The sequence below is a fragment of the Macaca thibetana genome, chromosome 8 (assembly GCF_024542745.1).
Source record: "Macaca thibetana thibetana isolate TM-01 chromosome 8, ASM2454274v1, whole genome shotgun sequence".
NCBI lineage: Eukaryota > Metazoa > Chordata > Mammalia > Primates > Cercopithecidae > Macaca > Macaca thibetana.
This window is the reverse complement of record NC_065585.1, coordinates 12,289,901-12,578,258: the sequence shown is the minus strand read 5'-3', so window position 1 is coordinate 12,578,258 and position 288,358 is coordinate 12,289,901. Positions and strand designations below refer to the sequence as shown.

At 38.3% G+C, this 288,358-nt stretch overlaps 3 protein-coding genes across 25 annotated transcripts; 1 reads left to right on the top strand and 2 right to left on the bottom strand.

The window, feature by feature from the left end:
• Window positions 1-11,485: 11,485 nt before the first annotated feature.
• Window positions 11,486-106,656, bottom strand: DNAAF11 (dynein axonemal assembly factor 11). 4 transcript variants are annotated; one of them, XM_050801602.1, is made up of 12 exons: window positions 106,514-106,656; window positions 92,715-92,882; window positions 88,207-88,284; window positions 75,357-75,529; window positions 70,063-70,286; window positions 63,572-63,754; window positions 60,885-60,962; window positions 54,439-54,498; window positions 50,702-50,771; window positions 49,565-49,660; window positions 24,539-24,624; window positions 11,486-13,553 (listed from the first exon to the last, which is right to left on the bottom strand). In XM_050801602.1, the coding sequence occupies exons 1-12, from the start codon at window positions 106,521-106,523 to the stop codon at window positions 13,379-13,381; spliced, it is 1,401 nt and encodes a 466-aa protein (XP_050657559.1). In that variant the 5' UTR covers window positions 106,524-106,656; the 3' UTR covers window positions 11,486-13,378. The 4 variants fall into 4 exon arrangements, with proteins under 4 accessions (XP_050657559.1, XP_050657561.1, XP_050657558.1 ...); XM_050801604.1 differs by lacking the exon at window positions 106,514-106,656 and adding an exon at window positions 105,953-106,268; XM_050801601.1 differs by lacking the exon at window positions 106,514-106,656 and adding an exon at window positions 98,044-101,328.
• Window positions 106,657-134,825: 28,169 nt separating this feature from the next.
• On the bottom strand, window positions 134,826-188,986 carry TMEM71 (transmembrane protein 71). 6 transcript variants are annotated; one of them, XM_050801624.1, is made up of 11 exons: window positions 188,770-188,980; window positions 187,595-187,745; window positions 187,136-187,211; window positions 185,509-185,569; window positions 179,782-179,994; window positions 175,042-175,214; window positions 156,884-157,069; window positions 152,127-152,202; window positions 144,470-144,531; window positions 144,311-144,368; window positions 134,831-136,130 (listed from the first exon to the last, which is right to left on the bottom strand). In XM_050801624.1, exons 3-11 carry the CDS (start codon window positions 187,173-187,175, stop codon window positions 136,067-136,069), a joined length of 933 nt encoding a protein of 310 aa, XP_050657581.1. In that variant the 5' UTR covers window positions 187,176-187,211; window positions 187,595-187,745; window positions 188,770-188,980; the 3' UTR covers window positions 134,831-136,066. The 6 variants fall into 6 exon arrangements, with proteins under 6 accessions (XP_050657583.1, XP_050657581.1, XP_050657582.1 ...); XM_050801626.1 differs by lacking the exon at window positions 187,595-187,745 and having other exon boundaries at window positions 134,826-136,130; window positions 179,782-179,949; window positions 188,770-188,986; XM_050801625.1 differs by lacking the exon at window positions 187,595-187,745 and having other exon boundaries at window positions 156,884-157,066.
• Window positions 188,987-204,761: 15,775 nt separating this feature from the next.
• PHF20L1 (PHD finger protein 20 like 1) lies at window positions 204,762-277,383 on the top strand. Of its 15 annotated transcripts, XR_007728275.1 has the most exons (22): window positions 204,762-205,031; window positions 207,178-207,297; window positions 223,446-223,617; window positions 223,770-223,854; window positions 227,816-227,904; window positions 228,125-228,214; window positions 232,918-233,131; window positions 233,700-233,828; window positions 240,087-240,169; window positions 243,692-243,944; window positions 245,941-246,129; window positions 246,392-246,598; window positions 253,104-253,160; window positions 254,370-254,477; window positions 260,860-261,024; window positions 265,172-265,353; window positions 266,320-266,419; window positions 267,996-268,191; window positions 271,122-271,482; window positions 272,755-272,920; window positions 274,369-275,719; window positions 276,585-277,383. XR_007728275.1 is itself a non-coding variant. In XM_050801580.1 (21 exons), exons 2-21 carry the CDS (start codon window positions 207,215-207,217, stop codon window positions 274,509-274,511), a joined length of 3,072 nt encoding a protein of 1,023 aa, XP_050657537.1. In that variant the 5' UTR covers window positions 204,762-205,031; window positions 207,182-207,214; the 3' UTR covers window positions 274,512-277,383. The 15 variants fall into 15 exon arrangements, 14 of the variants coding, with proteins under 14 accessions (XP_050657537.1, XP_050657542.1, XP_050657541.1 ...); XM_050801580.1 differs by having other exon boundaries at window positions 207,182-207,297; window positions 274,369-277,383; XM_050801585.1 differs by having other exon boundaries at window positions 228,137-228,214; window positions 233,703-233,828; window positions 272,758-272,920; window positions 274,369-277,383.
• Window positions 277,384-288,358: the final 10,975 nt, after the last annotated feature.

Below are 288,358 nucleotides of genomic sequence, written 5' to 3'. Positions count from 1 at the left end.
TCCGCCCGTCTCGGCCTCCCAAAGTGCTGGGATTACAGGCTTGAGCCACCGCGCCAGGCCCCTCTTTCTTTCAAACATCTTGCCAGAGTTTATCTGATTAGTCTTTTCAAATAAACAGTCTTCTCTATTTGTTTTTCATTGTTGTTGTCCTCTAATTCATTGATTTCTGCCCTATCTTCATAATTGATTTTTCTCTTCTATCTTTGAGTTATGTATGTTTCCTTGTTTTCTAGCTTCCTGAGTTGAATTCTGAGTTTGTTTTTGTCTTTGATATTTTTTAATAAACGTACTTAAAGTTCAAGAAAAGTGAAAGACTTTTAAATGGGCAAAACTAAATTACTGGGTCACCTCTCTGGCCCACTTTTCCTTGTTGTCTCCAGATTTCATTGTCTATTTCAACAACCATATAATTTGTAGACAATTGATGACAAGACAAAAATGTGTCAAGGAGATTGCATTTGGTCATTGCCCTGTGGATAGACTGATTTTGTATTTATTTGTAAATTCATTTTAGCATCTGCATGCTATGTGCCAATGACTCTTGAATTCTCTTTGTAGCAGTTGTAATACCCTACAGTTTCACTCATTAGTGAGCTAAATACAATCTCCCACATTTATTTATTCTATATTTATAGGAGAGTTATAACTTTATCCAAAAAAGTATCTTTTAACTAAAGTTCTAAATTTTCTTATAAGCAGTGAGCTTCATCTTTCACATTTTGACAAATCATCTTTTCATTATCATTTAAACTCATTTATTTCTTTTTAACCCAATTATCACTTTGTAGTCTGTTTTTATAGATTCAAAAATACTGTTTTAGCTATCCTTTTATTGATTCCTAATTTTATTGTATATAATCAAATAGCCTTCATTTATGTATTTGTATCATTCCATTCCACAAAATTTCAAGGTATATTATAATGGTGTATGAAGCGTAATGTATAGAAAAATGTGAATTAAAAATTAGGTCATTGGAAAATGTATTATAAAGCAGATCTCAGTGTGCATACAGGCTGGGTCCACCTTGGCTGGACTCATTACTGCTGTCCAGGTACATCAGTTCATTCCCATGATGCTAATAAAGACATACCCAAGACTGGGTAATTTATAAAGGAAAGAGGTTTAATGGACTCACAGTTTCACATGGCTGGTGAGGTCTCACAATCATAGCAGAAGATGAAGGAAGAACAAAGGGACTTCTTACATGGTGGATGACAAGAGAGCATGTGCATGAAACTATAAAACGATTAGATTTTCATGAGACTTATTATCCATCTCTCTCGAGAATATCACGGGAAAAACCCTCCCCCACGATTCAGTTACCTCTCACCAGGTCCCTCCCATGACACATGGGGATTATGGGAGCTACAATTCCAGATGAGATTTGAGTGTGGACACAGCCAAACCATATCACCACGTATATCCGGGTGTCCCCAGGGAATGGTAGGGTGATTGAGGAAAGACTCATAGTGGTGGGAGAACAAGCTGGGATGAAGGAGTGTTTAGAGACCCCCAAGGCCATCTCCAGGTTTGGTAATCTGCTCAGAGGACTCACAGGACACAGTCTATAGTCATACTCATGGCGATAATTTATTACAACAAAAGAATGTAAAGCAAAATCAGCAAAAGAAGTGTGCATGGGGAAAAGCCCAGAGGAAAGCTCCCAAGAGTCCTTTCCCCATGGGGTCACACGGCACACGTTAAATTCTTCCAGCAACGAGTTGTGCCATGTGTTAAATGCTGTCTACCAGGAATACTTCTTAGAGACTCAGGGCCCAAGGCTTTTATTCTCTGCCTCTCCTGGCACATAGCAAAATTCCAGACTCCCCGAAGGGAAAGCAGGAATTGAACATATACCACATTGTCTGTTTGGGTACTGTGCCACCCTTATCAATTCTGGGAATGGTGGAAACCCTCCCCAAATCCAAGTTCTCCAATGATGGCCATGCCTGCAGGTCTTTCTAAGGACAGCAGCCTCAGACCTGCTTTGTTAACTCATTTTTGGGGGAGAACTCAACCTGATGACAGTAGGGGCTGGCTTCAAGAGCTGTATCAAGAACAGACTTTAACCTCCCGAGAAGAGTGGTGCTTCAGAGGATAGTGTGGTGACAATTCCAAAATATGCCTTTAGCAGAACCTGAGGAAATTGGCTGAGTCCTAAGGAGAGATATGGCTTTGCATAGTGTAGCTACTTAAATAAAAATACCACTGCCTTCCTGACTTGGAGGTGAATGCTGGGAATTCAGGAGAAGAGACTGGGCACAGAATGCGTCATTGTCTGACAACGTCCTACAGCTCTGTTGGTTACCCAAGGCAGCAATTGCATGAACAATCTTTAAACAAAATAAGACCACGACTGTTCACAAGAAATGAGGCCAAGCAAAGTTATGTTACCAGAAAGAATATATATGACTACCATATGGAGTCCAAATGAGGTTGTTTGGAAAATAATGTTCATGGTGTGAGGTGGGTTTTATTTTGTATCTCAGAATGGAAGAGTCCTCCCTTCCTCCTGCCCTGTTCTAAGGGGTACAGCTTACTCTTCCAGATGGCCCCACCTAAACCTAAGCCTCACAGGGTCGGCCTGCAGCAAAACAAGATCCTACCTTTCTCTCTGAGGCTCCCAGGATGATGCAATTGACAACGTTTTTAAGACACAGCAGAAGGCTTAGCTTTGATCACTTAGAGGTCTGGTACTTCCAAGAAAATGGGACAGCTGGGGTCCTGTTGGGGGAAGAGGATTAAGAAGACAGGGCTTGAGAAGAGAGAGGAATGGAAGCATGGATTATGGAAAGAGTATCATTTGAGGACATCAACTCAAGTCCTAGAATGAGAGGCTTTGCTTCTGGAATGACACTGAAGGGGCTGGCAGTCCTTTCACCAGTGGTGTACAAAGTTGGGTCAATTATCGGAGCTTTTTGGAAAGAATACCTGAAGCTTTCTTGGAGATCCAGTATCTGTTTTTACTTTGAGGACAGGTGAGAACAATGACAAGGGATCCCCACTGTCAGGACTCTCATTATGCACCACTGGCTAGGTGATGGTCACTGACCATCCACGGCTGAAGACACAGGAGAGGGAGAAGGTATTCTCACTTCTACCCCAACACCCACCACTTGCACACAGAACAAAGGGCAGGGAAAACATTTTCAAGTCATGCAAAAGTAGTCTATTCTCTAAAGTCTGAGAGCCTTCAAAGAACTGCATTGGGAACTCTTCTATTAATAGTAAAGGATTGCCTGCAATTGTTGGACATGTTGGCATGGCCAGAGCCCGGGGCATGCGTAGTGGTCCAAAGAACAGCAGCAGAGACTGGAGGCTGGAGGGGAGGATGTCCCCAAAAGGTGCTGTCCAGTTGGGTAGAGAAACATTGGCATGGTGAGAGGTTCCCCAGGAATACATGGGCCCACAAGCTGGAGGTCCTTCATTAGCAGATGGGGCTAGAGCCAGGGAAATTTGAATTAAGGCCATGACGATGATCACAGATAAACTTACATACTGACACCTTGGGAAATTCGAGTAATATTACATAGAATGCAAAGATACTACCAGAAAAATAATTAATGAATAGGTAAGTACAATATTACAGTTCAGTGTGGCTCTCAGAGAACTGCAGCCAAAGGAAATAAAAATTTTTGTTTTCTATTTTTATCTGCATAACCTAAGGAATACTAAAGAGGATCTAATTCATAATTCCAAACCACTCTTCTAATCTGCCTCTGAGGATCTTTATTTGGCCTTGCATTGATTTGTAAATATTTTTATCTCTAGAACCCTCCAAAGGAAGGAGCTGCAGGCAGTGGTGTAGGTTCTAAAAATGGCCTTGGGGTAAAATTAAATCTGTATCTCCCCACCCCCATCGCCCACATCTTTTATTTATACAACAACAGGTGAGGAACCACCTCCTCTTTTTGACAAAGGGAACATTGCAATGTCACCTAAGAGAACTTGAGCTTCATGGAGGAGGAAGGGCTGTATTTTCCAAAGATCTCCCAACAATATCTGTTGTTCCACAAGCTCTTTGAGAACCTTGTACTCTCCCCAGCAAGAGGTAGAGACTCTTCTCCCTTTGAACCTGGGCAGGCCTCTGTAATTTCCCTGATCCTTAGGGTATGACAGAAATGAGCTATGCAAACTTCCAAGGCCAGGGTTTAAAAATGCCATGCATCTGGCCAGACGTGGTGGCTCATGCCTGTAATCCCAGCACTTCGGGAGGCTGAGGCAGGCAGATCACGAGGTCAAGAGATGGAGACCATCCTGGCCAACATGGTGAAACCCTGTCTCCACTAAAAATACAAAAATTAGCCAGGCATGGTGGTATGCACCTATAGTCCCAGCTACTCGGGAGGCTGAGGCAGGAGAATTGTTTGAATTGGGGAGACGGAGGTTGCAGTGAGATTCTGTCCAAAAAAAAAAAAAAAGCCATGCATCCCTTCATCGTTCTCTTGGGGTGCTCACTCTTGGAACCCAGACACTCTGCCCTGCCCTGAGGAAGCCTGGACTAGCTGTATTGGACATGTGTGACCATTCTGGCTGTCAGGCCACTTGAAGGCTGGTCAAAAGCATCAACCGCTAAATGTACAAATAAAGACATCTCCAGATGATTCCAGCCTCCAGATTCCAAATCACTCCTGATTTGTGGGTCTTCCAAGCTGAGGCATAAGAGAAAAGACAAAGTGTCCTCATTATACCTGTTGGCATTTCTGACCTACAGAGACCCTGAGCATAATAAAATTGTTGCTTTATGTCACTAAATACAGAATGGTTTGTTAGGTAGCAATAGTAACAAGACAGCATTGTTTTTCCTTTGTTGGTGCAAGTGAGCAGAGTAAATAATATGGTTCTCCATAATCCTGGGTCCTGCTGCAAGGAGCTCCGGGGTCAAGGTGGCCCATGATTTCTCACCTTGATAGCACGTGGACTGGCACACTTAGCCAGTGCAGCTGAAGCAAGATGATAGCTCATTATATCAGACTTCATTTCTCTCTGACGAAGGCTCCACTGGTTTACAATGATTCCAACAATGGATGTTCTTGTCAAGGAAGAGATGCCTTGTGCACTTTGTCTTGCCTTCCCCTCCACCAGCAGGACCTTCACTCTGTCCCTGGGCCCTGGCAGCACTCCCCATTCCTGGCCAAGCCTGAGAGGAGCTCCCCTGGGCCCCTCAGATCCAGCACACCACCAGCCTCAGTCCACAGCACCAGCAGGGGGTCAGTGGATATGTCACACTGGCTGTCAGGGATGGTGACAACCATGGGGCTGTGAGCAGGGTGAGTGCTGTAGGAGGTGGTGGGAGGTGTGGCACATAGCAGGTTGGGGCCCAGATCTGATGTGTTCAACCTTGCCCTTGGGTAACAGTCAAAGGGGGCATTTATATCAAGGAGGGCAGAGGTTGGGGCCACGTTGGCACAGCAGATGATGGGGATTAAATGTAGACAGGGTTGAGAGAACTGGAGATGCTTTCTTTGAGGTAGCGTGTACAGGAGTTAGTTGCCAGTTGAATGTTGAATATAGGAAGCAGTGACCATGTTTTCTAATCTGGGTGATTGGAAAGTTAATCCATAAAACAAAAGCCAGAAGAGGCAGAATAAGATGAAGCGGCAGAAAAAATGAGGAGGAAGATACTGAACTTTGTATGGAACCACGTATAAGACATCCAGGAGAAGAGAGAGGAAGTTCAGGCACAAATTCAAGGCCTAAAATGGAGATTTCAGGGGCATCCAACCAGAGCTGGTGGCAGAAGCCATGAGACTGGGCCCTGGGAGGGGGTGCATATGGAGCAGAGTGGGGAGGGAAGAGGCGACCCTCAGTGACCAGCCTTCATGTGATGGCTGGAGGGAGCAGAGTCCTCAGCGAAGGAACATGAGAACTGGAATCATGGGACCTTGCAAGCGAATCTTCCCTGGCACCTGATATGGCTCCTCACACCTCCTAGGTCATTGGTAAATGTGTGCTAAGTGGAGAGCCCTAGCAGCTGGACAAGCTGCAGCTGATCTCGAATACAAGGAAAACACCAGACCAAATACAAAGAGCAATAATTAGGGAGCAGACGTAGAAGAGAACCACTAATTTAGCTTGGGTCTGCCACAGAGTGGTAGACGCATTGGCCTGACATGCGTCAATTGCAGATGGGGTAGCACTTTCCATCCAAATGCATCAGGAAAGCTGTGACAGGCTGCAAAGGGTGACAGATACACACCGCATGCTGCAAATCAGCTATCACATGGAGGGCAGCCTTCCCGTGAGCGTGGAAGGAGGACACCGCCACTCAGGCCTGGGGGGCTTGAGTCAGACTCACATCTCCTCAGTGGTCACTGTCAGTGGTCTCACCTGGACATTTGCATGCCACTCACATGCAGGGGCATGCAGTTGCCAGGCTCATCATGGCAGCCAGGAGGAGAATGCAGACACAAACAGCTGTGTGAGGGACGGTGGCCGGGATGGGCATTGATACCACAGGGCTGGTTCATGCTGCTCAAGAAAGGCCTGAGAAGAAAATCAGAAGGAAAATGCATGGCATGCAGGGCATTGGGCATCATGCCTGATAAGTTTCCTCCTTGTGAGGACTGGGAGGAGAACTGAAGGCCTCTCCTGCTGCTGGCGGTGCTCATGTGGGAGCCATAAACAAACCAGGTCCCCAGAGGTAAAAAAGGAGCAGAGGCAGAGCATAAGAGGGTGGCACGGGGGACTTTGGAAGGAGCAGCCGGAGTGCCAGGTTCTGGAATCACTGCTTACTATCCACGAACTTTTAAGCATGAATGTTAACCTTGTCAGTGTGATCCAAACACAACAGATTTATCTCTCACTATGCCTTCACCTTTCTTCAGTGGGGGTGGCCCTTTCCTGCCCCTGGATGAAGACTTAGGCAGATCCTGTGGCATTTCTTCTTGGCCCTTCAACCATTGGACTCATATTCTTCATCTATATTCAGAGATGAGATTGTCCCTAAAATGGTCAAAACCCTGGCATTGCATCCTCTGTCTCCTCTCCCTCCTCAGTCCCCTTCTCAGGATGCTGAGGTTAGAAATGCAACAGAAAAGGTGGCGGCAATGTAGTTCTTCCTCTCCCTTCTCTCATCCTGCTCATGTCATGGTCTACTGGACTCTGGATATCTAGCCCCCTCCTGCAGTGTGGGAGAGGTGGAGCGGGGGAGGAAGGAAGATAAAAGGGAGAATGCTGACTCTTCCCCCACCCTTCACCGTGCTGTGTGCCCAGGAAGATGACCTTGAAGGACCCCACCAACAGGCTCCCTTGCCTCTGGCTTCCAGTGGGTTTTGGTCACTGGGAAGCTTTAGCAAGAGATAGGAGGGAAGGAGGGAGTCAGGTTAAGATGTCTATTCTCCCAGCTGTCTCCCTGCGGGTGGCACTGGGCTGGCTGCCCCTGGAAGAGGGTCTCAGCTCCTGTCAGTTGCCTACTGGACTCAGCTGTCTCTCTGGGTCCTGGTGACCACCCCCTCCCTTATTCATTCAAGTCAAAGGCTAGGAAACATAGGACCTTGACTGCTCTTAGGGGCTTGGTCAGGCTTCCTGCTCTGCAGGGTTGGGGGAGAATTGGAGGCAGTTTTTCTCCCTCTTGAGACCTTTCCTAGCTCCTTCAGAGGTTCTCTGTTTGTCCCTCTCTCCTACATCCTTGGTTCTTTCCAATCCTTTGAGATTCCATCTTCAGTCCCTAGTGTCCTGCAGCACATCCCACCTCTTCTTTCAGTCTCCTCACCCCTCCAGGTAGTGCACATGAACGGTGCCCTACATGAACCCAGGCCGTCCTTTGCTCAGGGAACCTCAGCCAGCTTTAGGAGAGGGCCACATTCTCCCGTTGCCTCAGTACAGCCCTTCTCTCGCTGTCTGGACTGATTCTGCCCGCAGGATCAGACCCTGGCCCACTGTCATTTAGAAGCTTCTCAGGCATGAGTCACATACCAGCCTGTGTACCCCCAACTTCGGGAAACACGACCCAAGGGGACACCAAACAACACAGTGGTCCACAGTTACGGTGAGGCCAGTTTCACTCTGCTGAAAGAGACTGCGATGAGAAAGTTTTAGTTTTGAACCTAGCCAGGTTAGCTCCTTTACACGTCCTCTTTAGCTTATCACTGTTTGTATCATGTGATTTGTAGCTGCAAGACCCTAGCGGACACTTTCGGCATTCAATTTGGAAATCTCTTTCATTAAATGCATCAAGTCAGTAGGTGCATTAAAAATTTTTTTCATGTTACCATAGGCAACAGTTCCTAAATTTTCTACTACTACATAATGAGGACCTCCTTTCCTCCATCAGGGAAGAGCATGTTCCTTAGTTTCCTGTACATCCTCACTGACAGCCTCCTGGGGCCTGTCAAGTTTCCTTAATAGTCTTGTGTAGCCACAGAGATGCACTGCTCAGACCTCTTCCAGACAGAACCTGCCACAAGTAGCACAAAGAGCCGACAACCTCAGGGGCAAGTGCCTGCCAGGTCCACTGCAGCATTCGGGCGGAGGCCCCCACACTCTTCAAGGCAGCTTCCAGTCAATAACTCAACATGGCAGGGCATCCAGGCTTGGCCATTTCTGCCCAACATGCCCGTCTTCTGTGACAGTCTTTGTGCTGGAGCTCCCCATTGGCTGAGATTTTCTCAGAGCTGCAGTTAGAGGGTCCTTCTAGCCAATCCTCCTTCCTCTTCCTTCTGCCTCATTTTACAGGTGTCAAAGTCACATCTAAGCTTGAAAGTCTTAAGGCTTTCCATTTGTACTTCTGCTCCCCCTTTTCTCCTTCTTCCTTAGGCATTACCCGCCAGTAAATCTCTTGCAGTTCTAACTTCTTCTTGGTGTCTGTTTCCTGGAGCATCCAAATGCATCAGCCACCTCAGGGTCATTCCAGCTTGACTGCTCCCTGGCCCCCAGCAATAACCATATGTCTTAGGTTTTTGTTTTGGTAAAGCCCCATCTCCAGGTGCCAAATACGTTCTGATTGCTACTGCTACCAAATGAAAAGTTACCTACCAAATTTAGTAGATTAAAACCATTGTATTTTGCCCACAATTTTGTGGGTTCAATTTTGGGAAAGCTCAGCGGGACAGTTTTCACTTGGGGTCTCTCCTGCTGTTGCAGCCAGATGTTGACTAGAACTGCAGTAATCTAAAGGCTTGACTGGACTGGACATAAAAGATGGCAGACTTGTCTGTTTGGAAGTTGATGCGGTAGCCAGGAACACCGCTGAGGCTGTGATTGGAACGCCCATGTTTGGCATTTCCAGCATGGCAGTCCCAGAGTCGTTGAACTTCTCCCATGGTGGCTGGATTCACCCAGAGCAAGTGTCCCAAGAGAACGAACCAGAATTGGTGTGGCTATGACAGCCATCTAGTGGTATGGCCATGAAAGCCTTATGACATTATTTCTATAGGTTAGAAGCAAGTCACAAGTTTAGCCCAGATTCAAGGTAAGAGGGCAGAGACTCCACCTCTTGATGGAAAGAATGTCCAGTAATTTGCAGATGTTTTTGGACTTTCACAGTGACAAATATGACAAAAGTAGAAGCCAACACTTAGTCCCACATATAGCCACTTAAAGGCCCTATAGGACCGGCCAGCCACCTGGTGGCAAGTTGATTATACAAGAACAATTCTATTATGGAAGAGAAAGACCCTTATTTTCACTGGAAAATGCACTTATTCTGAACATAAATCTTTCTTCCTTCCCTACGACGCTTCTGCCAAAACCACCATCTGTGGACTTACCTAACAAATGCCATATTCACTGTCATAGTATTTCATGGAGCGTCACTTCTAACCAGCGACTCAATTTCCAGCAAATGAAGCATGCCAATAGAATGATGCTATAGAATTCAATGAACTTACCCAGAGCAGCTGGCCTGATAGAACAATGAAGTGGCCTTTTGAAGGTTTAATTAAAGTGCCAGCATGTGATATAATGCTTTTTGTGGATGAGGTAATGTTCCTTGGGATATAACATAGAATCTGAATCCCCATTCAATATATGGTGCTGTTTCTCTCACAGCCAAGATGCACAGATCTGGGACCAAGGGATGGGAATGAGTATGGCCTGCTTACTACTGCCCCTACTAATTAACTTGACAACATTTTACTTCCTGCCTCTGGAACCTGGGGCTCTGCTGGTTTAGAGAGATTGGTTCCAAAGGAAAGAGTGCTTTCATCAGAAAACACAACAATGCTGCCTTCTGATTGCAAGTGGAGACAAATCTGGCCATGTTGAGGTCTTTGTGCTGTGAACTAACAGGCAAAGAAGGAAGTCAGTGTACTGGCTGGGTGATTTCACCGTCACAAGAAAATGAATAGCTACTGCTCACGGGCAGTTGGAAAGAAGACGGAGGGATTTAACTGAAATGCAGATAATTTTGGGGGCATCTTTTTAGTACCTCCAGTTTTGTGGTAACAGTAAATGGAAAACTAAACAGCCCAATACAGATAGGACTGTCAGTAGCTAGGAATGTGCAGGAATGAAGACTGAGTTGCCCCATGACGTCAGGAACTACCCCGTGGAGTGGCTTGCTGAAGGAAAGGTAACATGAAATAAGTAGTGGAAGAAGAAGGGTATAAATATGTTACCAGCTGCAGCCACTGATCAGCTTCAAACACAAGATCTATAGTAGTGATGGTATTTCTTCCTTGCTTTGATACGAATATGTATGTGTGTAAACACACATATCCATATATAAAAATCTGGCTAGGTTTTGGAACACTTTTCCCGCAGATATCCTCCTGGTTTACTACCTGACAGCTGGATCTCCTTGGGGAAGAACCCTGCTATACTGCCAAAATTTTATTCTATAAATCTTCCTTCTAGCTTTCTGCAAAGGGACCCGCATTTACGAGGGTGACTGTGCACTGAGAGGAAAGAAACACCCAGACATTTCAGGGATTACTGGACATTGACTCTGAAACAATGGTAATTCCTGGGGACCCAAAACAACACCGTGGACCACATATTTCCATCCACATAGGAATTTATCTATAGACGTAAATCCCTTCACTTTGTTTCTTTTTTTTCCATTCTAAAATAAGAGGTGTTAATAGTGGCTAACTTTATATCTCAATAGTTAATTCATAGGATATAAAAATGAGAGCGTGACTCCTCTAGAAGAGAAATAACCATCAGTCATGGATGAATAAGGTCACATGTAGGACTCTGTATATCTTTTTTGGGAGAGGGATAATGTCCTCATCTGCTTGGGCTGCCACGAAAAAGTACCAGAGACTGGGTACTTAAAACAACAGAAATTTATTTCTCCCAATTCTGGAGGCCAGAAGTCCGAGATCTCCTCCTGACTTAGTACTATGTCCTCAGATGACTGAGAGAGCGCAGTCTCCAGTGTCTCTTCCTCTTTAGAACACAGATCCCATCATGAGGAACCAACCCTCCTGATACTATTTAATCCAATTATCTCCCAAAGGCCCACCTCCAAATACCATCACACTGGGGGTTAGGGCTTCCACATATGGATTTTGTGAGTACACAATTATTCAGTCCATAACAGATAGCACAGTTTTGTTTGTTTAATGGATAATTGTATTAGTTTGGTCAAAAGTATAATTTTGCTTTCTCTTTATGTAGAAGTTAAATACAGTCCTGACAAATGTACATGATTTCCAAGTTGGTAGAGTTTGAGTTCTGGTGGATTATAATATGTCAAGTTGGCTAAGGCTGGGAACCATTTTCCAGAATTTCCTTCCCTATGTGGTCCCTGGGTAGAGTTGACCATGAAGAAAGGTGTTACACTCAATCATCTCCATCAGTTGCAGTGACGGAGAGATGCAGAGGGTCAGTCTGCTGCAGCTGACCCTCGATCTCCACCGCTGTGCGTCCATCCCATCTTTCTTACTGCAGGCCTGCTGACGAAGGCTGGCTTCAAGCCCACCCACCAGGATCTTGGCCATGGACCAGAGGGGTAGCAGATAAATAGAGGCAACAATTCCAGCAGCATGATCATTTCCATAGACCTCTCCACAAGCTCCCAGTCACAGTCCTACTTCAGCTTCTCAGATTCTGTGCAAGTTCTGAATTGTCTACCTGCGCCAATGCTGCTTCTTCCAATTCTCTACCTCTCCCTTCCAGAGCTTCACTACACAGCTCTTCCCACAGTTGTGTCCAATTGCATTCCTACAACCAGTCCCTCATTCTCATCACATTTTTTCTAACTGATGCATTTTGTTATCTGCTAAACATTAGCAGAGTCTTCCATTGGAAGTCTGTTTAATAGAGAATGGCCCTGTCTGAAAAAGCACCCATCACCCTTGATCCCCTCACTCTGACTCTCCTTCACAGCTCTGAACACCACCTGACATAGTCTGTGTGTATGTATTTGTCTGCTTTGTTACTACTAAATCCCTGATGAACAGAGAGGGGGCTAGCACTGAATAGTTGCTTAATAAGTATTTGTTGAATGAATATTTGGGGAAACTGATTCAAATGCTGCTATATCATGATCAGAGTAACAGTAATTTGTCCTACAATGTATGTGAAATATTGAATTCATAATGTTCTAGATAAAGAAGAGGTAAGATATTTAAAAAGTAAAGAAGGAAATAGTGGAGGAAGAGTGGGATGGGGAGTAAAAAAGTGAAGAAAGAGAATAAGGGGAGAAAAGTAATTGGGGAGGGAGGGGAAGAAGGAGCAGGGAGGAGGAGAGAGAGGAGAAGGGGAGGAGGAGAGAGAGGAGAAATGGAAGAAGGAGAGAGAGGAGGCTCTCAATGAATGGCTGACACTGTACTAAGTGCTTTCTGCCATTTATCTTGAGACAAACCTGTGAGGCAAGTGTTATTATTCCCAGATTATACATGAAGCCACTAAAGCTCAGAGAATTAAAGGACTTGCTGAAGGTCTTTACAAAGTGATTGAGCTGAAATCCAAACACAGGGTGTCTGGCTTAAAAACTCGTATTCTTGCCATTATACCATGCCACCAGAGAAAGCAGACACATCATGAGAAGGAAAATGGAAATGCTGTTTAAAATCATATTAAAGTATTCCAGTTGGGTCTGAAATTATAGGTTTAACTTCTAAGCTTGACCAATTTGCTGAAGTACCAATTTAATACTCAGTCCTTTTATCTATGAATTAATACTTTGTATAAGTAGACAATTTTGGGATTTATAATCAATGTTTTATGCAATAGTTCTATGATCTTACTAAACATTTTCAATACCAACCCTTTATTATAGGCAAATGATGAGTTATAGCATTTAAGACATACATTTTAATTTTAAGCTAGCTTAAGGATATTACTATGCAAAGTAAGTTAAAACACTGGAGTAGCGATATTGACAAATAACTCTGTGTTAATCCCAGGAATAATATGCATGTGGTCTCTACACCAACCAAAACTGGACCTGGTGGGTCTCAGCCAGTGGCAATGCAGCCAGATATTTCAAATCAGCGGAGGCACTTCAGGGTTGTCTTCAAAGGTTGGGTCTTCCTCGCTTGGTATAATTTTGGGTTCAGGTCGTCTTCTGGGTGTGTGTTTTTTCTCTTGAACTATGTTAGTCACATCAGGGAATGAGTGCTTGCTAGGATCTACTTCTAGTTTCTCCATGTGCTTGCTTCTACAATAACAAAAAAAAGACAAACAGAAACGGATACTACATCCTTTAAAATTTCAAATAGATTCAACTCACCCATCCATTTATTCAGCAAACATTGGCAAGTAATGTCCCTGGAGCTTAGAAATAGAGAGAGAGAGAGAGAGAGAGAGAGAGAGAGAGAGAGAATGTCCCTAGCGTCAAGAAGCTTAGAGCCTTGTAGATTCTGACCTGTGGAGAAGAAAAGTACTTAAAAAAAAAAAAAAAAAAAGTCACTGGGCTTCTGCTAGTGCACAGGCAATTGGAGGAGATGTCACCTGTGAAACTTTACCTCCCTAAGAATTTGTATTTGATAACTGAAATGATACAGGAAGCAAAGCCCTACAGCCAAGATTAATAACTGAATCCTTCCAGGGAGGTCTTATTCCTTAATGCAGCTCATCAGGCTCTGAACCCTCCTGCTTCAGACAATCTAACTTGTAGGGGTTTGGCAGGGGCATCTACACGACAAGTTCAGGGGCATAGCAAAGTGCAGCCCCAGCAACCTCTCCTCCCACAAGAGCCTGTGCCTTCTGCACTCACTCAGTTCTCTCGGCAATAGCGAGCATGAAACAGAAGAAGGGGGCACCTCGGTTGGCCAATGTTCCCAATATCATGGTCAGATAGAAAACTGTAGGTAATCAGGTCTCTGGACTGCATTCCCTGCAATTTTGATTCAATAAGACTGGAGTTGGGCCCGGTGGCCTGTATTTTTATAACATTCCCCCAAATTATATTGATAATCAGTCAAATTGTTTTGGAGTCACTGCACCATTCATTCAAATGTTCATTGAACAGATACATGTTAAATATCTATGATATTCCAGGTGCTGTATAGGCACCAGGGAAACCATGGTCTGTGCAAACAGACCTGGTTCCTGGTAATATCTTATAGCACAATGTGGCTTGAACATAGAACTTATGACACTGTCATATACCTGTTTCATTATGTGTCTGTTTTCACACAATACTTGTATCTTTGATGCAAAGATTTTGTCTTTTTCATCTTTTATCCTAGGCAGATGGCTGTATTGAATAAATGTTGTTGAATAGGTGAAAAAAAAATTTTTTTTCTATTGGAGAAATAATGAAATTATATAAGAAATTATCTCTGACCTAAAGAAAATCACAGTCAGTTGAATCCAGGAGCTCTAAACTGATGCCTTCAGACTAAGCTCATCCAGTGAACACCCTTTGTCAGGGCAGGAAGATTCCATTTTCTTTTGAAAGTGTCAGCTCTCTATTGTCTTTGCAACCATCTCCCTTCATTTCTGTAATCTGCCTAGCCCTTGAAGGCATTTGAATTTTTGATCCTTCACACTATTTTGAGTAATACACAAGGACCTGCTGAAGAAAAAATACAAAATATACAAAGAATATGAAATAGTATATTCAGAAGTCCAAACAGCATACCATAAACTCCATATGCCACAGGAAGGAGAAAAAATGGAAAGGGGCTTGTGTAGCCTCTGAAGGGGTAACAGAGGTGGGAATTCAAAGATGCTCTGAAAGATGTGAAGGAATGTGGGTGAGCAGTAAAGACAGAATTAATGCTCCAGAGAAATGAATGGTGCTGTGGTCATGTCCTGAACATACCTTCCTCTCAGATGCCTTGGTGCCACAGTATTCACTGAACCACCTGCCTTTAAAAGAATAGAGTTTTGTGGTGTCAGCTATGATGCTGCTTATTCTTTTCTGCATAGTCAGTCATCATAAGGTTGGTGGCTGACTGTGCAGAAAACAGTAAACATGGCAGACCAGAGATGACTATCTTTAGAAGGTAGGCCTGCAAGGTTGGGCATTGGCTGGTAAGCTGTTCCCTACAGCCACGTGAAACTTTCCCTAAACAATAAGGGTAGCTCACTATGCCTTGCAATGTGCAATGTGTGCAGTCAATTTGGTTTATGCTTTCCTTCTGGGACTGCATAACATTGGCACCTGCTAGGCAGAGGGTGCCTACCACCGGCACCCAACAAAACCCTGAGCATTCAGTCTCTAATGAACTTCCCTGATGGACAACATTTCACATGTGTTGTTGCAACCCATTGCAGGAGGAATTAAGCATGTCTTGTGTGACTCCACAGGGAAAGGACCCTTAGAAGCTTGCACCTGGCTTTTTCTGGACTTAGGCTTTTGCTGATTTTGCCTCCTATTCTTTTGCTGCAATAAATCTTAGCCATGAGCGTAATTATATGCTGAGTCCTGTGAGTTCCTCTAATTAATCTCTGAACCTGGGGTCATCCTGGGGACCCTCGACACACTGTCTTTTGTTGAGCCCCATGCTAAGGCCTTTACTTGTGTCATCAAATCCTCAGACCCAGTGGGAGGACAAGAGGAATAGTCAGCCAAGGTCCCACAGATAAACACAGGCAGAACTAGCTGGGAACTGAATCCAAATCTCTGGTATTCACATCACCATACTGTTCCTCACAGAAAATGAGGCACCAAACACACAGCATAAAGAGGGGCTTTCTATTCTTGACATTTGGCACATAAGCTTATATCCATCAAAACAAACAGTTCTCCAGGTCAGCATGAATATTGAAACCAATTGTGTTACGACACAGTAAACCCACAACCTGCTAGGCCCTCTTTCGTCTCATTTATTTCTTGGTAATCAAGAAACAAAGTTCGTTACTGCAAGTCAAGAGGCAGTAGAGCGTCTAGGGTAGCTTGCAAGATCCTGGCTTCTACCTGCTAAGCTGTTGGCCCTTGTGAGTTACTCAGCCACTTTGTGCCTCAAAGACCTCATCTTTAAAATAGGGATGATGACAATGAACATAAGGCCGCTGTCAAGATCAAATGAGTTCATCCATGTAAAGGACACAGAGAAGTGCCAGAAACACAGCAGCAGGCATTCCATAAGTGTCAGTGCCATGTAGGAAAAGGGTGGCATCAGTCAGTATGTACTAGGATATGGGTAAGAGTTGGTAATGCAATTCACTATGCTTTTCAGCACACATCTTTTAGGTGTGCAGTGCTGTAATCAGTGCCAGGAATTTAAAGATGAGTAAGACATGGTGTGTGCCCATAATCAAAGGAGGAGGACACACATATACTTGGCTATTTTGCACCAGGGTGGCAAGGGCTCTGCAAGCAGGATAAACAAGTCAGGTTAAAGCACAAGGAGACAACATCACCAAGGCCTGGAAGGAATTACGGTAGGAATCATAGAGTAAGGGAACTGGCACCTGGCACTGGGGGCAGGGTGGGGGTGGTATTTTCCAAGATTTTGAGGAGGAAGAACATTCCGGAGAGGTAACACTGACAACAGGTAAGAAAATATTTGTTCTGCTTACTCTTAGCCTGATATCTGCAGAGAGTGAGGTACCCAAGGTGGGGATGGGGGAAAGAGTGGGAGTCTCTGGCCCAGTCCAGTCAGGGTAGGGCCTGGGTGAGTGAGGGAAGCTTGGATGGCTGGGTAAGGTAATCTGTTGAGGAGGCTGCCTGGAGAAGTGTTTAAGGTAAGACGCTGAAAGTCTTCAGCTCTGCGGCAAGTGCTGGTGCCACAACTCTTGGGAACTGGGGCACCTCGCCCATCACATTTTTCTTTTCACTTTTAGATACTCAAGCAGTAAGGAGTGTGCTTATTTTTAGGAAAGTTAGAGACGGATTTTTCAAGTAAGGGAATGATGTTTAACAACCTATTTATTATATTTAGTGTCATGTAAATATAGTTAGAAAACAGAACACTGACACTACTTCTTGTTACTGTCCTGCTAAATTTCCAATTTTTCTTTAATTGCTATTTGTCACAACAAGATAATTTACCTTCTCTTTCATTGGCTTCTCACAATTCATGTACCCGTTCATTCAATAAGTGTTTACTGAGTACCTACTATGCACCCAGGTTTGTGTGTGTCCTGGAGACTGAAAATGAAAAGCTGTCTTCCTATCCTCAATAACCTTACTAAGAAGATAAAATAATACTATTGTCATTAGGAAAAAGAGATGTTATATAGTCATTATTGTACTTAAAGAAGCTATATGATGTGTGCCCAAGTGAGACAATTTGACTGACCAAATTGACCCAGTTGTTTTGGTGAATTGAAAGGGATGTGTTGCTGTTTTTAATCATCTCTCAATATAAGTTGGGTATCCCTAACCTGAAGTTCCGAAATCCAGAATGCCCCCAAATCTAAACTTTTTTGAGCACTGACATAATGCTCAAAGGAAATGCTCAATGGAGCACTTCAGATTTTCCAGTTAGGAATGTTGAACTGGTATCATGCAAATATTCCACAATCTGAAAAAATCCAAAATAAAAGCAAGCCTGGTCCTAAGCATTTTGGATAAGGGATACTCAACCTGTATGTTCACAGTCTTATCTGATGCTCACACCATCACTGAGTGCCCCCATCCCTTCCCCTCCTCACTGATGCAGATGTGGGAGAAGGGAGAGGGGCAGGGGTCCATTAGAGGCTGAAGCTGAGGGTCAGGCTCAGGATTGGGGCAAGCACAGATACTTCATTTCTTATGTGGTGATTTTAATACTTTTTAAGCCTTTTTATTGAGTGCAATACATGTATAGAAAAGTGACCAAATCATAAGAGTGAAACTTTCATTAATTGAAGGCACCGTGGATTAAGAAGCAGAACAATATCAGCATTCTAGGACCTCCTACTTGCCCTTCCAGCCATGATGCCCCCACTGAAACCACCATCTTGGAGGCTACCATTTTGCCTACCAAGCCTTCCTTCTCACGGAGGGTGCTAGTATGAGGATTTGCTATTTGAAACTCCAGAGTTCATCTGTGACACTCAAGGAAAGGCCAATAGAATACAAAGATGCTGACCTGGGGTCTTAACTGCTAAGCTGGCGAACCACCTACAAAAGCACCTTCTTCCAGAATAATTGTTCTTTGAGGCAATAAAACATCCTACATTTTAAAGTCCATTTTAGGTATTCTATTACTAGTAGACAAATATATCCTGATACAAGTCAGGTCCAAATGTCATCTATCAGTACATATAGAAACAGAGGGAAAAGAATGCCAACTTCTCCCTGGGAACCAGGAATCTCATAACCTAATGTGAATCTTTACATAGGTAAATTAGACCAGTTATGACTAAGTTTTTATAATTGTAGTTATCATTTAGTAGAGTTATTCAGTTGTACAAATAATTAATAGTGATGTTAATAACAATAGCCACTGATATTGACACGGTAGTTTAAAATTTTTTTTTCAGATGGAGTCCTGCTCTGTTGCCCAGGCTGGAGTGCAGTAGTGCAATCTTGGCTCATGGCAACCTCCACCTCCTGTGTTCAAGTGATCCTCCCACTTCAGACTCCCAAGTAGCTGGGGCTACAGGTGCACACCACCATGTCTGGCTAATTTTTGCATTTTTAGGAGAAATGGGGTTGTGCCGAAAGTTGGGCAGGCTGGTCTTGAACTTCTGACCTCAGGTGATCCGACTGCCTTGGCCTCCCAAAGTGCTGTGAACTCAATCACAATAGAGGATTTCAATTACTCATGGATCTCTGGAGTCAGAAACAGTGAGCAGCTAAGCCTGGGGCACTTGAGGATCATAGTAATCTCCAAAATAAAGAGAAGAGGGGCCTTTTCTCTTTTGTTTTCCCCGCCTTAATGTCAGAGGACAGATGCCCATCACTGGTCTTACCCACCACCTGACCTTCAGAAACATCACCTCTAGAATCCAGTAAGACTAGCTGGAAGACAAAATCAACAGATTTATCATCATGGAAGTAAGCAAGAAAAAAGAAAATGCCTAAAATCAATCACTAAGTGCAAAACACATCAGAGATTCATTCCTTTTATCAAAAAAACATAAAGAAAGAACTTTTTTCTGGTGTCCTAGTAAGCTAGCATGTTTGGACCAAAGACTCCCACCTCCCACTGAAAACTTTCTTGAGATCATGAAAGACTTGATAAGATCACAAGGAACTACAAGGTCAGAAATCAAGGGAAGTGGGAACTCAGAAGGAGGAGCAGAGGCCTGAAGTCACCTTGCCCTGAGAGCAGTTGGGGAGCCCTTGAAGTTGTGCTTTGGTCAATCTGACCTTACGGAGTCTGAAGACAGAGGCCAAGGCCCTGAACATGCCAGGTGGGCAGTCTAACGGGACGCCCTCTCCATAGTAAGGGTGCAGTGCCAAAGAGCTTCTCTTGTTTTAAGAGTGAACGAGAAGTAAATGCCCACTGCTCACCTCCGCAAGGCACTTTGAGGAAAGCTGCTTCAGTGGGGCCGAGGAAAACTGAGTTGTCACCACAAGCTAGAAAGTTTATAGCAGTTTTTGGTTAAAAATCCTCAATCTTGAATTTAGATGAAAGTGGTTCCAAATTGGCAGTGTTTTTCTCTGCAGCACATGCCAATGTTCCCTGGCCAAGTACCTCCCAGGCCTCTAAGGAAGCACCAGACTATTTTCCTAGGCAGTGGAGTGTGAAGCAAGTTGCCTGTGCACTGGTTACCAACTTGCCGGAGTCCAGTAAAACAGAACACCCCCATATACAACAGGCTGCATGAAGCAGATTTATTCCTTATAGACAGGCAGCAGAGAACAACAGAAACCATAGGTGCATTGGGGGCTGCACCCCAAAGCTCAGGAAAGCTGCCTGGGAAGCAGACGGCATCTCTTCTGCACATGCCCCACTTGTACCACAGCACAGGGACCCCAGGAAGCAGCCCGTCCTGGATTGTATACCCCTGGACCACATGATCACTGGGATGAAGCTTTGAAGGACATATGTTTCCGGGGTGGGGAAGGCGACTGAAACAGAACTGAGGCTATTTCAGCCAGCTCCCTCTTATCTCAAGATGTTGTATTCCCAGCACATTCCACAGTTATTCTTGTGAACTACAACTAAGAAAGTAGGGGGAAAGGGTTGGTCCAAGGTCACTCAGAGAACTGTTCTATATGCAGTAGCTCACAGTAAAAAATAAACAACTAGGCCAGGCATAGTGGCTCATGCCTGTAATCCCAGCACTTTGGGAGTCTGAGGTGGGAGGATCACTTGAGGTCAGGAGTTTGAGACCAGCCTGGCCAACATGGCAAAAACCTGTCTCTACTAAAAATACCAAAAAATTAGCTGGGCATGGTGGCACGTGCCTGTGGGTCCCAGGTATTCAGGAGGCTGAGGCACAATAATCGCTTGAACCTGGAGGCGGAGATTGCAGTGAGCCAAGATCATGCCATCGCATTCCAGCCTGGGCAACAAAGGAGAAACTCTGTCTCAAAAAAACAAATAAATGAACAACAAAAAAAAGACGACTACTCAAGGGGAAAAAAAAAAAAAAAACTCCACAAGAACCAGTAGAATTAACAAGAACAGAAATAGAAATATAAAAACTTCAGATATTGGAATATGAAAACATGAACTACAAAACCACTACAATTACTATGTTTAAATAACATGTCTCAGACTTCCTAGTAAAAGATGGAAAGCTTCCCTCTGGACTCAGCAGAACAACAAAGATGCTGCCCTCACTCCACTACTCACCACTATCCCGGAGCCTTTCCCTGTGCAGTAAGGTATGAAGAGGAAATAAAAGAGAGAAGGATCAATCGGAAAGCAAGCAAGCCAGCAAGCTGCCATTCTTTGCAGGCATATAGAAAATCTAAAAGAACCCACAGATACGTTAATAAAATAATGAGAGAGATTAGTAAAGTTGCTGGCTACAAAATCAAACACAAAAGTAGACTACTTAGTGGCGATGGTTGCACAACATTGTGAATATATTAAATGCCACTGAATTGTACACTTTTAAATGATTACAATGGTAAATTTGAGGTAATGTGTATTTTACCACAATGAAAAAGTAAATTGCAATCTATATACCAGCAGCAGAGAAAAAAATAAAATAAATAATACATTTGTGATAGCATCAAAATATCATACACCTAAAAATTAATAAAACATTGGTATGCTTATGGAAAAGTTATAAAGAGATACCAAATAAGATTGAAGAAAGGACAGAGAGATATTATACTATAAGAACTGTTCTCCCTAAATTGATCTATGTGGTCAATACAATTCCAAAGAAAATCCCAATACATACCTGTGTGTGTGTGTTTGTGTGTGAGTAAAACTTCCTTAGTTGATTCTGAAATATATATGTAAGTGCAAAGGGATAAAATTAGCCAACTCACTCTTCAAGAAGAACAAGGTGAGAGGATACTTCCTGCCAGTTATAAAACTCATTATAAGACTATGGAAATTAAGGAAGTAGAGCAGAATAGAGACCAGAGGCAAACCCATACAGATGTGGACACCTGGTCTATGACAGAGGTGGCCTTGGTAACTAATGTGGACAGAATAACCATTTTAATAAGAGACACAGTGACAGTAGGGTGTCCACACTGGGAAAAATTAAATTCTCACACTTTAAACATGTTAAATTGTCATACTTTAAACAAACTTAATTCCTGATGGATTAGATGTTTCCTCAAATTATACCTAAATGTGAAAGGCAAAAGTATAAAGCCTCACAACATAAAGGACTACCTTTATGACCTCAGGGCAGGATAGAATTTCTACAACAGAACAAACATAAAATAATTAACCATAAAAAAGTTTAATAACTTCAATTATTTTAAAATCAAAATCTTCTGTTCATCAAATGACACCAGGAAGAGATTAAGAAGGCAAGCCTGGCCAGGTGCGGTGGCACACATCTGTAATCCCAGCACTTTGGGAGGCCAAGGCAGGCGGATCACAGGAGGTTAGGAGTTTGAAACCAGCCTGGCCAACATTACGAAACCTCATCTCTACTAAAAATATAAAAATTAACCAGGCATGGTGGCAGGCACCAGTAGTCCTAGCTACTTGGGAGGCTGAGGCAGGAGAATCGCTTGAATCTGGGAGACAGAGGTTGTAGTGAGCCGAGATCCTGCCACTGTACTCCAGCCTCCTGCTACTGCACTTGATAAGAGCGAGACTCTGCCTCAAAAATAAATAAATAAATAAATAAATAAAATAAGTAAATAAATAAAGAAGAAGAAGAAGAAGGCAAGTCTGAGGTTGTATAATCTTGGTTCAGATGTTACCGGCTTTAACATCTTGGGCAAATGCCATCTCTCAATCTCAGTAAATTATAAATAATAGTATTTATCTGCAGTTTTATTCTTGAAGATGAAAGACAGACAACACATAACATTATGTAGCAGAGTCAGCACTCAATAAATCCCTTCATTTGGAGGAATTTGTGCATCTTCTTTCATTTTACAGTGTTAAGGGCACAAGAGGTCACTGAGTGTTACCCTCCAGCCCTGATGAATAAAACCCTACCCCAGTTTCTCTTCCCCCTCCATTCACTTTCTCCCCAGCATGAGAAACAAACCACTCTGCCAAGAGAGGGTCAAGGGGCCTCTTGTTGCCCTCCCGGTGGACCGCTGCATCCATAGTCCTTTGCCTAAAACCAACAATCCTGCCTGATCTCAGTTCCCGTGAGCAGCTTGAACGGGCAGCTGCTTGGTTAATGCGGTTGCCCGGCCTGAGGCTGGGATAACGCGCACAATAGAGTTTGCCAGTGATGAAGGAGCACCACACAACTACCTTCCCACAGGCATTTTATATGTGATTGTGGTGTGATCATTTATCAGTCATCAAAATGAAAAAGAAAGGCTTCGCAAAAATACCACAGGAGGGACTGCTATGAAGAATCGTGCTAAGACATCTTGAATCCTCAAGTGTAATCACAGTAATGATAGTTTTCCTGGGGTCTGAAAACCAGCTCTGAACTGTTTGCAATGATTTGACTTTCCATTGCTGATTCCTCACAAATTAGATTCAGACTCTTTCCATGTGTTGATGCTGCTGGGGGTTAATTATGACTGTGAATATTCATAATAGACATAATACCCGTGAATCTTGTATGTGCAATGGAAATCACTAAGCTGGGAAATAGAGTGGATTTCCAAGGTTAAAAACAGCAACCCGTTTTTCAGTAGGAATTCAATTGCATACCTGTTGTTCAAACAAACCCCATGTTTAAAAATCTCTACAAAAGTTCAGCAGTTGTCTTTGAACATACCAGTGCCTGACTGCTTTATTATACAACACATAAATATAGCTCTTGTTCAGGTATTTTTATGATGGTAATTCTAGCATATACATTTGTATCACAAAGATAGTTTGCCTTACTTCAAAATAGATTTTACCATCTGGATGATAAGAGTCTGAAAATCATAAGAAGCAGAAGGACAGTTGGAAGAACTGGGATCTCATTCTAGAGAAGAACTGAGAAAGGGGAGAGCTTTGTACAAATTACTTTATGGGATGTCATTGCTTAAGGGAGATTGGCTTGGTTTTGACGGTCTCCAGGAAGCAGAGCCTGGGCCTTCACTTAGGAATCAAAGAGAGACAGAGAGAGGCTGTCTAACAGTAGAGGATACCAAGAAGGGAATGAATACTGTCTTGAGAGGATGAGGGTCCTGTTGGGAAAAGAATTTGAGCAAAGGCCAGAAAATGACCAACAGTCAGGAGATTGACAGGAGGGGCCCTAGTACCGTTGAGAGTTGAGGCGTCTGTGGAGTGACACACAGATCTTAAAAGGGAGGCAGTGACAGCAACGGTACCAGCGAGGTTGTCCCAGCATGTCACGGCTACATGACCTTCAGTACATTCTAAGTTTCTCCCTCCCTCAGCTCCCCTAACTGGAAATTGAGCATAAAAATTACAAGGATTAAATGTGTGAATATGGGTAAACCACACAGAATAGCACCTGACACGAAGCAAGCACTTGGTAAACATTAGCCGTCATTGGTGTTGACATTACCAGTCATGTTATACCATGACGACACATTGGGACCTGTATATACACAGATTTGATTTTAGGGATCAGGAGCCCTACAAAGCAAGAGTCTATGGTTTGGGAAACAAACATTAACATTCATGGTATGAATCATCTCAGAACTTTAAATAATTGTATAATTTTGGAAGCTGCATTCCAACCAACAAATGACAATGAAGAGAACAATATCATACAGCTAAGGACAGACTGGGAGGGTGGTACCTTGTATTTATGTGTTCTCTGCTCCTGTCCGAGGTAGTTTTCACAGATGTGAATGCTCGTTGACCACCTGTGATTACTTCTCCTACCTAAAATAAAAATGAAACACACACCACGTGGTTCATTACTCCTTGATGTACCTTTAAAAACATACATATATGTATTTTAAAAGATACTAAAACATTTTAATTTTTTTTCTACATATTCCATGAAAGACTCAATCTTGAAGCCCTTACATGCAGTGTACAGAAGGTTACATCACGAATTGTATCTATCATAATAGTCTTGCAAAGCCACAAGCTATCTACAACTGTCAAAGGCCAAGCAGGAGATATGGTGAATTAATGTATTTAACAAATATTATCTAAGAGACAACAACATGCCAGATACTTTTGTGGGGTGTTGGGGATACAGATGTGATGGAAACACTGCCTTTGAGGTGCTCCTAGTGAAATGTGGAAAGCACTCTGAGATGGGAGCTTGAATCCTCATTCTCCCAGCTCACTGGGCCCTGGTTTCTTCCTCTGTAAAATGAAGGAATTGGTTTATGATCTGAAAGGCCCCTTTTTTGGTCTAAAAAATCCTATAATTCTAACATTTTTAAACTAAATAAGCTCAGTGCTAAGCATGTTGAAGTCTCAATAAGTAAAATGATTCCATTCAACAAATGTACTGCAAAAATTATTCAGACCCAATACCTCCTCTCAAGAAACTCCTAAGATATCAGAGAGGGGAAGGAAAAGAGAACCTGCTGCTACTTGTCAGACTCCAATGGTGTGCTAGACACACACCTACCAATATCAACACTGTATTTTATTTAATTTCCCCATCCCTAAACATTCCTATGAGACAGGGATTGCTAGCAGGAGGAGAGAAGTTTAAAAACTCTCTTCTCATGTGCCTGGGTCCATTGACCAATATGGCATCTGCCCTTTGTTTTTAAGGAGTAGAGTGACTTTGAGTGGGTGTCCATTCCTCTCTCCACCCTCACCAGGCCCTTCTCTATGGCAGGGGAATGACTCATTCACCTGCCATGTCTCTCTGATGGGCAGGGTCATTGATCTCAAGGGTGAGGGCTATCTGCCTTTCTCTGTTCTGCCTGAGACTTGGTGTGCTGCACAGCTGTGATCCAGGCTCACGCAAATGATTAGGGAAAAGACTAGGCTTGGACTTCAAGGGTCTGTCATCATCTGCCTCCCATCTACTGGCTCAGGCATGTATCTTGATTTACAGTATATATTTGGGAAGGGCATTGGAAGCCCCAATTTCGCCTTAACACTAAGCCACATTCTCCTATCTAAGCTTTACTATACTGAAGTGTTGGTCACTTAATCATATTAATACATGGGTAATTTGTTTCTTATTTAATTAGAGATTCTTGGTTCTAGGCTCCAGTAAACCCCCAAAGCCTAGCCCATTGTTTATCATCTGTATGCTTCAATAAATAAATTATAAATGAACCAATGAAGAAATGATTCCCAGTCTGAGACTGCAGCATCAAACTCGGGGAGGTTTGGGCTCTGATGGATGCCCACACCTAGATGGCAGTCCTCCTGTGTCAACATCATACAGTGGTGCCAGACTAGTTTTTTTACATGGTGCAGTTGTATAATTTTCAATTATATTTTGTAAAAATGCAACACATGTATGTATGTGTGATGTCATGCAGCTCCCTTTCACTGGAGACCATGAACATAAGAAGTATATCTTCCTCTTTCCATGGGTCTCATGGGAGGGTGTATATGTGATGTGGAAAGATCTTCAGCTCCACCCTTTCAATATCAGCTTTGAACACTAGACTGGGAGAGAATAATCACAAGTGGTTTATGTGATGGTAAGACTTTTACTGAAGCTCCAGAAGAAAAAAATAATGAATGCTACTAAAAACTTTAAATACCAAGCCTAGAAGGGTTTGTTCAGAAATGTTTCAAAAGCGATGCAGTCCACATTACAAAAACTCATAGAAGAATGCTATGGAAGAATTGGCAACTAAAGCTACCAAAACAATGTTTACTGAATAATTAAAGAAGGCGACTCACAGAAAGGTTTGCCCAACGGAGCAGGTTTGTATTATCAAACATGGTTTATTTTGGAGTAGGCTAAGTCTAAAATGTTGTATTTTCTAGGTTTTAAAATAGACTTAATGTAATTGTATTGCTTTCCATTAATTTTTTGCTGACCAATGTTATATTTGTGGATATTACTGTGGCAGGGTACGAATGTCTATATGGTTTAAATATGAGAACAACTGGTTTTCTTCTTTTTCTTTAACTGAATGAGTGGGATGAATCTAAATATTTCCTGATATCCTGCCCTTCTCTTAAGGGAATGAAAACACTTTTCAGTTGCTGTTGATTCCAGTTATAGTTAACCAAATCAGATGTCAATTATAAATGTAAAAAATAGCATTGGGAAGGTATTTCTTAATGTTTTATGGAGATTAAAAAGAGACTCTCCTTAGATTTAGAGAAGGAGAGAGAGAATGCGGGGAAGGGCCTCCTCCTGGAAGTATCCCAGGGAGGCAGCAAGACCTCTGAGAGATGTGCCTGTGTAATACATGTGGAGCAGTGTTGTCCAGCAAAATGTTCTGCAATTCTGTTTTTCAGTATTTCCTACTATCTCAATATTTCTGGTGGAAATGCTCTGTGCTATCCAACGCAATAGCTACCAGCTGCCTGTTGCTACTAAGCACTTGAGATGTGGTTAGTGCAATGTAGAAACTAAAGTTTTGCTTTTATTAAATTTTAATTAATTTGAATTTATGTTTATTTAGCAAGAGATATAGGAACATAACCACAGTCAGCTTCAAACCCGTGTGTGTTGGTCATGTGATGGGCTACTGGGATTCTTCTTCAGGTGTGAACGACCTTGTCCGTACCAACCACCCGTAATTCATCTGTGGTCTAGACCACATGGTCTTTTCTGTTCTGGAACTCTCTGCTCCTTCCTTACCATGCCTGGGACCTGGAACTCTCATGTGAGTGTGAGAACTTGGGGGTCTACAATCCAATCTCTCTGATCAATGTGAGATCTGGAGGATACTCCCCTGTGCCTGATTTGGCCAATTGAAAAGACTCAGGTCAGCCAGGGAGCTCACTGAGATGTTGACTGAGACCTTTGTCGGGCTTGCGTCACAGCTCAACTTCTCCCTTTCCCCACTCTTGGCTTCTTCCCTCCCTTTCCGGGTGTTGACCCCCAGGACACTTCTTAACACACATTTTGCACGCTCATCTGCATTTCAGAATCTGCTTCCCAAGAAGCAGTGGCACCTTAGCACCTTTTAAACTTCTTAATATTTTAATTCCTTTAAATGAAGTCAATGTTAGTTAAAATTCATTAAAATATCAGCTTAAAAAAAAGAAAGCTCTTGAACCCAAAGTACAAGTTTTGTATAGCTTTACATTTCAATACATGCACCAATGAGAATGGGAACATATGCATAATTAGAGTCTTAAAACACCCCATTTCTAACACTGTTATTTGTCACATAATAAGCACAAAGACTCTGTGTTTATGGAAATGCAAATAGAATCACAAATTTGGAACTTTTATTCACAGGGAATTTGCTGTGCACCAGAATCTAAATGTGTTTCTTCTTTTAAAAGGTATTTTCAGCTCATTTAGTTTCAAAGATTGTTTTAAGTTTAAAAGTTAGAAGGAATTAAGGAGTCAGCTGTAAATAAAATATTAACACAAACATTCATAATAACACTGAAATTCATCTTAATGCCAACATACATAATAACACTGAAATTCATCTTAACGTCAACGTTCATATTAATAGTAGGTTACCTTTTCTGATAAGATCGAATTTGCCCAAGCAGAGGTCTATAGGTTCAGTGTTCCAAGGTTTTGCAATCCTAACATTTGGTTTCCCACTGTACCTGCAGTCCCGGGTTGCTCTGCCTCGAGGAAGCAATGCTCATTAACATCAAATATCGTCTTATTCATTTGTGCTAAATGTGTTTAGGAATGACTAATGGAAAAGTTGTAAGGGCCAAAATATGTTTAGTAAATTAGATAATGTGAGACTAACGGTTTCCTGAATCCACAGAGAGAAATGTAATCAACTACTTGAAAATTCAATTGTGGGATAGGCATAAAGGAACAAATTAACATTTTAATAATGTTACATTATTTTAACTCTCATAGAGCCATGCAATTGAAAGTTGGGAGTGAACATGGAGGCAGTAATAGAGTTCACTTTTCTACAGAATACAAAAGTCCATGCTGAGGCTTTTCTGATGCATGACTTTCCAACTTTTACTTACATAGTACCTGGGTTGAAGTTTCATTACATCCCGAGGCAGTACGTGCATTGAGATGATCTACATCAACTATAAAAGTTACTCATACCAAGAAACATAGACTATGTGAGCTGTGTAAAAATACAGTAAACGGATGCAACGAAGCTACTTAGCTCTGAATCCTTATACTTTGGGTTGAACCATAAAAATTGCCAATATCTATGTTTGATCCATGAAAAATGATTTCTTATGGTTTAACTTAATATTTAAGTGAATTTAAATAAAAATGAGCAAACAATAACTCTGTTTCAGATGAAGACATGCTACTGGTAAATTAAGAGGGAATGAACAAAGGACATGAATGCAATCAGGAATACTTGTTAAGAAAGAAAACATAAATCAATCAACTTTAACGTTTTCCTGTGAGTTTAACCTGGCTTCTTAAATAAAAGTATACATGAAAATCACAGTAAATTTCTCTTTCTCTTGGAGATTTCACTTTCTCCCACAGTTTCAACTATTACCTCCATTAAATCTGCTCCAAGAAATTTTACTGAGCATCTGTTATATGCCAAGCATAGGACTGAGAGGCAGATATGGAATGATAGATTAAAAATTATTCCTGATCATCTCATGAGGGAGAAAGATACATAAACAGTTAAAATACACTGAAAAAAGTACAATTGCTAGATATATGCATAGACTACTATGGAAGCCCAAGGGAGGGAGCCATGCTAGAAAGGATAGAGAGCAGAAATCAAATAAGGTATTGTAATCTGTTCTCACACTGCTATAAAGAAATACCTGAGACTGGGTAATATACAAATAAAAGAGGTTTAATTGACTCACAGCTGTGCAGACTACATAGGAAACATGATGGCATCAGCTTCTGGGACGGCCTCAGGAAACTTACAATCATGGCAGAAGGTGAAGGGGAAGCAGGCATATCTCATATGGCAGGAGGAGGAGCAAGAGAGAGGGGAAGGAGGTGCCACACACTTTTAGACCACCAGATCTCAAGAGAACTCTATCACACAGCACTAGGGGGATGGTGCTAAACCATTATAAACCGACCCCATGATCCAACTGTCTCCCACCAGGCCCCACCTCCAGCACTGGGCATTACATTTCAACATGAGATTTGGGTGGGGACACAAATCTAAATCAATCCTGTTGTGATGCTATCTAAATGTGCCTAATGGCCATTAGAAGGCTTACTGGGGGATGTGAGGTTTGATATGAATTTTAAAGGATAAGCAGGAATTTTCCAGAAGATGTAGGTCATGTAGTAGATGAGGAATATTCCAGAAAGAGAAAACAAGCACGAGCAGAGACAGGAAAGTAAATGACCACACAAACTAGCACGAAATATGTGGCAGACTGCAGCTGGAGAGAAGGCTAAAGAACAAAGGAGAGATTTGGGGGAATTTATTTCATGGCACTTGGACTTTGCATAAGTGGTGATGAGAACTTTGCAATGCTTTCTTCCCAAGTCACACAGTTACTTACCTCAGCTCAAGAGTAGTATTTTACACACATCCTTATTTTCCTTAGATAAGGTGTGTGATGTTAACAAAAATACTAACTCCAGTGGAGTGATAGCTTTTGAAAAGTGTCTTTTTCTCTTGCCTAGCTAGATAAAAATACTTTCCTTTCTCTTTAGACTATTTTAGTCAAATTTCTGTTCCTGCACCCAACCTCACTCTGAAAATACTCATGACACACAATCCTGTTGGGAAACTGTCTAAATGTGCATAATGGCCATCACAGAGATTCTACAAATTCACACATTTGAATCACTGGCTAATTGTGCTGTTCTGTTGGGCTTTAGTTTGCCTATAGACCACCATTTCTCTAGCAGACCACTGTCTCATAGGAGGTAGGTCTTGGCCTCTGCATTCAAGATCACTCAGCATTTATATATCCTCTTAAAAGGGGTCATTTGCATGAAATACAATCCATTGTCCACAATTGCCCCAGAGTGGAAGATCATGGAAGTTAAGGGGATAGTTTCTTAAAATGAACTGAACATTAATAAATGATTTTTACACTCTTCAGTGCAGACCTTTGCAGTATTTTCATATGGGTGTGACATGGTGTCTTAACGCATAGTATAGGCACTGAGACTGTTTGTCCTCATATCCATTGCCTGCCCTGTCTTTGCTCTGCTCTATAAATCACAGGAAGACAGAACCCTGCTGGCTTCACTATCACTATCCACAGAACCTGCTGGCCTCCTATGTTAACTGACTTCCACCTGGGCCTGGCCAATGGGAGGCAATGGAGGGAAGCTGGAGGGCCAAGAACCCTACACGCTTTCACAATCCCTGTCTGCATTAACAACTCCTCCAGCAGTGGTAGAATCTACTCTGTGGCTCCAGGCCCTGCCCAAGATGGCTACTGCAGTTTTGGTTTCTTCCAGGTGACCTTTCCAGGTGACCTCGGTGTTTGCTTTCTGCCAACACTAACTTCTCCCTCTGTCGCAGGAATGGTGGTAACTTCCTGATGGTACACATTTTTTCCTTTCTTTGGCTTCTCAAATCTCCTGTTATCTGGGTAATATTCTTCCTGAATTACTCCTAAATAATAAATTCCCTTATAAATCCTGTATTGTATACATTTCAATACTCAAGTGTTTCCTGATTTCTCATTAGACCCTTTCTTATTTATGTTGTGTTTCTCACACCTTGGGGTGGTCATTAAAACAAGATTCCCACACCTTCTAGTTAGAATCTGCAGATAGCGGCCTGGGAATCTAGTTTTTAACAAGCTCTCCCCAGGTGATTCTTAGATTAGATGAGTTTTGAAAACAGTCCTAGCTGATACTGCAGCTTCCAGGCTTTTCTGGATGCAATTTAATTTATACAACCCACATTTACAAGATGCCTATTAGTGTTCCAGAAATTGTTCTAGGAGCTGGGATGCTGTGGATGAACCAGAAAAACATGGTCACTGCACTGATGAAATATTTTACATTGCTATTCAAAATTATATACTTTGATCTACAGATGAGAGATAATAATTGTGTAATATTCTGTTTTATGTGTGCACTATCATTTAATGGACTGGTTTTGAATAGTTAGATTGTTTCCAATTTCTTATATGATGGTGTCTACCCATGTACATAAATTGTATATTGTATGATATACCTAACTATTTTGTTAGGAGAGAATCCAAATTTAGATTTATTAAGTCATAATGTACATTTTAAGGCTTGATATATGTCAGTAATTTTATTCCCAAAAAGATTAAATCATTTCCTATTTTCTCTAGCAGTTTATGAGAGTACTTTCAATGAACCCTCATTAGCATTGAACTGAAAAAATTTTTTTTAAATTTGGCAGCAGTGGTTGCTTCTAGAAAGAAGAACTAGATGGTTGAGAAAGAGAGATGAAAGGAAGGATTGCTTTGTACTGTAAGTTACTTAATGCTTTTGGATTCTGTCCTGTAAATATATATTATCTATTTAAAAATAAATAAGAAGCAGTAAAAAGTTTTTAAATGTTTGATAATAACATGAAAAAATATAATATTTTATTATAATATATAATGGAAATTTCTCATATCTTTTGTGTTTCTTTTGTAACTGTCGTTTCCCACCTTGCTAGTAGTTTTAATTGTTTTCTGAAATACTTTTATGAATTTATACATATTATCCTTCTTTAGTCTTTTGTGGTTTTTTTTCTGGCAATGGGACATATCGGCATTAAAAATAATATATCTTAACTTGTTTATTTTACCTCACTAAAATGTAAACTCCATGAGGACAGGAAGTTCTGTGTTGGGCACGTGGTAAGCCCTCAACAATTATTTGTTGAATAAATACATAGATGAAATGCAAGTGAACAAAAAGTATTTACTGAATGGTAGGTTTTGACATACAACTCTTACACTGTAAATAATGAAATAATTATTTAATTATTGTAGATTGTAAATAATTAAAACTATTGCTTTTCCTTGGTGATTTTTGAAATTATTTTATGTTTAGAAAATCCTTTAAAGAATGAAAGTAGATATTTATCTTTATTTATTTTCTTAATGCTTTTAAAAGAACACTCAATTCTTTAAAATCCATATGAAATTTATTTTGGTGTCTGGTGTATTTGACGAACTAATGTTTTCCAAATAGCCAATATCCTCCAATTTTATTTTAAAATATTCATTAATTCACTCAATTTCAATCAACAGGTATTTTTTTGAGTACTTACAACACGCCACTGAACTAGACACAGTTCTTGTTTCAGGGAGCTTATGGTTTAATGGAAGAGAAAACAAGTCAGCACACAGCTTTAGGGCAGTGAGATCAATAAGACAGAGAATAAATGCAGGGTGCTGTAGGAGCATCAAGGACAGACATATCCCAGCTTTGGGGGCTCAGGGAAATTTCCCAAGGGAGCATTATCTGAGCTAGAAAAGGAATATCCAGTTGAAAGGAGGAAAAGTGCCTCTCACAGAGAAGGAAAACTTGCACAAAAGTAAAAGAGAATAGCAAGTTCCTGGAACTGTAAGTTGTTCCATATTCCTAGTGCATGGGCTTTAGAAGGGGAGACAGTAGGAGCTGAGGTTGTCGATGTAAGCAGGGTCTACAGCATGCAGGAATTGTAGGCTGTTTTAGCAGTTATAACTTTATTCTAAAGATGAGAGGGACCCCACTAATAGGCTTCATAAAAGGAGAAACTGGCACCATAAAGTCTGCACTTTTGGAAGGTTGCTGGAAAGCAAAGTATATATTGAAATAAAATCTGAAAAGAGGAAGTCTATTTATAATACCATTGTAGTAATAGGGTAAGAGATAATTGTTATCTCTGCCAAGACAAAGACAGTGGCATTAAAGAGAAAGAATGAATTTGAGGTATGAAGGAGGTAAAAATCTAGCAGACTTGAATGTAAAGAGTGATGATAGAGGGAGATGACAAAGATGATATCAAGTGGGTGGATGATGGTAATATTCATTAAGAAAAGGGATTTGGGAGGTGTAGTAAGGTGGGAAGGGAAATAGAGTTCAGATTTTAACTGAAAATCCTGCAGATACATATTTAAAAGTCCATCATATTTAGGAAGTAACCGAAGTCAATTCAATGGATAAGATCAATCAGGAGAGGGTAAGAATGAGGAGAGTTGGATAAGAAACACAAAAGAAAGTGAACATTTAAGAAATGAGCAAAGGAAGATGTACTTACAAAAAAGGACTGCAAAAGAAAGGACAGAAAGGTAGAAGAAAGAATAGGAGTACATGATTATATAAAACTAAGAGCAAGATTAAAAGGAAGAGGAGAATCCAACAATATCTCATACAATGGAGAAATCAAGTAAAGTAAGTGTTACAAACTTTCTGTTGAGCTCAGTAAAAGAAGATATTTGTTCAGTACGATAGAAGTTTCTGACAGATAAAAATAATAAACTTCAAAGAATATATACATACATATATATGTGCATATATATATATACATGTACATATATATATATGTAATGCCCAATGACTTTTACCTTGAAAATGACAAGTTGCTGTTGAGAAACAAATTTTAGAATACCCATAGAGAGACACTTCATGATCATACATTGGCAAACTTAATAATGTTAAGACGTCAGATCTTCCCAGATTGACCTACAGATTCAATAAAATCCTAATTAGCATCCCAACAATGTTTTTGTATGAAAATTGATAAACTGATTTCTAAATTTATATACTGATACAAAAATAAACAAAATGATCATCAAAAAGAAACAAACAAACCGTAAGAATTGCAGCCTTAAAGGTGTATTATAAAGCTAAAATTATTAGTATAGGGTAGTATTGGCATAAGGATAAAGAGATCAATGGGAAAAAAATACAGGCCTAAAAATAGACCCTTCTTTATGAGGCCATTGATTTTTGACAATGGTGCTGAAGCAACTCAATGGGGAAAGTAAAATCTTTTGGGCTAGATCTTCAAATCCATAAGGGAAAAAAAAAATGGCCCTTATCCACTACTACATACCATACATAAAAACCCATCTGAAATGAATCCCAGACTTAAAGGTAAAAGCTAAAATGGTAAAGCTTCTAAAAGAAAATGTGGGAGAATATCTTTAAAGCTAAAGATGTCATAAATAGGAAAAAGGAAGTAATCACCAAAATAGAAATAAAATAACATATGAGATTTCACCAAAGCCAAAACTTCTGCTTATTTTACAAATAATAAGCAGAATAAAATAATAAGCAAATCACTGGCTAACAGAAAATATTCAAAAATCAGATAAGGCATGATAAGGAATGAATAAGAAGCTTTGGAGGTTTCATTCTTCAACTAATATTTATTTGTTGTAATATTTATTTACTGGAAGGCAAGTACTACTCCACTCATTGGCTGAATCGAGGCTCTTCTCTCATAATCCCCACATTTCGACAGGTAAAGACAAATCACACAAAATTTAACAAATAAGGCCATTTCATACAGTAATAAATACTGTGATCAAATAAACCAAGTAATATGGCTGAGAAAGATGACTGAGAGATTGTGACTGGCTATGTTAGCTCTGGTATTCAAAAAAAAAGTCCCTCTAAAAATGTAATATTTGAGCCCAAACCTGCATAATACAAAGGAAACAGATTTGTATTTTTTTTATACAAATCTGTTTGGCTCAATTTGGTTTGTATAAAAACCATTTTATACAAAAAGGTTTGGCTCTGTGTCCCCACCCAAATATCACCTGGAATTGTAATCCCCATGTGTCAAGGAGGGACCTGTAATCCCCCTGTGTGGAGGGAGGGAGGTGATTAGATCACGGGGGCGGTTTCCCCCAGGCTGTTCTCTTCATAGTGAGGGAGTTCTTAGGAGACCTGATGGTTTTATAAGGGGCTCGTCCCCCTTCACTTCCTTCACACGCTCTCAACTGCTGCCATGTAAGATGCGCCTGCTTCCCCTTCCACCATGACTGTGAGTTTCCTGAGGCCTCCCCCGCCATGCAGATCTGTGAGTCAATTAAATCTCTCTTCCTTATAAATTACCCAGTCTCAGGCAGTTCTTTAGAGCAGTGTGAGAACGGACTAACATAGGAAATTGGTACCAAGAATGGGGGTAGTTTCCCCATGACGTTCTTGCGATAATGAGTGAATTCTCATGAGGTCTGATGATTTGATAAATGGTAGTATTTCTGGATGTCTCACACACTCTCTCTCCTGCTGCTGTGGTCCAAGTTGGCTTCCCCTTCACCTTCCACCGTGATCTGGAGGTCTCCCCAGCTACATGGAACTGTGAGTCAATTAAACCTCTCTCCTTTATAAATTACCCAGTCTTGGGTATTTATTTATAGCAATGTGAAAACAGACTAATACAGATACAAACAGAGAGAGGGGCAGAAATGCTTTTAACAAAAAAAGCACAGAAAACACAAAAGTCCTGCCAGTGGGAATAAGGTTCTAGAACCTTATTAGAACCTTCTGTATTCCAGAATCTTATTAGAACTTCCTGTGTTTCAGAACCTTATTAGAATCCTCTGTGTTCCAGAAAGAGAGAGAGAGAGAAAAAAAAAAGCTGTGTCCAGAATATGAGAGGAGAAAAATGGAAGAAGGCACCACAAACATAGGCAGAAACTACCTTGTACACAGCCTTCTGGGCCACAACAAGAAGTCTGAATATATTTCAAGTGCTATGGAAAGTCATTGGTAGGTTTCAACAAGGGAATAAAGCTATTATTTGCAAGATGTACATTTTTTATTTTGCAAAATTTACTTCTTTAAAAAGTAAACAAATAGCAATCACTTTGAAATAATTATACCTGAGCACAGACAAAAGACTGAAAAGAAACAAAACAAAATGTTTATCCGGATAGTGGGACCATTGAGTTATTTTTTTTCTTTACATTTTGTTGTATTTCAACAGTAATAATTTCATAATAGGAAAGAAAAAATATTTTAAAACTCAACTATAAACAAAAAAAATAAATAAAAGGGCATTCTGGCTTCCCTATGGAGAAAGTATCAAAGAGTGGAAAGAACAGAGCAGGGCAAACCGTGAGAAGGCTGTCCAAGGTAGTCCAGTTGGGGGAGGACACTGGCTTGATGGGAGGTGATGGTGGGAGTGGTGCTAAGTAACTGAATTCAGGATATATTTTGGTAGTGATGCCTGCAAGATGTAGTTAAGGATGCCTCCTAATCATTGACTTGAACAACTGGGTATCAGTTGATGGCGCCATTTTCTGAGACAAGGAGGACTATTGGAGGAGCCGGTCTACACAAGGAAGTCATGGGTCCATTTGACCATTTTACATTTTTGAGGCTGGATATCAGCAAAATGGCAGGATAGGAAGTCCATCCTCACCATGCATTTATGTGGCCCGTCAATTGGCAGGTGCATACAAAATGTCATTGATTCTCAGGCCCATAATTTGCTAATATTTATATTATGAGGAAAATTTGTAAAGATGCAGTTACTGATATGTATATGTAAAATCAACACTGACAGTTACACAAGGCAGTTATATGGTCTTGAGTAACCAGAGAACAAATCCAACTATCAACTGATTCCTTCAAAATTATTTTCTACTTGGAAGGTCACTCTTCTGACAGTTCCCCATAGAAGATCATTCACACATTGCAGTCTAAAACTGAAAATATTTTATTAAGTTAGGACAAACATTAAGACTGAGAATAACGTATAAAATGAAAAGAAAATTTTCTTTTTCAATCTTGCTAGAGACAGTCTGTAAAGATGCTGAAGAGGGTTTTGCGCTTCAGGAACAAAATGACATCCTGAAGTCAACCCCTCTGTCTGGCTGCAGGCTAAGTACCCAGGACCTGAGGCTTCTCCCACTCACAGTAGCGTTGTTCACAGTAGGCGATCAAGTGAGCAAATAATCAGGCTGACTTGCCTAGGCTACTTTAGCCTCACTGCCTAGGAGAAAGCTTCAATATCAGAAACACTGGAATGAAACAAAGAGCAATACTCCCTCTCCTGTTGCCCCCTGTAAGGATCCAGAGTGATGGGGGCATCAGCCTGGTTCCCAGTCTCGAAGGGACTGTGGTGAGATCTGTCCGACGAGGGACAGCTGTGCAGGGGATTGCCACAGTCTATGGCCTCTCCCGGTTACCTTGAATTGTTGTCTGATATTATCTTATGTTTTCCTCCCCATTGCTGGCAATAAGAAGAATGACCTGTCACCCACCCCCACTGGCCAATGGGAAAAAGGAACAAAGCCCATTTTAAGTGTCAACTTTGCAGTTCTGTAGAAGCTATGAAACCAAGTCACAGAAAGACAGTGTTTGGAGCCTTTGCAGTCAGGGACGGAGACATCACTTGACCAGTGGAGAGCTAGCCTTGGGTCACCTCTTATTTTATTTTCAAAATAACCGTATACAGATTCATGGAGATAAAGAATACAAGAAAGATGCAGTTGATGGGTCTGTATCAAAATGTGGCTGTTCCCCAGAGCCCACTGAGCACTGCCATTCTTGAGAGCACCACCTGCCCTATGTGTAGCCCTGAGGAGCCCTCCTCCCTCATACCTAGGAGCCTCACCTCACAACAGGAGGCCTGTGAGCTTCCAGTGCCCACAAAGCTGATTCCATTCTTGGATCAAGGTCAGCTGTGCAGGGAGCTCCTGGTGAGATCTGACTTACCTTCTGAGCAGCTAGGGCCTGACCTTCATCTGGTATCTACTGTATGTTTATTCTGACAAGAATGTATGAAGTTGACAGCAATAAATTTCATTATTTAAGTGACATTTGTTTATTTCACTTCCAGGAAACACAGAAAAAAGACAACCCCTTGGTCCAGGAGGAGGCTAGGCAAGGTTTTAGAGAAGCTGTCCACGATTTTGAAAAGAAGCTTCTCTATAACCTTGAAGAAAACAATTATCTGGAAATAATGTGTATTTCCTTGTCTCCCAGTTGACAACAAGCCGGGTAACTATGCAGGTGTCTTCCAATTAAAGTGGTATGAGGAATCATGGAAGAAAGGATACATTTCATTGTATCTACATTTGATCCTCAACAATTTTCTTAGTGGGGTTGGGAGGGAATTTCACAGGAGAATACAGACTGCAAAGATACTGATACTCATGAAATACCCTAAACTACTTCCTTATTTTAGAGTAGAAATACTGGGAACAAAATTTTAAAGGTGAAGCACTTTACTAGTTTAAGCTGCTAATGATCCAAAAGTAATCTGGCTGTAGATGAAAATTATGAGGCATTGTTTGTGTTCATTTGGAAACATACCCTATGATTTAAGGCAACATCAGAATTTCATTTCCTCTTCTGCAAAATGAGGATAATCACCCCTACTCCATAAGATGTTCAAAGTATTCAACACTGTGTGTGGCACATGGTAAATGTTCAATAAATAGTGGCTATGTCTTTGTGTTTATTATTAACTGGTATAAGGATAAAAGCGAGAGCCTAAATGGTGTGTCTAAGTATCACATTTATTAGAGGATTCTGAAAGAAGAGAACTAATGACCCCAATCTAGTGTTTTCTATGACATGACACATCTATTTATGACCTTGGGAAATTTATATAACGTCAGCAAGCCTCATTAAATAATCTGGATAATAAAAATCCCTAGGTTACAGGGTTATTGCAGAAAGTGAGTTGTTTAAATTGTTTATCACAGAGTATATACAATTTTTGCTAAATAGTCATAATTGTAGATATATCTCCGAAGGTGGTAAAGTCTTTCAGGGCAGGGGCCAAGCCAATTTTATTTTTCTATTCATAAAAAGTATAGCATAGTATCTCCCAGACTGAAGGCATACAAAATGTTTTCAGTTTGTGCAGTGGGTATACATGTAAAAATCCTAAGTATAAATCCTGTAGTTAGCCATTATCTCTTTAAATATTATCTCTACTAATTCTTCCTTTATTCTCCATATGACACTAACTAAACTAAACATGTTAGACCTTCTCACTCTATTCTACATGTTCTTAGGGTCTGTGTTAATATTTTCTTTCTCTATGCTTCATTCTGAATCTTCTTCCTTTCCAGTGTAGCAGTGCTCTCTTCAGTTATTTCTAATCTGCTGTTAAATCCACTCATTAAATTTTAAATGTATCATATTTCAATTCTAAAAAATTTTTTATTTCATTCATTTTCAAGTATGTTAAACCACTTTTGTATTTTCTGGTTCCTTATAAAACATTTCATGCTTGACGATTGCCTCCTAACATAATAAGTACCAACATCAATGTCACTACCACCCCACAACAGGGAGCGGCCATCAACCAAGGATCCTCAGGAGCTGGTGCACACATGTCCCAGTTCCATTGCCCCTTATGTAGGGTTGTGCTGAGGTATGTGTTTAGCACTGTCTCCTAGAGTTTTCCCACTAGGGAAGCTGGTTTAACAGAGAACTCTCCATTGGCCGCCTTCCCTTCCAGCATTCCCATACTTCCAAATAAACTATTCTACTACAATCCCTATGTAAATTTTTGCTTCTGAAAGACACCAAATTAAAACAGTGTTTTACAGTTTGTGTCTAACAATTTAATGCCTACAGCAACTGTGGGACCCTCAAGGTTGCCCTCAAGGAAGAAGAGCAACAACCTGCCATAATCAAATTCCAAAGCTAGACTGGGTTTCTACTGAATCCTACTCATGTCCCTGTGTGTATCTAGTTTATCTTTGCATGCTGGATACTTGATTTGAAATATATATATACACACACACACACACACACACACACACACACAGCACACATACATACATATGCATGTATGTTTATAATATATACAATTTGAGCCTGCCTCTTCTAGAAAGGATTTTCACTGGGTTTTGCCAGGCATGTGTGGGTGTTACTTATCTGAGACAACCTTCACTCAAGCTCAAGTCCAAGTTAGATAGTGTGAAGACAGGCTGTGAGGACTTCTGATGATTGGTTTATATCTTACTCACCTTACTCAGAGGTGACGGTCCTTCAGAATCACATCCCAAAGTGAGAGTGATTTATTAGAGTCCCCTTTTTGGCAGGCTGTGGACTTTAGCTGTTTTCTTCCCACCCATGTGGTCACTGAAGGATTCTTTTTGTTCAGAGGACAGTGGCTATTCACTATCTTGGTAGGTATTTGTACTATTAAGATGTTTTTAAAATATTTAGTCCCTCTTCCTAAGTTCTCAGTGTGATTGCTGTTCCTTATGACTTAGTTGGCCATTAGCAGATGACAGAGCTCTAGAGGTGTTATGAGAGAAGATGGTAGTATGTAGGAAGGAGTACAAATAGAGAAGAACAGAGGTCTCAGAATTGAACTATTGCACGCACCGACTTGCAGAAGCCTAGGTATAAGAAACAACCAGCAATGAAGCACCTGGTGGCAAGGGACTCCAGTGGACAGAAGTATCTGGTGGTAGAGTGAAAGCCATGTATTGAAACCCAAGTGAGAAAGGGTTTAAAAATGGAGAACTGCATAAGGGGTAAAAAGCCTACTAAAAGGTTAAATACCAGGAGGACCCAGGGATGATCACTAGGTTTAGTAATCTGGAGGTTATTGGAGACATCAAAGAGAGATGTTTTAGTGGAAGGGGTGGGGAGGAGATAATGCCTAATTGGAGTTGATTTGACAGATAATGAGAAAAGATTTGAAACAGCAAATAGAGGCGTCTTTTTTAAAAGTTTTGCAATAAAGTGGACCAGGGCAATAAACAGAGGGGGATGTTTTTATTTTGTTCTGTCTTTGTTAAGAGGGGAGACCTTTCAGAATGTTTTCTAATGTAAGATTCAGAGGTGACATTCAAAGAAAAAGTATAGAAAGCAGAGAACTGCCAAAGGCGGGGGCGGGGTGGGGAGTCTTTTAAAAGCAAGTGGAAATAGGATCCAACACACCTAGAGGGATTGCATACACCACAGAGAGTTCATTCATAGAATTAGGAAGGAAGGAAGGCCAGGTTGCACAAGGGGATATAAATGCAGGTAGGTTGGTAGCCATCATGGTTGAAGTTTGTGGAAATTATCTTTTGAGGCTTCCACTTTTTTCAGTTAGAAATTTCAGGAATGAACTTCAGTTGGAAGTTTTATAAATGAGCTGAGAATGAGAAATAAAAGAGCAGAAGTATGGATGAAACAAGAAAAACCTAGCAAGATGCCCAGGCAACCCTATAGACCCACTTGACAATCAGAGAATAAAAGTGCATTTGTGTTGAGTATATCACAAGTATATTTGAGCAGAGAAAAAGTGCTGTGGAACATGTGCAACTAAGAAGGAGGAGGCTGGTTTGAGATTGTGTTTTTTAGAAGTATGGTCTGCATTATTGACCTTAATACGTGACCTTCACTTCTTGTGCTCAGGACAAACAGAATTAAGCAAGATATTCACCAACTGAAGTGGTAAATATATTTTGCTGTTCAGTTCACATGGCAACTTCCTTAATCTCAGTTAATTATTCTGAAGAAACACCCGAAGGAAATCATGCAGCATATTCTTGGAGTGTTCCTGTAACTTGTCATTTAAGAATTGAGATGGCAGTTTAATTTAATGACTTGATGCGAGTGAACAAGCCTCTCAGTGCATGCAAAATTCCAGTTAAATCTTAAGTTGGACTGTGGTAAAATCATATGCTAGATATCCTCAGGACGATGATGAAAAGATTATGTACATAGAACTTAGTTTGATTACACATTTTAAAGAACTTGGATGAAGGCCAGACATAAACTCTTAGAAAATGTGATGGGGAATAACCCCAACCAAAATAGAAACTAAAATCATACATGTAATATCTATAAATAAACTTAGGACATGTGTAGCAACTATAAAGAGAAAACTACCAACAAAGAAAACCTTCTAATGGACATATAATAAGAGTAATAATGGAGAAACACATTATTGAATATCCAGTTTTGATAATGTAAATACATTGATTCATTCCTATTACAATCTATAAATTCAATGCAATCTTAATAATTATAAAATATTAGCTAGTAGCAATTGATATTATTTAATAATATGCATTACTAGCAATGAATAATATTAACAGTAAACATTAATGTAGTGTGTATTATATCCCAAGTGCTGTCCTAGGTACTTTATTTATATTCATTTGTATAATCCTCAAAACAACCTTTTGAGGCCTCAATTACTACTGACATCATTTTATGAATGAGGAATCTGAGGCACAGAGAGATGAATAATTTGCTAGGGTCACACAGTTGCTGAGTGAAATATCAGAATTTAATTCAGGTTCTCTGGCTCCAGAGCCCATTCCCTTAATCATTTCTTCCCACTGCCTCTAAATCCATGGCAATAAAAATTCCAACAGCCTTTTCAGAGGCGGAATTTGAGAAACTCATTTTAAAGTTAATCCGGAATAATACGTATGGAAAAACAATGAGGAAATAGTTGAGAGGGAGAGTAGTTTAGGGGAGATGCAAGTTCTAAATATTAAAATGTATTTTAAAGACACATTTAAGGTATTCACTCATTCAACAAAAATTTACTGAAGACCTACTCTTTGCCAGGCTCTGTTCTAGGTGCCATTGACAAGGACAGACAACACTCCCTGTTCTCATAAAGCTTAAATTCTTGTTGGGGAAAACAGAAAAAGAAATAAACAATTAAATATTTAGACTGTACAGCAGGAACAGGAGATTTAGAATACAGCAGGAATAGGGATACAGAATGCTGAGACTGGGAGGAGATGTTTTATAAATATGGGTATCATGAAGGGCCTCAGTGATATAGTGACACTTGAGCAGCAACCTGAAGGAGATCAGAAAGCAAATTATGAGGACATCTGGGGGAAGGACATTCCGGCAGAAAGAACAGCAAGTGCAAGAGTCCTGAAGTAGAAAGATGCTTGTCATGTTTGTGAAATAGCAAGGAAGCCAATGTGGCTGCAATGACTAGGAAGAAAGCGGTAGAAGATGATGTCAGGGAGATAATGGGGTGGGGGGACAGGTTAATCAGGGGACTCTGCCTTTAACTCTGAATAAAATGGGAAGAGTGACTTGGTCTGACTTACATATATAGTCAGGTGTCACATAATGGCATTTCCAATGACAATGGACCACATATACAGTGGTGGTCCCATAAGATTACAATGGATCTGAAAAATTCCTATTGCCTACTAACACTGTAACTATCTCAATGTAGTAGAACAATGAATTACTCACATGTTTGTGGTGATCTTGGCATAAACAAACCTACTGCACTGCCAGTCATATAAAAGTATACATATACAATTATGTACAGTACATAATACTTGATAGTGATGATAAATGACTATGTTACTGGTTTATATGTTTAATTGTGCTATACTTCTTATCATTATATTAGAGTGTGCTCCCTCTACTTACATTTAAAAACATAATGTTGTCCCTGAAGACCTTACCGTGGGAAAAGATGTGGAGGCAGAAGACAGAGAGACTCGTGATCCTGACCCTGTGTAGGCCTAGGCTAATGTGTGTGTTTGAGTCTTTAACAAAAAATTTTAAAAAGTAAACAAATAAAACATTAAACAATTTTTGTTTTTTGAGACAGGGTCTTGCTCTGTTATCAAGGCTGGAGTGTGGTGGTGTACTCGGTGCAGCCTCGATGTAGCCTCTGGACTTCTTAGGCTCAATGTAGCCTCTACCTCTCAGGTTCAAGCCATCCTTCTGCCTTAGCCTCCTGAGTAGCTGGGACTAGAGGCATGAGTCACATGCCTGGCTGATTTTTATTTTCATTTTTGTACAAATTGGGCTTCACTATGTTGCCCAGGCTGGTCTCAAGCTCCTGGGCTCCTGCCCCAACCTTCCAAAGTGCTGGGATTACAGGCATGAGCCATTGCATCTGGCCAAAAATGTTTAGAAATAGAAAAAAGCATATAGAATATGAGTATAAAGAAAGGAAATATTTTCGTACAGCTATATAATGTATTTGTGTTTTAAGCTAAATGTTATCGTAAGAGTCAAAACTTAGGAAAAAATTACAAAGCTTATGAAGTAAAAATGTTACAGTAAGCTAATTTATTGTTGAAGAAAGAAACCTTTTAAAAAGTAAATTTAGTGTACCCTAAGGGTACACTGTTTATGAAGCCACAGTAGTGTATAGTCATCCTGCACCTTCCCATTCACTCACCACTCACTTGCTGACTCACCCAGAGCAACTTCCAGTCCTGCAGGCTCCATTCCTGGTAAGTGCTCTATGCAGGTGTACCATTTTTTATGATTCCCCCATTGCTGGATGCTATCTTTATGAGATGGCCAGAGTACACCTCTTCTACTAATTCACTTGCCACTTCTAGCCTAGACAGTCACCCTTGTTAAAACGGTAGAGGAAGTACAGTTACAACTGACTTTCTGGGAAATGTGATACCCACAAGGTAAGATATAAAGATGGCAAATGGAGACAAAAGTCCTGGCCATATACTAGGGACTATGATATTTGCATATTACAGCAATCTGTAGTATGCCATCGACCCAGGGGTGAGTGTTGGGAAGCATCTGGGATTGCAGAGCTAGCACAAAGTGAAACCTCCTGGAACAAGGGGCTGAGCTGGGAACCTCTACTGACATGGTAGCAACACAAAACATAGCCATGACCCACGTGACAGGGGAAAGACAGACTCATGAAATTTGCTTAGTGGTCACTACCCAGAGTGTATAGACCCAGCCTCATTTAGGAGCAAGAAAAGAGAAAAATATTAATTTGACATCATGAAAAAATGCTGAATGAAGTATCTAATATGAAATATCATAGAGACTTGTGGATTCAATGACAAATGTTGTGTCCCTAGAAAATGTATACAAAGATTATCATTGAATTCACATGATAGAATCATCCCATGCATAGGCAAAACAAGGTCCGCCCTTCACAGTATTCTTTACAAATGCTGACACAAAGAGAGAACTACTCAACATCAAATCTAGTATTTTAAAAATTGATTTAGAGTATCCAAATATTAAAAAGTATTAAAGACTATTCTAGAACTATTAAATATCACTTAACATGTTGACAATACAATACTGTGAATGAATTGAAATTGTACCTAAGCGTCTATGTGATCCTTTTTTTTTTTTTTTAAGGTGAACAAGTGTATTTTTTTTCACTATTTAAACCACTTTGAGTAAGGAGTTTCTGTTACTTGAAGCCAAAGGCATTCCAATTATACAGTGTTCTTTTTTTTCAAGTTGGTAAATTTTATGTTACATGTTTTATTTTATTTTATTTTATTTCCATAGGTTTTTGGGGAACAGATGGTATTTGGTTACATGAGTAACTTCTTGAGCAGTGATTTGTGAGATGATGGTGCACCCATCACCCGAGCAATATATACTGAACCTAATTGGTAATATTTGATCCCTCATCCTCTTCCCACCCTTTCCCCCTAGTCCCCAAAGGCCACTGTATCCTTCTTATGCCTTTGCATCCTCATAGCTCCCACTTAATGAATGAGAACATACGATATTTACTTTTCCATTCCTGAGTTACTTCACTTAGAATAATAGTCTCCAATCCCATCCAGGCTGCTACAAATGCCATTAATTCAATTCATTACTTTTTATGGCTGAGTAGTATTCCACCCAGTAGTGGGATTGTGGGATCAAATGGTAGTTCTACTTTTAGCTCTTTAAGGCATCTCCACACTGTTTTCCACAGTGGTTATACTAGTTAACATTCCCACCAGCAGTGTAGAAGTATTCTTGCTCTTTTTCATGGCATCCATACCAATGTCTATTTTTTAAATATTTTTGATAATGGCCATTCTTGTGGGAATAAGGTGGTATCACATTGTGGTTTTGATTTGCATTTCCCTGATCATTAGTGATGTTGTGAATTTTTCATGTTTGTTGGCAATCTGTTATCTTCTTTTGAGAAGTATCTATTCATGTCCTTAGCCCACTTTTTCATGGGATTGTTTGCTTTTTTCTTGCTAATTTCTTTAAGTTCTTTGTAGACTCTGGGTATTAGTCCTCTGTTGGATGCAGAGATTGTGAAGTTATTTTTAAAGAATAGATATTACTGTGTATATTTATAGTATACAACATGATGTTATGGGATACACATAGATAGTAATAAAAAGGCTACTATACTGAAGTAAATTAAAATATCCATCATCTCTCAGAGCTACTCATCATTTTTTCTTTTTGTGGCAAGAGTGAGCAGCTAAACTTACTCATTTAGCATGAATCCCAAATACGGTACAATTTTACTACCCATAATTATCATCTTGTACATTCCATCTCTAGACTTGTTCATCCTCCATACCTGCTAATTTGTACCCTCTGACCTTCCCATTTACTTCCTCCATCCACCATCCCCCTCATCACTGGTAACCACTGTTTGTTCTCTATCTCTGTACATTTGAATTTATTTTTAATATTCTATACATAAATGACATCATGCAATATTTCTCTTTCTGTGTCTAGCTTAATTCACTTGGCATAATATCCAGGTTCATTCATGTTGTGGCAAATAGCAAAATCTCACTCTCTTTAGGGCTGAATGATATTTTAGCATATTAAACAGTGACACACACACACATCACAGTTTCTTCATCAATTTGTCGATGATGGACAAAGGCTGATTCTTACAGTATGTTTCATAACTCCAAGAATTTCCCTCAGTAATTATAATGCAGGTCAGACTCACACAATTCCACAGTAAGTTCATAAGCCTAGACTAATACAGAATAGCTCCATGGATTAAACTTTGGTACTTAAAATGTTTCAATCAATAATAATTAGAAAGATGTTAATTTTCAGAAATATACATTTTAATATTAAGTCTACATGCAATTAGAATTTTTTTAACTTTTGGTGGTTTATAAGATCTGTTGTTTGAGCTTCAAAGTCCTTGCAAATAACTACTTACGGATGAAAAAGATGATTAATTTTCAGCAAGAAATTATTCCCCAAAGTTTGTTTTTACTATCTACCTTTTAAAAGGAATAATGATAGAAGACGATGAACTTCTACATCAATATTACTTTAACATATTAGTCGAAAATCTTAAAAAATATATCCCTCAAGGGAGAATATTATTCCTAATTTATTAATGAGGAAAATAGAACTATTCCTAGTCCATATATATAAAAATTATTTCATCTCCAATCAAGCACTTCTAAAATGCTTTTTCCTCAATAAGCCATTTATTATTTTCATGTGTTTTTGATGTGAAAAATTTAGACAGATAAAAAACAAAAAGGAAAAGGGGAAAAGAATGCTGCAGTTGTTTAAGACTCATAAACAGTGACAGTAGAGCTTTTCTCAGCAATTGCCTGGCACCCTGCAAAAGACATAGAGATCATCTGTCTTGATTTCCCTTTAGGAATTAGCAGTCTCTATTTAATGTCTGGTTTTCCAGTTAGAAGTTTCACACAGACACAAAAACAACAGGCTGCTAATCACAGTGTTATATAAATGTCTATATCAAAGTACTGAGGTAATTAACTTATCTGTTAGATTTCCCTATAGAATATTCTGGTTACTATAGAAGCATTTCTTTAATTTGTTTTAGTCATCAAGGACAATACAATTCTCACAGTTGTGTTTGTTATTTTATTACTTGACAACAAATTGTATTTGCTATTTTATTGCCTCTGAGTAAAAATACATAATTGATTACCTATAATGAATCCGTTGGAAATCGGCTACAGGAAAATGCAGGATTATTAAATTATTACAGAAAATCTTTTTGGTTAATCAAGTTTGTACTCTTCATAGCTGACATTCCCTCATTCTCCTCTTTTTCCTCATCAGCAGAACCCAATTTTGACTGTTTTACTACCCTTCTCCTTTGAAATCTAAATGTCTTGGGCAAAGTTGACCCTGCCCCTAACTTATGGGATGAGGTATGATTAATAGAAACCAATCAAAATACTCCTTGGTGTCTGTGGGGAACTGGTTCCAGGACATCCCTTGGACACCAAATCTTCAGATGCTCAAGTGTCCAATAAAAAATGGCATAGTATTTGTATATAACCCACACACATCTGTACATCCTAAACTACCTCTAGATTACTTATAACACCTAGTACAATGTAAATGTTAGGTAAGTAGTTATTATACTGTATTGTCTTGGGAATCAAGGAAAAAAAAAAAAAGCCTGTACATGTTCAGTACAGACACACTTCTTTTCCTGAATATTTTTGATTCCTGGTTGGTTGAATCCATGGATGCTGAACCCATGGAAGTCTATTGTACTACCATCTTTTTGGCCAGAGATTGGTTCAGGATTATGCTTATCAAGATTTAGTGGGCTCTTCAGCTAAACTGACCTAATGAGTCCAGGGGAACTTCTGTTTCATTGTGATGGGAGAGGTTCTCTGTGTTTCTTTCTCTGATCCTCTGTCTTTTTATCTCATGCAAGATAGGAACAAGAAAGCATGCTGCCCAAGTCACTGCTAGTGCACATCTTATGGAAGAAAACCAGTCTGAGGACAGAGTTGACATATCAGAAAGATCCTGACCCAGTGTGCCTGGCCCCCCTACCCCCCACCTTCTCCTATCTTGTTACAAGAAATGAACCATTTATTTATGATAAAAGCCAGTTTTATTCGGGGTTTCTACAGCTTACACAGGAAATATCCCAACTCATTCATATGGCTTCTAATAACAAATCCAAGTTCTTTCTATGGACAAATTAATATTTTTAAGTTTAATTTCCTTAAGTTCTTTCAGGAAAGGATAAACCACCTTAGGCCCTAAACACACCCAAGTCTGAGTTATTTGTTCTCATAGACCTTTGTTCTCCTACCTCAGCTGCTATGAGATTTCCTGGTGCTGCTAACTAAAATGTACTTTAATCAGAAGTCATCATTAGTCCTGACAGGTCAAGTTCCTTCAAGAACCCTCATATCCAGACTCGAAATTGGCCCAAATGACATGACCTACCTTGGGCATGCAGATGACCAAATGACCTGTTGTCTGAGATCTTTTAGCAGAACTACTATCGGGTTTCACTTCTGCAGGAAGGACAAGCTGAAATGGCTGAAAATAAGTAGAAAGTATCATTGAGAGCAAGGACGTTACATGAGAGGGTGACTACAAGGGGCATTTTCATTACAAATTCAAGACACACCCTTCAATTAAGAAATGTGCTTAAACTTATTAAAAATGTTTATATGAGCATTATACACGAACTATTTTACCTATTTTAACAAACAGTCTAAAGAACAGCTGTCAATCACAAACAGTGAAGTGCTCATGGGTTCATTTATGACTAAAAAGCAATTTATAGAGAAAGCCTTGTCAAAAAAACCCAACATATTTCCATTTAAAAATCTTTCAGCTAATCTTCAAGCCCATAGTAGCCTAAATTAGCAAAAATTGGTATTTTAGAAATTATAAAATTATAGTTGTTATGAATGAAATCACTGACAATTTAGAATGGCTGTACTATTTAATTTCATGCATAGGCTCCCACACATGTGATTATGTTATTAGTTTTGAAAAAAGTGTAACACAATAGAAACAGGTTTAAAATATTAATGATATCCAACTACATATGGTCAGCAGTCATTCCCACCATATACCACTCCCATATATAAAACCATGTGCTAAAAAATAGCACTCTGTTTGGTTCCCCTTTTTCTATTTAGTTTTGTTTTATTATTTTTATTTATTTATTTATTTATTTATTTATTTTTGAGTCAGAATCTCACTCTAGTAGCCCAGACTGGAGTGCAATGGGGTGATCTTGACTCACTGCAACCTCTGCCTCCCAGGTTCAAGCAATTATCCTGCTTCAGTCTCCCGAGGAGCTGGGATTATGGGCATAAGCCACCATGCCTGGCTAATTTTGTAGTTTTAGTAGAGATGGGGTTTCACCAGGTTGGCCAGACTGGTCTCCAGCTCCTGATCTCAGGTGATCCACCCGCCTTGGCCTCCCAAAGTGCTCGGATCACAGGCATGAGTCACTGCGCCTGGGCCCTTTTTCTATTTTAATAATACTTTAAAAAAAGTGAGGCACCACAGCTTAGTTCAAAGCTTAGCTTTTGAAATTGTAATGGTCTACAGGGTTCTACTTACCTTTCCCTTGATCATTACTCGCACGTAAGTTGGTTGCACATCAACATTGATTAAAGAGGTATCCATGTACCTTCAAAATTAAACACACAGTATCTTATAATTTAAAAAATATATCAAGTTTGAAGAAGTGCAAATACAAATTCACACTTACAGGACGATTTTAAATGAAGGACTTTAAAATATCCATGCTAAACGGGTCTTTAAAAAATTAGTTTTAAATTAATCCCCAGACCAAAGGAAATTCAATGTATCAGCAATTTCATTTTTAGACCCACAAGTACACTTGGCATTGATTGCCCCAACCCAAAAATATCTGAGGTCTGAAACACCAGAGGTTTGCAAAAAACAGCTTGCCATGCTCTTTCACAAATATTTTATTTTAAGCCCCTAAGACTTGAATAGCCAGGAATGCTGATTCTAGTCTGCTTGAGGCCTGCAACCACCAGCTCCTGCTTCCTCGGTGGCTCTGGATCCCCTGCAGCTGTTCTGCAGCTGCCCTGATACTATCTCTCCTGGAAGACTAGCTTGCTTCTCCCCTCAAAGGCACATCCTGCTGAATAAGCAAACCCTTCTGTTTATGGCAGTGACCTCAAGATCAGGTGGCAATTATTCTCCTCCACTCATGAGCAAATTAAAGATTTAGATTTCATATTGCTCATTAAAATCAGAAGCTTAGCCAAATAATTACGTTTACATACTTCAAAATACTAATTGTGAACATTAGAAAATGCAGAGCTGCTTTAAAAATCACAAATGTTAAGGCAGGTAAGCTAATACAAGGGTTACAGGCCTAGGTTTGGAGTCACACAGGCTTGTGGGGAACTGGCTCCACCTCTTCCTGCTTTATTACCTGGGACCACATTCCTTAACCTCTCTAGGTCTCAGTTTCCTCTTCTGTAAAATGGGGATACTACTAGCATCTAGCCCTAAGATTGTTAGGAAGGAACATGTATAGTGCCCAATACATAGCTAGAGTTAATCAAGTATTATTATACAGCATTTAAAAACTATTTTTATAATAATAATAGAGATGAGGTTTTCTACAGCTTCACATGTGATATCTACACTTTAATGGATTGTGTAGTATTTTCCATGCTTGGACCCCCTAAAATGTTCATCTATCTTTACCTACATGGCCTTTCTCCACTAGAAACAATTGTCTGACAGTTCTTTGCAGAACAAGCTACTTCTTATCTTTCAATTATCATTGCTCATGTCTCCCCCTTTCCCTGATCACTCCCCACACACCATTATTCCCATCCCTGAACACTGTCCCTTTCCTTGACAGCAGGCTTCTTCCTTTGTAACTCATCAGATGCTTATTTATTGTCGGTCCTCCTCCCCCACAGGGCTCTAAGTGATAGGAGATCATGACTGGATTTAGAATATGCCAGTTACAGTCTCCCCATGCCTGGCACATAGTAGGTATTCTATAGATGCTTGTTGAATAAAGGCAGGAAGCAGGCGTGAATGAATGAATTTAACTTTCAAGGGTATACCCATGTGCCCATAAACACAACCAGGAATTACAGCATAATTCATTTAGACAGAATCATGAGAATGAAAGAGTTTTACTACACAGACTGGAGAAATATTACCACCCCTTAAAATGCACATGCATGGGAATGAGGAATGTTTCCATTTGAGAACTGAACAGGAAGCAGCCAACAGAGCTGAAAAAGAAAGGGTTATATATTCATTAAACTCCAGGCATAGGGCCTAAAAATGGAAAGGACTTACTAGAATGAAACAGTGATTTGTCTGTCAAACAGTAGAAACCGCAGCTTGGGAAGCTGGAAGAGCAGAGGATATGAAGCTAGCCGGAGAAGAGCTGGGATCTTTGTAAAGGCAGATGACCTGGCAGCAAGCAGGCAGAAGAACTGACAGGAATTCTGTGAAGAGGCATACAGCTGATCGGAGAGAGCTTGGTGTGGAGAGGAAGGGACCACACTAAGGCTAGCCCTGGTTCACAAGAGCCAAGGTGGAAACAATCCAAATGTCCAACATCTAGTGAACAGATAAACAAAGTGTGGTATATCCATGCAATGGAATATTATTTGGCCGTAAAAAGGAAAGAAATTCTGACACATGCTACAACACGGATGAGTCTTGAAGACATTATGGGAAGTTAAAGAAGCCAGACACAAAGGCCACATGTTGTATGATTCCATTAATATGAAAGATTCCAAATAGGCAAATCTATAGAGACAGAAAACAGATTAGTGGTTGCCATGAAGAGGGAGAATGGGCAGTGATTGCTTAAGGGTCGTAGGGTTTCCTTCTGGGGTGATAAACATTTTCTGGAACAATGGTAATGGCTGTACAATATTGTGAATTTATCAAATGCCATGGTATTGTCCATTGTGAAATGGTTGAAGTGGTTGATTTTAAGTTATGTGTATTTTACCACAATCAAAACAGCAAAGTTGGTTGAAGTCCTGAGGGCTGATGTTCTGGCTCCTTTGGTCCCTGTTTACTTTGACAAGACCCACTCTTGGAAAATTTACCCCCTGTTGGGTAATAATCCCTCCTACCTCCCAGGGTTACTGAGAGATTAAATAAAATGGGGTACATCAAAAGCCATTAAAAAGAGAAAGGCATTTATTACAATTCATGCATGTAAACATTCATCCATTCATTCGCGCATGTCAATGTCATACTCCCATGATCAGTATTTGTTGATTCATTCATTCATTCTTGTATTTATTGAGCACCTAACAGGTGCCAGGTTTTAGGTGTGGAGATGTAGAGAGGAAAGAACAAACAAAACAACTTCCTGCTCTGACCACGAACTTTTAAGAATACAAGTACATTTACACTTTGTCAGCAGGAAGCCAAGTAGAGAGAGTGGAAGGAAGTGCTGGGCAGGGGCAGGTACTGCTTTATGTCAGATGGTGGGGCAGAGAGGCCCTTCTAATGAGGTGACATCTGAGCAGAGGCATGAAGGACACGAGGCAGCAAGCTACAAGGACACCGAGGGCGATACAGGCAGAGGGAAGCACAGGCAAGCAGCCTCTGAGATGGTGCCAGGCGACACTGAGGTCATCAGAAGGATGTATCAGCACAGCGAACCAGGGTCTAAAATCTTCAGGGAATGAGGCAGAGTGACCTGCTGCCTTTAGATGCTTCCACAAAGAAGGGCAGAAGGTGATATAGGCTGAAGATTTGAGTGTCAAAGCCATGGAGGTTTAGGGAGGAGAAAACGACAATAGTTTGGGTGTGGTGATGAGAGCAGGCAGGAGGTCTGTGCCACTCCTACCCATGGGTGAGAAAACAGGCAGGATGTGAGGGCAGCAGGGAAGAAGGGTCCACTGGTGACAGAGGCTGCTAGGTGTTCCCCCAGGCCTCTGAGATGGGACTGAGGGAGGGGAGCCAACCACCTGATACCTATTACTATAGGAAGGCATTTTAGACAAAAACAGAGGACTATGCCAGCAAAGAGCAGAGTGGGGTCCTTGTAGTATCAGCATCAGAAAACAGCATAGGTCTCAGAATTATTTAAACTCTGCCTTAGATATTCCTGAGTTCATAGCCATGAAATTGTGGCTTTATTTACCTTTCCCTTCATTTTCATGCTTTGAAAAATTATAGTAACTTCTCTGTCTTAACAAATAAGCTTCATTTAACTATAGGTCTAAGTCAATTCCATTTCCAATTTTCTCAGAACTAAAAAATTACTACTGAGAATGAAAACTGACAGAAATGTCATTAAATAAATACATAGAACATGCCTTTACCTATAGACAGCAAGGTCCAGGATGATCTGCTTTTCATTGTCTTTCAAAGAGAAGTCAATTCTAAGAATAACACATTTGGGGGAAAAAAAGATGACGTTAGGATACTGTATAGATAATCCCTTCACAAATTCAGAAGCAAATTAGATAATAATTTTATAATAATGTCCAATGACAACTTATTTTGGTGGTTGGACAATCAAATGTCAATGGTAATTTTAAAATTTCAGCGAAACCTACAACATATTAATACATTATTTGTGCTTACAGTGTTTAAATGTGAGAACCTTAAGGTAAATTACATACAAAAAAATTAGCTTTGGTGCAGAGATAGAGACATCTGGTGGCTAAAGTTTTCTTTTCCGTTTCATGTGAGTTTGCCAGAAGCAAACTAAAACACTGGATTTATGGAGAACTAAAGGTTGCTTTTGCCTCCCCTTTATCCTGCATTCGATTCCTTAGGTTTTTTTTTTTTTTTTTTAATTTATTTATTATTATACTTTAAGTTGTAGGGTACATGTGCATAACGTGCAGGTTTGTTACATATGTATACTTGTGCCATGTTGGTGTGCTGTACCCATCAACTCGTCATTTACATCAGGTATAACGCCCAATGCAATCCCTCCCCCCTTCCCCCTCCCCATGATAGGCCCCGGTGTGTGATGTTCCCCTTCCTGAGTCCAAGTGATCTTATTGTTCAGTTCCCACCTATGAGTGAGAACATGCGGTGTTTGGTTTTCTGTTCTTGTGATAGTTTGCTAAGAATGATGGTTTCCAGCTGCATCCATGTCCCTACAAAGGACACAAACTCATCCTTTTTGATGGCTGCATAGTATTCCATGGTGTATATGTGCCACATTTTCTTAATCCAATCTGTCACTGATGGACATTTGGGTTGATTCCAAGTCTTTGCTATTGTGAATAGTGCTGCAATAAACATACGTGTGCATGTGTCTTTATAGCAGCATAATTTATAATCCTTTGGGTATATACCCAGTAATGGGATGGCTGGGTCATATGGTACATCTAGTTCTAGATCCTTGAGGAATCGCCATACTGTTTTCCATAATGGTTGAACTAGTTTACAATCCCACCAACAGTGTAAAAGTGTTCCTATTTCTCCACATCCTCTCCAGCACAGAGTGAACAGGCAACCTACAGAATGGGAGAAAATTTTTGCAATCTACTCATCTGACAAAGGGCTAATATCCAGAACCTACAAAGAACTCAAACAAATTTACAAGAAAAAAACAAACAACCCCATCAAAAAGTGGGCAAAGGATATGAACAGACATTTCTCAAAAGAAGACATTCATACAGCCAACAGACACATGAAAAAATGCTCATCATCACTGGCCATCAGAGAAATGCAAATCAAAACCACAATGAGATACCATCTCACACCAGTTCGAATGGCGATTCCTTAGGTTTTAAAGAGTCCTGTCTTCCTTCTTTTTTCTTGCTATTTTTTCCTTCTCCTTTCATCGCTGACCTTCCATTGCCCTGAAAAAGGCTGAGACACTGCCCATTATCTATTACCTCTGTTTTATAGATGAAGAAACAGAGGTTCAAAGAGGTTGGCATAGCTGAATTATAATAAATGCCTTTACACTTTGTCTGCACGAGCCTGGCTAGGCAGGATTTCAAAGCTCTACCATCTTTCAACTGTACCCTGAGGCTGAGTCCTAGGTCTAGCTTCCACACTGAACATCATGCTATCAGAGTTGCCTGGTCAATTTTCTTTTGAGCACTTCACTTATCGTATTACTCTATAAAATATACAACTCAACAATATTAAAGAACATAAGCTAAACTGTTTAGGAAAATGTGAAGTTAGAGATAGATGTGGCTGTTAGCAGCATTTCTGCTTGTGGCAGAAATTGTCTCATTGCTTTCAATAGTCCAGGCCTGTGGGACTTCTTCAGTGTCTCAAATGGCCCATGCATTTGTAGAACCTCATCTCAGGAGCCTTCTATGTGCTCCTGCTCTGCCTCGATTTCTTATTACTTGTAAAGTAATTTCAGAGAAGTTTCCTATGGCACATATTGCTATTTAGTTGCTATCTGCTTCCCCCTTTATTCCTAGTGACAGGAACCATGGTTTGAACTAGGTGCATGGCTATGTACAATAAAGGTTGCATTCTGTGGCCTCCTTTGAAGGTAGGTGAGGTCACACGAGGGACAGTCGTTGCATGGCACTTTCTAAGAATGTCCCTTAAGAAAAGGAGCATGTGTCCTTTCTTCCATTTTTTCTTCTTTATTTAGCTGAGTAGAACAGAATGTAGGAGGCCAACAGATGAACGATGGAGACTACTTAATAAGCAATTGCAACTGTCCAAGCAAGAGTTACTGTCAGCTACAGGTGGTGGTGGGGTCAGTGAGACATGGCTGGATTCCAATAATATTGAAGGAAGAGTTCACAGGGCTCACTGATAAGATGACAGAGAGAAGAATCAAGGGAGAATCCAAGGTTTCTGGTCTTAGCCAAGGGGTGGATGTGTGTTACTGAGATGGAGAACACAGGGACACAAGCACACGATGCTGGAGAGTGGTAGTGAGGCTTGAAATCAGGGGTTCTCTTTTAGCTATAATAAGTGTGCAGTGACTCTCTTACATCCACCCAGTGATGTCAAACTTCTAATTGTTAGAAACAAATTTTTGATGCCACAAAGTGAAACCAACACTCAGGCAAAAGTTTTCTCAGCAAGGCAATATACTTCTATAGAAGGGCACTTCCTGCATGCAAGGCAGAGGCAAGGGAGAGCGAGCAAAACAAAGGAGAGCAGGAGTGTTTTATCCCTAACACAGACCCTGTTCCTGTGCCCTCCCCCTGCAGGCTGGGGATGGACTGCACAATCTAGGCTAATTCTGATTGGCTACTGTTGACCTCATCAAAGGAGGCAAGGGTGGGCGTTTCACAGGAAGGACAGGTACGGTACATTTTAGGGTGTTTGGGTACAGCAGAGATAGGGAGGGCTGATAGATGAATGGGTATGATTACCTTTTAGAATAGAACAAAGAACCAGGAACCAAAACTCTTTGAAGAGGAACTATATGTTCTTAACAACATAACTGAATAGACAAGTCTTGAGCTCAGAGAAGAGGTTGGATCAAGTTGGGAGCAATGTAAAGAGTGTATTTACAGCCATGGGATTTGGTGAGAGCCATGAAGAGCTAATGCGAAAAGGAAGACAGCTGAGGAGTTTGCTATAGGGCACCTAAAAAACAAAACCAAAGGGATACATCAAAACTTAGAAAGATGAGCAGTCAGTAAGGTAGAAGAAAAATCAGAAGCAAAGGGAAGAAATTGCTTTAAGAAGGATGGTACTGAACAATTTGATTCAAATCTGCTATGTCCAGTAAGACAAAGACTAAGAATTGAACACTGAATGTGGAAATAATATGGCTAAAGAAATTTCAGGATGATGGAATACACAGAAGTGGTTTCAAGAAGGAATGTGAAGTTAGAAACTGGAGACCAAGTCCAGACAATTCCATTAAAGGGGGGCAGAGAAAAAGAGCTGTGGCTGGAAGGAAAACCAGGGGAAGGGAAATTGTTGCTTTTGTTTTGTTTAAGACAGAGATTTTTAGAATTTGTTTGCATATGGGTGAGATTGATCTAGCAGAGTGGAGAGAACTAGTGCAGAAGACCAAGGATAACTGAGCAACTAAGTCCTTGATAGGCAGAGGGGATGGAGTCAGGGTGCTTACACAGACTGATTTTGGATAGGAAGTTCACCGTCAGCAAGCAGAAGAGAGGGGAGTACATGGGACAGGTCCAGCTACACTGGTAAATTGGATGTTGGGAGGAAAAAACATCTCCTGATTGCTTTTTTTCTCAATGAAATAGGAAACAAGGTCCTCAGTTAAGACTGTGGAAGTGTCAGATGATGTTGGAAGTAAGGAGAAAGAAGGTACGAGAGCAGCCTGCAGGACAGTGGGAGAATGGACGGCCCAAGAAAATAAAGGAAGATTGCCAGAGTCCATTTGAGATCTGTGGTTATGAATTTAAGGTAAGACCAGAAAGTAGAAGTGAATGGTCTCCTCCAGCCACACAGGAGGACCAGCCCAAGAGTGGGTAGTGTGCTAGATTTAAATAGGGTTGCGGTTTTGTGAGGTGAGGATGATGGAAAGAGAAAAAAATAAGAGAGCGGAAGACAAATGACATTGATTTCTTTTTTCTTTTCCTTTTTCCTTGAGACAGGGTCTCACTCTGTCGCCGAGGCAGGAGTGCAGTGGCATGATCTCAGCTCACTGCAACCTCTGCCTCCCGGGTTCAAGCGATTCTCATGTCACAGACTCCCAAGTAGCTGGGATTACAGGTGTGTGCCACCACTCCCGGCTAATTTTTGCATTTTTAGTAGAGATGGGGTTTCATCATGTTGGCCAGGCTGGTCTCAAACTCCTGACGTCAAGTGATCTGCCTGCCTCGGCCTCCCAAAGTGCTGGGATTATAGGCATGAGCCACTGCACCTGGCCCAAGGACTGATTTCTGTGATGAACCATGAAACTAAACCACGGCAAGAGAAGATGAGGGGTTAGCGGAGAGTAAGAAAAATAGGAGAGTGAATTATCTTATGGTCTTCATGGGGGCATTTGGTTGTTGGAGTCGAGGAAGTTCCCCCAGGAACATAAGAAATGGTATCTAGTGAGACACTCGCGGTGAAGTTTCTGATGTGGAAGAGATATTGATGGTGGCAAATCTAGGAATGAAAATGAAATCATGTGGTTGAGCTGAGCTGGAGAAGTGAGCTGGTTGGGGAAGTGAGAGGCCAGGGCTTCTGGTGGGTCACCTACATGTTTGATAAAGTCATCACCAAGACTGATGATGTCAGGAGTGGCAGAGAGAGACACTGGTGTGGGTGAAAGATCTTCAATGAATTGAGAAGGCTGGGGTTGAGAGTTGATCAGGGTGATGTAGATGACTGCGGGAAGAAGGGGCAGGGGTGCTATATCTAGATGGCTTGTGCTTCAACAGAGAAAGGGAGAAAGATGGCCTGAAAGTGGCAATGGGCTGTAACTGTCCCTGTAGTGTATGTGGTGAGGAAGAACAGTGGGCAGTCACAGAAGTGAATCCTCCACTTCAGTTAGTGAAAGAGGAGAAATGGTGGAGGCTTCAGGCTTTGCTGTCCAGGCTCAAGCTCCAGAGGGCACAGGGGTCCAAAAGAGGTGAGAATGAGTTGAGTTGGATCAGTGCCATTTGGGTATAAGATTCTGGACAGTGGTGCATGACTTCGGAGGGCAGGAACAGGGGACGATCGCATGTCGGGACGCAGTGCCACTGAGGAGGTGGTGGGTAATCAGTTCTTCATAGAATCACCCTCAGTAGAACTGGTTTTAGGGGCAGGTGAGGCTGCAGTGTGTGGGAAGAGTGGTGGTCTTACCAGAGACACATGGAGTTCCGGGAGTCTCCCTTGAGCTCTGTTGTAGACTAAAGAGAGATGGCCTAAACTCGATTTCTGAACTCCATGAGGTCAGAAAGAAACTGGTCATAGTCACTGCTCTATCCCCAGGGCCTAGCCTAGTGTTCTGTCTTGCATTCCTGTCTGCTGTAGGTGCGTAAGGGGAAGGGATTATATATCTTATCATGGAAGTCACTAGAACTAGGTTAGCATGAGCAACTCAGAACCACCACCTATTAGCTGTGTGACCTTGGGCAAGTCACTCCACCTCTCTCAGGCCCAGGCTGGACATGTAAGAAAGAAATACTGTCTACCACCTGTGATTGCCGTGAAGATAAATGATGCCCAGAAATAATTCAAGATTGTGCCTTCACCATGGTCATGACAGAGCAAATGAAATCATGACGGAAAATAGGTTTGAGTAATAAAATGAAGTGAATGAGATTTAGTCTGTAGGCTCTTTGGTCTGTATTTTGGCCACAAAAGGCTTTTCTGTCCTGCTTTTTAATTTCAAACTTTAAGACAGATAAAGAGGGTAGATTAGATATTATTATACTTGAAGATTTCCAGTTTTAGTATCTGTCCTCTATTAAATTCATTGAGGTTATTATATTGATTTCCTTCCCTAGCTCTCAAAGGCTTTGTATATGTGCTCCAGAGTATAAAGTAGATGTATAGACGGTACATCAGTATTCTCACCAGCTTGCTCATGGCAGAGTTTTAAAAATTCATAAATACAACAACAATGTGGTGGCAATTTTCAGGCATAAAACTGTATATGGTCCAAAGTTTCATGGGGTACATAAATAACTAAGATCTCCATATGCCAAGATCATTTGCTAGATGCCAAGACAATTATGCATTTGAAAACATAATAGATGTTTTCCCTTTAAATATGCACCAAATGACATTATTTTTAGACTCATCAAACTTGTTAAGAGCAGTCAGATATATTCTTTGCAGAGCAAACCTGGAATTGAAACAATGATTGACCAACACCATTGATTGACACTTTTGGGTCTTTAACTCTCTATTTGGCCTCACATACTTGGGCTCATTTACATTTAGGGCTTTCCCATCTTCAGTGATCAAAGTCCTGGGTGGTTTCACTTTCTTCTTTCTTTCACTTAAGATTGATGGTGGGTGAGAACAAGGGGCAGCATGGAAAGAAAAAATAAGCAAAGAGAATATAAAAGCAATTAATACATTTTTGTGAAACAGTTTTAAAAAAATTAATTGAACTTTGATGAACACATCAGCAATTCATTGTTCTGAAGTCCATTCCTTTAATTCTATGCTGGGAACTGACAATCAAGCCAGATTTTTTTACATGGTTGTATCTGTATCTGTACAGCAAAAAAATGATCAAGACAATTTGCCAGATAATTTGAATGAGGGAAGAAAACTCCTTTTCATGACTGTCTATTAATATTTAAATAAGTCTATTTTATACATGATTTACCCAGATAACTGTCGACTCTCCATTTGTGTACAGAGCTTCTGCTTTAGCTAAAATACAACATTTAACATACCAATTGAATAGAATCTATTCAATATAAATAAAAATATCAGCACAGAAGAATCTATGTAAAAGGATATTTCTCACAGCGTTATTTATAGTGGCAAACCCCTGGAACTGTTGTGAGTGCCCATCAGTGGAGGAATGGTTGAATCAACTGTGCTTCATTCATGCTATAACATATTTTGCAGCTATTTAAAAATGTATTTGCTCATTACTTATTGATTTAGAAAAGTGTTTATGATGTCTTTAGTGAGCAAAAATATATAAAACATAAATACATATTTGTTTTACAAAAAGACCCCAAATCCTACACTTGCAGAGATAATTTATACAATTATAAAGGGTTAAAAAAAATGTAGAGAGATCAACCCAAGCCTGCTAACAACACTCATTACGTTGAAGGGTTGGATAAGGGGTAAATAAAGGAAGCAAATAATAGAAGATTAATTGAGTAATATAAAATTAAAATGCAGTATGTAAATTCTATTTAAAAGATTACTGAAAGTATATAGAAACTTAAATAGGCAAATATGGACAATATCTAGATCAGATGGAAAAATTTGTTTAGATGATGGAACTGTTGGCAATTCTTTGCCTTAAATTTCTATTGTAACTTTAATACAGATTTTGTATCAGTTAACTTTATTTTAGAAAAAATCATTCACATTCTTCTGCATCCTAAGCTGGGCCTCCAGATCCAATGGAGTTAATATTTCAATGACTCAGGACAATTAAGGGGCATTCACAAGCCCTTGGCTTAACCCTACTCAGTGTAAAGCAGATCAGAGTTAGGAATAAAATATTTCTTTTGTCCCTGCTTACACCCAGTTAATAAAAATGGCAACACAATCAGAGGCAAACATCTCAGGGACTCACTGGATTGGGAAGTCTAAGGTGTCCAAAACATAGAGACTCAGATCTCCATCCCATTCAGCCTTACTTTATTAGGTGTCAGGGAGTAAAAATAAATTCTCCTTATTTCAGGCACAATACATAATAGATTAGTTATTATTTATATATACCCACAGATATATAAATATACCATATGTGTGTATGGGTATATATGTAAGAAATATTTCACAGTCTATAAACATGTAGAACTTCCATTTTAAAGGGCTCTTGAGTCTGCAAAGCACTTTCACATGTATGGATGGGCTCATCTGATTTTCTTAACAGTACAGTGGGGTAGGTAAGACAGGTATGATAATCCCTGTTTAGCAGATGAAGAACCAGATGAGGAGAAGTTAGGTACTTGCCAACATCACACAGAGGGTAATAGTGGAGTCAGGACATGCATACATAATCTTATTCAATGCTCTTCCCAAAGGGCTGTGTGGTCCCTTAGTGTGAAAATCACCCACGTTTTACAAACCAGTATTTTAGATAAAATTTGATTTTTGATTGTTATACCTCCCTGTATTTCTAATTAATGAAAATTTTATGAAAGCAGCTGAGATTTCAAATCTTTTTTACTTCTACTTTCTTGCTTTTAGTTGTTAATCACAGAGAGAGATACTGTGTTTTGTTTCACTTGAGGCATTGCCATGTAGATTACTATATTTCAAGGCTAATTTATCACTTTCTCAAGCTCATGAATAATAAGTATTCCCATAAGTTATATATTTTACATACTAGACTTAAGCAATGACATGAAATGGAATGACACAAAATCTGTTTTTGAAAAATCTACTCTGAAGATAATAGCATAAACATCCTAGTTTCTAACAAATCATCAAATTATAGATAAACAATTCAAAAGTGAAATCATAGTGTTAAATGTCGAAGAAAGTTGTATTAGGAAAATAAAATGTCTAATAAAACTAATTTCCAATTCTTCACTTTGCAAATTAATAGAACAGACTCAAAAAGGAGCCCATTCATTCCACAAAATGAACTTTTTCTAGACTAGAAATACTAATGTATTAGTGTACCCTAATACACTATTATTGGGTATATTAAAAGTTGTAAAAAGCTGAAGACATACAAAAAACCTCTACCTAAAATGTCATAATTCATGACGTTCTAAAGAAGGTACTTTGATATTAATGAATGTTAGCCAATACAATTCAACAAAAAGCTATAGTTAGAAAAAACAAAATCTATATATGAGTGCTAAAGGTTTAACACAAATAATGGGGGAAAAAAATGGGCAATCATGAAAATATAGTTCATAAGTGGCTACTGCTTCCCTCTCATAGGAAAGAATGAAATACCTTAATTTTTCCTGATTTTTCCGTTGCTTTTCCATGTGTCTAAGAGTTTCCAATCTCGATTCAGGAGTAAACAAGCAGGGCTTATTCCAGAATTCCAAGTCATCTTCACTGTTGTCTAATTTCTTTGTGTTGTGTTCCTCTGTGTCTGGTGCCTGTAGGTGGTCTTTGCTCTCTAAAGAGGAACTAGGAAAAACAGAGCACTTAAGAACAATAATGGATTCATGAGCTTCATCCTTAATGCTGGCCTTTTAATATCTACATACTTTTCTTACGTTATCTTCTTACCTTTGAATGACAAAGTGACTCTGAAAGACAGTCTATCCAGGCCTGGTTACCCTGGCCTGGATATGTAGTGAGATCAACCCAAGGCTGTTAACATTCATTACATTGAAAGGTTGAATAGGGCAGACCTTCATACTCTATCATCAGGAATATTGAGGTAATCAGATTCCAGGGTTCACAGACCTGACTGCTAAGAATCACCTGGGGAGCTTTATAAAAAGTACAGATTCCTGGGTTCTCATCAGAAAGCCTATTCAGTAGATCTGAAGTAGTTCTGAAGTAGTAGATCTGAAGCCTGGGAATCTGTGTTTTATATTTTGCAGGAGATTCTGATGATCAGACAAGCAATCACCCCACTTCTAATCTCGTACCTGTCAATTACACTCTCCACACTACTCCCAGAGGGACTTTTCTAGCAGGCAAATTGGATCACATTATTTCTAGGTTTTTTAATGACTCTCTTATCTCCAAAATTTGCTTGTAGGACATATGACACTTTTTATAGTATGGCCTGTACCTAGTTTATTTTTCATGGATAACTTCTGATTATGTAGCTTTATATGGTAACAGGTCTCTCTTCCCTTTTATTCATGTTTTGTAGACTGTCAGAGAATTAAACAATGTCTCTATATGTCACCAAATGGGTATTATGTGAGATAGTCAACATTTGTTCAACATGGATCCCAAAAATATTTATTGAGCATCTTCTGTTGTGCCAGACACCAGAGATACAACCCTGGCCTACACAAACCATGACACTACTTTCAGGGAGATTCTATTCTTGTGGCAAGAAAATGACATCATTCAAGCAATAAACATTAGGTATAGTCTCTCTCCCCTTATCTCTCCCTAGAATAGACACTTTATTAGATGACATTAAATGAAAAAAATTACATGATGCCTTTAATACCAACTATAGAAAATAGTAGGTACTCAATACATGTTGGGTTTTGTTATTGAATGAGGTGACAAGAAAGGCTCCTTTAGTTGATCTTCAAACTAAAGATATTTTCTTCATTTTGACAATATCTTTTCAAATATATTTTCTTTATCTCGAAAATATTGTGAAAGATATTTTTCAAAGGGATGAACCAAAAATACTAGAACATGAAATTTAAGTAGCATCAATAGAATATATAGCAAAATTCTGCTGTCTTTACAGATACAATGCAACTAAATATTTTAATAAGCAAAATAATGCAAATTGCTGAAAATAAATAAATGTTTTGCTATACAGCTACAGTTCTTTATGGCACTGAAAGAATAATCTATGAAGGGTATCTATAATATTCTACAATATTCTAGATAATTGCCACTGAAATAATTGGTTCCATTCTCATTTAACCATTTAAATTATATTTTTCCTGGAAAGTGACTAATTGGTTCAATCTGGCCTTTTGCAAGCTAAAATAATAATTATAAAAACATAAAAATAACAGTACTTAAGAAAAATTATCAGAGATATCAGCTAAATAACATGTCTCCAAGGCAAAATGCATATAAATGTGTGTAGCTGGTTGATGAAACAAAGTGAGCTCATTAGTGTCTGATCAAAAAAACTTTCTCTTCAACCACTGCCTTCCAACCTGCTCTCTCAGAACTCTCTACTCATCCATAAGCAGATTCCACAGCTCTATAGTCACTTTTAAGAACAGTATAATCTCAGCTAAACATTCACTTTCAGATACTAAAGGGTCTAAAGTTTAAATAAAAGTTTAGACCTAAGTTTCAAATCGAAGCCATTCCCTCCCTCTCCAACCCATTCTCTCTCCTGGCCCTGTTTCAGATTGGGGTGTGCATGGGAAGAGGTACACCCTCTCCTACTTTTCATTGTCATCCATTCCTTCCTCTGAATCCCATACCACTGGGCCTCTTAGGTTCAGAGGCTTCCTGCCTTCAGAATTTGGGGCCTGGGAAGATGAATGAGGAGAAGGTGAACATCTCTTATATGACCACTCCTATTATAACCTGGCTATTGCTACCCTTGCTGGGACCAATATCCAGATACTGGCTTTCTCTTCCTGCAGGCACCTTTGTCATTCTTGGAGACACTACAAGAACCCTCCAAGTGTACTGTTCACTGTTGAGGTGGTCAATATACTTCCTGGCTCCTTTTGTGATAATTCCCCAGCTTCTGCCACTGATAATCCACCCCTTAGTTTCTTATCGCTGCTGTCCTATTGGACAGCATCTCTTCAAGACAGTTCAAATCCAGCTCTTCTACCATGTCCACTTGGTCTATACAATATTCACAAATCCTGGCTGGGTGGGGTGGCTCACGCCTGTAATCCCAGCACTTTGGGAGGCCGAGGTGGGCATATCACGAGGTGATCAGGCTAGTCTCTCACTCTAGCCTGACCAACATGGTGAAATCCATCTCTACTAAAGGTACAAAAATTACTCAGGCATGGTGGCACACACCTGTAATCCCAGCTACTCAGGAGGCTGAGGCAGGAGAATCGCTTGAACCCAGGAGGCAGAGGTTGCAGTGAGCCGAGATCGCATCATTGCACTCCAGCCTGGGAGACAGAGTGAGACTCTGTCTGATTAAAAAAAAAAAAAAAAAAAAAAGATATTCACAAAATCCTTGGCATATGAAGTGTGAGCTGTTGCCATTAATACCTTCTTCCCTGATCCCTCTGCTCCAGGTCACTTTCTATCTTTTCAATTCTCCAGGCTGGAGGCAGGCTCTACCTAGTCAAGAGGTAAATGTCCATCTCCCTTTCTTGCAGCCTCTGATTCTCTATAGTGTTTCTTCTTGAAGCCTTGAGAGGGAAATACCTCCTACTCCTCACCAACTAATTCAATGATTCAGGATTTCAATGATTCTCCTCCAGAATGTCTATGTTTCTGTTCAAACAGGCTAAATAGGGTGAGAATGGTGAAGACTTAAGGATCAGCCAGGTCTATGGGGGAGGCAAGAAGGCACCTGCAAGAAACCGCACTGTAACCTTCTACTAAAATACAAGGAACAGATCATTTTAACTTTTGTAAACTTTTAAAAGCCAAGGATAGTAAATTATCTCCAAGATATTGTATGTGCCTATTACATAACTTTGATGCCAAACAGCAGGAAAAAAATACAATGAGACAAGGATATTATAGCATAAACTCACTAATGAACACAGGTTCAAATATTAAAATAAGATATTAGCAAAATCAATGGAGCAATGCATTAGCAAATAATCATGGACAAAGGATGTTTATCCCAGAAATTCAAGGATGGTTTAACATTAGAAATTCTATTAATGTAATTCAACACAGTAACAGAAAAACACTATTATCTCAATAAATTTGGGGAAAGCATTTAAAAATCAATATAATGCATGTGATGATAAAAGCTCCTCATCAACTAAGAATAGAAGGAAGCTTACTTAACAAGACCCAAAAACCCATAGCAAACATTATACTTAATGATGAGAAATTGCAAACATTCTTTTTAAAGTCAGAAACAAGATACAGATACCCATTCTTAACGCTACTATTCCACTCCATACTGGAGACCTTTGCAGGCAACATGAAGAAAATAAAGTAGAAGGAGAGGGATTGGAAAACAATTTTCAAGTTACTGCTTACAAACAATGTATTTTTCCAGTTAGAAAATGCAGGATTGCCTCTTTCATAAAGGTTAGCAAGATTAATACAGTATCAGTATACAGAAATAATTAATTTGTCCCTTTAAATATCAGCAAAACCAATTACATCTATTTTTAAAATCTTATTCTACAAGATACTTAGAAATAGAGACAATGAAAGATGGTTTAAGACTTTTATAGTGAAAATTTAAAACCTCATTGAATGACTCAGAAGAAGGTCTAAGTAAATAGAGCTCTTCCAAAGTTCAGCAAGGAAAGAATCAATGTCATGAAGATGCCAACTTTCCCCCAATTAACATACAAATTAAATGCAATTTCAATCAAAATTCCACTAGGGATTTTTAAGGAATTTCATTAGCAGCGGATTCTAAAACTCATACAGACAAGTAAGGAACTAAAAATAGCCAAGATAACTTTGAAAAATGAGAATATCTCCTACCAAATATCAAGATATGCTATAAATCTATACAAACTAAAACCAGGTAGAAGTGCTCCTATGGAACAGTCTAGGGAACTCAGAGATGAACCCATGAATACATGGTTTGAAGGGATTAGTAAGGGTGGCATTTCAGATCAGTGGGAAAAGAATAGCACCTTAATAAATGGTACAGAGACAATTAGCTACCCATATGAAAAACCATTAGTACCCTACCCTATACATTGGCAAAGGTTAATTCCAGATAAAAAGATACAAACAGATATGGTACTGGGATAAAGAAGCATTCCATAAACAAGACAAAAATGTACAAATAAGTTTAACTACATTAATATTTTTAAACTTCATAAAACACAAGCACTTATAATTAAACACAAGTCACAGACTGGGAGAAGACACTTGTAAAGCACATAACCACCAAAGAATATATTTTTTATTTGTATCCAGAATATAAAAGAACTATCAATAAGAAAAAAACTTAACAACTTATTTAAAACAAGTAGGGGACTTGAATAGAGGATATCTGAATAACCAACAAACATATAAAACATATTTAAAATATTCAAATTCACTAGTAACTATAGAAATGCAAATTAAATTTTTTTAAAATAGAGGATACTATACACTATGCAACACACTTGATTGGCCAATATTTTAAAATATATTATCCAGTATTGGCAAAGATTGAAAACTCCTGTATATTGATATATTAGCATAAATTATTACAAGTACTCTAGAAAACAATTTGGCAGTATGTATAAAGTTGAAAAGATATCATGATTGTTGTAGCAATGCCATTGCTAAATACCCTGAAGAAACTTTCATACCTGAACAAGGAGACAAGGGCAACATTGCTTGAATATCTCAACAAATGTTCAACATGGATTCGAGAAATATTTATTGGGCATCTTCTGTTGTGCCAGGCACCAGAGATACAGCCCTGGCCAAGATAGACCATGATGCTACTTTCAGGAGATTCTACTCTTGTGAGAATTGGAAATGGGAATAGGGAAAACAACGTGCATGGCCAGCCAAAGAGGGATGGCTGTGTCCAGGTTGACCGGCTGGCACCACTAGAAGGATTGTATGTGTTGTTGGAGCTGCTGCACCTTCTGATTGGTCAGGGCAAGTGAAATACTGGCTATTAACTATTTTGAATATTACCTCTGGGATAAATTATAATTTATTCATCCAACTGGATATTATTCTATACTTAAAATGAATTAGTTTTACATTAGATTTATATGCATAAATCTCAAAAACATGTTGCATGAAAAGCAAAGCTATAGAAAGATATCATTCATGCTAAACACACATACTCAAACTACTATTGTTTAAGGAGGCATACTTGTGAAATAAAGGTATTAAAAATATGAATGAATCAACATATATCAAATACGCACCAGCTTCAGGATAGCAGATGCCACCAGGATGAAGAGAGGAATGGGATGAAGGGGAAGTACTTAAGGAGCTTCTACACTCTTAATGATATTTTATTTCTTATTTAAAAAAAGATCCAAAGCAAATATATTGTCATTTATTAAATGTAGGTGGTAGAACTACAAGCTGCCTATATAACTATTTTCAAACATTTATGTATGTCTGAAATACTCTATAAGTATTATTTCCCCAATTTTAAGGGATTCTGTTATCTAAATACCTTACACTTTAACTGTATGGAATCAAATCAACTGACTATAATTGCAATTCACTTAAAATAAATAAACATGAAAATTTTAATTTAAAAAAGTTATTAATCACATTAAGAATGTATTCAGTATATAAAGAAAACAGAATGTTGTGTGATACAATTAGAATTATTCAAATTATAATAATGTGATTTGTATCTAACTTTTCTAAAATACTCCTAGTTTGTAAATCAAAGTACACCTGTTAATTCATCTTTTCTGTACATATTTTATGGATTTTTCTGAGAATAATTTTAGATGGAAATTAAAGTTACTAGTTTAAAAAGGAATTTTTCCCCCAAGGAAAGAAAGCCTTACAGAATTGTCACAAGCAATGGGATGCTCATATTCTTCCATCCAAAATTCACATCATGTTTTATTCTTCAAATTAATCCGGAATATAAGTGTACTGCAAAGAACTTGGAAAGAGAATACAGTTTGCTGCTTTTAACAAAAGTTGACTAGAAAGTAAACTAATAATTTACATACAGAGTAGCATTGATGTCTGTGTACCAACGTCCGTCAAAGCCTGCGTTACTTCTCTTGTCTTCATTTTTATCCTCTTCTTGGTGTTTCCGCTGAGCCTCTTCCTTGAGTTTGGCTCGTTTAAGACAGTGATCTTTTTCCTGCTCTCTGATTTGTGGTTCAATTATTGAATACTCCTGCAATGCCTTAATCCTTTCTGAAGGCTCTATTTCTTTACCATCCAACCACTTAAACAAAAAACAATAAATATAGTACAATTGTTCAAAAGTAGCAGTGTGAATCAGCCCCAGGTTGATTTTGATTAGAACTCTTGAAACTTAGAAATAATAATACACCACAGTGATAGAGAATTAAAACAATATAATTAATGGGAAATATCAGAACATTGTTCTAAATCAATGTTTATTTCATACAATTTACACAGTTTTAAAAATACCTTTACTGGCAATAATAATGATTAGGTCTTCTGTTAAAAATGATAATTAATACAAACTCTCAAAATATTTTATGTTAATTTTATAATTGCTCACTATGTCAAAAATGTCAATGCTTAAGTCAAATCATAGCTTCCAAGTACAACAATGGCACTTCTCAAAAGCTCTCTACAGAAAAAAAAAAGGCCTTGAATATTACGCATGATTGGCCTCTAATACAAATGAGCCCGTGTTTCACCCTTAACAAGATAGGCTATTGTTACAGCATTGTTTACATCTGATACTTCAATTATGATTTTCCAAAGTAAAATATTAAAATAAAAGTGTCAATTAAAACCTAAAATGTTAGAGCTAACAGTTTAAAGATACCTATTTATCTACCCAGCCTTATTCTGCAAAATGAGGTGAGGTATTTAGGAAGGTGTGGTTGGAAGATAATGGTTCCCCAAGAATGTCCATGTTCTAATCTCCATGAATGTTACCTTACATGACAAAAGGGACTTTACAGGTTTGATTAGGTTAAGGATCTTGGATGATCAGGGTGATTCTTGTAAGGACCACAGAGGTCCTTATAAGTACGAGAGAGAGACATGAGTGTCAGAGTTAGGGAGAGATGTAAAGTTGGCATAATGATGTCTTTGGAGATGGAGGAAGAGGCCATGAGCCTAAAAATGCAAGTATCCTCTAGAAGCTGAAAGGGGCAAAGTAAGGGATTCTCTCCTAGAGCCTGAAGAAAGAATAGCCCTGACAACACCTTGATTTTAGCCCAGTGAAACCATTTCAGGCTTTTGATCTCCAAAATCATAAGGTAATACATTTGTATTGTTTTAAGTCACTAAATTTGTCTCAATTTGTTACAGCAGCAATAAGAAACATATAAAAGGGGGAAAAATACACAGAAAGATTTAGTAAAATACAAATTAAAAAATTATTAGAATCAGCTGAATTATAAGTCAAAATTATGTAGAGATTTGGTAAAAAGATAATTCCAAATATGCTTTGGTCATAAGAACTCATATGGTTGCTATAGATGGGCTGCAGATTTGGTTCCGAGCTTCTTGGCAGCCAAAGTGAAATAGAAAAACATAATTAGTTACACAATTTTCATGGTCTTTAAGGAAAAAATAGTTTGTAGCTTCCCTCTAACATGCAGCTCTAAAACACACTTCTAGCACAGAGTTTCATAATGGAGACCTTGAGAGATGTCAGGCATTGTTTCTCCAGAAATATGTCCATAGAGTCACAGGTTTCATAGGGCTGTTTCTTGTAGTATCCTTCAATAAAGGTATCCTCATACCATTATGTATGAGGCCATAATGATGAACCCAATGCAATAAAACCTATTATTTAAGGCATTAAGTAATTGTGGTCCACATACTTAATCTGATCTAGTTTAATACAGGGTTGGGATCAAATCAATTTGGAAATTTTGGGATAAATGAAATTTACTTATTTTGTAAGTGTACATAAGTAAATACACTAATATAAATATATGAATCAACATAATTATAAATATATTTATATATAATTAATACTATATAAATATAGTACTTTCATAAATTTCTGTTAAGTCATCCAATTTGTAGTACTTTGTTATATTAATTTATATAGTATAATTTATATATAAATATATATTATTAACATAAATACATTATATATAACTGTGTATTATAATAAGCTAGAAAACTCTAGCTTATTACAGATAATTTCTTTCGACTGAGATTTTTTCCCAACAGAACCCTGGGGAGCAAGGTGATCTTTTCTTCTTTGTAATTGAAGTACATTGATTGATTGATTGATTGATTTCTGTCTTATAAACGGTTTAAGTGTATTTTGACTTAATTAGCACTACTATTCCTAAAAGGCTATGACAACTGAACCCTCTGTCACTTTACTGACAGGAGGCAAAAGACCTCATAAAAATAACTAATGACAAGTTCGGGACTGTACCCCAGCGCCTATTCTAGGAACCTCACTTTTTTGGTGATTTCTGTTCATCTTTGAAATTGGCCCACATTTCCTTCAAGCCAAAATCACGTCTGAGTTTAGAAGGCCTAAGAATCATAGATTCAGTTTTAAGCTGAGCGTTTCTTTATCTTTCTTCACCCTGGATTCCTGCAGCACAAAGGTGGAGTGTCCGCACTTATTGGTAATAACCATGCAAGTGCTGAAGCAGAGAAAGGGACACTAAGGTGTATTGAAGGCCTCACAGAACTCCCTTGAAGTAGGAATTATGATCCCACTATACATAAGTAAAATGAGGCACGCAATTCACAGGCAGTGGAAGCAGGTGTCAGACCTTGGTTTGTCTGCTAACAAATCTGTTTCCCACTGCACTGCAGGGTCTACCTACTTCTGGAGTGGCTCAGACACTGGGAAGAAAATCCTTGAAAAGGGCTGACTCTCCTCACACCTCTTCTATGTGACTATCTAAAATAACTACTCTGTTGTTATGGGTAAAATTGACAAAAAAAGATGTTGAAGTCCTAACCCCCAGCAGCTCAAATCATGGACTTTTTGGCAACAGAGTCATTATGGATGTAATTCGTTGAGACTAAATCATCCTGAAGCAGGTGGGCCCCAAGCCAATATAACTGGTGTCTTTATAAAGAGAGAGCCCTGTGAAGAGGAAGGCAGAGACCCTCGGGTAATGTGTCTACAAGCTCAAGAATGCCAAAGATTGGCCGGCAAATCAGCAGAAGCTAGGAGGGAGGCATGGAGCAGATTCTCCCTTGCAGCCCCTGGAAGGAACCAACCCCATCAACATCTTGAACTTGAACGTCTGGCCTTCAGAGCTATAAGATGACACATTTCTGTTGTTTAAGCCATCTAGTTTGCAGTACTTTGTTACAGCAGCCCTAGGAAAGTAATACATTTATTAACACAATTCCTTTCAAGCAGCTCACAAGCTTTCAATGAAATGGTAATTAAGATTCTACAGTATATCAAACTATTTTAAAATATTAATAAATATATGAATGCTATTTTTCAAAAAGGGGTTGTTTTCTATTAAAGCAGTTGATTTGGAGAAGTCTTTCTGAAAGGAAAGACTTGATCCAAAGCCTGTAATTTAACCCAGAGAGAAGCAGTGAGTGTGGGTATAGTGTGAATGGTGGAGGCATCAAGGTTGGACTCATGTAGGTTCAAATCCCACTGGTGTCACTTGCCAGATGTGTCAGCCTAAACAAGCAGCATTAACTCCCCGAGCTCTGAATGCACCTAATTGTCTCCCTGATTGGGTCTGGGAGGATCAGAAACACTGTGCACAAAGTACCTGGCACAACCTCTGACCCTGTCTGCGGCAGCCATATGATGGCTCTCACACCTTTAGCCTGACCAGGCTCAGCTGCGGCACTGCCACAGGCTCAGCTGTGGTGGCCATGAGGACTCATGGACCCTTAGCCCTTCCAAGGGCATGGCTCACAGCATTACACTACAAGACCTAGTTCTATGATAGTCTAGGTCTCATCAGTTCATTTTCTAGGAAATCACTGTATAATAACGATCAGTTTAGGTTACATATGAGACAATTTATTATTTATTCTATATTCAATTACCTGAATCACTCATTCTCTTAATCTGAGAAATTTTACAGTAGAAGAAATGTATTCCATTAATCCAGCAGTCAGCAGTCTCTTGACTGCAGAGAACACAGAAGTCTAAGAAACAAATATCCTTTGAGAACTGAAAAAATGCCTGTTGCACAGACGATGTATCCATGCATTCTCTTTCCAGGAACATGGAGCCACATGCAGGCTGGGAACTCTTGGACTTACATGAAACTTAACATTGCTATTTTAATATTCTCTGTTGTATGATTTCTCAAGAAATAATATTTTTCCCTCAGTTCTAAAATTATTCGATTGGGGGGATATGGTATAAGAGTAACATAAACAGTCGTAGTTGTCAAATGAGGTCCCTGCACCAGCAGCAGCACTTACAGATTTTGTTAGAAATGTGAAATGTCAGGCCCCATGTCAGACCTGACCCAGAAACCCTGGGGGAGGAGCACAGCAGTCTGTGTTTTGAAAAGGCCTCTACGTGTTCTGATGCACACCAAAGACTGTGAACTTGCCGGGCACAGCAGTTCACGCCTGTAATCCCAGCACTTTGGGAGGCTGAGGCAGGTGGATCACCTGAGGTCAGGAGTTCAAGACTAGCCTGGCCAACATGGTGAAATCTCATCTCTACTAAAAATACAAAAGTAGGCGGGTGTGGTGGCACATGCCTGTAATCCCAGCTACTTGGGAAGCTGAGGCAGGAGAATCACTTGAACCTGGGAGGCGTAGGTTGCAGTGAACTGAGATCATGCCATTGTACTCCAGCCTGCGCAAGAAGAGAACAAGAGCGAAACTCCTTCTCAAAAAAAAAAAAAAAAAAAGAAAAAGAAAAATTTAAAAAAGACAGTGAACCACTGCTACAAAGAAAATGTTAAGAAAAAGCAATGATAAAAAATAATAATTATAAAAGCACAGTAGCTTAAGACTATGTAATACAAAGGTACATAGCTGTAGCTACTTCTAAAACCCTAAACTTTTGGTTTGCTACAAGTAATAATGAATTCTAATCAGTAATGATGAATGTTCTTTGTAACTATGATTTGAACTCATTGAGAAAAAGTCAAATTAAGTTCTGTAAGTTTTGGATGAGAAAGGTGAAAAATATGCAATTTATTTTTCCGGGATTTATTAAAACTATTTAAACAATATTAAAGGTCTAGCCATTCAGATAATTACTTTGGGCTCTTTGGAATATTCCATTATCTGAAACAACACATTCATTGTTGCTGCAAGTAAAGCAGGAATTATTATAGTTGCTCATGCTCATTTCTCTGTGATTTCTGCACCATTAAAATAACCATACCTTTAGTTGTGGAAGAGTTGCTACCACGAACTCTCTATAGTGGTCAAAGAAAGCACATGGGTTCCCCATGAGAAAGAGCTCCTTCAGATGGATATTGTGCTTCAAGGTTTTAATGCTGCTCAGCTCTCCAATGAAATTTACAGTCAAGTCAAGTTTTGCCAGCTCTTCGCATCCTGTTGAGAAAAATAAAATGAAAACAAAGCAAATAAAGAAAAATCACAGTGGTAATAAAACATGTGTAATAGCACATAATAGAAGTAACAGTTGTTGTATTTTCAGTCTGCTGATTTATTGCATTGCTTACCATGAAGTGATTTTTCAGAAATATCAACTCAAAGGCTTCATCTTAACTCATTTTTCTATTTCTGTCTCCCCTTATTTTCACCCTCTGAGTCCTTCCAGCCAGGGGAAATCACTTTCCCTGCTTACAAGAAGACTGGTTATTTTTTTTTGATTTGGTCACTATCTGGCATGAAAAAAGCAAAAGTATAAGCTGCTACTACAGTGGGTGCTACCTCAGAACAAAACTCCTACTAGAGAGGGCACCTGGAACCTGTCCTCTTGAGTTTTAGCAGGTCGGTAGGACATATTTCATCTTGGAGGGTGATAGTGGAAAGTTTCTCCAAAAAGAAAGGCATTTCATAAAACCAGTGCATCAGAACCAGTATTTGCAAAGTCACCTAGCAGAGAGAGAATGGCTCTAAGGCCACCAAGAACTGAACTGAAGGTATTAACAAAAGTGAAGAATAAGATGTTTTGATGTTCAAAGGAATAATAGAAAAAGGGTGAGTCACTGAAGTAGGGTTTTATAGTAAATCTGACCCATCCACCTTCATTACAGAGATAGCCAGATGCTATAGAAACTTGAATCGAATCTAAATTTGAATTTGAATTAATCCCCTCATTCACATTCCATGCAAATTTGGTGGCTAGGAGTCCAGACTTGGGAATTAGACAGATACAAGTTCAAGTGCTTCCTCTACCTCATCCTTGCTAATGTGACCTTGGGTAAGTTACAAGCTTCAGCCTGCTCATCTATAGAATTATTATAGTATTGGTACCAGAGTCAGAAGTTGTGAAAATAACATAAGATGACTCATGTAAAGTGCTTAGCATAATGCTTGCCACTGAGAGTGTCAGCAAACATGAGCTATGATTAGAATAGCTCAATGAGCACTCTAATTACCATATGACTTCTTGGACAATGTACCTATAAGGAAGGAAGCAAGCACAGCTGTCTCATGAGCAGAAACCTTACAGTTTCTTTCCGTGAACTAAGAAGAGTTGACCTAGTTTAGGCAGCAGCCTTTGTGGGCTTGGTTCAATATAAGATTATCTCTCACTATGACTGCCTCATGCTTGTGGGATTAACATGGCAGATTTTGCAACCTCCAATGTCTAGAAAGCCTTCCCCAGCTAATACCCCAGGTCCACCTTGTTCTGCATTTATTTCTTCCAAGTTCTACACACCTTTCCGTTATGATTCCTTATTATCTATTTTTTTGTAATTTTTCTGTGGCTATATAATTTAGAGTGAATTTCAGTTCCTGATAGATTAATGTCATCAATATGAATTTGATTTGGACTGGTTTACAGCTATGCAACTGTGTCACCTTTGGTGAGGTTTCCTCATTTCTGAAGGCTATATAATGGAGTCAACTTCATTAAATGATGGTGTTCCCTTCCTGTTCCCTTATTCTATCACCTGACTCAATCTGGTCCAGAATTTCATGTTTTCTTCTTATTAAGTCAGACCCCAAGCCAATCTCCTCCAAATAAGCAACCTCTATCTTAGAACTTTCAGATGTATGACCTCACTCTATATCCATCTATCCATTCATTCATCCACCCACGCGGGAGTTGCAGGGTGCCTGCTACATAGATGTTGCTAAGCAAGGTCTTTAGAATAAACTGATAAAAAAAAAAATCATAGTCCCTGAGTTCACACTTATGTCTAACATAGAGAAAATATAAAAAGAGAAAAAAAATACAAAGAAAAGAAAATTAAATGTGCAAACACAGAATCCAGAAGTAGGCAATGCCCATTAGACATCGAAAGCTACCCTAAACCTATATTCATTGGTTGTTTCTCAATTCCCATTCATTGCTCAACCCATTGTTCCTGGCATTCTATAAGATCTGCTTCTCTAAAGGTGACCAAGGACCATGATATTAGCAGTCTAATCGACCGTCTTCAACCCACTTTTCACTAGAACAATCTGCTGCATATGGCACAATTATTCATGAATTATCTCTTAAAATTCATGAATTCTCTTAAAATTATCACTTGGTAACAGTGATACTACTCTCTTCTTGTTCTCCTTATAATGTAGTCTGTTCTTCTTCATCTCTTTTATAAACTTCTCTATCCCTTCAATGGTGATATATCCCAGAGTTCCACCCTTGACCCAGTATTTTCTATCATCATCTTCTTGATGACAACAGTCATGGTTATTGGTTTAACTAACCCCAGATTCTGATGATTTCCAAATGATAACCCACTATCTGAATATCATACTCCTATTTCCAAATGTCTGTAAGACATATTACATTCAACATGTTCAAAATGGAATTCTCCCTATTTCCTCTTATTCTCTATTCCTCAACACAGCTTCTCTGCCTTGTTTATGTCTGAACTCTTTCAATACTATCACTATTTTGGTTTTAGACATGAATTTCATACATCTAAGGGTCAAGTCATAAATTTAAAAGTTAAATTACTCTCTTAACTCCTTCATGTCATTAGCCAAGTCCCAGAGACCTTAACTCCTAAATTTTATCATATACTTCCTGTCTAGTATAATCTTATTATCCATACCCCAGGTTCTTATCACCTTTTGCAATGAAATATGGTAATAATCTCCTTCATATACTTATTTCAAGAATATAAACAGTTTGAAAGAAGGAAAGAACAGATAAAAGTAGGAAAAGAAAAGAGGAGTCTAGAACTTCTTGATGTACCACTAAGCAAGAAAGTACTCAAAGAAAGATAAGAACATTTTAAAATGTCAGAAGAGTCTACTTGGAAGGGCTTCTGTAGCCAAACCTGGGACACTGTGATCATTAAACTAAATAATGGTAGTAACATAATTCGTTGAACAAAACAAGAATCCATGAGTCTATGCCAATATAAGAAATGCGAATAAATTGGGGGAGAAGGCAAAGTTTTTTCTTAAGGAAGAATGTCATCTAATAAATATGAAAAGAATGATGGAATGAAAACAAGTCATTAGAATGTTAAAACCAGTGCATGAAAGTATGATGAGGAATAGGATATCTACATAATGTTCAAGTATCTTCCCACAAATTACTCATTGGTTAAAAGTGAAATATAGTAATGTTACAGTAGAGAAACCTGGTAGACACTGTCTTTTCTTTGGTTCTTTTTAGGGCAATCAGATACTCTCTAACACACATATTGTTTTATTTTAATTTTGTGTACATGCTTTGTCATATCTGATGTTTTTCTTTTTTGTTTGAGTGTTTATGACCTGTCTTCCCCATTAGAATTTAAGCTCCATGGAGAGGGGAAGATTGACTTGTTAATTACTTTATTTCTCACACGTAAAAGATTCCTTGGCATAAGATAGAAGGTCAAGAAATACTTGTAGAAGAAATGAAGAGATGGGAGGAGGAAGAGAGGGGAGGAGAAAAGAAAGAATGAGAAAGACAAAGAAGGAAAATGGGTAAGTGCAGCAGATAAGTCAACAGATAGATTAGTTAGTTGGCTCAGGTGAAAACTAAAGGAAAGACAACTTTAAAGATAATTGAGCAACTGAGGGGAAAAATGGAATTGACAAGACTGAGTGTAGGTGACTATTATAGTCGGACATTAAATTCTAGTAAATATAATTACATGATATAAAATAAAGAAGCACATTAGGAAGAAACTCAATGTAGAAAAATGGTTAAGCAAACTCTAATACATCTATTCAATGTTTAATGTTATAAGTACATCTAAAATGGTGGTTATGAAAACTATCACAGCATGGAAGAGGAGAGCTCATGATATAATGAAAATGGAAAAAGTAAGATATAACATCGCCCATGCGCCAAAATTACAACAATGTAAAAGGCAGAAAAATAAATACAGCAAAATGATAATAGCAATAGTGGAATTAAGATTAAACATCATTCTGTTTTTCAAAATTTTGCAACATGGTTATAGTTGGGAATTTTTTAAAGTATACAATAGATAAAATACATAAAACTGACAGAAAACTAAGATATAAGTTAGCATAGTTTTCTCAAATGTGATAAGTATGCTCCAGGTACATAACAAGCTTATTAACTACATGGCTAATATTTATTTGCTGTTGACTATATTAAGCTCTTCCATATACAGTATCTTATTCAATCCTAACATCATGCCTATGAGAGAAATATCACAATTACTATCTTTATTTGAAGGTCAGATAGCTCAGTGTGGGCACTTGGCTCTGAGATGCCCATCATTATGTGCACGCATGCCATTTCTCATGGAGAGATGGCATCGAATCCTTCGCCTTCTCTCTGCACTGGGGCTGGCCCCAGGGACTTGCCTGACCAACAGACTGGGGCACCACTGAAGCTCTGGGGCTGCCTAGATGTCTGAAATGCTCACACTGGAAGGACTTCCCTACAAACAATTGCTCTGGGACATGTCAGAAGCCACATCAAGTGTCTGGCTACCTTTACTCCACCACACTCAGAGACCCTGAGCCACCTGGAGAATCGTAAAGCAGTGAGAGAGAACGAAACCCGCTTCTGTGGAAAGAAACACGCCCAGAAGCGGCGCCAGATGGTAACTGAAGCAACCATCTTGGAGGTGGAGCCTCCAGCAACGGCTGCTTCTGGGATCTATCTGGCAATAGATACTTGCAACTGCAATGCAAATGAGCTAAGGAATTACCAAAATTTACACAGCTCCTAAATGGATGAGTTGGGATTTGGACCCAGGTTGGCCCACCTGCAAAGATTCTCTGAACTGATATGTTAGAGCAGCGGTCTCCACCCTTTTTGGCACCAGGGACTGGTTACATGGAAGACCATTTTTCCACGGATGGTGGGGTGGGATGGTTTCGGGATGAAACTGTCTCACCCCAGATCATCAGGCATTAGTTAAGTTCTCATAGGAGCACGCAACCTACATCCCTCGCAAGACCAGTTCACAATGGGGCTCCGCTCCTATGAGGATCTAAAACAGCGGCTGTTCGGACAGGAGGTGGAGCTCAGACACTATGACCCTCTTGGCCCACTGCTCACCTCCTGCTGTGCGGTGGCTTCCTAACAGGCCAGAGGTATGGGTCCTCTGCCAGGGTTTGGGGACCCCTGTGCTACAGAGTTTCTTTGCCAGTGTTAGCTATTTATTACTAAAATATCATCATCATCTTCATCTTACAATTCTCAAGCTACAATTCTGTGGAACACATATTTGAGTCTGTAAGTAAAAGCAGTTGTCACCAGCCAGCAGAGGCGTGGCCCAGGACTGACCTGCCTGGAATTCATGGCACAGGTGGAGACGGGCAGACCAGCTTGGAAGAAGGCAGGAGGAGGCAGGTGGGATAAGAAAGGCCAGAGATTAGATGTGGGAGAGTTGGGCAGCGAGTGTAACATCTCCTCCCAACACAGAGTTAATTCAAAAGACCAGTCCCTGTAAATGGGTCCATATCCCATATTTCATTATGATATCCTGTTAATGTTATATGAAAATACACGGAGGGTGGGTAGGAGAAAATTGAGAACCTTGTGGATGGTGTGAGAGAACAAAATCTGCATCTTCCACATTGGGAAGTCAATAGATGACATCTAAAATAGGAATATCAAGAAATAGCAGATAAGCATGATGTAAGTGCAATACTTGGGAGATAAGCATAATACTGAGTGCATTATTTAGACACTTGTAATAGAACAAGCAAGGGGAATTGTGAGTAGCTACCTCTGGGCAGTAGGACTTAGAGGTCTGAGGGGATTGACAAGGGACATAAGTATAGCACTGTGACCTTGTGAACTATTACTATGCTAAAAATATTGATTGTGCAAAAGATAAATATCCAAAATGTACAAGAACAAATACATGCTTTTATATATTCTAGATTTTACTATATAGGTGAAATTCATTAACTTCACATCTTCAAAAATAATTATATAAATGAAAGGGAGAAACAAAATCATTTCTATTAAATTAATAAAAACGTGGATAATATTAAAAACATATATCGGCAAGCCTGTGACATAAGAGTTATACGTTTCAGCATGCAATCTGTCAATATATAAAATAGGCTTTTAAATTCTTTTTTCCTCCATTGCTAGAATTTCATCTGGGGGAAAAAAAGTCCGAGCCAAATATCTCAACTGGAAACAGAGGTAACTCGTACAGTTCTGCTCAGAACAGTTATATTCATAATAACGAACATAATTAAAAACACCTCCAGCACCAAACAATAAGGTTGCATTTAAAACACATCAATAAACTTGATAATGCAGTTGTTAAATTATAAAAATGTAGACTCAGCCACTATATGGAGGATGTGTACAAAACTATATCTATAAATAAAACTAAGTCTATATCTCTATGTTTGTATGTTTATTTTACATTGGCAAAATGACAGATGAATTTTATAAATGTGGAAGATATATTTGGGGTAAACTGACTTAAGATAGGTTAGGTGGCATTTCTTAAGTTTAATTTAGGAGGCTACAGAAGACATTTTAATTACATTTTTCTTTCATATAAGAAAAAGTGACATTTGAAAGATTCCAATGAGGTAAAAACGTCATATATCTTTGGATGTTGCTATAATTTTGTAGATAAAGAACCCTCCAAATGTTCATTATATTTTTCAAAGTGTCAAATCGTAATGTCTACTTGGCCTACAATTAAGAAATTAAACTACGTTTGTCATCCTTAACATGAACAATTCTTGCCAAACTGACCAAGCTCGAGAAAAATCTCGTCTCTGGAGTTCAACACTGCTTCCTTCAGTGGAGTCCCAGCCTCTATCTCCTGTTCGGCGGAGATCCAGCTCAGTGACCCTCTGGCGTCTAAAAATCACGGAAATCAACAATACTGACTGCCCAAGGTGGGTGGGGGAGCTCATGCTATGGGAAATTCCACCTCTCCTTCTAGGTTAGGGTAAGGGATGGAAAACAAAAGCATTTTATTCTACCCTGGTGAATCCTCAACAGGAGAGGAAAAAAAAAAAAGATACCAGCTATGTTTTTGCCATCCAAGGAAAAAAAGTAAAAAAGCAAAACAACTTATTTTTTAAATTATTTTGAGATTTACTTAAGGAGGTGGGCTGAAGGTGTACCCCCATCTTCCTCCTCTGTCACCTCAAGCCCTTAAAATTAAACAAAAGTACATATTTGCCAGCAGATAGGATGCATTCTCCATTCCCCCATCCCCCTCCACCACCCTCACCAAACAATCCTACCCTACACCCAGTTCATCCGTGTTAAAGCTGGAAGGCAGAGCACAAAAAGACCTGTCCAGGTAAAAGGCAGGAGTGGGGCTGGCCTGCAGTTTGCCAAGCTCAAAAAGACAATAGTGACGATGCTGCCCTCTAGTGGTACATAAATAAAACAAATCACACAAACAGAACTTCTCATACGGTGTGAGAATACTTACTTCATAAAACTAACAAGCCCTGGACAACTGAGCCAAGAGTCCCAGTTTTAATTATTTCTTTGTCATTTTAGATAGAAAATTCATTACCACAAAACATGGACATAGAGTAAATTTTGTTATTCCATTTGTTCACAGGAGAATAGGGCTGTAAAGTGTTAGCTGGGAGACAGCAATGACTCCACTTCTAATGCAGAAAAATGCCAATGATTAAAAGGATCATATTGATCCCAGGACTGAGGCCAGGTTTGAGGGCTTTGGTAATGGTAATTTTTTGAGAAGGAAAAATGAAAATATATGAGGCAGATTTATGTAATTGTAAATACCTAACCTTGATAATCACTGGAATATCCATTTTTACCCTAGTAGGCAAATAGGCTAAAATCTACCATGACCTAAGTACAGTCCTCCTAATTTCAGCTATTAGCAGATGGCAATGGGGTGAAGAGAACAGGTTGTCTGCCTCTATTCCATGGCCCTGCACCCTAAAGTGAAGTCTGCCAGTCAGCATGCCCCACCCACTGGCAGAGTGCACAGTGGCTCTGCCAGGCAGGCTGAGGCTGGATAGGCAAGCAGAACCTTACAGCTGCAGAATAAGTCACACAAGCCACCTAATACACGAAATCCTTTGTGACTGTAATCAGACACCAAATGTTATCAGACATTTAGAGAAAAATAGCACAAGATAGAAGTCTGCAAAATAAAACAGAAAACCTCAGATGAAGAAGATAATTCAGGGGATGAAAAAAAAAATGGCAGCGAAAATTTCTAACGAGTATCTCCAAAGAGATTTAGAAGATATCTCATCCATAAAATAAGAATACACACCACAGGAACGAAATAATCAGAACATAGAAGTAAGTTCAGAAGAATAAAAAGCATGGCCAAAATTCACATATACACCATGGAATACTATGCAGCCATAAAAAAGGGTGAGTTCATGTCCTTTGCAGGGACATGGATGATGCTGGAAACCATCATTCTCAGCAAACTAACACAAGAACAGAAAACCAAACACTGCACGTTCTCACTCATAACTGGGAGTTGAAAATAGGAACACATGGACACAGGAGGGGAACATCACACACTGGGGCCTGTCGGGGGTTGGGGGGCTAGGTGAGGGAGAACATTAGGAGAAATACCTAATGTAGATGATAGGTTGATGGGTGGAGCAAACCACCATGACATGTGTATATCTATGTAAAAAACCTGCACGTTCTGCACATGTATCCCAGAACTTAAACTAAAATAATAAAAAAAAGTATGGCCAAATTAAAGAGTTAATTGTAGATGGACTGAACTATAAAACGAACAGGGATGAAAAGGAAATGATTATTTGGAATTTGAATCTGGTGAAATATTTCAAAATGTACAATATCAACAAAAATGGATTTAAATAAAAGATGCAAGTTAAAAGGCACAAAAGATCAGTATTATACTACTAAAAATCCAATTGAAAGAAGTTCTTGGGGAGATTTAAAAAACACAAAAAAAGTTATTGGAAAAGATAATAGATAGGTAGATGGATGGATAGATGGAAGAAGGAAGGGAGGAAGGAAAGAAGAAATGGTAAAAATGTAATTGTCAAAAAATAATTTTCTATCTGGGAAAACTCTCCTTCAAAAATAGAAAATAAATTAAGGTATTTTTAGATAGAAAAAATGAGAGTTTTTCACTAACAGATTTATGCTACAAGAAATAGTAAAGAGTGTATTTCAGGCTGAAATGAAAAGACACTAGGGAGAAACTCAAATTCATTTAATAAAATAAGAATGATTACTAAAGGTAACTATATAAGTAAATATAAAAGACAACATAAATTTATTTTTGTTTGTACCTATTTTCTTCTGCTAAATTATTTAAAAGATGACTGCAAAAAGAAATAATTATAAATCTATGTTAATAGGCATATGATATGTGAAGATGTGATATGTGACCATAACAGCATAAATGAAGAGAGGGAAACTAAACTATACAGGAGCAAAGTCTGTATACTATTGAAATGAAGTTGGTATTAATTTGAACTAGAATTTTAATTCCCATGGAAACCACTAAAAAAACTCAAAAATACACATAAAAGAAAGAACAAGGGAATTAAAATGGTACACACAAAAATAACAAAAATGAAAACAGTAATCCAAAAACAGAAGAACAAGTTTGACATAAAATATATAGAAAAACGTTGCAAATAACAGACAGAAATTCTGCCTTATTGCTAATTACATTAAGTGTAAATGGGTTAATCTCCCCAATTAAAAGGCAGAGATTGACAGGATAGATTAAAAATCAAAATATGATTCATCTATACGTTATTTAAAGAGAAGCATTTTAGATTCAAAGATAGAAATAGTTGGAAAGGTAAAAGATAGGAAAAGTTATACCATACAAATGGTAACCAAAAAGAAAAAAGGGAGAGCTGGAGTGACTATATCAATACCTGACAAAATAAACTTTAAGGCAAACATTGTTACTATAGACAAAAAATGACATTTTATAATAATAACATCAATTCATCAAAAAGATAAAATAATTATAAACACATATGCACCTAAGAGCAGAGTCCCAAAATACATAAAGCAAAAACTAACATTATTGAAGAGAGCTAGAGACAATTCAACAATAATAGTTGGAGACAACAATAACCTGCTTTTAATAATAGATAAAACAATTAGACAGAGTATCAGCAAGGAAATAGAAGAGTAGGAAAGAAAGAAACAAAAGGCTAGACCTAACACGCATATTTAGAGCATTGAACCCAAGAATAGCAGAATGTACATTCTTCTCAAATGTACACAGAACAGCCTCTAGGATAGATCAAATTTTGGGCCATAAAACAAGTCTCAATAAGCTAAAAGTAATTAAAATCAAAGAAAGTATTTATTTGATCTCAATGGAATGAAACTAGAAATCAGTAAAATAAGAAAATGTTGGAAAGTCACAAAGATGTGGAAATTAACACTGCTATATAAGTAATGGGTTAAAGAAAAAAATTGCAAAAAAAATCAGAAAATACTTTGAGATTAATTAAAACAAAAGCACAACATATCAAAACAGATGCAAAAAAAATAATGCTCAGAGGAAAATTCATATAATTTTATTTATACCTCCATAAAAAAGAATGACTCAAATCAATAACCTAATTGTCTGTCTTAAGAAACTAGAAAAAAGAGAAAACACAAAGAGAAAGAAATAATAAGGATTACAATGGAAACAAAAAAAATAGAGAATATAAAACAATAGACAAAATCAACAAAATCAAAAGTTGGTTCTTTGAAAAGATTGACCAGATTGACAAACTGTTAGCTACACATTAACCGGAAAAAAAAGAGAACACTCAAATTTAGTAAATCAGGAATGACAGATGAGCCTTTACTGTTGACATTTAAAAAAATGAAAAAGATGACAAGGGAGTAGTAAAAACAACTGTATGGTGAAAAATGAGATAACCTAAGTGAAATAGACAAATTCTAGAAAGACATAACCTTCCAAAACTGAGTCAAGAAGAAACAGAAAATCTGAATAGACCTCCAACAAACAAAGAGATTAAATTAATAATCAATAAATTTTCCCAAAGAAAGGTCCAGGACCAGATGGCTTTCCTGGTGTATTCTAACAAATATTTAAAGAGGAATTAACACAAACTTTTTTACAAGCTCTTTGAAAAAAATTGATTAAGAAGCACTTCTCAACTCATTCTATAAAGGCCCATACTCTCCAGACAGTAAAACCAAAGACACTTATAGGGAAAACAAACAAACAAACAAACAAACTACAGACAAAACTAAGAACAATTGTGCCCCAGAGGTCACCATCACGAAAGTTGAAAAGAAAACCCGCAAATTGGAAGAATATATCTGCAAATCAAATATCTGATCAAAGTCTAGCATCTAGAATATATAAAGTACACTTTTAACTTAGCAGTGAAAAGACAAATAGTATAACTAATTTAAAAATGGGCCAAAGCTTTGAATAAACATTTTTCCAAAGAAGATATTCAAATGGCCAGTAAGCACATAAAAAATGCTCAACATCATTAGTCATTAGGTAAACGCAAATCAGAAGCACAATAACATACCACTTCACACCTATTAGGATAGGATGGCTACTATAAAAATAAACAAAAATATCTTCCTATCTTAAAAAATATTGTTTATAGAAAGTATTAGTGAAACTGTGTAGAGGTTGGTACTCACATGGACTATCAGTATAAGTACAAATCGATACAATAGATATTTTGGAGAACAATTTGGCAGTATCTTTCAAAATATGCTGATTTAAATGCAGGAATTCCATTTCTAAGTGTCTGTCCTAGAAAAAACTGTGCACATGTACACAAAGTAAAATGTAGAAGGAGGCTCACTGTAGCCATGCTTTTTATAGCAAAACACTGGAACGCACCCAAATGTCCATTTGCAGACAGATGGTTAGATAAATCAGTCTACAGTGATTCCAGTACGTAGCCCCACACCCCCTTTCCTGGATATCAAAAAAGCAAGGTAATTGTAGGGAAAAAACTAATTTTCAAAACAATACTCATAGTATGATACCATTAATAGAAAGCAAAATGAAATAAAATCACCCTGTATACACCCAAGTGTTAATTCTGGCTACCTGTATACACCCAAGTGTTAATTCTGGCCACCTGTATACACCCAAGTGTTAATTCTGGCTATCTGTATACACCCAAGTGTTAATTCTGGCTACCTGTATACACCCAAGTGTTAATTCTGGCTACTTAGGAAGGGGTAAAGTGGACTTCCATTTTTGAATTTACATATCACCTTATTGCTTGAATTTTTATAAGAAGAATAACTATAAGATGTATGTAAAATGTTAATTTTAAAAGCATACCTATTTTTTACAAGACTGTTTAAATCTAACTTTTTTCTTTTTTGGGTGGGGGGCGGGGACAGAGTTTCACTCTTGTTGTTCAGGCTGGAGTGCAATGGCATGATCTTAGCTCACTGCAACCTCCGCCTCCAGGGTTCAAGCAATTCTGTCTCAGCCTCCTGGGTAGCTGGAATTACCGGTGCATGCCACCACACCTGGCTAAAATTTGTATTTTTAGTAGAGATGGGGTTTCATCATACTGGTCAGACTGGTCTCGAACTCCTGACTTCAGGTGATCTGCCTGCCTTGGCCTCCCAAAGCGCTGGGATTACAGGAATGAGCCACCGCACCTGACCTTCTAACTTTAAATCTCAATTTTAATTCATAATAGCATAATAGAAGAAACATTCTTACCTTCCAAGTTTTCTATTTTTTCAATGTTGTTTAAAGCTAAATTCAAATATTCAAGTTTCTTGAGTTTGCTAACATTTTCTGAAATACAAGATAATGTAATTAAGATAATCTTCAAAATAAAGACACTTTTATGTAATCTATTACTAAAATAATAAAGAAAATCTAAAGATTATTATTATGGTTATCAAAACCATGTTGCTTTTCCAAATCTATACCTGTACATCAGACATGGTGGCTGCCTAAGGAGGACCCATTGCTCCCTCCATCCTTCCTGATGACACCCAGTTTTGCTCATGTCTCTACCTAGCCCTAACTCCAGGCAATTAGGTTTAGCCAAGTTGGGCCAGTGCATGACAATCCAATCTCTCTCGCTAGTGATGGCTCAGGAACCTAAGTTTAAGCCATGGCAGTCTCTTGACAACTGTGTGATACAGGAGAGGACATGCACACCCAGTGCTCCTAATCAGATAAAAGGGAAGGATCTATATTCCATGCTTGGGGGGTTCTTATCTCTATTTCCTGCTGGATGTTAATAAGGAATTACTATCTCTATTGATACTTATACTCAATCATAAGGGAAGCAGCTGCAGGACAAAGCCTGAGAGCTGGTAGAGCAGAGAGAAGGAATCGACCAACCCTGTCTGATTCTGGAGTCTGCTCTACCTCTAGACTTAAAGTTGGGTAAGATAATTGACTTCCTTACTGTTCTGCCACATTTAGTTGGGTTTCTTTGACTTGAAACCAAAATAACCTGATACAGAATTATTTTATTTAACAAACATGAAAGCTCATACAGGCAGAACAACAAGCATAAACAAGTCACAGAATTGCTGCAGAATGGGGCCTTTGAAAAACAGTGAATAATACCATAGCAAGAGTGCTTATCACATGTCACACAATGTTCTAAGCATTTAGTACGTATTACCTTATTTAATCCTCATCATAAACCTATGAGGTCAAAACTATTGTCTCCTTACAAATCACAATGCCAAGGTACAGAGAATTAATTCACTTGTCCAAGGTTAAGTGGTAGAGCTAGGAAATCTGACTCCAGAACCTGGAACTAAATCATTATAGTACACTTTAAAAGAACAGTCCTTTCTAAGATGACAGGAATGTAGAAAACTTTGCTAAGGAATGTGCACTGGGGGCAGCCTCACTCAACTAGTGCATCCTCTGCCCATTTCTCAGGGGTATCATGAAGCTCAAACATGGTGATTTATAATCATCACCCTTATCACCACTAATAGTTAATCTAAAATGTACAAAACATCATATATTTGTTTCCATAGACCTGAACATAACAGTTCACATCTCTGAATCTCAATTTATGCATTGTTTAAATGGAGGATTTGGGGGAAAAAACTACAAATGTTTCTCTCAGAATTTAAATTATTCTAAGTAATCCTAATGTTTGAAAAAGCTTTTTAGAAACATCTGAGCATTCAAGAGTCAAAGATAAGGAAGTTTCTTTTTTTTTTTTTTTTTTTTAAGTGACAGAGTCTCACTCTGTTGCCCAGGCTGGAGTGCAGTGGCACAATCTTGGCTCACTGCAAGCTCCGCCTGCCGGGTTCACGCCATTCTCCTGCCTCAGCCTCCTGAGTAGCTGGTACTACAGGCACCCGCCACCATACCCGGCTAATTTTCATATTTTTATTGGAATCAGAGTTTCACTGTGTTAGCCAGGATGGTCTCGATCTCCTGATCTCGTGATCCGCCCACCTCAGCCTCCCAAAGTGTTGGGATTACAGGCGTGAGCCACCGCGCCCAGCAGATTTGGAGGTTTCTATGTGCTAAGAACTATGAGAGTCTCATCCACATCCTAAACAAAATACTTTATTATTGTTAAAATGGCCAGCCCACAATAAAATACCTCTTCAAAATAGGATTTCCCTTCTCCACCTTTGTTATATGCATCACCCTGTAAACGCTAAAGGAGTCATATGATAGAAAAGTAAGATTTGCTCAGGGAGGGTTTCCTAAGTTAATTCCTCAAAACCACAGGGCCCAACTTGGTCAGAGAGGGAAAAAAAAGGCTCTGTAAGTCAAAATGGAAGAGCCTCTTGGGTAGTGAAAAGGGACTCCGAGTTCTAGTGAGACCATTCTAGAAACAGTTCTCAACTAAGCAGGCCCATGAACTTGGAGTAGACCCTCTGCCTCTGGGATTTAAGAAGCTCTGTGGCTCTCAGCTTGGCCCAGGCATGCAGTCCATTGGGAAGCTGTTGAAAGGGTTGATTCCAGGAGCCCACAGGTTCTGATTCAGTAGGTCTGGGGGCAGGGCACTTGACAAGACCCCACATGGCCCCTGGGCTCCCTCTTAGGTCACCTCTAAGCAGCACCTTCCTCCGCAGACCATCTGTGTCTTCCTGTGGGCAACAGGGCTTTAGGAAAGCCAATTGCTTCACAAACTTCTACCTTAATGGCACAAGAGCGAGTCTGAATCCTAGAGGGGTGGTTTTACTTGCTAAATAAGTGCCTAAATGCCTAGGGGTGGAGTAGCACTGAAAAATCCCATTATTAGGATTTAAAAGAGTGTTTAATTTAAGAGTACTTTGGAAGCAAAAATTTAAGCTTTCTCACAGCTCTGAAAAGGACTGAAATACCATGCTCCTAATTAGTAATTGTGATGGACCCAGCTGTGGAGATTAAAATTTTAGGAACTCTTTTAGATCTGTACAATTAGAACCGTTCTTTCATGCCCCCATGCATAAAAGCTGGTGGTTTTCTGTAATAGCCTTTTTAATTGAACAATGTGCCAGAGTTTCTAATTTCTGGTCAAGTTAAAGATGCCAAAAATAATTAACTGAAAAAATACAGAGAATTTTAGTAAATCTTCCAAAAATGATGCAAAGCTAGGCTTTTTGCAAGCCTGAAGCCAATTTTCAATTATCCACGAAACTAGAAGCAACCACATCACCAGGGTTTCTCAACCTCAGCAATACTAGCATTTTGGGCCTCTTTCTTGTGGGGGTGGGGGGCATCCTGAACCCTGTAGGATGGTTTGCAGTATTCCTGGCCTCTGTACACTAGATGCCAATAGCATCCCCTCCCCATCCTCCTATACACATGCGACAACTAAAAATATCTCCAGACATTGCCAAATGCCCCTGTTGTGAACCACTGCACATCACCATGGGAAGTTAAATATAATCCTGCAAGCTGACCTCTGGGTTCTCATGCCAGGGCACACAGGGGTTGGCACTCATTCTGCCTCATCAGCCCTGACTCCATCCCTTTTCCTCCAACTCCGTTGGCTTCTCCTTTCTGCTCCTACCTTCATTTGGCTAGCCTGGAGACACTGGGGTAAATGATCAAATTGATAACAGCAGCAGCACAGCAGCTATCCTGTAATGAGTACTTACCTCATGGTGAGCAAGCGCTAAGCATATCATTTCATGTAATCCCTATGCCAATTTATACATTAGGCATTATTAGCCATTTTACAGATGGCAAAACTAAGACTTGGGCAAGTAACTGACTTGTCAAATTTCACACTGCGTAGAGGGAGACGGCAGAGGCAGTGTTCTGACTCAGGTCTACCTGATGCCAGAGCCTGTGCTTTCTCTTTCTGGGTCCTGGGGATTCTCCTTCTGTGTCCATGTGGCAGGACCTCCATTAGAGTAACTCCACATGCCTCCCTTCCCTCTGCCCTTTAATTCATCATTCTTCTGTGAGAGAAGTCAGGTGTGGTGGGGGAAGGAAGACCAACTTATCTGATAGGTTAATCAAGAGAAGAAACTGAGCATGCCCAGTCCTACCCTCTTTCCTGGTTTCTGGGATCTTCCTACCAGAAGACAGCACATGGTCTCAACCTACCTCCTGACATAAAGCAAAGGCCCACCTGGGTAGGAGAAACTTGTGGTTGTCCAATTCTGCATGTAACTGGGTGGGTAAGTTAATTCTGAGGGCAATATTAGCAAGCCCACTTGGCTGCAAGTCTAAGCCACTTTCTTAGAAGAGCTTTATCAGTTATAATGCTGATATTTTTATCTTCACTGACCCGATTCCTGCATTTACCTCTAATTTCCATTCCAAATTGGAAGCCCCTCAATACCCAATACTGAACCCAATGCGTTGCACATATATGGTCACAATAAATATAGCAAAACTAGCTATTGAATTCTGCAGTCACCTGACAAGGACTCCCTCAATTCTCATATAAATTCGTCTTGCAGTGTGATGTAAAACGATGACAAATACCTCCTCCCTTTCAAACTTAAAAAAAATAATCAGGTCTGATGTGTTCTCTGTCTTTTTAGATGATCAGGTCAACTAATGTATTCCTCACCTTTACCTACTCTCCCAACTTCTTGTTGGAAATTGTTTTCACTACACACAGAAATGTTTAGGCAAATGTCCCCCACACAGCCACTGAGAGATGGCTGTGTCTGTTTTCCCATGGAATTCTTTTCCAGTGATTGTCTTCTTCTAAAAATAACACAGCACTTTCCAAAGTTCTCTCATTCACAATGTTAAAGAAACCATAAGAACTAAGTACTGAAACTTACCAATTTTCCCAATAAGATTATTTTGAAGATAGAGAATTTTTAAATCCCGGCACCATTTATCAATGTGTTCTAGTCTTTCTATTTCTTGCTGATGCAAGGAGAGTTCCTCCAGGGAAAAAATGACACAGTCATTGTGTTCAGCATTCCGTCTAATAAGATCTTCTGTGACTGAAAGAAAATGTGTTACATATTACATTTCTGTCCCCATTGTTCAATGTAAGATTATTGTGTTGTTAACGCATTTTTATTTTATTTTATTTTATTTTTTGCAGTTAAATGTCAATTCTCCAGGCCCAAGCAATTTTCAAAGTGAAAGAGAAAATGGTACCTCCTCCTGGAGTTTTTGTGATGCCACGATGTGAATCAGAGGGAAGAAGAAGACATGATGATATTATATTTGCCTTTGAATGTGAAGGGTCTACATATATTTTGCTGTATGGATGGAGATGGAGTTGAGAGTTAATGGCTATAAAAATGTTTACATGGAATCTTACGATGGTACCGTGTTAAAATGGATGAGATCCACTAACTAATCTGAGACAGAGCAACTTGTTACTGAGAGGCACAACTGGGCTGTCAGAGGGCAGAGATATGAAAGCATCTTCCACCATTCAGAAGATAAAGGTCATGGGTCATTTATTTAACCAATGTTTGTTAATTTAACTGAAGCTTGAAAGAAAGAAAAGGAACGCCTTAGATCTTGCACAGCAGTCTTATAAAGCAGCCACCACTTGTTGTGTTTCCAGGAGAAGTTGTTTTTGAAAGCCGCTCACAGGAGGAGGTGTCATAGGAGCTCCCATCCCTCTGACATGAGTGATGTGTTGCCCTGGGTTCGCCTGCCACAGAAGGTCAGCAGTATGTGATGAAGATGGCGCCAGGAGACTGGACATAGCGCTATCTATGGTCCACAGTCACAGCCAAGCACAAGATCATGAATCATCTTCATAAAGATGCGTTGAAACCAAAGAGGTAACGACAAGTAGGAACCAAGCATTTCCCACTGCCACTAAAAATGGTATTTGTTGAACCCTCACATCTTCTGTAGGATGTGGAAATATTGTATGTCTACCCCAGGAGATAATAAAGACTCACTGTCACTTACAAGGTGCCAGGTACTATTCTAAATGCTTTGCATGTATTAATATATGACTATCTGGAGTTACTATTGCCATTTGTCAGATGAGGAAATAAAGCACAGAGAGTTTAAATAACTTACCTGGGTCTTGGTGATAAGTGCTAGAGCCAGGTTTTAAATTCACAGTTCAGTGCCAGACCACCTGCTCTTAACCACTATGCTCCACTGCCTCACGTGTAAGCAAATAACAGCGTCTAGAAATTCCAGGTTTCCTGAAGGTGCAGACGCCTCTAACTGAGACAGAGTTCTTCACAGCAACTTCTGCTACCACATCTCTATGTCACATCCTTAAAAGTGGAGTTTGCCTTTTTATTAAATGTAAAAACATGTAAAAACTTAATCATTCATGTGGAGTTAGCTAAACTCTCTGCTACTTTCAGTGGTAGGAGATACGGGTGCTGGCAATGACAGTTCTTTGGAAGAAGGACCAGAGTAATGTAGGGGTTGAGAGATTTAAATACCATACATGGGGAAAGTCCTTGCTGCTCTAAGCCTTGGCTTAACTAACAGGCAGAAATAGTCACAAATCAGATCCTGGTAAGGGACAGCCCAAAGCACCAAGGAAGGAGGCTAATAGTACACCACCAGTCTGGCTCGCTGGGACCCTTGCTGCCAGCACCATTCAGCTGTCCCTGGAATTTCACTGATGGTTTGCGAACCAGCTTAAATAGAGTGCTATAATCAAGGAAAAGAGAAAAACCAAACCTGTAAGAGAAAAGCATTAAAACTACTCTCTATATTCCTAACCAAAGTTGGTTCTAACAGCTTAAATCAACTGATAATGAATAAATGGGTACAGCCAGAGGATAGAGCAATGCTCCCATGTAAAGTAATTGTATGATCTGTATCTGTTATTTGCCTATAAGAATTATCTTAGCAAGGATACAACATGGGTCAAGGGGTTGAGATGGCACAACCCTTGTTATCTGTACATTTAACAAAATGTGGAAATTATTGACCACTAGTAATAAGACCCTCAATGACTAACGGTATATCTGTAACTTAAACTACTCAAATCCATAGAGCAAGGGGGTGGATTGTTGGAGGCCTTGCTTCTATTAGAACTGGAGTCCATGGGGCCAGGAGGACGTGCCCATCCAGGGCCCAAGTCTTCCTCTCTGGACCATGATCCATGGAGGGAATGATGGGATTCTCTGTCCAAGGGGCTCCAAGCCTTACTCCAAACCTTGCAATGGCAGTTTCTCCAGGTTCATTCCTGAAGACAGACCATGACATCAGGTATATATCCCAATGCCTAGGGGTGTCCAAGGATCAGCTGTTTGTCAGGGAGGTGGATGGCATGGATGTATAGGCTGAAGTGTCCATGCTCATACATGGGCGTGAGGGGACAGGATAGAGTCAGAGATGGGAAGAAAAGGGAAGAGAGGGCCAGAGGGCAAGATTTCCCCAAGCCACCATGCTCTGTCATAGAACTCCAGCATAGGAAATGCAGCCCTTGGGTTGTTATGAAAGTATACTTGTTAAGGGAGGAAGACGTATTTTATTTAGCAGTTTGGTTTATAACTTGATACATAGGCCTTTACTTATACTCTTGCCTCAGATTCTGGTTGAAGCCTTAGTTTTGTATCCATATTGAAGATATAACCTAATTTGAATTCCAAAGGACTGTCATCCACGCTTAAGTCGAATGTGTTCAGGGGACTTCTGATAGTATCCTAAGCATCACTTGGTCTCTGGCCTCATATTGCCATGTTGGACTTTCTGACTCGCAGGGCTGCTCAAGGTGTCACAGGCACCTCTAGTCTACACTCTGAAGGTATCACAGGTGCCTCTAGTCTACACTCTACACTTTTCCAAATTGCGCACTCTTAAAGATTTGCAGGGTTGACAAAGTTTCTACCAATACCAAATATCCTTTTAGTATTCTTTTGCTATACCTCTGAACATTTAAGAAACTCTTTTTTTCTTCTGTTGAGACAGGGTCTCACTCTGTCACCCAGGCTGGGGTGCAGTGGCACAATTATGGGTCACTGCAGCCCAGGATCAAGGGATCCTCCTACCTCTGCCTCCTGAGTAGCTGGAACTACAGGCATACGCCACCACACCAATTTTTTTTTTTTTTTTTTTTTTGTAAAGACAGGGTTTCACCATGGTACCCATGTTGGTCTCAGACTCCTGGACTCAAGCGATCCACCTGCCTTGGCTTCCCAAACTACTGGGATTACAGGTGTGAGCCACTGCGACTAGCTAAGAAACTCTCTTCATCAAGGTATTATGTGTGTAAAATCGACAACTTTATGCAACTGTCAAATCTTCTCTTTTGAAGGCATGTAGATATTAGGAAATAATTATGTTGATTCATATGTTCTAACCATGAGACTGAAGATGAGAAAAATCCCTATTAGTTTAAAGAGGTGGAGTTTAGGGAACCTCCCTTAGCATGAATAACTAAATTACACACACACACAAAGGAAAGAAGAGGCACAACAGAGACGTTTGCCTGGACAGCAATGATTATATACAATTAGGATACATTAAAAGAAAATGGAGAATCACAGAGGAGGATAGAACTGTGAAGATCTGGAATTTCCCAGTGGACCTTTTCTAAACTCTCCTATCACAAGCAAACTGCCATGTGGCTTACCGTTTTATAGCACGGAGGAAATTGTTGTTACACAATGCTGCTTCACCTGTAATGGCAAACATCAGAACAAAAACCAGAGCTCCCAAGAAGAAATGTATAAAGATATCTACATGGTGCATGGAGATTATAGTGTTTCATGCTTTTGAACAGGAAAGCATTTTCAGTTTTATAGACTATCTAATTTAGAGCAAACATTCTTTAAGTCCAAGGAGCATTATTCGCCTTTAGAAATTTCTACTCCAAATAATATAGCACTGCACTTACGTGAGATTATTCTAGAGATTTAAAAATGCTTTGGGAAGACATACAAGTGCCCAAGAAACATAAAAAAAAGCTCCACATCACTAGTCATCAGAGAGATGCAAATTAAAACTACAATGAGATACCATCTCACACCAGTCAGAATGGCTATTATTATGAAAGTCATAAAATAATAGATGTTGGCAAGGATCCAGAGAAAAGGGAACACTTATACTCTGTTGGTGGGAATGCAAATCAGTTCAACCCCTATGGAAAACAGAATGGAGATTTCTCAAAGAATTAAAAACAGAATGAACATTCAACTCAACAATCTCACTACTGGGTATCTACCCAAAGGAAAATCAATCATTCAATCACAAAGACACCTGTACTCGTGTGCTACTGCAGCACTATTCACAATATCAGAGTCATGTATTCAACCCAAGTGCCCACCAACAGCGGATTGGATAGAGAAAATCTGGTACACATACACCATGGAATACTATGCAGCCATAAAAAGAAAAAAAAAACATGTCCTTGGCAGCAACATGGATACAGCTGGAGGTCATTATCCTAAGTGAATTCATGCACAAACAGTAAATCAAATACCGCATGTTCTCACTTACAAGTGGGAGCTAAACAGTGGGTACACAAGGACATAAAGATGGAAACAATAGACACTAGGGATTCCAAAATGGAGGAAGGAGGGGAGGGAAGGGTTGAAAAATGACCTACTGGGTACTATGTTCACTATTTGGGTGAGGGGTTCACTTGAAGCTCAGACCCCAGCATCATCCAATATACCCATGTAACAAACCTGCACATGTATCCTCTGAATATAAAATTAAAAACAATAATACACAGTTTAGAATAGCTAGAAGGACTATATTGAAAGTTTCCAATATAAAGAAATGATAAATGTTTTAGATAATGGATATGCTAATTACCCTGATCTGATTACTATACAGTATATGTATGGAAACATCACAATGTATCCCATAAATATGTACAATAATGTGTGAAATGAAAACAAAATTAAAAAGTTAAATAAAAAAAAGATATAAACTCTGTCCTCGAGGAATTTTCAGTCCAGAATTAGTAAGAGGCAGTGACAACAGTGCAAGATGAATGATGAGCTTGAGAGAAGAGCTGGATACTGTGAAACACCTAGGAGGAGCACCCAACCCAGCTGCAGCTTCAGAAGCAGGGAATGTTGACAGAGATACACAGCACACATGAGAATTAACCAGAAAAAAGGAAGAGAGTGGAGCAGAAGAAACAGCACAGTGCAAAGGCCAGGGAGCAAGGGTATCTTCATTCACTTTGCAGCAAGAATATAGTGAACATACCTTCAGTAATGATGTTGTAGACACAATGGCAGACAGTCCTTACTTTCATGGAGGTTGCCTGGTAGAACAGGCAGACAAGAAGTACGGTGTGCATACCACTGGGGTCATGTGGATGGTCTGGGATACCCAGAGCTTCTAATCCAGTCTTCGGAGAAGATGGAAAGCCCCCTATCTTCAGCTGAGACATGGAGGATGAGTAAGATTATTCAAGAGAATGGGGCAGATAAAAGACAATTCCAAGAAGCAAGCTCAGAAGAAGAGAGGCCATAGAGGATTCTGTAAATTATGTGGCATTCATTATGGCTGGAGCAAAGCATTGAAGGAATCGGGAAATATAAAAAAGCCAGGCAAGTCTGAGTCCACGGTAAAGAGCCCTGGAGAGCTAAGGACTTAGAATGAACTTGTGCTATAATTTAGAACCGGAACGTAACCTAAGGGATGCGGTGTGTAGTGTTGTCATGAAAAGATGATGTCAAATCTTTGCCCCACCATTCTCTACCTGTTTATGATACATAGATTTGGGCAAAACTGTTCATCTATTTTCAGTTTTCTCATCTGTAAACTGGAGATAATGTTAGTAATTATTTCTTAAAATTTTTTTGAGGATTAAATAATTAAGTAAAGCCCTTAGCACAGTGCCTGGTATACAGTCATTGGTCAATAAATGTTAGTTCCCTTCCTTCTATAAGTATGTAAATAAATAAATAATAAAATGCTTTGGAAACATTAATATGCTATCATAAGACTATTTCAAGAGAAATGGTATTATAGTACCTATTATGTGGTATGGAAGAAAAACATGCCAAGGCACAATATAAAACATACTGCTTTCACTTCCTTATTTTAGGAAATTTCAAATAGCAAAATATAAGATGCAGACGGGTGAGTGCTAACCAATACCTGCATGACTGGAGAAATAAGTACTTGATGAAGGATATTGACAGCTTCAACCACAGATACATACTCCCCTCACTAAAATATGCAGTGAAGGGATCCAAGGGTTTAACAAAACACATCCAGCTCACCTAAGTTTCTTTCCAATTCGTTAATATGAATGGGTTCTCCAAAATTTGAGGGTGTATCAGTAAAATGACTTTGCAGGGAGCAGGGACAGAGGGCACGCTGAGGAGGTTTCTGGGACACTGGAGGCTATCCTGCTGTGTTTGCTTCTAAAGTTTTTCATTACATTGAGCAAAGTTCTAAAAACTCCCAAAGCCAATAATTTAGTGTTCATTCCTTCAGGCTTTACATCATGTTATGTAAGCAACTCTTTTTCCCTGCTAGATTAGAATAAAATCAACCAATATGTATTTATTGAAGATTTTGTAGCATTTTCAGACATCTTAAAAGACCTATCAGATATGTACATGAAATTGAGATTTAATAGAATGAAGGGTTACAGACGGGTGAAGGTCACCTCTTGCAGCATTTAAAACATTTTTTAACCATTTTCAATGGAAACTCTTAAAAGCAGGATTGTACACTTGCCTGTCTTTTCTTGCTGACCCAGGCTCATCATAATTTGCGGCAATAGCCATATGGCACCCCAGTCTAGTGATATCTTTAGGGACTACTTAGTAGAGTGTGCTACTCAGAAGCACTAAGTGCTATGGGGCACTGAGAGAACCACATAGAAAGTATGATGAGTGCTCAGGAGAGTGATCGGTGCTACTGAGAAAAGGGAGGTCAGAAGAAGCTTCATGGAGGAGGAGTCTGAGCTGAATCTTTTTTTTTTTTTTTTTTTTTTTTTTTTTTTTTGAGACGGAGTCTCGCTCTGTCGCCCAGGCTGGAGTGCAGCGGCGCGATCTCGGCTCACTAAAAGCAAGCTCCGCCTCCCAGGTTCACACCATTCTCCTGCCTCAGCCTCCCAAGTAGCTGGGACTACAGGCACCCGCCACCATGCCCAGCTAATTTTTTTTTTTTTTTTTTTTGTATTTTTAATAGAAACGGGGTCTCTTAATAGAGATCGAGCCACGATGGTGTCGATCTCTTGAGCTCGTGTTCCACCCACCTCGGCCTCCCAAAGTCCTGGGATTACAGGCATGAGCCACTGTGCCCGGCCCTGAGCTGAATCTTGAAATGGGAGTAGATGTTTGTTAGATAAACCAGGAAAGGGCATCTCAGGCCATCGTGGATGACATGATGCACTTCTCAGGTCCCTCCTCAAAACTGAAGGATTAATTCCTCTAGCTGCTGGGGGCTTTATTGACAGACAGCCCTCAGCTGCCCACCTTCTTCCTGAGCTGCCTCAGCTGAAGAGATTGTTCAACCAAGGTCATGCCCTTTCCTTTCCCGGGAAAGCCCACATTCAATGACTGGTTAATGTAGGGGCTGTAAAGACCCAGTTCTTCACCCCAACTTGGGCAAGTCAGAAGGTTCATTCCAAGTTCAGATCTCCTGGTTGGTTTCCTAAGGTCTTTGTTAGATGCATCACAGCCCAACTTCTCCCTCTGCTCAATTTTGATTTCTTTCCTACCCACCCCAACAATGCTCCCTAATAAACCTCCTGCATGCTAATTCCCACCTAGATTTCAGCTTCCTGAAGAGCCCAACCTAGAAGAGTTGATACCAGAAGTGGTGCATGAAAGCAGATGCTAACGAAGATAGGATTTCGGAGTCAGATTACAGGTTGCCAGAGTGGCAAGGACACTGTTATTCCTGGTAGGCAGAACATAGATAGTGCCTGGCCCAAGGCAGATAAGGGCAGTTGTAAAGACTTGCCCTGGTGTTGAACAGAGATAGGATACAAGTAGAAGGGAATGTACTAGTAAGTGTAACATGTCAGGTGTTAGAGAAATGTGAGAGAAACTCTAACTTAAAGAACAATTATATTGTATCGTATAAAGGCTGCTGCTAAACACAACTAATCAGGAAAGGCTGACAGAGGAAGTGTAAAACCAGAGGACTGCATTGGGAGCACTATGAAGAGGTTTTCATTTCCTGAAACCAGAGGACAGAGAAAGCTGAGGGCTAGGACCAGTACTTCATCATAAGATTAGCAGTGACATCAGGTTCTGGACATAATAGAGTAATAAAACAGGGTTTACCCTCTAGCCCAAAATAACTAAAAATCTATACAAACCATACAAAAGTAATTTTTTAAACTTGGGCACAAGGAAATAAAAAGGAAAATTAGAAAGTATTTTGAACAGAATTAAAAATTACACACAAAAAAGCAACATATCAAAATTTGCGGGATACAGCTAAAACATTACTTAGCGGTAAATGTATAGCATTACATACTTATAGTAGGAATAAAGAAAGGTATCGAATATTGGCTTCCACTTTAGGGATCTAGAAAAAGAACAAATAAAATCCAAAATAAGCAGAAGAAAGTAAATTATGAAGATTATAACAGAAATCAATGAAATGAAAAGCAGGAAAAAACAGAGAAAAATCAATAAAGATCAAAGCTGGCTCTTTAAGAAAATAAAATTGGTAAACTTTTAGTCAGACTTATCAGCAAAAAAGAGAGAATACACAAATTGACAATATTAGGAGTGAGAGAGGTGACAGCATATGTATTCTACAGATATTAAAATGATAAAAAATATAAGTAACTTTATGCCAATAAATTTAAGAACTTAAATTAAATGGGTGAATCCCTTAAAAGACACAACTTACAAAAACTCACTCAAGAATATATAGATGAGCTGAACAGCCCTGTATCTACTGGATATGTAGTTAAACACCTTTCTTTCCACAAATAAAACTATGGCACAGATGTCTCATTTGACTACTTCTACCAATAACTTAGGGGAAAATAATACCCCATATACACAAACTCTTGTAGAAAATGGAAAAGGAAAAATACTTCCCGTTATATTCTGTAAGGCCAGAATTACAACCAATCAAATGCATTACAAGAAAAGAAAACTACAGACCCATGTACCTCATGAACACATATGTAAAAATCCTAGCCAAAAAATTTAGCAAATCCAATCCAATAATGTAATACAAAGATTATACATTATAACTAAGGGGGGGATTATCCAATGTATACAAGGTTGATATAATGCTCAGAAATCCATGTGACATACAATATTAATAAACTAACAAAGTGATAATGTCAGGAGATGCAAAACAGCAGTTGACAAAATCCACCATCCATTCCTGATTTTAAAAAGACAACAACTCGGAAAACCAGAAATAAAAAGGAACTCAACTTGATAAGGAGCATCCATAAAAGACCTATAAGCAATATTATATCGAGTGGAGAAAGACTTTTCCCCTAAGAATCAGAAAAAAAGGCCAGGAAATCCATTCTCTCCTCTTCAACATTATACTGAAGGTTCTAGCAATAGGCAAGGGAAAAAAAGGCATTCATATGGTAGAGAAGTAGAATTATTTCTATTTGCAGATGATATGACTGTTTACAGAGAACATCAAATGGAATTCACATAAAAAGCTACTTGAATAGGAAAGTTTGGCAAGATTGCAGAATATAAGATCTATATGAAAGAATCAAGTATACTTCTATATATTAACCATTTACAATGCCATCAAAAATATGAAGTACTTAGAGATAAATCAGAAAAATATGTGCAAAGTCTGTCTATTGAAAACTTCAAAAATATTGTAGACATTTTGTAAGATCTAAATAAATGGAGATATATCCCTTGTTTTTGGGTCAGAAGATTCAATATTGTTAAGATGCTCATTCTCCCCAAATTGAGCTACCGATTTCACACAATCCAGGTCAAAATCCCAGGAGACTTATTTTTGTACAAATTGGCAAGATACTACTCAAATTCATAGAGAAATGCAAAGGATCTGAATACCTAAAACAACTTTGATAGATAAAAAAATTTAGAGGAAAAACACTACTGGATTTCAAGACTACTTATTACAAAGCTCCAGTAATCAAGAGAGTGTGAAATTGGCACAAAGGAAGACAAATAAATCAATAAATCAGAAAAGAAAGTCCAGAACACACATATTCATGCTACTGGTTTATCCAAAGGTTCAATTCAATGGAGAGAGCATAGTCCTCAACAAGTGTTGCTGGTACTACTGGATTTCCACATTAAACACACACACACACACACACACCCCAACAACAATTTAATCTACATCTCACATATACAAAAATTGAGTCAAATGAATGATGGAATAGTGTAAAACCAAAAATTATAAAATTTCTAGGAAAAAAAGAGAAAAATCTATGTAAACTTAGCAAAGATTTCTTGGATATGACACCAAAAGCAAGATCTATAAAATAATAAATTAAACCTCAAAATTTAAAACTTCTTTCAAAATAATTAAGAGAAGGAAAATGTAAGCCATAGATGGGGAGAAAATATTTGCAAATCATATATCTGATACCTTATATCCAGAATATATAGAGGACTCTTAAAACTCAATGATAAGAAAACAAATCAATGTATAAAATGGGCAAAATACCTGAAGTCATTTCACCAAAGAAGATCCATAGATGACAAAGGTGTCACAGTAATACAAAATGCATTCAATCATATAAAATTTAAAAACAAAGACCCTAGATCTTCTCTAAATCACAATACACACCAGATTAAATGCACAGAGAGGACCTAATTCATTTTCCTCTCGCCACCATCCCCAGGCTCAGTATTGGTCCTCCTGAGCAGACACGAACACCAAAAATAGTGGCCTCTTCCACTTTACATGAGAATTTGCACCATGACCTCTCTTTTTCTCACCCGTCTCTTACTCCTAAGAGACAATATAGCAACCATATACAAGAGTGCGGGCTCTGCTTACCATCCCAGATATACCACTTACTGTGTGGCACTGGGCACCCTGCTTAACCTCTTTGTGCTCCAGATTCCTCATCTGCAACGTGGATACGATGATACTAGTGACTACCTCAAAAGATTTTTGTGAGAAGTCAATGAGTACACACACACAGAAACTTTCAGAATACTGACTAGAAGGCAATAAGCAGCTCAATAAGTGTGAGTGAGCTATTATTATCATCCTTTCTCAGGGGCCCAAATTTCTCCTTCAGCTGTAGGAAGCTGAGAATTGTGGAAAGAGCAGTGAAAGCCGGGAAGCTCGTATCCTAGGTCCAACGTCTCTCCTGACTGACGGGATGTGACATTGGCTGGATCAATGTTCCCCTTCTCATCTCTAAAATGAACAGGTACACTAGATGATATTTTGAGCATGGTCTCTCTAAAACCTGTACTAATAACATCCCTGCATATTTTTCTGGAAAATACAGGAAAGGCAGTGGAAAAAAGGGCACACAGGAGCAGTCAGGAGATGTTGGCAAGAGGCAGAAGGCCATTTATTGGGAAGCACGGGAGAGAGAGAACACGTAAAAAGGGTTTGTGGCACAGCAAGAGAGGACCACTTTCTCCACCCACATCTTTCAAATCTGTCCCCTTAGCCTCAGTCCTGTGGGAGGCAGTGCAGTGTAATGCAGGACCCAGAGGAAATCTTCATGGGTTCTGTTCCCAGCGCTGACAGTTACTATGGGATTTACTCTCTGTGCCTCACCTCAGAAATGGTGATGTCAGTAATCCTTCCCTGCCTTAAAAGGCTGCTGGGAAGATCAAACAGGAGAATGAAGGTAAAGCATGTTAACCAAGCCTGGGACATCAGAGCTACTCATTGGAGGAGTGCTTGTCATCTGTCCTGCTGCCATGACCTCAGTTCAGACTACTGTCTCCCACTCAGTCTCCTACAGGGCCAAGCCATGCCCGTGAACAAAACCTTTTGGTTTCCCTGTGGCTCTTTTGATAAATTTCTAAATCTTAAGTACAAAACCTGTATAAGCCGATCCCTGCCTACCTGTCAGGCCTTGCTTCTCTCTTTGCCCTCCACTCCTCCTTTCTGTCTCACACCAGTTCCTGTCAGTGACAATTAGCCACCAAGAAGCCCTGCTCTTTCTCACCTTTGGGCAATTCACTGTGCCTTCCTGTTTCCCTTCCAGACAGCACCACTTCCTCAGAGAAGCCTCCACCCACCCATGCCCTCAGGGTGCAGGCACCCCTCTCTCTCCCGGCTGTAACCACCAAGCTTGTGTTTGTCTTCTCTCTCCCCAGGAGGGCAGGCCTACATCTGTCTCCTTCCTCACTGTTTCCGGCATTCAATACCTGACTCAAGGTAAACACTCCAATGCAAGTCTGAGAAGTTAATGATTTAACAAGTCAAAGTGGACACGACTCAGAGAAAGGCGGCAAAGGAAAATTCACGACATAAAAAAGCTAATGAGAAGAAGAAGGAAAAAACAACAACAACAACAACTAGGGTGACACCAGGGCATGGGGAAACAGCCCTGAGAAGAGAGGAAGAACTATCAGCAGCTGGTTTAGGAAAGGAGTTCTAACATCTACAAATCACTCCCCCCACCCCGCCCCTCCCACTTGCAGGCTGTCAGGTTTTCCGGGTCAGAAAGCCCATCATCTGGAGCGGTCTCTTGATTTAAAAAGAAGTTAATTATGACATTTTTACAATGATAAGTGATCGTTTAGGTGGAGCTGTACAAAACTGCCATATGGGGAGCTCAAAAACGTTGTTGATATCAAAATGGTTCATCCAACATAACTTACCCGCATCACCTTGCAGTCTGTTAGTATATTTTTTAAGAAACACGTTTACGACTGGGCGCGGTGGCTCACGCCTGTAATCCCAGCACTTTGGGAGGCCGAGGCGAGTGGATCACCTGAGGTCAGGAGTTCGAGACCAGCCTGGCCAATATGGCGAAACCCCGTCTCTACTAAAAATACAAAAATTAGCCTGGCGTGGTGGCGCACGCCTGTAATCCCAGCTACTCAGGAGGCTGAGGCAGGAGAATTGCTTGAACCTGGGAGGCGGAAGCTGCAGTGAGCTGAGATCGCGCCGCTGCACTCCAGCCTGGCGACAGAGCAAGACTCCGTCTCAAACAAAAATAACAACAACAACAAAACACGTTTATAACACTTACTGTGTCTAAAACAGTACTATGATTGCCTTTATTTTGGAGATGAAGAAGCTGAGGCCCAAGGGGTGAAGTCACTCGCTCAAAGTCACAGGAAGAGGGAGGACTTCAACCCTGGCTCCAGAGTCGGGACCCTCCACCGCTAGGCTACACTGCCTTCCGGAATGAGTCCGAAGATTGCGGCTTGGAGACAGTAACTGGCCCACGTTCACAGCGAGTCAGGAGCCGCTTGGCCGGAACCCGGTGTGTCTAACGCCAAATACCCTGCACCTTCCCCGACCCCCTTTCCTGGAGTCCAGTGCCTTTCTGCCTCTTCCTCTGCTTCCCACGGCCCCGCCCATTTTACAGATTAGGAACCTGAGCTGGAAAAGGCCAGGCTGCCCGGCCAGTCTGCAGAGGACCTAGCGCAGCCGGGGCTGCGGGGCGGAGGGCCGGGTGGGGCTGGGGTCCGCCCAGGCGCCGGGGAACCGACAGCGCGGGGCTGGTGCCGGCGACAAGGATCCCACGGGACCCGGGACGATGTCCACAAGGGGAACGACCGAGGACGGAAGGTGGAGGGGGGCTTACTCCAGCCCATGGCGCCTCTCCAGTTCGCTGGCCCCGCAAGCCGGACCCGGACCCCGAAGGACGCTTTTCACCCTTCACCTCCCCTCCTCAGCGCGTCCCCATTGGAATTCGGGAGCCATGGCAACGGGGACTCTACGGCGGCCGCGCGGGGCCAAGACACGCCGCGTTTCCTGAGCTCCGCGGAGCAAGCGGAGGAGACTGCAGTGAAGGGTCTCAGCAGACAGGGGCTCTCCAACCCAAACCCAGTCTTCGTCCTCGTCCCACCTCCGACTTGCCACAGACTGCTTCCCTCTCCCACTGGTCCAGACTGAACAAAGAATCAGGACGCTCCTCTTTCCTGTGCCTTCCAGACCGCCTTTGACTTTTTCCTTTTTGTGTTTGATTTCAAGCTTCCAGAGCCAGGAGATCTGGATTTCGCCCTCTACTCTACCAGCGGCGTGACCTTACACTTACTTCTCCTCAGTTTCCACATCTGTAAGATGAGAAGTAATAACCTAAGAGGATCACTGTGAAGCTTTAGATAATTTGAACGAAGGAAGGACACTATAAAATCAACAGGCTCACTATAAAGGTTCGTTGTCATTGTCATAGTCCAGTTTTTTAAAGTCACTCCCCAACACCCATTTCCGGCTAACAAGTTTTCCATAAACGCCACCCATTACCCCCTCCATCAATTTCCCTATTCTCCAGTCTCTTAATTGTAAAATGTAGGAAGTATATCTCCTACAGCCCCACACTCCCCTCACGTTTCCCCAGACCCTTCTCCAAAAGTCGTCGTAAACAGTATGGAGTGCGTGCTTCTTATCTTGATATGTGTATTATGTTTGCATTTTAAAAGAAGATTCCTAGAGCAATGCTGAGTGCAAAGAAATTAATTTTTCTAGCAAATAGCTGTTAAGCATTTACAGCTGGCAATTATTAGAGTTTGCCAGGTAGTGACAAGTTCATGAACTTGGACAGAGAGGCAGGAAAGTCTAACAGAGTGAGGTGATGGGGGGAAGCAGACACATTAGTTTGACGATAAAGAGAGCTAGATAGAAGAGATCTTCAAACAGTAAGAATGAGAGTTTAGATCGGGGGTAATGGGGGCCTTAAATGCCAGGCCAAAGGAATTGAACTGGAAGAGTGGGATTTCAGGCACTATTTCCCTGAATATTTGGATTTCTAAGGAGTGAAATATTTGGATTTCCAAGGAGGCCAAAAGGCACTCAAACTATAAACTTGCCTGACATCCACTATTATTTTTCTGAAAGCAGGTTAGTGTGAGGTGAACAGTATTAGCTCTGGCATTGGAAACATAGATTAAATACACGGATTTATTACTGTGTGGCATCAGACAGATGACTTCACCTTCGAAAGCTAAAACTTCTCTATTTCCACATGAAGATGACAATATGGGTAAACATCCGTGGCTGTGCCACTGACAGTTCTGAGTACTGATGTCTGATTACTCACAAAGGAGATAAAATGCTATGAGCAGCAGGCAAGTTTAGCAGATACGCCTGGGCTTGAATTGTGCATTTTAACAACAAGGGGTTCATCAAGGCTAAAAAGGATCTAGCTTCTGGAAGGAAGCTGCTACTGGGTAGAAAGGTTAGTTTCTAAGCTGACAGAGCCATGAGGTCAGGCCTACTATAAAGGATCTCAGCTTGCAGTGAACTAGGATTGTGCCATTGCTCTCTAGCTTGGGTGACACAAAGAAACTATGTCTCTTAACAAAAATTTTTAAAAATAATAAAAATAAAGGATCTCAGCCTCTGGATCAGGAGACAAAGGGAGCCACTCCAGACCGTAGATAGTTCTCAAGAGCAATTGCAACCCAGGTGTTTGATATGTTGGCTCTAAGCTTCTATCCTCATTCTCAGACCTACTCATTGTTGACCTAAAAAAAGAAACTGAGGTAAAATTAATATAGGTAGAGAGTTTTATTTGGGCCAAGGTTGAGGACTGAAGCCTGGGAAACACTGGGAAGTGCTCTGCGGAACAAAGTTGAGGCTCCAGTTTTAAAGAAAAAAGGACTAATCAGGAGAGGGGTGACAATGAAAGTTGCTTGTTAGGAATTCTCACTCATTTACAGAAATAACATTGATTAGTTATTGGCTGTACGTTGTTAAACTATGGGGAGTGAGTTATGATGTCCAGTGTACAGCATTGTTAGGTTAATTTATAGCCATCGGTGGCAACACTCAGTCTAGAGACATTATGGCAGGCAACTTTGAAACAATTACTTAGCTTAATGGGATGGGGGAGTGGAACTTGACTGCTGTCACATTTCAGTGCCTCTCTGGGCCTGATAATTTAAAGGGGGCTCCCATTCCTCAGATGGAAAGTTTATTTTCTTTCTCATCACTCTTGAACTTTCAATCTTACTCTTAAACTCTCTAGTTGTCAAAGGGGCTGCTGTGGTTTGAATGTTTTTGTCCCTTCCAAAATTCATGTTGAAATTTAATCCCCTGTGTCGCAGTATTAAAAGGCATGGCCTTAAGGAGGTGATTGAGTTGTAGGGGCTCCACCCTTATGAATAGGATGAGATGCCCTTATAAAAGGGCTAGCCAAATGGAGTTCACCCCTTTTCGCCTTTTCTATCCCTCCTGTCATGTGAGGACAGAGGGCTCCTTTCCTCAGAAGAATGCAGCAATGAGGCACCGTCTTGGAAGTGGAGACCAGGCTTCATCAGGCACCCAACGTACCAGCACCCTGATTTTTATTTTAGACACAGAGTCTCAGTGTGTCGCCCAGGATGAAGTGCAGTGATCATGGCTCACTGCAGCCTTGAACTCCTGAGCTCAAGCAGTCCTCCCACCTCAGCCTCCCAAGTAGCTGGGACTATGTGTGAGCACCATCATGTCTGGCTAATATTTTTTTAATTTTTTTTTTTTTTTGTAGAGATAAGATCTCACTATGTTGCCCAGGCTGGTCTTGAACTCCTGGCCTCAAGGGATCCTCCCGCCTGGGCGTCCTAAAGGGCTGAGATTATAGGCGTGAGCTACTGCAACTGGTGCCTAGTGCCCTTATATTGGACTTCCAATATTGGACTTTTATCAAGAATAAAAATAAATTTTTTTTTATTTTTATTTTTTTTTATTTTTATCAAGAATAAAAATTTATTTTTATTCTTGATAAATGACTTAGTCTTAGATATTTCATTATAGAAGTACCAATAGACTAGGACACGTGTCTTGAATTTTTTCCTGTGAAATTTTATATCTGTGGGACTCAAGCATTCTGTTCATTCATTCATAAATGAATAAACAACGAGGCTGTCATTCTACTGGAGAAAAATCTCTAAGGTATTTTTAATCACTGTGCGCTCAACACTGCCCATGTACTTTGAAATTACTAACTCAATTCTCACAGTAACCCTCAAGGAGGTCATACTGTCATGAACATATTACAGATTAGGAAACTAAAGCCCGGTGATATTATTTTACTAAAGCATGGTGAATCAGAATGTTGTGCCTAAACCTTAATTCTATACTGCATCACTTTTTTAGACTGAGAGCTTCTCGAGGCCAGAGAGGAAATTTTGTTGTTGTTGTTTGTTTGTTTCCATCCCTGAATCCTAGCTCTCAGCACAATTCCTGACACTCGTTGGGTGCTCAATAAATATTTGTTGAATGATTGAATGAATGAGTCGGTGAGCCAATTTCTTCAAGAGCTTGGCTGTCTTGGGTGTAAGGCCCACATCTTGTCACTTCAGTAGGATCACCAACCACAGAGGTGTCCCTGCTGTAAAGGGATCTAGCAGGTTTACCAGGAAGGGTACCTTATTCTCTGGTCATTGGACAGTACCTTTTCTTGGGACCTTTTAACCAAAATCTAGGATAAGATCTGGTTCCAGAGGCAAGGTCTTGACAGATCGTCCTGACGCTCTGGTGGAGCAGTGTTTGGTTCTGTGTCCCCACCCAGTTCTCCTCTTGTAGTGCCCATAATTCCCACGTGTTGTGGGAGGGAACTGGTGGGAGGTAAACCATGGGGTGGGTCTTTCTCTTGCTGTTCTCGTGGTAGTAAATGGATCTCACAAGATCCGATGGTTTTAAAACTGAGAGTTTCTCTGCACAAGCTTTTCTCTTTGCCTGCTGACATCCACGTAAGATGTGACTTGCTCTTCGTTGCCTTCTGCCATGATTGTGAGGCCTTCCCAGCCACATGGAACTGTAAGTCCAGTTAAACCTCTTTCTTTTGCACATTGCCCAGTCTTGGGTATGTCTTTATCAGCAGCATGAAAACAGACTAATACAAGCAGAGAAAAGCTTTGGATGAGAAAGCAAGGAAATCAACAATCTCTTCTTTGCAGTTTGTCATGGGCCAGGCTGGGCTGGTTATGATGTGTCCTTCCTCAACCTAACATCACAGCCACTGTGTTTCTTAGAAACAGAGGACCCAGGGGATATGAAGGACATGTGTACAGTGTGCTGTGATTGTCACAGTCCACTGACAGGGAGAACAATCGGGAAATCACAATGTGACAGCTTTAAGTAAGTCAAGTTCATTTCACTCAAAGTGAATGAAAGAGTTTAAAGAGTTGCGACATGTGTCTGTTTATGCCAATTGTTGTCCAAATAGACTTATTTCTTTGACTCTTGGAACTATAACAAGATGAGCTGTGCTTCCTGAAAAAACAGTTGTGACATTTCATGTATACAAGTAGAAAAAATAAATCTTAAACAGTTTTTTGTTTTTTTTATTAATTCCAGTAACAGCAAAATAGTCCTCCTACTTCTTTTATGCTGGATAAATTCCAGGGACATTGGCCTAGAAAGCAATTTAGTTCTTTTTATTTTCATTTTAATTTACATAAGTTCATATTTTTATGATGTGTAACCAATATTGTGACTAGAATTACACCATACTTTGCATTTTTTTCTTCAGAAAAGTTTCTTCATTGCAACTTTATGAAAGGTAAACCAACCTCCCAAGTTTACCAGCACCACTACAAGTCTCAGTTCCTTCCTTTCATCCTCCTGTTCCCTTATCCCTTTTTTCTTACCCCTTTCTCCCTCCTCTCTTCCCTTCCTTCCTTTCTTTTTTTTTCCCCTCCCTTCCTTCCTTCCCTTCTTGGTTCATTTCTTCCCTCCTTCCTTCTTTATTTCCATCAGCATGTATTTATTGAGTGCCTTCCATATACCAGGCACCTTGAGGACTAATTGACACATTACATGTAAAACACTTAGAAGAGTATTTAACATGTAGAAAATACTCAGTATGAGCTTCTAGGTTGGTGCAAAAGGAATTGTGGTTTTTGCAATTCCTTTTGCACCCAATAACTTTTTTTTTTTTTTTTTTTTTGAGACGGAGTTTCGCTCTTGTTGCCCAGGCTGGAGTGTAATGGTGTGATCTCGGCTCACTGCAACCTCTGCTTTCTGGGTTCAAGAGATTCTCCTGCCTCGGCCTCCCAAGTAGCTGGGATTACAGGCATGTACCACCACGCCTGGCTAATTTTGTATTTTTAGTAGAGATGGGGTTTTTCCATGTTGGTTAGACTGGTCTTGAACTCCTGATCTCACGTTATCCACCTGCCTCAGTCTCCCAAAGTGCTGGGATTACAGGTGTGAGGAACCACACCCAGCCAACTATTCCTTTTTTTTTTTTTTTTTGAAACAAAGCAATCCATAGATGGTTACCCTAAAAAGTGGGTACAATTACTGTCTCCATCTTACAGATAAAGAAATTCAGTCTGCTTTGTATCAACATAGTGAAAAAGATCTGAAAAAAATCAAACTTAACTGTTTTGCTTGCACAGAGAAAACTGGAGGAGGGCAGCATTGCTTAAGTAGATCTGTTGCATCCAATATAAGAGATAACTTTTTTTTCCATCTGGAATGTAGATGCCCCCTGCAGCCCAGCCCCAGCCTTCCAGCCCTCCCTGCCAAGGCACCAGACACATCATTGATGCTGTCTTGGACTCTCTGAACCATTTCATCCATCAGCTGAATATCACTGAATGACTGACCACTGTCAATGCCACAAGGAACAGAAGAATCATCCAGCTGATCCCTGGTAGAATTTTTGACCCACAGAATCATGAGATATAGTCAAATATCTGTTTTAAATATGGGACTAATTTTAATACACTGACTGACTTGGGAAGTGAACAAGCCCCTTTCACTACTGTTTTTAATGGGATAGGTCAGCAGTGTGGACACATTACTCTTCCAGTAGAAGGTGACACTTTACGTAGGTAACAAACTAGTGTCTTAGCTCATTTTGTGTTGCTATAAAGTAATACATGAGGCTGTGTAATTTATAAAGAAAAAATACTTATTTGGCTCATGATTCTGATGGCTGAAAAGTTCAAGGTTGGGCAACTGCATCTGGTAAGGGCTTCAGGATACTTCCACTCATGGCAGAGGATGATGGAGAGCTAGCCTGTGCAGAGACCACAAGGCAAGAGAGGAGGCAAGAGAGACAAGGCTCTTTTTAACAACCAACTCTCTCTGGTATTAACAGAGCGAGAATGCGCTCACCCCCAAGGGAAGGCACTCATCTATTTATTAGGGATCTGCTCCAATAACTCAAACACCAGCATTAGGCCCCACCTCCAACACTGGGAATCAAATTTTAAAAATGAGATTTGGAGGGGAAAAATCAAATCCACATAATAGCAGCTGGATTCCAAGGTATTTGAGCTTTGATTTAGCAGCCTAAATCTTCTATTCAAATCCTAATATACAGGACAAATAAAAAAGGATCTTTTCAGGTTGAACCAGGGGTCAATGACCATGAGGACCAACCTGAGGAGAACTGAGACAATCTAATCAATGTCTTGTCTATGTAGACCTGGGAAAAGAGAAGTATTGGATTTTGTTTGATGTTGAAGGGGGAACACATGAACCCAGCTCATAAGATACTCCACAAAAATAGGGTTGGAAAATCATTGAGCTAAAGACGCCCCTTGGCCCCCTCTGAGCCCATTGAGGCATATCCTCAATGTGCCCAGAACAACCCAGCCAGCACAGCCTCCCACCAGGTCAGCTACTCTTGGATGGGCACCTAGAATAACATGCCCTCCCTCGTTCTTTTTGGTCTCCTGACCTGTTTCCTTATTTACCCCTCAGTCCAGCCTTCTCCTTTGCCTCCCAGCTCCATCCTGCCAGTGCCCCTGGGGGTAGGCAGCTATTGTTTCTGGCCCCTACACAGCCTCAGTAGGAGGAGACCAAGCCTTCAGGTTCTTCTGCATAGAGTATCTCTAACACAAAATGGAATCTTGCTGCTATTGATAGTTTCTCATGTGTTACTTTTGAAGTAGGAATGTGCCATGTTTGGTACCCAGTGTCTTTTCCCCTGGATCTCTTTGGAGGACAAGTCCAGTTGCCAGTTTTCTGCTGGAAAAGCTAAAAGTGACCCCTCCTATTTTCCTACCACCCCTGGAAGAATGGCCAGTGTGGGAATACATGACCTCACTTTGCTCATATGGTGAGGTCATGTAGGTCTTCTCTTTAGGGAACACCTGTAGACAGAAAGATTAGTGGAGTCATCCCCATGGTGTCCTGGCCAGACTGTTTCACCTGGTTGATATGCCTCTTGATTCTACCTTCTTGGCACTCCATGGCACCCCCGGTTTTTGCCCATTGCAAGCTTTGGTGCAGCTACAGCAAATTTTTAAGACCAACTACGAAATTTTAGAAGGCACTTTCTCCATACAACACTTCCTTCACTTCTGACACCAACTGCAATTTCAGGGATTTCGAAAAACCACCCTCAGTTTCATCAGTTCACTAGATGAACTCACAGAACTTCCTGGAAGTTGTTACAGAAACAGCTACAGTTTATTAAAGAAAAAGGATGTAGATTAAATCAGCCAAATGAAGAGATACATGGGGCAGAGTCCAGAGGCTTTTGTTGCTCTCTCCTCGTGGAGTCAGGACACATTACTCTCCCAGCACCAACGTTTGCTCACAGGTATAGAACACTGCCAACCAAGAAAGCTCACCTGAACTTCATTGTCCAGACTTTTTATTGGGGTTTCATCACATAGGCATAATTGATTGACTGATTGATTGTCCATGTAGTTAATCTCAGTCGCTTGGTTGACTGATATCATGTGATCCAAAGCCCTCACCCCCATACTAAGTTACATGATTGGTCTTTCTGGCATGGAAAATCCCCACCCTAAGACTACATGAGTCCCCTAAATCACATTGTTGGACTAACCAGTGTTACCCAATGTCCCTAGATAAATAAAGACACTAGAGTTGCCTCCTAGAAACTGATCACAAAGGCCAGTCTTTCTCTTTGGTCAAGGACAAATTATTTGCTACAAACCTACTCAGATTTCCATAATTCATATGAGCTCCCCAATATTCTTCTAATCCTTTTGATTCTGTTGCCAGGGTCATTTTCATTGCTAACAATAAATAATGCTAAGTGATAAAACATTGATGTCTTGTGATGCTAAAAAGTAGCCTCCCCATTGTGAGAAAAGAACCAAAGGGTGAAGGAAATAGAGAGTTCAATCCTTTCCCTCTTACCATGTGATGTCTCATCCATCACACACATTTCCACACAGTGAAGACCCTATTAATCTGAGAAGGGTGGCGTTCAGAGTTTTTACTTGGTTAGTTTATTTGCTTTAAGTCCAGGGTTTTTGTCATTTTCTGTTACTTCCTAGCAGACAAGTGGTAGCAGGTGCTAAAGGCCTAAAGAAATTATAAGAGGAAAAAACTAAGAAACATATCTAATTTAATTTAATAATTCTAAGAAACTAATTTAATTTTCTCTGAGAAGTAAGTAAACAATAGCTTTATTCAGTTTTAGTGTTAGAATTCCCGGGTCCAACTCATAGAAAACGTGGTATCCACAAGATTATTATTTCAGAACCATTAAGTTCAACTAATTATGAATAGGGATGTGAGTACATGAAATGCACAAAAATTAAAACCATATCTCTGAACACATTAATCCTTTTTAATATAATCAACTAAGATAAACTTGAAATGAGGCCCCTGGGGAAATTGCCAGTAACTGCCAATTTTGCTAATGATAATAAGTTTATTTTAATTGCTAATATATTCCTAATTACTCTAGTTCTAAAATGTTTACTTCACTGTCAGTCATCTTCTTTGATTTGAGTTTTTTGTGAAAAGACTTTGTCACATCAGTCAACCCTTCTGACGTTGGCTGGCATCTGCTAAAAATGATCTCACCTTTTTCTGTCACACAGCTCTGTTAGGCACCATTTGTCCAAAAGCAGAGAGAGGTCTTAGCCACAAATCTTCTACAGTTCACACTTGCCCCTTCCAGCTTAGAGAGAATCATATTTTCAAGGCTTTCATTGCCTTAATGAAGAAGACTGACAATATTTATTCTGCACTCTACTTTTAATGTAATTTTCCACCTGCCCTGTATCTCACCTACTTGAATATGTGTGTGTGCCCAAATAATTGTGTTTCAAGAACATGGTGTAGTTAGTGTAAAGATTTCTAATTTGGGTGGACATAAGGGTCCTATTAATCCAATGACCCATTTCTCCCCACCCCAGCAAATAGTATTGAGCCCCTGGGGGCTGGGAATAAAGCGGTCGCCAAGATTGAAAAGATTTTGATCATGCTGAAGTTTCTATACTCATTCAGAGTGACCATACAATGAACAAGTCAACACATAAATACCACAAGAGAAGACTGAAGATGATGACATGGGCTATGAAAGAAAAGTAGAGTGATGACAGAATGAGAGTGAAGAGCTGATTTCTTAGTCAAAGGCGGTCATCAAATGTCATCTCTGAACGGATGACAATTGGGGTGAGACCTGAGAAGGAGAAGGAAACAGTTATATGAAGAACACAGGAATATTTTTCCCAGAGAGAGAAAAATGCAAAAAATTATTAGACTGGGAGAGCCTAGTTTGCTCAAAGAACAGAAAAAGGAGCCCAACATGGTGAGGCAGGGGAGCAGGGAGAAATGGAAGGGTTGGGAAGGAAGCAAATAATCATGTTTGTAAGGAGACAAGGTGTCATTCCAAATGGGATGGGACATCTTTACATGGTTTAGAGATGATTTGTTCTAATTCACATCTTTAAAATATTGTTTTACTACACAATGCAGCATTTCCACAATATTGGGTTGTGGAATGCAATATTCCAACAATACTGCATTGTGGAACCTGGATTATGCTATGGTGGTGGGTATGAGTGGAAAGACTGGGAGGAGTGAGAGCAAGAAAGAAGCTTCTGCAGCAGACACCCAGGTAGATCATGAGTCAGCTGGACTAGGAGGAGAGCAGTAGTGATACAGGGAAGTGGGGATATTTAGGACAGTTTTGAGAGAAGAGATCCTGGAACTTACATTGAGAAAAGAGGAGGAATCAATGAAGCCTCCTACTTTCTTGCTGACTGTGTTTCCTGAAATGAAGATTGAAGGGGAAGAATGGAGGAGGGATGGATTTGAAGGTGTATAAATAAAGATTTGGAACATGTTAAGTTTTCGATGCCTGCCTCTGTCCTCCCACTGGCTCCTGTATTGCTACTATTATATGTATCATTGATCACGTTTGACTTATTAACTATCCCACCACTAGTCTGTCTCTGCTGAACTGTGAACTTCATGATGACAGAAAACTTTGCTTTTTCCATTTTCATTTCCCCAACACCACGCACAGTGCCTCACCCACAGAAGACACTCAATAAACCAGGAAACATTTGCTGAATGAATAATTAAATAAAACAATACATGAAGGAGTCTACTCCCAGTTGTAGTCTGTTGCAAAGCAGGTATCAAGAAGGGAAAGCTAATAAAAATTACAAAGGATAATATATTGACAATATATTAAGATTTTGGCCATATATATTTACATAGGTATTTCCATTTAGTGCCTGCTTACATGAGTGATCAAATATCAGAATGGAAATGATTCATTCATTCATTCAACGTATAATTTCTGAACAGCCACTTTGTGCCAGACACTTTTCTAAGCACTTGGGGGCATCAATGTATAACATAGAAAAAGATCACTGCCCTTTGGAAGCTTACATTCTAGCAGAATAATGAAGTCATTATTACCCTGCTCTCCAGAGAGTCTTTTTTCTTATCATACTTTGATGATACCAGGTGACTCTGCCTTCCCAGAGCAAGGGTTGCCTCATCTCATTTCTTCAGACAGGCAGCTGTAACAGGTTCCCTCATCGGTAGGCAGACCCACACTTTCAATGAGTTCTCACCAGGTGCTGCCAGTTTCGTGTGCATTCTCCTGTTTAATCCTAACCTATCGTATGGTTGGCATTGTTGTTTCTGTTTTACAAATGAAGAAATGGAAGCTGAAGGGATAAGTGACTTGCCCAAGGTAAGAGCCCAGGGCCTGAACTCAAATCTGCCTGACTCCAAAGCTCATGCTTTCAATCACTAAATTATGCTGCTTTTGGTTTCGATATTTACCTGCATCAACTGTATGGTAATTTACCACAGAGCCCATTACACACCAACTGTGAAGTAGTCCTCCAGGAACTGCATGGTTTTCTTAGCTTTCCTGAGAGTATTTAAGCCAGATACAAATCATATAGGACATTAAATTACCACTAAGTTAGGATACTAAGTTACTTCATGTAAACTATGAAGCAATATAAAAATGTGACATCCTTATATCTACTCCATTACCACTCATATTTCTAATTCTTTTTTTCCTAATTCTTAATATCATGTAAATAATAAAGTTTTGGTTCAAATCTGGTTCAAATGCTGCAATAACAGCATTAATGCATAGAGCCCTCATGACCTGATTACCTCATAAAGGTCCCGGCTCTCAACACTGTTGCATTGGGGATTAAGTTTCCAACACAGCCACATTGGGAGACACATTCAAACCATAGCAATTTCTCTTTCACATTTTAGATATTACCCAACCCAGTAATCTAGACATCTGGTTCCCTGTGGGGAATATTTTACACTTAGCGTTGAAGACACCTCTTGGCTTTGCCTACCTGGCGTCCATTCTCTCTTCTGGTAACAGCACCCTGAATTTTCACGAAGGAGATTCCCCTCTACTCTCCATGAGGGTTTGGTGTGGCTGACCCCACCTCCAGGCTGCGGAAAAATATCCTCTCTAAGGCCTGGCCAGTAACAATTCTGCCTTTCTTTAATGACAGTATTTGGTTCATGGGTGAACACATGGCCCAAGCTGGGACAACAAGTCAAATAATGACAACCAATGAGGGTCAAACCTGAGACTATTGCTGGAACTCTTAGGTACACTTATTTCCTGCTGAGGTTGCTGGCAGCTCTCTGACCACTGAAATAGAGCGGCCTGCATGAGAATAAAGCCAATATATGGGAGAGAAGAACAAAAAGGTGGAGAGAGATCCCTGAAGTCATGGTGTGCACATCTGGATCAAGCTGTACCTGAAAGTCACCCTTGGACTTTTTGTATATATGGGATCTTAATGTTCCTTCCCTTAAATTAGTTTGAGTTGGATGTCACTAACTTGCAACTGACAGATCCATTATTAATATACCTTTATTAATATACTCAAAATCACTTATGTTAAAAATACTGTTTAAAAGACTGGTGGATATTTATTCTAATTCATGTAAGGGAGCTAAGAGTGTTTTACCAGTTTCCTTAGGAGTTTAATTCAAGATAATTTAAAATAACATGGCCTGTTTTTTCTAGAACATTTTGAATCTGGCTCAAAAATCATTATTTTCTGTTATGTAGGCTACTAGGAGGTATTTGTGCCTGGGTGATGTGATTAGAGAGGAAAGATGGCACATGTCGCAAAACCTACAGTTGCTCCTTGTTCTCCAACTGATGAGTTGTGCAACTTTGAGCAAGTCCTTGAGTAGCCTCTTTCGTAAAATGGGGTGATAATAAAACTTATTTTTAAGAGCTGGTTGGACCTTAGAGTATTTCTATTAATGGATTTTAGAAGCTATGAAGTACTTACGAATGTCAGTTGTCCTTATTTGTACTTGAAATATAATTGTCATAGAGATGGGGGGAACTAGAGTTTTGGTGTCTAAACCTGATTATCAGAATCATCTGGGGTTTTGCTTTATTTATTCATTGACTTTAACCAATTTAAATTAATATATGCTTATTATATCAGGTCAAAAAATATAAAGATATACAAGGAAAAAGTCAATAATATCACCTCAGCAGTTCAATGTCACTCCCTGAAATGAACGCCATTGTTTCTTGTGTACCTTCCACATTCTTTTTATTGTTTTTATAATAGGAATATACTATACACATTAATTTAAACTTTGCTTTTTTAAAAAATTAAAATATACTATGACAATTCTCTGTGACAAGAAATAGTGATTTGACTCATATACACATATGTGTGTGTGTGTGTATATATATATATATATAGAGAGAGAGAGAGAGAGAGAGAGAGACAGTGTCTCACTCTGCCACCCATGCTGAAGTGCAGTGGCACAATCATGGTTCACTGTAGCTTTATTCAAGCAATCCTTTGCCTCAGCCTCCCAAGTAGCTGGGACTATAGGCATGCACCACGGCATCCTGTGAATATTTTATTTCCTTTTTGTAGAGATAGAGTCTCACTGTGTTGACCAGGCAGTTTTCAAATCCCTGGCCTAAAGTGATCTTCCTGCTTTGGCCTCCCAAAGGGCTGGGATTACAGGCATGAACCACCACACTTGACTCATATTTTAAAAAACTGCTTAATATGCATTAGTTTGAGTTATGTTACCTGAATTATTTTTTAATTAAATTTTAACTTTTAGATTTTCAGTTTGAGATTTTTAGAAAAATTGCAAAGATAGTACAGAGAGGTCCCATTATATAGGTATCCTGTTTCCTCTGTTATTAAAATCTTACATTGGTGATATGGTTTGACTCTATGTCCCGACCCAAATCTCATCCTGATTTGTAATCCCTACATGTCGAGGAAGGGAGGTGATTGGATCATGGGACAGTTTCCCTCATGGTGTTCTCGTGATAGTGAGTTCTTATGAGATCTAACGGTTTTATAAGTGTTTGGAAGTTCCTCGCTCTTCTTTCTCCTGCTGCCCTGTGAAGAAAGTGCCTGCTTCCCCTTCCACCACGATTGTAAGTTTCCTGAGGTCTCCCTACCCTTGCCGAACTGTGAGTCAATTAAACTTCCTTTGTTTATAAATTACCCAGTCTCAAGAAGTATCTTTATAACAGATGGACTAATACAACTAGTGTACTGTATTTGTTACAATCAAATAATCAATGTTGATACATTATTATGAAATGAACTCCACATTTTATTTAGATTTCCTTAGCTGTTACCTAATGTCAGTTTTCTATTCCAGGATCCAACCCAGGTTACCACATTGCATTTAGTCCTGTCTCCTTAGGCTCTTCTTTGCCATGACAGTTTCTCAGGCTCCTCTTGTTTTTGATCATATATTTGCAAGTTTTACAAAGCCCTGGTTAAGTATTGTATAGAATGTCCTTCAGCAGTGATTGTCTGCTGTGTTTCTTGTTATTAAACTGGGGTAATAGATTTTTGAGAGGAAGACTGCAGAGATAAAATACGATTTTCATAACATCACAGGTATTGGTCACATGAAGTATTACTGCTTATGTTGGCCTTGGCTAAAGTAGTATTTGTCGGATTTCTTCTCTGTAAAGTAACTCTTTCCGCCTTCCTCCTCCCTGCCTCCTTTCCATTCTGTGTTCTTTGGAAGAAAGTCACAATGTGTAGCCCACACTGAAGGAGTGGGAAGTTATGCTGCCCTCTCAGTGTGTAGTGTCTGTAGATTATTTGAACTTCTTCTCCAGAGGAGAAGAGTTTATTCTCCTCCATTAACTTAGTTATTTTATTACTTATTTATATCAGTATAGACTCATGGATATTTACTTTATACTTTGGGTTAGAATCCACTATTATTTTAATTTATTGTTCAAATTAGTTCATCTTTGACCATTAGAAACTCTTTCAGTTGGTTTCTAGGTCACTTTGACCTACACCTGTCATTATGAGTTTGGTTATTTTGTTTTGTTTTGTTTTGAGCACTTCCTTAATTTCTGGCACTATATGACAGCCCAGGCTCATCTTGTATGTTTCATATCTCCAGCCCTAGAATCAGTTATTCTCCAAGGATCCCTGGTTTCTTTCATTGGAGAATGATATTAGAAACCAAGATGGGTTCTCACACTGCTAAAAAGACATATCTGAGACTGGGTAATTTATAAAGAAAAAAGTTTAATTGATTCACAGTTCTGCATGGCTGGAGAGGTCTCAGGAAACTTACAATCATGCTAGAAGGGGAAGCAGTCACAGTCTTACATGACAGCAGACGAGAGAGAGACTTTTTAAAAAATAAACTACCATGTATAAAACCATCAGATCTGGTGAGAATTCACTCATTACCATGAGAACAGCATGAGGGAAACCACCCCCATCATCCAGTCACTTCCCACCAGGTCTCTCCCTAAACAGCTGGGGATTACAATTCAAGATGAGATTTGGGTGGGAACACAAGCCTAACCAGAGGAAGGCCCATGTGGCTGGAGGATTATGAACAAGGGGTATGAGTGGTTTTAGATGAGACTACAGAGCAGACCATGTAGGAGATGCAGCCACCTATGGTCCATATCAAAATGTTTGGAGATCATTTTTTCGAACAAGGAGAAACAAATGCATGGTCTAAGTAGGAAAGTGATGTAATATAATTTACTTTGAAGGACACTATTCTGGCTGCTCTATGAAAAAGAGACTAGTAGGGGCTGGGTGAGAAATTAAGAGTAGAAGTAGGGAGACCAGTTTGGAGGCTAGTGATACTGTTTTACAGAAGTAGTGACAGTGAAAATAGTGACAAGTAGTGACTGTTGTATAAACTGGAGTGGGGGGTAGGAAGCCAATAGGGCTTCCTGATTATTTGATTGACGGTTAAGGTAAAGAGAAAACTCAAGAATGACCACCCAAGTCATAGAAATTAACTAATTTCTTTTTAAATAACAATTTGTATCATAAATATGCCTAACTCTCCCAATGACCTGAGTCATTCAATTCCCCTGCTGGGTTCGAGTTTCCTCGTCAATAAAAAAAGAGGTTGGATCAGATCGTTTTGGAGTGTCCATCAGCTTGATGAGCTTCCAAGCTGGCCCACCTGCAGATCTGTGTGCAGCCAGGCACAGCTCTTAAATGGTTAACACTGAGAGATTTTGATCCAGGAGCAAGGAGTCAGTGGGGAAGACAAATGCACACAGAACAAGAGGTATTTCTGACATGTCGGTATTGATAAACCCTAGTCATCAGGCAGCCAAAATCCAGCTCTGGCCCAGTGCCTTGTGAAGGTGCTCAAACCGTTGCACCACTTCATCGTCATGTGCATGTCTTCTATCTCCAACCTGACCCTCTCCCAATTCCCAGCTACCTATGTTGCCAGGTCCATTCACAACCTCCACCTTGCCAAGGGCTAGCATTACTCATTCCTGACTTTCTTTTCCTCCCTCTTTCCCTGAGGGGAGAAAAGTGTCCATTTGAACCAGTTGTGTGTGATGGCAGAAGGAATAGAAATATGCTAAGTTGATTATAACACATGAGCTTATTATAGCTCAGAACCAAATAAGCATTCCTGATTTCTTCTCATCTACAAATACATTTATCTATAAGGAGCAGCTTCCATCAATGGAAAATGGACACATCAACAACTCTAGGACAGAACCACATCACGTCCTGGTGACTCTAAGTCCATCATGCTGGTGAGCAAGCCAGGTGGGGATGAAGAATGCAGGTGGCTGCAGCAGCAGGCTGGAAGTGGCCTCCCTCTGATGACTGCAGAACCAGGAAGGAGAATGAAGGGCAATGGAGAAGGGGACCTGGGGACAGAGAGAAAGCAAGACATGGGAGGTGAAAAAAAGACATAGATTCAGAGTGAGCATATGCACACAGGAAAAAAAGAAAAAGGAAAAATGGAGGGAGAAAGCATTTCACTACTGTTGCTTCATTCTTTCCATATGGACATATGCCATTACTTTATTCAACAAATATAGAATACATAGATATGTATGTGCACATTTATGTATATCCACAATACAAATGTATATAAATATATAAAAAACATGTTTATATGTATATGTAAATGTATGTGAGTGTATGTGTGTGTGTGCATATGTATATTACATAGTTACACTAGGTACTGGGCACTGTTCTTAGTGTTGGAGATACAGCAGTAAGACAACTACAACAAAAGAGAGTGCCTGCCCTCAAGAAGCTTATAGTTATACAGGAAGATATAGCAAACTAATAAACAGGTAATTTCATGGCATGTCAGGTACTACTAAGTGCTAATGGGGTGGGGGAAAGCAAGCAGAGGATGGAGATGTGAGTGCTGGAGAGGGTTGCTTCCTTATTTAGGAGAAGGTGACATTTGAGAATGGACAGTATGGATGTCTTGGGAGACAGTTCCAGACAGGGGAGCAGCAAATGGCAATGCCTGATGAGGAGAGTGCTCAAACATGCCCAGGGAAGGGCACGGTGATCCACGTGCTGAAGTGAGTATTGGATGAGGACAGAGATGGAGCTGGAGCCACAGCATGTGGAGACTTGAAGGCTTTGAGAACTTTGGCTTTTCCTTGAAGGACATGGGAGCAAGTGGAAGATTTGGGCGAAGGAATGTTATACTCTGATTTTTGTTGTAACAGGATTACTGTGGCTACTGTGTTCACAGTAGGCTCTAGGAGCAAAGATCAGAAGCAGAGATGTCAGCTGAAGAGGCAATTGCAGTAAACTAAACAAGAGGGGATAATAACATAGAAGCTGGTAAGCAGGTGTAAGCTATATTTTCAAGGTGGACCCAACTGAAGGATCCAACATATAGAGTGGATATAGGTTGTAAGAGAAAGAAAGGAACTGTTGTGGACTCAGTTGTGCCCTCCCACCCAAATTTGTACAGAGTTAATGAAGTTAAAGTGAGATCATCAGTGTGGGCCTAATCCAATATGACTGGTGTCCTCATAAGAAGGGGAAAATTGGACACAGACACAGACACATAAGGAAGAAGATGATGTGAAGATGCAGGGAGAAGATGGCCATTCACAAGCCAAGAAGAGAGGCCTTAGAAGAAACCAACCCTGCCGACACCTTGATCTCAGACCTCTGGCCTCTGTCACTATGAGAAAATGCAGCTTTGTTGTTTAACCACTCAGTTTATAATACTTTGTTACAGCAACCCTAGCAAACTAATACAAGGCAAAGATGAATCCTAAATTTTTAATTTACAAAATTGAATGATGCCATTGCCATTAACTAAAATAGTGAAGGCAGTAGAGGGACAGGTTTGGAGGAAGTGGGAACTACAAACTCTATTTTGGACATGTCAAGTTTGAGATATGTCTTAGCCATCCAGATGGAAATTTTGAGAATTAACTTTGGCATACGCATGAGAAACAAGGTCCAGGCTGGAGATCTAGTTGAAGGAGTCATGGTTTACAGTCGTGAGTACGGATGACACCACTCTAGAAGTGAATTTAGACAGAGAAGAGGTTTGGCATACTCCAAAATTTAAATGCTGAAAACATGTGGAAGAATTACCAAAGGAGATATAAAAACAGTTTGGTAAACTGAGAAGCCAAGTGGGAAAAGTGCTTTAAGAAGGAGGGAGTCATTACATCAAATACTGCTAGGTCAAATGTGGACTAAGAACTGACCATTGGATTTAACAACATTGAAGGTTGTTGACGTCTTTAACATGGGCTACTTGTGTGGACGGTAGGAGTAAAATCCTGATTGGGATGGGTTTGAGAAAGACTTGAAAGAGAAGAATGGGAGACAAATAAGCATAGAACTCAAATCTACCAAGGAGTTTTACTGCTACTGTAAGCAGAGGAATGGAGGAGGGGAATCAGTCTAAGCAGTGAAGAATCAAAAGAGGTCTTATTTAAGACAGGTATTATTACAACACGCTGGCATGCTACTGCTGTAGGAGGGAGGGGACAATTCCTGGAGCAATTTTTATAAGTAGATAAGAGAGGGTGGGCTGCAATGCATGAGTGGTAAATTGGCCTTAGACAGCAGCAAGAATTTTCCTTCTATAGAAACAGGAAGGAAGGCAGAGTAGGAACAGATGCCCGTAGGTGGGATATATGAGGTGGCAATAGCTAGCTGTATCTTCATAATTGCTTCTATTTTCTCAGTAAAATAGAAAGGAAGGACATCATCTAAGAATGAGACTGGGCAAGGAGATACTGAAGCTTTGAGGAGAGAGGATAAGTATGAAATAATCACCCGGGGAATGGGAAAGTGAATTAATAGGACATGGTAACATGATTGCGAGGCACCACCAAACACACCAGGAGGCTTGTGGTTATGAATTCAAAGAAAGGCCCGGCTGTGTGTTTTTTTCACAAGGCATGTTTAGCATGTGGGTGAAGCTGAATAATAGAGTATTCGATTCAACCAGAATTAGAATTTAACCCGGAAAGTACAATGAATGGAGAGAGATACAAGGGAATGATTTTATTGACAGTGCATGGAATCTAAGCCGAATAAGAACACAAAGGAATATATGATTGGGGATAAGTGAAAAGGTGTCAGGACCAGTGGAATTTGATCCCAGTCATTGAAAAATCATTGGAAGAAAGAACGAGCTGGAAAGATGGTGATGGTTAAAACTGGAATGTTCAATATTGATAGCATGGGGGAGGTGCAGTTATGGGAATGACAAGGTCCAGGGCTTGACTGTGAGTGCAAATGCCTAATTTAGGGTTAAGAGACAAAATTATAAGCAGGAAAGAAGCAGAGAAAGTGAGTGGCCAGGAAAAATGCATATGAAAAGATAATCAACATCATTAGCCATCAAGGAAATACAAATCAAAACCACAATAATATACTACTTCGCATCCACTCACAGTTGGCTAGAATAGAAAAGATAGACTTTATGAAGCATTGGAGAGGATGTGGAGAAACTGGAATAATCACACCCCATGGCTGAGAATACATAATAGTACACCCACTCTGAAAACCAGTTTGGCATTTTCTTAAAAAGTTAGGCACAAATTGACCATATGACCCAGCAATTTCATTCCTAGGTATCTACTCCAAAGAAATTAAAGTACCTGTCTCCACAAAGTCATGTATGTGAATTTCATAGCAGCATTTTTCGTAATAACCAAAGGGTAGAAACAGCCAAAATGTCCATCAATTGGTGAATGGATAAATAAATGTGATATATTTACACAGTAGAATATTATTCTACTATAAAAAGGAACAAAGTAGTGATTCATGTTGCAGCACGGGTACGCCTTGTAAACATTATGCCACATGAAATCAACGACAAGATTGGATAAAGAAAATGTGGTGCATATACACCATGGAATACTATGCAGCCATAGAAAAGAATGAGATCATGTCTTTTGCAAGAATGAGATCACGTCTTTTGCAAGAATGGAGCTGGAGGCCATTATTCTTAGCAAACGAATGAGGAAACAGAACACCAAATAACACATGTTCTCACTTATAAGTGGGAGCTAGATGATGAGAAGCCACGGACCCAAAGAGGGGAACAACAGACACTGAGGCCACTTGAAGGTGGAGGGTGGGAGGAGGGAGAGGAGCAGAAAAAATAACTATTGGTTACTAGGCTTAGTATCTGGACACAAAATAATCTGTACAACAAAGCCCCATGACATAACATGAGTTTACCTACATAACAAACCTGCACATGTACTGCTGAACCTAAAATAAAAGTTAAAAAAGTTAAAAACACAAAGGCCACATATTGTATGATTCCATTTACATGAAATGTCCAGAATAGGCAGTTCTATAGACTGTTGGTAGATTAGTGGTTAGTAGCCTGGGGCTGAGGGATGGGAATGAAAAGTGACTGCAAATGGCAGAGGGATCTTTTTGGGGGTGATACACATTTTCTAAAATTGGACTTCAATAATGCTTGCATAACTGTAAAACTAAAAACCATTAAATTGTATACTTGAAACAAGTGAATGTTATCTTGTATAAATTGTAACTCAATGAAGCAGTTTTTTAAAAATATTCAAAATAATCCCAGCACTTTGGGAGGCTGAGGTGGGCGGATCACTTGAGGTCAGGAGTTCGAGAGCAGCCTGGCCAAAATGGCAAAACCCCGTCTCTACTAAAAATACAAAAATTAGCTGGGTGTGGTGGTGTGCACCTGTAATCCCCACTGCTTGGGAGGCTGAGGAAGGAGAATCGCTTGAACTTGGGAGGAAGAGGTTGCAGTGAGCTGAGATTTTGCCACTGCACTCCAGCCTGGGAGACAGAGCGAGACCCCCATCTCAAAAAGAAAAAAAAATAAAAATCCAAAAATAAAAATAAAGAAACTGATGGGCCTGAGTATGAGAGGGGAAATCCATGTGTATGTGGAGTTCACCAAGAATGACTGGAATTGTACCAGAAAGATTGACAATGAGAGAGATGCTAAAGTCTTCAAGAAATGAGGGGTTAGTATTTGCATCCAGAAGTGGCAGCAGATAGTGCAGACTGGTGTCACGAGCTTCAAAACTGGAGGTTTTAGGGGAGAAGAGGGGATAATCATCCAGTAGGTGCAATGAGAAGCAAGGAGGACCTCAATCTTACTTCTAGGGCCAGTGGTACAATAAGCATGGAACAGAAAATAATAATAAAATATATGTATTTATAACTTGTCATTAATTATGACAACACCCCGTGAGGTAGGCAGGGAAGCACAAGTGGAAAACGTACTGGACTTGGAGGCAGACCTCACTTTGACTCTTCCAGTGGTTGACAATTGACCTCAAGCGAGCGACTCACCCTCCTGGACCCTCACCTGTCAAATGAGAACTATAATCCCTATGAACCTCACAGCACAACATAAGGCAGAGTGTTCTGAGCATGAAACTAGAGTAAGTATGCACAAACCTATCTCACATTTTGTAATAGACCATGGAAAACTCTTCTCCTCATATTCTGTTCATTTGTGCTAACGAGAAACCCGAATTTCAGAGAGGTTAGATGATTTGCCCAAAGCCACACAGCACTAAAAGAGAACATAGATCTTCTGACCCCTCCCAGCCACCATGCTGCTCCCCCTTTGCAAAGCTGCTTCTCAGGAGCAACTCTCTTCCAGGGTTTCTATGCTGACTCTGAAAGAGAAATAATAGACAAGCCTTCAGTTCCCTTTGGTACTGTGAAATCATCACACCACGGAATTTCTAAAGCTAAATTAGAGTGTGCCTGGTATAAAGAGGGCATCTTGAATAATCTGGGCACAGTCAATATTTCTACCACATGCTGCGCCACCTGAAGCTCTATTTCTCTGCACCAGACACAATATATTCCTTGCCAGTTCACTAATGGGTCATATACAGCCATCCACTCCTTAAGCAATTACTTATTCTTAGAGCATCTGTTCTGATGAAAAAAATAGGGCAGAACAGAGAGGAACCAAAAACCAAACCAAACCAACAAAATTCACACACCACCAATGAATAAGAATTATAATTTCTGGCTGGGTGTGATGGTGCACACCTGTAATCCCAGCACTTTGGGAGGCCAAGGCGGACTGATCACCTGAACTCAGGAGTTCAAGACCAGCCTGGTCAACATGGCGAACCCTGTTTCTACTTAAAAAAAATATATATATATATATAAAAATTAGCCATGGCGGTTGCCTGTAATCCCAGTTATTTGGGAGGCTGAGGCAGAAGAATTGCTTGAGTCCAGGAGGCAAAAGTTACAGTGAGCTGAGATCACACCACTGCACTCCAGCCTGGGCAACAGAGTGAAACTCCATCTCAAAAAAAAAAAAAAAAAAAAAAAAGAATGATAATTTCTGATAATGAGATAGTTGAGTGACCAGGGGTGGCGTGCGTGAATAGGGAGAACATCCCTAAGATGCTAGGGACGTCCTCTCTATGGGGGAGGTATTTGCATGATGAGAGGAAGTTGGCCATGAGAAGTTCTGTGTTAGTGTCCTACAAGTGTCACAGCCTTGAGGTAGAGCTGAACTTGGTGACCGGAGCCTATCATGGGGAGGAGGGAAGAGGGAGGGATTGCATTGGGAGTTATACCTGATGTAAATGACAAGTTGATGGGTGCTGACGAGTTGATGGGTGCAGCACGCCAACATGGCATAAGTATACATATGTAACAAATCTGCACGTTATGCACATGTACCCTAGAACTTAAAGTCTAATAATAAAAATAAAAAATAAACTACGCACAAAACAAAACAAAACAAAAAAAGAACAGAAAGGGGAGCAGTGCTACGTGCCATGGTGTAGTAAGCAAGAGGAAATGTAAGGTGAGATTGAGGGTAATTAACAAGGAAGCCATGTGGCCTGATGCCAGCTTTAGAGAGATCACTGTTAATTGCTGCGTGGAGACTGCAGCCTGGGAGAGTGAAAAGAGGGAAGGCCAGGTAGGAAACTTTCTCCGCCCTGGAATAAGTTGCTCCCTTTCCTTCAAATACCCTTTCCATTTTCCTTACCTGCCAAACTCACTCTTTTTTTTTTTTTCAAGAGCATTTCACAGCTATTCAAAATAGCCCCAAAAGTGGTAACAACCCAAACATCCACCAGTGGGTGAATGAATATACAAAATGTGATATATCCACACAATGGACTATTATTCAGCCATGGAAAGGAAAGAAGTGCTAACACATGCTAGGATGTGAGTAGGATAAACATACACACATTGTGTTAAGTGAAACAAACCAAATGCAAAAGATCACATATCATATGATTCCAATTATATGAAATAGCCAGAATAAATCCATAGAGAGAAGACTAGTGGTTGCCAGGGGCCAGGGAAGGACGGAATGGAGAGCGACTTCTTAATGAGTACAGGATTTTCTCTTCAGGTTAAAAAAATGTTTTGGAACTTGGTAGACTGTGTTCTGGAACCACAGTGTTGTGGTTCACAGCACTGCAACTGTGCTAAATGACACTGAATTGTATACCTTTAAGTAGGAAATGTTATGTCACATGAACTTCACCTCAATTAAGCTTTTTAAAGACAAAAAGAGCATATTCAATATATATTATTTTCTTTTTTGTAGCAAAAAAGAAGCAAGATAAATGTGTTCTGACTAACTTAAAAGGAGAGATTGATGGGAAAGGCAGTGAGGTTCCTACAAAGTGATAGAGTATCTTCCTCTTTTTTTTTTTTTTTTTTTTTTTGAGATGGAGTCTTGCTCTGTCGCCCAGGCTGAAGTGCAGTGGCGTGATTTCGGCTTACTGCCAGCTCCGCCTCCCAAGTTCATGCCATTCTCCTGCCTCAGCCTCCCGAGTAGCTGGGACTACAGGCGCCTGCCACCATGCCAGGGGATTTTTTTTTTTTTTTTTTGTATTTTTAGTAGAGGTGGTGTTTCACCTTGTTAGCCAGGATGGTCTTGATCTCCTGACCTTGTGATCTGCCTGCCTCGGCCTCCCAAAGTGCTGGGATTACAGGCGTGAGCCACCACGCCTGGGCGTGTCTTACTCATTTTTATGCTGCCATGACAGAATACCACATACTTGATAATTTATAATACAGAAATGTATCGGCTCACAGTTCTGGAATGTGAGAAGTTCAAGATCAAGGAGTTGGTATCTTGCAAGAACTTTCTTGCTGTGGTACCCATGGAGGAAGATGGAAGGGCAAGAATGAGCAAGAGGGTGCTTGCTCTTTTATAATGGCACCAACCTTGTCTATGAAGAGAGAGCCCTCATGGCCTAATCACCTTTTTTAAGGGTCCCACCTCTTAGCACTGCTACAATGGCAATGAAATTTTAACATGAGTTTTGGAGGGCATAATCATTCAAACCATAGCACTGGGATACAGAACAGGACAACTACTGTTCACTACAAATACCACCTGGCTCATATATTCTTTCAATAGCAGCAGTCTGATCAACAGTTACCGAGTACCTCCCCAGAGGCACTGGGAGTAGAGTAATGACCACAGAGGAAATGGTCTTCGCCCTCCTGGAGCTTGTCGTCATGAAGAAAGACGGACACTGGATTTAGACCAGTGTGCTGAGCACTGTGCCGGGAAGTACAGAGGATGCCTGGGAAGCTTTTCTGTCTGTCCTTCTGTTATCTAGGCAGAGATGGGAAGGGCTACCTGGAGTTGTCTCCATCTTGACTGTGAGCCCCTGAGCTGCATGGACCCCAGAACTAACAAAGGGGCTGAGAGTTGAAGAAAAAATGAGGGAGGGAGAAAAGGAAGGTGGGAAGACACACCGAATGCACTAGATTTTAGTTTTTGTCCTGCTTCCCTTTGGATAAAGTGTCTTTAAAACTAACTTTTATTGTGTAGCCATCTTGCCCCCAGGTTGGGGATGGGAAGTGGGACAACACTGGTACAGTGTGACAGCTGATGGCACTTCCCTGACAATAAATCACAGCAGGGGGCTGAGCCTGTCATCTGGTAGAGCCCTTTGCTTCCAACAGAGCAATGGCCACATGACTGACCCCAGATGGTGGCGGCTCCTAGGCCCAAAGTCCCCCTCTCTAGGTGGCCTGCTCTCATAACTCATCAACCTTGCAGCCAAGATAATTTTCTTGGATAAACATCAAGATGTTGGCTGTGGCTATTCTTGAGTTGAGGGATGATGTGTAATTTCTTCTCTTTTGCTTATTTGAATTCTTTCCTTCCTATTTAAATAAAATGATGGTGAGTCACTTTCGAAATAAAGAAAATTGAATTAAAGAAGTTATTTTTAAAGCCAATCTTTTCTCATGCCACTATATAAGCTTACTTTCTCTTATTTGGTCTTCTCTATGACAACAAAGCCATACGATCGATCATTCCATACTGCAGCAAGCACTTCAGAGAAGGCCACAGGTCAGAAATCAGGCCTGTTTTATCAATGAGCAAAGTGAGGGTCAAAGAAGTTGACCAATAGGTCCAATATCACAAAGCTAGAAATAGTGGATCAGCCAGAGTCTATGTCTGGGTCTAAGTCTACATATGTGTCTATCTGACCTCAAAATCTGTATTTTGGTTTTATACCATTCTAACTTGTGTTAAATATAGGAAGAAGTATTTATTCAGCTAGATTAACATGGCTGTAGCTAAGCCTCAGCCCACAGTTAGTCTCTCCTTTCTATCATCTCACCCAATAATAGAAAAATTTCCATTGTCCCAGAAGTCACAAATACTACTACTACTACTGTCACCACTACTATTATTATACAATAATAATGATAATAATAATAATGGCAGCTCCCTCTTCAGAAAAGCTTATGATCTAGCACTGTTTGAAGTGTTAAGCATTTTGCCTGCATGAACTTGTTTAATCTCATAAAAGTTAGATGAATTAGGTAATATTTTTATCTCATTTTAAAGACTGGGAAATTAAAGCTTAGAAAGGTGAAATCGTTTGTCCAAAGTGAAAGCAGTTAAGTAGCTGGGTCGCAGTCTAGTCCCAGGTCTACTCTGACTCCAGAGCTGAAGTATCATGCTATACTGCAATGCTACTCTTCAAGGGACCACAGCAAGAGAAAAAATAAAGAAGATTAGGAAGGTGGAAGCCTCTAGAATGTGTTTCTTGACCTTTTCTTTTACTGAAAAAAAAGAAAATAAAATGAGAATAAAATGGAACTTCTGGCAGTGAGTTTCAGCTGTCTCCCCCACAGCAGATCACTTGCAGCCTGAAGATGAGCTTCACCCACACAAAGGTATGTTGTTTCAATTTGGCCTGGACTGGAGGAGGGGCTACCTTCTCTCTCTACAATAAAAAATGCAAAATTTCATTTTGCATCGAATGTGTAAGTTGTGATTCGTCAGCCTTTGTTTTACCCTTTGCATTTTATTTTCTTTTTTTAAAAGTTTCCTTTAAGGCTACAAAAGGATAAGAAAATTTTTGCAAAATAGTTTCCAGCTTTTAGCATCCACCTGCTAAATTGCCCTCCACTCCCAAGGTACCCTGTCTGGCTCTCTAGCAGGTGTAGCTTGCAGCTGTAGCAGATTTTACCGAGCATGGGACAGATGGAGGGGATACAGCCTGCACGGTAGGGTAGATTTTTTTTTTGAAATGCATGATGAGACCTTCATCATAGCCTGGTAGGCAAATGTGGCATTGATGCAAAGTATGCCAAGTTGGCAGGTGTCTGTGTCTGCTGCATTGTGTTTGCAGTAGTGGGATTCCTTTTGGGAGTGGTGGTTGGCTTCTCCTGCAGCACAAGCAGATCATTTTGCATCTGAGTTGTTTTGGAGTAACTACAGTAGATATCTGCTTGGAGGAGCATTGCAGTGAGGGTGTTGAGGAGCGGGTGGAGGTGAGTGGCATAGGCGCCTTAGAGACCTGTGGTGTATGACTCAGGGTGAGCAATACATCCTCCTTGAAGTTTGCCTTCCTCGCTTTTAAATGAGAGTGGGTGGCGGAGCTGCTAAAGTTCGTCAAAGATCCATGTACTTCCCTGCTTTCTCCACCACCTTGCATAAGTGGGTCATATGACCAATCCTATAAATAAAGGGACATGACACTTCCCAGTCTGAGACAATTAAGACAGAATATGGCAGGCAAGCTTGGAGACCGTACAGTATGGTTACAAGATGAAGGACGACTGACTGGCCCCATCAGACATGATGTGGGTTTACATACTGTGGAAGTGACCAAACCAAGAATAGTCCTCAGCAGGATGGTGGCAACAATTACAGACCAAGAAGATTAATCACCTGGCATATAGTACATACTCCAACAAAACAGCAGCTCTTTTTATGAGCTCTGTAGCTACATCAGCCTCTATGAACAGAGGCTCTAAAGCAGCCCAGACAATGTTTGATAATTCCTCTCTTTATATTGCATCTCATTCATGCCAATTCTCCAAGAAACTAGATTTGAGAACCCTGAGATACAAGAAAAAAGGTGAAGGTCATCATTGTCTCTGAAAGATGACTCTTTTCATTTAATGTTTCACCTCATGGAAAACTTTCTCTTGAGTTAGCATTTCTGGTGAGAGTGACTCACGCAGCCTTTGATCACTGAGGCACCAGGCCCCTCTCATGTAACCTTCTCAGCAGCAATCAGTAGTAGGGAAAGTAAGGGCTGTGGGTCAGACAGGCTTGGCTTCAAAATCTAGATCTCCCACTTACTTACCCTCTTGGGAAACCCTTGGGAAAGTTATTCAACCTGTCTAAGGTTATTAAATGTATAACATGGCAATTATCCTATCTGCTGTATTAGACAGGGTTGTCCAGAGATACAGAAACAATAGGATATATGATATATTATAAACATATATATTATATAATGTCACCTATATTATACATAATCACATATATTATATGTCCTATTTGTTATATGTGATGAATTAGAAATATACATTTTGTATATTATATGTAATACATGTATATCTATATTACACATCCTATTGGGTCTGTTTCTCTGGAAAACCTTAACTGATACAGTATATATACACTATACATATGGAAAGAGACAGAGAAATTTTGCAGTGAGCTGACAAGTCCAGAATTCATAGGGCAAGATGGCAGTCTGGAAATTCAGGTGAGAGATGGTGTTACTGTCTTGACTCTATGGGCTGGAAACTCAGGCAGAATGTTTATATTGCAATTTGGAGGCAGACTTCCTTCTTCTTTGGTCAACATCCGTCTTTGCTCTTAAGGCTTTCAATGTGTCGAATGAGGCCCACCCACATTATGGAGGATAATCTGCTTTATTTAATGTCAACTGATTACAAACATTAATCACATCCACAAAATACCTTCACAGGAACATCTAGACTAGTTTTTGACCACACGACTGTTCATCATGATATATCCAAGTTGACACATAAAATTAACCATCACACCTGCCTAGCTAAAGTGGTTGTTATGAGATTTAACAGAACATGCAATGTGAACTTGCCAGGGGCAGGATCAGGCACAGAACAAAAGTTCCCCAGTGATCGTATTTTCTATTACTGTTAACTTATTGCCACTGTGATCATTTATTTTCTTCTCCTCACTACCTGTTTCTGATACTTTGTCTCTCCTTTCACGTCTCATCTCTCTCTGGTCTCAACAAGAGAAGACAATACCATTATTCCCATTAACCCAAAGGAAGAATTCATCTAAATTACCAGAGAATCTGACCTTGTAAATGTTTTCAAAGAAACGCATGTTTTGGCTCTAGAGTATATTTGACACTTGTAATTACATGCTTAGCTGGTTCTCAGTCTGCTATGACATCTGCTCCTTGAGAGTAGAATTGTATTTCCTTCACTTAAAAAATCCTTGGTTCCTAGCAAGTGCCAGGTAATTATCAGGTGATCAATTATAATAATGAGTGATTGGATTGATTGAACTCATGGATGAATGAGCTAGAACAACTATAAATCATTTATACTTTCTAGAGCAGCAAAGTAATATCTCTAGTAAAAGGCATTAAAAGACGCATAAGTCAAAACAATGATGTTCAATTCAGAAGGACTGAATCTCTAAAATTTATTAGACATACATTTTTGGTAACTGGGTATTATGTACCAAATGTTTTTGTCCCCATAAGATTCATATGCTGAAGCTCTAGTCCCCAATGTTATGGTATTTGGAGGTGGGGACTTTGGAAAATGATCTGGTCATGATAATGTGTCCTCTATGAATGGGGTTTGCTCCCTTATAAAAAGAAGAGGAGACCCTGGATCTTTCTTTCCAACTTGTGAAGCTGAAACAAGAAGACTGCCATGTGCAAACCAGGAAGTTAGCCCTCACCAGACACAGAATCAGCTGGCACCTCGATCTTGAGCTTTGCAGCCTCTAGAATTCTGGAAAAAAAAAAAAAAAAAAAAAATATATATATATATATATATATATATGTTTGTTGTGTAAGATGCTGAGTCTGTAGTATTTTGTTATAGCAGTCTGAGATATGACAGTGGGTGAGTAGAAATCTTCTATAGTCCTTTTGCTAAAGGACTTCCGTCAGTATTGGCCCTGTGGTCTTATCCTTCTTGTTTCATGCAATGCCTTGTTTCACCTCACGATTTTGAGGGCAGGAACCATATTTTAAAACATCTGTACCTGACTCAGTTCTTGCAGGTAGTAGGCTCTCAAAAAATAAATGGTGGTTGAATTTTTAAAGTTGAGTTATTGTCTATATATCTCTCACACTTTAATTTACTTTCTCAATCTTTTTAGCATCTTGATGAGGTACAAAGTACATAGAGTTTGGAAGTTGGAAGGTATGTCTTCCAGGAAATTTTATGTATTAAACATAGTTCCTTTATATATATAAGTGTTGATTATACATAGCATCCTGGCCACCTTTAAAAGATACTAAGAAATGCACTTTTTGTTTTGAAAATTAGCAAATAAAGGAAAAGACTCAAGCATTCATCTCTCCTTTCCTGTAAAATCTGAACCACTGGGCAATCAGATGGCAGATATTTCCTTGCACAGACATTCTCCCAACAAGTAAATAAAGAAGATGTGATCAAACTGGAATATCATCATTTTCCATCTGTAATTAATTATACATCTGACCACTGATCAGAAATGGCTGTTGACAACACAAAAATGACATAATGCCCCTCTTGACAAAGAATATGACACCACCTAGAAAGTAATTTTTCCCCAGAAAATTCAAAACAAAAAACGATTTAGCCTCTATAATCAACTTTCAGTTGGCAAGAAATACAGAAGACTAAGGAAAACATTAAACTTTACTACAGACATGAGATCAGCAAAATTCCAATGGAGTAAAGTCTATAAGACAAATGATGTAGTTTTCAAAGAAACGAACTTCAAAGGTCAGGGGGGAAGAATCTGTGCATTAAAAGAGACCCAAAAGGCATTAAACAAACAAACAAAAACAGGCAGAGCTATACTATAGTATTTAGAAATGTACATTGGTAATAAAAACTATAAAGCAAGATACAGAGGTGATTTTCATAAACTCAGCATAGTGGTTATTCTGAAGGTGAGGATGTTGGAAGGAGTAGCTGGAGGGCTCCTGGTATAGCCAGCAAGATTTTGTCTCTTTTTATGTTTGATTCTTAAAAGGGCATGCTATGGTTTGAATGTGACCTGAAAATTTCATATGTTGGAAACTTAATCCCCAACACAACAGTGTTGAGACGTGGGACCTTTAAGAAGAGATTAGGTCATGAGGGCTCAGCCCTCATGAATGAATTAATGTTATTATTGTGAGAATGGATTAGTTATCTTGAGAGTAGGTTCCTGATAGATAGATGGGTTTGGCCCCTTTCCTCCCTTTGGCCTTCTCTCACCTTCTCACTTTCAGCCATGAGATGACGCAGCAAGAAGGCTCTTGCCAGATGCCAGCACCTTGATACTGGGTTTCACAGCTGCCAGAACTGTGAGAAATATGTTTGTTTTAAAAAATAAATTACAAGAGTCTGTGATATTCTGTTATAGCAACACAAAACAGACTAAAACACGGCATTTGCCTTATAATAATTTTTACACCATTTTCTGTTTTGCTGGTATTTGAACAAGTTTTTAAAAACAGCTTTTCTGCCTATTTCACAGAATGAATGGTGCCTACATAAACATGACATTTAATAAGTACAGGAACCTCATCTGTATTCTTCATTGCCATATTCCCAGGGACCAGACTGACTCTTGGCACATGCTTGGACTAAATATATATTTACTGAATGAATTAATAAATGAAACTGTAAAATCAAATATATACATAAAATCATATTCTGATGATGACTATTAACTTCAGCAAAGTTACAAATTCCCAAGGAGTGGATTCCAGATCACTGAGAATTTGTTGTGTACAGCAGACAAGTTTCTTTATAATGATGTTGCCCACTGCTAGACTACAATAACAAATAGGACCTTAAGAGGATTGAGGCTGGTCATTGGCAGAAAGCTGACATCCAGCGATGTACAAGTCTTCCCGGCTACACACACATCACTCGTCAGATCCTGTGCACCTCTGTCACAGATGGATCTGCAGGGGATTAAGGTTATACTCGCCATTCCAAGTAGTGGGGCTCAAGAGCAACTATCTAGCTAGAGCCCACTGCTAGGGGACATGTCCTAAAGTCATTTTGCACAGCAACACACTTCATAAACTTGGGAGAGAATCTGTGGATGTTGTGTTCATTGTCTATCACCATGTAATGACATTAGCACAAGTTTAGCAGCTTAAAACACACACTTATTACCTCACAGTTTCTGTAGGTCAGAACCACAGCTTTAACTATGTCCCCTGCAAGGTTGCAAAGAAGGTGTTGTCCTGCACTGGCCTCTCATCTGAAGCTTTCACTGGGGAAGGCCTTAGCCATTGGGTCCTGGAAGATGTCTGCCTTCCAGAACTCCGGAACCTATGACTAGATTACCTTATGTGGCAAAGGGACTTTGTAAATAGGATGAAGTAAAGGATTTTAAAATGGAGAGATTATTCTGGATTATCTGGGTGGGCCCCATGTAATTACAAAAATTCTTTTAAGAGGGAGGCAAGATGTCTAAAGTCAGAAAAGGATATGTGACCACAGAAGCAGAGGTTAGAGTGAAGTGGTTTGAAGATGGAGGAGGGGGCCAGGGGCCAGGGAATGCAAGCAGTCTCTAGGTTTTAGCTTTGTAACGTTCATTTTGGACTGACCTCCGAAACTGTAAGATAATACATTTGCATTGTTTTAAGCCACCAAATCTGTGGTAACTTGTTACAGTAGCTATGGTAAGCCCATACAGTCTGGGAGAAAAGGTCCTTGTCAACAACGAAGCATTATATGCATGTAAACAATTAGTACTATTTCAGTATCTTACTTTGAAAAACATTATCATTTAAATCAAATTACCCTGTAGAAAAATGTGTGTTACACACAGACAAAGGAAACACAGAAATTCTCAATGGAAACTCTCCTAATAGAGTATTAAATGAAAGGCTCTATATGCATTTAGTTCTCCATTAAATTCATTTTAAATCGCACTTCAAAGCATTCCATGCACGTGGATTGTGGATCACTTTGTGATCACTTAACCTACTTGTAAAAATGGCAAATGCATGGGACACATCCCAGACGTACTAAATTATTACACAAAGCTATTTCAAATACAACTGTGGTCAGCTGACTAATGGTCCCCCAAAATAGCCAAGTTCTAATCATAGGAACCCATGAATGTTACCTTATATGACAAAAGGGGCCTTGCAGATGTCATTAAGTTAAGGATTTTTTCTTGGATTATCAGAGTGGATCCTAAATGTAGTCTCAAGTGTCCTTTAAAGAGAGGGGTGGAGGGAGATTTTACTCAGAAGAGGAGAAGGTGATGTAATGATGGAAGTAAAAAATCAGAGTTGTGTGCTTTGGAGGTGGAGGAGGGGGCCACAAGCGAAGGAATACAGACAGCCACTGGAAGCTAAAGAAGGCGAGGCAATAGATCTTTCCCTAAAGCCTCCAGAGGGAAAACAACTCTGCTGCCCTTTATTTTAGAATTCTGAGCTCCAGAACTGTAAAACAGTAACTTTATGTTGCTGTAAACCACTTGGTTTGTGGTAATTTCTTAAGGCAGAAATAGGGAAATAATACAGTCTTCCATTAATGATGTTCCTCCAGGATTTCTCAAAAAAAAAAAAAAAAAACATATATATATGTATATATACACACACACACACACACACACAAATATAAATTTGCTGGTGACTCCACTTATTTATTAGTTTATTTTTTAAGCAAAAAATGCACTAAATGCAAATTATATATAAAGTTACATTTTGGCATTACCATTTTGAGCAAAGACAATTTTCTGCACATAAGAGTTTTTACTCAGAGAATATCACATAGAACAAATTTGAATTGCAGGCCATATTTGCTTTGTGAACATGCACCAAGTGTGGGGGGTACAAAGGGAACATTTTCTAGAGCCCTTGAGTCAAGGCTCCAGGGTACAGCTGCACCATTTTCATGCATTTCAAAGCGCTCAGGTGTTTGGCCTTTATTTTGTCCTTAAGGCGTTTTTCTGTGTTATATCTTTAAGTGTAATTTAAGTGAAAGGTAATTATGAGCCCCAAGATTAAAAACTTGGTTTAGAAAGTGGTTCAAAAGAATATAACTTTCAGAAAACTCTTCTTTCCTATCCATTTTCGTATCAACCATCACCTACTGTTACCATCTAATATCAAGTCACTCCATTGAGGTGAATGACAAACTTTTGCAGCATTATATTTTATGTTCAAATTGTATTTATTGTTATTCAAGTTGCCAGGTTGGTATTAATTAGACAAACTTGCTCTCATTGTTCTATTAAAGCAATTCAGCAAGAGATAGGTGCATGTGGCAGATACATGAATCTGGTTACAAGCTCCTCACAGAATTTCCTAATGAAAATTCAAGCTCGAGAACCACTGCCTTAGAGAATCATAGGGAAACATTTATTCCAGGCAGTCTCTTTTCCATCACATTCCCTGTCCTTTCCCTTTCAACTGCTGGTGTTTGCAAAGGGAAGGCAAACTAATATTATTTTCATGAGCATATTATAATTTTGATGGAAAAACTGAGATCATTTTAAAATCACATAGTCCAACTAAAATGGATTTTTCTCAATTACTCGCTTACTCCCTTTCAATAAAACACTTGATTCCAAGTAGACTGCAAGTTGGACAATTTCCGGATACTCAGATGGAGTACATTCATCGAAGGCATTCGTAAATGGTTGTCAAATTTTGACAAACCTAGATTGGGGAAAGAAGAAAAGAAATGCATAATTCATCCCTATGCCCAGGAAATGCAGTATGTAATCACTGCATACCCCTGTGTGCATATATATGCGCACAACCACACCCATACCCACAACTGGCCTAAGTAATCACAACTAGGAAGAGTGCAGCCTCAACTAAGGGTACTTTTTGTTTTTGCTTTTATCCCAGCAGTTCTTAGTGCTCTCCTTTTTGTCTGAAAGGCTATAGAGGTTTCGACTCCTCAGCCCAGCATGGTACTTAGCTAACGAACATTTCCTAAGGTTTCCTCTTCCCACCTGCCCTAATGGCATTTTTCTGGATTAAACGCACTTTAAGTGAAAGGCAATCATGAGCCTCAAGAAGATTAAAAACTTAGTAAAGAAAATGGCTCAAAAGAATACAACTTCCAGAAAAAGGCTCTCTCCTGCCCAGTAGAACAGTCTGTAGGGTAACAGGTGGATTTTCCCCATATTTTTATTCCTTAAAGTTTATTCATTCATTCATTACATATACAAACATACATTCCTTCATCTAAGAGAGAACAGATGTTGCCCATTTTGTTACTATGAAATCATAAGTGTGCAAAGCGTGTACCGCTGATGCTAACACATCATTACTAACACGAGATACCCGTGCTGACCTTCATTTGCAAGGGACATTCAGGCCAATGGTGGACAAGATAGATAGTCCCTATCCTCACAGACTTTAAATTTAATGAGGGAAACAGTTGCCTAAGAATTTCATTATGTTATGAAAAGGGATATGATCTGAGGTGCTAAACAGGCACCTAATCTAATCTAACTTGCACAGTGCAAGATCGGTGTGTGTGTTGGGGGGAGGGTGCTGCATTAATATTTGCTGAACTGAATTCAGTGCTTGCCTTCCACTTCCTTAGATTCTCATCATTTTTTTTTTTTTTTTTTGAGACGGAGTCTCACGCTGTTGCCCAGGCTGGAGTGCAGTGGCGCGATCTCCGCTCACTGCAAGCTCCGCCTCCCGGGTTCCCGCCATTCTCCTGCCTCAGCCTCCTGAGTAGCTGGGACTACAGGCGCCCGCCACCGCGCTCGGCTAATTTTTTGTATTTTTAGTAGAGACAGGGTTTCACTGTGGTCTCGATCTCCTGACCTTGTGATCCGCCCGCCTCGGCCTCCCAAAGTGCTGGGATTACAGGCTTGAGCCACCGCGCCCGGCCTGATTCTCATCATTGATTGTTAGAGGAAGCCTATGAGTCATTCTTGACTCTCGATATTAATAACCATGTCTTTGGTTTATTAGTTTCTCAGTATGTTTACATAAGAAGGAGAGGGTTGCAAAGTCTTTAATATACACACAGAGCTCGGGCTTTTAAGGAAGTACTTCAAGAAATGATGCAGTAAAACATAGTTAATGACTATGTATGGAGTACGTACTATTTTCAAGGCTTTGGTGGTAGATACAAAAATGAAGTCAATAGTCCTTGTTTTCACAGGTCTTAAATGCAAATGTGTGTGTATATGAGATTGGTGGACAGGAAACAGGAGAAATGGAGTTGGGAACAAGAGAAGAACAAGTCAAAGTATGTACACAAGTAATCAAAGAAGGAATCTCATTCCTTCTTCGAATGAGTCAGAAGATAAGAGCATTTGTTCAGGATAGAAATATTGTCCTAATGTAATTTCTTTTAGGAGAAAACAAACAATGAGCCCAGAACAATGGGAAGTTCTGAGAAAACAGCAGGTGATATAACCCCTGCAGGATGGATGTTGGCTCTTCCAGGAGGCCCTCCCTGAACATACTCCCCACTCCTCTGAGTCTGGTAAACCGACCTCCTGTGCTCCCCCTGGCTCCTGTACTAACCTGATATTTGCACTTAACCATATTAAAAAGCAACCTTACCTTGCCCCTTACATGTCCTTTACTCTAATGAGATGATGAAATCTCAAGGCCAGCCACATGCTAGGGCATTGACACTCTGGCACCTAGTGACTGTGTCTAACCCATGGTAGACACTTCATTAACAGCAGTTGAGCTGAACTGGGTACCCCATACCATATAGAACATATCATAAATTCTCAATAAAGGTTTGGTAACTTAGGTGGTGCCACTTTAGAAATCAATAATTGTTTTAAACAGAAGTCATTAATTCCTTTTTCTTTCTTCTTTTTCTTTTTCTTTTTAAGACAAATTCTCTCTCTGTAGCCCAAGCTGAAGTGCAGTGGCATGGGCACAATCACGGCTCACTGCAGCCTCAACCTCCTAGGCTCCAGCAATCCCTCCACCTTAGTCTTCCCAGTAGCTGGGATTACAGGTGCACATCACCACACCCAGTTAATTTTGTTTATTTTTTGTAGCTCTCACTATGTTGTTCAAGCTGGCCTAAAACTCCCGGACTCAAGGAAGTCTCCTGCCTCAGCTTCCCAAAGTGTTGAGATTATAGGTGTGAGCCACCACACCCAGCCTGTCATTAATTTCAAGGGATAAATTACAAGGATTTCTTGAGTTACCCAAAGATTCAATTTTCTAAATATCAGGTTGAATAAAACTTAGCTATATGTGCACCCCCAGAAACCTGAAATATCTAGAAATTGTGGGAAGCATCACTCAAAATGTCAGTAAATCAATATTGCCTAGAATCCTAACCAAAATAAATTTTTACTAAACCCCATTGTGATTTCAGAATTAACTCAGATTTTGTAAGAGCACCATGGTGAATTACAGACCCCGGTCTCCAAGCCATGTGAGTTTGCCTCTGGCAGCCATATTGAAGTGAAGGTAATTAACACAGTTCATCTTGCAATAGGATGGTGCTTTCCAGACTGTTTGAAATTCTATGGGCATCCCACCCAGACCCCAGTAACCCTTTGAAATATGCTGAACCATGGCAGTTAACACACAAGGGGATCATTAAATGAATAAGAGAAGGCACAGAAATCACAGTTTGTAACTGAGATCATTTCATGGGCAGTTTGCCAGCTATTTGGGAAAGTCTAACACAAAGGTTTCTTAATATGAGGTATTTATAAAGTGTAGTGCTATGAATCTACAAAATCACTTTAAAAATTATTTTAAAGGACATTGCCTTTCAAATTATTTTCTAAGTCTTGTGCTTAAAAATTATTTTGATGTAAAAATTTAGGAGGCAGGATGATAATACTATTAAATTTTAGCAGTAACAGAAAGTAGTCTTCAGGACAAATGATCACAACGTTTTCTATACACAGTCACTGGCATCTACTATGCAGCAGAAACCATTCTCGGATATCAAATTATAGTCACCTTTGTCCAGACAATAATGATAACACAGGCAACACTTACCGAGCACAGGCAGTGGTTTTGAAATAGCTGGCAAGGCTGAGAAACAATGATTTCACATCTTGAGCGAAAAAGAGAAAATATTTTAAAATCATTTTAAAGTGACCAAAATTGGAATGAAATACAGGCATCATCGCAGTAATCTGGGAAACAGTTACTTACAAGCTATAGTTATCATCAATGAACACGTGAAGACACTGGCTAATATTTCTCCCATAAACCATCTGAAACAACAAGATTGCTCTGATTTAGCATACTAATTGTGCATTTCCAACCTATGTGATTTTCCTAGACTTACTATAGACTTAGGATTTCAAGGTTTACTATAAAAACTACAGTAATAAAGATAGTATTGGAAAATGGACAGACATACAGATCAATGAAAGAGAGTTGACAGCCCAGAAGTAGACGCATGCAGCTAGAGTAAACTAATTTTAATTGAGATGCAGAAGCAATTCAAAGGGAACATACCATCTTTTCAACCAATGGTGTTGAAACAATTGGATATTTACATGCAAAAAATGAACCTCCACATATATAACACACTTTACACAAAATTTAACTCGAAATGAGTCATCGACCAAAAATGTAGACTGTAAAAGTGTAAAACTTCTAGAGAAAACATAGGGGAAAATCAATATGACCTTGTATTTGGCAACGAGTTTTAAAATACAATACCAAATGCACAATCCATGAAAGAAAAGAAATGAATAATTGGACTTTATCAAAATGTAAAACTTTTGCACTGTGAAAGACACTTTTAAGAGAATGAAAAGACAAGGTACAGTCTGTGAGAAAATATTTGCAAATTATGTATCTGATCAAGGACTTCTATCCATAGTATATAAAGAACTCTTAAAATTAAAAAAGAAAATAAGCAACCCACTTGAAAAAATGAGCAAAATATCTGACCAGGCACTTCATCAAAGAATATATACAAATGGTAAATAAGTATAAAAACAGACGTTCAACATTGTTCATCATTAGAGTAATGCAAATTAAAACAGTAAGATACCACTGCATGCCTAGTAGAATGGCTAAAACCCAAACAACTGGCAACACAAAATGCTAGGGAGGATGCAGAGCAACAGAAACTCTCATTCATTGCCGTTAAGAATGAAAAGGGTGCAAACACTTGGAAGATGGTTTGGCTCTTGCTTACAAAGTTAAACGTAGACTTACCATAAAACCCAACTGCTGCACTTGGTATTAATTCAACTGAGTTGAACTCTGTGTCTATATACAAATCTGCATGTGATTCTTTGTAGAAGCTTTATTTAAAATTGTCAAAAACCAGAAGCAACCAAGACACCTTTCAACAGGCAAATGTATAAACAAACTTTATACATCCATACAACGGAATATGATTCAGCAACAAAAAGGAATGAGCTAATTGTAGATTAGCATATTTGTTATTGCTGTGGGTTAGTATATTTTCTTACAGAGGTGAACAGTTTTCTATATTAATCATATACAAGCAAAATATTCCATGGCAGAAATAATTTGTTCTGAAAAAATAAGAAATTAAGGGAAGACAGAAATGGTGGGAAAACTGAAGTCCCATAAGTGATGGTAGCAGCAGCAGCCTATCTGTGGCTGCTGCAAAGACGCCAGCTGCATGAGGGGAGGCGTGGCCAGGGTTGTGTGCTTCACAGAGCCTGAGGGAGCCTGGAACAGGAGGGAGCCCAGAACAGGAGGGAGCCCCGTCCTCCTAGGTGCAGCTGCAGCCGCCCAGTCACTGCTCTGAACCCAGGTATCCCTGCACTCTTGGGGGCTTTGGAAGCCCCCTGCCCCTGCAGGCTTGGAAGTGCCTGCTCCTGCCCCTGGCCTCTCCCTGCTCGCGTTGCCTGCTCTGACTTCAGAGCAAAGTTGTGGCTAGGCCCGGATGCTGTTACAACCTAGCAGTGACCAGACCCCACACTTGTTTTTCACGCAGCCCTCACCACTTCACACCTTGCTTGTAAAGGCTCAATATATATCTGAAAAAGAGTCATGGCAGTGAAGAGATGGAGATCTAGATCACCCACACCTGTATATTCCATAGCATATTTTGTCTGTAAAAAAGGTATTCAGACCAGTCAGACCTAACAGTCCCTTTTAAAAACAAACATTTCATTTAATAACAGTAATGCCTCTTCTTACCCTGAAATAAAGTTCATAAGTAATATAACCCATCTACATAAGTAATCTAGAGATGATTTAAATTATATGGGAGGATATACATAGGGTATTTGCAAATACTACATCATCTTATATAAGGGGCTTCAGTATTCAAGGATTTTGGTATCTGAGGGAAGCTCTAGAATCAAACCCTCTTATGTATTAAGGGACAGCTGTATTCAATGCTTGGACTTTCCAGTTATGAATAATTTATATCTTGAAAGATACGAATTATCCTGTCTCTTTCTGTCTCTCTGTCTTTCCCACCCCATTCTCTAACTTTATTACTACATCTACCTCTATTGCACTTCACAACTGCACATTGTTCTGTGGTGTGGACAAATTTAATTTATTTATTCAGTCCTCTATTTATGGACATTTGGGTTGTTTCTATTTTCTGCTATTACCAAAATGATGTGCAAGGGACCCAAAATAGCTAAAACAATCTTGAGGAAGGAAAACAAAGTTGGAAGACTCATGCTTTTCCACTTCAAAACTTACTACACTGCATGCAAAAGAATGAAGTTGAAGCATTACTTTATGCCATATACAAAGATTAACTCAAAATGAATTAAAAATCTAAATGTAAGAGCTAAAACTATCAAGCACAACACAAGATAGGTGGGAAACTTCATGACAGTGGATCTGGCAATGATTTATTGACTGTGACACCAAAAGCGGAGGCCACAAAAAAGAAAAAAAAATTTGAGAAATTGGGCTACATCAAAATTTAAAACTTCTGCACATCAAAGAATACATTCGATAGAGTGAAAAGGCAATCCACAGAACAGTAAAAATATTTGCAAATCACAGATCTGAGAAGGGGTTAATATGCAGAAAATATAAAGAATTATTTTAACTTAACAATAAAAAGCAAACAGCCTGGTTTAAAAAGTGTCAGAGTACTTGAACAGACATTTCTGTATAACAGATACACAAACAAACATCAAATAAGTGCATGGAAAGATGGTCAACATCATTATCCATCAGGCAAATGCAAATCAAAACCACAGTGAGGTATCACACCACATCCACCAGGATGGCTCTAGTCAAAAAGACAGACAATAGCAACCGTTCAGGATGAGGAAAATTTGGATTCCTCATACACTGATGGTGGGGGTGGGAGTGCAAGATGGTGAAGTCCTATTGGAAAACGTTTCAGCAGTTTCTAAAAATACTAAACATAGAGTTACTATATGCCCAGAAACTCAATTCCCAGATATTTAACCAAGAAAAATGAAAATGTATGTCCATACAAAACTTGTACACCAGTGTTCATAGCAAGATTATTCATAATGGCCAAACAGTGGGAAAAACTCAAATGCCCATCAACTGATGGAATGGATAAACAAAATGTGGTATATCTATGCAATGGAATGTTATTCTTCCATAAAAAAGAATGAAGTATGATACATGCTATGACATGGATGAACTCTGAAAACATTACGCTAAGTGAGTCAAACCAGACACAGAAGTCCACATATTGTATAACTCTATAGGAAATGTCCAGAATAGACAAATTCATAGAGACAGAAAGTACTTTAGTGGTTTCCAGGAAGTGGGAGAGGAAGGAATGGAGAGTAACTGCTAATGGGTACAGGGTTTCTTTCTTCAGTGATGAAATTGTTATAGAATTATAGTGGTGATGGTGTTACAATTTTGTAAATATACTAAAACCACTGAAAGTGCACTTAAAAATAATTTTTAAAAACTGCTTAAAAATGCAATGACTAGTATTTTACATATGTCATTTCACACAATAAATTATTTGAAAAGGTATGGCCAGGTCAAAGGAGACATGTAACTTTAAACTTGGTCGACATTATTGAATCTCCCTACCTGAGGATTGGGGATTTTTTTTTTTTTTTTTTTTTTTTCAAGATGGAGTCTTGCTCTGTCGCTCAGGCTGGAGTGCAGTGGCGTGATCTTAGCTCACTGCAAGCTCCACCTGCTGGGTTCACACCATTCTCCTGCCTCAGCCTCCGGAGTAGCTGGGATTACAGGCGCCCACCACCACGCCCGGCTAATATTTTGTATTTTTAGTAGAGACGGAGTTTCACCATATTGGCCAGGATGGTCTCTATCTCCTGACCTTGTGATCCACCCACGTCAGTCTCCGAAAGTGCTGAGATTACAGGTGTGAGCCACGGCACCCGGTCCCCCTACCTGGGGATTTTAAGAATAAATTGTTTAAAAATTCACAGCAATGATGGAGCACGTCTGCTACTTCACAACTTCGCCAAAATATGTGACCAAGCATTTGAATTTTTGCCAATAGGATGGGTGATGATGTCACTGGGTAGATTTATTTTAAAAAAGAATAATATTTTTGTGGTTTTTATTTTCAAAATGTGAATCATTTGAAAGAGATTACAAATAAATACAAAAAAGAAAAGAAAATATCATCGGAAAAATCCCACCATACAGGAAAAGTTATTAATAAAATCTGGTGAATATCCTTTTGGAAATCCCTTTATATGCATTTTAAAACCGTTATTCTAAAATGAGCTCTAACATACATACAGCAAAGCCTATAAAGTATACAACTTGATTTTGATTTTTTAATATAAACACCTGTAATTGTTACACAGATCAAGATACAGAATATTTCCTGCACCCTATAAGGTTCCTTGGTTGTCCCTTTCAGTACATACCCTTGGAATTCATCACTATTCTTACATCTATAATAACTGATTTGTCTTGCCTTTTCTTGAATTTTATATACACAGGTTGAGCATCTCTAATTAAAAAATTCAAAATCTGAAATGCCCCAAGTTTGAAACTTTTTGAGTGCCTACATGATGCCACAAGTGGAAACTTCCACACCTGACTTCATGCCACAGGTGCACAAAATTACTTAAAATATTGTGTAAAGTTACCTTTAGGCTGTGTGTATATGAAACATAAGTGAATTTTGTTTAGATTTGAGTCTCATCCTCAAGGTATCTCATCATGTATATGCAAATATTCCCAAATGTAAAAAAAAAAAAAAAAAAAAAAAAGTCCAAAATCCAAAACTCTTCTGGTCCCAAGCATTTTGTATGAGGCATACTCAACCTGTATGTGCAAACATGTTGACTTTCCTGTCTGTCATGTGTCACTTACATATCTATGAGAAATATCCGGCCAGGCGCGGTGGCTCACGCCTATAATCCCAGCACTTTGGGAGGCCGAGGCAGGCAGATCACAAGGTCAGGAGATCAAGACCATCCTGGCTAACACAGTGAAACCCCGTCTCTACTAAAAATACAAAAAGTTAGCCGGGCGTGGTGGCGGGTGCCTGTAGTCCCAGTTACTCGGGAGGCTGAGGCAGGAGAATGGCATAAACCCGGGAAGTGGAGCTTGCAGTGAGCTGAGATCCGGCCACTGCACTGCAGCTTGGGTGACAGAGTGAGACTCCGAGTCAAAAAAAAAAAAAAAAAAAAAGAGACACCTCCACGCTCTTGCCCACATCTATACATTTTTAGTCAATTTTTAATTCAAATAAACATTATTAGAATAATTTTAGATATGCAGAGAAATCAGAAAATTAGGACAGAGGGTTCTCATGTGGTCCCCAGTCAGCTTTCTCTATTATTATTACTGTGGTATGTTTGTCGCAATGAAGGAACATGGTAATGTACCAATACTGGTACATTAGTACAACAAGAGTTTTGGAAAGTCCTGCTCAGATAATGTGTTGAATGTCCCTTAATTTATTTTATTTTAATTAATTAATTTATTTATTCTGCCATTTTTCTTTTGGTAGACTGGGATTTGGAAGACCACAGAGGTAAAGCGCCATTCTCACCGCATCTATCAAGGGGACATGCAATCAGTATAACTTATCCCTGTTGATGCTGACTTGTTCACTTGCAGCAGTGTTTGTCCAGTTTCTCCACTGAAGAGTTACCTTCCTTACCCACTTCCTTACTCTACTTCCTGGAAGACGTGTCTAAATGCAGCCCTCCCTCAAAAGATTAAGAGTTAAGCTCCACCTCTTAAGGCAGGAGTATCCACAAACATTAACCTAACGAACATTTAATTCACAGTCCTGTGAAAGGAAAGAAAGGGCTCTGAGATCAACTTGGAGGTTTGGAAAACACTAAGTGAAATAAAGCCAGACGTGTTCCCTCACCACATTATTTCACTGATTATTATACTAATGCACATCATGGTTCTCCGAACTTGGGATACAGAACGCAGAATTTTGCAAATTTATTTTTAACCACAGGAGCACCCCCCACACTCCACTTTTGTTCTTTTGGTCCCATTGTGATCTAAAAATATTTTGCAAACCTCATAATTATCTGGGAAGCTTATTTTAAAATACCAATTCTCAGTAAATCTAAATTAGAATCTCAAGGGATGGGATCCAGGACTTTGTATTTTGAAAAGCGGCTCCTCCAAGTGATGCTGCTGTATTTGACCCTCAAAATGTGGGACTCGAGAGCAGGCAGCCCTTGCTGGCCAGAGTTCAAGAACCATAAAGACCCCTGGACTGTTGTATTCACCTTTGTTTCATTGATTCAACAAATATTGAAGAACTCCTGGCACTGAGGATGCTGAAATGAGGGAGACACACAATGTGTCTGCTCTCAGGCAGCTCATATTCTTCTAGGGAGAGGCAGATCCCATTGAAACTTCAACAGATAATCATGTCACAGTCAGGGGGTAATAAGTGCTTGAAAGAAAAGTAAAGCAAGGTGCATGTGACAAAGAGTGGCATGCTATTTATACAGGATTTTCAGGGAAGATATCTCTGATGATGTGACATTTGAACAGATTTTGTAAAGAAGTAAGTTCACATGTAACGAGGCTATCTGGAGGGTTGTAAGAGGCAGAGTGAACAGCAAGTACAAAGGCCCTGAGGCAGGAGTGGGCCAAGGAACTCGATCACTACCCTGGAGACTTGGATGGGGAAAGAAAAAGAAGGCAGAGGAAGAACGTACAGGCCAGAGAGTAGAGAACAAACATACCTTGAGACATAAAGAGACAATTTATGTGGGGATATGCAAATACAATGGGAAGGGTGGAGTCTCTGCAGGGACCCTAAGTCCCATAGCGGGAACTTCAAGTGCCTTTGAACTCCAGGAGCCACTTTTTTTTTTAACAAAAAGCAATACATAGTAAAATACAATTTTAAGCAAGGTACACTAGGTTTTGTATGCTTTCTAGGTTTTTATTTATTCATTTATTTATTTAGGCAGAGTTTTGCTCTTGTTGCCAAGGCCAGAGCGCAATGGTGGGATCTCGGCTCACTGCAATCTCTGCCTCCCGGGTTCAACCAAGTCTCCTGCCTCAGCCTCCCGAGTAGCTGGGATTACAGGTGCCCCCCCACCAGGCCCAGTTAGTTTCATATTTTTAATTTGCACCATGTTAGTCAGGCTGGTCTCGAACAGCTGACCTCAGGTGATCCTCCCACCTTGGCCTCCCAAAGTCCTGGGATTACAGGCATGAGCCACTGCGCCTTGCCTACTTTCTAGGTTTTGCATGCTGTGTGAGAGGATGGAGGTGGGCAATGAGAGATAAAGGGAAACTTATCATGGACAGACAAATGAACAAATCTTAACAACAAAGCTACCTAAAATGTTTTGTGGAATAGGGCAAGGAAATCATCAATCAGTTATAGCTTCACTAATTATGAAATACCACTGCATGAAAATAAAATCTGAATTACCTTGCACATGCAGAAATGATTAAGCACACAGCAAGCAGGATGGTCTGAAAGAAGACCTCTTGCAACAAACTGGTTTCTAATAGGAAGAAAAAAATAAATAAATTAGAAATCATTGCTGATTCAATCATCTTGGAACAAAAAATCATCTCAAACTTCCCTTCTACCCACCAAAAAAAAAAAAAAAAAAAAAAAAAAAAAGTTTTGGAACGTATGTCAGTTCAAGCAATGCGTCATAAATAACAAGATAAAATTACCTACTGTTATACAGGGCTGTCATTAGAAAATTTCAGCAACTAATTACTTTCTTCAATCACTATAAAATAAAAGACTATGCTATTTACACAGTTTAGGGCTGCCTTTTGATCTAACGTTGGGGAAAGGCTTTGTAGAGTTTATGATAATGTAAGAAATCTAACTCTGTGACTGTGATAATAATAATGTCTAAAATCTGTAAAGTGTCTTATAATTCACAAAGAGCTTTTATACGTTAGTTCACTTAAACAGCACAACAACCCTGTGAGGTGCATGCCATTATCTTAGTTCTGCAAAGAGAAGAATAAGACTAAGAGAAATGATGAACTCGTCCAAGGTCACACAGCTATGAGGTGTCACAGCCAAGATTTAAAAACCACATCTAGACAGAGCATAACATTTTGTCTGAAGCAGGCAGGGAAAGACAATTGCGACTTCACATACCGGAAGTCTCTAAAGACCAAAAATGAGAACATATATTATGAAATATTTGTCTTTGCAAAACTCTTTGCAATCAGTACAATATTTCAGTACTGCCAAGCCACAGTAGAAACTACAAGTCATCCAACAATTATAAGAATAAGAGTGAACCTCAGTATTATTGTAATCACCTTAAAGAAATTAAAGCTGGTTTAAGGATTACCACATAAAAGACCTAAAGGAGAATATAAACAGACCTCAACTTAATTTTTGCCAAATGCTTCAAAAGCTCGATTTTGCAACAGTTGTTTAAAACTTGGAATGACTTTATGTTATGAATGCATTTATTTTTGCTATTTATGCCATGAATGAGGATTGAGTCAGCTAACAAAACCTACTTAGCCCATAATGCGGGTGGAATGCTGAAGATTGGCAATTCAAAATATCACAGTAGTAAATTATGTCACTGCAAATGTACAGTCGTTCATGTATATTGTGAATTCAGTTATTGTGGGTTCAATTGAATACTCAACCATCCTTCTAAAGTGTGTTTCTATTCTTAGCCTACCCTGATTTCATGTGGAATTTGGAAAACATTTCCTCAGAAACAAATCCAGCTTGAAAAACTGCAAAGTTCACCAGACTTGGATACTGAAGGATGAATGGGTTTAAATTTGAGATCTACAAAGATATGAGTTGTGTGATTTGGGACGAATTATTCATGAATTCCTTCCTTAAGTGGCCATTTACTGAATACCTTTTTCAGCTCAGCTCAGGTGTAACCTCCTTCAGGAAGCCTACCTTGATTCTACTAGCTCTTCCTTAGCCCTTAGCTGCTCCCTCTCTGTGCTCCCATTATACCTTGTTCATATCTTCGCTAACTCTCTTTCGCATTGAATTAAAAATTCTGTAATATTTCTCAATAATCCCCCACTAGACTGCAAGCTCACTGAGACAACAGTCAGCATCGATTTCCTGTTCCCTGGGGACAGTGCCCATATTTTCCTTGAGGAATCACCTTTCCCCCTCTGTTGGTACACGATTCAGTGAAGTGACTGGTTTTTTCTCTTTCCTCCTAGCATTTGATTCTTTTCAAGCTTTTTGGAGTTTCACATACTTATCAACAAAGTTTTGTTCATGTGAAACAGGCCCTTCCAGAACCAATGAAATTCAATTATTGGCCTCTTGTCATTAGTCCAGACAGATGTAATCTCTTTCTGCTGAACTGGAAACTAGAAAGGTATAGGCACAGAGCCACCAGGATCCACCATGGACAGAGGGTCTTTTTTGTTTTGTTTTGTTTTGTTTTCTTTTTTTTTTTGACAGGGTCTCACTCTATTGCCCAGGCTGCAGTACAGTGCATGATCTTGGCTCACTGCAGCCTTGACCTCTTAGGCTCAGGTGTTTCTCCCACCTCAGCCTCCCAGGTAGCTGGGACTTCAGGCATGCACCCCTATGCCCAGATAATTTTTTGTAGAAATGGGGTCTCACCATGTTGCCCAGGCTGGTCTCCAACTCCTGGGCTCATACGATCCTATCACCTCAGCATCCTGAGTAGCTGGGACTACAGGCATGAGCCACCATGACTGGCTAATTTCTGTATTTTTTGGAGAGACGAAGTCTCACTATGTCACCCAGGCTAGCCTGGTACAACCTTTCAAAGAGTAACACAGACATAGAAGAGAAGAGAAAACAAAAAACAGAGAATGACAGGATCCTGCACTGTAAGCCTGGGATTTTCATTAAGATGAGCCAATAAATTACTTTGAGTTGGGTTTCCATCCACTGGAACTCAAAAATCTTAGACTGATACAGATGATGTACCTGCCTATATCTTTAGCACCTGAAAGAGAACATACATGCAAAACCTACATGTGAAGGGCTTAATGGAAGATAGAGATCTTGTCCACCCAGGACTTCATAGCCTAGTGAGAAAGAGGAAAATAAACAGTTTCTATAGAGATATATAGAGTGCTAGGGAATCAAGGGGAAGTAAAGTGCTACCTCCACCAGGCAGAAGCAGGCAGAGAAGGTGCATAGAGGTGGTCTCATTTAATTGGAGACTTGAGGAAGAGTAGAGGGCCACCCAGGTATAGCAGGTGGGAGAGAGATTCCAGACACAGCAAAGAGCTTATATTTGTTCTTACAAAACCCTTGGCAAAGGGTACAAAGGTTAACTTTATCTGTCTGAACCTGAATATTCTTATATGTAAAATGGAGGAAGCACACTTACTACTTGGTCCACCAGTAAAGAAGCATTATGAGTCGAGGACACACCACTGCATTCCAGCCTGGGTGACAGAGTGAGACTCCATGCCTATGTGGGCATTTTGGAATTCACAGATGACTATGACCTAGTGCTCATCTTTAAGGATCTCACAGAGGCAAACATGCAGTAACAGTGCAAATAATGGGCATGAGAAAGAGAAGTCCTGGGAGCTAGGGGAGCACCAAGTATGGTGAGCTCCCTGGAGGAGGTGGCTATCGAGCCTTCTTAGGTGTTGATAACCTGTCATTCCAAACCTGGAAAGGGAACTAGAAAAAAAAAACAAAAAACAAAACCAAAAAACCCTTGAACATTTATCTAGTAGCTGCACTGGGAACAAAATGTACAAAGCATACTGATCTTCAGAACCAGAAGAGTGATGGCCAGTGAAGTGAATATTTATGATTTTGTGGAAGCAAATAAAGAGAAAATATTTTTCCAATTTAACTTCAATTTTATGTAACAATAACTTCACATTTACTGAGTATTCAGTAGACATGACACAGTATGCTAAGTACTTTACAAGAGTTATTTTAGTCACAAGAAGGTATGAATTATGATCATCTCCATGTAGATATAAAAATGTTAAGTTTGTGGCTCATGCCTGTAATCCCAGCACTTTGGGAGGCAGAGGCGGGCAGATCATGAGGTCAGGAAATCGAGACCATTCTGGTTAACACAGTGAAATCCCGTCTCTACTAAAAATACAATAAACTAGCCAGGCGTGGTGGTGGGCACCTGTAGTCCCAGCTACTTGGGAGGCAGGAGAATGGTGTGAACCTGGGAGGCGGAGCTTGCAGTGAGTGGAGATCGCACCACTGCACTCCAGCCTGGGCAACAGAGTGAGACTTGTCTCAAAAAAAAAAAAAAAGTTAAGTTTGAGAGGGTTTGGTAAACTTCTTCTGAGTTATAGCTAACGAGTAGGGAGCTGGGCTTTTAATCTCAGCAAGCCAATGACAGAGTGAGCTCTTTCACCTTGGTGCAGCACTATGTCCAAACATGCTTAATCTGACATTAACAAACCAGAAATTAAAGGGCATGCTTGTTGAATTTATTACAGCTTTACTCCCGCAAGAAAATACTAAGGGATGTTCTTTTTGTTCTTTCTTCCTCTTCCTCCTCTTCCTCCTCTTCCTCCTCCTCCTCTTCCTCTTCCTCTTCTTCTTCTTTTTTTTTTTGATGGAGTCTCACTCCGTCACCCAGGCTGGAATGCAGTGGTGTGATCTCAAGTGATCTTGACTCACTGCAACCTCCACCTCCCAGGTTCAAGTGACTCTCCCTGTCTCACCCTCCAGAGTAGCTGGGATTACAGGCATACACCACCACACCCGGCTAATTTTTGTATTTTAATAGAGATGAGATTTCATCATGTTGGCCAGGCTGGTCTCGAACTCCTGATCTCAGGTGATCCACCTGCCTCGGCCTCCCAAAATACTGAGATTACAGGTGTGAGTCACCGGGCCCAGCCTCTTTTTTCTTCTTATGTAGTATGTCCAATACACAGCTAAGAATTAAAATAGCAAACATCTGTGTATCTTCCACTTTGCTTTACTGAGGCCTAACATTTTACAAAATATTCTTGGAATTTTTTTTTAAATAAAACACTGCAGATCCAGTGCTTTTGGTGCCTCTAACATGACACCCAAAGGCAGTCATTGCCTCTGAAAAGGGTAACCTGGGCTCTGGCAGAGGCCCTATGTCCTCCCTTCCTCACACAGGTTGGTACCAGCTCCTAAGTGCACATTAGTCATCTCCAAGTCATTCTCAGGCTCTGAAAGAAAGAATTCTTTGGGTGTGGATTTAAAACTCCTGAACTCACCTGAATGATCCGAACTATTCTCCTGGAAACGTTCAGAAGCTGTCAACTGGGACTGAGGAGACAAACTGTGGGTGTTTCCTCCAGGAGGCTGAGATACGATGTGGCTGGAAGAGGAGGTGATTACAGATTCTGCATTCATCTTCCCCGACTCCCAGTCATCAGTCAGAGAACAGTGTAAACCATCTGCTGAAAAAGCAGAGGGGTTCAGTGTAAGTGTATGTGTGTGTGTTCGGTGACTGCTCAATGCACAGTTAGTTCCTAATAATCACAAAAATAGTAACATTGATACACTATTGCACTACCATAGTGGGATGGGAGAAGGATTTTTGGATAAGATAGTGTATTCGTCTGTTTTCATGCTGCTGATAAAGACTTTCCTGAGACTGGGTAATTTACAAAGAAAAAGAGATTTAATGGACTCACAGTTCCACATGGCTGGGGAGGCCTCACAATCATGGTGGAAGGCAAGGAGGAGCAAAGTCACATCTTACATGGATGGTGGCAGGCAAAGAGAGAATAAGAGCCAAGTGAAAGGGAAACCCCTTATAAAACTGTCAGATCTCATGAGACTTATTCACTATCAGGAGAACAGCGTGAGAAAGACCCAACACCATGATTCAATTCCCTCCCACCAGATCCCTCTCACAACATGTGGGAATTGTGGGAGCTACAATTCAATATGAGATTTGGGTGAGGACACAGGCAAACCATATCAAATGGCATTTCAATTTGTCTTCATACTTGAAGGCTGAAGAGAAATATCTTCGGTGCAGAGATAAACAAAGGCCAGAGGCATCTTCAGTGATACTGAGGCTTGTATAGATGGATTTAAAGGAAGTGTAGTCAGTATATAAACCTCACATCTTTATAGGAGCAAACTTTGCAGCAGTCAACTCCTTCTACTTCTGATTCATTTATTCATTCAACATTTATTGAATGTGACTATATATTAGAAATTGACCTAGCTGCTGGGATACAGTGGTGAATTAGAACAACATCTCTGTCCTTACATATTGCTGAGGGGCAGGGGAGAAAATATCTTGTGACAAGTGCCATGAAGGAAATTCTGCCTCTATAAAATACATTGAAATGCCTAGATAAAATATAGCAACCATCTGTTTAAACTTTTTTATTCAAAGAGGCTATTTCATACATACATAGCTTCAAGAACATGCACCCATTTTCTTCTATGATGATTCATACATAAATATATTTTACTGGCCCTAAACTTAGCCTGACATTCTCACAAAAAAGTCAAGTTTATTGCAAAAGCATGCATGCAACATTAAGTTTCAAACATGCTAAGATGACTCCTCATAACACTTGGTGTCTTCAGTGTGAGGTCACCAAGGAATGAATTTTAATCCTTGATTCTTAGTTTGAGTCAGAGATTAAGGGATCCAAAATGCTCTAAGCCAAAGCTTCCTTGGAAAGGATGAATGTGTTAAGAATGCCTTTCAACCACAGGGAAAGTTAAGCACCACACCTCTGATTCAACCACTGGACGTCTCCCATTTGGTTCACCTGGCATAAATGTACCTAGGAATTCTCTTGGTTCTGTCTTGAGTGGTCTGTGTCATAGTTCAGGGTTTAACTTTACTCTTATGATCTTGGGTAAGAATTCGAGCCAGTTTAGAACTCATTGACTTGGAAGCAAAGCCACTCAGAAAGAGTAGCCAGAGTCCTGCTTTGGGATGTAGGTATTTTCTAAGCTGACATCTGAAAGGGACTGCACATGCCCAACACATGTTATTTTTCTTTAACTCTATAGCTGAGCTCAAAAGAAGGAAATATTCCCAAAGCCAAGCCAGGGAAACCTATAACTCTAAGCATGTGCTGTGAACAAAGCTTCCAAAAGGGGTGGGGGAGAGGGCCTTAGAAGTCATAGTAGTCAAAGTTCTATCAATTAACTGACACTAGGAACAGAAAAAAAGGCCTTGGTCTCAAGAGAGGCAGAAAATTAAAACCGAGTTTCTGTAGGGACTCAAAATGCTATTTCCTCAATGAAAGGATAGCTAGGAAAAAAAAAAAATCTGCCCACTGGTTCTAGGGGAAGGCATGAAAGCTTATCTCTTTTGGCCTACATAGTGGGTGGGAGGAAAACGTCTCCCTGAACACTTTATAAGTAAGTGGGTTTTTAGTTAACATTTTTTTTTTTTTTTTTGAGACGGAGTTTTGCTCTCGTTGTCCAGGCTGGAGTGCAATGGCACGATCTCAGCTCACGGCAACCTCCGCCTCCTGGGTTCAGGCGATTCTCCTGCCTCAGCCTCCCCAGTAGCTGGGATTATGGTCATGTGCCACCACACCCAACTAATTTTGTATTTTTAGTAGAGACGGGGTTTCTCCATGTTGGTCAGGGTGGTCTCGAACTCCCGACCTCAGGTGATCCACCCACCTCAGCCTTCCAAAGTGCTGGGATTACAGGCATGGGCCAACATGCCTGGGCTTGAGTTAAAATTTATACTAACCTGGGAAGTTAATATTTTAAAAAGTCTCAGGCTGGTACTAGCCCTGTGACATCTGCCAGAAGCCAACATAAAAGCTCTCTGTGGAAACACACTCTCAGCCCAAGCTGCACAGATTTCCCCAGATAAAGCCCAAAGGACATGAGCTCACAATCTAAAATTATAAAGTACGCAGGGAGATAATCTCCCATGGGTAAGGAGAATAAATATGGTGCTTCAGAAAAAGATAATCCTGCAGTGGGAGATGATGGGAGTAGCCATGATATTACCATCTGGCTTTAAGCTTTGAGCAGGAGGCATGGTGGTTGGAGAAATTGTCCTAATTTCTTTTACCTTGGGGAAACTGAAGACCTGTAAAATTTGTGTTTTTTGTTTTTTGTGTTTTTTTTAAATACCCATAGTATATCCTTTTTTTTTTGCTTCTTGTCTAAACAGGACAATTATTTCTATGGTCCATCTAAATTTTGATTTCATGACTAAGGGAAATATGCATATCTCCTGGGCAAATATTTGGTAAACTTATAAATTGTAGGACACTTAGATGGGAGGGAAACAAGGGAGAATAAGACACTGTCCCAAAAGAAGTTGAAATCTGGTGGGGGGCGGGGTGTTCATGTGTGCACGTGTGTGTGTTTGTGTGTGTGTGCATGTACACACGAGTCAACAGTGGGAGGTGATAAAGGAGGCATCACTTATGGACAGGGGAAACAGACTGTCATTTGCTAAAAAGAGATGAAATGTGGTTTTGTGGAAATTTCAAGGACTTTGGCATCAGAAAGACTGGAACAAACATTCTAAGACTAGTAACAGGGCAATTTGCTTAATTTTTCTGACCCTGAGTTTCTTCACGTAAAATAGGACAGTAATATCTACTTTTTTACAGCTGTGATAAGTGAAGGAGAAAAGACAAAAATGTAAACATCCCAACATATGGTATAGATGGAGAGAATCGAAACTTCTATCACTAATAGACATTGTAATAGATATCGTCCCTAGTTACATGACCAAATGTGATAACCAACTTCATGGGGAGTGGGGGGTGGTAGAAGGGTACTGATGAGTCAGCAAAGGATGTTTCAAGGTAGAAGTGATTTTAAAGAATTTATCATTCAATAATAAAAGAAGCTTATTACTTGACCTTGGGTAAGGTAATTTTACTTTGAATTATATATACAGGAATTTGCTATACCATGAAGGGATTCCTAAACCTGCTCCAGACATTTCTAGGCACAGGGTTTATCCCATATGGCTGCTTAATTGCCCTGACTTTACCATAGGACACAGTCCTCTCTAGAGGAAACTGCCCCAGGAGAGGGAAGAGATTGTAATCTCTGCCCCCTGTCCCATCACAGAGCTGAACAGGCATAGCAAGAGGACCTCTGGGAAAGACCAACTTGACCTGGTGGGGAATAGCCACAGCTCCTGAGAAGGGTTTAGAGGCAGGGACAAAAGAAGAACAGGGAGGAAGAAAGGAAAGAATCAAGGAGATGATTTTTACCTTGTGGTAGGAACTTCAAGGGGAACAAGCAGGGTAATCTGAACAGCTGCAGTTAATAAATAGAGACTTTCTCTGCCTTCATTGCTGTCATGGAATATCTGGAACATAAAATGACTAAAGAAAGATACCAACCAGCTGGGAAGAAAGACTGAGGCAGCCCCCAGGTGACATCCCCAGAGAAGACCCCCAAGCCAGAGGATTTGGGAGGTGGAGCAAAAAGAAGTGGGGAGGGAAAAGCTGCGTGGATACGGGCCAGGCAGATCAATTTATTCATTCAATGCAGTTATTGTATATACTGCCAATGCTGCTCTGGAAGAAGGAAGTCAAATTAGATACTGCTCTGCCCTACTCATGATCTGGAGAGGGACATATATGCAAATGAACAATTAGGATGCAATGAGGTAATTGCTACAACAAAGGCTGGAACAAGTTGTCCAGTGGGAGTCTAGGAAAGGGTGTCTGAGTCTGTCTGAGGGAAATCCAGGGAGGCTTCACAGAGGAGGCAGTGCTTCAGTGGAAACTGGAAGGAGGAGTAGGAGTTCTTCCAGAGAGAGAGCAGGAAGAGGACAGGCCAGGCAGAGAGGAAGAAAGTAAGTGGGGATGGGGAGAAATTACAGTACATCAATCTAGGAGAGACCAGGGTGGGTTCCCAGAAGAGTGAGTCCTTCTGTGTCGCTAGACAAGAGCATGTGAGTGAGGCCAGTCCCAGGAGAGGATTCTGTCTGGGCTGCTAAGCAGAGGTCACATTGTGTGGGGTCTCATATCACACTCCAAGCTAATATTGATTCTGTGGGTGATTTAGAGTCATTAAAAATTTGAGCATGAGTGTAACATGAGTTGCTTTGTGTGTTAAAATGCTCACTCAGCAGTGAGAGATTTGCAAGATTCCCAGTCTAGGAGCTGAGTGACTATGGGGCTCCAGAAGACATTGGGGTCCTCATACAACGGTAGTTCTTAATAGGGGGTGATTTCTCCTCCCTGGGGACATGGTGCAGTATCTCGAGACAGTTTATGTTGTCACTATTTGGGGTGAGGTGAGGAGTGTTACGGGCATCTGCTGAACAGAGGCCAGGGATGCTATTAAACCCCCAACAATGCACAGGACAGGTGCCACAACAAGGCCTTACCTGCCCACAATACTATGATGCTGAGGCTGAGCAACCCTGTCATTGAGAGAGCGGACCTAACCATCTAAGGCAACTGGATCATTAGAGTCCTTTCGACAACTCTGGTAGGTGCTTCGAGTGGTGATCACGTGTCTGTATTTTCCTGGTTGTGCTTACTCTAGTCAAAACACTGTGTTCTCTGCCTTCAGAGGACAGATCATAATTTATGATTTTATAATTGTTACAGAAATACAGACAATAGAATACATAATTTGTGTGGTTTTTTGTTGTTGTTGTTGTTTAGTGTCTGCCTCCCTCACTAGATAAAAGGCTCCATGAGAAAAACATCACTTCATCTGACCCAGACACCAGCAATTAGTACCCAGCTCATAGTTAGCATTCAGTAAGTTTTATGGAGAATTCAGTAAGGGCTGGGAGGTTAAGATGTGTAGTGTTGTTAATTTGCAAAATCTAACGTAGGCCTGCTATGACAGGGTGCAGTAACTATAGAGAAAGTGGGTCGGTATTCGCCACCACGGAGGCTGAGGCTGAGCTAAGACTGCGACTTCAAGAGAGGAGAATAGCTGGTGGGCTGGCTCCACCTGTGGTCCCACTTGGACTGGATACTCAGCTGGGGTTTTGGACTGGGGAATTACTACTAACCCTGCAGGCTGCCTTGCACCACCTTACACATAGCCTTTGGCAGCTTGACAAAGCAGTCTGTGGATGCATCCCTGCTGGTTGCCATAGAGAAAGGAGTGGCAGAAAATGAAACATGCAGATCATCCAATAATGACCAGGCTCCTGAGGGGGCCCTGGACCATGATCATCCCAGCACCATGCATGGTAGCCAAGAGGTGGAAGCAGCCCACGTGTCTATCCATAGATGAATGGATGATGAAAATGTGGTATATGCATGCAATAGAATATTATTCAATCTTAAAAAAAATAAGGAAAACTTGTCATTTGCAACAACATGGATAAACCTGGAGCACAGTATGCCAAGTGAAATAAGCCAGTCACAGAAGGACAAATATTGCATAATTCTCCTTCAGTGAGATAGCCAAAACAGTCAAACACATAGGAGCAGAGAGTACAATAGTGGCTGCCAGGGGTTAGGGGTTGGGGTGGGGGAAATCGGGAGCCATTGTTCAATGTGAATACAGTCTCAGTTATGCTGAAAGGATGAGTTATAGAGATCTGCTCTACAACATAGTACCTATAGTTAACAATATGGTATTTATTAATAAGGTAGCTCTCATGTTATGTTCTTAACACACACACACACACACACACACACGGAGACACAGGAACCTTTGGGACATGTTGGATATGTCTATTACCTTGAGTGTGGTGATGGAATCTCGGGTGTCTGCATATGTCTAAAGTCATAAAATTGTACGCATGAAATATGTGCAGTTCTCTGTATAGCAATTACACCTCAATAAAGCTGTTAAAAAAAAAAAAAAAAGGAGGCTAGCTGATCAAATCAATGTGGAAGTGAGAAAGACATGGGAACTTCCACGGCTAATTGCATATTCATGAGTGCCCCTTAACTACAATCTGGGTAGATGTGGACGAGACTGTAACAACAGTAAAAAGATGTGCTGTTTCCCAGGGCTGCCCAGTTGATCATAAAGCTTTGCTGCTGACAGTTGGATGAAACAGAAAATGTATCCTATGTAGAATACTGGAAATTGTACACAAAATTTTCTAAAAGAAAAGATGGCATTCGACAGAGAAACCACAAAATGTCTTAACAGTCAAAAGTGATCAAGGAGATTTTTCATCTCTGAAAAGACATGATTTAACTTTCCCTAATTGACAGTGAACTTTCTTCTCCAAACTTAATAACAAACAAAAGGATTATAATGCAAAAAATCTTTTACCAAATAGCTCTAATTGTATTATTGTTGAAGATATCTATTTCATTCTGTTTAACTTGATTTCTAAATTTGATGTAGTTTACTTCTGTCGGGAAGATTCTGTATCTTCTAAGCACATCTTCCATAGCCTTTTATATAAAAATGGACATGATTTGCTATAAAGAGAAGCCCAAAGCCACATGCAGATGTTGCCTTCCCAAAGATATTTATGTGACAGGCATGAGTTCTAGAGAAAGGCACACACCTCAAGCTCAGGTGACTTGCCTGGAGTCATCCTGCCTTTTCTAGGACTGGTAGAAATAGAGCCCATCTTGTTCAGTCCTCCCTGCGTGAATCCTCTACTCTCCTTCAGTATGACTCACAGGCTCTGGGAACACATCCCGAATTGCAGTATTGGGGCCTGGGAAGCTGCAAAATTCCGTGGCTCAAGAATGAATTGCAACTAATGAGGAAAGGTGTCAACACAGCTGGGAAAGGGGTGAACTGAGGACAAACAAAACAGGCAAAAACATCCTCTTGCCTGAAAAATGAAGCACAAGAAAATCAGGGGAAGTAATGTTTGATTGCATCCATTGCTCAGAGAGAAAACAGCAAAACAATTTAATTTTGATTTCTTCTGGAGTCTTCTAACTAGGCATTTCCAGAGAAAAATAAATTGCTGATAAAAGTCACGGGGCCTTGGGTAAATCCGGAAAGCAAGAAGTCTGGGGAAGATATGATTACTTTGACAGCAGAGATGAGAGATTTCAAAGTCCTGTGTGCATCCAGGTTGACTAATTACTGATTTTGGATGGAGGTAGTTTGATTTGTTATATTTAGAGGATATTTGGAAACCATGAGAATTTTAATAAGATACCTCACACACGTGCAGCATTGCTGCGGTCCAATCACTTTGAAATTGTTTGGACATATTTCGAAGAGACAAGGAAGGAAAAACTAGATGTTAATTTCTAAATATGTGAAATACTGTCTTTAGAACAGTGATTCTCAGACTTTAGTCATCCAGGCATCATTTTCCTGATTTTTGCCAAATCCCAGAACCTGCTTGCTCTTAGCCATTTAATATTTTCTTAAAATTGTCTCATTTTACATTTTTACTTTAATGCAAACTTTATATCAGTCACATAAATGCCCTAAACAGAAAGTAAAGGTAAAAATAAGTACAATGGAAAATGTAACCTTATTTAATGTGTGTGAAATATTGGTGTAGCAGAAAGCTCTGAGCCTGTTCTTGGTTAAGAAGAACTTTGTTAAAACCAAAGACAGTCTAGCAAACGTTAGAGAATCTGACAGCTACCAAGGTTCTAAACTGAGCCTTGGTCTTCTTGGTTTCATCAGAAGGATTGTAAGGGAATTGGAAAAGGAGCCACAGCTTCTCTCTTACTGTCTGATTCAACATTCACTGTTGCTATGGGCTAGCAGCATTTCCTACTCTACCCTACACTTTAGAAAACATTGCTTTAGAACTGAGAAGACACTTGCCTTGTTGCTCCAGAAAAAAACAGGGGAGAACCAATGGATGGATACTCGAAAAGGCACACTAGAGGTGAGCCTGAGTAAGCCATTCCTGGAGCAGCAGTAACTACTGAGAGGAAGAGGCAGCCTCAGAAAGTCATGAGCAGGTGGGGTAGCGGATGGGGAGATGTTGGTCAAAGGGTACAAAGTTCCAGTCGCACAGGATGAAAAATGTTCTGGAAATCTATCCTATAGCATGGTGACTAGAGTTAATAATAATGTATTGTGTTCTTGAAAATTGCCAGGAAAGGGCCAGGCATGGTGGTTCACGCCTGTAATCCCAGTACCTTGGGAAGCTGAGGCGGGCAGATTACTTGAGCTCAGGAGTTTGAGACCAGCCTGGCCAACATGGTGAAACCTCATCTCATCTAAAAATACAAAAAATTAGCCAGGTGTGGTGGCTCATGCCTGTAGTTCCAGCTACTCGGGAGGCTGAGGCAGGAGAATTGCTTGAACCCGGGAGGTGGAGGTTGCAGCAAGCCAAGGCCAGACCACTGCACTCCAGCCTGGGCAACAGAGTGAGACTAGGTCTCAAAAACAAAAAAATTTCTAAGAGAGCAGCTCTTAAATGTTCTCACAACAACAACAATAACAAATGGTAAGTATATGAGGTGATGGATATGTTAATTAACTTGATTTTGCCATTTCACAATGTATAACTATATTGAAACATCACATTGCCCACTTCATCAATACCACCTTAATTAAACATTTTATCAAAATGAAACAAAATAATGAGAGTCCAAAATAGGTAAATCCAAGGATGCTGAAAGTAGATGAATACTGGTTGTCAGGGGCTGGTAGGGAAGGAGGAGTGACTGCTATTGAGTATAAGGTTTCTCCTTGGGGCTGATGGAATGTTCTGGAACAGGAAAGCAGTCGTGATTGCATGACCTCCCTGTGACTATACTAAAAAAATCACTGAATTGTATACATTAAATTGGTAGGTTTTAAGGAATGTAGATTATATCTCAATTAAAAAGTAACGAGAGCTCTCTACTAAGATATTTGTGCTACTCTGTCAGAAAGAGTCAGAGTGATGACTTCTCCTTTGCCTTCTGAGTGAAGATTCCAGACATAACACATCTACCAGGGACTACAGAATTCTTAAGTTGGCCTCCTTATCAAGCTGTGCATCATTAGCCAGTTCTTCATATTCTTTTCTTTCATAACACCACACTCTTCTGCTTCTTTGCCTGAGAAACTTTCCCCAATGAGCTTTTTCCCAGTGTAGTCCAGTGATTAAGAGCACACACTCAGACTTTTCTCTTCAAATCCTGGCTATGCGACTTCCTACCTGCATGGCCTCACATAGTACCTAAGCTGCCTTAGCTTCTTCCCCTGGAAAATGGGGATAAAGAATAATAACTCATTCAGAGGCTTTGCAGATAAGTGATGACATGACATGTGACTTTGTTGGAACTGTGCTCACCTCTAGTACTCACACAATTAGGGATCATTATTACTGGGGCTTCTGTTCAACCACCTGAATTCCTTTCTTAACTCTCCTTTCTTCTCATTCACTTGTTTTCCGTAAGTAGACCTCTTTATTCCAAAAAACTGTATTGGCTCTCAGATTGGCTTATGAATCAATGTCTCTAAATCCTTCCTTACTCCTGAATCCCCTTATGTTTCCAAACCTCTACTGGTTATGTATTTCCCATAAGGTATCTCAAATTCAACCCATAAGAAATAAAATTTATTGTCTGTTTTGATGATCCCCATCTGTTCTTTTCTGCCTTTTTAGAGCTAATGTGTATTAAGCAGAATACCAGCCCCTCGTATTCATAAGCGATATTAGAGATGTGACACTTCATGAATTATTGCATTTCATTCTCCCCATTCTATTTGCTATTATTTTTCTTATTTTATATCTAAGAAGTGGAGGATCAGAGAGGTTAGTTAATAACTTGTCCAAGAACAATCAGGTGGGAAAAGATGGTTCTAGGATTTGAATTCAGGTTCATCCAGTTCAAAAGCTCATTTTCCTTATGACTCTACCACACTATCTTCCAGCCCTTGGTGACTTGCAGAATTTTTGACGCAGTCTCCCAAATTAAATACATCAGTTTTCTTTGATTCCCCCACTTTCTCACCACTATATTCTATCACCAACCTGTCAATTCTACCTTGGAAAATATTCTTTAAGTCTCTTCCTTCCTCCCTATTTCCTACCACTTCCTTAGGATACTGGTTGATTTTAATTGCCTCGGAGCTCCCATCCAATCCTCAATTGTGCTATTGCAAAGATAACTTGAAAATTCCAAATCTGATTGCATCATCACCCTGCTTAAGAGCCATCAAAAAATATTCTTGATTGATTAGATAAAACCCCAAATCCTCAATGGCACAAAAGGTTCTTCAAATATCTATGGTTAATCTTTCTGGCCTCACCCCCCACATCCCTGCTCTTTCTCCTCTCCTCGTCCTGCTTATACATTCTTGCTATTGTGGAAAGCTAGAATCACTCAATTTAAGTAATCCTTTGATCATATTAAGAATTGTTTCTTCATTTAACAAGCACTTATTGTATTTTTAAAACTAATCTAGTATTACATGCGCACACACACACATAGGAATATATGTAAAAATTGGTAGAATCATCATAGTATTGTGCCAATGTCCATTTCCTGGTTTTGATAATGTGCTATAGTTGTATAAGTAGTTATGAGTGGGCAAAGCTGGATGAAGTATATACTGACCCTCTCCGTACTAATTTTTGGAACATTTTGTAAATCGAAGTTATTGAAAATTTAAAAAAATGCTATGTGTGTTTTCTATCTAGGAAGCAGATTAAGAAAAATCATAGCCATATAATTGCTACACATTTATATTAATACATTATTGCATTATATGACTCCTGTAGCTTGCTCTTTGGGCCTGCTAGAGGGACATAATGGATTTCTCCTCGAAAAGGAGAACAAAGCCCTTCCTGGCAGCAGAGCAGAGTCTGCACTTTTAAATCAGATAGACCTAGGTTGAATTCCAACTCTGCTGGTTATTTATTTATTTATTTATTTTTTGAGACAGTCTCGCTCTGTCACCCAGCCTGGAGTGCAGTGGCACGATCTCTGCTCACTGCAAGCTCCGCCTCCGGGGTTCACACCATTCTCCTGCCTCAGCTTCCCAAGGAGCTGGGATTACAGGTGCCCGCCACCACGCCCAGCTAATTTTTTGTATTTTTAGTAGAGATGGGGGTTTCACCATGTTAGCCAGGATCGTCTCGATCTGCTGACCTCGTGATCCACCCGCCTTGGCCTCCCAAAGTGCTGGGATTACAGGCGTGAGCCACTGTGCCCGGCCCCAACTCTGCTGTTTATAAGCTAAATTAACTTGGGTGAATTCTTTAACCCTAAACTTCAGTTTTATCATAATTATAATAAATAAGATAATATGACTTACTTCCTATGAGTTTGGGGGATATTTAAACAAGATAATGTATGTAAACAAGCTAATATATTTTTAAAAGACAAAATGTGAAGTGCTCAGCACGTAGTAAGCACCCTTGACTTCTCTTTTCCTCTCACAGCCATGTAGGCAAATCTTGTTGCCTCTGCCTGTAAAATGAATCTGGAATCCTGCTTCTCATCACTTCTTAACAGGTTTCTTGCTTCTGTTCCGAATACCTGACATCTAATCTGAACCCAGCAGCTGGAATAATCCTTTCAACATGTAAATCGAAACAAGTTATTCCTCAGCTCAGAATCCTCCAGTGGTTTGCCGTCCACTCAGAGTATGAAAGCAAAGGCTTTGAAATGACCCCACAGCTCTCCTTGTCCCTTCTCACTTGCATTCCTGACACATCTTTCAGTTTTTTCCCTACTATCCCCCCTCACTCACTTAGCCCAGTGCAGGCTCCGAAACTAGAACCGGTACACCAGCATTTCACATGCCTGGATTGTTCCTCCCCCAGATATCTACAGAGCTGTTTTGCTTTTGCTTTTAAGCCAATGCTCAAAAGTCTTTCTCAATGAGGCCTTCTCTAACCATTTTATTTGCATTTGCAATCTCCGTCACTTCCCCCTTTCTTGTTTCCCATACCACTCACCAATTATTAACATGCTACATAATTTATTTATTGTCTGTCTCCCCCTACAGAAATGCAATTTCCACAAGAGCAAGCCATTTTGTCCATTTTATTCACCACTATGTCCATTGTGTAGAATAATGCCTGACACATCGTTGGCCCTCAATAAAATCTTCCGAATGAATGCATAAATGAATTACAGCAGAGTGAGTGACATAAGAAAAGCCACAGATGTGTGGAAGAGTAGGATCCATTCAGGAAACTGAAAGATCAGTGTGATCTGTGTCAATTGCATGTATGGGAAAGGAAAGGAAAACGATGGAGTTGAAGACAAGACCAGCCACACGGACCTTTGGCAACTGCCACTGCACAGGGCTTCTTGCTCACAAGGGTCTTTTTCTTGGTTTAGCAGTTTTTCTTGGTTAACACTTGAAATTCTTAAGCATTTTTGAACAGGGAGCCCTGTATTTTATTCTGCACTGGGCCTGAAAATTATGCAGCCAGTTTGGGTTGGAGAAGTAGGAAATATTCAAAAAGACCTTGTATGCTGTGTTAAGGAATGACAAGGCCACATTTAATACCTTGGGAAGGTGAGCCTCGCAGCAGTTTGGAGGAATGGGGAAGCTGGGAGTATCTCCCCAGTTCATCTCTGCCTAGCCATCCCACTCCTCCTTCAAGACCCACTCAGAGCCAGGTGCGGTGGCTCACACCTGTAATCCAAGCACTTTGGGAGGCTGAGGCAGGTGGATCACGAGGTCAGGAGATCGAGACCATCCTGGCCCACATGGTGAAACCCCGTCTCTACTAAAAATACAAAAATTAGCTGGGTGTGGTGGCATTTGCCTATAATCCCGGCTAAACGGGAGGCTGAGGTAGGAGAATTGCTTGAACCAGGGAGTCAGAGGTTGCAGTGAGCCTAGATCATGCCACTGCATTCCAGCCTGGTGACAGAGCGAGACTATGTTTAAAAAAAAAACAAAACCCACTAAAATGTTGTCTCCCTCTCAAGCCCTCCCAGCCACCTCTAGGTACAGCTAACACTGCCTCCCCTGGATAAACCTCTGACATTGTCTCCACATACTACTCTTAAATCTCTTATGCTGTTTCAGGCATTATACTCAAACTATTTGCAAATGTATTTATTTACCTGTTTTAAACCAGGAATTTCTCAAAGTAATGTCTTACTTAGCTTGGAAGAGTGTTGTGTTTAGTACAATAGCTGGCACATAGCACATACTCAGTGAGTTTGATGGGTGAATGAATAAATGAAAGAATGACTGTTAAATGAGTATATGATATATCAAAGTGGACCTGCAAACTCACTTTTATTTCAGGCCCATTTATTGATGAAGTGACATCTATTAGTCCATTTTCAGGCTGGTGATAAAGACATACCCAAGACTGGGCAATTTACAAAAGAAAGGGGTTTAATGGACTTACAGTTCCACCTGACTAGGAAAGCCTCACAGTCATGGCAGAAGGCAAGGAGGATCAAATCACGTCCTACATGGATGGCAGCAGGGAAAGAGAGAGCTCGTGCGGGGAAACTTCCCCTTATAGAATCATCAGGTCTCATGAGACTTATTCACTATCACGAAAACAGCATGGGAAAGACCTGCCCCCATGATTCAATTACCTCCCACCAGGTCCCTCCCACAACATGTGGGAATTCAAGATGAGATTTGGGTGGGGACACAGCCAAACCATATCGTGACACATGCTCAAATTTCCCCCATTGTTGATAGGAGAAGGAGAAAGAGAAAGAAGAGGCAGCAGGGACTCACTCAATCTTCTCATTTGCCTTCGTCCACCTTCACCTCTCCCTTTCCCTTCCCGGCAGACATCAGAGTCTTCTATAGGCCATTCCTTTATTTCCTTACCTCTCACTCTCTCTTCTTTGTACTCGTGGTTCTCTTCTGCTATCTTCACTCCACTAACAGTCACCCCCAGGCCAATGAATCTGTTGAACACTCAGTCCTCATCCTATTTACCTTTCTAGCATGATTTGCCATTGCTAAGTACTCCCACCTTTTATACCACTATTATCCTAGAAATTTCATTACACAGCACTCTCTTGGTTTTCCACTCACCTCTGTGAACGCTTCCTTCCTAATCTCTTTTGCAGGTTAATCCTGTCCTATTCACTTATTCAATGTTTGAGTTCACAACATTCCACTTTAGGCTCTCTCTTTTGAAAACTGTATACCCTCTTCCTAATCCATCTCATCCACTGCAAGGCCTCAATGACTACCTATACTGATATGACTTCCAGATGTATAACTTTAACTCAGATTCCTCCTCTGAGCTCCAGATTACAAATATCAACACCATCTTGATATTGTCTCTTGGATGTCCCAAAGAAACTTAAACTCATTGTGTTTCAAACCATGCATGCTATATTCTCTCACCAAGCATGTCTACTCACTAGGCAACTCACACTCCAGACGTTTTCATCTCCTCAGCACAGAATGTTCTTGCCTTTCCCCTTTGCCCAGCAAAATCCCCCTCATTGTCTAGCACTCATCTCCATTGCCAGTTCCACAGGGAAACTTTTCTTAAGTTTCCAAATGAGTCAAATTCCCCATTGTGTCATACAACTTTTTTTCATGGCACCTACCACAATCATTATGTTATGTTTCTGCAATTATTTAACAAAGAGCTGAACCCCAGCCCCTGTTCCAGTAAACCAGAAGGCCCAAGAAGACAGGGGTTACATTGTTTATTTCATCTTTGTATCCCCTGACCTACTGTAGTACCTGGAAAATGGTAAGTGCCCAATAAATATCTGTTGTTTCCATTCTAGTAATAAAAATAATTATAACTACAACTTACTGAGCACCAGACATTGAACTATGGCTGATAGTCATTGTCTCATTTCATCTTTAAAATATGCTTTGAGAATCAATGTACAGAAATCACTAGTCAATTCTGTATCCTAATAACATTGTGTACACTGACAACATTCAAGCTGAGAGTCAAATCAAGAATGCAATCTCATTTACAATCGCCACAAAAAATAATATACCTGGGAATACCTCTAACCAAGGACATAAAAGATCTCTACAAGAAGAACCACAAAGAACTGCTTAAAGAAATTATAAGTGACAGGGCCAGGCATGGTGGCTCACCCCTGTAATCCCAGCATGTTGGGAGGCCGAGGCGGGCAGATCATGAGGTCAGGAGATCGAGACCATCCTGGCTAACACGGTGAAAACCCATCTCTACTACAAATACAGAAAAATTAGCCAGGCATGGTGGCGGGCACCTGTAGTCCCAGCTACTTGGGAGGCTGAGGCAGAAGAATAGCGTGAACCCAGGAGGCAGAGAGCTGAGATTGCACCACTGCACTCCAGCCTGGGTGACAGAGCAAGACTCTGTCTCAAAAAAAAAAAAAAAAAAAAAAAAAAAATTACAAGTGACGCAAATAAATGGAAAAATATTTCATGCTCATGGATTGGAAGAATCAATACCACAAAAATGGCCATATTGCCTAAAGCAATCTACAAATTCAAACTACTCCTATCAAACTATCCCTATTCCTATCAAACTATCAATATTATTTTTCAATTTAAATTTAACTTGGTACCAAAAAAGAGTTTGAATAGCCAAAGCAATTCTAAGCAAAAAGAACAATGCCAGAGGCATCATATTACCCAACTTCAAACTATACTGTAAGGCAATAGTAACCAAAACAGCATGGTACTGATACAAAAACAAATACATAAACCAGTGGAATGGAATAGAGAACCTAGAAATAAAGCTTCACTCATAGAGCCACCTAATCTTTGACAAAGTTGACAAAAAATAAGCAATGGGGAAAGGACTTTATATTAAATAAATGGTGCTGGGATAGCTATATGCAGAAGAATAAAACAACCTCTACCTTTCTCCATATATAAAAACTCAAGAAGGATTAAAGATTTAAATGTAAGACCTCCCTTAAACTAGCAGAATCCTAGAAGAAAACCTAGGCAACACCATTCTGGACATCAGCCTTGGAAAATAATTTATAACTAAGTCCTCAAAAGCAATTTCAACAAAAACAAAAATTGACAAACAGAACTTAATTAAACTAAAGAGTTTCTGCACAACAAAAGAAACTATCAACAAGAGTAAACAGACAACCTACAGAATGGTAGAAATATTCACAAACTATGAATGTAACAGGGGTCTAATATCTAGAACCTATTAGGAATTTAAACAATCGAATAAGCGAAAACCGAATAACCCCATTTAAAATGGGCAAAAGATATGAGCAGATACTTCTCAAAAGAAGACATACATGCAGCAACAAACATGTGAAATAATGTTCATCATCACTAATCATCATAGAAATGCAAATAAAAAGCATAATGAGACACTATCTCACACCAGTCAGAATGGCTATTATTTAAAAATCAAAAAACAGCAGATGTTGGTGATGCTTCAGAGAAAAGGGAATGTTTACACACTGTTGGTGGGAATGTAAATTAGTTCAACCACTGTGGAAAGCAGTTTGGAAATTCCTCAAAGACTTTAGAACCACCATTTCACTAGCAATCCCATTACTTGGTATATATCCAAGAGGAAACAAATCATTATATCAAAATGACACACACACTCACATTTTCATGGCAGCACTATTCACAATAACAAAGACAAAGAATCAACCTAGGTTCCCATCAACATGGAATTGAATGAAGAAAATGGTACATATACACCATGTAATACTACACAGCCATTAAAAATAATGAAATCATGTCCTTTGCAGCAACATGGCTGAAGCTAGAAGCCATTATCTTAAGCAAATTAACACAGGAAGAGAAAACCAAATGCCCCACGTTCTCACCTATAAATGGGAGCTAAACATCGGATATTCATGAATATAAAGATGGCAACAGTAGACACCGGGGCTACTAGATGGGGGAGAGAGAGAAGGGGGCAAGGGTTGAACAACTAACTATTGGGTACTATGCTTAGTAACTGGGTGATGGGATCATTCATAACCCAAACCTCAGCATCAGATAATATACCCAGGTAACAAACCTGCACACGTACCTTCTGATTCTAAAATAAAAGTTGAAAAAGAAAAGTAAATTTTAAAATAGATGCTTTGAGTTCCCATCACTGTGTTTATATACATGTATATACACATACTTACTTGTATGAATATTGTTATTACACAATATGTATATATATCTAATATGTATTATATTTCAAGTTATATGTATACACACATATATATATAAAAACCATATATATGGTTTTAAAAATGAAGAAATTTAAACTCAACAAAGTTAAGTACTATCCAAGTGTACTCATACTGGGACTTGAACCCTGACTCCAGTACATTTTTTTCCAATATAGGTCTTCTAAATCTGACTCTCCAGTACCCTTTCTCCACCCATATTCCTTACAGAAAAGATACGGTGGAAATGTGCAAATATTTTCCCAGCATTATCAACTTAATAATTTACACATTTACATTAGGCTATTTTGCATGACATAGTCACATATGTGTTTTGATCACACATGTAATATAGAGAGAATTTTAAAAATATGGCCCATCTCTCCATCAAAATGACTGTCATCTCTGGAACTGACATTGGTCGAGGACCACAGGGTTACCACAGCCCACTTGGAGATAAAATTTTATTATGGAAAAGAAGACTCAAAACTCACCATTTCCATTGCAATGGTCTGTGTCCAACCTCTTGATCCCCTCCAACCAGTTGTCCTCACTTGGAGAAGAGTCGACGTCACAAAAGATACTTCCACGCAGCCAAGATTTGGAGGTACTGAGGTTGAAGAGAGAAGAAAAGGGATGACGGATTCTCTTTTTCTTTCTAAATATCCTAGAGAGAAATGAAAGCATGGTGAACAATTAATAATAGTTACCTTTAGTTCAAAACTGTGATTTCCACAACCCAAGTCTGCTCACTGCATTAATTCTACAGAAGTTTCTCAAATTCTACTGTGTGCCAGGTCCTTGGCTCAATGTCTAGAGAACTGAGATAAAAGACAAAACTTTGTGTGTGAAAAGTTCACAATGAATTATGGGAGAAAGAAAAAAAATAATGCACATATAGGTAATGCTTTCCTATAGTTTATTCTGTGCCAGGCATCTTTCTTAGTGCTTTACATAGATTAGCTCACATTATCTTCAGCACAACTCTGTGAAACAGATACTATTATTATCCCATTTTTCTGATCAGGAAACTTAGGCACAGATAGGTTAAGTCACTTGGTTGAGGTCATGCAGCTAGTAGGTGACATAGTTGGGATGCAAACCCAGAGAATCTGCCTCCATGGTCTTTGCTTTTGATCACTATGCTATATAGGAGATATGTGCTCTGAAAGGATTACCTAGAGGCTGCTCTGAGGGCACCAGGAGTGGCAGTGCTAATTGATAATCAAGGGAGTTTTTCTGGGAGAAGTGAGTTGTAAGCTGCATGAGATGATCTGACCTGTTCATCGAGGAACCAGTAGGTGTGATTAGGTCATGCCAAGAAATGAAGCTGGACAGGTAAAAGGAAGGCAGGTAATGATGGACTTCTCATATGATACAAGGGAGTTGGAATTTAGTGTTGGAACAAAGGGAGACCTCTAAAGCATGGCTACAGGGAAGACAGTAGTGATGACATAATTCGGTTTGCATTTCCAAAATTGTCGGTAACAGAGGGTGGCTCAGAGGTGCAAGATTGAGGGCAGAGGGGCTGATCGAAGTGCACAGGGGAGTCACTGTTGCGTATCTTCCTGTGATGTGTCAAGCCCTGTGCTGAGCACAGGGTGCTCACTATACTGGTGAAAAATCGTGAGGGCCTGAACCAAAGCTAGGTAATGCAAGGTCAAGTGAGACAGCTTTCCCATCACATGCAAGGAGGGCATGGAACAGTTTTCCCATCACAAAATTCTGCTCTTTAGCTACAGCTGCTACCAGAAGATGCATTTTGAATTGTGCTTTCCCTTGGTGGTTAGGATGAATTACAACAAGCCTTGTGCATTCTTTATCCTGATGGTTCTCCACCACGTTGATTTTTGGCTGCAGGGAACATCTGGTAGGTTTTGGAGACATTTTGTTAATGTTACACCAGGGAAGGAGTGCTCCTGGCAGACGGTGAGAAGAGGCTAGAGAAGTCATTAAACATCCTACAGTGCACAGGGCAGTTGCCCACAACAAATAATTATCTGGTGCAAAATGTGAATAGTGCTACTGTTGAGAAAATCTACTTTATTTGAACTCTCTCTGTCATTGGTTCCAGGAATGGCAAGTTGAGAAAAATGGTAGAGTTCATGACAATGGAACACATTCTTGTGAAAATGAACCAAATTTGAAAGATTCTTGTAGGTTCTATGATGAGATCATTTAAAATGGAATAAACAGCAATTAGAAATTTTTATTCATTTATTCTTATATTCATTAATTCACTAAACAGCTCTTTATTGAGTACCTATTATGGGATGGGCACTCATCAAATTTGAGAACAAAAAGTACGGGTGAAACATCTTTAACATCAAGGATATCTATATAACGTGGGCTAGAGTTAAAAGTGATGTTGCAAAACTGATTCTTGAAAGTCAGACCATCTGAGCTGGAATCCTATTTCCACCTAACAGCCCTGTGAGCTTGGGAAAATTACTTAGCCTCTCTGAACTTATGTTTCACCTTTGTGAAATGGGAATGGCAGTAATAAAATCTATGTCATAAGATTCCAGAGCAGGAGTTGGGAATCAAATGGTAGTATATATGCAAACCAGTTGGGATAGTCCCTAGCACACAGAAAGCAATCAATACATTTATTTTATTTTTTAAATAACAAACATTGGCAGTTATGTAAGGCAAAATGAGAAGAAAGAAAATGGAGTAAAACTTTCCTGAAGGAGGGTGCCTAACCAATGTAAGGAAACCACCTTGCAGTAGCCTGACCTGGAGAATGTACTGGAAGGTGGCTAATGCAGGAGGCATCAGAATGCTAAGGTAATCATTGCAGAAATCTAAACAGGAGGTTATGGTGGCCTGAATGAAGAAAATAGCTATGGGAACAAAGACAAGAGGAACAATTCAAAATAATTTTAGGAAGTAGATTCATTTGGTCTTCACGTTTGTCGTGGAAAGAATAAACTTCTTACCAAATACACCTTACCTGGACACACAACTGAACTACATCTTTCTGCTCCTTTGCCATTAGGTGTGGTCATGAGTCTAAAGTCTCCCCAATGGAATGTGAGCAGAAGTGATCTGTGCCATTTATGGGCTGGAGTCTTGGGGAAAGCAGGTGTTCCTTCAACTCACATTCTTTCTACACTTTTACCAGTTGGTTCCAGGCAATTCCACCATGCCACAGCCTCTATAAGGCTTGCATGGTTAGCAGATGCATATGATGAAAGAAATCTGGGTCTCTGAGTCTCTGCTTCAAAGTGGCTCACCAGTTAGGCTAGAACACTCATGCTGGACAATTACATGAACAAGAAATGAAATCTGGGCCCAGTGCAATGGCTTACACCTGTAATCCCAGCACTTTGGGAGTTGGAGGCGGGCAGATCATAAGGTCAGGAGATCAAGACCATCCTGGCCAACATGGTGAAACCCTGTCTCTACCAAAAATACAAAAATTAGCTGGGCATAGTGGTGGGTGCCTGTAATCCCAGCTACTTGGGAGGCTGAGGCAGAAGAATCGCTTGAACCAGGGAGTCGGAGGTTGCAGTGAGCCGAGATCACGCCACTGTACTCCAGCCTGGCAAGAGAGCAAGACTCCATCTCAAAAAAAAAAAAAAAAAAAAAAAAAAAAAAAAAAAAAAGACATAAAAAGAAGAAGAAATAAAATCTGCTTTCATTTGAAACATTACCTATTTAGATCTATAGGTTACTACCGACACCATCTTATTCTGACCAACTGACTAAAAGGGATGTATGAATAAAAATGTCAAGTCTAGAGAGACTCACAGCAGAGGATAAATGGTGCTTCTTTTCATTGAAATAGAAATCATGTGAGAAACATTTTGAAAGAAAGGTGACCTAATCTATTTTGGACATACTGGGTTTGAGATGCCTATAGGAAATTCCTCCTTCCCTTATCAACAAAGGTAGAGTGTATTTCCCTGACCCTTATTACAACTTGCCCATATAAGTTGAATTGACCAGTGAGATGGTAGCAGATTGATGCACACAGAGGCTTGAAATGTACCTGCTGTTGGGGTATGTCCTCTCGCATTTATGTAATTACAATGGAAAGAACATTTTTCTGTAGTCAAATGGTCTTAAGGGAATGACCTATATGATGCACACTGATTCCAACTGAAGCCAACCTCAACCTTGTTCAGACTAAACCAACCTACTCCAACTAACTTCCACATGTGTGGACTCATTGTTTTATATCATTAAGATTCGATAGTTATTTGTTACACAGCCTTATTGTGTCAATAGCTGACTGATTCAGTCAGCATATGGGTGGTTTTGAAGCAAAAGAAAATGAATGCGATCATCCAAATGTATCGATCCAAAGTGAACTCATCCCTCTTCTTTCCTCAAACATGCCCGTCCTTTCTTTCTGATCTTGATAAATGGTCCTACCATACATCTACTTGACAGAACCAGAGTCCTAAGATTCATGCAAGTGTTCTTCCTTTGTTGGACCTCCCACATCTTTGGATGACCAAGATTCCACCCCTTTACCATTCTTTTTATCTATCTCCCCACCCTTATTCTTTCATCATTGCTACCACAATTTGCTTTTAATCCATGGATACCTTGCCTTCATTTTTCCCATTGTACTCAGTCTCTACTGACATATTCATACACATCCAACCACCCATCCTTTCCATAGCAGTCACTATTATCTTTCTAAGAATACATCTGATAATTTATCAATGACCCCTCTTTATCTATAGAGTACTGCTCAAACTCCTTAGCCTGAAATTTAACCCCTTTCATCCAGCCCCTGCTCCTGCCCTCAGTCTTCTTTCTTACAAAACACCCCTTCCCACCCTAAGTTTATTCCTACCCAACTATTTGCTATTCTCCAAGTTTTACCAGGGTCTCTCAGAACCCCACACCTGTGCCATCTTTCCAGAAGTCCTCTTTCCTATTTTTATTTTAACTAACATCCTACATTTTTCAAGACTTAAATCAGCCATCACCACCTCTAGTGAGTTTATTTTTACCTATTCCCTAAGTAAAATGTATCTCCTTTCTTTTATCCCTTCACTGCACCCTGACAGGTTTCTATCCTGGCACCCATATTACTTCATCGCTCTCATTTGTTTTCATGTTGGCTATGCCCATTCCCTCTTACCCTTTGTATTTCCACAGTCTGGAACAATAATGGGCTCCTTATAAAAGATAGTTGGGTGAATAAATGAATGAGTGAACAATTAATGGATGGATTGGACTTCAGATTTCTTTCTGTAATATGCTCTACTTACCTAACTAAGTTCTCTTTGTACATAACACTGGTCTGGGATGGGTTCAGAGTTATGTTGCCATCTTTGTCGCACAGGAAGCTGTCTTCGTTCCAAATATAGTAGCCATTGGTGAGGAGTCTGGGACTTCGGCGACAGATATAGTGGGAGCCTGTCAGGGGATCTACGGAGCTGCATTCAAAAGAATGGTCACCATCCAGGGAATCACAGGTAAAACTAAGAAGGAAAAGGGAAAGCCCTTGAAATATCTATTCGGTACATCCAGTCCCACATCAACCATGTCTCATCACTGTGAAGGAAAATAACATCTTTGCATTCATGACTGTCAATTACTTCTGCAACCATTAGGAATGTCACTCTTAACCTTCTGGGCTTCATCTCCTCACCTATGACAGCATTAAACTACAGAACCTTTAGTGCTTCTTTCCGTTTTAAACCTTGGTGAAAACGATGGCTAATCACTTTCCTCACCATACGATGAACCTACGTTTGATGTTAGTCTATTATATTTTTTTGGATGGGATGTCGGAAGCTCAAAATCCCCTCTACTCCCTTATTTTGAATAGCCCTCCAGTTGCCAGATCTTTAATCTTGTCACTGTAATAGAGACATTATAACTATGTAGCCACCGGAAACATATGAGATACAGGGTGAACATGCAGTCAAAAAGATCATTTTTGGCCTGTGCAAATTTCCCTCCAGGTTGGCTGCACAAAATGGGCACACGGTTACCTTCCCTGATTTGGTATCCAGGGAAGCCTCATAATTCCTTGAGTAAACCTATATGTGTCTTAGTTTTAAAAAACAATCACATTGAGATGGGATTGGTGGTGTGTGCCTATAGTCCCAGCTACTAAGAAGGCTAAGGTAGGAGGATCCCTTTAGCCCAGGAAGTTTGAAGCTGCAGTGTGCTATTCATGCCTGAGAATAGCCATTGCACTCCAGCCTGAGCACCATACCAAAGACCCTGTATCTAAAGGAAGGAGGAAAAGAGAGAGAAAGAAAGAGGGAGAGAAAGAAGGGAAGAAAGGAAGAAACGAATAAGGGAAGGAAGGAAGGAAGGAAGGAAGGAAGGAAGGAAGGAAGGAAGGAAGGAAGGAAGGAATCACATGGCCCTATAATTGACAGGCAACTAAATTATTATGAAAATGTTTCATAAATGTAAAATTTCTTGAGGTGAGGTTTGGTAGAAGCCTGGTGACAATAGTAATAGAGCCATATTGGATAAAAGAGTATGTAATGTGTTATTTCTTCAAAACTGCTTAGTTTTTTCCCCCTCTCTTCTCCCATAAAAATTATTTTTCTTTGTCCTAAACCCCAATTAATCTCACTGTGATTTTTGTGTACGTATGTCCGCCTCAGTAATTATTTTAGACATTACTGGAGGGCAGATATTGTGAGCCTAAAAAATGTTCAGTATGTAAATAAACTCAATGCCAGTTACTGACTGAAATCACCTGACAGACTATGGAAATCTGGTAAAACCTATGAAAATATATACTGTCTGAATGTATCTGAGTTCTTGGGGTGGTTTTGTGTCAATCAATTAACAGCACTGATAGTACAATAGCTCTCATGTGCTCTTACCTTGATGCTTTCAATAATTTTTACATATTATGTATTCCACTTAATTGCATAAATTGGGACCATATGCTTCCAGAAAATCACAGATTCTAAGAATCAGAAGGAGTTTTGACGGTCATGTCTGCAGCCCCACCAAATTTCCCATCTGCTGTATTTCTGACAAACATTGTCCCTCTCTGCATGCACACCTTCAGTAAGAAGGACCCCACACTTACTAAGCACCCCCACAACCCTTCACTGAACAAATATGGGCTGTAGCATAGTGGACAAGACAGGGGATTTGAAGTCAATCCCCCTCTAAGCCTGTAATTCCAACTCTGTCATTGCTTAGGTGAGTAACCTTAATCCAGTCACTTAGCCTCTTAGACCGTTTCCTTATATGTAAAACAAGAAAAAAATCTTTATTACCGGGTTATCTTAATAATCACATAATAAAATAAATGGTCTGTGCTTAGCACCTAGTATGGGCTTAATAAATGTTCACTTCCTCCCTTCTTTTCTTTCCCTTCGTTTTCCGTTCCTTCTATCTTCCATTTGAGATCTATTCAGCTATTTAAAGAGAGTTTCCATGTCCTCCCTGGGTCCTCGCTTCTCCACATTAAAAGTCCTCCAGTTCATTTAACTCATCTTTATACGACATGATGTAGTTTTGATCCCTTAGCTATCATAGTTTGATGGCTTTTCTCTGAGTATTCTCCACTTTTTAGAGTTCCTCTTAAATATCATGCCAACCGTAGAACCTAGCCCTTTAAGTGTGTCTGCCCAAGAGATACAGGGACTATCACTTCCCTCATTATAGAATCCATGTCTTTAGCAATGAAGCTTAAGTCACATCAGCTTGATTCTTTTTTTCTCCTCCAGTTACCAACACATTATCACACTATTAAATAGACTATCAAGTCTACGGCCATACCACCCTGAACGCGCCTGATCTCATTTAAATAAACTATCAATTTCTAGTCTTTTTCCTGTATATTTAGAATTACCTTTCCTCTCTTAGACTTCTGGATCAATTTTATATTACAAAGTCAATATGTAATTAAGACTTTGCAGATAGAGCTAGGTTCATACCCTTGGTTTCAATCCTGGCTCTACCTCCTGCTAATTATTCTCTCCAAGGCTTAGTATTTTTTTTTTTTTTTTAACAAATGTGAATCTGTGCAGTAAAGATTGCCCAAAATAAACCTCATAGATTTCTGTAAATATTTAATGTCATAATTTAATGGAGGTTGTTAATGTCTATGCTTTCCATTGCCTAATGGTGGTAAGCTAAATATGTTGCCTACTGTTTGAATGACTATTCATTTTGTGCTGTTAGAATTTTGAGGGATTCGGCCGGGCGCGGTGGCTCAAGCCTGTAATCCCAGCACTTTGGGAGGCCGAGACGGGCGAATCACGAGGTCAGGAGATCGAGACCATCCTGGCTAACACGGTGAAACCCCGTCTCTACTAAAAAATACAAAAAAAAACTAGCCGGGCGAGGTGGTGGGCGCCTGTAGTCCCAGCTACTCGGGAGGCTGAGGCAGGAGAATGGCGTAAACCTGGGAGGCGGAGCTTGCAGTGAGCTGAGATCCGGCCACTGCACTCCAGCCTGGGCGACAGAGCGAGACTCTGTCTCAAAAAAAAAAAAAGAATTTTCAGGGATTCTCATTATATTACACAAGACTTTTAATATATTAAATGATGTCATACAAATATGTTATCCCTGGAATCTGTATGTTCTCAATCCAAATCATTGATAAAAATATTGAATAGTATGGGTAGAAATCTGAGACTTTGGAAACATCAAAAGGGACTATTTCCAGACATGCACTTTAACAGAACATTTTGGTTCTTGTTATCCCTATTAATAAATATGAAAATGGAGGCTCCAGTAGGTTAAGTTCATTGTTCAATAACTCAGGGCTTACAAGTGGGAGAGGCAAGCTAAAAATCTAGATCTTATTTCTCTGACTCTAGTGCTCTTTCTTCTACAGCCTTTTGCCTCTGTGAAAATTAATAGGGCAACTGTATGGTGCTGGACACTTAGGAGGTTTCAGAGTTCTGGACCTGTATTTCTATCTGCACTCCAATTTCCAAGGTTTCAACATTTGACAGTTATCAACTGCAGCCTCCCTAATCCCCTGGCATCTTTCCTTTATAACGCCCCACCTTTATCTATCCTCTCTTGATTGTAAACAAAATGAAGACACGCTTCCAACACCTGGATTATAGTTTAAAAAAAGGACCCTTCTGAACAATATCAAACCTTTAGAGCAGATAACAACATTATCTCTAGATCTTGACTCTTGCTTCATTCTGCTCTAATAAACTTAGTAGCTGATTCGTTTTTAGCAGGTCCTTTCCAATTGGTTTCTACAGTCCAATCCCACAGCAAAGCCCAGCAATGTGCCTAACTGCCTAAAGACAAAGCCTTTTCTTTTCTTGTGAGGTTACTGACTAGGCCTTAGAAGAGCCTAAATCGTACCTCCTAGGATAGGACAAAGACTGGTTGGTGAAAGGACAAGTATCATTAGGACCATTAAAAAATGTTGGATAATTACACACTGATAGATTACAAAATGTCTCTCATCCTTCTACACATCTGCCTCATGCTCTACTGAATTTCTGATATTTTTACATTTAAAAGCTTATATACAATGAATACATGCACTCAGTCTAGTAATAAAATACTGTTTCAAATTAATGTGAGTTATTGAACATTGAGCATGACCTGGCCCCCTACTTTTTGCCCTTTATCTACTCTTCACAAACCTCTAAAAGCTAAGTATCATTATTATCTTCATCATATAGCAGGAAAAAATGATTTGCAAAAGCAGCAAATTACTTGGATATTTTACATAGCTAGTAAGTGGCAGAGCTATGATATGAACCCTAGTCTATCTGACTCTAAACCATGGATCCTTTCCACATGTGCCTCTGTTCATATTGATTCATTTGGTAGCATCAGGAGGCCTACAATTTACAAGAAGGAGCCGGTCCTAAAATGAATGTATGATCTCTTTATGCTCTAGGCACATTTCACCATGCTAGGGGAAATGTCAGCTGATGTCTGCATAAGGAATAAGAGATACTCAGTGAGTCATTGAAAAAAGAAAGAAAAAAGACTCCCTTGTAGTACTTCAACAAAATGGTAGACTGTACATGTTTTGGTAGAGCATAAAATTCGGCCATCGGTATAGAATTGTGTTGCTTTCATAAAACAAGATAGGAAAGCATATTTAAAAAGACATCAGTTTGAGAAAAAGTAACCATTCATCAGTATTCAATAGTTTCACCACTCACCAGAGAAACAATTCACAACTGCCTATATATTGACACTAATATATATGATATGTGATTATAATATATATATTCATTATTCTATTAGGCAAGTTTTCATTTAGTATGTACATGGCACTGAAAATAAATAGCCTTTCAAAACTAGATGATAGCTAAAATAATAATTTCAAACCAATAATACAACAAAGTAAGACATTATTATTATTTTGAGATGGAGTCTCGCTGTCACCCAGGCTGGAGTGCAGTGGTGCAGTCTTGGCTCACTGCAACCTCTGCCTCCCAGGTTCAAGCGATTCTCCCACCCCAGCCTCCGGAGTAGCTGGGATTACAGGCACACCACCACCACGCCCGGCTAATTTTTGTATTTTTAGTGGAGACAAGGTTTCACCATGTTTTATCCAGGCTGGTCTCAAACTCCTGACCTCAAGTGATCCACCCACCTCGGCCTCCCAAAGTACTGGGATTACAGGCGTGAGCCACCATGCCCAGAGAAGAATGATTTTTTTTTTTTTTAGACAAGTCTTGCTCTGTCGCCCAGGCTGGAGTGCAGTGGCACGATCTCGGCTCACTGCACTCCTGGGTTCACCTCACTCTCCCACCTCAGCCTTCCAAGTAGCTGGGACTACAGGCGCCCGCCACCATGCTGTGCTGATTTTTATTTAATTTAATTTAATTTAATTTAATTTTACTTTATTTTATTTGTATTTTTAGTAGGGACGGGGTTTTACTGTGTTAGCCAGGATGGTCTCGATCTCCTGACCTCGTGATCTTTCCGCCTAGGCCTCTCAAAGTGCTGGAATTACAGGCGTGAGCCACCACGCCTGGCCAGAATTATTATTTCTTAAAAGAAGCTCCATAACATACCTTGGGAAAATGCACGTGGGAGACAGTTCTCCAGCACATTCTCTTTCCAACCTGGAAGAACCTGCATAAACAAATGAGAGAGAAGTAGAATGTATCATACCTGATCAACAGTTACATATGTTGATACATGTATCAATATGTATAATTGCAAACAGTGGAGGCATGTAAGAAGATGGGAAGAGCTGACGTTCCAGCTTCAGCTGGAAGATTCCAACTAGTACAGACACCCTTATCACCAGGGCTCTACTCGAAGTAAGACATAAACTAGAGGCTTCTATCTTCTGTTCCCGCTCCCACATAACTCTCTAGAAGTTCCAGGTGCAGTGGCTCACGCCTGTAATCCCAGCACTTTGGGAGGCCGAGGAGGTCAGATCACGAGATCAGGAGATCTAGACCATTCTGGCTAACACGGTGAAACCCCGTCTCTACAAAAACACACAAAAAACTAGCCGGGCGTGTTGGCGGGCGCCTGTAGTCCCAGCTACTCGGGAGGCTGAGGCAGGAGAATGACGTAAACCCGGGAGGCGGAGCTTGCAGTGAGCTGAGATCCGGCCACTGCACTCCAGCCTGGGCGACAGAGCGAGACTCCGTCTCAAAAAAAAAAAAAAAAAAAAAAAAAAAAAAAAAAAAAAAGTTCCTTAGTGCAGGATGAGGCAATAATAAATCATTAGCATCAAACTGAGCTCATGAAAGGATGGGAAAAAAACGTCTTGTGTGAACGGGAGAAAACCCAAATCAGTTACCCAATGTGTTGGTTATTGTAGCTACTCAGTAAACTGAGGAATTCAATCATTGTTGTAGACTCTCTCTCTTTAGTGCATATTAAGACACTTCTACTGTAAAATAATGAGCAAAAGACATTAGTGGGGAAGAAATAAGGTTTTGTTTTGTTTTATATAAAAATTTCCAATGTATAAAGACTGTGAGTATTCTTAATTATAGAAACATCATCCATTCGTTCATTCCAGTTTAACCAAAGGCATGGCAACAGACTTTACTTGGGGAAAGTTGGAGTTGATTAATATTCTAAACTCTAAAGCAGAATTTTATCGTGTGCAGAGATGGTGTCAATGGTCCTAACAGACAAGCTTAGTGAAATTTGATTCCATTACGGACAATTAGTATCTAGGACAAAGAAAGGAATTTAGACTTTCAGATTGGGCTGGTTGATTTGTAAGGAGAAAACTGTGGGTGTATGAGGGAGAGTTAGAAGTGGGGTTTTGGGAGAAAATAACAAGAGGAAGGAAGAAACTTGAAACCACTACCGTTTTAACAGCGCCCTTATTTTCTGCAAGTAGCTATCAAAATCATTCAGCATTTTTTATACACAAACAGTTTTGCATCTTAATAGTAGCTGATAAACAATCTCCTTTCACATTTATGCACAGGCATCTAAAAAAAAACGGTGTTTTTTTATTTTTTCTACTAGAAGGAAAAATACCACATTTCTTTCAAGGAAAAAAATGAAGTCAAAATCATTGCCAAAGTGAACACTGGCATTTAAGAAGCACAAGCTACTGACAGATGGTTAATGGTCTGAGTATCAGCAAAATCAAAGCAAGGAAATTGCTAAAAGGAGTCTAATCGTTCAAAAGATAATTGCGTATCACAGTTCTTCTACATTTACTTGCTACTGGTGTTGACATCAGTTGAGATATTCGGTACATCTTGGGAAGGCCGCTTGCTCAAACTTCACAGATTCTCTGCAAAAGACGTTAAAAAAAGGTGGACTATATATTAAAAATAGAAAAATTATGCCAAAACAGATGGCATCTACTAATTGCACTAGTCAGATTTGTTTACTGAAATAATACAGAGATACAGAATTGAAGGTAGGAGACCAGATTGAAGACACAACTTCTCTAAAGTTATGTCTGCCTCTATGACTTTGAACATTTTCCATTGCCTCACTTAGTGCATCTCAATAACCTTTTTCTGTAAATAAGAACCATACTTTATTTGGAAAATCTAGACTTAAAAAGGTTGATTAGCAATCCAAGGACAATAATGAAAGTGAGGTATTTGATTAAGAAATCTTAATAAAATGACTGATCTAACAGTAATTTAGCCCCCAAAACAAACTTACTTGTATTTTAATCATCTGACACAAATCATCTTCATTATCAAGTTTCAAACGGTGCTTGGAGATTGGTGTCTGTCTTTTGCCCAACAACTTGAACCATTGACAGGTAGTCACAGAGAGTGTTTTTTAATAGCTTTTATCAGCCTGGACATTCCTAAAGAGCATAAGTAACATTGCACTAAAGATAGCATACCACTGGGAAGATTTTAGAACTCAGTTCCCACGACGACATAATTTAATTTCTCAATTACAAATTAAAAACATATCAAAGAATGCAAATTATGCAAACTTTGATCATTTACTGTTCATCAAATAGAACCAACTTCTGTTGACTATGAAACTTTGTATATAGTATCACTATCCTGATCACTTTATAAGGTAGGACTAAATTCTTTTCTGATTCACCACCTATGGCCACATTTTGTAACGTGAGAACTAGTAATGGATTGTTTTTGTAGCTGTAATACAATCAATCAAACCAGGCTAATTCTATAGCTTCAAGTTGAATATTTCAATAAATATATACAAACCCTATTAGGAAACTATAAACCTGGTTTATAGAGACCTTCAAAGATGTCAGGAGAACTTTCTGGCCTTCCTTGGAAGATCTCTAAATCAAAGCACACATTTACAAATTTCATTTGTTTGGGATATAAAATAATCCCAATGTAATGTAATATATTAGTATATCACTTGTTCTTTTCATTTTTGATCAATATTGTATGGATATGCCCAGCCCAAATTACCTTATTTTAGTGTTCCCCAAGTATTAAGCTTAATTTTAAGCCTGTAAATCCTGCAGCAGAAAGTAAGGTCTTATTGCTCTATCTTACAAGTGCTTAGAGGAATCTACAGGCAGTACACTGACATTCAATAGAAAATTAGTAACAGTAGAAAAAAAACCCTTCAGTTATAGATCTAAAACTTTTCAAGAAACAGAATCTGCCAGTTCCATCAAAGCAACACATCTATTCTGAAAAATGTGTGCATCCATGTTCCTTCCAAAGGGAGTTCCCAGCCTCTTCTTCCAATTGACAAAGGACAAAATTATTACTGAAATATGAAGCTTCCTGTGGTTGACAGTGGAAAATGTGAGGACTGAGCAGTTCCTCAGCTGAAAAAAATGTCTGAATGTCAACAGGTGCAAAAGTCTCTTAATAAAGGGAATCCCACCCTACCTTCTTCTCACAGATGCCCACACACATTGCCGTCCACAGGTGTTTGCAGAGAAGTTTTTGTCTTCAGCAGCCTCTTCTTCTCTTGTCTGTTTTCTGGTATAAATGAGCGCATAGTTCTTGGGACAGTCAGTCTTACAACTTCTCTTGTTTTCTTTTGAAAACAGCCTGCGTAACCAGAGACAAAGAAGCAGAATGAGGTCATACTTCCTGTTGGGCTCACATCAGTGGCATTCACACTGAGGAGTGTGGTGAAGATTTCACAGAGTTTCCTGGGCCAGCAGCAGGGAATGTGCAGCCCGTGTGTCAGGCCAGCTGGTTACAACCTGGTCACTGGAGGGGTGGTTTGCTGAGCTAACTTGTCACCTTTGGCTGCAAGAACATGAGAAAGACTTTCAGTCTCACTTCTTGCTCATCATCTGGCCACATTCAGTTATAAGTAGTGCAGAGTAGTGATCTTTGTCCAAATCACTTAAATGTATTGAGGATAATGCACTGATGCTATTAAATTCAGAATACTACTAAATAGCAAGAGCTTGATCTTATGAAAATTTCTATAGAGGCAATAAATTTATCTAATGAAGATTGGACTTTACAAAAAAACTGTATAGATGGCATTTTACATTTACATTATAGTAGAGCTCAAAGACTTGATGGTGTTTGTGGGTTCGTACACGTCTGTACTATTACAAGTGATAAAAGAAATGTACATTCAAATATATATTCTAGCAACATTGAGGTACTACTGTATAGTGGAAAGAGTGTGGGTTTGGGGGTCATATAGACAGAGATTCAACCTGTCTACCACCTTAGCTGTGTGACCTCAGATTTGTGACTTACCCCTCTGAGTTGCAGTTTTCTCAATTATAAGCATAAAAATATACATGTCACATGATAGCTTGAAGAATTCAATGAAATAAAAGAAATGAGGAATAATTGAGTCCTCAGCAGAGATATGCAAGGTGTATTCCTTATTCGTTTTCTGCAAATCAAGTTCTCTTCTGAGGCACCAGCTGGTCAGGTTGGCAAAAAAGTTAATCTCATCCTTTCTTGTGGTTCCCTTTCCCCGAGGTTCTGCCACATGGCAGGATCTTCTGTAGAACATGTTTTAGGCAGAAGAAGTTGTCAGGAGGAGGGTCCATCTAATTTCAAAGTTCTCTGTCTCTGGAACTTCATGTCTAATCTCCATCCCTCAAGTGTGGACTAAGGCTGCTGATGTACTCCTTGTAAATAGAGTAAGGAAAAGGTGCTAGGTTTCCACTACCATGATGAGGCTTCTGTCTTTCTGGACTCTATTACTTTCTTGGCTTGCCCGCTTTGATGAAGCAAGATGCCATGGTGGAGAAGCCCATGTGGCAAGGAATCAAGAGTTGTCTCAAAAGCCAGTAAGGGTCTGATGCTCCATCCAACAGCCAGGAATCCAGCCAAGAACCAAGTGTGTGAGCTTGGAAGTGGAACCTTCTCCAGGTGAGCCTTGAACTGAGTGCAGCACCATCTAATGCTTGATTGGAACCAAGAAAGACCCAGAAGCAGACAACCCAGGCTAGCCCTGCCCAGCTCCGTGGCCCACACAAACTGGGAGGTGACAAATGGTGTTTCAAGCCACCACGTTTTGAGGTAATTTGTTACACAGCAATGGCTAGCAGATGCATAGTCCTAACACAGGTCACTTCCTGAGCCATCTGTCATTGCTGACTCTCTGCTGCTTTAGTGACTCCTGTAGAATATAGTCACATTTACTCAAGGCTACTTCTGGTCACATCTGCCTAGATTTACCAGACAGCTACTCTGCTCCACAGCTGTCTGGTGTTCTCTTCATTGGAATTCACAGTTCTCTTCTTCTTCTCCTTTTCCTGTTTTTCTTATCTCTCATCCTCCTGCTTCCAGCCTTGGCTTATCTCTTCCAGATGAGGGAGGAAAATCTTTCTGACTTATTCGAGACCCTCCACTCTTCCTGTGCCCACAAACCCACTTCTCCAAAGAGTTCACATCAGAAAGACTTTGGTCTACTTTTTTTTTTAAAGATCTGGCAAATATTAGAACCTTATTATTAATGATCATAATAATTGCTAACTTTAAGGAGTGCTTACTATGTACCAGGCACTGCTCTAAGGCCTTTCCACATATCAATACATTAATTGTTATATCAATTCCATGGGAGACGCTCTATTATTATTCTCATTTTACAGAAGAGCAAATTGAGTTTAGAGAGTTGCCCAAATTCACATAGCCAGTACGTGGTAAGTAAGTAGAGCTAGGATTCAAACCCTGGTGAGATGGCTCCTGAGTTTGCATTCTTAACCTATAAGTGATAATGATCATAGCCAACGTGTGTCAGCATTTCCTACAAACCAGACACTGCACTAAACACTGTACATACGTAATCTTGTTTCAATCTCACACAGCCCTAGAAGATAAGTGCAATTATTATCCACATGCAGGACAGAGGTTTATAGAGTTTGCATAAATCTTTCAAAATTGCCAAGGGCCAGAACTAAATTCCAACCCTATGGCTCCCCTCTCAATCATCTCTCTTCAGGCCCACTCATCTTCTTGTTGTTTCTCAAACACTAGACATGGGTCTACGTTAAGACCTTTGAGGTTAGCGTTCCCTCACCCTAAGGGTCATAGGGCTTTCTTCCTCCCCTCCCTCAGCTCTTTGCTCCACTGCCTTGCTTCTAATTAAGTTGCCATCCACACCACTCCCTAGTCTCTTCCTGCTTTATTCTTCTCCTTAGCACTTTTTACCAAGGAATATGTCACTCAATTCATTCCTTGTAATAAGAAACATACTCCTCAGCCAGAACATAAGCCTTAAAGGAGCAAAGAATATTGCCATTTTTCTTCATTTTAATAGCCCAAGTATCAAGAATAGTGCTTCCCATATAGTAGGTTATCAATTAATGTTTGTAGAAGTAACAAATAAATTAATTACATCCAGGTAGACTTGCCTTCAGAACTTTTATTCTGTATGTTACAAATCAGTGTTTCTAAAAGCATGTTCCACAGAATATTCAGTCCTCCACTATTAATGGAGGTGATGCGTGTGGATGGGGAAAAGATTAGTGGTAAATTTAGGTACAACAAGTCCTAGAAAACATAGGTCTCTGTAATGGAGGTCACTATAGAACCTTTTAAATGATATTCGGACTTGCTACTATACACAGGAAACATGATCTCACCATCTGTCAAAATTATTTGCCTTGAGAATCTTTTAGTCACATAACACACATCTCCCAAGACCCGGGTTTCAGAGCTGTGTACTGCAAACTTTCCTGTGCTACAAATCACAGAGGATCTTACACAAGTAAGGGAATTGGAGACAGTGTTTCATATCAGCTCCCAGGTAAAGTCAAAACTGTTAGTCCGTAAGATACTCTTTGACAGGCAGGATGCTAAAGAACTCATGTTAGGAAATGCTGACATCAGTTTACGAACTTGACAAATTCGATTTTAACATACTACAAGCAATGAACGAACATACCTGCATGCTTGCTTAAATCCCTCATGTACTCATGATCTTTCTTCCTACCCAAGCCTCATCCTGCTCTGGAACTCTGTGTCCTATTAGATGACAACATCTTCCACCCAATCACTCATGCCAGAAAACTGGGAGAAATCGTGACTCCTCTCCATGTAGCTTTTGAACATGGACTTGAAATTGTGACTCCTCTTCATGTAGCTCTTAGACTTACCATCTAAGTCTCCATCTCCACTATCTGCTCTGGGGCTCCAGCGACATCAAATCAGTATGCATAAGCCATATAATAATAGCTATCAATAACGTACATTACATAATGAAAAATATGAACCAGGAAATATGTGTGTGTGTGTGTGTGTATTGTACCTGTTACCTGGACTTCTGTGCCAACATGCCAAGGCCACTTGGCCTCTCTCCAACACATTCCCCAAACCATGGCCAGAGTGACCTTTCCAATAGAATATCTGATCATGTCATTCCCCTGATTAAACCATCAGTGTCTGCCCTTGCTCCTCTCTCCTGTCAAGTTCTAAATCCTCTTCATGGCCTGCCAGGTCTGGTAGGGTCTGGTCCTGACTATTTTTCAGCCTCATTGTTCCCTCAACAGGCCCCATCTTTCTTTTTAGAATTCAACTGTACTGGCTTCCTTTCAGCTTCCCTAGCTTTGCTCCATCTCAGGCCCTTGGAATGTGCTATTTTCTTCACCTCCCATCTCTTTCTGAAAGAGCTTTTTCTTTGAACAGCCTCTCTGACCCTCCCAGACTAGGTTATGGATCCCATAGCTGTCTGCACATTCCTTTCAGAGGATGCATCACAGTTGCAATTAATGAGCAAAGTTTCTGTCCATGTTGGTTCCTTCTGCTACAATGTGAGTTCTCAGAGAGTAAGGAGAATGCTTTTCTAGTTTGCTATCACAGTTTCTATGATTAGCATAGTAGGCACTTAATAATATGTGAATAATATTTTTTATCATCTAAGTCTGGCTGGGTTCTCTGCCACACATAACACAGAAGGGCCAGAAAGAGATATATGGGCCAAAGCCTGGACAGGCTAATAATCTGGAAAGAGTTGGAAGCTAGCAATTCTTATCATAACAGTTATGCCATAGTAAAAATCAACCCCCAAGTCTTAGTGGCATACAGCAGTAAGCTTTTATTTTCCCACTTGATGGCTTTGTAATATGTTAACTTGGCTAATTGAAACTACATTTCCCAGAATTCCCTTTTTGTATGCTCCTGGTTAAGATAGGCCCTAAAAGCAACTTGTGCAAGATTTGGAAGATGAAAGTGGAGCTGAAGCTGTGTGTATTTTTGGAAGGTTCCCGCAAGTCAGACTTTGCGGCAGCTCATGCACGTTTTCACAGACCTGCTGGCTTGATGCATGGACTCGGCCCAAAGCTCCAGTCCCTGGAGATCAGTTGCCTCCATTTCACAAGTCCTGGTAGAGGAGAGGGTGTGGCTCTACAGAAAGAATACCAGCTTCTGTTTAGAGCATATCCGGCAATGAGGGTGGAGTCTCAGAGACAGGAAAAGGCCTATATGGCTTTTGGTGATAGACAGATGCGTGTTCCAGATGGTTCTTTGTGGATTCCAGTTTTCCCAGCTCTCCTCTGCTTCCTGTCCATCTTTTGATACTGACCAACTGTCTTGTGATTTCAGGCTCAGCACCCCTCCTAAGAAACAGCCAAACTGAGCTCGCTTACCAGTGTCCATAATTGTACAAGTTTCAATCTCTATTTTACACAATTGCAATTCTGCATCATTCCTAGTAGTTCTGCTTCTCTGCTCAAATCTAACACATCTTCTTCTTATTATTATTACTATTGTTATTATTATCTTTTGATTGATATTATTATTATTGATATAATTATTATATCAATTATTATTATATTATTATATTATATTATTATATTATTATATATTATTATTATTATTGATATTATTATCTTTTGATTGATAACAAGTCTCACTCTGTCGCCCAGGCTGGAGTGCAGTGGCACGATCTCGGCTTACTGCAGCCTTTGCCTCCTAGATTCAAGCGATTCTCCTGCCTCAGCCACCCGAGTAGCTGGGATTACAGGCACCCACCACCAGCTAATTTTTGTGTCTTTTAGTACAGATGGGGTTTCACCTTGTTGGCCAGGCTGGTCTCTAACTCCTGACCTCAGGTGATCCCCCTGCCTCAGCCTCCCAAAACGCTGGGATTACGGACATAAGCCACTGTGCCCTGCCGAATCTAACACATTTTGACCTGTGTTAACTGCAAGTTGGCTGAAACTTGGCTCCTTGTGCCATCATTCCTGGAGGCAGTACCCCTTGTGAGGGACTTCCCTTTCTTGCGGCAGAGGGAAGAGAACAGGAGAGCTGTCAGAAACACATAATGACTTTTAAAGCTTTTCAGAGCTGACACCTGAAAGTTCTACCCATATTTCCTTGGTCAAAGCATATTGCATGGTCAAGTCCAATGCCATCAGGATAGGGAAGTACACACCTCCAGGGGGAAGCACTGTAAGTCATAGGGCAATGGGTAGATGTATATAGCAGAAGCACATGGGGGGCGGGGGATGGGGTGGAAAGGAAGAACTGGGAATTGTTGTAGAATTTACTATAGCCCTCCACGTTGGTCACGAATATGTACATTCCTCCTTTCTAACTTTAAAAAAAAAAATACTGTATTCAGCTAGGCATGGTGACTCACGCCTATAATCCCAGCATTTTGAGAGGCAGAGGTAGGTGGATCACTTAAGCTCAGGAGTTCAAGACCAGCTTGGGCAACGTGAAGAAACCTCGTGCCTACAAAAAAAAAAAATAGCCAGGTATGATGGCTTAAGTCTGTGGTCCCAACTACTCAGGAGGCTGAGGCAGTAGGATCATTTGAGCAAGGGAGGCGGAGGTGGTGAAGCCAAGATCGTGTACCCTAGTCTGGGCAATAGAGAGAGACTCTGTCCCCCCCCCCCCAAAAAGATGCTGTTTTCACTTCATCTTTCCAGAGAACATGCCAAAATCTTATTTAATCATGACAACAGACTTCCAGTCCAGAATCTCATAATAATCTCTACATCAGTTTGGTTTCTCTTAATACAAAGACTTCTAAAACATCTTAGCCTATATGTCCAACATTCAATACCAGAACAGAGATGGAATAACTTCCATCAAAACTTCTCCTATTTAGCAAGACAGTAATGGAGCTATTCTGAAACGGAATGATCAGTTGTTACAAAAGCCTTGTACCCTGTGAGTAGGGAATGTTCCTTGATACAGCTCTGATTCTGCTCCTCAGGGGTAGTAGCTCAGGCAATTGGGGCTCTTGTTTCTACCCTCCAGAAAGTAAAAGTATTCCTTTTCCATTACTCTCCTTGGCCACCTCTGAAGATTAGAGAATATGCCTTTCTTGGGGGCTGAGCAACTTTCTCAGCTTACTTTCTGCTTGTAGAAGTTAGCAGACGGAAAGGTAACTTTGAAACCTTTAGTTGTCATAATCTCTTTGATACCAAGCTGCTACCTCTGTGACTGTACATTCTATTAAGAACATATCGACAACTTTTCATGCATTTGATTCCAGTCAGCTTCTTGTGTCAATATTCATGCTTATAACTGTTTTGAGACATACCTACCTCTTTTTTTTATTTCTTTTTTTTTTTTAGATGGGAGTCTCGCTCTGTTGTCAGGTTGGAGTGCATGGACATGACCTCAGCTCACTGCAACCTTTGCCTCCCGGGTTCAAGCAATTCCCCTGCCTCAACCTCCCAAGTAGTTGGGACTACAGGTGTGCACCACCACGCCCAGCTAATGTTTTGTATTTTAGTAGAGAGAGTATTTCACACCATGTTGGCCAGGATAGTCTCAATCTCCTGACCTCATGATCCACCTGCCTTGGCCTGCCAAAGTGCTGGGATTACAGGCGTCAGCCACCACACCCGATCCAGCTCTTTGTTTTTAACTGCTAGAACCTTGAGCTTATTGGACAACCTGTTGCTTAGGCATCTGTCCTGTGTCAGGTGAATAATTCATGGGCACGTCTTTGAAGAACTTTCAAACTATTTGGCTTTATGAGAAAAAGATTATGTTGGCAGTATGAGTTGTCATGAGATTGTGAGATCACAGTGCCATTAAGGAATTATGTTACCTACAGGTAATATGGGGGTAGGGATGGGGACTATATATGTGAGTATTTAGACAATATGAGAATAATTAAATTATAAGTGATGTACTAAGAAAGGACATAGAAATCAGAAAAGTGGCAAACCAGGCTAAATTTGCATTTTTTAAAACTGACTCACCTCAATTCTGTTGTAATAACACTGGAATAGTTCATGTCCAGATAGTGATAGAACAATGAGATTTCTGAGGCTTTGTCCTGCTTTTTAGAATCTACAATTTCTACATCATTAAATTCATTGTAATACTTTCATTTTAGATGATAAGTACTTTAGATTTGATTTTCTTATAATTGATGTTCTCAAATTTCCTTTGGTCACAAATATTTACATTCCTCCCTTTTACTTTAAAAAATGTTGTGTTTGGCAGGGCGCGGTGGCTCATGTCTGTAATCCCAGCACTTTGGGAGGCTGAGACAGGCAGATCATTTGCTGCTAATGTGTCTTTTTAGAATTTATAGAATATTTCCTGCAACTAGAATTCTGTCTCTCAAAAATGCTATAGGTATATCCCTACTGTTTACTCAGGGTTCATTTTCAATTGCAGCATTTTTTTTTTTTTTTTTTTTTTGAGAGAGAGAGAGACAGAGATAGGGAGAGACAGATTATGAAATGAGGGTGCAGAGGAGTCACATTAAGAGAGACTGATTAGCTAGTGGAAATTTTACAATAAAGTCTTAATAAGAGCTTACATTCTGGGCAGCACGAATAGTGTCTTATTCATCTTTGTAATCTCCAGCAGCAAACACAGGGCTTGACACAGCACGTCCTCAGCAAATGTGTGTTTTCACGGAATCATAATAAAACTGGGACTATTCTTAGAGATTACAATCATTAGTATATGGGTCCCTGAAAATGATGAGAAAGGAACATTAGGAAGCACCTGCCAATTGTATATCGATTATAATTTGCAAAACATAATTTCTAATTTAATCTTCATTACAACTCTGCAAAGTAAGTTTAAATTTTTAATTTACATGTGAGGAAGAGCAAATCAGAGAGGTATTTAGTCCCCAAACAAACTGGTAATGTGTCAGGTCTAACATACAATTCTTGGCTTCATTCCAGATCCCTGGATCTTATATGGTTTATTATTTTAAGTTGTTATTTAAAAAACAATAGCAAAAAGCAAGTTAATGGATTGATTTCCTTCAAATCTACAGTCTCCTATTGTCTTGAAGACATCATAGTTATAAAAAAAAATAGGAGAGAAAAGAAAGAAAACAAAAGAGTGTTTCTCCTTATCCTGATGAAACTGGCTCAGTAGAATGTTTTGCAAAATACAAAAGAGGAAGTAATCCGATACTCGACCACAACGGTGTGTTGCCTCAACACTTTTACTAAGGCAAACCACCAGCTGTGCAATGCTTGCGCTGACAAATTATCTGCCCCTTCCCTGCTCACTCTCCCTCCTGCAGAAGGGGAATTATTTCATTTGAATGTCCACAATTACCTTGGAGATATTGTTATTGTTTTCTGGTCCTGGCCAGGAGGCCAGACATTTAGACAAATTCTGAGTGACCAGTTAGAGCCCAAATGCTGACCCTGCGCATTCTTCCACACTAACACTTACAATGTATCCAAGTTATCTGTTTGCATGTTTGTCTACATTTCTACATTGTTAAATGTCTTAACAATGATCAGGAATTAAGCTTATCCCTTATGCTCCCTGAAACTAGTGCTGTGTGCTTGGCACATCACAGATGTTCAATACGTGCATGTGGAAAAGAAATGGAAGTAGAATATTTTCATTTGTCAGTCCTTGAATTGAAACTATAAAGCACTGTAAGGCATTAATAATTATAAAGTCTGCATAGAACTCTTATTTGGAGCTTACTTATCCTTCAAAGCATATTTTGAATGTCTCTTCTTCTATGCTGTCTTTCTTGATTTGTTAAGTCAGAATGACCATATTCCAATAGTATCTTTATTTCTTTTTTTTTTTTTTATTTTTTTTTTTTGAGACGGAGTCTCGCTCTGCCGCCCAGGCTGGAGTGCAGTGGCAGGATCTCAGCTCACTGCAAGCTCCGCCTCCCGGGTTCACGCCATTCTCCTGCCTCAGCCTCCCGAGTAGTTGGGACTACAGGCGGCCACCACCGCGCCCGGCTAGTTTTTTTGTATTTTTTAGTAGAGACGGGGTTTCACCGTGTTAGCTAGGATGGTCTCAATCTCCTGACCTCGTGATCCGCCCGTCTCGGCCTCCCAAAGTGCTGGGATTACAGGCTTGAGCCACCGCGCCCGGCGTATCTTTATTTCAAACTGATTTATATTTAGCTTCATATTGTGTTTAGTTGTTTCTGTATCCATGTCTGCATCATGACAAGTCACCTCTGAATGGGTATCTAGTTTCATTTTTCTTTCTGTTCCCTTACTCTACATCCCCCCAGTCTGTAGCATTAGGAGAGAATTCAAAAAGTTTGTTGAGTGCTATGAACTGAACGTGTGTGTTTCCCTGTCCCCCAAATTAATATATTGAAGCCCTAATCCCCAGTGCGATGGTACTTGGAAGTGGGCCTTTGGTAAGTAACTATGTAATGAAGGTTGAGCCTTCATGAATGAGATTAGTCCCTTAGAAGAAACATTAGAGAGATGATCTCTGTCTGTCATGTGAGGACACAGTGAGAAGGCAGCCAAGTGCAAACCAGCAAGAATCCCAGGCACCAAATCAATTGGCATCTTGATCTTGGACTTCCCAGCCTCTAGAACTGTTAGGAATAAATTTCTGTTGTTTAAGCTACCCAGTCTATGGTATTTTTTTAAATAGCAGCACAAACTAAGACATTAAGTGATTAAACAAATAAATTAATGATGAATGAATGCATGTAAATAAATGAATATTGCATGCATGCATGTATGCTATCTGCCATTTTTCAGGATGCCACTTAATTGCTGCTAGCTCTGTTCTCAATGAAAAGAATGATCACTAACAGAGTAAAAATATTCACTATTTGGTGACTGTTAATTTGTGTAGTTGCTGTGTTCTGTTGCTCAGCCTCTCCTACCCAAATTTTAACAATCTGCAGAAATAGGGATTGGACATTGCAGAGACTATCTCTAAAATCAAACACCTACAGAATTAGGAATGTGAGTGTTAGGTCAATCTCTCACTAGATTTGGCTCTCATTTGGCTTGGTTTTCTAACTTTGCAAGCCAGGAAGAGAATTCTCAGCTTTGTTGAATGGCTGTAAATTGTAATTTGGAGTTATAATTGTGTTGAATATTAGTTATTTTGTTGTCCAAATTACAGTCTCTTTCTTTTAAGTAACAGCACTCAAATTTTGCATTAAAGAAACCACTCATTCCCATCGCTCAGTCCATGAGATTTAGACCAGTCTTCACGCTTTCCTGCCTGATTAGGAATAGGAATCCAGTTTAAGCCAAATCAGTACAAGTCATCCCCATGGCCACCATGCTTGGTTCAGGTTTAAGCACCTAACTTTATTTAGGCCAGTGAGAGAAAGACTTCTAGGATTTGTTTTTATGGTCACCAGGATGCTGTAATATCTTAAGCTATTGGGGATCCCCAGAATCAAGCTAAACCTTAGGAAGTAGAGTGAAAGATGTTATAATTTTTCACTAAATCAAACTGATGCAGAAGGCAGATTTATCCCTTATCTTCTATTAATTCCCCGAACTGAAAAATTCCCTTTATGCTTATACCTGTTTTCATAAAATTTTCTGTTACATGCTACAAAAAGAATCCTCACACACTGCAGGTCTGAATTTTTCATGTACGTATGAATTGTTTTGGGTAGTTTACTGAAAATGCAAATTTCCAGTCCCCAAACCTAAGATATAAATCAGGGCCCAGGAACTTGCATTTTATCAAACAGTGTTGCATTTTAACAGACCGTCTTGTTAAAACAGTGCCCCTGAGCTGTATGCACATCTCTATAATGCAGATAATTGGCAGACCAAAGCTTGAGAAATACAGATATAGTTAATGCAAGAGACACTAGTAAACAATGATACAAATCAGGGGAGGTGCAAAGTATCATATAGCAGCGGGAAGCAGAGACCATCCTTTGTCCTAAATCGGAAATGTGAAAATCCTTTGAGGTATCACGAGAGGATTCCATATTCAATGTACTTCTATTTATAAAATCTTCACTAATTTCTCATGATTATTTCTTCGTGCTTTATGTGTCATGACCAGATATCTCAGTTTGTCTGGAACTGTCTGGGATCCACCTGTCATTCTAGTGTAATTATTAATAGCACTTCCTTCCATTCTCAAAAGTGTTCAGGGTTGGATGATATATTTTATGTTCACTCTCTTGCTTCACGGTAATCTGCACACACACAAAAGAGTTCTTTGCCTCTCTTGCTGCATTTGCTGAAATAGACATACATATTTTTTCTATTTTATGACCCTTAGTAGCAGAGACTTTGATATCTTAGAATCATTACTGCCAAGCCTAAAAGTTTTAAAAATCTCAGAAATCCATGTGGCTCTGAGTAACGTGTAAACTGAGTAACACATAAACTTACATATATGCATATATACATATATATATATCAAAGTAATATATATTACTTGAATATTATGTACTTTGTACATAAATTAATAAGTATGTATTATTTACTTCAATAACATTATGTTTCTTTATTTATACATATATATAAATAATAAGTAATCTGGAACACCCTATCATCCTTGGAGTTGGCTCATTCTAAGAAAGTGGAATGTAAACCTATGAATCACAGTGAGGAATACATTAGAGAGGTGAAAAAAATGCTGCGGGAACATTGGGAGAGATGACATCTCTGTTAGTTTATACATGGCCTAGAGCTCCTATTGCCAGGGATTAATTCTGGAATAACTATAACTTCTGTTCAGTTGATAAAGGGATATGGTGACAGAGAAAAGATAAGTGAGCTCTTTGGCAGGTGAGGAAAATTATGTCAGTGCTATTTTCAAAGATTTTTATGCACCTGGAATGAAGAGATTTGACGGAGGTTATCTATCACAGCTGTTTAAATTTCTGCTAAACTAACCTAAAACAAAACAAAACAAAACAAAAAATCCTTGAATTGCTTTGATTTTCTTTAATAATGCTAATTATAAATATTAAGTAAACACACAAAAAGTAACTTTCTTGTGTTTTATTTGTAATCAAGAAGTATCTGGTATTTAGTGGTAACTTTTTTTCTACCTTAAAATAGGTAAACATTTGTTAAATATTCCAGGAGACATTATGGTTCCATATTCGTATTTTTAATGTTGGAGGAATTTAGTTCAGTGATTTCTGCCTAACAACTGTTGTTTCAAGATAATTTGCCCACTGCTTGTTTGGTTCTGCTCAAACACAGCTGTAAGTTCTTTCTTTCTATATTTGGAGATGGAGTGACTGATGGCTGGGCATCAACCATCTGGAAGAGGGTGTGTTGGGTGGAAGAGAGGAGAAGGGACAGAGCAATGCATAGCTTCACTACATGGCCGGGGAGTCAGTACTAGAATTTTGTATATCCTGTATCCCGACTCTGATCCTGACCTTTGACTCTGTGTGGTTAAAAGAGGAAATGACATCCTACATGAATTTTTTGTCAGTTTTATCAGGCTTGAGATAAGTCTAAAAGACTCCCTTTTAGAGTCAGTATTATGTTCACACCCTCTCCACTTTCTGACATTAAATTCATAAATAACATAACCAAGCTATATATATATATACTTAAAAACCAATATGACAATGATAATATAAAAAACCAAATTTTATGAAAATAATTCATAAGAAATCATATATATTTTTCAATACATAACGTTCAGCCATGTCTCACAGAGATATATAATGAAGTAGTGACATGCTTGTATCTAAATTTAGATTTTCCTAAATGTAACAGCTACGCAACCAGACTGACATAGGTGAGTTCTATCAGGGCCTCAAATACTATGAATAATTAGCCATTGGTGGCATGATATTTTAAAATGAGATAGACTCTTGGTAATGTTCAGAAAAAAAGGTCAGTGTTCCCTTACGCTACATAGTTGCTTCATTCCTGGAAATTTTTAATGTATATTAAAACCTTTCAAAAATACTTATATGTGAAAACTTACATGTGAAATGCAGTTTTAGGTACAGACAATTATAAACAGATTTTTCACCTACATGAATGTCTGGAAGAACATCCAGAAGTCATGCATGACCTGGGGCAATTCTTCAAGGTATGGAACTGCACTGTAAATTTCAGGATGTCTAGTAGCCCTGGTTCCTTCCCACTAAGTAGTAGCAGCGCCCGACCCCAATCCTGAGACAACCAAAACACCTTCCTCCATTTCCAAAGTGCCCTCTAGGGCATGGTATTAACTCCACAGAGGATTACTAAGCCTATTCAATCCACTGAAGCCAGGAATCATTTATATAAGACCTCATTTTAATTTTTTTCTTTCAAGTGTCATTATTGGAAGACCCATCGTCAAGTTCCAATTAAAATGGAACAATCGTCTTTTCAGGGTGGATTCTCAACAAATAGTTGGGAGAATGGACAGAATATGTGTTATTCTTTATGTATGTATTTTATTTAAATTGCAAACAACCTCAAATTTTTAGTGGTGTATAATAATAGATATTTATTATTTCTCACTTACTAGCTTGTGATTCAGCAGGGGTTCTGCCAGAGTTCAGAAAGATTTAACTCTAGGCTGACCATCAGAAACTTGAATACTGGTACTGCCACAGATGCAGGAGAAAAGTTTCCTTATTTTGAACATCATTAGCGACAAAGTCATTGGTAAGAGAGTTTTACTTGAGACTAGAACTTTAGCTGCAAGGGAGACTGGCAACATAAGTTTCTGATATTTTCATCTTATTTAGTGGGAGGTTGATTCTGCATCCAAGATACATAAGGTTGGATGTATCATTTAGTTTGGGTAGGATTATGCTGTGTAACAAACAATCCAGCCCCCAAATCTCCATAGCTTAAAATAATAAATATTTATTTTTTCCTTATACAACACAGTAGTTGTAGATTATCAGTGAGGACTTGGTTCATTATAATCTGTCTAGAACCCGGTAGACAGTTTTAGACAGATGGTAGAGCAGCTATCATCTCGAACACCGCTTTACACTGTGCCAGAGACAGAAAGTTTGGTGAGCTGGCGTTAAAAATTACCAACCGGCCATGACAAATCTCACTTCTAATTACATTTTATCAGCCAAAGCAAATCAAATAGCCATGCATAATTCTAAGGAGGGTAGAAAGTATAATCGTGTCATGTCCTAAGGAAGATGCTACAAGTATTTGGTGTTCTGAACTAACGACAACCATGACGAGAAATTTCTCAAACATGGAAAGAGAGTTGAGATGCCGGGCAACCAAATAACAAGGCAACAAATATCCACTAGAGACTGTCTTATTTCTATCTTTTCTATGTATCACCATGCTCAGTCTAGCTCAGTAGCTATTAGTGATATAGTAGGTGCTAAATGAATGTTTGTTGAATAAAAAAAAATGATTGTTTATTTTACCGAATCTTACTATAACTGAAGCTTAAAGAGAGTTACTTTGCTATTTTAACTCCACACTATGAAGCAAGATAAATATGTGTCATTTGTATGCAGTGTTGCACTTGAAAGCCAGAGTGGTACAGTGGAAAGCAAGAGAAAAAAGATGTTTCATCTCAATATTATTTTCAGTGTGTTCACTTATTGGTTTCTCCCCACAGCAGGGATACTGTCTCCTATGCTTAGTAGAGTTTGGGAGGGTAGGTATTCAATAAAAGCAGTTCTGCTATCATTAGCTGTGTAGTCCTGGGGAAGTGATATCAATGTAGCCATAGGTTAAGGTTATTCAGCTGTGCCTCAGCGCGAGCGCACACACACATCTTAGTAATATGCTTCTTTGTATTGTAAAGATCTCCAAGACTGGAAAGCAACACAATTGTAACACAGTTGTACAGTTGTGATTGTCAGGTGACATATTTACAGCCTAGCGTCTATCACAAAGTATCCATTCAAGGGAGGTTTATTGATTTTGTAGCAGTAACCATGCTCTATTCTTGATGTGGAATGGGGTGGATATCTAAGAAAGCATGTAGTGCATTTGAAAAAGTTTGCCAAGGGTCCTGGGTAGAGGGGTTTGGGGGACGTGGTTCCCAACGAATCAAGAATAACAAGCAATGCCCTTCGTCCTCAAATCTCAAAGGTCAAACACTTCACAACTACCAATAGGCACCAAGAGCTCGCGTTCTTTCCTCCACTAACCCAGAGCCCCGCCCGCTAGCGGTCCATCAACGACCGCAAAGCCCCGCCTCCCACGGCGGCCCGCCAATGTGCTGCGCGGCCCGGGCCCAACCCTCGCGAGTCACGTGACAAGGCCAGGCCCGCTTCCGGCACGTCGCGGGCGGCTGACGTCGCCGGGGCCCGGCGTCGCGTCAGGGCTGGCCGGCGGCGGAGGCGGTGGCGGCGGCGATGGCAGCGGACCCTGAGCGAGCTTGAGGGCTCGGACCCAGCTCCCTCCCGCGAAACCTTGGGCCGATCCGGCGCTGCGGCCCCAGCTCGCTCCGCTCCTGCTCCCTCCCCGGCCGCTGCCTGGGCGGAGGCAGAGGCAGAGGCCCGGGCTGGCCGCCCTGCTCGTACCCCAGCTCGGCCCCGGACGGCCCGGCTGCTGTGCAGAGAGGAGGCCGAGTCGGTAAGAGGCGGCGGCGGCTGAGCCGGGAGGCCGCCTGGCCACCGCCAGGCCGCCCGGGACGGCCCCATTCTGGTGTCTCTCTCTCCGGCCCGCTCCCCTCCTGCCTCCCTCCCCGTAACTCGCCGGCCCTATTGTCTGGGCGCCGCCGCTCCCCCTTCCCCTCCCTCCCTTACCCCCCTGCCGAGGGCCGGATGGCTGTCAAACCTGGAGGCTTCTCCAGCTCCCTGCCAGCCCGGTCTCAGCCTTTCCTGCCTGTCGCTTGCCACCCTTCTCTGGCTTCACCTCCTCACCTTTTTTGGCCTGGCGGTCATTCTCTGACCATTGCTTTACGTTATCCGTCTCTATGTCTTCTTGCTCATTTCTTCTTCTCTCTCACTTGTCATCTCCGAAAACTTCCACTGTCCTATTTCTTGCCATTCTTTGCTCCTTTCCTTTCTGTTTTTATTCCTCTCCGTGCTCTCTGCCTTCTTTTTGCTTCAAGTTTTACTCCCAGTAGGCTGTCTTACTTTATAAAAGTTCCTTAATTCAAGTCCCTCTTCATCCTTCCCTCTTCAAACCTAAGACAAAGGAAAATCTTGTTTTTTTCTGGTACTTCACCCCTAAGTGTCAGTGGGGGATTATACTTACTCAATCCATCGCTTAATTATGGGCTGTAAGTTTGATCCTAGAAGATGTTAGTGTACCTTTACTACCTCTTACTGATTTCTTCCTGTGACGGACAGCAGAAAAGGTTGATTCGATTTCTACACATTTAAGTAACTGCCTTACATGTTGCACACTGACGAGACCTCTGTTAGAAATATTCATACATTTGTTCTTTTGCACCACCTACACCCTGGGCAAGATCCCTGTTAACATTTTAATGCTTTAGTATTTGCTTATGCCATAGCAGGAGGATACCCACTCTCCCCCTCCAACCATGAGTATTTGAGTTCGCATATTTTCATGGCCCGTATTGATGCTATTTTTTCCCTGATCTATCAGGCTCTTTCAAAGAGAAAAGAGGGAGCAGTTGAAATTTTATGTTTGCTGTTCTGTTTTGTCTATTTTGAATTGTGACAAAACCATTATAAAAAATGACAAGTGTGTGTGTTTCTTTTTTTCGTTTTAAACTCTAGGGAACATAGTCATTAGTGATCTCAAATATTGAAGGACATTTTAGGGATCTCTCCTTGCTCCTGATAACAATCAATTTACATTTCTAATTATGAGTTATGTTTTGATTAGGTTATCTCAAAATTTATTCATGTTCCTCATATACCCATTAGTGAAAAAGAGGCCACCTCAAATGTGCTCGGTGGCCAGTGTGGCCCAAAATATAATACTTTGCATGTGAACGACCTAGGGATACATAGGTACTCCTTTGCAGTTTTTGTTCTAGCATTACAACCACTTTTATTATCAATGTGGACACTGTCTATATTGAAATATAGTAGAAATACTCAGAGTTAACAAAAGCATATTATTATTGCTTGTTGAATGTGAAGTATAAGAAAGCAGTCTCTTTTGTAACACTATATGTTAAATTAAAATTATTGAATTATATGCTGCCAAGGTGGGAGATCATGAGTAATGAAACATCCTAATCCCAAGAGGAATTAGTGATATCTTTGCTGGCAGAGGATTGTGCCCACTGTTTCCTCCATCTTTGTGTGCTGTAGGGCCTTATCTAATGTTTTGTAGTATGAGGCACTCAACAAATATTTGTTGAAATTAAAAAATTGATTTTATTCTCAAGAATTTCAGTAGTCGTATTCCAGAACATTCAGCTGCCTTAATTTTTCAAAGGCAGGAAAGCATTTTCAACTGTCCCCATGGAGAATTTTCTTGGGTATCTTCAAGCTAAAATATAAAGCATTTTTAGCTATTAACAATTTTTAACAGTCCATTTATTCATTCTTTTTAGATAGTTATGTTTTCTTTGTTCTTTTTCTTAAGTCATTATCAAGATTGCCTGCAGATTGCACAGAACTTTATATAGAGATGTTGGTAATACTCCTTCCGATTTCTTAACAATTTGGCAAGTATTTTATATTCCCATGTATTGTTTTAGAAATTCTGTTTAAATTTAATTTTACCTGTTCCCTTATACTCTACTTCCTATGCATTTTCTGCATCGGAATCTAACTTTTTTCTTTCTCTTGAGGTAGTGAAAAGAGAATACTGAAGAATAGGATCTCAAGATGAGTAAAAAGCCCCCAAATCGCCCTGGAATCACTTTTGAGATTGGTGCTCGTTTGGAGGCACTGGACTACTTACAAAAATGGTATGGAAAATATAGAACTTTCACCTAAATATCACAATATCTGTAGCCTTACATATGTTAATTAAGACAGTAAATTCCACTGATGGTAGCAGAAACATCAGTGTATTCACATTTTGATTACACATTATACGTTGTTTTTTAGTTTTCCTACTCTTTAGGCTTTTTCAGTTTAGCATTTAAAAACTATTTTTAGTCAACTGATGAAATTATTTAGTACAATCATTTTTGGTGTTTGAGAAATGAAAATAATTGTCTAGAGTGTGAGGTTTGTGTATACCTCATATATACCTCACATGAGCTATATTGGTGGAAGTAGAGAGAGGAGTAATCCAGAGAACCAACTTCTCAAGTTTTGGATAAATTTTGTTTTAAATCGGTATTTTTGGTATGTCAGTGGTAGTCTTTCAAACTACAGAGTATATTAATGGTTAGCATAGCATTTTTTCATAGTGAACACTTTCAAAAACATCTCCACTATTCATTATCTCACCTAAAACCAAAATCACACTTAACCTCCTATTTTCCCTGGAGGGCCGTAACCTAAAGGCACGTTGTTACTCTCTCCAGTGCACAATAGGCTGTCCTTTCAGAACTATGTGTCTCCCACTATTCTGGCCATCGTGGTAAGTGGTATATGTAAACACCTCCCAACATAGCCTTTATACAGTAGTTAGGAAAAATTGATGAATTGGTATAAAACTACCATCTGGAAAGGACAGAAGGAGAAGCTACACGCAGGGGTCCCTGGGCCAGAGTAGGAATGAGGAGGATTCTCCTTTCTCCTAAGGAGTGTGTTCCTCATTTGGGTTAAGTGGCCCCTCATTCTGCTGTCTTGGCAGATGTCTTTTTGTTGCCATTCGCAGGCTCCTAACCTGAGAGGGGCATTAGAGGGGTTCCGCTTCTGGGAAGGATGCTGCCTTTGTTCCTCTTGAAGCCCATTTATTTTGATGCGAGCTCTTGTTTATCTGGTCTTGGAGTTTCCCAGACTTTTTGACATTTTCTCTCATTTAAAACCATAGTGGGCATTTTGTAGATTTACTTTTGATTGATTTGTATTAAGTCAACTTCCTGAGTTGGCAATGGCAGGCAGAGAAATCTTGTTTAGTCGTGATATTTGACTGTATAGACGAGGCTAGGGTTTCTCTCTCTTAACATCTGGCATTAGAGCTTGGCACATATCTCTGACCCCAGCTTAATGACCTATTGTTTTGAGCTCCGCTTTAGGACAGTTTGAAGCTACAATTTGAGATAGGGAGGTTAATTGATACTGTCACTAGGTGAAGAATGTACATGGTAGTTCTCAGGAGGGGTTTGGGAAGCACCTGGGAAACTAGTCAGTAGCATCTCTCCTAGTAGTGACGATCAAAATGTCTCCAGACCTTGCCAAATGACAACTGGAATGAGGGTGGGTGGCGGTAAAAATGATTGAGAAACTCAGCATTAGAACATGCAACAAAAAATGCTAGTTGAGGCAGCACTTGGCTATCTTGGTTCTCATTTGACCAAGAGAAGCTTTTTACTCCAAAGGCATACTACTGAATCTCTGTGTGATACAAGGGTATAAGAAATAATACTTGTTACTTCTTTGACGTTACTCTTAAGTGATTTATTTATTTCTTAAGTTATTGACTTTGTGACTTAGTTAATTCATATTAATATATTAGGCTTCCCAACTGACAGTGTTGCAGTTGAACTAGCTTCCAGTTTTGGAGAAACACATAGTTTATTCTGTCAGTAATTTTCAGGGTTATTAATATAACTTTGATATTAGTGAGAAATTTTCTTTTGGTAGTAAAATGTTTTCTAACTTAGGAGCTGTTAAATTTATGATCCAGTAGTTCAAAAAACTACAAAAAAGAACTTTTAAAACCATGCTTGAATGTACTTTTAGAGTATTCTGTGTTTTTAGAATACTTGGAATTTCAGATAACAAATGAAAGTTGTATCTTCTTGCCACAAAATTCATATGTGCTTATTTGAGTAGTGTCATGCAAATGTACTCACTGATGGAGTTTAGATTTAATTTTAATAACCCTGGTAATAATAGTTCTCTATAATGGAAATAAGCGTTCGCCAGAATAATCACATATCACTGAAACTTGTTGCCAGTTTTGTTTTTATAAGCTGATTTATATAAAGATTTTGGCATTCTGTTTCAGGTGGCTCCTTAATTTAAAAAGGATTAAGAATATTATATGTATGTATTCTAGGTAATTTACAAAGATATTTTTCTTATTGTTATTTTGCTTATTAATGTCAGTAGTTTCAAGAACTAGTTAGGCTTAGCTGCCCCTTAAATTTAGTATTAGGTGGTGTGCTATTGGACCAACTATTTAATTACTAAGGTGCATTGAATTTTATATGGGACACAAAAGTTCTATGAGATTAGTGCTCTTAACAGATCTTATTTATAAATGGGATAATAAACAGTTCTTCATATTATTACATTTATAAATGGCCATTTTACATTTCATGGAAATTATATAAATTTTTGCATTAATATTAAGTAAAATTATAGGATTATTTGATTGACGAGAAACTGACATTCTTGTGAGAAGCAAAATATTATAGTTAATCATTGAAAGTACACCGAAATTCTTTTCTCCCTCTTCTCCCACTCTTCTCTCCCTTCTTTCATATTCTATTTTTTGCATCCATATTGAATGCTTAGTCTTCCAAATTTATTCAATTCTTTTTGAAAAGTATTGAGTCATCTTTGAGATAAATGTAGTTTGAACTATTATAGGCATTGGATAGGGAGCAGCAGGAATGTAAATCTTGCTTACTGTCTCTATACTCAAAACATTTACAATAAGCAGCATATTACTGAGAAACTAACTTATCACACGTTGATAAATTACCTTTTGAAGAGAAGTGCAAAAGGAAAGTGGTGCAAGTGAAGAACCTAAAATGCCTATTAAAGGTTTTTCTTGCTTTTTTTTTTTTTGAGACAGAGTCTTGCTCTGTCACCCAGGCTGGAGTGCAGTGGCATGATCTTGGCTCACTACAACCTCTACCTCCTGGGCTCAAGCTATCCTCTCACCTCAGCCTCTTGACTAGCTGGAACTACAGGCGTGCACCACAAGTCTGGGCTAATTTGAAAAAAGATTTTTTTTGTAGAGATGAAGTGTCACTGTATTGCCCGGGCTGGTCTGGAATTCCTGGCCTCAAATGATCCTCCCACCTCAGCCTCCCAAAGTGCACTCCTGGCTGGTTTCTCATATATAAAAAAGGAAAATAGTTTCTGGTATGTGTCTAGACATAAAAGGATAAACTCTAAATTTAGTAGGTGGAAATAATCTGAAGTTAAGCTCTCACTTTTAGCTTTGGTGTAGATTTGATTTAACAGGAAGACTCAATCAGTGTTTCTCAGGAAAAGTATGTTATTATTGCTTGAACAAACTGTATCACAGTATAATTCTTAAAGATCAGAAAGACAACATTGTACCTTTTAAAGTAGTGATTTATTTATTTTTTTTTATTTTATTTTATTTATTTTTTTGAGACAGAGTCTCACTCTTTCGCCAGTCTGGAATTCAGTGGTGCGATCTCGGCTCACTGCAACCTCCGCTCGCTGCAACCTCCACCTCCCAGGTTCAGGCGATTCCCCTGCCTCGGCCTCCCAAGTAGCTGGGACTACAGGCACGCACCACCATGCCCAGCTAATTTTTTTTTGTATTTTTAGAAGAGATGGGGTTTCACCATGTTGACCAGGATGGTGTCCATCTCTTTACCTTGTGATCTGCCTGCCTCAGCCTCCCAAAGTGCTGGGATTACAGGCATGAGCCACTATGCCAGGCCTTAAGTAGTGATTTATTTTTATTTTCAGAGTAACTTCACAGCCACATAAGAACACTCATTGGTGGTTTATTTATCAGTACTAATGAATGCAGGCCCTGAGAAGCCATCAGGAGGTCACTCATCTTAGTCCCAGTATTTGCTTTTTGATAATTGGATCTCTCCTACACTGACCAAACATAACTCCTGAGTGGTGTGAGCTGTTTTAATTTTTTAAAATATTATAGCTTTACAATATTTTAAAAACATTTTCTTTTAACTTTTTCAGTCATCTGCATAAAGACTTTGACATGCTAATGTTTACAGCTAGCGCAGTCAACTCTCTTTTATTTTCATCATGTTTTTCACAACAGACTCTGTGCATCCAAACCTTGATATTCGGTTTTATAAATTCTGGGAGGTAGTAACATCATAAGAATAAAAATGAGTATAGGGGTGTTGATACAGAAGTATATTTGGGGAAGGAGAAAGTTGAGAGTTGAAGTTATATTGAAGACACTGTAAGCGGGTGGTTTAAATTTAGACTGTTACTTATTAATCCTATAAATATGGGTAAGGCCTTTAACTTGGTTTTCTTAGCAGTAAAATGGAAGCAGCATTACTGGCTTTTATTTAGAGATTGGTTTTTAAGGTTCAAATAAAATTATGTATTACTTTAAATTCTGCAGATTGGTACATAATCGTAAAGCATTGAGGTAAATGCCGGGGAGAGGGAGAATAGAAAAGTAAATCTTTGGGGATCTGAAGAGTTAAGTGATTAAGTTTTTAAATGTAGCTTTAGTTGACAGGAGAGTGACTTGGAACCATACAAGGCAAAACATGTCATTGCAACAAGCTGATGACATTTTTTTCTTTTTCCTTTTTTTTTTTTGAGATAGGGTCTTATTGTCGCCCAGGCTGCAGTGCTGTCACGAGATCATGACTTGCCACAGCCTGCAGCCTTTACCTCCCGAGGCTCAAACCATCCTCCTGCTTCAGCCTCCCAAGTAGCTGGGATTACAGGCATATGCCATAGTAACCTGCTGATTTTCTTTTTCTTTTCTTTTTTTTTTTTTTGTAGAGAAAGGTGTCTCTCTATGTTCCCCGGGCTGGTCTCGAACTCATGGGCTCAAGCAGTTCTTCCATCTGTCTTGTCCTTCCAAAGTTGTAGACAGTCTTTTTGAAGTGATAATAAAATCCTCATGTTTCCACAGAGTTTTATAGAGTTTGCTTGCAAGTATTAAAGTATCTAATCATTCTGAATATTGTTTAGTAAGAAAAGTGATAAAATCACACTGGTATTGACTACTGATTTAACTCCTGTTTTCTGATTGAAATTAAAATAGTTATTCTACAGTAAGCGATTGTTACAAAAACACAAGAGATTAAATAACATGCTCTGGTGTTAATCTTAAAATAAATTTGAAATGTAGAGTCAATTTAAAACATTCAGATGAGTTATGCCCCTGGGACTCTTTTGGAATATTTCTATTTAATTCTCTTCTAAATCTAAAGAAAAGGAAATATGAAAGATTAAAAATTGTGGAGATAACTCCAAGTATCAGAGTTTAATAGAATAGTATAAATTTGAATTGGCAAATGCTGTTTTCACACATTTGGAGTTTTTTGAACTGTGTGAAACATTTGCAAATGTGAGTTTTTAAGATGTTCGTGAACAGAATTTTAATAGTATAGGAGAATTAAGGAAATTTGCAATATAGCAAGTACAAATACTTGTTAATTTAAATAAAGGTATACATTTTCTGAATAAAAAGTTACTTTTTTTCTAATTAGATTTAACTATTCAAAGGAAAACACTACTAGAGAAAGTTGTGTCATCTATATTTAGAGTAGGAGAATGGTCCTAAAATATAACACGTAGGTCAAATACAGTATTGTAGGAACACTAGGTGAATACTTCAAAAATAGAGGTTCTTTTGCTAATATAAAATGCATGCAATTTTTGTCTTTTTGTAATTTGGGATTCTTTCCATTTGTCTATACATGGGAAGTAATGATTATTATTTTGAGTCATTACCTTTGAAAACCAATGCCAGCCGTGGACTCAGAAAAAATATACAGTTGTATGTATACACCAAAATAAATGAATTATATACTATGGTCATAAGTTCATAGAAAACTTACACATGCCCTCCAGCTTAAGGACCCTTCTTGCAGACAATTCAATTGAAATCTGTAAGTTTTGTTTAAAAAGTCTGAGATAATTTACATTTAGTCACAAATTTTGAATCTTAAGATCAAAGTGAATCATCCAGTTTAATTATCAAGCAGGTCTGTACCAGTACACAAACATTTTACTTCTATTTTAAAATTTCCACAAAAGAAAGCCCCATAAATTCCTTTGAACAATGCTAAATATAAGAAAGCTTCCCTGTACCCCTCCACAAATGTGAAAAGCATGATTAGAAATAGGGATAGAGAAGACTTATTTATTTGAACACACACCTGGTTTCAGGTAGTTCTTGCTCTAGTGTTCTTTTTTTATGTTAATTCATTGTTTATAGAACTTTTTCTGATTTATAAGCTTTTTCTGCTTATCCTAGTTTTTTTGAAAAACAAAAGTGTTAGAAAAAATAAATTAAACTGGAAGTCATAAAATATGGGTTTTAAGTGCTATTTTGCCATGAACTAGTGATTTTGGAGAGGTATTTCTCTGCTTTAATGACCTTAAAATGAAAGTCTTACATTTTAGATGATCTTTCAGGTGCCATTGAATTCCAAACTCAATTTCTTTTTATTGATTTTCACCTATTCAGGAATGACAGGTTTTATTTATTTATTTTTTTTTAAATCACACTTTTAGATGGGTAAATAACACAAACTTGAAGCGGAGGTAAGACAGTCAAAAAGTCATAGTTCAAAAAAAGCCAGCAGTTTTGAACTACCTATGGAGAGGAGAAAATGAGAAAAATGTAGAAAACTGAACATAATTTGGAAAAAAAATGGAGAGGTTTGAGCTATTTGGGGTATAACTATATTGGACATGAAACCTTTTGGCTCCCAATATAACGATCTCTCCACTACAGCCCATTGTCTCACATAGATTTCCTAAAGCTTTGAGCCCCAGTTAACTAAATGGGCTCAGTGTTCATGGACCACCGTAGTTTCTGACTGATTGTAGTAGTGAGTGTATGTCTGGCATCTAGAAGGGCCCTGAAAGTCCGGCAAGCCTATGCCACTCCTTTTCATTGGAATTAGAGGGCTTGAGCAAGGTAGGTAAATTTCAAGTTTATCTGTCCTAGAGAGCTTTCCTCCTAAGTTTACTTTAGAATCAAACCTCCAACCTGATGATTTCTTAGCCTCCTTCATACATTTATAATGAGGGTAAAGTCCAGGAATCGCAGGCTTACTGTGCTGTGCTTTTTGTGTGTGTGATCATATAGTGGTAAGGGTTGGAACAAGAGAAAAGACCGTTTTATTTGCTTTTCTGACATTTGGTTGAAGTCCAGCCATCACATATGACACACATCCAGCTCCCTATTTGTTACATCATTCCTGCCGAATGTATGTGTTACGAGATTTCACCCTGTCACATCACATTAGATAATGGTTTAGTTTTTAGTTGGGGGTTGATTAAAGCCACTAGCTGGGAAACAGTTTATCTTTTGTGGTAGTTAACTCTACTAAAAAGAATGTTTTGCAATTCTAGTTTTGCTGAGTAGACAGAAATGGCATCTGCAGATGCTTATGTTTTTAATTTTGGTTTTAAGTGATTTAAGCTGAGGGAGAAAATACTAGTTTTAATTTTAAGTTTTGAATATCAGTAGTACAATTTTTAAAAGAAATTAACGGAATATTGAAAAGGCAGCTTAGTTCTGCTGTTCCTCATTAAGGTCCCAGTTTTTTAGTATTTTTACTGTAACTGTGTATTTTAAAGAAGTGTTGACCACTCCCTATCATTTCTTGCTGCAGATCATTAGTCAGCACATAAGAATATACTTCTTATTAAATTAGAAATTGGTATGCAAGTATTATGTTATTTCAGTAGTTATAATTACCTCAACTTTGGGAGGATTGTTGCAGTAAAGTTGAAGGAAGAATATAGATATTTACTTAATATTCAGAGTATCTTGAAAGTCTGTTTTCTTATTGTCAAAAAAGTTACCATCAATTAGAAATAAACGTATTTCTGGTACATCATGATTAGCGAGGGTACTGAAGTATAAACTACTTATATGAAATGGTATATCTACAAGGCCTTAACATAGTAACTTACTCATAAAAGGTACCCAGCAAAGTTTATTGAATTTTGTTGGGTTTAAAAAGGATGAATGAACACAAAAGTTTTGGGATATCTTGAAATAACCTAGTTATCATTGCAGAAAATTATGGCAAATGCATTGTGACTTTTGGATTGAAAACTAAACATAAGATTTTATTTGTTAACCTAGATTAGCAAATTTAATTTATTTTTAAAGTCACTTTTTGTTTTCCTTTGTTCTGTAACGTATCATATCCTAGATTTCCTCTTAATTTTAAAATTTATGAGTTTCAAACGTGATGAAAGTTAAGCTACTTTGTTTACTCCAATTATTTAATTTTAATAATGTGATGTTTCATACTTAGTCATAGTTGAGATGTAGTACCCTTTTGTTTTGAGAAATTTTAATAAAACAGAAGAGCCTTTTATCTTTGCTTAGTAATTTTATGCATGGAGGATATTTATTTTGTACAATTATTTTCCATACTCTTTGGTCTAACAAAACCAACTTTAGGCATGTTGTTTGTATATGAGAGATTAAAATTAAAATTTTAAGAAAAAATAAATAGATAAAATAATTTGATTTTTATATTGTTTTATCTGTTTTTAATTGGTAAGCATCCCCTATACTGAAGCACTGCCATAAATGTAATAAGAAGTGAAAATCATCAGTTGCAAGATGCAGAATCTGTAATGATTGAATGCATAGTCTTCATGGACAGGAATACCTCAGTTCAAGGATCCACCATTCATTACCTGTTTTAACATGAGCAAGTTACTGAATCTTTCAGAGCCTCCATGACCTCCCTTTAAAAACTGGTAACAGTATTAGTACTTCATTTAAAGGGTTCTTTGAGGATTTAAGCAAAATAATGCATGTTATAGGCCACATGGTAGGCACTTAAACATTAATTTTAATCATAACAGTAACATGAACATTCATTATTTTAAGAAGGTGTAGTCAAATGCAGGAGGAATCAATGTAAATTCATCAGACTTTAATCAGTAGGCATATAAACAAATATAACTGTCTGTAGTAAAGTTTTTTTAAAGTGCTAAATGTTAAGAAATATAACTGGCTGATTGCAACCTGCTCGATTTTGAGTTTCGCTAGCACAATTAAGTAACAATAGTTGTAACTTGAAAAAACTGTATGAAGTGCATAAACTTTGAGTCCAATACTCATGACAGAAAGATCATGTTTTAGTGGAGTAGGAAAGAAATTCTCTGTGGTTTAATGGATGCTTGTGGTGGGAGAAGGTAGTGAGTACAAAGGCTATGGTACAGGTGTTTTGATTTGGTTAGAACTGACAATGTGAGTGAATATAGGCATGGCAGGATTCAGGTGCTGGGTGGGGGTTGGGAGGAGAGTGGAACAGGAACTTAAATACAGTGACCTGAAGTGAAACATTAATTTGCAAAGTACTGTCACAAGGTTCTAAAAGAGAAGACATAGCTAATTCTGTTCTTCTCTTTGTTGTAAAAGTTGTGGACAAGTAGGAAGCAGGGTGAACTATCAGCTCATGCCATATGTGTATTATGGGGATCAATAGGTATGAAAAGACCTGAGAAATAATATGATGAGGTTCTTACACTTCAGTGTTGGAGAAGATATGGTTTTGACCTATAAGCTATCATCTGAATGATTTGAAATTTTAGACTATTTTGTATTAACATTGCATTGTGGAATACTGAGTTTGAATTAATCAAGAGAGTTTTGTTTTCAGTTTATTGTTTTTAAAGTATGAAGCAAATGAACATGCAGTATCTGAAAGTGCTGAATTTAAAATACTGTAATTGTAGTAGATGATATCATTGCTGCAGTTATAATCAATGGGTGAATGAGAAAACATTTTTGAAAATTATAAAGCTTAATGTAAATTTAAAGTGCTTCCAGGAAACTAAAAATTTTAAAGGGTAACTAGGATACAAGAATATTTTGTTTGCTTTGGGTTGCATTCTGTGTTAATTTTTGTTATTTGGCAAATAATCCTCTTACTAATAATTAGATGTAAGACAGCTCTTACCCTTCTATTTTCTAGTTCTTCTAATCTTTTAGTCATTTTTTATGACTACCATAGTTATAGATGAAGTTCTTATTCACAAAACTATTTTGAATTATTAATCCTAGATCCCTAGGATTCTGCTAATATTTTAGTTATGTTTAAGTCATATTTTAGGTGTATTTCATACATGCTATCCTTTAAAACATAAAGAAGTACTTTGTCCAAGAGAGCATCCTTGTTCAGATACTCTTTCTGTATGCTGGCATGTCTTTATTATATTGCTATCATTATGTTGAATTATGTTAACGTACTTGATTCTTTTTCTTTGTTGAATAAATGAAATGAATGAGGAACTGTCAATTTCTAAATTTACATGAATTAGACATCCTATTGGCTTATCCCTATAAACAAGAAAATGACTACTTAAAATGCATAATTGGAATAACTTATTGAGGCAGTTTATAAAAAGATGTTGCCATTTTGATTGGTATGGTGCTTATTCAAATGATTAGTTAAATCCTAAATCTTTTCGTGAATTCTCATGGTCTATAGGGCATTTGTCAACATATTCTGGCCCTGCTTGGTGGATTGCAACCTGTCGTTGAGGTAGTTATCAGCTCTATTTTGACTTAAGTTCAGGAGATTCTAGGTTGTATCAGTTAATTTCCCTTGTCATTTTCTCATGGTTGACTTTTTTTTTTAAATCAATACAGATAAAAATCTGGATATATATTTCAAATTAGAATATAAATCAGAATGAATTCCTTAAATGCAAATGATGTTTAGTTGTATTAATGTTCCTACGTTGAATGCAAAGAATTTTTTAAAATTAATCCATCAGATTATATTTCTGGCATAGCTGCATGCCCACTATTGCTTCCCTCTTTTATCCTAGGATAATGAAGCTCTGACAGTTTGAGTTAATAAATGATCTTGCCTTTCAAAAGTTTCTGGTTTTGTGAATGTGGACCACTTTGAAAATCTAATTAACTTGGAAATTCTCACCTCAAAAGAATACCCATACACATCTACACCAAGCACATAACATTTTGCAGGCAGCCTCAGGGAATTTAGTCTCCTGATCTAGTGGGTGAGTCCAGACCTACCCCTGTAAAACAGTTAACAATGTGAGCCAGAATAAGAATTCACTGGTAATAATTCCCATTTTAGGTTTCTGTAAAATATGCGAAAATAAATTTTAAGCAAAACATATTTATGTTTTGATAACACTTAAGAGTTGATACAACAGGGAACTGATACTGTATGTTTACAGTATAGCTAACCTGTTTGGTCAGTTTCTGTTCTTACGAGATTATGGTGTCAGTCCAGAATCTGTAGATACTGCCACTCTCTGAAGAGTCTTGTACAAGTGGGAGTCATAGTGTTAAAATGACAACATATCAGATAATGCAATAAAATGCTATAGGAGTTTAGAGAAGGTGAAAAACATTTTATTCTTGGTGATGGCTTTGCTCTACTCTAGTTATGGCTACAGTTTGACTTGGCCATTAGAGGACAGTAATTCAAAAGGGTCCCACACTAATTCAGAAAGGGTCTCAAGAAATCAGTTGAGATTAGTAGAATTGAGTATGTGAAAATTCTGTTAAATTCTGCAAGAATCATTTTAGAGTCTTCTCTATTTTGGAATGCTCTTCATTTCCATTAAGCCAAATAAACAATAAAGAGTCCATTTTAGAGTGAATTATTTTTCTTGTTAAGTTTTCTGAGGGTAAACTCTTTCCTGGGATTCAAGTATACAAGACATGTGAGAGAGCAAGGTAGACTCAGCAGTGGAGGTGATTATTTTCTGCATAAGTAGATAACATTTAAACAATGCATGAATTTTAAGTGGAATTAGGCAAGGTACATAGCAGAAATTGTATGGTACATTGCAGTGATATACAAAGGTTAAGAGAGCTCTATGTAGAATTTTGGCACTGAGAAATCTTACTTTTAGTGAAGTTGCCTTCTCTCTGTCTCTTTCGGTTGAACCCTTGAGAGATGCCAGCTATGGTGGTTTTCTTTTCTCTTTATCTCTAATCATTGTTACCGATGTCTTATCTGTGACTCTTTAAACTCTGAAACTTCAGTCTTCCACTTCTTGAATCTTTTTCCAAATTACTCATAAATGTCTGGGATCGGGCCTAATCACTATTCTTTAATTTAACAGCTTTCTATGATTCAACCTTTAAAAAAATGACAAAACAAAAACATTAACACTACATCTTCCAAATTCAATCAGAAAAATCTTATGTTTAATTCACAGTCAATTAGAATAAAACATAAATAGTACATCAAAATAATATTGTTGTAGTTCAGTATACAGAGGCATTTGTAAATACATTTGTGTTCAACAGGGTTTTTCCTTCACTGTATGTATCAAAACATTATTACCATGAGCCATCTGCTAGAAATAACTTCACTGTGCAAAGCTATATGTTAAATTACTATTTAATGCATTTTACATGTATTGCAAAGATCTTGATGTTATGATTTTTTTCCTCTGAGATGTAACTGGCAACCAAATTAAGTACAAACTTTAAGGCACTCCCTGTTATCTGTAGAGTAAACGGTTGTTTCATTAGTTTGCTATTTTGTAGCCCTTCAAGTTTCAACCCCGCTAAGAAGTCCCATCTGATGTCTTACTATTCTCCTTTACCTGCTTTACTACTTACCATGTAGTCTAGCCAAAAGGACTATTACTCTTTCCTTTAAGTGCTCCTCCAGTCTCTGAACGTGAGGTCTTTGAGGACAAATAACCATATCCTACTTCTCTTGAAATCCATGGCTGCTTGCCCAGCTCAGAGTTGTGTGATGGTTTTAAGTTAGTGAACACTGAGTAAATGAATTATGCTCTGTGTATACACTTTGTTTGTGCTCATTAGGCCTATATTCTAGATGTCTCCTAGCAAGTCTAACATAAACAACGTCTCCCAAGAACCTTCAGTAAATTACAGATTTTCTATGGACTATTAAAGCATCTTGTATACAGTTTTTGTATACACTTACCAGTTTTGCTATGTGTGATATAATCACTTAGATGGGCCTTATCGCATTTCTCCTTGGCATAGAGTACAGACTTTTGTTCCACTTAGTCTTGGTTTTTAATACTGGCTACACCATGTGTATTCTTGGACAGGTCTTCATCTGTTAAACGTACACTATGTTTTCTATACCTTTGATGATTACCAAGATCAAATGAGAAAACATATAGAAAGAACAGTTGGTACTCAATAAGTAAAAAACACAGAGCCTGACATACATGTGACAGTAAATATTCTGATTCTTCTCTCTTTCTTTCTCCTAATCTGACCCTAAGCTAAACCCTTCAGTGATAGGAGTTATTTCCTTTTTTTTTGAGACGGAGTTTCACTATCATTGCCCAGTGCAATGGCACGATCTTGGCTCACTGCATCCTCTGCCTCCTGAGTTCAAGTGATTCTCCTGCCTCAGCCTCCCGAGTAGCTGGGATTACAGGCTTGCGCCACCATGCCTGGATAATTTTGTATTTTTAATAGAAACTGGGTTTCTCCATGCTGGTCATGCTGGTCTCGAACTCCTGACCTCAGGTGATCCATCTGCCTCAGCCTCCCAAAGTGCTGGATTACAGGCGTGAGCCACCGTGCCTGGCTGAGTTGTTTCCTTTTTATGTACTAACAGTGCCTAGCAAGTGCCTTAGTCTTATTGGATGTTCAAATAAATGTTTAATGAATGAACAGAAATTTGGACATTTTTGATAATGGCAATATTTCTAACACCTTTTAAGATTCAAAATTTGATTAGTGAACATGATAAAAATTAAAATAGAGAAGAATCTGGGGTATTTGTGTTACTTATTTAATTCTTGGCCTTCATCCCAAGTGTACGTATTGGTTTCTAGATACTTATGTAGAGAGTACAGCATGCTATGACTTATCCTAAAGAGGATCCCCAAAACATAATTTTCATTTTGGTTGTTGCATCAGGCATCTCAGCCAGAATAATTTAAAATATTTTAGAAAAACCATAAGTCACTTTAAAATGCAATCCAGATTTAAATTATTTGAACTCACTTAGATGCTGATTCTTTACTGAATTAAGTCATGTTGTGAAAATAAAGATGTGTTACTGTGGGCTATTCTCACTTTGAGAAGTGTTTCAAATATATAGAGTTGAATACATTTAGAATATGAAGGAACCTAAAGAATAAACTTATTTTCTTATTCAAAATGTAAATGATAAGACAAATTAAGCACATGAAATTAGAGGTGTTTATGTTTTGAGAGAAACTTAATAATTTTTATAATTGATAGAATATCTTTTTATAGTACTTTAGTGGCTAGTGAAGGTTGAAAAATAAAAAACAACCTTGTTCTAGGTTTTTCTTAATGCTATTGACAATTTTTATGTTTTAAAAACCAGGGCAACAAAAACAAAACCAGAGCAACACTGCAAAAGACAAGTATTACAGCATTGATTCTAAGTGGGTGGGGTAGGCACGTCCACCTCAGGAAGTATGCTAATCTGCTAAGTTTTCTTGTTTTTATGCCTTTCTTTTTACTCCCCGCAAAAGACTAACATCTAACAAGGCTATAATTTGGTCAACTGCCTTCTTTGTTCTGAAGAAATGAGCAAATTGCCTTTCTTTAAAGCTGCTTCTTACTCCTGCAAACATTCCCTGAATAGCAGTTTTGTGTCCTGTCATGGTGCTAGGTGCTGGGGACTACAAAAGTAAACATGACTGTTTGTCTCCAGAAACTCACCGGCCAGAGTAACGTTTTTAACCTCATCTTTCTTAGCTATTTGCTATCTCAAGAAATGTTAATACATTTTCATGATAAAAGGGGTTACATATTTTCTTGAATCTAGTAACAGTCAGAGCAGCAGGAGCCCCAGGAGTTAGAGAAGTCTTCACACAAGCAGTGGTTTAGGGCTCTGCAGAAAGAATAGAATGGAGAATAGCACAAATGTGTGAATGCTTGACACTGAGAGAATGTGTAAATACTTGACACAGAGCCATGTATGTTTGAGGAAAATCCAAGAACTCAATATCATTAGATCAAAGTGGGGTTGAATGTCAAATATGGAAGAAGCTCTACCAGAGAATGATCCTTGAAATGTCTAAAAAACTCTGAATAGCAAGATTGAGCTATAAATTAGGTAGTAATCAGTTCCTACATTTCAAAGTTATATAAAGTCCATTGTACTTTATATTTAAAGCTAGTTTTCCACAGGGAAAACAAAGATTCTGAATTTAGCAAAAACTAGCAAGAATATGGGATAAACTATATGGTTGAATCATCCACTGTGTGCTGCTATTGAGTTCTGAATGTTATTTAATCATGCTTTAAAAAAAACTGAGTCATCTGTTAACATTTTAATACAGTACATTAAGAATGACGAAGCAACTTTCCTTGTAAAAAGTTTTAACGAATTCCTATTTTGGAATTACAGAATTATCACACATCAAGACAGAACAATGAAATATTTTATGTTTTTAAATTTAAGGTTTTACTGAGCCTTACCATCATTGTTGCTCTTTATAAAATATTGATAAATACAGAAAAATAAGAAAGTGAGCTTATGCCATATAAAGACAGTGTACATGCTGATGTATTTTTTGCTAGACAAAATTTACATATTTATATTTATGCTAAGTAGAGTGCTTATTTTTTACATTTTCCCCACATTGTAAATTCTTTGTAAACACCACATTCAGTGACTACATAATATTTCATTCAGTGTATATATCATTGTTTGCATAGCTCTAGACAATCTTCAGTTTTTCCAATCATATATTTAGATGGTTTCCACTTTATTTGTTATTACAAATAATGTTTTCTGTATATAATTCCAGAATTGGAATTGTTGGGTCAGAAAGTAGGAATATGTTTAAGGTTCTTGATGTATGTTACCACATTACTTCACAAAACAGTGCAGTCATTTATATTTCTACTGGGAGTGTATCAAGGAATTTATTCAGATCTTGAGGACAATCATTTATAAAGACAAGCAGACTTTTTTGATTAGTTTTAAAATATGGACGTATTTATTGTTTTGTTCGTGGTTTTAATGGTAAGCAACGTTCAGCTAAGTCTTCTATGTATAATACTTTGTACAAATATAAGGATTTTCTCTTGATATGAAGCATTTTGATTTTTGAGGTATCCATCACGAATTGAAAAAATTGACTATGAGGAGGGCAAGATGTTGGTCCATTTTGAGCGCTGGAGTCATCGTTACGATGAGTGGATTTACTGGGACAGCAATAGATTGCGACCCCTTGAGAGACCGGCACTAAGAAAAGAAGGGCTAAAAGATGAGGAAGATTTCTTTGTAAGTAGCAGATTTTTTCTGTTTGCTGGTTTTGCCAGCTATGTAATGACATATTTTAAAAGGATTCTGTTAAATTATACAAAAGCCTGTTTTTGTTAAGGAAATGCTTATTTAATATACATGGAATTGATCTTAAAAGTTGTTTAAAATAGGATTTTAAAGCTGGAGAAGAAGTTCTGGCTCGTTGGACAGACTGTCGCTATTACCCTGCCAAGATTGAAGCAATTAACAAAGAAGGTATGTGTTTGAAATGATCTGAGACTTAAAATTAGATTAATAGTAAAATTTCACTATATTTTAAATTTTAATTAGTGTGTGTTATATCATCATGTATAACTTTTATATTTTCTGTAAGTATTCTTTTTTGGGAGCATTTAATTTGTTATATGTGTCTAGAATAAAATGCTACATGGTGTGCTACCTAAGTAGTGTTTAAATTAGTAGACAAAAATAGTTGGTTAAAATTTTTCAACTTTCAATTCACAGGCTTATATCATATGCATCTTATTTCTACTTCTCTGTTTCTAGTTTGTGACCAAGTTCTATTTATGAGCATCTACCCAAGAGTGTGAGGAAAGGTTAAAGATTTAGGGGAATTCAAATCAGTTCAATTCACAAGTGAAATACATAGGATATTTTCTGAGGGAAGAGTATGGAATTTTTACCAATTTGAGGATTTCCTTTATTGTGTCTCTCCTTGCTGTCCTATCGTTAATTTCTACAGATAATTGAGTTAATTTTCTAGTAGTTTTTTGTGGATATTTGTTAGAATATTAGATACTGAGCCAAAGTTACTTAAGTAATCAAAAATGTTGAAAGTAACCCAGAAATTAGGTTTATTAGTGTTGCAGAAGACTGGGAAATCGTTGGACAGATCATTAATTTAAAACAGAATTCATATGCTGACTTATTTGGAAAGTTGTAAGAATTAATAATTAAATTATTATTGAAAACATACCTGAATATTTTGTTTTTTAAATTTCTCCTTTAAAAAAGTTATGGAATACTTGCACATGTTTGTTTAATTCAGTAATACATTAATTTTCTACTAAAGTTATTTCTTAAACTTGACCACTTACACTAGTCCTCCCTATCCACAGGGGTTACATTCCAAGACCCCCAGTGACTACTTGAAACTTCGGAAACTACTGAACCCTATATATACTATGTTTTTTCCTATACTTTACATGTATATGAATGATCAAGTTTAATTTATAAATTAGGCACAGTAAGAAGTTAACAATAATAATAGAATAATCAAACAATATATTGTAATAAAAGTTATATGAATGTGGTCTCTCTCTTTCTTCCTTCCTCTCTCTCTCACTCTCCCTTGTCTCTCTCTCATGAAATACCTTATTGTGCTATACTCACTCCTTTTCAGACCGCGGTTGACTGCAACTGTGGAAAGCGAAATCGTGGATAAGGGGGATTTCTGTATTCATTGTTATTACTAAAGAAACAAACATTGAGTGACAGCTTCTTGGCAAGAAGGGCATTTAATCTAAGTAAGGGGACATTTCCTTTAAACTGAGTCTTGAAAGACAACTAAGTTAGCTAAAGAAGTGATCAAAAGGCTTTTCTGGTGGAATAAATATGTGGAAAATAACAGAAGTGGGAGAGGCATGCCATGTCATTTTAAGGAACTGCAGGTTGCTTAGAATGAAAGATTCGTTTAAAGATGATAGAATAGCTGGAGTACAGGTTGGAGGGAAAGGCAAAGATTGGTATATGAAGTGTCATGTAACCTTGCTAAAGAATTAGAATTTTATTTGGAGGTGATGGGAGCCATGGAAGAGTTTTTTAAGCTGAGGATTTAATCTAACAACAAACTTGAGAGAAAATAGGAGGTAAGAGAAGACAGAAGAGAAAACAGAGATATATTAAGGAATGTTAGGTGTGGAAAAATAAAAATCATAGTAGTCTAGCTAGAAATCATGATATAACTTTATAAAGACCTTAATCCAATATATTGTTTAATGAATTGAAATCATGAATATGGCTATGATTTTCTTACCACTGGTTACCGCTACAGAAAGAGTTGAGAGACATCTCAGTTGTCAGGTGTGCAGGCTGTTTCTTCTTTTCTAGTGGGGCCTGTATTTCCCTGTGCACTTACACTTCTGTGGAGCTGTGTTATGGAGCTTACATTCCCAAGTCTTATTCACGTTGGCTCTTGAGTGTCTAGTCCAGAGCCTAGCACATAGTAGACAGTCAGTAACAATTTGTGGAAGTAAAGGAAGAAGTCAGATCTCTTCTGTTGGGTAATAGGATGTACCCAAAACGAAGTAAAATTACATGGTCATTGCCCTCTACATTAATTCATAACAGTTTCTTTTAAGAGCTTTGGGACCTTCGTTCCATGCATCAAGTTCCCTGTGTGTGTGCAGATGCAAGTACACACATATCACACACACTCAGAACAAAACCACCCTCATTCTTTATTCTATCCCTTTCATCTACAGGCATTTAATATAGAAAATGCAGCTTACCTTAGTGGAAGAGTGATGATACTGATTGTGATCCCAGCGATTTCAAGAGTAGTTTCAGTGATCACATACTGAAATATTGGCAGATACTATTTGTTTTCTGAAAGCTATTAATACTGTGATATCTGTATGTCCCAAGTGGTGGATAGTCCTGCCCCCTCCCCACCTTGACAAAAATCAGAAGAGCAAAAGAAGCCGTCCATTCAATGTAACAGCAAACCAAAATGAACAATTGTGAACATTTAGGCATTTGTAATATAGCATATAGAAGCGAAGAAAAGGGGCCAGTCAGGGTGTACTGGAGTATTGGGGAAGTTTTCATCTTGGGAATGGTACTTGAAGAGTGGAGTGGGGTTTAGATATACATAAGGAAAGGAGAAAGGCATCACAACAGAGGAAACAGCATGAGCAAAGGCAGAGAGGTATTGATGCCCAGACAGCCTGGTGTACAAGCTGTTTTTCTGGAATGCTGTGTTGAAGAAGGAAGACAGAAAGTTGCAGGAAAGATGGGAGTGCAAGGTGTACGCAGAGTTTGGCATTCTCAAAATATTTCTAGTGTCTTTACATACATCCTTAATATTCACCTGATCAATTGTTTGTATAACTTGAATTTAGATCTTTATATCTGTGAAATTCAACATTATGCTAATTATAGAAAGATATAAAATCATGGTGTTATTCAAAGTACGCCCCACAAAAATCTTTGCACATATATATTATTGGCTTTGGTGCCAACCCCAAGGACATTAGTAATGATCGCCATATTTCTTGTTTATAATTTATAATTCTTTTATAAAGACCAAGTATCTGTTTACTTAAAGTGAGATTCTGCCTTAATTGGGGAAATGGTAGAAGAACATTTATCTAGGAAATGACAGAAAAACATTTGAATTTCCTTAAGTAGGCATTATACATAATTTATGTATCTTCTAATAGGACTGGTTTATATTGACTTGAAAGCATGGGGTCTGTAACAGAAAGTGAATATGCTTCATAATAGACAAACAATCTTGAGGCCTTCAAGTAGGATGAGTTTGTAGGAAAGACATGGATGACTAGACGAGATTGGAAATATTAATTATGGCCATGCTACCTGCCACTTAGGTGAATGCCATTGGGTATAGCATTTAGCCTTCCTCTAGAGTTCAGTGTTCTGAGCTACTTTGTGAAGACTTTTATCTAGTTGATTTGTAAAATATTTTCTAGCTTTAAAATCTAGAACTATAATTCTTATTTTCCAGTTTGTTGTTATTGCCCAAGGAATAATCCTTTCCAGGGTAAATGATCTTTTTTGCATATCAGCTCCTTCTCTGTATTACTTCTTTTGAAAGAAACATTCAAAGAGCAAATGGTAATGCCTATGGAAATATATATTTTTGTAAGTAATGATTTTACTTTTGTCAGCTATGTTATGAGTCTAAACATTTAAATTATTGTAAAATTGTAAAATTTCTTAGTAAAAATCAGAATTACATGGAACTAACTTATCAAGACTTAATTTGTGTACTTGTTAGGGGAAACAGGAGTTCAGAGTTGTTTTTAGAGGGAGGGAGAAAGTAAACTTAAACTTGATGGAGTCCTTAACAGGAGTATTTGTAGTTTTTGCATTCCTAAGCATTTATCTATGGAGGTCACTACTTGTTAGATTTCAAGTGTTGCTGTAAACTTGAATTATATTTTCTAATGATTCTGACTTGCTCCTGTTTCAGGAACGTTTACAGTTCAGTTTTATGATGGAGTAATCCGTTGTTTAAAAAGAATGCACATTAAAGCCATGCCCGAGGATGCTAAGGGGCAGGTAAGAGTGTTCAGTATTCCTAGCTACCCAAAGGGACATCTTCTTGAACGGTGATTGTTCAAAATATATTTATATATATATTTTTTAAATGAACTAATTGTAGGGTTATGTGCTGATAGCCCCAAATAGCAGCAAGAAAAGGAAGCTTAGACTGTAAAATAAATTATACATTTGATTTTTGCTTCTTTGGTTTAGACCTGCTAAAGTTATAGGTCACTAGTTTCTGTTCCAGGTGAAATCCCAGCATCCACTAAGCTGGTGTTGTCCTATCGACCCAGCTGGATCGTGTAACCAGTCTATGGGAAGTGAGGTAAGTGCCTTTTTTTTTTGAATTTTGTTTTGTTTTTCCTGGTATATAATGTCATTTAGAAAGTTAAAATTTTTTAATACAAAATTTTACATTGAGTTCTTATCTTCTTCTTTCCTTCTACAAATCAGTCATTTATCTTCCTTTAAAAGGCGCTTACCTGACACTCTGTAGGCTGTTTCAGATAGGGCTCTCTGAGTCATATGATGGAAGCAGTGTATTGTATGCTTTGTCACTGCTCAAAGCAAGAATGGACGGTAAGCATTGGAAGGAGAATCTTGGGTGGAGGTAAAACCACAATTTCATTTGTTGGCTATGTTTTCTGAAATACTGGAAAGAAAGGTGCCATTAGAAATTTAAAATATTTTCTTTTATATTCTGCTGTTATTTGGGATTTTCAGCACCTGGACCTACAATTAATTTTAAGAAATTGAAAGTAGTCTGTAAAAATGTCTAATGTGGAAATATGCTACATATTTGTTCCATAACATGCGGTGTAAACTGTCATTCTGAAATGTATTGAAATTACCTGGTCAGCTTCAGTAAAGTATAAACATTTAGTGCTCTAGAAATGTATAACTACCACATTAAAAACATTCATGAAGAAATAAGTGTGATTGTTTTAAATTGCCTGGTTTTCAAAAATTTAGTTATGAAATGATTAGCAAGCAGATTTCCTCTAATCAACATGTAAATGCAATTTAAAATAAAAATGCTTTTGATCAGGCGGTGGCTTTGTGTCTTCCCACATGTGTGTATAAATAAAGTGTTCTTTTAAGCATTCAGTGGTGTGATTTCTTGGTTACTACATAGATTGATTAAAATGTTGGGAACATTGTTTAGTATATACCTGGTTAAACAAAAGTCTCAATTTTTTTTTTTTTTTGCTTTAAAACAATTATTTTGTTATTCTGGTTGATCAGATATGTTCATGAATTGACATTAATATTATTGCCTTAAAACTTTGTTTTGTCAAAGTGAGACACTGAGCCAATTTGGTTTGTGGTAAAATTACAGGTTGTAAAAATTAAATTTATTGGATGTTATGCATGTTTGTTTTTAATAAATAGTGATTCTTTAGTCACACTATGATGCATTGTAACATTAAGATCAGTGCCAAGATACAAAACAATTGAAATAATATTTGGGTAGTAGTATATTTCTTTTATATTAGTATATTTTTCATTTTTTCTTTAGAATTCTTAATTACAGCAATGTTAACAATATTTGTAGAATTGTGTTTCATAAATGACTCTCATTTTATGAGTTGCTTTTTCCCAACAAGCTTTTGACTTGCCTTCATCAAGGAAATATGCCAAATCAGGTGTTATTTGGGCAAAGCTAAGGGCGGCGGGGGGCGGCTATCTTGCGTAATATAGCCGCAAGATTTTGAGGACTTTGAGAATTTCTCTATAAAGATAATTTTTAAATTAAGCTAGCGAAGAATAGTGCATCAAATTAATGCACTGTGGAAATGTTCTTCCTGAACCTGTCTAAAATGTGACATTAATAACACTTTGGCATATTCAAACCTCCAGATTAATTAATATTCTTAAGCCTAAATAAGTCTTAATTCTGTTGTCTTTGACTTTGAACCAGTTGGTTAATACTGGATAAACTTCTGCTTGCATTAAGAGGTTAGCTTGAGCACCTTAAAGAGCTTTTAATATTATAGTGGGTGCAATGTGAGCTGTAGTCCTTCTAATACTTTCTTTGTAGACATTTTTCTCACTGGGAAAGAAGGTAGACATGTTAACAGCCCAAAATAAGATCCCCTCTTTTTCTCCCTACCTACATTTTTTTCTTCTTCCACATAATTTTGTGTGGCATGGTAATGTTGATACATAAATAGCTATGAAACTGACATATATTATAGGAGGGTGATTGATTCCTTCATCTTATGAGATACCTCCTTGTTCCTTCTGGTTTTCTACTCTAATAAGAGCAGTAGTAATTACAGGATGAGAGATTGAGCCATTACATATTTAATTTGGAAGCTTGTAACAGAAGTACTTGTCTTTTCTCTCATTTCTTCTTCCTGAGGGTGTGCTGATACAAAAGTTACATTGTAACTCACTAGTGTTAATGGTTGGCTCATAGGTCCTTTGCTATTAATATTTACAAAACATTTTTTGTGTACATTCTTTCACTGGATTCTCATAGAACCTTTGACATAGGTATGGCTAATATTTCTGTTTCGCATTTGAAGAATTCAGAACTTAGAGAATTGAGTGACTGACTGACTTAAAATTTTGCTTATTCTGTGCAAAGTGATTCCTTTAACCCAGAGTTTCTGATTTCAAAGACTGCCCTTTTTAGTGCAATATTCTATTATCTACAAAAAGCTTGAAAACATCATTATTAGTTATAGTTGATGGAAAGATCACACTTCAGTTATTTTTAACAATGAAGCTTTTCTATAGAAGGAATAGATTCAGTGTTTGATAGCAAAGTAGAATGACTATAGTTAATAAAAATGTACTATATTTGGGTGATGGACACCCTAAATACACTAAATTGATCACTACTAAGTATATGCATGTAACAAAATTTCACATGAATCCCATAAATTTATGTAAATAAACATAAAAGCAAACACAAAATAGAACTCAACGTAAAAATAAAAGAGCAAAACAATGAGAGAATTCTTTAATCACACAGCTACAGTGATTCCCATGCAAGTCGTATGATTAAAAAGCATTTAAAAAGCATTTAGATTTTAAAAGGTGCAGTATGAGTCTCTTTTTAATTTTTTTCTTTATTGGAGGTAGAAAACAACTTGGGATGGAAATTACTTCTGACATTTTCCGGCAACTCTGACAACTTAACATTTTCCCCACAATATGGAACCAGAATTAAATGCTCTACTCTTAATAGGTCTGCAAACATATGATCTCTGTGGCATATAACACTTTCCTTTTGGTTGTCTGATTATACTTATTCTTGTTTCTCTGTTTCTCATCCCACTTTGTTGATTGTTCTCTCTCAATCCTTTCTTTTTCATTGATGATGCTTTCTTTTCTTACTGCTTAAATGTTAGTCTCAAAGCTCAACTTAGCCATACTGCTTTTACCTACCCATGTTTTACCCATGTTTTACTGCTTTTACCTACCCATGTTGCTCCTTGAACCTTTCATCGCTCTTTCACTTTCCTGTACACTTTCACTCCTGGCCTTTGTTTAATGTTTTTCCTTTTGCTTGGAGTAACCTTTTCTCCTTTTCCACTACCGCTTTCCCTGGGAAATTCCTACTTACCTTTAGGGTTCAGCTCATCTATCATTTTCCCTGAAGCTTTGCATTAGTCTTTCTCTTCAGTCAAAATCAGTCTTTTCTTTTCTGTTCTATAGTATTTTGTTTATTTCTCTAGTACGTCTCTTGTCACGGCTTATAGCTAATTGCATTTACCCGTGAATTACTTATGAACAGGACCAGTCTTTTACCACTTGCGGTCTCCTGAATGTTTAGCCTAGTACCTGGCATATAGGACAGGGTGTTCAGTAGAAAATTGATGATTGAATGTGTTAAGTGCAATCACATGTTTTCAGTTAATTTCAGTCATGAGAGAAAGAGTTAGAATACAGATTTTTTTTTAAATGGCTTATTGTTTTCACCATGTATTTTTAAGGTAGTGTTAATCTACATTGTTCATTGCTTAATTTTATTAACCTATTTTGCTTATATTTGTTAATGTAAACCATGAATTAAATTCATTTGATGTTGTGAAATTTTTAGTTGCTTGGACTAGGGATTAAAGGTATTTTGAGTAAGTCTGAACTGGTAGTCTATTTGACAAAGCTTAGTGGTCTCAGCAGATTCACTTTGTAGAGATATTTGTATTTATTTTAAAATATTTGTCTTAAAAACATTTTGATTGTGAAAATTAAAATGTTAGGACCACTTTATACTTCCTTACACCTTTTTTTTTATAATAAGCATTTTTAGTTAAAAATGCAATAGTAAAATATATTTAACAACAAACTAACACAGGAAAAATAAATATTTGCACCTCAGAGGAATGATACCAAACAAAGACCTAGGATGTTGTATGGGGAGATAAATTAATATGGAGTTTTGACTGTTAATGCTTTACCTTGGTCAATGGAGCTCTTTTCTTCTTCATCAGTATTATTAAGCTGTTGTGATAAATTGCTATCTGAACTTCAGTAGCTTTAGAAAATAATAAAAATCATACCTTTCTTGATTTCTATGAGATTGACTATAATTTGAATGGTACATTCATCCTAATAAGGAATAGCAATTTGGTAGGTGGGAATACACTATTTTTAGTCTTTGTAGAATTGCAAGATAGCATTTTTCCCTTCTTTTATAGTCCTTTGTATTATGGGAAAGAGATGGAATGCAACATTTGAGCCCTAAAATACTAAGGTAGCATGTCATGTAGTATTCCGTATCTGCCATAGGTTTCCTCTGCTATTTTAGATTTTAACTCCTGTAAAAATATATCCTTGGAATACCTGTTATTGAATGTGCTTCCTATTTTTATGAGAGGTTGTACAATCTAACTCATTCGATTATTAAATTTGATAACCTACCATGTTGAGCTATCATGTAAATATTGTTCTCTCTATATTTATGTTTGGTTACATGTGAAAATAGCTTTGAAAATGTGACACATATTTTTATTAGTGTAATTACATTTTAATTAATTTTTAATACTTCACATGTTTTGTGTTTTTCCTTTGGAGGATTGGATAGCTTTAGTCAAAGCAGCTGCTGCAGCTGCAGCCAAGAACAAAACAGGGAGTAAACCTCGAACCAGCGCTAACAGCAATAAAGATAAGGATAAAGATGAGAGAAAGTGGTTTAAAGTACCTTCAAAGAAGGAAGAAACTTCAGCTTGTATAGCCACACCAGACGTAGAGAAGAAGGAAGATCTGCCTACATCTAGTGAAACATTTGGTACAAAATACATTCTTACGTTAATTCCTTATGACACTGGTAAACTCATGTAGTAAAGTCAAATCCCTTGGCCCCTTTGATTTTGAATGTATAATTAAATTTTTAAGCTTTTTTCCCTAGCATAATATGATGGCTAACTTTTCTAGCATTTTACAGATAGGCCTGAAAATTAATAGTCTAGTTTGGGTTACTTGATACTGGATGCCCTCAGTATTCTTGAATAGAAATAGGTTGAGCTTTTGATTTGTAACTTCTTGATAGCAGGTTTTTGTTTGAAATTTTTTCTTTTGTGTTTTTTCTTCAACCTTTTATATGCTTCTGTATATGCTTCATATGTAATACGGAAAAAGCAGTAAGTCATTTTCTTACTGCTTTAAGAATAACTGCTTTAGTTGTCTTTTATTTCTAACATACTAGTCTGGAGGGATTTGTGTTTTTCAAAGGTCTGTATCAAGTAGTAGATTTAAAAAACTAATGTGAAAAACATTTTTACTATTTTGCTATTAAAAAATCATGTGTTTTAATTTTGGATTCTAGATAAACTCTCATATATGTGTTCTATTAAAAGTAGGACTTCATGTAGAGAACGTTCCAAAGATGGTCTTTCCACAGCCAGAGAGCACATTATCAAACAAGAGGAAAAATAATCAAGGCAACTCATTTCAGGCAAAGAGAGCTCGACTTAACAAGATTACTGGTAAACTACAATGATTTTTTTTTGGGGGGGGTGGGAAATGGAAGGTTTAATTTTAGAGTAATTTATTTTTAATGAAGTAAAATGGTTTTGGTTTAGTGTCATAGACCTGTTAACATAGACAGTTACTTTCTGGTTCTTCAAAGTCAGCGTCTTTCAACACTGTCAGCTTTTTCTGTTGTAAAATGTGAAAAATAGCACGTATCTTCTACCTACCTCACAGGGATGTTGTGAGGGTTGATAAGGATGAATGCTACAAAACTCAGTCATTTTTTAAATTACATTGGTGATAATAGTTTCTAGAAGAATTATTTTGTCAACTATGGTGACACAATTTCTGAGGTTTTAAATGTTTTTATACATTCGTATACTTGACCAGTCTTACTTAAGGATGGTGCCATATATAGTTGGAAAGATGACTGACTTACATTTACTTCCTAAATCTGTTAATTTCTGAATTTCTGATGTGAAAGTATTTCTGTAAGTTTCTTGTTGTTTTTTTAATTTCTACTCTTCAGGTTGGTCACTAGCATCTGGGCTTATTTCCGTATGATTTCTTGTAGTTTAGTTTAGGAAATAGCCGTGCTAGGCTGTTACAAAACACTGAAAATTCTAGCCTGGTTAGTGTTCATGGAAGAGGGGATTGAAGGATTAGAATTGGGGCCAGTCATACTACATCCTGCCGTTTTCATGGTCTATTCAGCCTGGTAATTCTAGTCTTCAAAAGAAATTGTGAACATATTTACCTTTTCTGAGTAAATGTTAAAAGGGGAATTTAAATACTTTCATGATTTAGTCATATGTTCTTATTATGAGGACAGAACCTTTTTTTAGTGCCTTTGGCCTAATTAAGCTGTATAAACCTTTGTTGGCTTCAACTTGAAGAAGCTTGATTTCATGGTCAGATTTAGGAATAAATGTAAACTGAACATTTTGACCATTTTCTGAAGAAAGGAAGCTAACTGAAAGGTGACTCTGGAGCTGAGGGTTGTTTAGAACCACTGTTTTATTTATATTGTTCATCTAGGTGATTATAATTGGTTTCAGCAGGTGAGAATATTTAGTCTCTTGCCATTTGTATATATTATTTTCATGCCTGTGTCTGACAAAGGACATATTTGGCCCCAGGAGAGGAAATATTTTAAATCAATTAACCCGTTATACCTTTTCCTTGTAAACTATTAACCTTGGAGAAAGCCAAATGTTCTCTAAGTGATTGTTCTTATGGCATGAGACTTCAGTTTTGCCTTAAAATATGGAACCCAGTGCTATGTGCTGGGCAGAAGTGGAGTAGTATTTCTAACTCCTGTGATACAAAGATTGAAACAGCACTGTTGGAGGAGTCGAGATCAAAGAAGACGGAGGTGACGCTGACATGATACAACTGCCAGCTTTCCAGCATCATGGTTTTTTTTTCCTTCAATTTGGATAACTTGCTTTTAATAGTTTCAGTCAATATACTCTTACATATGCCTTATTGGGAGATTCAAGCTCAACGTTTAAAGAAGTAAAAAAACAAAAAAACTGCAACAGAAAAACTCAGCTGAGCCCACAATGATGCATTATTTCTCTATGGCCTTGAAAAGACAGTAGTGGGGAAAGAAAGTACCATTTTACCATGTGCCTCAAGTTTGTAATACTGGTTGCTTAGTAACACCCTTCCCTTCCATGGAGGGATTTTCTCTTCACTTTCCCTCGGGGGTCTCAGATGAATAAGTTATAGTTTGACAGCAGCAGCAAAGCATAAGATTTTATGAATGTGAAGCCATTACTATCTTTTTATTTACTCAGAAAATTTAAGTGTGTGATAATCTTTTTAATAGTTCATCTTTCTACATCTATTTCTGATTTCATGTTGCAACTATGTCATGCAAAAAGACCATAGATATTGTAAGATTGTCTTCAGTAGTTGAAATTCAGGCTTGCCTTTGTACAGTAAATTTCATTTATAGGTTATAAAGATAAATGAGAACTAATATAGTAATTTTGTTATGGCATTATGGTATATTTTAAATTTATCAAGCTCATCTGTATGTGTCTTTTTGTCCTTTACTACTGAGAGGATTGGGGCTGGGATCATGGCAGCCTGCTCTGATGTATTTCTCTCCACTCTATTTTGTTATTTTTTAAAAGAGTTCTACCTTAAATAAGTGGACCAGCTATTGGATAACTTTAATTCATATATTTATCATTCTTTCTATTCACTTTGCCACATACATACCATGTGATGATTTTAAACCCGATTTATATATAGAGAATGTTACAAGGATGGCTTTTTTCAAAGATTCCAAGTAGGTAGACATTGAAAATATAGTTGCACAGTATATGGAATATGTATATATGTATATACATATATACATATATATTTCCATATATACACATATACATATTTCATATATGTGCATATATACCTATTCCATATACTGTGCAATAGATGCACACACACACACACAACTTCCTGGTTCATATTTTTCATTATGTAATGTACCTTATTGATAGCTATTGTTTTATGGCTTATGCATACTGATTTGAAATAAATGATTTTACTTAGAAAATTAGTAGTCCATACTTTTGGGACAAAGTTGCAAACAAATTGAATTTGAGTAGACTACACTGCAGATTATCGAGGGACCAAAGGAGAAAGACATCAGCAGTTAGTGCATGGTCTCTTTCTAATAGGCTCTAAGAGTTTCTGGAATTTCAGCTAGCTTAGGTGTGTTTTTGTAACTTAAGGAATTTAAAAAGTTTAAAAAATCCTGAAATTTGAATTGACCAGTAGTATGTTATTGATAATAATATCAAGAATATTTGATTCTTAGTTCCAGCAAGAAGATTGTGTTTTGAAATACCTGGATGAAAAGTAGACCAAGAATTTAACCACTTTGCTCTTTCTTTGTTTCCCTTTCCCATTCCAGGGAGCTCTGGGCTCTGTTCTACTTATTTCTGTTGGCAGGAAAAGACCAGCTGTGTATTTTTTATGGCTAATATAGAATATTGGAAAGTTGTAACTTTGTTGGTGGGTGGAACTGATGACTGTTTGATATTCTTCTTTTACCTAAATTTAAATAATTTCTTGAAGGAGCATAATGCATTCTTACTGGGCAATTTTATCCCATAGGTATATTCTTCTAGAAGAGGGCCTGTTAGTAATACATTGATAATTAATAGGTACTTGCTGATAATTTCCTTTCAGTTAATTCTTTTCATTTTCTGTGGCTAGTGCATTTTTTCCTGGAATATTAGCAGGTTAAGGTAACAGATTTTGGACTGCCTCTGAAGGCGGAAGTAGTCAGAGTTGTCTCTTCAAGTACCTATTTTATTATTTGTTCCATTTTGTTGTTTATATTTAATAACTCTTTTGTAAGTTGATGTGAATGTAAAGCATGAAAAAACTTTATTAATCATATTTGGGCTTTTAAATTCTCTAGATAACCAAGTATGCATTTTAAAATCTGATTTTAAGTAGTTTTTCTGAAATCTCATTACTTTTTATGAACACATTACAATACTTTATTTTTCCTTCTCAAACCATTAATGGAAAGGGATTTTAATAAACTGGATCTGTAATATCCTAATGTAAATCCGTATGTTATGGGTGAATTATTTTGTTTCTTTTATTACTTGTGGTACCTTATTTTCAGTTTTTTAGTTTGTGATCTGTTTCATCTATTGAGTATTAAAAACTATTTCTACCACCTATATGAAAGGAAAGAAAGTAAAAGATATAATTATATAAATATATTAAATAGCAAAATTTTCCTGTTTGAATAGTCCTTAGAAAAAGAACTCTACTCAGTTTCCTGCAAAAGAACAACTTGATTTTCTAATTATTTTTATTTCAATAGTTTGTTGGGCCTTAAGAATATTAGCTGGAGAATAAAAACCTAATGAATGTGACTTTAAATGTTAAATAAATATTCAGTATGTTCAGAATATAATTAGGATTGAAGCTGTTTTTGTAAAATTGTTTATATACAGTTGATGTGGTGTGAGACTGTAACAAACTATGTAGTTTTTTTGGTTTTTGCTTTTTTTTTTTTTTTTTAAATCTCAAACTGGTACAAATACCAGGGTTTTGTTGTTGTTGTTTTCTACTTATTTTTAAATATAGATATGGGATCTTGCTATATTGCCCAAGCTGGTCTCAAACTCCTGGGCTCAAGCAACCCACCCAGCTCGGCCTCCCAAATGTGTAAGATTACAGGCATGAGCCACTGCGCCAGACCTTAAATACCAGTTTTAATACTAATCATAGATGTATCAAAATCATTGTCTTACACTCAGCCTTTTTTATTTTAAAGTACATTCTGAGTACTAGGTACCTTTTGCCTAATTTAGAATTTGCTCGAGTACTACTTTAAGAATATAATTTTATTATTTATCTATTTATTTATTTATTTATTTAGAGACAGAGTATCACGCTGTCCCCCAGGATAAAGTGCAGTGGTGCCATCTCGGCTCACTGCAGCCTTCACCTCCCAGGTTCAAGTGATTCTCGTGCCTCAGCCTCCCAAACTGGGATTACAGGTGTGTGCCACCACACCCAGCTAATTTTTGTATTTTTAGTAGAGACGGGGTTTCACCGTGTTGGCCAGGCTGGTCTCAAACTCCTGACCTTAGGTGATCCTCCCATCTCAGCCTCCCAAAGTGCTGGGATTACAGGCGTGAGGCACCGTGCTGGGCCCAAGAATATAATTTTAATATGTGAATTCCTACCTTGATCACTTAACTTCTTTAGGGTAGCTATCTGATAAAGTCAAGACATGTTGCCTCATGGATACCTCTACATCATACTGTGTTTGAGGGGGCACCATTTTTCTCCTGTTAAATATGTTGTGGACAGCTTCTGTAATGTATGTAGTATAATTGCTGTAGTCAGTTTACTATTAAGTTGTCAGCTGTTAAACATGCTTCCTTTGGAGCGAAGTTTGTGTGTGGCCAACTTTGAAATGACTCAAAAAATGATTTTTAGTGACCTTTCATGAGCAGCGTGACCATAAACAAAAACAAATACTTGTTCTAGGCTTATAAACTGGGCTTCATTGAAGGTAACTGACAACTTTGAAATGACACAGAAATGAATTTTGGTGACTTTTTATGAGCAGGGTGGCCTTAAACAAAGCTTATAAACTAGACTTCATTGAAGGTATCTGACAGGCTTAGCAAATAATTTTAACCAAGTAAATGCCTATATTTTATTAAAGCAGAGTTTTAATGTCTTGGGATTCAAATTGATACAGTTATATATTACAATAAAATATTCTGTCTTTTTTTTGGGGGGAGGTGACGAAGTCTCACTCTGTCACCTAGGGTGGAGTGCAGTGGCGGGATCTCGGCTCACTGCAACTTCTGCCTCCTGGGTTTCAGTGATTCTCCTGCCTCAGCCTCCTGAGTAACTTGAATTACAGGCGCCTGCCACCGAGCTGGCTAATTTTTGTATTTTTAGTAGAGACGGGGTTTCACCACGTTGGCCAGGCTGGTCTTGCTCTTGATCTCAAGTGATCTACCTGCCTCAGCCTCCCAAAGTGCTGGAATTACAGGCATAAGCCACCGCATTGGCCTATTCTGTCTTTTAAATTTGAGAATTAGTGACATACATAGAAGAAAACTGGGACTTCTAAAAATTTTTGTCATTTATAGACAAAATGACAAAATAAACTATAATGTTAAGTTCAGATGTTCTAGGAAGGACACACACTTTTTTCCCCTTAATATAAAATAGATCCATCTCTGTGTTTAAACTCTTATAAGAAGATGAGGTACAATTGGGCACACATAAAGCGTAGATTAAAAGGATCTGAATGAACTTAAGAATTGGTAGCTTTTTTAGCTACTAAAACAACATAAAATCTTATTTTATGTTCTAGATGTTTGGAAGGATTTCTTCTTATTCTGTTTTTATAGTTGTATAGACAAAACCTGTATTATAAGTATTAGCAACCTGAGCAACGTTAATCTGGACATGAAGACATAGAATTTTAACTTTTTACAGAATAAATGTATGTGTGCAAGTGTGTGTTTTTGGTGATTTCATTGAGTAATATTAAAACCCACACAACTGGGTAAACAACTCTTAAGTTCTGATTCAGTCCCTTGGCTTATTATTAAGCATATTTATATTTTCGAAAAGAAAACATTTGAGACTACTTCCTATATATTAAAAAGTATAGGAAATTTCAACTGCTAAGATTTTTGAAAAGTTAATTAGGGTGTAAATCAGTATTTTTTCTAATAAGCAATTTCTGTACAATTTTTCTCAAGGTTTGTTGGCATCCAAAGCTGTTGGGGTGGATGGTGCTGAAAAAAAGGAAGACTACAATGAAACAGCTCCAATGCTGGAGCAGGTATGAAATGGTAGCATTTGATTTTTTTCAGGGTTCCCACTGGAATGATCACGGAGCTCTAATATCTACGTAATTGAAATTCCCCTTTTGATCAGATATGGGAATAGGAAGCTAATTAATTGATGATATATTTTTAACTCTGCCTTCTCCAAGGTATACAGATAACTACAGACTTCATTAGTGTTTGATTTCATAGACTGACATTAAAGCCTTTGTCTCCAAAATTTGAAGGCCTGGAGACAGGCATCCCAGGGTATAAGCTTCCAGCTGGATCACCTTTAACTAGCTTACAAAAAGACCCTTACACAAATACTTTCCATTTGTGAGTTAAAACAGGGTTTTTTGACATCTAATAAAACTTCTTTTGTAAGAAGTTTCTTTTATATTGTAACAATTGGTGTTGTTAGACTGACTATGTGTTTTATGAATTGATCAATGAGCCATACATTTTTGCTAGGATGTATATTTTAATAACTACAAAAAAAGAGAGTTTAAAAAACTATTAAGGGTCTGTCTTTAAACCACCTAATAGAGGAATTTAAAAGTGAAGGTTGCAGTTGCTAGATTTTGCCTTGGCTACCTTCAGATTCCCACAATACTTGTACATAATGAACTGTGCATGCTTTTACATTCTCTAAGGGCTTAACTTCTTAGGCACTGTAAGACTATAAGAACGCAGTAATAGCCATAACTGGATTTCCTTGGTTCTCCTGTTTTAAAATCTGAGCCTTAATGTAGTTTTAATATATCCTTTTTGTATTACTTTTCTTTATTAGTAGCCTAATAAAGAAGTCTTTAAAATGAGTATCTTTTGCTCTCCTCTAGATGCGTTTTAAAAGCTATTCCAAATTTAATTGATATTGTATTGAGTTTTTCAGGGTTATTTTAGGCCTGATTTGATAACAATGCGTTGTTTTGGTGCCTCCATTAATGTTGTATTAAATCAATGGGTCTTTTAAATTGATTAATATGTCATTGAATCATACCTTCTGATTTTCTGTGATCATCAAACGGTTAAGTCTTTGCCGTTATTGTCAATATATCAACCAAATTTTAAATAACTTTTTTTACTGTGTATTACTATATTCAACGTCCCAGATATAACAATATTTTGTATTTTCACCACTGTTTATGGTATTCTCAGAATGCGATAAATCAGGGACTTGGGTAATAAAATGTTTCTGGAAAATTCATTACAATGTCAATCTTTGATTATGCACAATCCTGCTGAGGTGAATGTGATTGTGAAAAGTACTTATTAAATGTGGAAGTTAGTGTAGAGGGCAGTACCTATCTTAGAGAAAAGTACAGAAAACCACGTTTTGAAATTGAATTTAAAAAAGAAAGAAAGGAAAATGGTGTAACTCGGCTGTTTCTATTTTCATAATTTAAAAATTTTGAGAGTCCTTGCCAGTTTTGTAACAAAGAGACCAACAATCATTAATGAAAACCTTGTAAATTATTTTAGATTTTAAGGAACACCACGCCATTCCCTCATTTTCTATTTGTCATTCAGGTTGACTTCAATGTGAAAATGTTTTGTAACCAAACACTTATTTTTATCCTATGTGTTAGCCTCGCTTCATAGTTAAAAAGCCGAGTTATAAAGCTTTTAATTATATCTCAATTGGTATCAGCAATAGACCTAAAGGAGAGGTATTGATTGTTACTAACCTCTGTTTCCTAATGAGTTGAAGTAATGTCACTCATGACATCGACTGATAACAGGCCTGTAGTCAAAACTTACTGTGCTAATGGACTTATTTATATTTTTAAAAAATTCAAACTCTGTGGTCTTGAACCCCAATTCTCAGCTTATTAATTATAGATTATTGTATTAGGGATATTTCATGTTATATTTACTTTTGGATAAAACTTGCATTAGATGCATAATAACTCAGTAAGTTTTAAAAACAATGTTAATTTTTCCTTGTTTAGAAGTTAAGCACCTTATCAAGATATTAAGTTTTAAAATCTTGTTTTATAACTTTGTAACTTGAGAGTAATGGATGCTGTAGTGATGTCTTTCACATATGTGAAGATGAACAATAAAATTGTTTATTTACAAGTAATGGCTCTAATTACTTTTCTGGCAACACCTTTTATGATAAGGTTAGGAATACTATCCATTTGTGAAGTACCTTTTCAAATAATTAATCTGCACTTATACACATTTATAATGAGTAAATCCAATCAGAGAAATGATGACAACTGAATGAATGGGACACTTGACACCAGGCCTTTTATATGGTATGTCCAACATGCTGTCTGTAGAGCATTCAAGGTGCCCTACTTAATACCAAATACGCACTTTTCTTCCCCAGCAAAATTTGACTTGTGTCTCAGTGGGAACAGAATTATTTATTTATTTATTTAGTCCCCAGAAAATGATCTTTCATACTCCAGAGAACTGCAGACAGTAGACCTGATAGTTATTCTCCACAAGATACGAAAGTAAAAAGATTTCTTGGGGACAAGCACGTTGTTTATGGTGCTAGCAATTTGACTGTTTATAAAGGCCTATGGTAGAATCGATTTTCAAAAAATGCATATTATATATTTTGCTCTCAGATAAGTGTATCAGAAAGAGATAGAGGTATTGCAGCACCATAGATTACAAATTCATCCAATGTAGCTATTTTCTCTTGTTTTGAAAAATGGACACATTCACACATATTTTAACATATGTAGGAAATTTTACAGCCAAATGAATAAAAATATTCTTTTATGAAAGAACTGACAAAGTTCTAATTTTTTTTTAAAAGTATCAGTTGGCAGGAAGAAGGTAAAAACTCTCATCTAAGAATGCGACGTATTTTGTTTTTAAATCCAATGTTTTTAACTTACACTTTATCTCTTTGGTTTTTTTTTGTTGTTGTTGCTTGTTTTGTATTGTTTTTTAGTCTTTTAACTCTATATTGCTGGTGGCTCTGATTTCATGATGCATTGTGCTTATGAAACTCTAGCTTTCAGCGCTAAAATGAGTTAAAGATAATGTTTTGTTAATTTGGTCATTGTTTTCCTGTTCAGATCTTTCTTTAAAGGGAAACTGTCTACTTAGACCTTCACATTCAACTTAATAAAAGAAATGATTTTATAAGAAAACATCTAAAGTCAAAAGCTTAAATTAAGTATTCCTCTAATCCTTTAAAACATGAAGATGCTGTTTATTTTTCGAATTATTGTCATTGGCAATTATGGTTCCTAAAGGGGTATGTTTCTATTTAATACTGAAAATATTTGTCCAGTAAGATAACATTTTATATTCTGAAAATATTACAAATAATATATTTTAAAAAATGAATTTAGACTGAAAGTTGACAGCATCCCTTTAAAGACAGCCTATTCAACTTTTAGTTAATAATTTGTGGGGTTCTTTTTGGTTTTTCATTTGTAATAGAAATGTTATATGTTGCTTAACAATGTTTCTGGATACTAAAGTTGCTTAACAGTCAAAATAGAATACAAGAACAAAAATGAAGAAGCCAAAATAAAAATATCAATTTTTTATTATTTATTCAGGCGATTTCACCTAAACCTCAAAGTCAGAAAAAAAATGAAGCTGACATTAGCAGTTCTGCCAACACTCAGAAACCTGCACTGTTATCCTCAACTTTGTCTTCAGGGAAGGCTCGCAGCAAGAAATGCAAACATGAATCTGGAGATTCTTCTGGGTGTATAAAACCCCCTAAATCACCACTTTCCCCAGAATTAATACAAGTCGAGGATTTGACGCTTGTATCTCAGCTTTCTTCTTCAGTGATAAATAAAACTAGTGAGCACAGATTTTTAAAAAATAGTTATTTGTCCTATAAGATACATTAGAAACAGTTTGATTGTAGTTATATTGTATTTTTATGAAGTTGCTTTTTAAAAACTCAGGTGGATATGATAGGGAAGGCTTGAAACTATTCCAGGGGCAAAAACCATAGACATTTCTTACTGATTTATTGCTTAGAGACTACTGCTGGTTGAGAATCCTTACCATTTAATAACACAGATTCCACTGTAGTTTGACTCTCCTCAACTAATAATCTGAGCATACTGAGAGGCCTGATTCATTACAAAAAAAAGAGAAAGTTATAAAAAGACCCAGCATAGCTATTTTTACTTAAGACTATTCCTGTGGATTTTTTTTGTCCTCACTTGTCTATAACTTCCCTCTGCAATACATTTTATTCATTCTTATAATATTTGTAGTCTAGACTTCAGTTTAATCTTTTTAATGAAAGAAAAATGCCTCTGTGATTATATTTTTTAACGATTTTACTGTTTCAGTACTACTAATTTTTCAAGAATTAGCGCAGTCTTTTTCAAAATCACCTTTCACATGGGTATATCTATCTATCTCCCTATATATCTATATATATAAATAATACAAGATTTGTGTTGACCCTGAGTTTCTCATATTAGTTTAGTATTCTAAGTTGGAGACACGAATAACAGTTATTTGAAGTCAGTAGGTAAATGATGCTTTTTTTTGCTCTTTATGCGACAAATGAAATACATGATCAGTTGAGTGAATATGACACGTTTCCTCATGAACTATTCCATATTGTGCCTTCCAGAATAATCAAAGATGTTCGCATTCAGAAGACTTTTATCAGACATATTAACCTCTTTTCCTTCAGTTGCCATATTTTCTACTGAATCATTTTTTCATTTTGATCTGGTTTTGCTTTTTTGTTTTGTTCTTTGTAATAGGTGGAAAGAATGGGAACATAATTCAGTTGTTTTCCTAATAAGCTTCATTTCATTATGACATCATGAAATAGTGTCAGTAGTCACTAGAATGTCATATGACATTAACAAACATTTTATTTTGGAAATTATATCTTGGTATTATAACCACAATATGGCAGTTAAATTTTACTCTTTTATATTTTTTAGTTATCAACATGTCTTTTTTGTTTTCATTGTAAAATTACTCTTAAATACCCAAACATCAGTCTTTTTAGACTGTTCTTATTTCCTCTTTCTAAATTAACATGAATATATTGGCATATATAATCTTGCCTATTCTAGTCAAATGTTTATATGCCATGTAGAGAGACGATATCTAAAAGTGTAAAAGACATTTCCAAATATTTATATTATATTGCTAGAAGGTGCCTAAATTACTTACCAAGTTGTTTAAAAAACCCAAGTACACAATGTCATAATCTTAAATATCGTCATTATTTGCTCACAATAAGTACACAAAGTTGTTTTTGTTCAATTTTTTTTTAATGAATCAGGCCCAGACATGTTTGTAAAACTCCATTTGGGGGGATGATGATGGGATAAAATTATTTACATTAGTGTAAAGTAAATCACTAACTCTATAATGTTATATCATCTGTGTCCCTGCCTTTTTTTCCCTTAGAGTTGCTCGATTTGCATTGTAGCAAAAGGAATATATATATATATATTTTTCCTTATCTTTTGCTGTAAAGAGACTATTTTCCCGAAGGAAAAATGGCAATTTACACAACGATCTGCAATTAGAGAAATTAACTGTAGTCTGTCAGTTGGAGCTACTTGAAATTAATGTTCCATTTTATTTTCTCAGTTCTAGTAGAGTGTAGATTTTAGAATTTTTGATTGACTCATTTTGAATGAGGTCACGATTTTCGCCTTTGATTACCTTTGAAACATGCCATTCCTTGTGGATATCTTGTAACAACATCAGAGGGAAGAATATGAATCATTTTTTCCCATTTATCTCCTTAAATATTATAAGATGCTCCTGGTATGTATCTGCTTCGTGAACATTGAAGATCTTTTTCTAGGTCCTCCACAGCCTGTGAATCCCCCTAGACCTTTCAAGCATAGTGAGCGGAGAAGAAGATCTCAGCGTTTAGCCACCTTACCCATGCCTGATGATTCTGTAGAAAAGGTTTCTTCTCCCTCTCCAGCCACTGATGGGAAAGTTTTCTCCATCAGTTCTCAAAATCAGCAAGAATCTTCAGTACCAGAGGGTAATGTATATTGATTTCCTATAGAACCAAACATAAAAGAAGATAAAGAAAAAACTAAGAGATAAAGATTATTAAAATATTAAGACATTTCTGCTCTTATATCTTCTGGAGTTATAAGCACTTCACTTATTCTACAAATATTTATTGAGTGCCTTCTTTGTGCCAGGCACTGTTTAAATTATGTAACACTTTAATTCACAGTGATAGTAACTGAGCCATTTTATCTGTGTTAATATTATATTACACTCTTTATTTTGTGTAGTGCCTGATGTTGCACATTTGCCACTTGAGAAGCTGGGACCCTGTCTCCCTCTTGACTTAAGTCGTGGTTCAGAAGTTACAGCACCAGTAGCCTCAGATTCCTCTTACCATAATGAATGTCCCAGAGCAGAAAAAGAGGATACACAGATGCTTCCAAATTCTTCTTCCAAAGCAATAGCTGATGGAAGAGGAGCTCCAGCAGCAGCAGGTAAAAGAAAAAAAATAAAGGCTCTTTTAAGTAGATGAGTAGCTAGGCTTGCAGTTATTAGGTATCAACATTTTGAGGTTTAACTACGTTATTTTGATTCCTATATAATTCCTTTTCATAAATACTTTAACATTTATAGGAGAGTTTCTTCTCTGTTTTAAAGGTCTTTTGTGTGATCTTGTTACAATCATATGCCCTGGACATACGTACTTCTTACATTGTTACTTGATCTATTTCCTTCTCCCTGCTTCTTCTTTATATATCCTTATTTTTACTAAATATAAATTATTAGAGCCAAGTGTAATTACAGGAATTCTTACTTTTAAAGCCAGGAAGTACTTAATGGGATCAGTACTTCGGTTTAAGGATTTTAACAGAATTTAATATTTAAGAAACACTGAACTATATGCCTGTGTCTTAAATATAATTCCATATTTTGGGGCAGATTCCTCCAAATTGAATCAAATTTGCTATAAAGTTATTTGAGGAGTATAATATGTAAAATCAGCCATCCTTAATAACAAATTTTTTGCATGATTTTATGATATTTATTGTAGTTCGAAAGCATTTGGATGTGTATTTTGCCAAGCTGATATTTTAAATCTAACAGTATATCGATTCATGTTTCCCTTATGTGGGTGCATTGTTTTATTTAGAAGTTTTTAAAAATTATAACCTGATCCAGAATACACATAATAAAAAAAGGCCAATACTATCTTACAGATGCACTTCTGGTAAATTACTGTTTGGAATTAGATGTTTGAAAGAAGTCTGAATTTAGTTTGTTGTGAGTTGGAGAAAAACGTAAAGCAGTTTGTTGATGCTTTACCAAGGGTGTTGGTGATCGTTGTGTTTACAGGCATCTTCCCTGAAACCACTTTATCCATTTTTTGGATGAAGCATAAAATGAAACTTACTCTTTTCTGGTGATGGTATGTGTTGAAATAAAATGATTGAAGTAACTTAAGAGACATATACTTGTTTTTATTACTTTTTGTATAAAGGTCGAAGTTACTTTGTACATGATAATTCTTTATCATGTTTAAAAAAATAAAATACCCAAGTCTGAATATTTGTAGATTTTGAAACATTTCCTGTAGTTTCTCAAATCAGATCTATTGTCGTTTGACTCTTGGTCTTTCCTTAATTGATTTTTCTTTTCCACTTTTCCACAAGATTTCTGAGTTATCATTGACCCATTGAGATACTTTTTTGGTAAAGGTCTTATTCAGTTCTTTTACGATCTGGCATTTGTTACTGTACTGAATATATGAAAAACATGTTAAAGTTGTAAGGTTGTATATCCATTGGGAAAATTATTTTCAGATGTACATGTGAAAATATTTACATTTTTCTTTAAAAGTATTCTAATAATAGTAACAGTATTGAAATATAGATCAATATAAGTAACTGTGTAATAACTAAGAGTCTTACATTAACAGATTGTATATCCTAAAATATCAAAATATCAATGTAGTGATTGTGCATGAAAGTCCTTGACTTAGATGATTTTGCTTCTAACCAGATTATTAACTTCCTCTTTTCAGAATTTTTAGCATATTTGTGGCACTATGGCTGACTACCTTAGAGGAAGGCACACGAATATTCTTTCCCTTTTTAAATATTAGCAGTAACTATTGGAAAAGTAAAATAAGATCGTTTTCTGGGAAAGTAAAAGGTAGAGAGGAGTTTAGCTATAATTTGAATTTGTGGAAGAGTAAGGATTTTCTGGGTGTAATGAGCTTAATAGTACAGTAGCTGTCAACTTTAATTGCTTATAGCAAGGAAATGCATAGTTTTAATTGTTAATTACTGAAGGTTTATTAGAGGATTGAACACAGTATTTGAATAGAGGGAGGTGAAATTCTAATTTGTTTCTGTGACCTCTTAATTTTTAGTTTTTGAGGAAAGTAGTAGAATTTAGGTCATGTTCTAACTGAACACCTTTTGATTACAATCTTGTGCCCCTGTCCCACTTGCATTGAAATTCTCAGTGGTCTCTATGTTTTTCTCCTTAACCTTTTTGTTATTTACCCTCTCTTGACCATTTTGCTGTATTTTTTATGCTTCTGTCTGTTCCCCAAGTCCTCTTAGATTTAGAGTCAAAGTACCAGGTTTTTATGTTTTTATTTCTTTGATACATATATACATATATGCACACACACATACATACACACACGTATGTTTGGTTGGTATCCATATTAATTATAAAAGAAAATTTTGTTACTGTTGAATTTTAAAACTGATAATTGAAAACATGCTTTACAGTTTGTCAGAGACATTTTCTGAGTTATTTTTGTCAAATTGAAACTCTTGGGGAGTTTAGAATGATGAGGGTGTTAGTTGCTAACTGTGAGATTGTTCGACATGGTTAGGTTTTTACTTTTGGGGGAGCAAGATAAATTCACACTGCTGAGTTTAGCAGTTGATGCTAAAGGATTGATGAGATTTGCAAATAGTCCAATTATTTTATACTACTGTTCTTAATTGTTTTCCAGTAGAGATAATGAACTTGGAATATTCTCTCTCTGTTCTTCTAGTGCGGTGGATGCCCACATGACTAGCCACTGTTAAGAATGCTATTGCTGCCTACATTACCAAACAAGTAATTGGTATCTTTGTAAAAATTGATGCCTTTGCTTTTATTTTACTATCAGGATTCTTTCTCACAGAGCCAGCCAATTTTAGATAAGGATACAGCCTCAGGAAATCTTAATTCTGTTAGTATCTGGGAGGATACAGTAAATCAAGTTTTTTGAAAAGTGGTCTTTTGAAAAATAAACTCGTGGTTCAGGTTCTCACAGGCACCTTGGGCCAACAGTTATCTGTTGCCCCTTGTCACACAATTCTCTTTAGGTAGGAAACACAGTGTGAACAGATACGGAATCTGCCCTCCAGAAACTTAGAGTCTAGAAGGGACACAAAGCTAGTAACTGAAATACAAATATTTAAAGCATGATATAAGTGCCTGAAGAGGTGTAAAGTACTCTTGGGTGTAAAGGAAGAAAAGGTTGCCCCAAGAGGCCTCTGGTAAAGCCTCTTAAAAACCCTGTAGAGACAAACCGTCTGCCTTCTCTTCTTGCTTCCTTGAAACTCAGTTTTTCATCTATATGATGAGATGATAGTAGATGATGTCTGTGGTCACTTTTGGCTCTACAGTCTTGATGTTTTACTTACCATTAATTAGGCATTTGATAGTCTATGTTTATTCAAAAAAAAGATTGTGATATATAATAGGATTATTTTCAGCTTAAAAACGTCAAAAAAAAAAAGTCAATTTAAGATAGCTTTAGAGATGATAACTTTTATTGTTTGTAACCACTGTGAAGACAAAATTGGGATTAGTAGGTTGTATGAATATAATTTTGAGCCATTTTAGTTACTCTTGTATTAAAAGAAATACCTTTAGTAACACATCTTTTTTTTTTTTTTTTTTTTTTTTAGCAAATTACTAAATAAATATCAAGGAGCATTTACCTGTTTTATTGCAGCATGTCTCAGTTAGCATGGATAGGAATGTTGGCTTGACGTGGCCATGCAGAGTGTACCTTTATGTAACGTCAGGATGTCCATGAGCAGGTCCCCTCAGTTTTCGGGTAGCATTCGATGAAATGCATTAGGCTTTGCTTCAGTGTCATTCAAAGTCATCTTAGTTTTTGAATGAAATGTAGATATAAGTAAATACATGTGTATAGGTTTATCATCATAGATAAGATAGTTGGACTCTTCTTAGTGAATCTTCTGTAGAGTGTTCATGAATTATATTATGGATTGGTTAATATAATACATTTTATCACCAGTGAAAAACAGAAGTAGGTCTTGGGATTGGTGTAAGTTGGTATGGCAAAATAGCATATTGTCAGTTCTACCTAGTCTGCCTGTGGCGGGTTTTGAAATGGCCTTCATTTTTATTCCAACACCTCACGTCAATTTTACATTTACTATTTGAAAGTCTTTTTGTTTTAAATTGTTTTTCAATTTATTTTCCAGATTTGTTCAAAACAAAACTACAATTGGAGACTCTGTTGCCTCCACCCTCATACCAAATGTTCATGGCTTCTACAGAGCCTGGGGTTTCCATGGAGAGTCTCAGGGATTGCCTCTCTTTTTAGCCACAAGAATCTGTAATGTTTAGCATACCAGAGGAGGCTTGAGAAATCACTCTACATTACTAGTTTTTGAGTTGTATGCAAGCAGGCATGGTTCAGAGATCTGCCTCTCTGACTTTAACTAGAGTAGCTCCATTTGTGTTTTGGTTTTTGTTGTTGCATTTTGCATTCAGCTGCCAGATAATATATATCTGTATCTATATCTATATATCTATATATATTTTTAATATATCTATATATTTTTTTTAAATGTTCTGTTGCTGAAATTTAGTTTAAAAATTACTATTCTACAAACTAATGTTCTGATACTTTGGTTACCAAATTCTGGCACGTGGTAAAATAAGGACGAGATAGTGAACTTCTTGTAAAACTAAACTTATTTTTCTTGTTGACTTCTGGAATGGTCTGTTTTATTTTCCTATTTGTGTGTAAGTATTTTTTAAAATCCTACTGTTGCATATACGAATATTTATTTTAATATCCTTACTTGAGTAAAACATTGACAACCCTTTATGAGTCCCCCAGTTTTACTTTTGAAATTTTGTCATTTATGAAATCGAATGGTTTGGAAACCACTAGAACATGTAAAAACTAAATCTAGAACTCACTCTCTGGACCCCACTCTGGGATTGGTTGCATCTCTTCCGCTGTGTTAATCTCTGTGTTTCTGGTGCGGTGGTTCATAACTGTTTTATTTGTCTGTCAAGTACCTAAGGGGTGCACACATTCCAGTCAGTAAAAGTAGCCTAGTAAGGCAGTTCCTTTAATCTTACTCCCTGTCCCCACTCCAGGAGATTCTAAACATCATTGCTCCACCTTTTCCCTAGAGATCCAGTGCTCCAGAGATGTAGGAGCCTAAGAGGCAATGATCACTGTTAGCAATATATCTGAATATATCTGCACTACCACTGAGGATTTGGAAAGCACATTCCTCATGATTTGCATTGTAAATGCTTTACTGTTTTCAAGGAAATTGCATAAAATTTATAAAGTTCTAATAGTGCAACAAGTAGTAAACAGAAGTAATGCATTTGTTCAGCAGTCTTGCTAATAAGAAAATTTAATTGTATTTCTCTTTGCTATGATATCCCTTTCATTTTTTCTGTCATAACAAATGGAGATTATCGGTGTTCTTATTTAGGTTTAAACTTGCTAGAGCCTTATTGGCACTTGATTTGAGTGGTATTTTTATATTTTTGTTATGTTTAAATGATAGAAAATATTTGAAGTAAGATGAGTGAAATATCAGCTTTTTTGATACTGTTGTAGAATGATCTTAAAAAATTGGTAAATGGTGACATTAAAGCATAATTTAGTAGACTAAAATTGTATTTTAAATGCACTGTAGTATTTTTCTTAGATTAACACTAGCCACAAATAGATATTAGCATTGGGAATGGTTGAATATGAATTGATTAAATGTACCTGTGTCAGCTGCACAGTAATTAAAAGGGCAATATTGGTTTAAAAATGAATTTTAGACTATTATTACCTATGTTTTATTGGAATATTTATTGAGATTGAATATTTTAATGTATAAGTATGTCTTTGTATTTTACATTTATATATAGAACAAAAATGGTTTGCAGAACAGTTTTATTTTGACTATTATCATTACCTAACAGTGCATTCATGATGTAGTTCAAAGGTACAAGTTTGTTTTAGGCACAAGAGCTTAAATATTAGTTTTAAAAATATATACAGATTGTTGAAAACCAGTATACTTTAATATGGAGTTTAATATTTCATTTTGATAATCCAGATAGCATTCATATCATAACTGTCACAGAAGTAGAAATGATGCCTGGAACTATTACTCAGATGAATTTCAGTATCTTTTGGATTGCCAAAGGCTATGGTGCTAGAGTAGACCTTTACTGATGGCCTAGTACAGTTAACTTTTTCTTTATGGTTAGACTCATATTTATGCTATTTCTGGAAATAGTGTAGTCTCAAATTATTACCCTATCACAAAAGAGAAAATGAAAAAAATTACATATTTACCCATCTTGGGACTACACATCTTACATATTTTGACTCACATAATCCTTATGACTGCATGAGGCATATAGACTTATTCCTGTTTGACAGATAAGGAAATGGAAGTACAGAGGCATTAAATGATGTTCTCAAGGCTGCAGAGCTAGTAAGTGGTGGAACCAGAAGTTGAACCTAAGTAGTTTGAATAACAAAAATCTCATTTAATTTATTGTTTTGGTTGTTTTTTAAGGTAAGAAATCTCACTGCTTTGTTACCAGTTCAGGCAGTAAAACATGTAGACCGTTAGGAGAAAAAGAGTCTTATATAGAGTTTTATGAGCAATTGTAATGTAAAATATTGTCCCATACTTTTAAGTTTTTCTGATTAAACTTACTTATTTTTCCCCTAACCCACAGGAATATCGAAAACTGAAAAAAAAGTGAAATTGGAAGAAAAAAGCTCAACAGCATTTGGTATGAACAGAAAGTAATCTTTAAGCAAAAGACTATAAAGCTTGACAGAGAGGGAGGACATAGTCTGCCCCTTACTCTTTACCAGTTAATGCTTCCTTAGGTGTAAGTGATCATCTGTTTTAGTTCTTACTAGTGTTAGTCAGCTCCAGATACGTGACTTATTAAACACATATCTTGTTTTATATGTAACTTTTTTATCAAGAGAGTCTCTTGCTTTCTCTGAAGGAACTTTGGTGTTTATGATCATCCCTAGTCAAAATTATGGCTATTCAAAAATAGACCTCGATTTAATATTGTTGAGACTTTAGAGAATGAATAGATTAAAATAGTAATTTTTTCACACTTTCTTCTTCATTATACTTTACAAAAATGTTATTGAGTTTTCTGCTATATTTTCTATTTTCTGTGCTGTAATGACTAAATGTCACAAAATAATGGATGATAGTCTTAAATATTCTGTAGATTAGTTAACTGGAGCTTGAATCACTGAAAGTTGGTCAAATATGTTTGATAAATTATAGGCTAAACCATTGTGAGTTGGAGCAATAGCTAGTAGGATATGTGTGATGATTTAATTTGAAATGTAGGATACTGCTCTAATATTTATTTTTTTAAGTACATATGATTAGGGAAAAGAATGCTTTACAATTTTGGAAAAATTAGTTTAATGAAATACATTTTTTTCCTCATGTTCTTAGCCTTCATTGTTAAACACACAGAGAATGTAAATAAAGACTGGAGGAGTTGTTTATAAATTGGTTTAATTATTTTTTAAAGCTTATCCAAAGCAAAAAGTCCATCAGATTTTTTGTTTTTTTTTTTTAATCTCCTAATTTATTCTCTCATTAAATTATATGTGGAAATGCTGAGTCTCTTCATTCAGGTCCTTTGTAAATTATGGAGTTTAACTACTTACCACATCAGAAAATTGAGAATATTACTCATTGAAAGGTTTTAACTACTGTCTGTGTTAACTTTAAGGTATCAGGAGTTGGGATTTCTCAGCACTGCTAATGAAGATCCCCCTTATAGTCCAATAAGCTTATCAGGACTTCCAGAGTCATGACATGAACAGTTTAATTGAACCCATCCACTCTGGGCAGGTGACTGGAATAGCTGATTAAAACATAAATGCTGCTTTTAGGTTAACCACAAAGGAACAACTCAGGATCAGTCGTGATTGCTGAAGTATTCGCTATTATCTTTTAGGTAAGAGAAAAGAAAAGGATAAGGAAAGAAGAGAGAAGAGAGACAAAGATCACTACAAACCAAAACAGAAGAAGAAGAAAAAAAAGAAAAAGAAATCTAAGCAGCATGGTAAGTACACTGAGATGGTTATTCCCATTTTTTAAAAAAATTCGAAGTTTCCTTTGATTCCCCTTTTCTTTTACAAAATGGAGTCATGACAAGATCCCCATGTTGAGAACTGAAAAGTTCCTGTAGCTTTTCTTTACATGAAATTTCAAAAATATACTACTCTGTGGCCTATACATTAATTGTTGCAACTGATTAGACACTTTTCCTTCCAGCATTATAGTAGACTTGATGCCCTGACCAAGCACCCTTTAGCATGCTCAAGTAATTATTCTCAGTCTAGAATTGTAGAATTCCTTAAATTAGCTTTCAAGGATGAGAGTGAAATAGATATTTTTAGAAGAATTTGAGAAACCAACAGAATTTGGTATCAGCAAAGGCCATGTGAAAATGGAGCAGAAATCAGAGGAGTGCAGCCCCAAGCCAAGGACCCAGAGGAACCAGAAGTTGCAAGAGGCAAGGAAAGGTTTGGCCCAGGGGCTTCCAGAGGGAGCACTTCCCTGTCAAGCCCTGATTTTGGACTTCCAGCCTTCAGAACTTTGAGTAAATAAATTTCTGTTGTTTTAAGCCACTAAATTTATGGTACTTTCTTATGGCACCCCTAGGAACGAACACAACTCTAAATGTATTTTAAATGATTTAAATAACTTTGCTATCAAAATCAGGAGAGAATAATATGGGAAAGCCAGCCACAAACTCTTTCTTAGGGATATAGATCCAAAATCCATAAATAAATGTTATGAAATTAAATCTAACAATGTGTTAAAAGGATATGACCACAGAGGATTGATATGCAAAATTTTATCAGAAAATTAGATGAAACTCAGTTGTTAAAACATAGTGAAATCTGTTTCATACATGCTGTATTGGCACAACTGACCAAGTAGATAATAACAGATGTTGCTAAGGAAATGAAGGCAACTGCACATCTACTGTGGGAAACAGATGGGGACCAGGGAGTAAGGTGACGATGTGTGTTCCATGTGGCCTAAAAACCCCTGAGGAAACTCACACGGTGCATCAAATATGAGAGTGTTCACAGCAGCACTGGGATCAGCCCAGCTCTCCATCAAAAGTCATGCATTCCTTCAGTGGAGTAAATAAATGAATTACAGCAACAGAATCACGGGAACAAAATGGTAAGCTAAAAACCAAGTAACTGAAGAAAACAATGTTTCATTTATGTAAAGATAAAAAAGTTATAAAACTATATTTTTAAGAGATTCGACTGTATATGGGAAAAGCAGAAAGAAAAACAAGAGAATGATGAACAAAAATTCAGGATAGAGGTTGCCTCTAAGGTGGGGAAGGGGCGTTATCAGTTCAAACTGGAAAATGATGCAAAGGGACCTTCAAAAATGATGATACTCCCTTAAACTGCGTGATCAGTACCTAAGTGTTTTGTGCTATTGATATTCTTTGTGTCATACCCATTTTTTGTATTTATGAGACATTTAATAAAAACAGTTTTAAAAAATACATATCCAACTGGGCAGTTTTGTGGTTGGTAATCATTGTTAGTAAATTCTTCAGATTTTAACTCTCTCCATAGTCCAAAAAACATTCAATTTTCCCACAGAGTGTGAAGTTTTCACATTCTCAAATTCTAAAGCTGCCAGAGTAAATTTGAAGGTACAGGATCAAAATGGGGTTCATAAGCTTGAAACCGCTTTCCAAAGAGTCTTGAACATTTCCGGGCACTTCTATGTGTGCCTTGCTCCTCACTCCCTTCCCTTCTGCCCACTTCTCCATCACCGCTTCGTATATAACTGTGGAATTCAAACTAGAAGTGATGTAGAGGTAGGAAACTCCAGAGTTTAGTAAACAAAAACTATTCACTGTGAACTCATTTGATGACTGAATACCCTCCTGTGAACAGTATGTCACAATACAGAAATGAGAAACTCAGGCTGCAAATAAAACTTCCAGATGAACTCCCACCTGACCAAAGGCTCTGAGGGATTTGCCTAGCTTAGGGGTTCCAATGGAGACCTGCATTGTCAGTGCAGGAATGGCCAGCTATTTCAAGTCATCTTATGGCACAGCAGTAAACCGTGGTCTGTTCTAATATTTAGTAGCAGACGCAGAATCTTATATACAAAATACCTGTGAAAGTGGGGAAAAAGATAACAGGGGCTGATACAAAACAAAATAAGAAGGGGGCTACACTTGGCAGCACAATGAGGGCTAGAGCTTAGGAGAAGGCAGGAAATTGTAACTTGAGAGAAGGAAGAGCAATTAGGATGAATAGAAGAAAAATGGCCAAAAAAACTGCACCTTAGAATTGTGACCAGCCCTTGACTATGGTAACCCTTTACAAAGAGCATTAAAACATACTTTAAATGGTATATATTTTTATTTTTTAATGAAAAAGAAAACCTTATATATTTGTTGACATTTTAAAATGAAGCTTACAAATGAAAACCTTAACTTTGTAAATAGAGTCCTGGTAAGATGCACAAAAACATTGCTATTTATAAACAGCAGGTGTTGAGTTTGGTCATCACTGTCATCCTTCTAATTAATTATTGCATTTGAGGAGAATTTATTCTGAGCTATTTACTTTATCTTAGAAATAGCATTTTTCCCCAGATGGTTAAATTAGAAGAGTGGTCTTTAAGCAGGAAATACAGGATTTTAAGTAACTTTGAAATTTGAAAGACGTCTTAATGTTAAAGAATTGACATTATTACTGTATGAGGCTTCTAGTGTGTTTTTTAGTCTATAGTTAGCACCATGAGGGAGTTTCAAAATTATTTCTTTTATTTACCACTCAACATTATTTTATATATCCTGCTGGTACCTTATGTACCCCAAACTAAGCATTTTATAAATATTAGTACTTCATTTAATCCTCATATTAACCCTTTACAGTAGGATCTGTTATGTTCATTTTACCAACAGTTAGAGAGAGTGAGAAAGAGAGCTCTCCAGCTCTCATAGCTAGCAAGTGGTGAAAAGCAGATTCATTTCAAATCCAAGCAGTCTGACTTACAAGTCTGAATTCTTAACTTTAACCACCATGCTATGTTATTAATACCTGAAATACTGTTTATCAAACTGTGTATTCTTCTCTTCAACAAGTTTTTACTTGTTGTTGGCATACTAAGTTCTTGTTCTTATCTGTTATTTTAATGCAGTTATGCTAAATAATAATTTAGATTAGTTGTTTTATTATTTTATGAGGTAGTAGGTTAAGATATGTTTTAGTTTGTAAGTCATTGAAGTATATTGTGTGAGAGATAAGTGTACATAAATCTCTACCAGGAAAGTCTGATATTTGTGGCAAGAGTGGTCCAAGATAAACATTTAAGCTAGAAAAGCTGACACATCAAGGAAGGGGCTTTATGTAGGAGACCACTTCTGATCTAAGCCTTGAAGCATAACAGACTTTTATTCATAATAGCCAGAGGGAATTGGAGTGGGGAATACAGACAGGGTGCGGAATGCCAAGTTTTATTCATTTGTTAATGAAACCTATTAAATATCAGCCATGTTTTATTTTAGGACAAAATTGAGATTTCTTTCATTATTTTTACAGTCAGATTCTGCTTCTACTTTTACTTTTGCTGAAAGGGCAACATAGAATGGAGCTGATAAGAAGGCAGCCTTGAAGGTTTAGTATAGGGATTCAAATCCTGCCCATAACACTATAGCTAAGTGACCTTTGGCAGGTTATTTAAATTCTCTACATCCCAATTTCTTTTCTTCTAAAATAAATGGTAATTGTTGTTTTACTGCATAGATTTATTATTCAAATTAAATAAAGTAATCATTGTAAAGTACTTGATAAAGTACCTAGCATTTAATAAATGCCCTTTCCATGTCTGGGCCTAAGTAATATGGTGTTGGGCAAACTGCGGTTACGGTGAGGCCACCGGAGTCGGAATGGCGTAGTGCTGCCCAAAGACTGCTATAATCTGACAGCATCAGCATTATCTGGGAGTGTTTCATTCCCAGTGTACTGGAGATGAGGCCCAGGAATCTGGACGCTTGTGTTTGGCACATGGAGAGCCCTCAATCAGTGTTGGTTATTCTGTGGTATTTATGATGACGAGTGTAAGTTTTGTGTTTGGCCCCTCAATCAGTGCTGGTTATTCTGTGGTATTTATGATGACGAGTGTAAGTTTCCCATTGCTGCTGTTGCAAATTACTGCACATCAGTGGTTTAAAAAAATACGTATTCATTATCTTAAGATTCTGGAGGTCAGAAGTCCAAAATGGATCTCTCTGGGTTAAAACCAAGGTATCAGCAGGGCTCCATTTTTCTCTGGAGGCTCTCAGGGACAGTCTGTTTTTTTGCCTCTTCTAGCTTCCAGAGGCTTCTGCATTTCTTGGCCCTTGTCCTGCTCCCATCTTCAAAGTCAGCAAATGGTCCAGTCTTTCTTATAGTGTTTCACTCTCACATTGTCTCTTCTGCCTCCATCTTTTCACTTTTAAGGACACTCACCATTACATTGGGCCCACTCTATAATCCAAGGTACTCTCCCTGTTGTAAGATCAGCCAATTAGCAACCTTAATTCCACTTTTCCACATAGCTTAGCCCATTTAAAGGTTCTAGAGTTTAGGACATAGACATTTTTGGCAGACTGTTCTGCCTCCCACAACTGCCAACTTCAAATGGATACTTAGTACAGACCAGTACTTCTCTTATAAGCTCATTTTTCCACTCTCTGTCTTTCCTTTTTACCACTTGTTTCCGCCTCTCATTTCCACCTCTCATGTATTTCTTAACCTGCCTCACTTGACATCATTTTCCTCACAGAGTTGAGGAGACAGACATCATCAGGTGGGAACTTGCTCATACTCTGTCCACCACATCTGTGTGCTTACATGAGAATATTCATCTTCTTTGTCTCTATTAAAGTGGAGGGAATGTCTGCTTTTCTCCTCTTCTTCTGGCATTTCTCACCACTGCCATTCCCCTTTCCCACATCTTAAGGTTCATGTAGATGATGTGTAAGATATCCCATCTTACAGAGCCCTCCTCTAAATTTCTGTTTCTTCTCTGGTTTCTCCACCTCGCATTTCCTCTTCAGCCCCATCTCAGACCCACTTTCATTGCCTAGTTGCTCAAGCAAAAACCTAGGAATCAATCATGATAATGCCATCTTAGCTTTTGGCCTCTAGTCTATAATAGCACTCCATCTTCCTTGAAAACTTCTCCTTAGTTGCCATCACCTAAGTACCGAGCCACCAGCATTTCTTGTCTGGACTACTGCTGTAGCCTCTGAACCATCTCCCCACTTCTATGTGTGCCTTCCTGCACTCCATTCTCCATTCCACAGCTAGAGTGATCCTCCAGAAATGGAACTGTCACATCTTGCTCCTTCTCCACACAAGCATTGAATGACTTTTTATTGCATTAAGCTAAAACTTTTTTTAAAAAGCTATTCTGGCTCCTGTCACTCTAGCTTTGTTTCCCCCTTATTCACTGTGTTCCAGCCAGTCTTACAGCTTGCCAAATGTGGCATGCACTCTTCAGCTTCAGAGCCTTCCCACATGCCTGGAATCACACCCCCACCTCCTTTTTTCCTTTCCTCACTATACCCTCAACTCTCCAGTAGGCTGCATGTGGCCTTTCCCCTTGCAAACATCTGTGGGACTCATTCCAAAACAGAGAAAAACAGAATTTTTACAGAGTTCTTCCAGGACTAATTACCTTCAGAGATTTTTTACTTGAAAAATATATTGATCAGATTATCACTATGTAATTGGTGTGCCAGGCATCAGGAGAACCTCTTTACGAATTGTGAGGAAGAAAAAGGTTAATTTCCACCTTGCATATCTTTTTTCTCTTCAACTTTTATTAGGTTGGTGCAAAAGTACCTCAATTACTTTTGCACCAACCGAGTAAGTTCTGGGGTGCATGTGCAGGATGTGCGGGTTTGTTATACAGGTAAACATGTGCCATGGTGGTTTGCTGCACAGATCAACCCATCACCTGGGTGTTAAGCCCAGCATGCATTAGCTATTCTTGCTGATTCTCTCCCCAACTTCCCACAGGCCCAGTGTGTGTTGTTCTTCCCCATGTGTCCATGTGTTGTCATCTTGCATATTTTACTGCAGACACAGTTGTGATTATAATGGAGAGAAAATGTAGAAATAATCCTTTTTCACCTCTGTACTACTTCACAAAAGTTTACTGGTACCAGTTAGAACCTGGTGCCCCCTACTATGCATATATTGTCTGGGGTATATTTGTTTCCCAATTGTTCTTGCTAAACCCAGTTCATCAGATACATATGTAGCTTTTCATGGATGAGAAGTGAAAGTAGTAGCATGATTATTTGACGTATCCTGAAACATGACTTTTGTTATTTTTATAGTGACCTTAATTATCTGACACTTTATTAATATTTCTTTCTGTATCTTATGTTGCAGACTATTCAGACTATGAAGACAGTTCCCTCGAATTTTTGGAAAGGTGCTCTTCTCCACTAACTCGATCTTCTGGGAGTTCTCTGGCTCCACGAAGCATGTTTATGGAGAAAACTACAACCTATCAGTACCCAAGGGCAATTCTGTCCGTTGATCTTAGTGGTGAAAGTATGTGTAACTATGTGATGATTAAAACAAGACTTACAATTCTTAAATGTGTAACTGAGAATAAAACATACTCTGTTAAGGGCACATGAGTTAAAAAGTTGTTAGCTAAACTAATATGAAAGTCTTGATGGGAGAAATTTGAGCTACTTTTTAATTTATATAAAGTTAAATTGGCTTTATACTTATTGGTGGAAAAGAGAGTCATAAGGAAAATATTACTAGTGTATATACTTCTGTAGGTTTTTGTACATATATTTTTATGTTCTTTACTATCAACTTACAGAGTAGGTATTATTCACATTTGATATATAAACAAGCCGAAACTTACAGGGTAACTTTTCGGCTTAGGTAGTGTTAGAATTAAGACTCTAACCAAGGTCTGTCTTAACTCCATAGATAAGGCTTTTTTTAAATAAATATTTATGGTAATCTTAAAAGTATACTTTGAATTCCTGGTCAGATACATCTGTAACCAAAGTCCTGGGATGTAGTCAGACAAGTGATTTAAATACAGGCAGGAACTAAGTGCCGTTAGGTAGTCAGAAGGCCACGTCAGCAGTGAAGGGAGCACTGGAGTTCAAATCTGTTACTTTCCTGCAGGTCCAGTCCTGACAGTGGAAAGTGTTGAATATTCTTACCTTGCTTCCAATATTGTAAGCAATAGGAAGAGAGATCCCAGCTCTAGACATTGAGGGCTGTGGCATAAGAGTAGAGCTCTAATAGTGACCAGAGTCAGAGTGAGGAATAAGGGACGGGGCCTTCAGCATAAGTACAACTTAGGATCCTTATGAGTGTGCTCACTTCCTCCCTTTTTCTTTCTTCTGACTGCCCTTGATGGTGGATACTAGGTTAAATATTTTCTTTTGCAGCGTTTGCTTCCAGGTCTAAGTCCTCCGTGGCTCATTATGGAGAAAACATTTTCTTTCCTTTATAGCACATGACACTTGTGAGATTATATTTTTAAAAGCTTGAGGTATGGGAGGGGATTAAAAAGAAGTTACCACCACTCTTTTCCAGCAAATACAAGTCTGCTTTTTCCCATGGTTCAGTGGTTCTTCACCCCAGATGGACCTTACAATCATTGCTGTGGTGCTTTTAAACTATATTGATCGTGGATCCTACCATGAGGCACAATTGAATGAGATTTCTGGAAGGATCCTGGCAAGATACAACTTCTAGGTGATTCTGTGGAGAAGCAGAGGTCGATAATTACGTCAAGAACACCTTTACTGTGAATCATCAAGATCTGAAGATTATCTCTTGCTATACAGAGATGGAGAATAGGGGTTATATCTAGGCTAGCTGTGGTGCTGAAACGAGAACCCTTGAAAGAGCATAAATAGAGCCATAGATATGTACTCTCTGTTCTTCTTAATCTCTGCCCTGCCCTTATGATCAAGTATGGAATCAGGAGAAAGAAAAGGAATGTTAGTAAGGTCTTAGGCCAGAAGTTCTCAAATGTTAGCATGTGTCAGAACTGCCCAGAGAAGGTGTTAAAACACATTTCTGGGCCTTACCCTCAGAATTTCTGATTTCCAACAAGTTCCCAGGTGGTGATAATGTTGCTAATCGGGGAACCATACTTGCAAAATGCTGTCTCAGGAAATAGCAATGACAGTTTAAGGGGTACTTGTTGGAAGGCAACAGCTGTTCTTGTGGCCCCTCAATTGGAGCCATGGTCTAGGTGGCTATTTAAGTGTAAGGGGGAACTTTTATTTGCTTCTTATATAACTTTGAGCTCTATCATCCATTTTACTCAACTTCCAAACCTCAGCTAAGCATATGTTTAGTGCTTGGGAGTTATTCAAACTAGATTTTCTGGAGAATATGATAAATTTGCTTGCTAACACCATAAAACCTGGTAATCTTTGCCATGCAAGTATATGTGAGATACAGTAATTCCTTTTAATGATATAATTTCAAATTAATTTTTATTTTATTTATTTATTTTATATATATTTTTTGAGGCAAGGTCTTGCTCTGTTGCCTAGGCTGAAGTACTGTGGTGTGATCACAGTTCATTGCAGCCTCAAACTCCTTGGCTCAAGCAATCCTCTGGCCTCAGCCTCCTGAGTAGCTAGGACTACCAGCACAGGTCATCATGCCTAGCAAATTATTTTTGCTTTTGTAGAAATGAGGTCTTGCTTTGTTGTCCAGGCTGGTCTCAGATTCCTAACTTAAAATGATCCTCTCACCACGGCCTCCCAAAGTGCTGGGATTGCAGGTGTGAGCCACTGTGCCCGGCCCATTTAATACTGTTTATATGCTATGACAGTGTTTGAAACGGTTTTATCCACATTCTAATGAACTTGTACTTGAGAAAGCCCAAAAGAAAATTTGGATTAAAGCCAGCAACATTATGGATGGTTGAAAGTTTCCTCTTTAGGTTCTTTTAAAACAAGTTACACTGTTCATATTAGATTTTCCGTATCTAGTTGATTTACTAGCTCCATTAATATTTTCAGATATTTCTCTATTTATTTCTGCTGACCTTCCTTCCATATGTCCCTGTGACTTCAACGAGAAGAAAACTGTATTTTTCTATAAAACATTAATCAATAACAAAGCATTCAAAAACATTGAAACAAGAAAAAAGTAAACAAGATTAGAAGCTGATAGAGGAAACACTAAGTCACATGAATATGTAAAGTATAAATAGCTTGAATTTTTAAAGTTCAAATCTGTTCAACTTCAGTCCAATCTGATTCAGTCTGAAAAGAAGATGTTCTCTCTCTGACTCTCTCCTTAGTTCTTCTACAAACATTCTGGAGTGGCTATATTATATATCAGGCCTCATTCTAATCACTGGGGATGTAGAATTCAACAATGCAAAATTCTTCCTGTTACGGATCCTGATATTCTAGTAAGAGGAGACAGATGATAAGCAGGTGAAGGGATAACTCAGAATGTGGCTGGGGGGTAGGGTGTGAGGTAGGAAGGTGCTCTGCTGATTAGCCTCTGTCAGGAGCTCACACAGCATTATACGATGTTCTGTGTCTCATGATTCAGTTTTCCTAACATTTCTCCATCCACACTACTGCAAAAATTTTAATGTTCCATCATTTCTTTTCCTTTGTTATAAATAAAGATTCCCCCATGTCTGTCTCAATTTCCATTTCCTCAGTAACCTGAGCAAAACGGTAGGCTTTGGCATTGACACTGTTATACACACACGCCTAAAACCTGGCATGAAAATTGCGTTGTGTGTAGTAGTCATCTGTATAGTCTAGTTTCTAGAATATGCTTAATTTAAAAGAATATTTTTACCAAAACAAAATTAATACATTTTAAAAATCCCTTGGGGAACTCACGGTTCTGGTGTTAAGAAATACTGGTAAAGTGATTAAGAACACAGGCTTGAGAATCAGGCATTCCTGGTATTCAGTTGGTTTTCCTGCTCAGTGGCTCCGTTTCCCAGGCAAGTTATATATCCTATGTTTAAAGTGCTTAATATAGCACTGTGTGCTTACTAAGTGCTATAGTAGTTGATGCTACTGATACTGTCAATATGGTATTGTTGATTTTAGACCCTAGGCAAGCTCCTTTACCTCGCTGAAGTTGTTTATGGTACGAATAATAAAACCTGTCCTCTTTACGATCCAGAGTTTTTTTTTTTTTTTTTTAGTGATTTTTCAAAAAGCACTTTATTAATCAAAAAAACAAGAAAAAAGAATGAAGAATCAGTGGTGTGCTAGAGCCAACTTGTGCTGGGTAATGGAGGCTTACTACACATACCTGTCCCCAGATCCATGGACAGTGGTGTCACACTGATAGTATGAAATCACAAGGGGACAACCCAGGGTTTTTATGAGGGTCAGAAGGGATAATGTTTGTGAAAGTATATGGAAACTATGCAAATTTAAATTATTGACATCAGCCTTAGCCATAAATTCTGTAAGCATGAAGTCTAAAAGATACTTTGAGTTACTTATAATAGTGTATACTATAAGATGTAAAGCAGTCATATACCTAAGCTTCAAAAATCTTTTCTTTCCATGTCCAGAGACAAGTACAGTACAGTATTTTGTTTGCTCCCCCTTTTAAAATGTTTAATAGCTTATGATCACTTCTCGTAGCTCCTTTCTTTATGAAAAATAACATGAAAATAGAAAAGTTGCACTGAGTATACTTTTTATATATATTCTAGACTTATCAGATGTAGACTTCCTAGATGATTCTTCAACGGAGAGTTTGCTTCTGAGTGGGGATGAATACAATCAGGACTTTGATTCAACCAATTTTGAGGAATCTCAGGATGAAGATGATGCTCTTAATGAAATTGTGCGATGTATTTGTGAGATGGATGAGGAGAATGGTTTCATGATCCAGGTAATTGGTTAACCTCTCTTCCCTATATATAATAATGAGTTAGTTGTTTCAGGTGCTCAGCAAATGCATCACAGTGTTTTCTTTCTTTACTAACCATAGTAATAATTAGGAGATTTCCTCATTAAGTAAAGTAGACAATGTTCTTATTTTAGCAGCTCTCTTTCTTTTCTAGGTACGTAGTTCAGTGCCTTCAAGCTGAAACTCTTTAGAATGATTAGGGCGGTAAGCCCTCACACAAATGGGCAGGCTACATCAACCTTTCTCTTTCTCATCTGCATTCGTGTAATTATTATAATAATTAACAATTTAGAGTCACCCTTCACTTGTCAGTGATTAAAAGATAAAAATTTCCAGTATTCTTAAAAAAGGAAAAATTTTGTTGCAGGGTTAACAACTTCTTCTTGTAGGAGAGATATATTTAAGGTAAAAGGAAAGCATAACCCAAATTTTGTGATGCCAGAAGATTTGGAGATGTTAGTTGAGAGCGTGAAGAAAGAGTAATCTTTTTTCCCTCCCATTTTTCAGTGGTTTTCTGGAGGGAATTACAAATTTATAGCTTCACGACACAAGCAGTACTTTAAGAGATCATTGCTATAGACACTGGTACAAACTTTCTTTTATTTTCCTCTAATTTCTGCATTTTAATAAACTATTTTAAGAGTTTTATGATGTAATTGCCTAAATATCAGTGGGAATTAGAGAAATTATGACTTTTTTATGATTTAAGTACTTGATCAAAGCATATTCTAATAGGTGCAACAAAAGAAAGTTCTTGAAGTAGTTGACCATTTCAAAGACAAAATTCATCTTAAGTCATGACTTGATTTTGTTATGTTGAATAAGAATGGAACTGATAGTGGCAGTAAGAAGCCAAGCCAGCCAATTCAAAGAAAGGGCATGTATCCTTATTCCTAGCTTATTCCTAGTGAGGATCGGATGACCGTAATACTCCTCTGTTTTCTGCAGTGTGAAGAGTGCTTGTGCTGGCAACACAGCGTGTGCATGGGGCTGCTGGAGGAGAGCATTCCAGAGCAGTACATCTGCTATATCTGCCGGGACCCACCGGGTAAGGCTTTCTGCGCCGTGCTGATTGCCATGATGCCTCCATGTCTCCTCCAGGATTCCAGAGTGTATCAGCTGTGTTCACCACCACTATAGCAAGTTCTCACATGATGTCATTGATAGGTTGTTGGAAACTATGGCTCCAAATGAAACAGCATGCTATATGCCATAGGAACTTAACTTGTATGTATCAATTAGCTTATGGTACAATTCATTTCTTTATTCAGTGTGTCAGTTTCCAAGAACCTATTGATTACACTTAGTGAGGACTCACTGTACTTCTTGGTCAAGTAGACTGAACTTCCATATTAAAATTTTAAAATATTTTTTCACTGTTACACTTTTATTTTCCACATTGATTACTTAGACAAATACATTAGCATATATTTATCAACAAAATTACTATCTTACTGGAAGAGAAGAGGTGTAACTTTTTCCTGGAGAAGAATTAGCCTCTGTCTGTTCCTCTGTATCCATTTCTAGCTAGGCTTATTTGTGGCAATCGGAGTAGATCTGCATTCTGAACTTGCACGCTACTGACGTGGCAGTTCTGCATGTTCGACTCATTGTAGAGCAGGTGAGGTCTTAGAACACTGCCTGTGATGCCTTTATTTTACTGATGAGGCCGACTGAGATGGAATCTGTGCTTTTTGACTCTCAATCCACCCTGCTGTCTACTTGGTGCCTTCTGTGCTAGAGGATCTTCAGAGAGCATATTCTGCGTGTTAAATTTAACTACAACCTCTAGGCAGGAAATAACTAGGTTTTCTCAAATAATAGGCATGTGGTGAATTGGTTCCATGACTATTGGAAAAAAAGAAAAAAATCAAAATAAGTCACAAAAAAGTCACAGTAAGAAGTAAGAGAATTAATTATTCACAGCCATATGAATGTAGACATTTGTTTATTCATTCACCAACATTTATAGTGTTCATTATTCATTGTATTTATTCAGTAACAAATGTAGACATTTGTTACTTATTCAGAAGCATTTATTGGATGGCTTCTATTTGCCACTGTGGTGAGATGATTGATTTAAACCATGCCTTTAACCAGCTAGTAGTATAGTATGGGACACAGGCACATAAACACCTCATTGTAATAGGATCTAATTTGTATTAGCATGGAGGATGTGGAATTTCATAGGATTCTGTGAAATCACACACATGGGGGAAGGGTTCCGATTCATTCAACTAGAACTCTATGGTTCATCCAATTCAAAACAAAGGTTAGTGAAAGAAATAACCCCTGTCTAGTTTTTATCCAGCCCTTTGAGCCTTTTTAGAGGATAAATGATGACTACAAAAAATTGAAAGCAGTGCACTCAGGGTTCCCTTTGCAAGTGTCATCTACCACTGACCACGTCCTTAATGGTGTTTCTTCTCCTGGATGGGCAGGAATGCTGAAGGTGTGAGGAGCTCTTCCTGCACCAGTTCCTCAGAACGCTGTCTTACTCTTTTTGAATCTACTCCTAGTGCTAGAGCTTGCCTTGCTTAATGAGCAACGTTAGTAGGGTAGCAGTTGAAGAAAAATCCGAATAAGTACAATCCTTTGTGATTTAATGTCAATTTCATCTGCAGGTCAGAGGTGGAGTGCAAAATATCGTTATGATAAGGAGTGGTTGAATAATGGGAGAATGTGCGGGTTATCATTTTTCAAAGAAAATTATTCTCATCTCAATGCCAAAAAAATAGTTTCTACACATCACCTGCTTGCTGATGTCTATGGTGTTACAGAAGTGCTACACGGGCTACAGCTGAAGATTGGAATACTAAAGTAAGTGAAGGGTGGCAAAGGGAGAGTCACACTTCCGTGGACGTTTTAATTCAAACCAACACTGTCGGCCTTTTGATGGTCCACAGTAACAGTTTGGAGGAGAGAACAGGTGTTTGAATAAAGTTTCATTTTTAAAAATAAGGAAAGATTAACAACCTTTTGGATGCGTTGGTGCTTCCTGCCTATTCTCCTAGAATGTGTAAGTGTGGTTAAAGATGTATATAGCATCTAGTATTTCAACACATTTTAGCTCCTGTCCCACTGTTTTGTATGCTTACCATATGTGCAAAATTAAGTGCAGTTGCTGTGGTGAACCCTATACATTGTGTCCTCCTTCAGGAATGCTATCAAGATGAAATAGATTCTAAGCAGGGTGAGTATTTTTTTTTTAATAAAGATTGATTTAGAGGGGATGAAGGGAGCCTAAAAACCAAATTCACTTCTCTGCTGTGCACCAAATATGTTAGTAATCCTGTACAATTTTCTCTTAAACAAGTCTGAGTCTCCCTAAAGAATGTATCAGAATATTCTTGAAGTCCTTATTTCCAGTCCTTCCTAATGCCTAACTGGAATTCTTCTTTAAAAGAACAAACAAACAAAAACCCACATTTTAAGTAAAAACAGGATGATTCACTGGTTCTTCACAAGATTTTCTTCATTTGGATGCACTTGCCTTGGCCAGAAACTTGCCCCATCCTCTCCTTCCCTTCTCATCCTTGTGTCTTTCACATCCTATCCATTGCAATTTGTGAACATTGTTCAGTCCATTCCTCTCTCCCTTCCCAATGGTACTGTCTCAGCCAGGCTGTTAGATTTCACATGAACGATTGCCATGCTTGTCCATTCTCTGTGGCTCCAGCCTTGTACTCTATCAGCTCTTTCTTTGTACTGCTGCCAGTGTAAGCTTAGGAAAAGATAATTATCAGCTTGTCTTTCTTCAACTTAATGTACTAGAGCATCTTCCTGTTGCCCAATGAACTGAGTCCTTCCATGACACATACTTTGTCTACCATTTTGTTGCCACATGTTCACTGTGCTTTTTCCCCCAAATGTTTCAGCTATCCCAAACCATAATCCCGAAATGAAGCGAGCTTTTCCATTGCTCTAGGCCTTTACTCACACCCAGGATAAGCTTCTAACACTAGTGCCCCTAGCAGATGCCTTTCATAATTACCTGCCCAACTAGAGTTGACCACGTTCTTCTTGGCAAACTCCACGCATACTGGTGTCAGGTACTTTGGCATACTTAATTTTTTAATGCCCGTCTCCCCTTACTAAGTCATGGGATCCTTTAAAATAGGGCTTGTGTCCTATTCATCATTTTGTCTCCAATTGATACTGTAGGGTAAGTACCCAGTAACTATTTGTTGAATAAAATTTGCTTCTTTTTTATCATAAGCCTGAATATGAATTTGTTTTTTAAAAGGCCATGTAAATGCTAAGACTTTAAGGGAGGGAATAATTTATTAGGTCTTTTTTTAAAACCTGATTTCCTTCTTGGTATCGGTGTGAGTTTCTCTGCATTCATAATTTTGCCAAAGATTTTAATTGGACCCTTTCCGTTTCATATACTTATAGGCCCTCTTTATGTTAATATTTTAAATCATAATATCTGTTATTATATACGATTTATTGAAAGTCCTACATGTCATGTGCTTTCATGTGATATTTCATTTAATCCTTATAATAAGCGACCTCATTTCATTGTTGGGTAGTGAAAGACAGAGATTTTATAATTTGTGCAGGCTTCTTTATGGCACAGCAGAATTCAGCCCCTTGGACTATTGGACTACAGTGCCAGCTTTTCTTCTACTATGCCTTTTCCTGATTGAGAGTTTTAGTATTTTCTGAATGTTAAATTACTAGGGATTCAAATGATAAAATTTATCATTTCAGAAACAATACTTGAGTATTATTGGAAGAGAACTAATTTAACTCAGTATTATCAAATTTGGAAATTATTAATATGCAAACATTATTGAGCCTTTTGAAAGGTTTATATCTCCCGAATGTCCTTTCACTTCAGCTCTGATGATTGGATTCCTGTTTTACTTACTGCAGAATTAGTACAATATCATGCTTACATGTTCAGTGAGGACGAGATAAATGGGCATTATCAAAGATTGTTGATGGGGTTGTAATTAGTATAATCCCTTTCGAGGTCACTTGGGTAGTACCTATCAATATAAATGTGCATGTTATCCAGCAATTCCATATCTAGAAATTTATCTGACTGAAATATTCTGACTTGTACGCAAAGATACACACAGGTACACAAACATGTAACAGTAGGGAATTGGTTGACTCAACTGGTACATTTGTAAATATTCAGCCCTAGAGTAAAAGTAAGGGAAATCTATCTGTATGACATGATATGGCAAGATGCCCATAGCATGTTACGTACAAAAAGGCAGATTATATGTGTCCTGGTTGTGTCAAAAGAAGATGTGTATACTTATCCATTTAAGAACTGATTTTAGGTATACAGAAAAAGTCTGGAAGATTATACCTCAGTTATTTACGTTTGCCATGGGAGAAGAAATTTTTACTTTCTGTGCATTTATATTTAGGATTTTTGTCATCAGGAATTATCACTTTTTGACTGAATAAAAGTTTTTAAAATATGCTCACGTTAAAGTTTTTCAAATTTTACAATGAAAAATCGGTAGAAAAAGAAATGCATGTATCAAATGATGATATGAACTATCAACACAATTAAATTTGTTATTGCTTTTCTGAGTATTATTTCTTTAATTGAGAAATTCAAATTTTGGATGAAATCCTGGAGGGAGTTAACTTAAAGAATACCTTTGCTTTTGTCTTGAGAACTAGATCTCCTCCTAACCTAGTTCTGAAATAGATTATTGTATTCGCCCTAATAGATTTTTTTTTTTTTCTCTGAACTGCTGTTTTTCCAACTTTGTTTTAAGGAATAAACGTCATCCTGACCTTCATCTCTGGGCTTGTTCTGGGAAACGAAAAGACCAAGATCAAATAATAGCTGGGGTAGAGAAAAAAGTAGCACAAGACACAGTTAATCGAGAAGAAAAGAAATGTGTACAGAACCATAAAGAACCACCTCGTTTGCCCCTAAAAATGGAAGGAACTTATATAACAAGTGAGCACAGCTATCAAAAGCCGCAGAGTTTTGGTCAGGACTGTAAATCTCTCGCAGACCCTGGGAGCTCAGATGATGATGATGTTAGTAGTTTGGAAGAAGAACAAGAATTCCACATGAGAAACAAAAACCGTTTACAGTACTCAGCAAAAGAACACGGAATGCCTGAAAAGGTAAAACGGGTTCATTTTTTCTTTGCTTGGAAACTATGATAGGACAACAAAGGAAAATTTTATAAAATAAGACATACTGAATTCCTAGATTTTACTTGTATTTCCAAGTTCCCCAGTACCTTGTTAAAGTAAGGAGATTTTTTTGTTTTCCCTACAGGAAAACACTGGCCATTTGAACATTTGATTATCTCCTAATTCAGAATTGTAGTAATTCAATAAACTGTTACTCTAACAAAAGTTTCAATTGTATAAGTACATTTAGATGCTTCTAAAAAATGAACCACATTGTATTCAAAATGAAAATGTCTGTGTGTAAGACTGTGAAAGTGCATATGGGTATAATGATTTGTCATCCTCTTTATGTGAGTTGGATAAAAGGTGGCACTCTAATTGTCTTTTTAAAAATTTTTAGCATATTTGTCAATGCATCCCACTATTCAGTAAGCTGAATTCTGACAGATCTATGTGCATTGGACATCTATAAACTTATTTCCTGTTCACTGGGATTATCTTAGAAATGCACCTTTATTTTTTACTGATTTTCAATTAATGAGGCCACTTTAAAATTAGTTTTTTTTTATTTTTTATTTTTCTGCATTCCTCAACAAGTAATTACTATAAATAAGTACTTAACTGAATTGGAATGTTTGTATTTCATATCATAAAGTTTGTGGTAAGTTATTTTGTTTAATATTAAATGAGTTATCTCTGCCAAATCTAAATGCACATTGTGTGTCCGTGTGTGTGTATGTGTATGTGAAGCAGTTTGTACTTTTGAAACTTGTAAAAGGTTTTTGCCTTTCCCTCCCCTCGTTGATTTACTGTACTATAACAGTAAAGTCCAGTCTATAGTTAATTAGATTTTATACTGGTCTTTGGAAACACTCTTGATTTCTTTTCATCATTGCTTTCCCCTCTTATGTCCACTTATATCACCAGTTGAGATTAATTGAGGAAGAGGCCAGTCTAAATTAGTCAGGAATTCTAATTACAGAATAGAATTAGTGACTTCTTTTATTTAGCGCATTTTATTGAAGCCTTCTTGCCTGTGTAGCACCGTGCAAGGCATGGTGGAGGGAGGTGGTGGGTGCATCTGCTCTTAAGAACCACCAGCTGGAATTTGGTTATGTAGCAGTACTTCTTTAAAGATACCCCAGGAGTCAGATTGGATCTCACTAACTGTTACCAGTGATGAGGTGTTTCATGTATCCTTACCTCAATGACTGCATTTCATCCCATTCTTTGTGTTTATTTTCCAATGGTCCTTTGGAGAAGAATCCAGCTGAAGGGAATACAGTATTTGTTTATAATGATAAAAAGGGCACTGAAGACCCAGGAGACTCACATCTTCAGTGGCAGCTCAATCTCCTTACACACATAGAAAATGTGCAGAATGAAGTTACCAGCAGGATGGACCTAATCGAAAAAGAAGTCGATGGTAATTTAAGAAAAAATTGAAATACAGTTACTATAGTGTATTTATTGTTACTATGAAGAAGTTACTTAAAATTCTTAAATTATGGGATGAAAACTACAGATACTCTCCATATTGATGGGGCTTTATTACTCCCTTTGTATTGTATTTAACACATTTGGGATCTTTTACGCTTAAAACAATATGACTGGGTATGATCTTAGGTTGGTTTTATTTTTTTAAGATGTATATTTATTAAATATTGTCTATCTGCCAGGCTCCAGATAGATCACTTATGGAATAAATTTATTAGTTTTGTTGAAGTAAGTTTTCTTTGGAAGTCAACATAAGGAATTTAAGCATGTTTGAAATATGAAAACATTTTGAAAATTTTTTACTTTGGTTAGCACTTGTTAAATTAACAAAAACTTCTACAAAGTTAAGTAGGTAAACCTTAAGTGGTTTTCTTTTATATTTTAAAATCATATCATCACACAGGAGGCCTGAAAAGTGGGCAAGAAAGATACTATCACTATTTTATAGTTGCAAAACTAGAGTAACTTAGATTACTTGATTCTCAGTCCATGTTGTTCTTAATGCTTTCTGACTCCTGTTTCTTCCTAACATCTTAGACGATATTCTGCACCCCAACTCTACTTTTTTAAATTTGGTATAAGCACGTGATGTCTCTCCTCTATACTAAGTTAGAACTCCTACTCCTTTTTTTCCCCCTTGAGAAAAGAAGAGAGGAATGGAAACCCATTTTGGAAGCCTCTTCCGTGTGGGTATAAGCTAACTGTAGAGTTAATGTAATGTTTTGAGTCAATTGTTGAAGAAAAGAAAATGCATCTTGACACTATTTAGTATTCTTAGCGTAGATTTCCAAAGGAAACATTAATAAAAACTATAGAATATAATCAATTGCATTCTGCCTAGAATTTTAATATGCTTAACGTGTCTTTTAAAAAGTAGTGTTAAAATAGTGGAACTGAAAAGAACACTGAGAAATTGCTACTTCCTTTTCTTTGTTAAAAAGAACTTCTGGATTAAAAAATATGATTAGGTATGTTTCGTGTAGAGATGATGAGTCTAAATTAATAGAAAGCTTGAGCAGCTATAGGAAACTGTTGTATCTTATTCCACAAGTGAGTAAAAGGAGACCTTCAAAATGAAGTTAGAATGTGTATATGTTTATGTGTGTGTATGTATTTTCCCCCTTATATATAAACATATAATTCCTATAAAGGGGAAAATTATTTTAAATGACAGATAAAAATTGCCAAGAGCGACTAGAACTCTGTGGGGTGGGATGACAGGACACTAACCTCTTAGAAATGTCTTGAGTATGTTGGCCTTTTAAAGACAGAGAAGTGAACCCTTAACTCTATCACAGCTCCAACTTTCTAATGTTTCATTTTCTGACTGTTCTTCTAGTTGCGGTTTAAATTTGTTTATTTTCTTCTCTCTTTTAGTTCTGGAAAGCTGGCTTGATTTCACAGGGGAGTTGGAGCCACCAGATCCTCTTGCAAGATTGCCCCAACTTAAACGCCACATAAAGCAGCTCCTAATTGACATGGGCAAAGTACAGCAGATAGCAACTCTTTGCTCCGTATGACAACAGTGAACACTTAATGAAAGAATGTGGCTTTCTTCAGTCAAATCATTTTTATTATCCACATGACAGCTAAGTGGATAATTTAAAAGCTTAGTAATGTCTGGTCATTCACTGATTTGTGATGTCAATAGGATGGCACCTTGGAAAGAAAAATGAAGAACAACTTTATCAAGGAAGCTAGTATTTAAAAACAAATTCATGAGCAAGCTGCAAATGAGAATGTGTTATATGCCAAGGAACAATGAAGTAGAATATAATGTATACTAAGGGATTTCAAGTTGGCAGAATTTTTGAGTAGTTGCTTACATGAAGCTCAAGATACCTGTAGAAAGAAATATGGTATATTTATATAGTTTTTAATAGAAAGATCTACGTTTATAAACCAGCACTTGGCCAAAAACAAAATTGTAAAGGAAATTTAAATTCTGGAGAATTCTACAGGGTTGCTCTAAGAACTGTCTTCTCAGCAGTTGATCCAGCTGTACGGAAATTTAGGGTATTTAAACTTACAGGATCATGAGCTGTTTCTTGGGCGATGAATGTTCTTAATCAGAAAACTGACAGTAGAAGTCTCACTTCTGGGGAAAACAGTTGTGGAATTCTTACTTCATTATGAATGTATTTAAAAAACACCAAATAATTGGAATATATTGCAGGCATTAAGCTCATTAAAAACAAACTGGCTTGCAGAAGGGTCCGATGTGCCAAGTGATCATGATTCTGCTGGAAAGAGGATTTTAAATATTGTGGGAGTTCTCCCACCCTAAGTCTTACATAGTGCCACCAGTCCATCCAAAAGCTATGTATCACCTGTACTATATATATCATATATATAGTTGAATGGCAGTATTCAGGCTCAACGTACAGTTTGATCCTGAGTATGCTTGGTGTTTGCCTTCAGAAAAAAAAAATTGTAAATAACCTCAGCTGGGATGAGGAGTGACAGAAATATCAAAATAATTTGTGGCTGTGGATTTTTTTAACTGCTAGTAGTGGAATACTGGAAAAGCTTCATTTCTGAAGATGAATTTTATTTTTAAAAAATACATGCACACTCAAAACTTTTAGCTTTGATCACAAATGGACAAAATTCTGAAACCAAAGGCAACTAAGTTGCTGTGTTATGCTCTTGCTGGATTTTGAGCCTAGGTCCTACTGTCTGCCAGTACTCATGTGAGTTGTATGCGCCCCCAGTGCTACATACGCAGGTATGCGTAAGTGTGTATGCTTGTTTTAAACAAACACTCAACGTACATATGTACATAATCTACACATATTTATATCACATATCTAGTTTTATTACTATAGACTATACGAATTGGTGGTTAACATGAAATGTTACCTTTTAACAGACTGTTTTTAAAAATTAAAAATGTATGTATAGGTTTTGAAATTTTTTTAAAAGGGGAAAAAGACTGTTAAGAGGAGGCTATTTGATGACATATAACACTTGAATATTTCATGCCTCATTCTGTTTATCAGTTCTCGCAATCTGTATAAAAATGCATTTTAGAACTGATAGACAGTAAACTTGAATTTATCTTTGATAAGAATACATGCCACTGTACATTCAGATATTATTTAAATTTGCAAACACATTGTTCTATATGTAAGGGTACTGTATGTAAAACTCTTTATTAAAACTATTCCACATATCCTAAAATTTCAGCTTGCCTTTTTGCGGCCTTATATTTTGATGTAAAGATTAAAAGAATGTGCGAAACAGTCAGAAATTTTTTTGCCTTTTGAGATTCTCCAACTTGACAAATGTGCCAAAGATCAACAGACAGAAAATATAGTCCTGTGTATTTACTTGTCATACTTTGACTTTGTGGAAGATCTTACTGATAAATGAAAAGCTTTAGCAGAGGTGGTTTTGTGGGGTAATTGCTTAAATTTGCATATCAAAGTAAAAAAGTAGTGCCTGTATTCCATGTGTGGAGTAAATTTGCTAATGTCTATGTTTTATGATTAATACTATTATTTTTCCTTTGCGTTCTGAAATAATGGCTCTAATATTTTCCCTGTCATGCCTTCATTCTAGACATTGAATTTATATCTTCTTTTTTTCAGATACGGAGCAAATAGCATCCTTAACCTATGAATAATGGTGTTGCCTAGATTCTTGTCACACACACAGAAGACCCTTTGTACCTAGTAACATTCATCCTCTCGATTTCCGGTGAATACGGTTAAATTCATGCACATTTGTTCTTGTTTCTGAAAATGAGATCAATTTATTTGTTATCCAGCAAATTGAAAATTCTATTATTAGAGTACTGCAGTTTTTGCTCTGCTTATATGTATATGAACTGGAAATCTGAATTTTTAAATTTAGATCTTTAAATCAAATTATTTTTATGCATATTTTCATTTAATATAGAGTATATCAATCGACTGAAGTCTTTCACAACTAGTAGGCTGAGCCTTTTCTTCTTTAAGAGAGTGAATTAGTTTCTGAGAAGTCAATCCATTGTGAAAAGTTTCAGATGAGATTATTTTCTGTCCTTTTAGTCTTTTTAAGTATCACTATATGTATTTAAATAGAAGCAATAAACTAGAGAGAGTGTTTCTTGAAATGACAATGTTTTATTTGCCACCCAGGCAGAACAGAATGAGCATTGGTAGAGAAGGCTCCCTCTTGGTATGTTACTGATGTACTTCCGCATACTTGTTTGTGGTTCTACTGATTTATTTCCAAACTTAAGAGTAATGTACTTCGAAAACAACTTGGTTATTCTTTAAATTTCAGGTAAAAATCCCTTTTCCTAACACTCATTTCCACTGTCTTATTTCCTCTCAGATGTTCGTATTTCACATGTTCAAAATGAAGCATACTATTTCCCCTCCAATAAACGAAGTATCCTGCCAACTTCACTGTCTCCGTTAATAACGTTACCCTAAGAGTCCAGGCTTCAGACACCGAGTCCTCCCTCATATCCATATCATTAAAACAGATAATGTTGTCTTCTTACTCCTCAATCCTACTGAAAGTCCAACATTTTTTATAAAATAATGTCATGAAGATATTACTACTGGCCTCTGAAACTGTAACTTTGCCTTTATTCTAATTCATCAAAATTGTCACTGCCAGACTGTTCCATGCATTGTACGTTACCTGCAGTATCTAATTTGTTCATAAAATAAGGTAAAATGATCACTTTCTAGATGAGGCTGAAGGATAGAGACATTTAGAAACTTATCCTGGATAGATAAGACATAAGGGGGCGGGTTCAGGATTCAAATCCTGTGCTATTCAAGTTCATAGTCTCTTTCCAACATATGTGCTTCAACTATTATTGTCATTTCAGTTTTCTGTTCTGGAATGTCTAGTGACTCCCTGTTTCAAACCATGTCAGGTCCTTGTAATCTGGATCTTTTGCAATTTATATAATCCTCAAAGTTATTTAAATGTAGCCTCACTATTAAATGGACTACACTTGTTTTCCTCTATTACCTTCATATTGTTTTCCTCTTCTGGAAAATTCTCAACTGTTTGTTGTCCCTCTGTAAACCCAGACAATCCTTCAAACTTCATTTCTCTTCCTATAAGAAGTAATCCATTGCTGAAAGTCTTTCATGGTATCCTGCATTGTACCAAGCTATTGAGGAACTACATCAATGATTAATAATATAGTGGAACAGGCATGAACTTTGCAGTCTTGAACTCAAATTTTCACTTTGGTAATTTACTAGCAGTGTGATCTTTTGGAACTTTACTGTCCTTATCTGTAAAATGGGAATAATGCCCAGCTTAGAGCCTTGTTTTGAGAATTAAGTAAAGCAAATAAAGTACCTAGAAACTGTTACTAAATAAATAGAACTTTCATTAGACATTAGGGTTGTCCATGTGCCAGCTATTAAGCTTAGAGGCTGGGGATGGATATGGGATTAATAAGATCACAGTCTATAGACTAATGGAAACATAAATATTTTTCAACAGGAGAGTACAAGGAGACAAAGATAATTAGAGTTGTAGGTGGAGGGATTTTGGGGAAATAGATGATGCATGTTAATTAAAACAGTGATCTTCTCATGTCTTTTGACTACGAGTGGCCTCTCTAAAGAAATTTTGAAAAATTGCATTTCACTCTTGATACCTACTGTCTTTGGGTACTCCTGAAAGTAGAGCAAGAGGTAAGACTTGATTGTACTTAGTTTATTCAGGAAATGATCCAAGGAAGTTGAAATGAGGGAGAAACAAAGGTGTGGGAGGGGAGGGAAAAAGCTAATATGAATATGCATAATTGAAGACACTGCCATGAGCAATGGGGCTTTGATTCTTCCACTTGAAGTTGTCTGTAAATTTAAACTATTGCAAAGGATGATTTCCAGTTTGCAAATATTGACATATTCAAATAAACCAGTTACATTATTTTTAAATGTATATAATAGAATGAGAATACAGTTTTGTTTCTTACCAACATCTGTTTTTAAAATACATGGAGCAATCTTCTTTAACATTTAGAGATTTTACATGTTTATATTCTCCCTTCTGCCTTTCCATTTTACTTACCAACAGAATATTATTTTGTATAATTATAGGTCTTTATCACCCTCTCATACTTTTGTCCACAAAAAATGGTGCACTGCAGTTTTAAAAAGCATCAAAATACATACTGCAAGCACTAATATCACTGAATAAATAGAAAAATTTAAAATTGTGGTTGGCCATTGCACCCCTCCTAATTTAGCACTAATTGATAGAACAAGTAGACAAAGTCAAGATGTATTAATAGAAGACTTAAGCAAAAATCACCCAAAATGACTTAAAATGGACATTTATGGAAATTCTGTCCAACAAGAACATACTTTTTCTTTTTAAGTGTACATGGAACACTAAAGATGATAGACTGTATGCTAGGCCATAAAACAACATGTCTCAATAAAGGTAAATATAACACAGTCTCAATAAATGTAAAATAATTGAAATCATGCACAATATGCTCTCTGACCACAAATGAATTAAATTGGAAATCAATACCAGGAAGATAGTCTTGAAAAGTTCCCAAATGTTAGGGAATTAAACAGTGTACTTCTAAATAACCCGTGAGCCCAAGAAAAAATACAAGTAAAATTAGAAAATATTTTAAATAGAATGAAAATGAAAACAACATGCCAAAATTTGTGGGATACACCTCAATCAATGTTAGAAATTATAGCTTTTGCTTACATTTATAAAAGTACAAAATCACGACAAAAGATTTCACCTTAAGAAACCAGAAGATAAAGAGCAAATTAAAGCCAAATAAGCATAATAGCAAGGAAATAATGATAGTGCTGGAACCAATGAAATACTAAATGAACAAAATACAGAAATAGCTGGTTCTTTGAACAGAACAAAAATTGATACTGTCTAGGAGGTTGATAAGTAATTAGAATGGAGGAAGGGGACATTAGTGTGGATCCAACAGAGTTTTTTAAAACACAGTGAATACATTTCCATAAATTTGAGGCTTAGCTGAAATGGAAAAATCTCTCAAACTACACAAATTACCAAAGGGAAAAAAAAAAATCAAAAAATTTGAATTTATAATTAAAAATTTAGGCTGAGCACAGTGACTCATGCCTGTAATCTCAGCAATTTGGGAGGCCAAAACAGAAGGATCACTTGAGGATCACTTGAGACCAGCCTGGGTGACATAACAACACCCTGTCTCTACAAATAAAAATAATAAAACAATTGCTAGGTGTAGTGGCACCTGCCTGTAGTCCCAGCTACTCAAGAGACTGAGGTGGGAGGATCGCTTTGAGCCCAGGTTGAGGCTGCAGTGAGTGGTGATTGTACCACTGCACTCTAGCCTGGGTGACAGAGCAAGGCCCTCTCTCAAAACAACAGAAAAAACCTTCAGGCCTAAATGTGAATTCTATTATAACATTTAAGGAAGATGTAATCTCGATTTTACGTAAATACTGGCAGAAAGTACAAAAAAAATTTATCTTTATGTCCTGAGATGAACTTTGACCTCTTGCCAAAACCAGAAAAAAAAAAAAATCAGATCAATACATATTCCTCCTGAATATAGATACAAAATCCTCAGCAAAATATTAGCAAACCAAACCCAGCGATATAAAGGATAATATATCAAGATCAGGTTGAGTATTTTCCTAGGAATATGAAGTTGCTTTAATATTCAAAAATCAATGTAATAAAACATGTCAATAAAAGAATACAAACTATGGCCGGGCGCAGTGGCTCACGCCTGTAATCCCAGCACTTTGGGAGGCTGAGGCAGGCGGATCACAATGTCAGGAGATAGAGACCATCCTGGCTAGCATGGTGAAACCCCATCTCTACTAAAAATACAAAAAAATTAGCCAGGCATGGTGGTGAGCACCTGTAGTCCCAGCTACTCGGGAGGGTGGGCAGGAGAATGGCATGAACCTGGGAGGCGGAGCTTGCAGTGAGCCGAGATCGCGCCACTGCACTCCAGCCTGACTCTGCCTCAAAAAAGAAAAAGAAAAAACAATACAAACTACATGTTAATAAAAGAAAGTATTTCACACATTTCAACATCCATTCATAATTTAAAATGATCAGAAAACAGATTAGAAAGGAATTTGTTTATTTTTAGATTTTTAAATTTTCAACAAATTGAACATTTACAACATTGTTACAACTGAGAACATTGACAACACAGGGATTTTCAACAGAGTACATTTAGCAAGGATTTTTTTCAGAAGAAAACAAAATGTCAGTACATTTTGTATTCCATTGCATTGCTCTGTGGAAAATTAGCTGGCATCTTCAATGTTACAATCACAGGTATTTTTTCCCATTTAGTATTAAGCTATTTAAAAAAAATTTAAATGCCAATGTACATTTATAATATTAGATAAAAGTTTATTTTCCATTAGCTCTCTGTTCTTTATTCCTTGAAAAAATACAAAATTAAGAATATGTTTTCTCATATTCCTCACGCGAACATAATTTATCAGGCCTCTTCTGAAGCAGGAGTTAATGCCAAACACAGTTTGCAAATTCAGGTTCCTAATTATGTCCCGTGAGCACATTAAATTTGGAAAGGAATTTATAATTTGTAACTATACAAAGGGCATATACCAAGAAACTTAATCTAACATCATAGTGGCAAAAGAATATGTTCCTCCCTAAGATGAGGGGCAAAGCAAGAATGTTCACTACCACGGCTTCTATCCAGCATTGTATTGGAGGTCCTGCCAGGGTAAGATGGAACTGGGCAATAAAAAAAAGAACAGTAAACCAATTGGAAAGGAAGAAGAAACATTTTTAGTTGATGTGTTTTGTACCTGGAATCATCTAAGGAATCTACCAAAATGCTACCAGAACTAATATTTCTGTGCATTAGCAATGAGCAATTGGAAATAAATGCTATTTTCAGCAGTATCAAAATATAAATACAGATAAATTTTTTAAAATGTTTAAGGTATATACAGAAAACTACAAAAACAATGCTGAGAATAATTAAAGATGACATAAATCGAAAGATATACCAGGATAATGGATTGGAAGACTCCGTGTTGCTGAAATGTCAGTTCTCCCAAAATTGACCTGTAAATATAATGCAATCCTACTTAAAATCCCAGAAGACTTTTTGAAATAGATTATCAAGCTTATTCTAAAATGTATATGAAAATGCAAAGGACCTAGAATAGCCAAAGAAATTTCAAGAAGAACAAAGTTGGAGGTAATCCAATTTCTAATTTTGAGGCTGATTATAAAGCTACAATCTTCAAGACAGTATAGACATGGCATAAAGATAGAGATGTAGATCCACAGTATAAAAACAGAGAATCCAGATATAGACCTAAAAATCATGGTCAATTGAATGAGAGTTTCACTTGCTCCATATCCTTGCCAGCATTTGGTAGTGTTAGTGTTTAAGGTTTTAGCTGTTTAAGTGTGCAGTGCTATCCTACGGTGTTTTTTTTGTTTTTGTTTTTGTTTTTTTGAGACAGTCTCACTCTATCCCCCAGGCTGGAGTGCAGTGGTGTGATCTCGACTCACTGCAGTCTCCACCTCCCCGGTTCAAGTGATTCTCATGCCTCAGCCTCTTGAGTAGCTGGAATTACAGGCATGAGCCACCACACACGGCTAATTTTTGTATTTTTAGTAGAGACGGGGTTTCACTATATTGGCCAGGCTGGTCTTGAACTCCTGACCTCAGGTGATCCGCCTGCCTAAGCCTCCCAAAGTGCTGGGATTTCAGGCGTGAGCCACGGCACCTGGCTTATCTTACTGTTTTAATTTACATGTAAATATCCAATTGCTCCATTTGTTGAAAAGATTATCTTTTTTCCCTTTGAATTACCTAGGTGCCTTTCTTGAGAGAAAAGTAACCATAAGTATGTTAGTTTATTTCTGCACCCTATATTCTTTGTCCACTAATATATATGTCTGTCTTTATGCCAACATGAGACTGTCTTAATTACTATAGCTTTCTAGTAAGGTTTGGAATTAGGTAGCATAATTCTAATTATGTTGTTCCATAAAATGTTTTTGCTAATTCTAGATTTTATTTTTGCACTTCCATAAACATTTTAGGATCAGCTTGTCAACTTCTTTTAAAACCTGCTGGAATTTTGACAGGAATTGCACCGAATCTAGAGATCAATTGCTGTCTCAACAATATTGAATCTTCTGATCCATGAGTATGGTATATTTCTACATTTGTGTAGAATTTACGTATTTGTTTCTCAGCAGTTTTCTTGTAGTTTTGAGTGTTCAGATTTTGCATTTATTTTGTTAAATTTATTTCTAAGTATTTTTTCTTGATTATATTTTAAATGGAACTGTTTTCTTCATTTTTACATGTTTTACTACTAGAACAGGTAAATATAATTGAGTTTTTAAAATCTTATATCTGCTGAAATCACTCATTAGTCCTAGAATTTTTATATATTCCCTAAGATTTTCTGTATAAATTACGTTTTCTATGAATAGAGACACATTTATTTATTCTTTATTAATGTGTATGTCTTTATTTCTCATTGCATTATTGCACAGGCAAGAACATTCAGTCCAATATGAATAAAAGAGGTGAGAGTGGACATTCTTGCCTCATCCCTTGGGAGAAAACATGCAGTCTTTCACTATTAAAGATGATGTTATCTTTAAATTTTTAGTACATGCCTTTTATCAGATTGAAGTTACCTTTTTTTCTGGTTTGTTAAGAGTTTTTTTATGGTTATTATTAATGGGTATTGGATTTTGACAATGTGTTTTTCTGTTTCTGTTGACATGGTCGTATAACTTTTGTATTTTTTAATATAGTGTAGTACATGAATTCTTTCAGAGGTTAACCCAACTTTGAATTCCCAGAATAGACCCTACTTTGTCATGATATAAAATGCATTTTACATATTGCTGGATTTGACTTGCTATTATGTTGATAAGGATTTTTATATTTGTATTCATATGGGAATATTGTTCTGTAGTTTTATTTTCCTGTAAGATTTTTGTGTGGCTTTGATATCAGGGTAATACTGGCTCTATTAAATTAATTGGAAAGGGTTCCTTTTTTTTCTGTAGTTTCTGAAGACTTAAGTTAGTATTATTTCTTTCTTAAATGTGTAGTTGAATTCACCAGTGTAACCACTGGGATTGGCCTTCACATTTGGAGAAGATTTTGAATCACTGATTACTGATAAAATAAAAATATTTTATCAATATAGATATTCGGATTTTTCATTTCTTTTTTGAGCTCATTTTAGAAGTGTGCATCTTTCTAGGAATATGTACATTTCATCTAATTGTCTAATGTGAGTTTTTGTAATTGTCACTTAAAATTATTTTAATTTATGGTTAGTCTCTAGTCATGTCTCTTATTTTTGATTTTATAATTGGCTGCTTTTCTCTCCCTCCCTCTCTCCCTCTCTTCCGCCTTCCTTCCTTCCTTTCTCTTCTTCCCCTCACCCCAAATCCTCAGTCTACCTAGAAGTTTGTCATTTTTTTTAGCCTTTTCAAGAAACTGTTGCTTTATTTTAGTTTTTCTGTTGTGTTTTGATTCATGTTTTATTCATTTCTGCTCTGATCTTTTGAATTTCCTTTCTTTCTTCCCTTTATTTTTTCCCTCCTTTAGCTTCTTGAGGTGAAAACTATGATTACTGATTTTAGATCTTTCTTCTTTTGAATCTAGGCATTTAAAGCTGTAAATTTCCCTCTAGACACTGACTTAATTGCATATCATACTTTTTTGGCATGTTTTACTTTCTATTTTCATTCAGTGAGAGAGATTTTCTAATTTCTGTTGTGATTTCTTATTGACCATGGATTATTTAGAAATGTTGTTTAATTTCCTAGTACATGGGGATTTCTCAGATTTCCTTCTGTTGATTATTTCTAATTTTATCCCATTATTGTTGGAGAATATTCTTATATGATTTTAGTCCTTCTCAATTTATTAAGTCTTGTTTTATGCCTAGCATATTAAATGTGCACTTGAAAAGAATGTGTATTGTGCTATTGTTATGTGAAATGTTCTATATATATCAGTTACGTCAAGTTGGTTAAGAGTTTAGCTCAGGTCTACTATATCTTCACTGATTTCTCTCTAGTTGGTATATCAACTATTAAGAAAGCGATATTGAAATTACCAACTAAAACAGTTGAATTGTCTATTTGTCTTTTCAATTAAATCAATTTTACATTGTGCTTTTGGGTCTCTGTTGTAGTTTGTGTTTGTGTGTATGTATAATTTTTTATATCCTGGCATGTTAACCTTTTCATTATTATTAAATATGTCTTTTTGTTTCTAGTTATACTCCTTGTCTTAAAATCTGTTCTGTCTGATATTGATGTACCCAAGAGCAATGAAAACATGTCTACATAAAAACTTATTTACAAATGTTCACAGCAGTATTATTTTATAATGGCCAAAAAGCAGAAACAAAACAAATGTGCACCAACTGATAAATGGATCAATAAAATGTAGTGTATCTACATTATGGAATATTATTCAGCAATAAAAACAAATGAATTACTGATACATGCTACAACACATCTACAACATAGATGAACATTGGAAACCTCATACTAAGTGAAGGAAGCCAATCACAAAAGACCACATATTGTATGATTCAATTTATATGAATTTTCCAAAATAGAAAAATCTACAGGACAGAAACTGGATTGATTAGACTAGGGCTGTGGGGGAAAATGGAGGATGATGGCTAAAGGGTGGGGGATTCTTTTGAGGATAACATTCTAAAATTTATAGTGATGGAGGCAAAGTTATGTCAAGGTACCAAAAGCTGTTGAATTAATAAACTTTAAATAGGCAAATTATATGGTATGTGAGTTATCTCACCAAAGTCTTTTTTAAAATTTTTTTAAAGAACACATACACATCAAATTTGTTGACTATGATGAAACCAAGGAGATGTTACAGCCAAATAAAATGTTAAATACTGGATTGGACCTTGGAACAGAAAGAGGAACATTAGTGCAATAATTCGTGAAATTCTATTACAGTATTCAGTTCAGTTAATAGTATTGTTCTGATGTGATGTTAACGTTAGGTGAAACTGAATAAGGGGTATATGGGAACTTTGTACTACTACTGCAACTTTGGGTAAGTCTGTAATTATTTCAAAATAAAAAGTTATAGAAAAAACTATATGAGATAAGAGTGAAAATGCAACCTATGGATTGTAGTTCAGAATGCACCAATAATGGTTCATTGTAACAAATGCACCACTGATATAAAATGTGAACAGTAGGGAGAACTGCATGGGGAAGGAGGGTATATGGGAACTCTCTACTATCTGCTCGATTTTCTGTAAATCAGAAACTGTAAAGTCTACTAATTTTAAAAAATTAAAAACTTCACATTTCTATTTCTGAAAAAGGAATATGAAAGGATAATTTTAATATGCTATATTTTGAGAAAGAAAAAAATCAGTGAAATTATTACAAACCCACAGGCAATTTAAAGTTCATCCTTGCAACACACTGTCTCTAGGAATCAGGCTGGCTCAGGAAATCAAGGAGGAAATGCAGTCATGAGAAAAATATGTCTCTTTCTTACAATCAACACAGAAGCCTTGAAAGAATGAAAACAAAATTAAGGAAGATAGAAGAGAGTGTTGCTTTGAAGAAAGGGTGCAATCTGTGAAGGCAGACTGGTCAGATTTAAATATAAAATAGGGCTTTGAAGGCCAGGGTAGGCTGATACAAGTGGGAAGTGGAGATGCACAGGGAATTCAATTGATCTAAAAGTAGACACTAGAGAAAGCAGAAACATCTTAATTTTTACAAATCAAAACACCCTTGGAAAGATTGGACCACATTGCACTCTGAGATCTTGGAAGATCTTGGCTCTTTTGTTGGATTTATTCAAGGAGAAAACTAGGATCAATCAACAGTTGAGAAGTTCCATCTTAAAACCACAAATAGAGAGCTCAGTAAGTGGGAACCATCCCATGAGGAATGGGCTACTATATGGGATGCTTACAGAAAACCTAGACAGATGTAAGAAGATTGGACCAAACACACAGAGTATTCAAAGTGGTTTTAGTGAGTTTCAAGGTGAGGCAGCCATCTTCATGCAGTGATGGAGATACAGACGCTACTTATGCCCCAAGGAAACATGCCTGAAAAATTTACAGAATGATGGCTTTAAAGTGAGGCACACTAATATGAGAGCCATTGAAGGGGCCAGGCAAAACAAGATAGTGTACATGTCGGAACTGTTGGTCACATGGCAGAATGTCTTGACAGAGACACTTGAGAAAGTGGCAGTGGACAAGATAGTTCTGAATGACTAATGCTTTGGGCAGTCCCAGAGTATATTGATTTTATTTCCTCAGATCTGAGAGAAACAGGTGGACAAAATCTAGTGGTATATGTTTAAAAATATTTCTACAAAAAACAGAACAAAAAGAAAGGCTCAAATCCGGCAAACCATCCCAGCCCAAAATGAATCAGCGAAGAAAGGAGAGTGACTTAAGCTAGTTAACCTATTAGAAAACAGGCTGGGCCTTTCAGAAAGCAAAAGGGAGAACCATAGTGGAAAACAAAATGTCAGTGTCATATTTCTCTACAGCAGAAAACAATGTAGCAAAACAAGTACTACTCAAGACACAAAATAAAGAAAAGCAGTGTTTTCGGGAGCAACGGGCTTCTAATCATTACCAGTCCCATAGAGTGACAGCCTTCAAAAACCTCCGTAAGCTAAAAATGATATTTCCACTGAAAAAAATTGGGGGACAAGGAGGAAACATTCCCAAGGGTAAGATTTCAGAGGGTTGCAAAATTCCAGGGCAACAGCCAGTGTGAGACAGAGTTGTGCATGGCTGTTCACAAGAGCCAGTAGAAGTACGGCCAGATACATCCACCTTCAGTGTTTCATATTGGGCTCAAAGGAGAAATAAAAACTGAGAGGTTTCAAGTATGTTCAATATAAGGAGATGCATCTTAAATAAGACTAGCATCTGGGGCTACCACCATTGAAACATTCTCATTTTTTCAAGAAAAATGATATCAAGTGTTTATTGCATGCCAGGTACTACTATGCATCTTATATTTATTACTTCATTTATAATTACATCATCCTATGAAGATGGGCACTAATAGCATTACAACTTTGTGGATGAGGAAATTGGGGCACAGAGAGATTAAATAGTTTGTCCAAGGTCATATAGTTAGTCCTCTTGGTAGAGTGTCATGGAGACCAGAACCACTCTGATGAATGCAGGGTGACTCTGATGGATGGTCTTTTCCTCTCCAAGTGTCAACCATTCTTTCTTTAATGGTAGAGACCCCTGGACTTAGGCAGAGTATGGAGGGAGGCATTTTGGGAAACTTGGGAGTGCTTCTGCCTCATTCCTGATTTTCAGTCTATGAGAATAATTCTTCCCTAAATGCT

Excerpts from the sequence above, each read along its gene's own strand:
- DNAAF11 (XM_050801601.1), bottom strand. The coding sequence starts at position 98,230 with ATGTCTCAGCTGAAGATAGGGGGCTTTCCATCTTCTCCGAAGACTGGA. Across the intron at positions 70,287-75,356 it reads CAACTCTTCCACAACTAAAG|TGGTTGGATGGTAAAGAAAT; the intron begins GTATGGTTATTT and ends TTTTTGTTTAAG. Across the intron at positions 50,772-54,438 it reads CTGGACCTTGCTGTCTATAG|GTACATGGATACCTCTTTAA; the intron begins GTAAAGGCATGT and ends TTAATTTTGAAG.
- TMEM71 (XM_050801624.1), bottom strand. The coding sequence starts at position 187,175 with ATGTACCGAATATCTCAACTGATGTCAACACCAGTAGCAA. Across the intron at positions 175,215-179,781 it reads TACAAAGAGAACTTAGTTAG|GATATTTAGAAAGAAAAAGA; the intron begins GTAAGTAGAGCA and ends ATTTCTCTCTAG. Across the intron at positions 152,203-156,883 it reads GAATAGTTCGGATCATTCAG|AAACCAGTTTGTTGCAAGAG; the intron begins GTGAGTTCAGGA and ends TCTTCCTATTAG.
- PHF20L1 (XM_050801580.1), top strand. The coding sequence starts at position 207,215 with ATGAGTAAAAAGCCCCCAAATCGCCCTGGAATCACTTTTGAGATTGGT. Across the intron at positions 233,132-233,699 it reads TACATCTAGTGAAACATTTG|TAGGACTTCATGTAGAGAAC; the intron begins GTACAAAATACA and ends TTCTATTAAAAG. Across the intron at positions 246,130-246,391 it reads AGAATCTTCAGTACCAGAGG|TGCCTGATGTTGCACATTTG; the intron begins GTAATGTATATT and ends TATTTTGTGTAG.